A 265564-nucleotide genomic window follows, 5' to 3' on the forward strand; every position below is an offset into this window, starting at 1 on the left:
GGGCTTTAGGATCTACCAGTTCAAAAGGAGATGCTTCTGCATTAATGACTCTTGTATATTTCTTCCCATGTCATTTCCACCACTACTTAGAAAGCCATCAGATTGAACAACCTTGAGCAAAAACTCTAGTTTTCCTAGTGGCCAAATGTTTTCAGTCTGGATTAATTTATTTTAAACATGACCTAGTGTTAATGCTGAATTGTGTATTAAGTCCCACTTACAAAAACCCCACGTGATTTTTTTCTTATGTAAGTTGAGTCGAATATGGTCAGTTAATTGACTTGAGAACATTCATATAAATATTTTCTGGTTTTGCTCAGTCCAGTTTCCTTTTGCCCTCTCTCTACCTCCCAATAGAACTCTTATTTAGCCTCTCAGGATTGAAAAGAATTCCTCATAAATCTTCTAAGTATTAGATATGAGATTTAAGTATCCTAAACAAGGATTCTGACTTTGAAGTTGTCACTGAGTTTTACATGATTCAAGATTTAAATGTGAACAACGGAAGCCTTCATTCTTGGAAACATTTATTTCAAGATGTGAAAGCACAGCTGTGAGTTTCAGAGTTTGTGCATCTGGGTTTCCCCACTCTTCACCCATGCATTGCCTAAATTTTTTTTTCCTTAGGAAAATTTGATTAATTGGCTCTTTTTGTTCTAAATGAAAACAAATAGAAACTAATCCCGATTGTGCAAGAGAGGAGGGGGAGGAAGTAGAGGGAATCATCCAGCTGGTCTTGTTTCCCTTGTACTAGTAAAGAATTTACTTGAATTTTCTTCAACCTATACAGATGCTATTTGCTTTTGCATACTATTTGGACAGTGTTGTTTGGCTGGTAGCATCTTACACGATGCATGGAAATTTACTGCCAGGACAGAGGTGAGAACAGCACACTGGTTTCCCTATAGTCCCTATTTTGACTCTAGATGAAATAAATGCTGTAAATGGAACTGTCCACACTGGAGCTGTGAACAACAGCCTTTATTATTTCAAAGGCAAGGAAAAAAGTAATTGAAGAAGCCTTAGATGTGTTAATTGGTATTTATATTTCATCACTCATTTAAGGCTTAAAAGTAATTAAAACTGCATAACTAATGCTTTTTGTACTCAAGTTCACTAAACCAAAGAAGGAACCTATTAGGTCTCACCGGGCACAGTGAACTAAGCTAGGAACTGGACATTTATACCTTAAAGCAGTGAAGTAGAAGAAAGGCCTGTGAACTGGGATGAAACCCCAGCCTTAGCTACAGAAAAACTACACTGCATCCCAGTAGACCTATTGCCACTAATGAAAGGGGCTTTTTAATTACGAGTCACTATTCCAGTGCCAGAGTCATGATGACAAATTGGACAGATGCACAGGGATGGACCTATACACAACCTCCATGGCCTATAGTTGGGTCTTGCATTCCCGACAGGTTCTCCCGTTGACCGTCCTGAGTTGCCTAATCCCTTCATAAAAGCGATTAGGGATCAGTCCTGCCCCCAGTGAATGGCGCTGAAATACAAAGGAAGAAAGGAAGGATGCTGTAGCAAGGGGAGAAAAGCTCTGGACTGGGCTCTAGTCCTCACGGTGAGTGGACGGTCTTGGGCAAACCGCTCATTTTATCAAGAGGCTGCTTGCACTGGATGGTCATTAAGGTCTTGCCAGCCCTCGGAGGTTTTAAATGCCAAAAGCAATTGAGTAGACATTTTTTTCAATAACCAGCTAGCCTGAGAGAACCTCGCAGTTGACACTCAGTTTGGGGTTTTGGAAAACTTAGATCACCATGAAGTCCATCTGGATGTAGGTGTACTTCCTGTTCTGATATCAGATGCCCTAAATATCAAACCTGGGTTTGAGCAAACTGCAATTTTTCTTTGGTCACCTTATATCCCTTTAAGGCTAAAAGCTCTAGGAAGTGGAAGCTGTCTTCCTGTGAAGAGACTTGAGAAGGAGAGCAGAGTATTACAAGGGGGAGTCCAATGGATTATGAGGCCTTGAGCCTTGTAATCTGTTACAGGGTTTATGCCTTGAAGGGCTTCTTTCTTTATAGGATATTGATTAATTCTGGGAAGAAATTTTGAAGGATCTATTTGAATCTTGATGGGAGGTGGACTGCAAAATTTGCCCATATCAGTTGGAGATTTTGCCCACAAGGAGTGTGGTAGCTGATTCAATAGGGACAAATTATCTGTGTTTCCAGAATCAGTCTAGTAGCGTCAGAGATGGAGCAAGGGTCCAGAGATGTCAAAGGGTCATTGAGTTCACTGGTTGGCTGCTTTGATGGCTATTATCAAGTTCTAGAATTATTTTATCCTTTTGGGAGAAAGAAATGCCAGCATGATACTTCCCTAACAAATCTCAGTGTAGTAAATGGATAGGGGTAGAGAAACTAAGGAGAAAAGGGTGTGTACCTCTCAAAGGGCCTAAACGAAAGAGAATAGCTTTAGAGACTGAAACCTCTTAAGGTTCATTAGAGATCCCCAGTATTTGAACTAGGTTTTTGTTGTTGGGTTTTTTTTTTTTTTTTTTTTTGCCACGCCATGCAGCTTGTGGGATCTTAATTCTCTGACCAGGGATTGAACCCGGGGCCACGGCAGTGAAAGTGCTGAGTCCTAATCACTGGACTGCCAGGGAATTCCCTGAACCATTTTAGTACTCCAAGGAGGGGGCTGCTTTATAGTAGTGGGGTTGAAAAGTAATCCATGTTGGAAAAGAAGTAAAACTGTCACTGTTTGCAGATGACACTACACATAGAAAATCCTAAAGATGCTACCAGAAAACTACTAGAGCTCATCAATGAATCTGGTAAAGTTGCAGGATACAAAATTAATGCATAGAAATCTCTTGCCTTCCTATACACTAACAACGAAAGATCAGAAAGAGAAATTAAGGAAATGATCCCATACAGTAGTGGGGCTGAGCACCGAGAGTGTGGCTCCAGTGTCAGGACTGGAAAAACTTCATTCCCAATCAGGGGAAATGTTTCTTCAATCTGATTAAGAGGGAGGATTGGGAAGAGTTCCTGTAGTTCTGCGGAGCCCCGTCACTGAGAATCGGGAGGATGTCACAAATGCTAGTGAACGGGCTGAAGGTGCCTCAGTACTTAAATTTGTAACAATCTCTTTTCCAATGTTCTGGCTCTTTGCAATAATAGCAAAAGCTTAGGAGACTTTGGGTTTCATTTAGGAGCCTTCATTTGTTGGAGATGAAGATTAAGAATTCTGTCAGTCTCCCTTTCAGGTGGGAGAGTGGGAGAGAGCTGGTTTGGCAGAGTAACCAAGTCTAGAGTAGACATCGTTTCCCATTCCATCTTGGTCCTTTTTACTAGAAGGGAAAGATCCTAGTTCAGCCCATTAATAAAGTTAGAGTTAAAAGCTACCAGGATGGAATCAGGATCTGAAGGAAGACTAGAATTTTCTTTAAAAATAATGGAAAGCCGATTGTTCCCTGGTGGCGCAGTGGTTGAGAGTCTGCCTGCCAATGCAGGGGACACGGGTTCGAGCCCTGGTCCGGGAGGATCCCACATGCCACGGAGCAACTAAGTCCGTGGGCCACAACTACTGAGCCTGCACTCTGGAGCCCGCGAGCCACAACTACTGAAGCCAGCACGCCTAGAGCCCGTGCTCCGCAGCAGGAGAGGCCACCGCAATGAGAAGCCCACGCGCCCCAGTGAAGATCCAACGCAGCCCAAAATTAATTAATTAAAATACAAATGCAAAGCCAGTTGTAATAATCGTGAACATGTTCAGATTTTTTTGTGCAAGACTGAATTTTGTTCGAATCCACAGGCTTTGGAAAAGCCCTATGAATTGCTCGATGAAGTCACCTAGGGATTGCCTGATCATGTAAGTTAGTAGGCTGGTCTCCTGGTTGTAATTCTAGAGACCTTTCAGGATGTTCCCAATTAGCAGTTGTCATCTAATGCTGGGCCTGGCCTTCACTGACAAGCCTATGAACTAGCTGGTATATAAGTCAGAAAAACCAGGTTGATAAGTTTGAATGGCTATATTAAATTCCTCAGCAAATCTGTGAGGATTTCCGCTACTTTGGGAAAATCCTTGACTATGGCTCACAGCTCAGCTTTAGTCCAGGGAATATAGAAATTAAAGGTTTAACCTCTGGATCCTCAGAAGTCTTCATTTTAAAGGGAAAGGTTCTGACACATTCAGAGGAAAAGGGATCAGGCAGAGTTTTGGAGAAACAGGGAAGTTTGGCAAGAGAATTAGTATGGGGAACCTGAGGGTCTAGAGGGGGGAAGGCAGCGTAGGAAGGGCGGAGGAAGATGGACCAGAGGTGGAACCAAGGAAGAGCCTGAGGCTTCGGGAGCCATCTTATCTTTCTTTAAGTCCGTTTGCCTCAGTTAATCTTAAAATCTTATTTTGCAGAGAGGCAATTTTAGGCTCCTGATAACACTTGGGAAGTCTCAAAATACCAATCAAAATATGTGCTTTACTGAGTTCCGGAAATTTTAGAGCTATTGTGGTCTAGTTTGTTTTTAAGAAATTTAAGTTTGGGGATGTCAAAAGTTCCCCATAATGGCCATTGATATTTTAAATTGCCTTTGGTCAGGTTGGTCCATTTAGTTAGAAATGCACGTGAGGATAAACTGTGGATTTTTTAAACATAAAATCAGCCAGAGTTCCTGGGGTCAGGGGCACCCTCAAAATATTTAGGTAACTGGGATCCCATTTCTCAGAGGTTTTTCTCTAGAATAAGTTTCAAACAGCTTAAACAGCTCAAATAACTCAATTCAAACAGCTTAAACAGTTCAAGTATCTCAAACATCTTGCAGCTTGAATAGCTTGCTGGCCTAATACCAGCCAGTTCTAAGGAACAGGTTGGTCCCAGAGGAACCAGGCCAAAGGTTTTCCAGCCCGTTGCCATAGAACAGCCCCTGTTTCACAGGATGGGGCTGACACTTCTCAGCCAGTTTCTGTTGAAACCATCTGATCTCAAAATCAGACTGAAGTGCCAATGAGTATTTGCATACAAAACCAGGTCTTAACCAGAAAGGACTAAACCTTAAAACAGATCCCGAATAAAGCCTGGAGAGCTTCAAACACAAAGGGGGCAGAAACTCACATCCAGGAGAAAGAAAGACCTTCAAATTCCAAGGTTGGCAAGAAAAGCAGTGAGCACAATGGGCTCGATTGTGGGTACCACACCTGTTTGCTCACCAGCCCTGGGGCCATATGGTCATCAGGGGTCTTCTCTGGTCCCCATATGGGCCACCAAAATGTTAACCTAAAACAAATAGACTGCCAGTTATTTCTGCAGCAAAAATGGGTTTATTTGGGATCAGGAGAGAGTTGTAATTTGGGGTCTGCAACCATGGCAAGGCAAGTGCAAGTCCCCTGAACAGGGAGGGGAGGAGAGCTCTTCTACAGAGGGGAAAAGGAAGTCGGGGAGGCTATAGTAAACATAGAGTCCATCGTTTTTTCATTGGCAAAATCCTTGCCAGGAAAGAAGTCTTTCTTCTTCCCACTGGGCTCCCCTGTTGTTTCAGGCCATGAGAGCATCCCCTTCTGGTCTCCTATTTAATTGAGGCTTCGTTTTATTAACTTTTTACAAAGGCATGAAGACCACCTAGAGCACACCAGTGTTGGCTCAACTCTGCTCCACCATGTCTAGGGCCTCTGCTGGGCTGGCTTGAGAAGCCACATGGCTGGGGCCTAAGCCTTTTCCTGTTTGACGTGTTCCAGGGCCAGAAAATCCAAGACAGCTCCTTCAACTCATGTCTGGTGCCTGGGCTGAGATGCCCAAAACAGCTGGGCACTCGCCCTCTCAGGGTCCATAAAATTGCTCCAAAGTAAGAATTATAAGAGCCCTGGTGTTGCTGCAAGGCTTCTTGGGACCTGGCCTTGGGAGCCCCAGACGTCATCTGCACTGCCCTCTACGAGTCAGCAAGTCACTTAGGCCGGCCCAGATTCAAGTGGTGTGGGCAGAGGAAGCCTTCCGGTGGAGGATAGGCATAGGTAGACTGGGAGGGAAGGAACCAACAGTGTCCATCTTGGAGACAGGCTGCCACAATCACATTTCGTTTTCCTTCATGACATCAGCAACCTTAGAAGTTAATAAACAGCCCATTGGTTATGAAAATCATCAGTGTTTGACTTGCTTCTAGATAACTTCTCCGTATACAACTCCTGCTATAAATTGTGAGAATCCAAGGGCGACACAATGAATCAGACATCAGCCCCATCCTCAAGGACTTCATTAAAAAATGGCCTCGGGCTTCCCTGGTGACGCAGTGGTTGAGAGTCCGCCTGCCGATGCAGGGGACACGGGTTCGTGCCCCGGTCCGGGAAGATCCCACATGCCGCGGAGCGGCTAGGCCCGTGAGCCATGGCCTCTGAGCCTGCGCGTCTGGAGCCTGTGCTCCACAACAGGAGAGGCCACAACAGTGAGAGGCCCACGTACCGCAAAAAAAAAAAAAAAAAAAAAAAATGGCCTCAACAACAACAACAAAAATTTAAAATGGACTCCAGGAGCTTTTTAAAAATATTAATTAATTTATTCATTTATTTAATTTTTGGCTGCATTGGGTCTTCGCTGCTGCACACAGGTTTTCTCTAGTTGCTGAGAACGGAGGCTACTCTTTGTTGTGGTGCACGGGCTTCTCACTGTGGTGGCTTCTCTTGTTGCGGAGCACGGGCTCTAGGCGCACGGGCTTCAGTAGTTGTGGCACATGAGCTCAGCAGTGGTGGCTCGCGGGCTCTAGAGCGCAGGCTCAGTAGTTGTGGCGCACGGGCTTAGTTGCTCCGCGGCATGTGGGATCTTCCTGGACCAGGGCTCGAACCCGTGTCCCCTGCATTGGCAGGCAGATTCTTAACAATTGTGCCACCAAGGAAGCCCCTCCAGGAGATTTTGAAGACCAAAGCTGTCTCCATGATTTCAGTGCTTCTAAGTTAACCCCAACTGCGCCAGCCCAATCTGTCTATAAATTTAGAACAAGACCTCCCTCATCCATTTACCTGAAACAGCTGAGGTAGTGAAAAGATTAATTAGAGCTAATGGAGGATTATGTGCATGTGCTGCATTCATCATACCGGCTTTGTTCAAGTCTCCAAACTGCCTTCCTGCCTCCCCTCTGCCCCTTGGCCCTGCCCACTTTCCTCCTATCTCTGCTCAGACTTGCCTGTCCCTGCATTAAATCAGGTGCACCTGTTAGGCAGCCCTCGGTATTTTTCCTTTATAGCACTTCTTATCATTGATTATTTACACTATTTGTTTAATCTTGGTCTCCCTGTTCGTAAATCCCTGGAGGACAGACACCATTTCTGTCCTATTCACCAGTGTACACCCAGAGCTTGGCATGATGCCTGACACACCCGTCGATTTGATTGATGTTTGAATTAGTGGATGGACTTAAAAGCAACATTATAAAAACAGTTAAGATCCAGAGTCAGCTCTTGAGAAAACCTACCTAAATGCAGAGGTACTTGAAGGGTTTGTTACTGTGTGATATACCCGCTTGGTGTAAGATTTCCGTGATCTCCCTGACCTATTGTTCCCATCCCCACGCAGGGAGGGGAAATCCCTGCTGGGAAACAGTTCTAAGGCGAGCAAGAGGAAAGTACATCTGGAAGTCGCTTTCGTGCGTGGCCCACGGAGGGCCCGCGAGTAACAACTCCCACCCCACAGAGGAGCGGCTGTTCCCCAGAAACAGGGGCAGGAGAGCTCTACACCAGAGGCAGCTCGCAGAAGTGACAAAGCCCTTTGCAGATTGAAAAGCAGAAAACATTAGTACATAAGCCACCACTGAAAAGAAACCAAGAAGACCTCTGAGTGGCAGTTCCACTCAGTACTGCCTGGATGCTTATTATGTCCATGACCCTGTGCCAGGAAGGAGAAGCACTCAGACTGCAGGGGGCCGGGCGGTGAGGATGGCTGGACGGCTGGTGCTGTATCAAAGTGTCCGCGTGTATGCAGTTACCCGGGAAACGGGCCTTTCCACACAAATCTTTCTTCATCCAATAGATGGATGCCGTCATGAAAACACTGTGATGAAAAACTGGCAAAGAATATAGCTAGGGGATTCACTTAGGGTTTTTGCAGAAGTCTTTCCAAGTAATATTGTTACGAAAAACTGACGACTAAGAAGTTTTCAAATATCTCTTTATGACTGAAAGTGCCTCGCTCCTTTCTTGGGATATTGACGGGAGAGATACCCGGCCATTTTCATTCTATTTCCTTCCTGCAGGTAGCCTCCCTCGATTAGTTTTCTTTGCGTAAAGGGCCCGGCAGGACCCAGGAGAACCCTAATCCACACGCAGGCATCTCCTCCGACTCTGCCTGGCATCACTTCTCTCGAGGGTGGGCGGTAAATTGTACTGGGTTATAATATAGACGCTCCAAGTTATGTTTGTTGCTGTTTCATTTCTATCATATGTCTCACCCAGCTAACCATTTTGGATCTGTGAATAGTTTCCTCTGAAAAGTAACTTTGTAGTTACCGCAAGTTCCCACAGGTTCCACTAGAGGGCGCCAAATGGCTACATCTGAGGGAAGATGAAGGAGAAAAAAGTCTTTTCTGGGAATAGGCCAGATCTGAGAGGGGTCTGCTCCCTGGATTTCCACAATAACATCATTGTAACTGCTAGAAGCATCACAAAACTTTAATAAGTACACTGGACCAGCAGTGTGAGTTCTGAAATGCACACCAAGCTTTCTTGTGTCACTGACACGATGTCCCCTGCCACCTCAAATATTTTAGTCATTGTAGGGGGTCCAATGGTGGCGCCCCCAAAGACATTTTCATGTCTTAACCCTGGCACCTGTGAATGTGGCTTTGTCTGGAAAAAGTTAAGGATCTCGAGATGAGATATTCTGGATTATAGGGGCAGGCCCTAAATCCAACGACAGCTGTCCTTGTAAGAGAAAGGCAGAGGGAAATTTGACTCAGACAGAAGGAGGGAAGACACAGAGAAGAGAGTCCCTGTGAGGATGCAGCCACAAGCCAACGAACACCTGGTGCCGACAGAGGCTGGAAGAGGCAAGGAAGGATTCTCCCCCAGAGCCTCTGGAGGGAGCACCCCTTGATTTTGGACCTTGGGCCCCAGGACTGTGAGAGAGTAAATTTCTGTTGTTTTAAACCACCAAGTTGTGTTCATTTGTTACAACAGTCCTAGAAAATGAATACAGTCAGCCTATACCACACATTCTCAAAGGGGCTTATATGGCCCCCAAGGAAGAGAAAATTGGTTTTTAGAGGGGAGCAGGGAATTCCTGAAAAAATCTTAGATACTGCAATGATTTGTCACCCTCCAAAGGACCACAGTACATAAATAGATATGCAGGATATCTGTGGTCCTAAACCTTTATTCGCGGAGGGGCAGGGAGGGAAAAGACAACCAAGGAAAAAACAAAATCTAAACAATGTTCCTTATGGGAATAGCCATTTTTTTTTAAGCTGAGAATCGCTACCCTACACTTATGCTGCATACACATCAGTGCTACCTTTAAATTTTAAGATGACATGAGGAAAAATTAAGATGTAACAAAAAAGACAGAAGTAAAATACAAGTGGAAACGATGAAATTTTTTTCCTCAGAGAAATGCATTTTAGACTCCTCCCTCTTTTCTAGCTCCATAAGTACAAAGAACCTGTGGGCTGGGCACACAATATACCAATAAATATTCAAGCTCACTGCTCTTAAGAGACACACAGCCTAGAGAGGGGATGGACCAGGCCACACTTACAACCCAATGGCTGAGGGGGATGGCGGAGGGGAGGCCAGGTGGGGCGCACAAGGGGACCCCACCCCTCCCGGCTGGGGAAGGGAGGTAGTAGTCAGGGCGGACTTCCTGAAAGAGGATTTAGAGTGCATGGGACAAGTTGGACTCAGCCAGGAAAGGAGAGGCAGGGGCTGGAGGCAGAGAGAATACCCCCATATGAAAACAGACGCTTCCTCCGCACTCTGTCTCAGGTCGTCCAGCCTCTTCATTTCTGCTGTTATCATGTTGCTTAAGATCTTCCAGTCCCATCAGTAGCAGTCTCCATGCCATTTCTGCACCCCTCCCCCACGATCTCCTGTACCCCAAACTAATCTTCCCTAAACAATCTGCAACAAACATGATCAAGAACCCTCCATGGCTCCCCATTACAGGCTAAAGCCTTCCCCAAGCTTGCTGCCCTGGAGTCCCACAACCTGGCGTTTCTTTCTTCTCTACCTCTCTCCCATCTAGCGAGTCCTGTGTTTCCCCAGACACTGTCACACTTGAGCTAAAAATTTGATTGCGTTGACAGTAACAAAAAGGCTATTTCTTTGGCTCCAGCTCCACCCTTTCTGTGAGAACCTTGGACCATCTCAAATTCCTTCCAGTTAGTTCCTAGAGTCCCCAGGCAGGCTCAGAAGTGGCCTTAGGATCCTCTGCTAACTAGAATAACATCACCCGTGGGTGAGATTTCTTTTGTGTGACGTGGGCCCCTGCGCCGATGAGCCTTGAGGTGCCCCGGTGGAGAATGTGTCCCTCCGCCCCGTCCCAAAGCAGCATCCCCGTAGCCAGTGCGCCCCCACTGGAGAGAAAGTTTCCTGGAGCAGCACCGTCACCTCACCTCGGCCCCGCAACTCCTGCAGGAAGCCGCATCATAGGAACACACACTGAGGTCCAGACCCAACGGCTCTTCTTAAACTTGTCCCCTCGTCCACCTCTAGCCTGTTGTCTTTGGGACATATACTTTGACTGCTAACTCACAGTGCGTTCTTTCCTCTGAAGATCCTGAGACAAGTCTGATTCTCAGTAAATACAGTTTAGGTTCTCAAACTGAGGCCCCCTCGCATCCATATATCTGGTTCTTGGGGCACACTGAAAGTGTTCCTTGACCCTCCAACCCAGTCATTTTTCCAGCCTCCAAAATCATTGTGTTTATCATCTGGGCCTCTATTTAGCATCATCAATGCTGCCTCTGTGCACTGCTGGTACATAGTGTGTGTTTGTCTGTCTGTCTGTTTGTTTAAAGCACTGAGAGAGGAGGACAGAGGTTGTCTGACAGCAACCTGACAAGTCATCCTGTCTCCCGGGTTGTTGAGTGCAAAGACCTGAGAAACAAAGATCTGCCCCCATAGGTCCATCCATGAGATGCTTCCCCAGACCTCCTGGTCTCTCGTCTTGCAGTCTTGTTCTTCCACACCCGTGAGAAGCAGAGAGAAGCAGGCACTTGATGTGGGACACGGATGGTGTGCATAGGAAGAGTCTCTACTGCAGAAATGAGCCACGGGAATATCTGCTGTGTACAGTGATCCTATTTTTCCAACAAGAGTCTCCAGTGTTTCTTTAGTTTGCATTTCTTCTGTGAGTGAGGTTAGATTATCCTCCGTGTACGAGAAGTCACATGCAGCTCTTTTCCTGTGAACTGATACTCATGTTGTTTGCTCACTTTTCCTATCAGATTGTTGATTCTTACTGATGTCAATGAGCTTTTATGTATTAAGGAAATTAACCTCTTTCTGTAAGAGGAATGGCTGTGCTCTCCCAGTCTGATGTGTGTTTGACTGTGGTCTTGGTGGTTTTGGTCATGCGTAATTTTTTGTGATGTAGTCAAATTTGTCATTTTCCTTTATGGCTACAAGACTTTTTTTGTTTTTATTTATTTATTTATTTTTCTTTTGAAATGTACATTTCCAACAAGAAAGAAAGTATATCTTAGAAAATACAAAAACTGATTTGGGCTGGACCCAGACATCTGAGTGCCCTGGGGAGGCTAACAAGCTAATAGTTTAAATATTTGTTTGAATTCCCTTACAGAACAGGGTGGAAGGTGAGGAGGCAGAGCAGCTGCCCTGAGCAGTTCAGCTCTGGCCCTGAACATGCATACCTCCCACAGGAAACAAAAGTTCCATGTTAACGAGACCCAATTCCTGGAAGGCAGCTGGCAGCCAGCAGGGCTTCTGGAGCAGCCCCGTGGTTCTGCCCCTTTCCCCAGACACACCTGAAGCAGCCCTTTGCCAATCACATCTGTACTTTTCCTGAGAGGAACTCTTGTAAATGCAGTTTTCTTCATCTGGTTGTATTTCAAGGGTGGTTCTGGCATTTCAGTGACATTTTCTTGTCCCTTGTGCCCTGAGGGATCTGCCTAGCCGGCCAAAACCTCCACCCTGGCTCTGTCCTGGTGAATGATGAGAACAGACAAAGGAAGCGGGCTCAGCCCCAGGAAGTCCAGGCAGGGTTGGCAATCTTTTGAAGGAAGAAAACAAGTCTGATGGGCAGTGTGAAAGGAAGCAGCTGGGTGTGGTGAGGGACCTGGCCTCCTTGTCCCCTGTGAGCCACAGAAAGGGATTCCAAAAGCGACAGGGAGCTATGCGAACCCCATAGGTCTTCAGGGATAAAACACTTGTGTGTTAACCAACCCTGAGCCAGAAAAGGACCCCTAGTAATTTTATTTTTTTAATTTGAGGGCTTTCTTAAAAAGTTTCAACTTTATTGAGGTATCATTGCCATATGAAATATTTAAAGATATTTAAAGTGTATATCATGATGATTTGTTATACGTACACAAGAGGCAAAGGATTGCCCCCCACCGAGTTACTTAGCACACACATCATCTCACAAATTTATCTTTTTTTTCCGGGCGGGGTGTGGGGTAGTGGTGGAGGGCATGTGGGTTCTACTCTCTTAGAAAATGCTTTACTCCCTCATGCCTCTTGTCCTTAAAGATTGTCAACTGTAATTATTTACATTCAAGGGAGGTTAAGAATAATAATGAAGAAGAATAATGATGGTTTAGAATAACCGTCATTGCTGGGAGTCTCCTGGTACTCTAGTGGTTAGAATTCGGTGCTTTCACTGCCATGTCCAGGGTTCAATCCCTGGTCAGGGAACTGAGATCCCGCAAGCCACGTGACACGGCCAAAACATAAATAAATAAAAATAAACCATCATTGCTGCCAAACGAGTAAATGAGTGGGGAGGAAGGAATGGACTTTTATTGAGTGAAGACGTTTGTGAGGGTTTTTTAAAATGTAGATAGAGGCTCTAAAATCAAGAGAAAACTTTGTTAATATTTCAAGCATTTCTGAGTAAGTCAAGAAAAAGGCAAGGTTGTCACTGGAAGGCTACGTTCACTCATTCAACCCCTGTCCTAGGTCACACAGGGCAGCAGAGTCTGAGGGAGGCTCCCAGGGTCCCCATGCTCCTGGTAAGACGCCCACCACCACCCCACCAGAAGCCGGAGTCTCAGGACCACAAGCCCTGGGGGATCTCTGACAGTCACCCTTTCCTCTTGCTTCCAGCATCCCGACTTTGCTCCGACATTAATGTGCACATTTCCAGGGGATGTGCCAGGTCTGAGCCAGTCTCGCATCCTGTATCCTGTTGACAGTGGGGATTGAACTAATGCAGTGTTAGGGTTTCTCCACTTTTTTTCATTGCTGGCTTCCTAAGGAATCATTTTAGGTATTTTTTCCCTAATTGCACACTCCTGCCCTCATGCAATTTTAATACCACTGATACAGTCATCCCTTGGTATCTACGCGGCATTGGTTCCAGGACCCACCACTGATACCAAAATTTGTGGATGCTCAAGTCTTTCATGGCCCACCCTCCATATCCGACTCTATGATGAATATGTGTTTATGTACTGTATGTATTGCTGTGCTTTATAAATAAAAAGAGAAAGATTTCTTTGCCCCTGCCAAGAACCCATTTTCAACCACTTTTGAAGGCAATATGATTCTCACTGAGAATGCACAGCGGAAGGGATTTCAACACTGTTGATAATCATAGCAGAAGACTGGAAATCACCTGATATTCATCAGTAAGGATTATGCTACGCCCAAAGAATATGATGCTATGTAGACACGCACACACACCCCCAAAGGAGTCCTTCTATGTACTACTATAAGATCTCCAAAACATATTAAGTAAAAAAAATGCAAGGATCGGAACATTAACAAAATGGTGTCATGCTTTTAAAAGCAGAGAGGAAGAATATGTATCTGTATGCACCTAAATTATGACAGAAAAGATATATGTTGCACTAGTGACACTGGTGGGCTTAAAGGGAAGAAAGCTGAGTGACAGAGATGGGAAATAAACTTTTGACTGTGTACCCTGAACCATGTCATTGTGTTGCCTGTTCAAAGGTTAAATTAAGAGTAAAAAAATCTGACTGTAAAGTTAGTGTTTATGTTTTTTGGTGTATCTTCTTAAAATATTGGTACTAGTCAAATCAGTCGTGTTTCACTTTCATATCACCAACTGAAGGAGTCTCTCGTTAGCAGGATTTAAGCACCTGAGAGACGAGCAAGTGGCTTCTCCCTCCATGTTCTGTTTCTACAACATTGGACTGAGGTTTTATCACCACAGGGTTTTCCATAACACCTCCATCATTCGAAGAAAATTCTGGTGGACCTCGAAAATGGAACTTCCCGGACTTCCCTTTTTCGTCTCACTACTCAAGCACTCAGGTAACTCCCGCGTAGCTGTGGGTTGATTACCCCCACTGTGGTTTCTGTAATGCCTTTTCACACCTGCCACAGTAACTTCTGTCCTTGGGCAAAGCAACCTTGTCCAGTCTGGTGAATACCCTGTGACCAAAACTTCCCCCAAACATTCCTGCCTTTAATGACTCATTTTCTGGAAATGGAGAAGCATAAGTCAATAAGGAGCCCTTTACATATTCAGTTTCCTGGGTCCTTCCCTTTCTATCATTAAGGTTGTTACCCAGTTGGATGACGCTTCATTAAGCTCTTGTCTATATTTAGTCATCAGGTTGCCACCAACAAGTATTCAATGAGGACTCATGGACTCAGCACTGGTTCCACTCCTGATAGAACCCGTGGCTTTAGTCCAAAAGTCACTGCCAGGGCATTCTGGTGATGATTAACTTGCACTGAATCATCAATAAAAATAAAAAAAACACGGAGGATCACTGACATACTTTTCATCAGGTGTGGAAGCACTGTGAGAATAGTAGCATGTTCACAGCAGTTAGCAGTCAACAGTGGTGACGTCATTGTGCTGATAATTATATTTTCACCATTAGTTCATCAATATTCAATTTTTCAATGCTTACAAATATGACCTTCAGAGATAACTCAGTGCTGCCACCTTAGGTTTTGTTAAAGGACTCTGGTTGATGCCAGGAGTGGGGATGAAGTCTGAAGATCTGTGGGTGAAGGATGGGATGTGGCCCTTCCTGCTGAGGTGTTGGGGTCCGTGGGCTTTGTGGTGGGTCATGAGCATAGGGCTGATAAGAAGGGAGGGATCATAGTGGTGTTGAGGGCCTAGAGTTAGAGGGGCAGCAGACTTCTGTGGGTCTCTCTTGGGTGATGGAGGACCCAGTCACCCAGGCCAGCCTGCTGCAGTCATGATTAATGACTGAAGGGCTTTCGATGTGGGGCTTCAGCACCAGGAGGCTGAACTTCTAGTCTTCCAGCTTGAACAGGCACCAGTTTGAAGCTGTTTCACTTTCTTCACGAAGGGCCTCTCTACATCCTCACCTAACAGCTGGTGCCCCAAACATTTAGAGATTACCAAACTGTAGTCAAACTTCTTCTGAAGACAATTTTGTTCAATAACTGGGGTCTGGCTAATAAATGATGATACATTCTTATATGAGACATGTGAGACTACTAAGAAGCAAGACATTTTGCATAAGAACTACTGGAGATATCATATATCTAAAATGAATACAATGTTATATGGCAATTATACCTCAATTTTGATCAAATTAGTTGTTGGTCGTCATTTTGCCTTCCAGGGAAAAAGAGCTAGCTGTACATTTAGCAAGTGAAAGTCTTCCATTCCTTTGATGCTTATGAGAACTTGTTCAAATTTCCAAAGTGAAGCAGAATTAAATTAAAATGTATATATTATCTTTTAGATTTATTCAGGAAATAATTAAAAAAAGGAATTTATCATGAGGGTATGGGGTAAGTCTCAGAATCACACAAAAGCGGAAGTTGCAGGCAGCTCTAGTAGTCCAGCTGATTGAACCTGTTAGCACAACTGTCGGAGATGATTCACATCTCTAAGCTGACCCCTCAGCCAGGATAGGGCAGGGCACTTGATTGACAGCCTCACTAAGGCTGTGTAGTTTGGGGGAGAAAGAGAAAAGGATCACTGTATACGGTGATGGATATTAACTAGGCATATTGTGGTAATCATTTCACAATATATACAAATGTCGAATCACTATTTTGTACACCTGAAACATATACAATGTTATTTCAACTCTACCTCAATTAAGAAAAAGACACCTGAAGCAGAACCTAAACTAGGATCTGTTTGCGACTCTCCCTCAGACAGGCTGAGATGCAAGAATCTCCTGCAGTGATTTCTAGCTTTTTCTCAGTATGATTTTTTTTTTTTTAAATTTCAAGGACCTCCATGTAATTCTCATACTTTTGTGTACAAATACAGTTAATGAACAAGGGATGCACAAATGCATTTACCTGAAGCTTGCAAAAACTCTAATTTCCACCAGGAGGCATCAGTGCACATGTTTTTAACCAGAGTACAAAATGGCAAACTGTTTAGGTTAGACTGACCATGTGACTTCTAATAATTCAACTAATTTGTTGACAGCTCTCCATGCACCATTAATGTAAGGATGGACTTTAACTGTGTTGGAGACATCTGTGGGATAAAAGAAAAGACATGATTCTAGTTCTGCCTTTCTGTTTGTTGGCTGTGTGATCTTGGCAAATTATTAATCTCAAACTGAAATAACCCACACCCTGTCTTCCTCATAGAGTTGTTCTGAAGAGAAAATGTCTTTAACCTAAAGTATCATTCAGCTTAATCCTCTGCAAAACTCTCACCTCTCTCTCCACCGCGCTTCTTTGTGAGCAGTTAACAATAACAGATATTGAGTGCTCCTTTAGGGACAAATAGATTGTAACTGCTCCATTTTCTCCTTGTCTCCTATAAATATCTCCCAAGTAAAAGAAAAGTTTGAAAGAAAGAAAGAGAGAGAAAGAGAGGGAGGGAGGGAGGGAGGAAGGAAGGAAGGAAGGGAGGAAGAAAGAAAAGAAGAAAGGTTCTAGATCTGCGCTGTCCAGTATAATACCATTTGCCCCATGTGACTATTGAACGCTTGAAATGTGGCTAGTCCGAGGTGAGGTGTGCTGTAAAGTACAAAACTTTACACCAGTTTTCAAGATTTAGCATTAAAAGCTGTAAAATATTTCATTAATAATTTTTTATTATATGTTGAGATGATAATATTGTTGATATATCAGCTTGAACATATATATTACTATAATGAATTTGACTACTCAAAACTTTAAATGATGTCTCTGACTCACATTATATTTCCATTTCCTCTTAGAGGGAAAAGAAGTTCCAGGTACACCTGGGACTTAGCTCTTCCACAAACTATCCTACAGAAATACACACGTAGGTACCTGTACAATGTGTGTATGTTTGTAGTATTGTTTATAACATGAAGAAAAGAGCTGAAAACAACCTAGATGTTCAATAACTAGGGTCTGGCTAATAAATGATGATACATTCTTATATAAGATATGTGTGACTGCTAAAAAGCAAGACATTTTCCATAAGAACCACTGGAGATATATACCTAAAATGAATACAATGTTATATGGAAATTATATCTCAAATTTTCAAAAATTTAAAATTAAAAAAAAAAGCCATCTGAGACACTTATTCTGATTCTCAATCTCTATGTTTAAATAATGCCCTCAAGAGATTCTGAGTTCAGATGTTTGAAACATTGAGACACACTAAAATAATTTATAAGTATATGTAACTACATGGAAAAGATATCCATGACAGTGTTTGGAATAATATTACATGATGACTTTAGTTTATAAAATAGTATTTACATGTGTGTATGTGTGTACAAAGACGTATTTATGCATAGAAAAAGATTTGGAAGGATAAGCCCCCAGACTGTTACCTGTGGTTGTCTCGGGGAAGTGGAAGAGGAAGAGAAGACGGATTTTCCATGTTTACTTACATACTTCAGTAGTTGTTTGTTTACACATCATTTAAAGGGAGGAGAAGGACTTGTCATTTCATCATTGTTCCCAAGTGCTGGGGAGGGAGGCTGACGGAGGCTGTCAGGCGCGCTCACAGCCCAGGCGAGGCAGCTCTGGGGGCGGCCCATCGTGGGGTCCCTGGGTGGGGCAGGTCCTTTCCGGGCTCCCCAGTCCAGCTCCCCCCCCCGCCCCCCGCTCTTCCCCCTCGGCTGCCCGGACACAGGGAGGAGCCTGCAGGGACTTGAATCAATGACTTAGGAAGAGAGCTTTCCAGTTCGCAGCTTGGCCCGTGGCAGAGCCGAGCCTGTGAGGTCACCCGGCACAGCTGCGAACTATTTCAAGGAAACAGGTGGTGGCTCTGGCCTCTTCCTAGGCTGGGAGTTTGCTGCTGAGAGGCCTCTTCAAGGACGACCTCAAAGCCCAGCCCTAGACGCCTCTGCGGTTGGGAAAGGGGAGCACAGGGTGACCTGGCGTCTTCCCTCCAGAACTGCGGCCTCAGCCCTGGTGACACATTCATTCACTGGGAAGATTTAGAACTCCTCTGCCGGGGCTGCACCCCAGATCTACAAAATCCGAAACTCTAGGATGAGGTCTGGGCATCAGCATTTTGAAGGCTCCCAGGTGATCCAATATGCAGCCAAGGTTGAGACCCCTGGTCTAACCCTTGCAAAAAAAGTCCCTGGATCTGCAGCAGCCCTGGGAATTTTGTTAGAAATGCAGAGTCCCAGGCTTCACCCCAGACCTAGTGAATCAGAATCTGCATTTCCACAGGGTCCCGGGAGACTTGTGTGCACCTGAGGGTTTGGAAGTTTTGCTGTAGGCAGGGGCTAAAAGATACACAGTCTCTGGGGCCTTGCAAAAGGAATGGAATACTAGCAAAGCTCCTGCCTCCTGTGTGCCCCTGAGAGACCTCCTTAACCTCTCTGAGCCACATTCTCCGCATGGATACAATGAAGATAAGAAATGCTTCTCAGGGTTGTTGTGATGATTAAGCTTGACGATGCCTATAAAGTGCTGGTCCTTAGCAGCAGTAAATACGAGCTCCGAGTTTGTTAGGATCGTACTGATTTTCGTCCTGAAATGCAACCTGCCCAGTTGGCCAGCCTGCTATGAGTATGTGCTGGCCATGCTTCTTGTCCAGCTCATGCCCCATCCCACCAGCACTGAATGTCTTTTCTTTCCAGGGGCTCAGACATGGGGACCAGAAAGTCCATGGTTCAATCCAGACAGCGTCCAATTCCAGAGTTGTTTTTCCTGTTGAAATCATGTGATTGCTCCATCGTTAGGAAAAGAAAAACAGTATAAGGGAGTAGGTTCTCGTAATTGCCATGTAAGCTGCAAATGTGGAGTGTTTCTGTGCCAGCTGGAGAGGAGAAGGGTTTGGGGAAGGGGGTTGCCAAATCTCCGCCTGCCTGGGCTCCTCAATAGCAGATCAACCTCAGATGGAGAGTATGAGAAGCTGTGTGAAGGCCTCCAGGACGATTTGGGGAATGGTACATCATAAGGACAAGTAGTGGACAACATTCAGCAATGCTGTACTTTCAGAGACAGCACGGCTTCATCCAACAATGGTACTGGCTTTTTATAGCCCTCTTCATTCGCTTAACAAACAGGAAGCATTTTCTAAGTTCCAGGCATTGCACTATTGTCTCATTTCATCATCAAAATTACCCCTGGAGGCTGGTATTACTCTCATTTTATAGGTGAGAAGATAGGCTTAGAGATGTCATTCAAATAGCTGTTGAATGACAGAAATGGGATTCAGACAGAGGCTCTCCGGGGTCCACAGCCCACTCTGGCTCACTCTACCTACCATATGGCTTCTCCTCAACCCTAGAGGATGGGACTATGGGGGCTGGAGCTCTTTCCCATTAAAGATTAGATTGTTATTCTTGGTGTTTTTTCCTCCTAGTGTTGAGAGGGCCCACCTGCCTGAGTCCTCTGACAATCCCTTCATCTTTTGAGAGGGAGACACAAGTTCCAGTATGAACTATGGTTCTGTATTTGTCTGCAAACTACAAGAGGTTCAAATCATCCCCCTTACTCTCTTTCACCTTTCCATTGAAGAAATATTTACTGAGGACATCGGGAAATACACAGATGAGTAAAAAGGAGAGATGAGTCCTATTTGAGGGACAGGAGCATGAGAGAGTAAGCCTTGGCCCTGGGGGAGTGGAGAATATGTAGTGGTTTTTTTTTTTGTTTTTTTTTTTTTTAACATCTTTATTGGAGTATAATTGCTTTACAATGGTATGTTAGTTTCAGCTTCACAACAAAATGAATCAGTTATATATATACATATATTCCCATATCTCTTCCCGCTTTGTAGTGGTTTTATGGGCCAAAAAAGGGAGGGTTTTAGGCAAAGGGGCCAGCACAGGTAAAGCCACAAAGACATCAGATGTATCTTTGTGCTCTTCCCCCCCGCCCAATCATCTTGAAATAAAAGCCCATTGGATTTTCAAGAACAAACTTTATTTTGAATTTTTTAAATAATTCAAAATAATAATATGAATAGTATATAGTAATTCCTAACACTATGTGCCAGCCACCACCCTAAACACCTGATACACATTAACTCATTCACTCCACACAAGAACCCATTTTAGAGGTGAAGAAACTGTGGCGCAGAGAGGCTAAATAACTTGTTAAGGGTCTTACAACTGTTAAGTGACCTAGCCAAGATTCACACCCAAGCCTCCGGGCTCCCAACTCTGTGCTCTTGCCCACCTGCTGTATTGCCTCTCAAATGCCAGATATTTTGACAGACCACTGCAGCCTCTGGCAATCTCCCTTTAACAATGTTTTCTCATAACTCACTTTTAATGCAGAGCAAGGCTGAGATCCAGGAGATCTGTAGCTCTGCTACAAGTATCTGTGTAGTAAAATAATAATAAGATTAAGTATTTGTCGAGCACCTACTATGTGCCAGGCACAGTGCTAAATTCTATATAGGCATCTCCTCATTTAATGTTCCTCTAAACCCTCTGATGTAGGTATATTATTATCCCCACTTTATAAATATGGAACTGAGGCTCAGGAACCAACCCAGGATGACACCAAGGAGGTGGCAGAACTGGATGTCAATCCCAAGCTGTCTGAAATCAGTTCTCCCTCTCAACAAAAATCCCATGGTGCCTCTTTATCTTGGAGGGTCATTTAATTTTCCTCTTTTTTAGCTTTCCTATCTGTCAAATGGGACTAATAAAAATAACTAATATCTCTATGCAATCATGTAGATTATGAAGGATTCCCAGGTGTATAGTCTCATTTGAGTCTCAGCAACCTGATCATGGTAGAATGACACATCTTCCAACCAGGTCTTGGAAGTCCCAAGGTATGATGCTCCATGACAGCAAAAGGAGCTAGGCTCTTTCTTTCTGCTTTTTAGTCCTTGGCTTTTTGGCTTTATTTTAGGTTTGTTGCCTTGTGAACACAAGGAGGTTGCCACAGCTCCAGGTATCTCATCTTTAGAAAAGCATATTAAAAGAAGGAAGAAAGTAGGCTGGGCTGAAAAAGAGGCTTTCATTTATATCAAGGAGGAAAATCTTTCTCAAACATTCCCTCCTCCCCATCTGGTAAACTTCGCCTTATATCTCATTGGCTAGAACTAAGCCACATGGCCATCCCTAGCTACAAGCAAGGCTGGAAAACTAGTCCACTATATGACTTTTTCAACCTCAACAGTGAAAAGTAGGTATACTACTGGCAGTACCGTCCTTAGACCGGGCAAATGGGGTGCTGACCCAGGCTCCAGGCCTCAGGGTCCTGTGTTTTGGAATGCCTTCCTCACAATTTTTCAGTTTTGTGCCTGAGACTGGTTGGGGCTGAAAGTGCTATCTGGGCGGGGTACCCTGAGCCTGGGTCAGTCCCCACCTGTCCCTACTTCTCCCCTTGTAAGCACTCTTGGACTCCCTATGTGCACATGGAATTGATCAGAGCCCCAAGGAGCTCTTAGATTCATACGGCCGGGATTTTTGGTACCCTGTGGCTGGGTGCTCCATCCAGGAGGCTGGCCTGGAGCATGGATTGCTTCACTGGCCTGTGCACTATTTCTTTTGCAGGATTGCACAAGATGGGCTGCCAGAATGGTCCTGGTGTACTGATTTTGGATGTCTCACTCAAATCATACGCAGGATAAGTTCAGGGCTCTGGGCCACTGACAGTTCACTGCCGAATTTTGACTTGAGCTGCACCTGTGGGCCCCTGCATTGGTCTTGACTGGCAATATTCCAACTATGGTACTGCCTCTGGTCTATCTGAGGCATTCTCTACTCTGTGCGGGCACCCAGGGCAGGGACCCCCTCCTCTCCATGGGTTCCCCGCCCGTCCTCCAGGGTGATCATCCCTATTTCCTTCTGGGGCTTTCCAGCCCATTGCTCCACAATGCCAACAGGCTTCTCTGGTTGATGTCCTCTCTTGTCTCTATCAGTGTGGTGACATCGTGCTCTCCCTGATCAATCTTAAGTTGTATTGATGAGGGATGGACATTCATCGAGTGAATGAGATTGTTCTTCTCATCCATCCTGTCCTCCCCTCTGGGCAGTACGTGGCAGGCAGGGGTGTGGTTGACATTGAAAGAGATCGCATTCTAGGAATGTAGTGAATAGAACCTGGAGTTCAAGAGAAGACCTGGCAATGAAGAGCCACTGAAGGGTTTTGGATAAGAGAGAGAGAAATGATAGCATTTACATGTTAGATCATTCTGATAGCTCTGAGAGGAATGGATCAGAGCAGTGTTTAGCAAAGAAAAAGCAGGGCCTCAAACTCAGAACTTTCAGCAGCCAACAGTATCCAGCTAAGATTAGATAACATGGTTTTATTTTCATTGTACTATTTTTGTGGTCAATGTTCTATTTATGGCAACTGATACTGGTATTCCACTGATGACAATGATATAAAAATTGCCTTTCAATAAAGTTGAGCAAAATGAGAGCCAGTTTAAAGAAACAGTTAAGTATATAATATCACAGTTGATACATGGAGAATGAGGTACATCTGCAAGAAGGGTGACAGATGGTGGGACACAGATGACTGAAATTTAGGATACACTGGAATAGAAGAAAATAAGATTAAACACAAGAGACCAACGAGAAGTGTATTGCAATAGTACAGGTGAGACATTTTAAACTTCTTGAGATCAGAGAGACATATTTATTTTGTTTTGCTCTCAGGATTAAGCCTTGAGGGCAGCCAGAGTGACTGTCCAGTTAATACCCTTGTTAGCAGTGCAAACCATTGTCACAGATGTTGAGCTGGACTTTGATGTTAATGCATTCTTTCAAACATTGGTCCCCAGAGCTTTTCTTGACATACTGCCTCAAATCCAACTTTGGGAGGTGGACAGTATAAATAAGTGAAAAATTTTTTTAAGTTGTAAAGAAAAAAATAGCATCTTACATTTTAAAAAGTGATAATCATTTCACAATATATACAAACATTGGATCATTATGTTGTGCACCTGAGACTAATATAAGTCAATTATACCTCAATTAAAAAGAATAACATCTTACTTTAAAAAAATGTTTTAAAAACTCTTATTCATCTTTCAAATTTCTTCAGTTCAAATGTCACCTCCTTTGAGAAACTTTCCCTGATTTCTCTATGTATACTCATTTGTTCCTTGCCCTGTGCTTTCAGTAAACCTTCTTACACATCTAAGCCAAACTCTGTAGAACAGTTTCTTTGTGGGTCTTTTCACTAGGCGCTAAGCTGCCCAGTGACCCTGTCTTTCTTTTCATCCATGGTCCCTAGGACTATTCTGGCACAGAAATAAGCAGGAGTTCAATAAACATTTGTGTAACAAATGAATCTTGCGGTGGGGACACCACATTACAGAAGAACACTTAGAAAGTCATTACGTTCTATTGATTTCAAATTCAAAGAGAGTTCACAGAAGGGAAAGAGCAACATGAACTAGAAGGTGTATTGAGGGAGTTAAGGACGTTAAAAGGCTTGAGTGGGAAACAGGAAATCTAAATAAAGATTCTTCGCATCACTTCAGCATCTTTTTTTTTTTTTTTTGGTACGCGGGCCTCTCACTGTTGCGGCCTCTTCCGTTGCGGAGCACAGGCTCCGGACGCGCAGGCTCAGCGGCCATGGCTCACGGGCCCAGTCGCTCCGCGGCACGTGGGATCTTTCCGGACCGGGGCACGAACCCGTGTACCCTGCATTGGCAGGCGGACTCTCAACCACTGCGCCACCAGGGGAGCCCCACTTCAACATCTTAATAGCAAGATTTCCCACTTGGAAGAGTATGTGTATGTATGAGTAGGAGATGTTGGAGGGAAGGAGGAAAGGAACCAGGTCCTTGTAAGGGATTTCTCTTGTCCCTTCATCCTTTCAGCCTTGTCAAGAACAACCCTTGGGAACTTGGCTGACATTGTCTACATACCTTTCTCTTCCCAGAATTCCACAGGGCGCTTGGTCCATAAATATTTATTGAATGGAAGCACCTTGCCATAAAGACAAAACTAAACAATGTATTTTGACTGAAGTTCATTGAGTTCACAGAAGGGAGGAGGTTGGGAGGAGTGAGATGGTATTGAAGGATTTCTAGTGGGTATATTGTTGGGCTGGGCTTTGGGACATAAAGACATAGACTCTCCCCCTCCGATGCCTTCCAGTGTTGTTCCAAACTGCCAGTGAAGATGGCTCTAGCCCTCTAAACCAGCAAACGCTACCCTGTCAGTAAAGTAGCCACTAGCCACAGGTAGCTATTTAAACACAATTTAAAATTCAGTTCTTCAGTCGCACTAACCACATTGCAAGTATCCAATAGCCATATGTGCCTAGTGGCTTTCATAATAAATAGCTCAGATAGAGAACATGTCCATTACCATAGAATGTTCATTTGGACAATACAGATCTAAGGAGTAAATCTCCTCTGGGCTGTGGAAAGCTAGAGCGTGAGGGGAAGACAATCTGACTTTCAGCTGTTTTTCACTGGCTTTTCTGTTTCTCCACACTTTTATACTTTTAGCTACTACACTTTAGGATTTGACTGACATTTCCTTCATTGACAGTTTCTGCACCCTCAGAATGCATGGTGTGGACTTTTTTAAAAAAACAATTCAGGGACTTCCTTGGTGGCGCAGTGGTTAAGAATCCTCTTGCCAATGCAAGAGACACAGGTTCGAGCCCTGGTCCGGGAAGATCCCACATGCCGCAGAGCAACTAAGCCCGTGTGCCACAACTACCAAAGCCCACGCACCTAGAGCCCATGCTCTGCAGCAAGAGAAGCCACAACAATGAGAAGCCCGCACACCGCAATGAAGACCCAATGCAGCCAAACATAAAAAAAAATAACAATTCAAGTGATTTTTAGTATATTCACAAAGTTGTGCAACCATAACCATTATCTAATTCCAGAATATTTTCATCACCACAAAAGGAAACCTCAGATCCATGAAGCAGTCACTCCTCATTTCTCCTTCCCCCGGCTCCTTGGCAACAACTAATCTGCTTTGTGTCTCTATAAATTTGCCCATTCTGGAAATGTCATCTAAATGGGATCATACAGTATGTGGGCTTTTGTGTCTGGCTTATTTCACTTAGCGCAGTGTTTCCAAGGTTCTTCCATGTTGTAACATGTACTGTATCAGTATTCATTCCTTTTTATAGCTGTATAATATTCCATCATATGGAGGCACCACATTTTGTTTATCCATTCATCAGTTGATAAACATTGGGGTGTTTGCACTTTTCAGCTATTATGAATAATGCTGCCATGAACATCTGTGTTCACATTTTTGTGTGCACATATGTTTTAAATTCTCTTGAGTATATACCTAGGAGCAAAATTACTGGGTCATATGGTAACTCTATGTTTAATTCTTTGAGGAACTGTCAAATTGTTTTCTAAATCAGCTGCACCATTTCATTTTGCATATATTTAAGAGAGAACTATTATTTTCTTTACCTGATAGTGCTTGACATACAGAAACTCCCTACTCACTGTTGGGTTGGATGATCACTTTGACCCACATTAAATATCCATTCAGTTTGGAACTGCAGGATGCCCTGTTGACCAGGATAGGGATGTGGCCCCAGTCTCCTTAATACTACCCTATTAACCTGTCAGCGATTTTAGCCAATCAGTTCATGTTTATTGAATACATATTACTTCCCATTGCCTGACAGCCATGGGAACTAGAATGCTGTAGTGAGGATATAACACAGGTAGGGGGATGACTACCTTTGCCTGGGAGAGTTAGCGAAGGCCTCATGGAGGAAGAGCTACATTAGTTGAGTCTCTAGTGCTAAGTAGAAGTCGCCAGGGAAGAAGTGCCACACAGGAATTAGAACTAAGCAAAGCATTCTGCTAGATGACACAGGGCATAGATGGATACATAAAGGGTTTCTGCCCACAGGAAGATTCCAGAGTGAATGTGATGGAATCCAGATTCTTCTTCCACTTATCCTTCCAGAGGGCTGAGTTTAGTGTGATGATACCAGGGTTGATCCATTTAAGAAATCGTCTTGGGTCAGCCTAGTTCTTTGCCTGAAGTAGCCTTTCTTTGGAGTGACAGTATGACCAATCCAAATGGAATTTCTGCTTTGGCAAAAGCCACAGCCATGGAAAGTGAGGAACTGATGCTTGGGGAGGGATGCTGGTGAAAGAAACTTCCTCGTACGGTCTGTTGTGCCCTCAGGTTTTTACCAGGTGAGGCTTAGGCTTCACCTATGCCCAGTACATCTTTTCAATATAAAGTGAATTGATTGTCCATTGATATAAACTGGAGAAAACGGAGCTAATTTCCTCCAGGAGTCTTGGGCTCCTCAAAGTAAATGTCTTTCAGCTCACGCGAGGGCAAAAATCAGGCTGTTTAGAATGGGTCAAGCTGGTTTTCACTAGGGTCTTTTATCTTCTTTATCAAACGAAATTTCTCACTCAAGGGTTCTGTCAACATAGGAAGCTAGAACTGGGGGAAATACCTGCAGGAAAATGGTTACATACTTGCTGTCAGGAAGACATTACTGCAACCAAAGTCAAAGTTCCTGAAATAGAAACTGCTATTTATTTCTACTCATTGTCTATCTGGGTGTTTTGCGGGGGCGTCCTTTTCTGAGCGGTAGAACAAAGTTCTGGGAGCACCCTGATTTACAGTAGTTGTTTTTAGTCTTTAGAAAGGTTCATTGCAGGTGGGAGAAAATGTTGGGAGGACTAAAGACTATGAAATGCAAGAAGAAATGAAGATGGAAATAATTTTATTCCCAACAATTCCTCTCCATTCTAACTTGTGCCTCTGCATCGCAGTGTGGAGTTACTGAGTGTGTCTTCCAGATGAAAATCTCTCCATACTCAGAGCTGATGTCACTTGTCCACACGGGACATGTGGACATCCTTATGACAGATGTTTCCTGTATTTCTGAATTAATATATGTAAAATATTTGGAAAAGTGACTGGCAAATAATATGCGTCACGGAAACGTTAGGGTTGATGTTGTTGTTGTTATTGTTATTATTATTATTCAGGCTCATCTCCCTAGCTACGTATAAATTCCTTGTAAAGGAAGATCTAGTCGTCCTTCTCGTCCTTAATAACTTGTTAACGTGATTAGGACCTTGGACAAGTCGCTTACTCTTCGCAAGCTCTGGTTGCACCACAAAAGATTGCTTGTCAAGTACGATTTGGGTCCACGAACACAATTTGGCACCCACTGTTTATAAGCTACTGCCCTGCCTCCTACGCCCTTTTTATAGTAAAAGTATTAAATGAACGTGAAGTCAAATGTAGGAGCGACACCGGAGAAGCAATGATCTCTACCGTCCTGCCTTGACACGCGGTGTGGGAGAGACTCCTAGGCGATCTCCACTCCCTGCCATCCCCCTGCTACTTTGCAACAACGCTTTCTGCTCCGCCCCGTGCCTGGACTCCACTCGCGCGGAGGGGAAGGATCCCGGTTTCAGCGTCTGGATTGGGGCATCTGGGTGCACCGGAGATGCGAGGCTGCTGTGCGAGGGTCGCCGGCAGCAGGTCCGGTCGGCGCCCGGCCCGCCCCACCGCCCCTGCTCCCGGCTGCCCAATCAGGGCGCAGCTCGGGCGCGAGCTGCGGCCAATCAGGAGCGGCGGGAGCGGCGCCGGGAGCTGGCGGGCGCAGAGCGAGCTCAGACTGTGAAGCGGACGGCGGGGCTGACTGGGAGGGAGGGCGGCGAGAGCCTCACTGCGGACTGGAGCCCTGGGCCAGCGCAGCCCGCTTTGCCGAGGCGACCTTCCAGCCGACTCTCTGGAACCTGCGGGCGGCGTCACAGGTAACCGAGCCCGCGCCCCGCACGGGGAGGGTGAGCGTGCCCGGGGAGAGGGGCCCCGCAGGTGGAGCGGGCGGGGGGCGACTTGGCCGCTAGGTCCTAGCGCCGCTGGCGCTACCCGAACCCCTAGCGCCCTGACGCCTACCTCGGCCGGAGACCCCGGGAGACGCGTTTCCACCAGCCGCCGCCGTCCAGGGGTGAGAGGGAGTGAGGTGAGTCGGCCTAAGGCGGGCGGGGGTGGACAAGACACCTGCGACACCCACACTCATACACAGACGCTGTTTGCCAGTGGGCGTCTTCCCCGAGATCTGAGTCCCCGCGACGTCTTCATTGGCTTGAGTAAGGGAGGCGACAACAGGTGTACTTGCGGACGGTGCTTTTCTCCCCCAACACCCCCCCCCCGTCCCCCTGCGCCAGAAATCCCGGTTTGGCATTCTGCCCCACCTTCGGGCTGTCCGGAGACAGGACCCCAGCCTGGCCTCTCAGGCGCGCTGCCCGCTGGACAGCGCCCAGAGGCGGCCTGGACCCGGCGGACCCGGGCTTTGGATGGAGTTTCCTCCTCGCGTTGCCAAGCAATTTGCAGGACACCCGCCTCTCACTGAGATGAAGAGAGTTGATGTGGTGTGTGTGTGTGTGTCCGTGTGTTGCAGCCTCTACTAAAAGGAGCTGCCCGAGGGCTGTGAGTGAATCATTAACTGTGCTCTTGTGCAGCTGGTGGCTTCTGCCTCTCTCTTTTTCTCTTAGGCAGGTCCTTCGTGCTCTGTGTGCCTCACTCTTCTAATCTGTAAAGCACGACAAAGCTTTTACCTGCCTGATAGAGTTGTTTTGAGGAGTAAATGAGCCAATGCTGAAAAACACTCAGGACAGCGCTAAGTACTCAATAAACGCTGGCTCTTAGGATTTATTACACGGAGTGGATGGTCTTTTAAAGAGTAAATCAGACGTGTCCAAACCGGCCCAGTGACTATTTGGAGCTCCGAACAGCTTTTTACACTTGAAAGGGAAAAATACTGTTAATAATGTTAAGGATGGTATCATTTAAAGGTCCTGGGATTAAAAAAAAACCAAAAACCTTCATTGGAATGGTGAGAGAGATAAATGGATTCCAATTAGTATCAGAAAACTTTGTAACATTTGAAAAAAATGGTATGAATGTTCTGTGAAAAGAATATCATGGTACTTTGTTCAATCTTTCATTAATATCGCTGATTTGGGGGGAAACTGTGAAGGTTCTTATACTTCCTACTCCTCCCTTAAACAAGTAAAGTTTAAAAGGAGAGAGAGAGAAGAAAAGAACAAACAGCCCAACCACACAACAGAATGCCAGCAGCTCATAGAAACCCAAAGTTGCACTTCCCACTTTAGGCGATTTTTTTCCCCCGTTTTCTACCTAGGTGGTCTGGTTCAGTTCTTTGCCACTGTGTCACTTTCCTTGTTTAATTTGAAAAGTCAGATAAACGTTTCACTCCATGAATTTGTCTTTTTAAAAGCTAAAGTATCAATGTGTATCAGACTTGCTGGATTTCTGAGCCCTCTGCTACTTACTTGCTTCCTACCCTCTAACAAACCCAAAAGGACCTTACTAAAAATTCTCTAGGGTGATGTTAGTGGGAACCTGTCTTTTCCAGCACATTACCCTCATAACCTGGGACGTGGGGAAAGGGCACAGACAAAGGGCCCCAGTTCTCCTAGGGTCTCCAGCGCATTTGCCAGGAGGCTTAGAATAAATACATCCACTTAGAGATAGTGATTATCTTCTCAGAGGGTAAGAAGCCCACTTCCAGATGCAAATCTTTCAAGTGTCAGATTAATTCAGCAGCCTTTTCAGGTGTTGATGAGGGGACCTACTCTCTTCACCTGAGTGGGAGGATTTGAAAGCTTCGTGCTGGAGGAGGGAGAGAGACGCGTGGGGCAGGGGAAAGATTGCTGAGTTCAGAGCCAGACCCACCCCTGGTGAGAACTCTGTCTCTGTGGCTGATGGCTGGGAAACCTGGACAAGTTGCTTTGTTTATCTGAGCCAAAGTCTCTCACGTTGTAAAATGAGGACTCAAAAAAACATTTTTTTTGGACGAGTTCTAAGGATGGTGCTAATGAATAGAAAGCTCCTAGCACCGTTCCGGGCATGTAGTTATAGATCTGTAGCATGCAGAGGAGGTCCGCAAGGTGAGAATGATCAGCTGTACCTGGGAAAGAAAAAAAAAAAAAAAAGACTTTACTGAGGGGATACACTTGAGCTGAGTGTAGACTAATGAGCAGTTCTCTTGTGCAAACAGAGTTGAGGTGGGATTAGAAGGAAGGGTAGGGCAGAGGGGAGAAGTCCAGATAGAGAGGATATGGGATATCAGAAGTGCTATAATAGTCATCTTAGGCAAAATAAACAAATATCCCCCAAATCTCAGTGGCTTACAACCACCAAAGTTTATTTCTCACATATGCTGTGTGTCCAGGGTAGGTCACTCTCGGTTCTACTTGTCATCTGTCTTTATCTGGGGGTCTATTAAGGCTTAAGAAACAGCCTGTTTCTGGGACAATACTAATCTTGTTTATGGGAAAGGGAGAAAAAGAGAACATGACGGAACAGAACTATTATAGTACTTAATGTCTGCTTAGAAGTAGTAGTTCTCATGCTGTTGGCCAAGGTAAGTCACATGGCCAAAACTGATGTCAGTGGTATGGGGACTCGTAAGCCTCCTGCAAACCCGTGAGGCAGAGCTGATTAGGAGAGAAAGTGCAGAAGGAAACAAGGCCAGGAAGGTGTCCTAGAGGCAGATGTTGCAGGGCCCTGGGTTGTGTGCCAGGGTTTTGGGACTTTATCCTATGGGCAGGGAACAGCCGCTGAAGGTTTTTCTTTTTTTTTTTTAATTGTTTAATTGAAGTATAGTTGATTTACAATGTTGTGTTATGCTGAAGGATTTTAAGTTGGGGTTTGGTATGATCAAATGTTCAGGCTGAGCACACATCTCTCGTAGCAAAGTGGGAAGAATGAAATAGGTGAGACTTACAGGTAAGAGATGATGAGGGCTCGGACTAACACAGCAGCCTCAGATCTCTCACTATCTGTCACATGACTTGAGTCCACTCCTAGAAGTGGCTCATTTGGCACTTGGGTGGCTTGTCTTCTTAACAAGTTTTCTCCTAAAATGGATGTCTCTCTCATCTTAAAGTCCTTATTTTATAATTGTCACCTAAAGCAGCTGTTCTCAAAGTTTAGGGTGCATTAGAATCACCTAAAGGGCTTGAAAAAACACAGATTTCTGGGCCCCACCCCCAGAATCTCTGAACCAGTAGGCCTGGGAACAAGCATTTCTGAGGGGTGCTCAGGTGATATTGCTGCTGCTGGTCCAGAGACCACACTTTGAAAACCACTGAATTAAAGGGAGAAATTAAGACATAGTTGAGGGAAAGGCCGGAATAGAATGGAAGGAGGAAAAAAATCTGGAAGGTCCCAGCATAATCCCTGTGGCAGTTTTGCTGAAGGCTGGCTCTGGCCACAAACAGTGGGGTCTGTAAGAGTGACTGAGTCTCTAGGTGTATATTGAATTGCAGATGCAATTCTCACAGTGAGGAAATGAAAAAAGCTCAGATTCTGAGAGGTAAGAAGTGTGCAAGTGCTGCTTTATCCCCTCCCTTGTGATTCTGCCCTGACTCCCTGTCAGCGAGCACATTGCCTGGTTCCAGACCTTGCACTCAAGTCGGCCAGTGTATTTCCCACCCTGATCCATCTCACTGCTTGTCATCCCAGTTCTGATATCTTTTGGAGCTGGGTTGGCCCACTGGGTGGACATTTGGCTGAATTTTAAAGTAGTCAGACCAAGAAATTGCTCTCTTCTCTTGAGGTCACGTTCACGAATAAACATCTGTACCGTATGATCATGCAAATTGTGATCAACCCCCCTAGATAAATAACCCCCTGAGAACCCAAAGTCATCCATGGTTTGACTTATACTAATGGCTGGCGCAAGTTGTGACAGTTCCCTTAGCTGTGACTCACTGCTCCTGTAATGAGAGAGCATTCCTGTAATGAGAGAGCCTTCCAAGATCAGACGTTAAGGAGAAAATATGTTGGCGTGTACAACGTGACAGAAGAAATAAAGCATCGTGAGGGTTTGTTTTCTTTTTGCTGTATTTTTCTCAATCTTGGATGTGACAAAAGTTTGAACTCTACTGGGGTCTAGATAATCAGTGATATGCCTGCCCAACAGACACCATGTGAATGAATGAAATACTTTCAGGGTCAACATTTTGAGTGCTAGCTAGCGGGTTACAGTATTTGTTTCAAGGTGGCATGAGTGTAAAATGGTCCATTGGGGTGTTGAATATACTGGAAATTCTATGCCTATTAAATTTGTATAAAGTAAGAAATGTCATGGTGGGCCTAAGCTATAATGCGAAGTGAGTGAGATTTGAAAAGATACTTTTCCTAATAGAGATTTTTTTTAAATAAATTTATTTATTTTATTTATTTAGTTTTTGGCTGCATTGGGTCTTCATTGCTGCCTGCGGGCTTTCTCTAGTTGCGGTGAGCGGGGGCTACTCTTCGTTGAGGTGCGCGGGCTTCTCATTGCGGTGGCTTCTCCTGTTGTGGAGCGTGGGCTCTAGGCTCGCGGGCTTCAGTAGTTGTAGCACGTGGGCTCAGTAGTTGTGGCTCGTGGGCTCTAGAGTGCAGGCTCAGTAGTTGTGGTGCATGGACTTGGTTGCTCCGCGGCATGTGGGATCTTCCTGGACCAGGGCTCGAACCCGTGTCCCTTGCATTGGCAGGCAGATTCTTAACCACTGTACCACCAGAGAAGCCCCCTAATAGAGATTTGACAGACAAATGACACCTTAACGGTGTGCTCTTGGAGACGGGAGAATTCCCCAGGATTCTGGGTACCTCCAGAGGGGGGATGTGAAAGCTTGGAACCATAACCTCTGTCCAGCAGGCCTGAGGCCAACTCTGTTGGTCAGATCTGTTTGTTTCCCTGTCCAGGTAATTTTGGAAGGCCAGCTGTTTCCCCTCTTCCTGCAGGGTTGGCCTTAGTGCTACCTTCTCTTGGTCAACTGTACGGTGAACTCCTGCAGTTCCCTCAATCTCAGGTCTCCAGGAAACTTGGTCTAAAGTTTCAAAAGATGTAGCAAACAAAACCCTAGACATGAGTGAGAGCCAGTGAGGAAAGGGACACTTAAACTAGCCAGGAGGGACTTAAAACACTGATCATAGTCATTAGAAAGTGTTACTATTCACTGTTGCTTAGCATTTATCCAGAAATTTGATGTTTAAGTAACATACATATTAAATAACTAGATAACTAGTATACTCTATGTTTATTTGAATAAATGCTATAATGTATACCATATATATATTCAATGTCTAGCAATTTCTGGTGGTAGATTTCCAGTGCTATTGTTGTCTGTCTGAAATATAATAACGTAGATAGAAACAACCAAAATTCTATAGACAGATAAAAGAAGGGCAGGATTGAAAACTCTAAGTCCCATGAATCTTTTGTCCATTGTGTACACCTCTGTCACTTCAGCCGGCCCTGCACCAACGCAGACTTGTGTGCACTGAGGTGGCCTCACCAACAGGTAACAGATGGTCAATGTTCTTTACAATATTTAGTCACAATGAGGAGTGTGAAGCTACTTGGCAGATTGCTAATGGCCCAGTAAAATCTTTGGAAGGTGGCTTCATGTGAATGGCATTGAGCATCTTCTAGGTGCAAGGCTCCGAGGAAGACATCATGAGGAATTCAGAAAAGTGTAGTACTTAGTCCTCTGACACGGCCTCTAATCTGAGAGAGAAAAGGCATAATATTTACGCAAAATTAATAATAGGTACGTAACAGTGAGGCCAAGAGTAGGCATATAATAAAAGGGGGTATGCATGCTGTGAATCCAGAGATGGGATCTTTCTGAGGTTGTCCTGGACGGGAAGGCTCATGGAGGAGCAGTCGCACTAGATCGGAGGTAGAAGTAGCATTTGGGTGGAGCATTGGGGTTTAGGGAATGGACCTAAGTGATCTGTGGCTCTGCTGGTCAGCACAGGCTTGTTTAGGACTGTGATTCGACTTCTGTATCTGGAGTGAAGGGGTCAAGTAAGAGAGGAGAAGGGAAGCCTGAGCTTCTTGAGGTCTTCCTTTCTTGAGCGCCCTCGGACCATCTAATCCAAATATTCTGACGGGGGCTTCCCTGGTGGTGCAGTGGTTGAGAGTCCACCTGCCAATGCAGGGAACACGGGTTCGTGCCCCGGTCCGGGAAGATCCCACATGCTGCGGAGCGGCTGGGCCCGTGAGCCGTGGCCGCTGAGACTGCACGTCCGGAGCCTGTGCTCCGCAACAGGAGAGACCACAGTAATGAGAGGCCCGCGCCACAACAGTGAGAGGCCCGCGTACCGCAAAAGAAAAACAAAAACAAAAACGAATATTCTGACGGCTTACAGCTCCTGACAAATTAAGCCATTCATTGATTCATTAGAAGATGAGTAACACTGGACTCTCATTTGACCTTCTTAACATTTCATTTTATTAATAGGAAAGCACTTTGGAGCTAAGGATGACGCACCACTTTATCAATACAATCTAATCCTATCATAAACTCTGTCAAACTGGCAGGTGGTTGGTCTCTCTCCACTTGCAAAATGACTTGGGAAAGTCAAGTGACTTGTTTAAAGTCATGCAAGAATACCCTGGCATGTCCACGTCCCTGGATCCCACCTCCCTGACATTTGGTGGTTCCCAGCGTCATTTGCTTTGCAGATCTCCATAGGGATGGTGGCTCTAAGAACTTGGGTCCTTGACATTTAGTTAAGATTTTCTCCATCTATTATTGTAGCCCATGGAGGCCCTCAACTGTAACCCCAAGAGGTCCTCGTTAATTTTAATCTGGGGATGAGATAATTACACCCTTCTCTTTCAGGCTTAATCCTGGCTCTCACTGTAAGAAAGTACCATTTCAGTGCTGTGGGTCTGTGCAAACACTCCCATCTGAATGAAACAGCAATCTCAGCACTTTTCATGCCAAATGCCAACCAGTATAGCAGGACTATCAGTGGCTTTCAATCTGCTTGAACTTTGAAGTGAGACACCAGACCCTTACCAGCAGGATAGAATCACTCCATTGGCTGCCTTTTGAAGTTAGCTAATTGCTTTAAAAAAAAAAAAAAGTGAGATGCTTTAAATGAAAACAGATTTTATTTCTGTTTGCTTTAGAAACTGAATATGTTTGTCTGTCTTTCCTGACGTAAGTTTTTAAAAGAGGGAAATTATAATACCGTGGTTAAGTGGATAAGGCTGGGGTGATCCATAGCTTATTCAGTTATACATTGTTTAAATGTTGTCTGTTTCGTGAACCCAGAGCTGTCAGAAATACAGTTTGACTTGTATCTTTGCCAAACATAAAGAATTTTTTAAAAAAGTTAATTAATTTATTTTTGAATGCGTTGTGTCTTCGTTGCTGCGCACGGGCTTTCTCGAGTTGTGTCATGTGGGGGCTACTCTTCGTTGTGGTGCACAGGCTTCTCATTGTGGTGGCTTCTTTTGTTGTGGAGCACGGGCTCTAGGTGCGCGGGCTTCAGTAGCTGTGGCACGCAGGTTCTGTAGTTGTGGCTCACGAGCTCTAGAGCTCAGGCTCAGTAGTTGTGGTGCACGGGCTTAGTTGCTCCGTGGCATGTGGGATCTTCCCGGACCAGGGCTTGAACCTGTGTCTCCTGCATTGGCAGGTGGATTCTTAACCACTGCGCCAACAGGGAAGTCCCAAACATAAAGTATTTTTTTTGACATTACTCCTTGTCCCTCCATCTCCCTCCACTTCAGACTCTGAGCAGTTGAAAGGTGTGAAAAACTTTTTTAATCAAAATTATCAAAATCACTATCAATAGCTATTATTCATTGAGTTTTACTAATTCCAGGTCCTTTGCTAGCAGTTCACTCCGTATTATCTCACTTAATTTCTGTCTCAGCTCTGTACGGCTGGGAAGAGTGGGATCTCAGTTCACAGACGAGACAAGCAGAGGCTGGAGTTGAGTAGTTTGTCAAAGGTTGTAGTGGACCTGGACTTTGCACCCTCTTTTAATCACTTAGCTCTAGAAACTGTGCCCTTAGTCACTATTGTACTGTATCTGGAAACAAAAGGAAAAGTGCTGGGAAGAGTTAACAGGGGCTGTCTGTGCACTCTGCCCACACCCACGGAGATCCCTGTGGGAGGAAATGGCCCTTGTTTTTGCTCCCTCAGTTCACACTATCAGCAGGGCTGTTGAAGCACACTTCCTTCTCTTCTTTTCCCTATCTCGTCCTCCTTAAATTTTTTGTTCTAAAGTATCATCCAGAAAGGGGGTGAGTTGGGGAGTGGGGATCTGTTAGCGTAAATTCTGCGTGTCTCTGTCACTCACATCAGCCTGATTGGCATAGGTGGGCGGGTGTGTCTGCAGCAGCTCCTCTAGCTGCACCATCCATCACGCACAGCACTGTGCTCATGGGACTAGGGGCTCTGATCCCTGTCATTTGGTTGCTTCTCTCCTGTGAAGAGGACAGAGAACGTACAGCCAGTCCTGGCTGGGCACTTGGCAGAGGTAGGTCCTGGCCATAAGAAAGCCAGATAACACGGTAGGTTCATTTATGCGGACTCTGGAGCTAGACTGTCCAGGTTTGAATTGTGTGGTCTTGGGCATTATTTAACTTCTGTGTGCCTCAGTTTCTTTATCTAAATAAATGGGATAATAATAGTACCTACTTTATAGGGTTCTTTTGAGGAGTGCATGAGTTAGTTAAGTGAGTTGTAAAGCACTTTGAGATCAACGGCTGGCAGATAGGAGGTGTTACATACGTGTTTATCAAATAACACATAAAAAATGAAGTAGTAGGTGAACATCATTGTTTGTAGGTAGACAGTGGATAAAGCTCCATTGTCTACGATGGATAAAGCTCACCTGACTGCTTTAGTAAAGGTACTCATGATGAGTTACATGCAAATGAAATAATTATTAATTGTACTAGTGGAGTTTGCCATTTTAAAGAATCATATGAGAAATATGTTTGTAAACTGCCTTTTTGTGAAATGAACATGAGAGAAACAGTGTAAGAGGAAGAGGGAAGTTCAGGATGACTTGATTTTTTTTTTTTCCCCAGAGCTATTGGAGAGATAGAGCTGCCATCATCCTGGGTGGGGAAGGCTTCTGCTGGAGTGGTTTTGGGAGACAGAGAGTAGTTCAATTTTGGATATGTTAAGTTTGAGAGGCCTGTTGGACATTGAAGTAAAGGTGCTCTGTGGGCATCAGTGGTGTCAGGGGAGAAGTCAGAGCTGGAAACCTCTATGTGGTGGTTTATTCCATCTAGCTAGAGATGGCATCCAAAGCCATCGTGAAGGAATGGAAGCAGACAAAGAAGAGTCCGAGGGCTGAACCAGGGGGTATTCCAGCTCCAGTGGAAGAGTCAGGCTGTTTCCAGTTTTCTAGTTTGTTCTTTCCTTCGATTTGCAAGTGTGAAATGAAGGGTGGACCTACTTAATGCTGGTGTTTTCTTTGGCTAGTTTATCATCTGAGTTCTGTTAATGCTTGGACTTCAGAGTCAGTAGACTCTGATCAGATACCAGTTGACCTCATCCTAGCTTTGTGCCCTTGGGCAAGCTACTTACCCTCTGACACTCTGTTTCCTTATCTTGAGATGGGAACTGGTAGTAAAAATGCCCATCTCAGAGATTTGAGGGCTCAGTAAGTGCAGCTGTATTAATGCTATGAAGCTGTTAATCGCTTTATCACTGTGAAATTCTCCCTGTTCGTGCCAATGTGTGAGAAGTGAGGAATTTTTAAAGCCCTTTGAATTTTGCCTGAGGTGGAAAACACATTTTAATTTAACCCACACTGCTGCTATTTTCCTTCCTTCTTTTTATTAAAAATAAAAGAGTGAGGTCAAGGGGGTACTGCAATAAATTTTACATGTCAGCCACTTATACTTCCTCTGTAATTGAAACACTGCATCCAAAGATCAGATCTGGCCTGTAGATGTGGCAACTGGTATGTGAATCACAGACGCACAAGCCTTCAGAGACCTGAAAACAGAAACACGGAAAAAAATGGATATCCCTGGCAGTGTCAGTGTTTCAGTATTATATATGCTAACCTCATACGTGCTCTTTACCACTATGAGCCGGGTAAGAAAGTTCTCACTCTTTTCCAATAAGTGAACTGATCCTCCCGACTGTTTTAAATTCGACTTTTACACTTGGTTGGAAAATGCATCTAAGACACTGGGTTTTCACTCAGCAAATAATACAATTCTGAATTTTTTTAAAACGTCTCACTCTCAAAGCTCAGTAAGAACCAAGAGATATGGCGAATGAAATTCTGAAGTCTTGTCTCTCAATTCTCTAATTAGAATGTCTGCCGTGTTTGCATATGTGGTTTATATGCAACGAATTTGTGGCTTTTCTGTTTTGCAAGAGTTACTGTCAGCGAGACGTCTACCAAAAGAAATACTACTATTAGTGGTGACGGGACCAAATATATGTAACGTTGTGGTTGGTGTCTAAATCTCTGCTAGAATTTTTGAGAAACCTTCTCCAGATGGAGGTGGGTGGTGTGAGGACTGAAAGAAAACATTAGAAATAACCAAAGCAGAAGAATTAATAGGCAAGAGTTTGCAGTGATTACATTTTTCTCTCTGGTCTTTCAGGTTGAGGAAGTAAGGAGAATAGGCATAAACTGTGGGAAATTTCCGTCAACTTGGAAAAAACAATAGAATAAATAATTCTTAGCCATGAGGTGAGAGCCCAGGCAGTCACAAGGTCAAAGGATTCTGTCCCATTTGTCTGTGGTGACAGCCTCTCCCTGCCCCCCCCCCCCCCCCCCCCCGCAACCCAAAGGAACTCTTTACCCTTAAACAATAGAAGTGTCCCTGGGAAGCTGAAAAGGTACATGCAAAGGGAATTTTTAGAAATCATATCATTTCAGAAGTACACCAGTGGTTATACTGGTTTTCTATATTTTCCGAATTTTGTTTAGTGAGATTGTATTCCTTTTATAATAAATAAGTAGGTAGGTAGATAAATAAAAATTAGAAAAATAAATTTAAAAGAAGGAAATACACTAGGAGTGTGGAGATGGGTGTGTTGTCACCATTTCAAGGTGCTAAGTTGCTTACGTTTTATAATGTGAGGATTATTTTGTCTACAAGTCATAATACTTAACATATCTGCTCTCTCTATTTACAATCTGTAAAATGTGCCAGGTGTCAACAGTGAATGTCACCCATCAAAACCCAAGACCTGCTCTACAAAAGCAGGGCCAGCCCTCAGTGAACAGATACTTCTTCAACTTTCACACTGTGTGAGACCCACCCTGTGTGCCCTGTTCCTTGCCGCTGTCTCTGGCCATTGGAGACGCTCACGTACCCCTGCCTTCGTCAGCAGTGTGAACTGGGAGGTCTCTTGTTTGTGAGGGGCCTGCTTCACAGGAATAACGTTGCAATCAGCCCAGGGCCCGGCTGTAGCTGCAGCCTGTGAGGCCCACTGCGGTAGCCTGAGTTTTTAGTGTTTGGCTGGGCTGTTTTGGTTTTATGCCTGTGTGTCTGTTTTGCTGGGGCAAGAGGGAGGGGAGGGATTCTTAGAAAAGGGAAGGAGATATCCTCTGCATTACTGAAAATGGAAATAAGGAATTATCAGTTCAGGGTCAGTAGAAGCCACAGTGCCTGGCTTCCTTCTGCTGTGCTCCTCTGGAATGATTTTGCTTAGTTTGGAAAGGTCTGAAAGTGACATGAGCTAGATAAATTGTTCTAGGGTGGAGCTTTTAGCAGGGAGTATGGAGATCCCTAGGGCATTCATGGAGGGACCTTAGGAAAGATGTCCTGAAATTAAACAGAATGTTGCATGTATGTGTTTTTTACCCAGAGATGAAGACTTAATTTATATCTCAAATAAATCCAGAGAGTCATACTTCAAAAAAAAAAAACAACAATGGTTAAGAAGTTCTAGGGGGAGGCCCAGAGTGTATCCTGGCCTTGGCCCTAACTAGAGACCCCTTCCTGATGGATGAATTGCATATGTAGTGGAAGTACCAGTGTGTAAAACATCTTAGGTGAAGCCCCTGCTGCAGAAAGATGAGGAAGGTTTTACTTCCTCCAGTGCTGGAAAGCTGGAAATCCAGAAATGTATGACTCCTGTGCTTCTGTCGAATGCTCCCTGTTCTTCTCCCTCTCTGTGTCTTATCCTGGAGCCTACAGAGCTCCCTGAACTCTGTATTACCTGAAGAGTTCACTAGCTGAAGTGAACACTAATGTCTCTATTACCTGGTCTTCCTCTTGATTCTAAGCGAACCGGATTGAGTTTCCCTGCAATTGGGAGGTTGACTTTGGCCCTGGCCTCCACAATGTGACAGGAGAAGGCATCTATAGTGAACTCCTGCCGGGCTGTTTATCCTGAGTCCAGCATGTAAATGTTGATCTTCCCACCCTTGGTTCTTGCTTCTCCTCATATTATACATTCTCTCTGGGTGACCTGTCAGTCTGTGTGATGAACGCTCATCTCAATTCTTCTGAGCTCTCAACCTGTCTATTGAACAGGACCCATAGACATCTCAATGTGGTTGTCCCGTACGCCCATCAAACTCATCAGGTCTAAAATTGAACTCATCATATCCCTACCACCCCTCAAGTATTCTTCCCCCTAAAGTCCTCATCTTGGTGAATAGCACAAAAATCTATCCAGTTTTCCAGGATCCTTTTTATCCACCCACCACTACTCCCTCAATCTAAATGAGCCCCAAATAGACTTTCTCCCCATGTCTTGATGATCTTACATCTTAAATGGCTCATAAAAAACATCCCCCCTTTTTATCCCTCAGCTTGCAATGCCTGATCACTATAATTACTAGCTGGTCTTCCCACCCTCCAGTCCACCTTCCTCATTGCTTCCAGAATGATCTTTGTAAAATACAACTGAGTCATGTTATTTCCTCATTTAAAATTGTTTAATTGATCTCCATTGCCTTTATGGCAAAACCCAGCCTTCTTGGCATGGCCTGCAAGGCTCTGTCTGACCTGACTCCCAGTCTTGCCAGCCTCTTCTCTTACTACTCTCCATCTGACTCATTACTTCAGTCAAACTGAATTATCTATAGTTCAGAAAACACGTCAAGTTTTTATTCATCTCCGAGACTTTGTATGAACACATTACACTTTATTACAGCTGTTTGGAGTGGGGGACTTATTAAAAATCATACACTTCAAGGTTCTAAGTCATGTACAAAACAGATACCATCACTTCAGCTCTGCATCACCCCCTCCCCACCTCTCACCCCTTTTCTAACACTAACCCTGAATCTCTGAACTTGAACCTCATTTCTCAGCCCCATCTCCCCTCATACCATGCCTTATCTCCAGATCCTAACCCATCCCTGATGCATACTTTGGGAGCTGGGGTCAGTGATGGGTGATGTTCGGCGGGGGGTTAGGTAGGAGGGAGGTCTGGGGATGAATGTAAGAGCCAGGGATGTCCGTTGTGCACCCTTTTTTGGTAACAAACAGTGGCTTTGCATGTTAACACAATCCATTTAAACAGGGCTAAGTAAAATGGCACCCTCTAATTGACCATATTGTATTGTCCTGTTTTGTTCTTATAGATGCCATTACTGCAAGTCCTTTCCCCCTGCCTCTACTTTCTGTTCACCTTTCAAGCCTCTGCCCAGGTATCATCTTCCCTCAGTTATTCTTCGCTGACCCCAAGACTGGGCGAGGTGCGACTCCTCTGTGTGCTCATGGCACTGCTGGGTTCCCCTGGGGTAGCTCTGATCACACTGTATTGTGGTCATCTTTTGTTTGCCTGTCTCCCTCTGCCAGGCAGGGTCTGGGTCTTAGCCCTCTCTCTATCCCTAGGATTTCACTAGAATATGCCTAGCAATAGGAGCTGCTGAATAAATGCTATTGAATGGGTGAAGAAATTAATGGGTGATGTCCTATGACACCTGCAGAAACTCAATGAGCACAAATAGCCCAGAGTTCAAAAAGACCTATAGATCATCTTCTCTGTGTTCTGTGTATGTGGGATTGCATACCAGCATTGATTCCTGCCTAGGTTTAACCTTCCTGTGTTGGCTTCTGCTTAGGTACCACCTCAGATTCTCTTAGCCCCACCTGTCTCTTAGATGCAATGGTGCCCAGCTCTACTGGTCTCTACCATCCTGCCATCCAAGGCCATGCTGGGGTTCCTCCCACCACTTCTGGACTCAAATGAAGAACCACCCTGCAGGGTATGGGATCTGGCCTCCCCATCTGCTGCCAAAGGGACCAGATGATACATCCCAATCGTGTGGGGAAGTTGGGTCACCATGGAGTGAACTTTGAGTAATGGGGAACAAGAAACAGGCAGGAGCTGGCAGATTCATTCCCTCTGCTAGCACCATTTCCTCCGATGGAAGCTTTTGAGTTGCTGCGGTTCCTAACAGCCTCTCTGGGGACGTCCCGTGTGACCGAGCACGAAGCTATGATTCTTGTGAAGTCACAGCCAGTCCCACTCCGTCGTACATTTGCTTTTGCTGCCTCATTTCTCTTCTTCCCTCACTTTTGCTTCCCTGGGAGTGCTCTAAAGCCCTGGCATAGAAGCTTGGTCTCAGGCTCTTATTTTCTGAGGAATCCAGCCTAACATACATTCAAACTACCACCATTTCTCTAGAAAAATGGGCCAATAAAGGTAGAAGAGAAAGGAACACCACAGGCCAGGTGGTCTCTAGTGTATGGATCTGTCATGCCTTAGCTGGGAGTCTGAGCCTGCAGTCATGTACCCTTTATCCTTCCTTGTCCATGCTGCATTGGACCCCCTCATTTAGGGGAACGGGGAAGATGGGTTCATTAGTAGAACAAGATCCATCATTTGGAACCTGTAACCTCATTCCTGTGCAGGCTGGCCATCTGTTCCATGATTTCTTATTTGAAGAGATCTTTCTAATTAAAAAAACAAACAAACATGTATCTTTAAATGTCAGTGATGCCGTGGAATATTATACATCTATGAAAATTGATCCTTATGAGGATTTGTGATATATTCTGGGTTTAAAGTCTAGCTCCAGTTACTACTTGTGTGGCCTTGAGAAAGATCCAAGCCTTGGTTTTCTTATCTGAAAAGTAGACATTAATAATAGCACTGTTATAAACTGTGTAAAGCCTAGATAAGATTATGCATGTAAGGCCCTCAGCACAGTGTCTTACAGAGTAAGCAGTCAAAAGATATTTGCTATAGTTACTATCTATTTTTAAAATACAACTTGAGAATAAGAGAGTGTTCATCTCTATATAGAAAACAAATTTAAGGTGAGATTTTGTAGTTCTTAGGTTTTATTGGGTTTTTAAGAGGTGTTTTCTTGGTAAGTCTCAGTCCTAGTTTTAATCTTGCTAAAACAGGTGGGAGGGCCTGGTAAAAAGCTTCCATGGAAGTAGTGTTTACCTGCTAGATATTTTGTTGGAGAACATGTGAGAACCACATAGAGTCTGAGACCAGTTAAGTCTGTTTCTCACCTTCCAGGTATTTTCAATAAATTTATATCAATCCCCAATTAATAAATTTGTGGAAACTAAAGCGGAAAAGTTTTGCAATTTTGTTATGGTCATTCAGAGAATTCATGCCAGGGAAGATCCCAGGAAAGAGCTTCCCCCTCCCCGAGGCAAGTTTCAGTTTGTGCCAAGTAAATAGAAAAGTACTTCCTCCATAGATGCTTGTAATCGGGATTAACAATGTGTACGCTGATATTTTTTGCCTTCTTTTTACAAAAGCTCTATTAAGAGTCGTAAAACTTTAAACTGTGATCATGGTATATTATTATTATTATAAAATATTTATTTATTTATTTATTTTTGGCTGTGTTGGGTCTTCGTTGCTGCATGCGGGCTTTCTCTAGTTGCGGTGAGCTGGGGCTACTCTTCGTTGTGGTGCGCGGGCTTCTCATGGTGGTGGCTTCTCTTGTGGAGCACAGGTTGTAGGCACGTGGGCTGCAGTAGTTGTGGCACTCGGGCTCGGTGGTTGTGGTTCGTGGGCTCTAAAGCACAGGCTCAGTAGTTGTGGCGCATGGGCTTAGTTGCTCCGCGGCATGTGGGATCTTCCCGGGCCAGGGCATGAATCCATGTCCCTTGCATTGGCAGGTAGATTCTTAACCACTGTGCCACCAGGGAAGTCCGATCGTGGTATATTATTAACTCCTTGCAATCGGGCTTCCAGTCTAGCTGCCTTACTTTATTCCACAAATGCTTGTTGCTTTCCTTCTGTGTAGCCGGCCTGGAGCTTTGGCAGTACTGTGAGAAAGGGCATGGACCATCCCTCAAGGAGCCACCACTCCAGTTAACTTTCTTAAGGGTCAACAGTGACCATCCATGCCCCATAAATGTCTCTTTACAGCATTTAACACTAGAGAAACTTACCTTGAAAATTCTCTCTTGTCTTCATGATCCTAGAGGCCTCTGTTTTTTCTCTAACCATCTGACGGACACTCTGCACCCCCCGCCCCCGCTTTACTTCCTCTCACCACACAATCCAAGAGTCAGACGTCTTTTTTGTCTTTTTACTTCCTCCATTGATAACCTATTCACTCCCTTGGCTTCGTATATCTTCATTTTTAAAATGACTCTAAAATCTAACTTTTTACCCCTAATTTTTCTCTAGGCCCCAAATCTACATCTTCTACACCTACCTTCTGGTTTCACAATCCTTGAATCTCAACGTATCCTAAATTACCTCATTTCCCACCCCCAGTCCCAATTAATTCCACACTCCTAATTTCCCTAGGCTATTTACTGGGACCTTCTCTGCCCTCAGTTCAGCTGCCATTCTCCTGATTACCCAGGCTTAATTATTATTTCCTATCACTGTTGCTTCACTGGTGAGTGAAGAATAAGCCCAAGGATTCTTATGGCCATAGCCAGTTACTTTCATCTTCTTTCCCAGTGGAGGTTTCCTCCTGAACATTCGACATTTCCTTTCTTTTTCTAAAGTGTGGATGTTGAGGTGGGAGGGCGTGTGCTATTTCAGGGCTGCTGGAATTTACACCCGTAGGGCAGCAGTCAGATAAGGGGCAGGGTCCCCATTGCTTCGTGCGTGAATGGCGCCACCCAGAGTTGTGCAGCACTGCGCTGTGGGAGTGTTATTTGGGAGGGGATGGAGTGCTGGGGAGGGCTTCTGGGCAGTAGGGATGCTGAACACGGCAGTAGAAAGACTAAAGAGGAGTTGGCAGTTCAGCCCAGGAGGAAAGTTTCATTTCCACAAAAGAAGGATAGGGATATAGTTTTCCTCTTTGTCATCTACCTGGGGGGAATAAAGCTCTGTGTTTTTCTACACAAATCCATATTGAGCTCACTTTATTATAGAGCCACCCATCGAGCTTGAGATCTATGGCCTAGAGCTCTATTTCCTCTAATCCTTGTTATTCTTGGTATAGGGACCATTGGCCGGAGCTTCTAAAATGAAAGTTCCGTGTTCCTGTAGCTGTGCTGTAAATTGCAATAATCCCACATTCTGTTGTCCCAGCTGGACTCCTTTAAGTAGGGTTTGCGTAAGGTCCAAAGAGGTTGGTGGCAGTGCGGGTAATACTGCTGCCCCGCCATGAACTGAGACAGCCCAGCTGATCTGGACACACCAGCAGCGGAACACCCTGCCTGGTGTCTCTCGCAGCGGAGTCTTCTGTTCAGGGACCCTTCGAGCACCCATCTGGGAAGGTTGCTGCCTTCTGCTACACAGGTTGTGCGATTCACACTGCATAGACACCACTCACATAGGTGACCACATAAATGAGGTCCCAAAGCCGCCCAACGTGGTGTCCTGCCTATGGTACCTTCTTTCACTAGACCTTTCCAGGCCAACGAGTGGCCCACATCCAGCTGAGCAGGCTGTTTCCTGTCTCAGGCTGAAACTCACACCACTACTTCCTTTTTTCCCCAAATTTCTAAGATTTCCCCCTTCCTCCACTTTCACTTCCTGAATGTCAGGACCACAGGAATGAAATCAGCAAGTTCATGCCTTGTTTCTCCTACTCACCCTTTATTAGTGGAAATAATAACGGTGCTACGTAACATTAATGGAGCACTTATAGTATTCACTGTGCTGAAAGTCTGACATGCAGCATCTTCTTTCATCCTTACAGGAATCTCGGAAACTATCAATACTAGGTGAAATTCAGGTTTAGAGAGTTTGAGACATGCCCATGTTTACAGTTAACGACGGGGGGACCTGGCCTGCCTGACTGCAGAGCTTGTGCTGTTCATTTTCCTAAGACCCAGGCTAGGTATAGCCTCTTGCAAGAAGCCTCCCTGGGTGACCGCATCCCACTCCTGTGACCTTTGGTGGTCCTCCATAGTAACCCCTGGGTTATTTCAAGTTCAGGACCTCTTTGACATAGGGGAGAAAGACCAATATTCCTTCCTGTTTCTGAGGTTCTCAGTAAAGACTGAAAAACTTCTAAGACAGGGTTAGAAAAGTATTAGGACCTTTTTTGTATATTTGCATGAACGAAATTCAAATGTTCAATGTATACTCATACACATAGAAACCCACATTGTAATATAATTTTGCTACATACAAGGTAACTATAGGAGATATAAACGATACTCATTAAACTCTCTGTGAAGGGTGGTTTGGTAATGGGACATGTATTTAAGGTTGGAGGCACATCTTTCAATCCTTTCACTGTATTTCTGTGAAGAAACATGTGCTTTCATTTTTATTAGTATTTAAAGTCCTTTGTGAGTATGAGGCCATTGGCTAATTGACCTTTCTGGATTCTGTATTATCTACTTCTCTATACCTAACGTCTAGCACAGAGTCAGGACTTGGAACATAGTAAGCTTTTTTTAAAAAAATATTTATTTATTTGTGTTGTTTTTGGCTGTGTTGGGTCATCGTTGCTGTGCACGGGCTTTCTCTAGTTGTGGTGAGTGGGGCCTACTCTTCGTTGTGGTGCGTGGGCTTCTCATTGCAGTGGCTTCTCTTGTTACGGAGCACGGGCTCTAGGCACGTGGGCTTCAGTAGCTGTGGCACACGGGGTCAGTAGTTGTGGCTCGCGGGCTCTAGAGCGCAGGCTCAGTAGTTGTGATGCAAGAGCTTAGTTGCTCTGCGGCATGTGGAATCTTCCCGGACCAGGGCTCGACCTGTGTACCCTGCATTGGCAGGCGGATTCTTAACCACTGCACTGCCAGGAAAGTCTAACATTTTAAGCTCTTATTTCTTGTTGGTTGGTTGGTTGAATGAGTCTATGAATTGTTTGAGAAAAGTCTACAAAGTCAGAGCAGTTTTGGTTGGGATTCCAGCACTGCCATTTACTAGCTCTCTGGCCTTGAGTGAGTTACTTAACTTCTCTTTACTCAGCTTTGTCATCTCAAAAATGAAATTTTTTGATTAGTACTAAGAGTACCTACCTCAGAAGGATGGTGGGAGGAACAAAGGAGATGATCCGTGAGATGACAAAGGTGAGCCTGCACATACGTAGTCCTTGGGTCCAGGGCAAGGAGGTAGGAGATAGGGCCGTGGGCATCACTGTTAGAAAGCAAGAGGCACTGCAGCTGCTCCCTTCCCTGTGCCTTTGCTTCCCTGACCAACCATGGGGAAGAATGGTTGGTGGCCCCAGGAGAGTCTGCAAAGCACCAGACTTTGTTTTCTGGGCCCCTATCCCTTTCCACATTCTCCTTGATTGACAAAAATATGCAGAGCTTACTTTTTGAATCATGCTCTGCAGTCTACAGAGCACTCTCACCCACATTATCTCGCTTAATAATTATTCAAAATTGTAAAATTGTCTGTGGTTTCAGGAAATTCCTGGCCTTGTTATGGAATGCCTGGTACTTGCCCCTCTCCTGCTGATAGAGTTATCACCAAGGACATTTGTTTCTGTATTTACTGAGTTGTTTAGCAGCATTTTCATTTTTTCCACCCAAGCCTGAGATTCAAAGAATCTCATAGAGAAAAGCCACATTTCCAACCTTTTTCTAAGCAGCTAGCTATAGAGTGGCCTGCTTGGTCCAGGACCTCTGGCTCCTACATGCCCTTGTATTGAGGGACAGAGCATGGCAGCTCTCCCGAACTTGGGCTCCCTTCTCTTTTCTGTCCATTTGGAGTCACAGGGTCCTAGGGCTTGGCTGGAGCGTCATAGTGTTAAAATATATATAACAAAAAATGTATCATTTAACCTTTTTTAAGTGTATTGTTCTGTGGAATTAGGTACATTCACACTGTTGTGCAATCATCACCACCATCCATCTCCAGAGCACTTTTCGTCTTTCAAAACTGAAACTCTGTACCCATTAAATAATAGCTCCCTTTCTCCCCACCCCACTCCAGCCCCTGGCAGCCACCATTCTACTTTCTGTTGCTATGAATCCAACTACTCTAGGTACCTCATATAAGTGGAATAGTATAATATTTGTCCTTTTGTGACAGGCTTATTTCACTTAGCACATGTCCTCAAGGTTCATCCGTGTTATAGCATATGTCAGAATTTCCTTCCTATTTAAGACTGAATTCCATTATATGTATATACCCCATTTTGTTTATCCATTCATCTGTTGATGGATACTTTAGTTGTTTCATTGTCTTTTGTCTCAACTAGTACAGTAGCTTCCTAATTGTTCTCTTTGCTTCCATTCTTTCCTCTTCCAATCTGTTCTCCACTCAGCTTCTAAAGAGGCAAATTGAATTTTGTTACTCTGCTTTAAATCCTTCATTGGCTTTTCATTGTGCTTAGAATGAAATCTAAACATCTAAATCTGGCTCACAAGACCCCATATCTACATAGTTCATAAACTGAACTACCTTTGCAACCTTATCCCATGCCCCATCCTCCTTGCTCCCTCTATGCTCAGTTCAAGTTTTTTCTTTTTTTTTCTTCTTGTTAATTTTTTCCCATCTCAGACTCTTTGTGTCTTTGGTCTTTTCTACCATGAATACACTCTACTTCTTGTCATGATCTGGGTCTTCTCATCCTTCAGGTAGTAGTTAAATGTAACCTCTTCAGAGAGAGCTCCTATCACCCTATATATTATAGGATCCCTTGCTATTCCTTGTCTGAACCATTTATTGATTTGCAGGATTCTTATTTGTTTATAGTTGACTTGTCCCGTCCCTGTTTTCCCCTCTTGGACAGAAACCCCTTGAAGGCAGGGTCTGTATCTATCTATTTTGTAACCCGAATATCTAACAGGCCTTTACTAACAATTTGTTGGATGAATTAATACATATCCTATTTTATTTATTTGATTTTTTGGAAACATTTATTTTTAATTTTTATTTATTTAATTTATCCTTGTTGCACCAGGTCTTAGTTGCGGCATGTGTGCTCCTTAGTTGCAGCATGTGGGATCTAGTTCCCTGACCAGGGATCGAACCCAAGTCCCCTGTGTTGGAGGGTGAATTCTTAACCACTGTACCACCATGGAAGTACCTACATATCCTATTTTTAGAAAGAGTTTGGTGATTCCACAATTGGTTCTACTTTTACTTTCCTTCCTTTGTGCTCATTCTTCCTTCATCCCACCTCTGACACCTTCCAAAATGCTAACATCCCTAATTGAAGAGTCATTGGCATGATATCATCATTCCTTCTCCAGAAAACTGGTTGAATGTTTGTTGGCCTCCTGATTTTCAAAGGAAAGGCACCCAAAATTGTCGTTTAACATTTTGCACTGAAAATGATCACCCTTTCAGCTTTGCTCCTTGTCTCTGGAAAGGCAAGCTAATTTTGCAGTGGCCTAAGTAAGCAAGGCAGAAAAAGAAATTAAACTTTCTAGAGAGAGAAATCCATGTAATATGTTCCAAAGTGCTACATGTAAAGTTTAGTGGTATTTTGCTACTGTATTGTTTTTTAATTTACTCCGTACTATGGGCAATAGTTGATTTTTGTTGAAATTCAGTCCCTTATCCATGTTTGGAAATTGTCTAAAGAAGGCTATGCCCAGGCCCTTGAGATTCTGAGCTCTAGAATTAATTCTCCCATTTTTTTTTAACAGTTTAACATTTTACTAAATCAATTCCCACGAATTCCAAATTGCAAATATAATTAAGGACAACAGATTCTGTTCTGCCTTTTAAATCTTTCATTTTCAAATCCATCATTAAGACAAAAAGTAAACAAAAATTAAGTCTGCTGCAAATTCATGATTTTTCTTCTTGAGGGGAAAAAAAGGAACATTATAGTAAAAAGAATGCCACTGGGTATACAATAAAGCACACGACACACGGTTACAAAATGGGCTTCCTGAACTCTGCCCCACGTAGAAGACACTGCTCTCTCTGCTGCTCTGCGTCAAGCAGGAGTTCATTAAAATAAAACTATAAAATCTCCTAGGTTACACTAAAGTCAGACACGGTCTGGAACACAGTGCTTAACAACAGTAATGTCAACTATCAGTGCTAACGTAAAAACATTTTAGAAGGTCAAAAACAATTAAACTGGAAACCAAAACCTTATTTTCCCTAGATGAGCAAAACTGAAAAAAATGAAAGGGTTCCTGCCTCCCACTAGGAGTGGAGGGAATCTTTTTTTTTTTTTTTTTTTTCCTTTTCTTTCTTTCAAATTGGAGGCGGGGGCACGGTGCGGGCTGGTTCTGCAGTTCCTCAGCCTAACTGGCGACCAGCTTGGCCATTTCCTGCACGTAGATGCCTATACTCTTGCTGTCAAAAAGCACAAAATACACCGTTTTGATGGAAGAGGACGGTGTTGACATGAAGTAACTGGAGATGGCCCTCAGGCTCAGCTGAGCTGCCATCTGCTTCGGAAAACCGTTCTGCCACTGCCGATGGATGGAAAGGCGATGGACTTCAGCTTCTTGTCATCCGCCAGGGCCAAGCAGTTCTTCAGTGTCTTTTCCAGAAGTTCCTCACACTGCACCCCAGATGGGACTGTTACAGTGGATCACAAACTTGGCGGGCAGGCCATGGCCTGCGCTGACAGCGGCTCCAGCTAATTCCAAGGGCCCGTTCTTTTTCCGGAGTTGCAGAACAGCTTCCACAAACTCCTTGCCACCCTTCTTCTCCAGCGTGTTTCCTAGTTCCTCTTTAAGGTCAATGTCAGCATTGGTAGGATTGATTATGGCCTCCACCTCAAAGCCGGCTAAATTACTGATTTCACTGTGAATAAGGTTTGGCTTCTGGCCGAGGAAGAGGCTCTTGGTGGAGAGCACAGTGAAGCCATCGGCGGGTGTGCCCTCGGTCGTGCTGTCAGCGCTGGCTGCCTTGCTGACTGCTCCCTGCTTCTTGGATTTCCAGGCCCTGTTCTTGCCCCCTGCTTTCTTAGACACGGGCTTCTTCTGGGACGGAGACTTGGCCTTTTTGGCTGGGGGTGGTGTGATGATGGCTTCCGACTTCCCTTTGGATCCTTGTTTCTTCGCTAGCAACTCTGGATGGATGTTTGGTAACACTCCCCCGCTGGCGATGGTGACTCCTTTTAGCAGCTGATTCAGCTCTTCATCGTTGGCCACGGCCAGCAGGATGTGCCGGGGCGTGACCCGGCCCTTCTTGTCTCTTGCTGCATTGCCAGCCAGCTCCAGAATCTCCGCTGTCAGGTACTCCAGGACGGCGGCCATGTACACAGGCGCGCCCACTCCGATCCTGTACTCGGGGTGGCCTTTCTTGATGTACCGCAGCATCCGGCCCACAGGGAAGATGACTTCTGACTTGGCGGACCGGGACTTTTAGTGGACTTCTTCTCACCCCGGCTGGACATGGCGGTGGCCCTGGAGATGGATCAGTAAACACAAGTTCTGGAGGCTGGAGAGTCCAAGATCAAGGTTCTGGTACAGTTCAGTTTCTGGTAAAAGCTCTCTTATAGAGCACACGGCCACTTGTCTTCACTTGACCTTTCCTCTGAAGAGCTTGCTGAAATGCAGATTCCTGAAATCCACTCCCAGAATTGATTCAATAAGTCCAGGTTGGGCCCCAAGATGTGCCTTCTTAACCGCGTCCTCTCTTCCGAGAACCTTAACCGCATCTTGTATCTTTTGTCCCATTTTTAAACTGTAGCACTGGCACAGCCTGGGTGGATCCTCTGCCCAGTATGTGACAGGCTGAAATTAAGGGTTGGTCACTGTGTTCTCACCTGGAACTCAGGATCTCCTCTAAGCTTGTGACTTTTGTTGAGAGAATTCAGTTTTTTGTGGTTGTAGGATTGTTGTCTCCTTTATCTTTCTGGCTCTCAGTTGGGTACCACTCTCAGCTCCTGGAGGCTGCCCTCAGATCCTTGCCCTGTGGCCTCCATCTCAGCAGTGGGGAACCTTCCTTTCACACTTTGAATCTCTCTGACTTCCTCTTCTGCTACCAGCCAGAGAAAACTCTCTCCTTTTAAAGGGCTCGTTGATTAGCTTAAGCTTGCATGGATAGTCACCCTATCTTAAGGTCAATTGATTAGTAACCTTAATTGTATCTGCAAAATCCCTTTTGCCATGTACTATGACATAATCACAATAGTAACACCAGGGTGTGGAGATTATGGGAGTCATCATAGAATTTTGCTTGCCACAATTTCTCTCTCTTATTTTATTAAAATTGCATTTGCCTGTAAGTATCAGAAAACTTGATTATAATAACTTAAACCAAAATTTTTTTTTCACATAACAATATATATAGAGATGAGTGATTATTGATCTGGTTCAGTGGCTCAATGACATCAGGATCAATGACTCTGTGATTCTCTTAGCCTTTCCTTGTGGTTATAGTAGCTCCAGCCAGCCATCATGACTGTATTCAAGGCAGGAAAAAAAGAGAACATGAGTAGGATTAGGACAGCATGAGTAATATCTGTTATCTTCATTGGGAATGCAAAACAGAACATAGATAAAAAACACTTCTCAGAGCTTTATTTCTGACCATACTTCCATTTATGTCTCATTGGCCGGAACTTAGCCAAGTGGCCACCCAAAGGTTCAAGGGAGGCTGGGAAAGCAGGAATAGGAATTATTGTGATTGACTCAACCAATAATGACCTATCCTCCAGTGCTGGATGATAAGAGGAAATGGATGTTGATGATGTAGCTAACATATCTGTTATACCTGTTCTCTGGAAGGTAGAATGTGGTATAGTGGAAAAAATGCAGAATTTAGAGTCAAGAGACTTGTAACCCTGTCCCACCTCTGTCATGGTTAGCTGTGTGACCTTAGACTAGTCAAGCAACCTCTCTGAGCCAGTTCCCTTACCTATCAAGTGAGAGAAATTTCTGCTTTACTTATCTCAGTGTTATTATAAAAATGGATTGAAATTACCCATGAGTTTCTTTGCATCCTGGAAATATATACTAATTGTGGTTTTTGGTAAGTATTTGGTATAAAAATAAGAATGTATTTCATGGATTCTAAGAAATATATGTATGTATATATACAATTTTTAATATTTTATAATCTCTGAAATTAGATGCAGTTTACAATCTATGACAGCTTCAAAGAAATATAATAACAATATTTTGTTAAGCTTCTTGGAAAGTTTTAGGGTTATGCTTAGGAAATATGGCCATTGGAACCCACACACTCCTATAGACTCCTAGTAAACTGACAGTCTCATGATAGAACATCTAAAATATAGATGAAAGGAAATTATCCACACCAACTTCCTACTTTCATACAGGGAGATATTAGTATCTCTATTCCAGATGTAAAACTGAAGTAAGCTGAGATGAGTTTACAAGATGGAGTAAGCCATCTTCTAAGAGTTCAAGGTGCTAGAAAGTATTCCACAAACTTTAAAGCTTGACCTCCTACCAGGGTTATTCACTGAATGTGACATACTGTTCAGCTACCTAGGGATGTCATTACGGGTCACTGCCTCAGGAATGCACCGAGATCAGAGGCAACCTGTTTTGCAAGTCAAGTGTGACATAGATCCTTGACTCTGAATGTGGAGCCATGAAGTTGTTGGATAGCACAGCCATCAAGATTGTTTATTTTGAAGAAAAATCACGATAGAATAATTATCTATCTAACATGAACTCTGTTCTTTCACAAAGGAAAAGAATTTTAAAGAAGAAGGAAAAGAAGCAGTGTTCCAAGTCCTTAATCTGATTTAGGTCTTTGTCACAGGGTAATCAGGCCTTCCAGGCTTCTGCTTATTCTGAGAATTTATGAAGCAAGCAACATTGTTACTTTAACTTCCTGACTAAACTTTTGTGATTTCTTCTTCTTTTTTTTTTTTTAAAGATGTTGGGGGTAGGAGTTTATTAATTAATTAATTTTTGCTGTGTTGCGTCTTCGTTTCTGTGCGAGGGCTTTCTCTAGTTGTGGCAAGCGGGGGCCACTCTTCATCGCTGTGCGCGGGCCTCTCACTATGGTGGCCTCTCTTGTTGCGGAGCACAGGCTCCAGATGCGCAGGCTCAGTAGTTGTGGCTCACGGGCCTAGTTGCTCTGCGCCATGTGGGATCCTCCCAGACCAGGGCTCGAACCCGTGTCCTTTGCATTAGCAGGCAGATTCTCAACCACTGCGCCACCAGGGAAGCCCTAACTTTTGTGATTTCTGTAGCCCACTGTGACAGAGGCTGCAGAGTGTAAAACCATGCTTGGTATTATTTTGTATGACTGTACTGAGCACAATTCTGAGTGCTTAGTAGATGCTCAGTGTAAGTTTGTTGAATGTCTTATTTTAGAAGAAAGTTCTAAAGAAATACAAAGAATTCACACAGTCTTATTTTTTCCCATTCTTCCATGCTTCTCAGTTTTCCTTTTGACCTTTAGTTGCTTTTCCTTGACCAGGAAAAATTTGAGGCTTTACTTTGGAGTTTGGAATTGGCACCAGGATCTAGATTAAGATGTATTTGCATAAACCCTTGATAGCAGGCTGGATAGCATTTGTCAGTAACCTCAAAACCCAACAAGTGGATGCGGAGATTTTTAAAGTAACTGTCTAGTTGAATACATATGACAAAGAGATATAGAAGGAAGATCACTAAATTCTCAGATTTAAATAACCTCTAACCAAGCAAGAATTATTTTATGATATTTTATAGCATAGCTAACCTAACAAAATAGAACATTGTCCCAGCTCTGAAAGGATGGATTTAATCCATATGGCTATATGAAACCCTCCTTTCCTTCTCATATGATTTATAAATGTTCTGTAAAACTTCTTATTAATATTTCCAGGACATCAGTATAAAATCACCCTAGTATAGATGATCTGCACTAGTGTCTTTTTCTTTTTTTAAAAATGAGCACAAGTCAGTAAGGAATGTTTCAGGGGAGGACTTTCAGTTCTTGCTATAACTGGTTAACAAACTGGTCCTTCTGCAGTAAACAACCACAAAACCAGGCAAAATGTATCAGGTAACTGTTTTCAGGTATTGGTCAACAGAAAGCACAGTATTTCCGTCCTGAGTGAAGGAAAACTCATGAGGTGAGTCTGATGCTCACCTTGGCTGTCTTCCAGGGGAGGGTTTCCTGATTGCAGCGGAGTATGCTAGAGTCTCAGCTGAGCACAGCACTCCTGCTGAACTAAGGAAACACAGATCTGAGTTTGGGGCAATTGAAGCAGCTAGAATCCACAGGGCAGTGCACTAGAGAGGAGAGGGTTGCATAGGGCTGGGGGGGAAGAGGACTCCCTGGGTACACTCTCTGGGTGTACCCAGGGAGTCCTTGGCCAGGCTAGAGTGCCCATGAACAGGTCGAAACTATATGAGATTTACCAAAAATGGCGGCTCCAGGGTTGAGAATTGGACAGAGATACTAAAGGTCAAGCAGGTGATACTGAGGGACACTGGTGGTCCAGCCCAGAAACAGTGGAAAAACCTTTTAACACCTTAATAATATCCCAAGCATCCAGAAGAGACACAGAAAATCTGTGTCTTAGGGGCAAAAGTCTATGCTTTCAAGCAGGGTTGGTAAATTTCTTTTTTTTTTTTTAATATAAAGGGCTAGATGGTAATTATTTTAAGCCCTGTGAACCATTCAATATTTCTCATACCTACTCAACTCTGCTATTGTAGATCAAAAGCATCCAAAGACAACATGTAAATGAATGGGCATGGTTTTGTTCCAGTGTCACTTTTTTTTTTTTTTTAACAAAAAAAGGCAGGGCTTCCCTGGTGGCGCAGTGGTTGAGAGTCAGCCTGCCGAGGCAGGGGACGCGGGTTCGTGCCCCGGTTCAGGAAGATCCCACATGCCGCGGAGCGGCTGGGCCTGTGAGCCATGGCCGCTGAGTCTGCACGTCCGGAGCCTGTGCTCCGCAACGGGAGAGGCCACAACAGTGAGAGGCCCGCGTACCGCAAACAAACAAAAAAAAAGGCAGAGGGCCAGACTTAGTTCATTGCTATAGTTTGCCAACACTTGCCCTAGAGTAAGGCCTACTTTAAATCTACCCTAACAAAGCTTAGAGCCAAGTGCTGTCAAGAAAAATTGCAAGGGAAATTGAGTTTGGAAGTTGAGTCCTGCGGTAGTTAGAGGAGGTTGGGGAACATCTTTGACTTTGCAAAGATTCATCCAACAAAGTGGAAGACCAAGTTTATGCAAGCCTATGCAAGATCAAGGTGGGCAGACAGTTTGACTTCTGGCAAAAATCAACTCTGCAGAGGAAGATCAAATCTAGAATGTCTTCATGTATCCTAAACAATTGTTAGGTATGCAAAGAAACAGGAAAATATTACCCATAGTAAAAAAAAAAAAAAAAAAAAGTCAATAGAAACTAATCCCCAAATGGTCCAGATGTTGGATTTGGCAGACAAAGCTTTTAAAGAAACTATTATAAATATGTTCAAAGAACTAAAGGAAAATATTGTCAGAATGAGTGAATATAAAGGCATCTCAGCAGAGAAATAGAAACTATAAAAGAATTTAATTTAGTTTGGACTAACCACATTTTAATAGTTACCTGTGTCTAGTGGCTGCTGTTGGAATTGAATAGCACAGTGTTAGATTGAAGAGAAAGGGGAATGGACAAGTTGCCCTGTATCCAGGTTGTTTCCCAAGCTATCTTATACATAGTGTTTATTTATTTTTTATTTTTTTAAAAAATGTATTTATTTATTTTTGGCTGCGTTGGGTCTTTGTTGCTGCGCGCGGGCTTTCTCTAGTTGTGGCGAGTGGGGGCTACTCTTTGTTGCGTTGTGCGGGCTTCTCATTGCCGTGGCTTCTCCTGTTGCTGAGCACGGGCTCTAGGCGTGTGGGCTTCAGTAGTTGTGGCACACGGGCTCAGTAGTTGTGGCTTACGGGCTCTAGAGTGCCAACTCAGTAGTTGCGGCGCATGGGCTTAGTTGCTCCGCTGCATGTGGGATCTTCCTGGACCAGGGCCCAAACCTGTGTCCCTTGCATTGGCAAGCGGATGCTTAACCACTGCACCACCAGGAAAGTCCTACATGGTGTTTAAATTAACCTTTCTAAAACATTTGCCAGCTCAGAAGACCTGAAGAAGCTACCTACTATGTGGTAAAACAAGTTAATTTGTCCATTCTTTCATTCATTCATTCAGCTATTTACTCAATAAACATTTACTAAATGCCAGACCCTAGTCAAAGAGTTGGAGATATCCACAAGAACAAAATCCAGTCCCTTTCCTCAGGGAGCTCACAGGCTAATTGACATGATAGCCATATTAGCAAACAGGTTCATTATCATTTGATAAATGAGAGTAGGTAAGATACTACCAGCATACAGAAGACATGGTGGATAAGGAACAAGTGGGATTAGTGGGAGTCAAGGAAGGGTACCGTGTATCAGAGTTCTTCACTGCAAACAACAAAAACTGACTCTGGCTAACACAGGAAGAAAGGAGCCACTGAGGACTTTTTAAGCAGAGCTGTGGCATGGGCATCTTCAGGTTTTAAGCAGACCACGCTGGCATAATAGTTTGGATAATAGGTTAGAGGGGATAATGCTGAAGGCAGGGAGAGAGGTAATAGACTAGTAATTGTCTGAATGAGAGACATTGAGGGGCTGAACCAAGGCAATGGCTGTGGGAACGGAAAGGGTAGTTTCAGGAGTTCAAACTCATTCTAAAATTGAGAACTGTCACTGTCCCAACCCCTCCTTTTCCAGTGCACTCAACTCACTCCCACCCTCTTCAGATAAACAGCGTAACTCACTGTGAACTAGACATGCCATTTCTGCTCCTTCTTCCTCGAATGCCTTTGCCCCCCTGCTCATTTTCTCAGAGCTCTCCCTTCCCATTTAAGATGCAGCTCATGACCACCTACTGCTCAAGCCTTCGGTAGTCTCTTAACACCCTAACTCTCTATAAGGTTGCTGTCATTGTTTTGATGGCTAACTTGTCACAATAGGTTAAAGAGCCTATTGTGTTATTATATCACTGTCATACCTCCCTGCATTCTACTGTAAGCTACTAGAGGCTAGTGATGCTGTCTCAGTCAGGTCCTAGAATGGGTCCAGCACAGAGTACCCAGTACACGTTCCTGATGATGCTGGCCCCTGGCTCTGTGCGACACATTAGGGTCCTGTTGTGGCTGATAGCTTCCATCACCAAATTCCTGCTCGGTACAGTCTGAGGAATGTTTATCTCCCATAAGCACATCTCTTGGGTCACTGTCTGCTCGTAGACTTTCACCAACTTCCCATTTCCCACTGAACTCTTCTCCTCAGCTGTTAAGGTCCATCAGTCCATTCTCCCCACATTTCCCCAGTAGATACCTCAGCAGTCATCAGACTGACCTCTTTACTGGTCCAAAAACAAGTCCCATGAAGGTCTGATTCTTAATTGTCACTTAGACTAACCCCTGTCCCAAGGATGTCCTTACTCTTCCCTTCCAGTGTTTCAGAACCAAGGATGTCCTTCAAATCCAAAAACCTGCTTAGTCCCTTATGGTTCCAGCCCTTGCAGATCTATGACCATACTGTCACGGCATTTCTGGTGTGTCTTTCCAGCAAGCAGTTGTTCCCAGATTTGTTGTGTTTGCTGTCCTGAGCATCTTCATCTCCACAGCTAGATTGCAAGCTGCTTGATCGCTCAGTATCCCAAGGGTGCCAGATACGTTTCTGGACACCTAGGGCTCCTGAATGCATATTAGAAGATTGGCATAAGGCAGAACTATTTCTCGGACTCCCATCTTATCAGTCAACTGCATTCTCCACCCGCCACCCCCACCCCCGCCCCATTTTAGCGTGTAAGGGAAGCCAAGGAAGAAGCTTCTCTCTGGAATGGCAGCCCAGAGACTTTAGTGAGATTTTTAGTGTCTCTTGGTCAGCACTGCTACTGATAGTGAGTCACTGCTCGCTTGTGGTGATTCTAAGCCTCACTTTATGATTCATGTTCTAAAAACGGGGTGAGGTTTTTACAGAGAAACCAATTCCGTTGTGAACGTAGCCTCACAATGATCAGGTTCCTCTGAGGGCTTCCAGCTGCTCGCCCAGCACTCTTCAGGGTCAGGCATCTCAGGGTTCACTGGATATAGCTGTTTCATGGCAAACACCTAGAATCCATTTCACAGGGTTATGATAGGCGGTTCCCCGTGATAAATTTGTTCCCCCAGCCTTTCTTGAGACTTTTCATGGTCTGTAACCAGCCATGTCTGGATCTGGGATGGGCAAGTTGAGGAAGGGTAGATAAATCTTGGGGGCTCTTCTTTTGTTCATACGTCTGAGTAGTAGTCTTGGTTCCTCAGCCAGAAAGCGCTTGCATCTATAAAGAGGAAGTTGAGTGCGTGACTCCGTTTAGCATCTGGGAGAACTGCTCGAAAAAGCACTGAAAAGGGAAATCACTAAAATCAGAATGTGTAAGTGACAGAAACGGGGTGGTTTTGTGAAATTTGTGTTCTGGTCCCAAGACTTCGACTGGCAAACAGTGTACCTTTGTGTGAGGCATTTACCTACGGTAGCAATGACCACAGTTGACATTTATAAAGAGCTTGGATTGGGGCCTGGCATACAGTAAGCCCTCTGTAAGCTCACCTGCTATGATCGTCATCATTGTTACATAGGGTTTTTCAGTCCCAGTACTAAGCACTTGGTGTATGTTATCTTATTTAATCCTTAAAATTATGACATGAGTTTTGCTGCAGAGGGGTGAGCTGAGGCTTAAAGACCATACAGTACTCAAATCCAGACAGTGGAACTCCCGAGCCCATTTCAATCTCTGTTGTTACTATGCCTGATTTCCTTAGGCCTCAGTTTTTTTGGGTTTTTTTTTTTCCATCTGTAAAACTTGAGAGCTGGACTACTGGCCTTTAAAATCTTGGAGCTCTAAAATTTCTAGATATTTTCTCCATTATTTTCACCCTTTTCCTTCTCTCCTTCCCCTTCCCCTCATCTACCCACACTCATCCGTGCATTTCGCTGGATTCATCATCATGGGATGGGCAGGATGTTTTCCCCATTGAGCTATGATGCTGCAAATGTCAGCACGTGGACTTGTAGTATTGTGGCTTTGTGGTGGTTGTTGGAACTGGTTTGCATGCTGCTGTTGTTGGAAGAGGGGGAATCTGACTCTTCAATTTTACTGTCTTTTCTTGGCCTGCAGCCATTGCCACATTGATGCTAACATTTGACGGGCTTGAGAAAGGCTTAATGGGAGAAGCCCACTGGAATCAGCTCTTTGGGTCCGTGGGCCCTGCCTGGTTCTCTGGTGAGATCTGGTTTGGAGCACTCACTCTCCAGGCTTTTAGCACATGTCTGGTCCTGTGATTGGTAAGGATCTTAGGAGAGGAACTTGGAAGAGAGGTTTCTGGACTTTCCATTCTGCGCACAGCTTGGATTCCCTGGCAGATTTCCAGTGAGCAGTTTCACTGATCATTTCATTATGGTTCCATTGTCATTAATGTCTGTAAAGTACTTTAGTTGGTGGTAGTCTATATATATTCTCTAGTATTTTTCTTTGTGGCTATGACCCAAAGATTAGAGTGTTTCGGCATCAGAAGACCTGGGCTCAAGTGTTGCATCTATTACTTCCTAGCTTGGTGCAGGTGTGTACCTGCTTGTTATGACCTCTACTTGATCATTTTTTTGGTGGTCTCTTACTATGGAATTAAAAGAGTCCATTTGTCACTATCCTAGGATGTGTGAATTCTTCCACTTAGAAACTTGGGAGAAACATCTTAGAATCTTAGGGCACCAAACAAAGGCTTTGAAACAGCAAAAGTGTTGGATAAGTCACTTAACTCCTCTCAGCCCAGATTTCTTCCTCTGTGAAAGAATTATAATAATTCTTACCCAACTACAATGGCTATTCAGTCAAAGTATGGTATGAAAATAGGTTTCTGAAAATTATAGATTCTGTGGGAAACATTACTTGTTTTTAGGAAGTATCATGCAACAAAACTAATTGTTTTAATTACCAAAACAAAAGCTATTAAATGTTTCTATTCTCTTTATCGTTAGCATAGATTATTTACTGCAGATAATAACCGTAGTAAAATTTCAATGTTTTCTTTTTATTGTGCACCAGCTAGAAGGCTATAAGTTAAATTATTCTAGACTAAAGTGAATATTGTGAGTATTCAGTTAATAAGAACTGATGCTGTTCAAGGTGGATAGTAGCCCTTATGTGGAAACATTAATTCAGATTTTACTAATTCATTATAAGATCAAGAGTTAGGTTCCAGTTGTAAAAAGACATTAATTGTACAAGCAATATTATGAGTCTATTAAGTATCCTTACATGGAACATAATTGCAATGTGAGTAAAGGCTAGACTTTTACATACTAATTCAAACTGTCCTAGAGTGAAAACGTGTTTCTTTAACTCACATTTTCCACTAAAGTAAATATGCCCTACCCCCTTACTCCAAATGAATAAGATGACTCCTTTTCTGTTTTTCTTGATTGGTAAATCATGCTTGGAGATACCATCTGGAGATGGTTGGGTTTCTGCCAAAGATTTAAATCAGGCTTGCAAAGAGCTACCTGCCTAAGGCAAAAAACCACACTGATTTAATAGGAAAGAGCATGCTTTTATTTTGCCATCTGGTAAAGGAAAGTGAAAGCACTTTGAAAAATTTTAATATTTGTTCTACAATGATGGCCTTATAGATAAAAGTATTTCCAAAATATAGTAACTGGGAAAATTGGAGAATCTAATTGCTAAAATCTGCGTGATTATTTATGTCTGATTTGAAGGCACATACAGAGATCTTGATGCTAAAAGCAGATATTTCTGTAAGAGAAGTGAAGGCAAGACAGGGATAGAGAAAGGTAAATAGGTTGGAAACGACCCAGACCTCCTTGTGGGCAGTGTTGAAAGCTCAAGACCTGAGTGGATTGGTTATAATGTGATGGTTATCCCTTTTACTTTTTATTTTTTAAACAGATTTCCACTTGGCAGATTAACCAAAGGCAAGAGAGGCTAATCTGTCTACGTTCTGAGTGCCACTCTCCGCGAGACCCCCATAACAGACCCCAGGCCCCAGTCCACTGTGCTACCAGACCCCCACCCCACCCCACCCCAGGCATTGCTCTGGGGTCTGCCTGAGGCCAGCAGTGTGAAGATGACCAGCACCTTCCTAGCATGACGACCTTGGACCATGTGATCGCTACCCACCAGTCGGAGTGGGTCTCTTTCAATGAGGAGCCGCTCTTTCCTGTCCCTCCTGAGGGTAAGGAGAACTTCCATCGCCTAAGTGAAAAGATTAGCAAAGAACCACACCTGCTTGTTATGGCTTCTATTTCATCATTCTTTTGCGGGGGGGGGGGATCTTGATACGGAAAACAGAGCCAGTTTGTCACTTTCTTCAGGTCCAGATTCTTCCACTTAGAAGCCTGGAGGAAACATCTTAGAACCTAGGGCCCCAAACAAGGACCAGGAAACACCAAAAGTATATTCGCTGCTTTCTTCCAATGAACATTAACTTCCTATTTCCAAAGTACTTTATGCTCAGTCTTTTCGGTTATTATTCCCAACAGCAATTCGGATGGTCTCAATTTTTAAAGCATAATTGTCAAGAGTGACAGGAGCTGGAGCCAGATCCCTTGGGCTCAAATCCTGGCTCCATTATGGATGAGTGATGTGTCGTTGGGTGGATAATTGATTTAACCTCCCTGGGTGGTGGTTCATCTGTGCAGTATGGGTAATCACAGTACCTACCTCAGGGTGGTTGTGAGGATTAAATGAATGAACATGTAAAGTACTTACAGCAGTGACTGGCACATGGAAAGGGCTCATAATTGTCACCCGTGATCATGATGAAGGTGGCTAGATTGACTTCTGGGGAACTGTGCTCAGGGATGAAGGTCAAGGTGGGATGCGGGAGCTATTTACAGAACCACCTCAGCTGCTTCTGTTCCACGGCCGCTGCTACTGCCACCTGAAATCGTCCCAGCTTCGTTTACAGCACCTGGAAAGTGTGAGTTTACAGGTGTGCTGTCCAATACGGTAGCCCTGTGGCTGTCGAGTCTTTGAAATGTGGCTTGTCTGAATTGAGATGTGCTATAAATGTGAAATACCCACACTGAATTTCGAGGACCTAGTAAAAGTTAAATGTGTTATTAACAGCTTTTATCAACATGTTGATATTACACATTTTCAGCATGCTGAGATGAAATACGTATTATTAAAAGTAGTTCTGCCTGTTTCTTTTTAGTTTTAAAATGTGGCTACTAGAAAATTTAAAATACATATATGGCCCACCTTTTACTTTTTTAGGACAGCGCTTATCTAAATAATTACATTCAGGTAGACCTGTTTGTTTGGCTAGTGATGGGAGAAAGGAGTTTCGCATCAGTACTTTTATTTTTTAAACATTTTCCTACAGTAAAATTGACCATTTTTGGTCTATAGTTGATGAATTTTAACACACGTATAGATTTGTGTAATCACCACCACAATTGAGATCTAGTTCTGTTATTTAAAAACAAATTTTTGAAGGCTATTAAATGTTCCAGGACCAATGCAGTGATACAAAAGCTAGAGGAAGGGCCTCTGTGCCATATTTAGCTGGTCATTAGTGCAGGGTTTGCACATGGTGGCCCGCAGATGTGTGTTGTTTGGACTGCGCAGAGTTTGAATTTGAATGTTTTTAGTCCAGACAGAAGCTCTCCTGTTGAGCCACAGTCTCCACCATTCCCCATTGCCTTTCGCTTTTCTAATTCGACCTAGTTCTATCTGTTGCTCGGCCTCTGTAGGAATTTTGTTTGTGACCCCTAAGCACTGGAGTAGATGGTAGGATAAGAATAGTGAACAAGACTCCCAGTCTCAGCCTGCATGGAGACTGCTATGGACATCCTAGGGTATAGTTTTTATACATTTTAAGGTAAACACTCTTTAAGCATAGAGGCAGGTGGGCATGGCTGTTTTTCTGCCCTCACACCCTGTAATGGTGAGTCCTTTGATCACTGCTTGCCTGTCCTTTGTTTTTCCTCCACGAGACAGTTCTAAAGAGTGGCCTTCCTCGCATGATGTGATGGTAGTTTCTGGTATCTGTTTCAGGGGGCACTGAAGAGCACCTCCCAGGACCATCGTCTTCCTCAGACCAGTCCGAGATCTCTTCTGGGGAGAACCGTGTGGTGGATGGAGGCTCTCAGGACCTTTCCCCCTCAGAGCACGATGACTCTTCTGAAAAGATGGGCCTCATCTCTGAAGCGGCCTCCCCTCCCCTGAGCCCTGAGCAGCCTCCACCTGACCTGGCTTCAGCCATCAGCAGCTGGGTTCAGTTTGAAGATGACACACCCTGGGCCAGCACATTACCACCTCATAAAGAAGCAGGTGGGACAGGTAGGACAGGTGGGGGGCTGTGCTCACCAGGGACGCTTTTTCGTGAGAGGTCTGCAGGGCTGCCAGCACTCTGTTTTGTCTGCTCCAGAGCCCTGAAGCACTGGAGGGAGCAGACAGAGATCTCATCTGGCTTAATTCTGTGACACGTTTTTATTAACATAAGCATGTGGAAGGATTTATGTGTTCTGGGCCATTTCCAGCCTTTTACCCTTGCCCTGGCTGTTATTTTCTCTTTGGAAGTATGCATATTTATTCATCTATTATGGACTAGAATTCTATTTACTTAGCACCTAAATTGTAAGCTCCTGTGAGTAAAATGAATGTCTCTCAAAGTGTGGACCACCAACCATCTCTAATAGAGTCACCAGTTATACATAGATGTTCTTGTGTCCCAGACCTTTAGAATCCAAATCTTCAGGGGTGGGAACTGTCATTAATGGTCAGTCTCTTACTTTGTGGCATTTAAATGGCCAGAAGCTGCACTGGGAAGCTGAGTGAAGCCAAGGGAATGATTAGTTCCTAGCCTGGTGACCTGGCTACTTATTTTATTGTGCACTGAAGCATACCAAGGGTGATTGGGATAACCTTTGGGACTGTATTAGTTTTCTATTTGCTGCTGTAACAAATTACTACAAACTTAGTGGCTTAACCAACACAACTTTATTATCTTACAATTCTGTAGTTCGGAAGTCCAGCATGGGTGTCACTGAGCTAAAATCAAGGTGTTGGTGGGTCTGCATTCCTTTCAGGAGGCTCTAGGGGAGAATCTGTGTCCTTGCCCTTTCTAGCTTCTAGAGGCTGCCCACATTTCTTGGCATGTGGCCTCTTCCTCAGTCTCCAAAGCCAGCAATGTTGCATCTCTCTGTGCCTTTCTTCTATAGTCAAATCTTCCCCTGCCTGACTTCTGCTTTCTTCTTCATTTTTTTTTTTTTTTTAAAATCTGTATTGGAGTATAACTGCTTCACAAGACTTCACTAGCCTCTGTTGCACAACAAAGTGAATCAGCCACATGCACACACATACATCCCCATATCCCCTCCCTCTTGAGCCTCCCTCCCACCCGCCCTATCCCATCCCTCTAGGTCGTCACAAAGAACGGACCTGATCTCCCTGTGCTATGCTGCTGCTTGCCACTAGCTATCTATTTTACATTTGGTAGAGTATATATGTCCATGCCACTCTCACTTCACCCCAGCTTCCCCCTCCCCCACTGTGTCCTCAAGTCCATTCTCTATGTCTACATCTTTATTCCTGCCCTGCCTGCCACTAGGTTCATCAGTACCATTTTTTTTTTTATTCCATATATATGCATTAGCATACGGTATTTGTTTTTCTCTTTCTGACTTACTTCACTCTGTATGACAGACTCTAGGTCCATCTATCTCACTACAAATAACTCAATTTCATTTCGTTTTATGGCTGAGTAATATTCCATTGTATATACAGGCCACATCTTTACCCATTCATCTGTTGATGGACATTTAGGTTGGTTCCATGACCTGGCTATTGTAAATAGTGCTGCAGTGAACATTGTGGTACATGTCTCTTTTTGAATTATGGTTTTCTCAGGGTATATGCCCAGTAGTGGGATTGCTGGGTCATATGGTAGTTCTATTTGTAGTTTTTTAAGGAACCTCCATACTGTTCTCCATAGTGGTTGTATCAATTTACACTCCCACCAGCAGTGCAAGAGGGTTCCCTTTTCTCCATACTCTCTCCAGCATTTATTGTTTGTAGATTTTTTCATAATGGCCATTCTGACTGCTGACTGGTGTGAGGTGATACCTCATTGTAGTTTTGATTTGCATTTCTCTGATAATTAGTGATGTTGAGCATCTTTTCACATGCCTCTTGACCATCTGTATGTCTTCTTTGGTGAAATGTCTATTTCCTCTTCTGTTTTTAAGGACCCTTGTGATTACACTGGGCCCACAAGGATAATCCAGGATAATTTCCCCATCTCAGGGTTTTTAACTGAATCACATCTGCAAAGTCTCCTTTGCCATGTAAAAGGACATAGTCACAGGTTCTGGGGATTAGGGTGTGGACATCTTTGTAGGGGAGCATTATTTTGTCTACCACAGAGATCTCTTAGCAAAGCCAGGTTGATGTTTTTCTGTTGGTGGGTTAAATGTTTTGCTAGCTTTGATGTTTAAAAACAATTCCTTTGCTTTTCAAACGTGTTTTCAACATCAATAAAAATAATTTTAAGAAAATATAAGGCATAATTCTACTGTATAACAAACATTTCCATTTTTACATAACAATTTGCACATTGATACACTTTTTCACATTTAAGCATCAGATTTCTCAGTGAATTGTTGGTGAGAAAGCCATGACACTCAAAGCAGCATGGATGAAATGACGGGTCCAGACAGGCTTCCCAGTCTGGCTGGAGGGAGGACGTAACCTTTACTGAACACCTAACACAGTAAGACAGTGGGCTGGCTAATTAAGCATTTGTGCATTTGAGGGAAAGTTACTGAACACAGGGCAATGAATCAGTACAGAAGTATGCTTGTTTTCAGTAAGTTACATTCATTAAATACTTATTCTCTCAGACACTGTGCTCAGTGCTTTACGTCATCTCATGAACTCTCTACAACGATCATATGAGGAAGGTATATTTAATATTATATTCATATTACACATGAGAAGACTGAGACAGATAGTGGTTTGGGAATTTGCCCACAGTTGTATGCTAGGAAGTGGCAGGAGAGAGCTTTACTACCAGGCAGACTGGCCCCAGGATCTTTGAACAGCCTAGGGATGCTGTGTGTGGTATGTGTGCCTTAATCTTCCTGTTATTGCTATAGTTTCCTCTGCTTCCTCATTCCCCGGAGGCAGGGGAGGCCAGGGATGGGTTGCCCTTAAATGGCCCTGCTTTCAGATCACTGATTATATTCAAGGCATTCAGATTCTTTTACATATTGTTCATACCTTACCTTTAGTTTCAAAGATCTCCTAATTGCTTAGAACTGTTTATATGACAGATGGATCAATTTGCTTTAATTCTTCACCACTTATTTTTGCAAAACTAACTTTGGAGTTAGTCATACTTATGTTGCCCCCATCTGACTGAGGATTTTAGCTTGTTATTGATAATGGTTTTGAACTTTAATGGTTTTAACCTTTAAATCATTAAAACCTTATCCTTTAAGGCAGTAGTTTTCAAAGTGTGGTCTATAGATCTCTGGAGTTTCCCAAGACCCTCTCAAGGGGTGTGTGGGACCAAAAGTATTTTCATAATAATTCTAAGATTTTTTTGGTCTTTTTTTACTGTATTGGCATTTGCATTAATGGTGTAAAAGTAATGGCAAGTAAAACTTATGGCCACTGTGTACACATAGTAAAAAAAAAAAAAGTCAATTTCACATAATATCCTTCATGAAGTAGTAAAGATTATTAATTTTATTAAATCTGGATTCTTTTTTTAAAAATAAATGTATTTATTTTATTTCTTTCTTTTTGGCTGCGTTGGGTCTTTGTTGCTGCATGCAGGCTTTCTCTAGTTGCGGCGAGCCGGGGCTACTCTTCATTGTGGTGCGCGGGCTTCTCATTGCGGTGGCTTCTCTTGTTGCAGAGCATGCGGGGCTTCAGTAGTTGTGGCTCGCAGGCTCTAAAGAGCAGGCTCAGTAGTTGTGGTGCATGGGCTTAGTTGCTCCGCAGCACGTGGGATCTTCCAGACCAGGGCTCGAACCCGTGTCCCCTGAATTGGCAGGTGGATTCTTAACCACTGTGCCACCAGGGAAGCCCTAAATCTGGATTCTTAAGTACATCTTTTTAATATTTTCTGTGACAAATTGGGAAATATGCATAAAACACTTGTGTTCCATACCAAGATATAATGGTTGTCTTGAAGAAAAATGGCTGTCTTGAAAAAAACTGGGTTTGAAAAATATTTTAATTTAAAAATTAAATTTAAAAATCAAAATTACTTAAAGATTATTTGAGAAAGTCAAAACAATGCAAAAAAAACCCTTGATGAACAAAATATCAGCACTTTAAAGACAAAATTCAACCAATACCTTCATGACTGCCACCCTGCACCCTAATCCTAGCCCTGGTTCCAGTAAAATTCTATGTACAAAAATAGGTAGTTAGCCTGTGGGCCACAGTTTGCTGATTTTATATTTTTTAAATATTGTATTTAAAATGTTATTTGATTACTAAGTTTTTTGGTACCCTTTTAAATTTTGCACCCAAGGTGAGTGCCTCACTTGCCTCGCCCTAGTGCCAGCCTTGCACTGCACTAAGGATATGGGATTCATAGATATCACTAGAGAACAGATCAAGAAATGACAACTTCCAAATGTGTGAAAGCATAATTGTGGCCTGAAAACTGCCCAAACGTTCATTACTAGTTCCATCTGTTTCCACGTATGAACATTTAACTCAGCTCTGTGGAGATGGAGCCCTCTGCTGCAGGAAGAGCCTGTTGGCTGGTTTCCCAGCAGATGTGAGGCCCAATGTGTAGGGTCAGCCCCACCTCAGCAAGTGTTTCTAACCCAGGGACCCAAGAATCATAGAGGACTCTGCAGAGCATCAGGGCGGTAAAGAAAATGGTAATAAATCCAAGGCTTCTATCTCAACTCTCCTGCTGGTACCCAACTGCCCATCAAGGAACCCCCCCAAATAAAGGACCACCGGGTACATCCCTCTTACCCAAACTAGCCTCACCAACTAGGCCAGCTCCCTCATGGGTTTCCTCACACAGACTGTGTTTAACAATAAGGAAGAGTGAGTGGTTGGTAGAGCTAAGGCCAGGTGGTAAGCGGGAGAAACTAGGCTTCAGGTCACTCAACACAGGAAATGCAGGCAGTTCCATCCTGGAGGCTGTTGAGCAGCTCAGATTTTAAAAATTTGAATCCAAAAGATTTGGATACCTGTGCTGTGTCAATGATATCACATACGTTAACTGCAGGCATTACACCAAACTAGCGCAGTGTGGACAGCAAGTATCTTCATGGTGATAGAGACAGCCTGAGGCTTCTTGCAGTCACCGCTCCCTGCTCTATTCTTTGGATAATGCTAAGTTTTCCTGGTGTGGCAGGCCGAATAATGGCCCCCAAAGACATCAGGTCCTAGGCCCCCCCCCCAGCCTGTAAACATTATCTTATTTGTAGAAAGTATCTTTGCAGATTGATTATGTTAAGGATTTTGAGATAGGGAGATAATCCTGGATTATCTGGGTGTGTCCTAAATACAATCACATATGTAAGAGGGAGATAGAGGGAGAATTTGCCCACACAGAGAAGGCAATGAGAAGACCGAACAGAAAGGGATTTGAAGATGCTGGCCCTGAAGATTGGAGTCATGAGGCCACAGCCAAGGAATGCCAGCAGCCACCAGAAGCTGGAAGATGCAAGGAATGAATTCTCCCCTAGCGCTTCTGGAGGGAGCATTACCCTGTTGACATCTTAATTTTGGCCCAGTGATTCTGATTTCAGACTTCTGGCTTCCAGAACTAGGAGAGAATAAACTCCTGTTGTTTAAAGCCACCGGGTTTTTGGTATAGCAGCCACAGTTAATATATCACGTCTCCAAAATCTTAAAATGGAACCAGACTGAGAATGAGTCAATCTGGGCTAGTGGAGCATCTCTAATAGTGCAGGCCATTTACCAAGCAGATGTTCTGTGCTAGCCGCTATGCGTCATCTCCAAAGTTTGCAGCCCTTTACAAACTTTTTAAAGTTTACACCACCATGCATGCAGGTGGTGAAGTTCAGCCAGAACAAAGGTTCCATGGAAACTGATTTTCGGCTTCAGCCGTCTTCCCAGTCACATAAGTATCACCCAAACAAACGGACTCTTTCCTATAACGGAGTTACAGTTTCTCAGTTTATTCCCATTTTCCTCACGTTTGTCCTATTTGCTTCTAGCAAATGCCTAGCACCCTCTGGTCAGATGTCTTTGTGTCAGGAGAAAGGGAAAAATGTGTATCTTGGACTCATCCCATGCAGCCTCTCTATGAGTTCCTTTTATGAGAAAATCATCGTGGCCTCAGAGAAATAGGTGGGAAGACAACAAAGGAAGACTGATTAGTGACATTCCTAGTCTGGATTCCTGGAAGCAAAAAGTGGAGCCTTACTCAGCCAGCTTTTTTCATACCTTAACATCCTGGCTTGCAAAGAGAAGTTGGGAAAGAAATGATCACACACGCAGGAGTGCCTAGGTAGAGAAATGTTATCTGGGATACTCCTTTCCCCTCCCCCAGTCCCCATTCCTCCACTCCTCCACAGTTTTCTTGACAGAAGAAAAGCAAAACAAAACAAAACACCAAATAACCCCACAAAATAATTTATCTTTTAAGTTGTGCCACCTAAGAATAAAGTCAAGGGGGCATTGGATTTCAGCCTGGAAGGGGAATGTGCAATTTGCCTTCATTAAAATGCAGGAGGCTGTAGGCATGGGGAGTAAGGGACAAAGAGACTGTCATTAGTGTTAAATCTCTTGTTTTTGTGGCATTAAATGCCAGAAGGTGCACAGGGAACTTAGAGAAGCCAGGGAGTAGCTAGTCCCCACCCTGGTGACCTGGCTACTTTTTATTGTTCACTGACACATACCAAGGGTGACTGGATAGCCAGGAGTAACAGCTAGAGGGGAAAACAACTCCAGAGATGCTTAAATCCATCAAGGGAACAACTTTCTTTTGGACTTCAACTAGGGCAGGGTTTGAAGTGAATAAGTGCCCTCATGGTTGGTCTGGGAAAAAAGGAGCTACCTGATCTCCCTCAGAAAAATATGAATAAAATCAACTGAGTGACAGAGCCTTTCTATAACTACATATATAGGAAAGAGAGCTGCCACCAGTTCTTTGGACCTGAGGATACTAGGAATGAGAGAGCATATAAAATCATGCCTTTTGATTCTTTTGTAAAAATTGTTTCTTCCATTAAGACCCCTGAAATTTGGTGAAGGCCAAATGTGGAATTCACATATCTGACTTAACAGGACCACTTTGGCTCAGGCTGTGTTGATAAATATCCTCTTTTGAAAGATTTTTATTAGACTCTTAACTGTCAAACACTTAAACTTTGGACTTAAATTAGCACAAGAATACTGTTCACACCTCCAGTTTGAAGATGCTGTGTGAACGATCTGGGTTACATGGTGAAAAATGTCAAAAAACTTAACTGAAAACTTGTTTGCCAAACTCTGAACTAAGTGCACAGATATTCTGTTAAACCGTGAGCAGAACCAAAGTTTTTTGTTTCTTTTTTTTTTTTTAAACCTTATGGTGGATCTGTTCAAATCAAAATTGAATCTTTATATTGTTCTCTTAAAGAAATATTTTTGAGAACGAACCTAAACCCAAGTGTGTTTTATTCACATTGGGTCCTTTAGCAATAGTGTTTCTGAGGTTGCCTCGTTGCACAAAGCTTTCCTAACTTAGTATTTTGTCTGCTCTGACTTTAAAATTCTACCGTGCACCAGGAAGAATGTAGTAGTTAGCTTCCCTGTCACCTAAATTCTTTACAAAGATTATCTCAGACCCAAGGCTGATTTCACAGATGTGCATTTTACAAGTGTATGGGTGTGCTTAGAATATGTTTGCAAATGCATGCAAATTGACTGACAGAGCAAAGGTCATCCCCAAATTAAAACAAAACAAAAAAAAATTAAGGCACTATTATCAACATGAGGCTTCCTGTTCACTCGTCATGTTATGCGCTGACCTTCCAGGGACGTGGCAGTTTTGTGGCAAGGCCAAGGCTGAATTGGACCCATTATGCAGATACTGCAGGATATGCATAATTACAAACATAAAAAAAATTTGATTTCCGGAACATTTGTCCCACAGCCCAAGCAAAACACTAGTATTCGCTTGTCCTTCAAATGTCTTCCCTCACAACTTGGACTGAGGCCTTCCCATTGTGTCTGGGGAAGCTAATTATTTGGGACCAGAGAAAGAGCCACTTGTTTGGGGGAGGACCAGAGATGCCGTCAGCCATTTAAGAGGGAGGCAGGGGTGACAGCTGAGAGACTTAATCCTGACGAAGACTAGGCCATTGGTTAATTTCTGTTATGTTTTTCATTCTGGCTTCTGGGGGCGGGTGGGTGAGTGGTGGATGGGGGTGGGATAAGATCCCAGCCATTTGGTGAATACAGAGACCAGACGCCCTGCATTTGACATGCATATATATTTCTCTCCTCAACAGAGGAGGTCTTATTTTCTTTTAATACCTTAAATTATTCTTCTCTGCCTTTAAATGTAATTAATGACCTTTCTGGAATCCATCTCAGACCATGATGCACTCAGGAATGAATTTAACAGAGCCCTTCTTCCTCAGGGGTCTGCCACCTCTCTGCCCCTCTCCACTGAGCTCCACTCTGCTCCAACTGTCACCTCTCCTGCTGTTCCCCAAAGTGCATTTCTGCTCTTACTGTCCCCTCAGCCTTTAAAGCTCTTCCCCTACATTTTCACTCAGAGCTCTGCTCAGCATCACCTCCGTTCACCAACTCCCTGCTTTTTCTTTTTTTTAGATAGATAGATAAATATTTTAAAAAAATAAAATAAAAATGAACTTGCATCCCTTCTGGGTGGGAAGTGTCCCTTTTTGATGGAACAGGGAGTTTCTCTGTGTTCTGGGTGAGACTGGGTGCTCTGGGAGCAGTGTTTTGGGGGGTCCCTCCTCAGACAACGTTCAGGGCCCAGCTGCCCTTGGGGAGGGGGTAGCTGAGCTATCGAAAACCCCTCACTCACCCCATTTTCAACTAGAGCTGTTCCAGCCATGCTTGTTTCACATGTTGGACGTCTTAAATGATTTCGTTTGAAGAAAGAAATATTTGGGGTTTAAAAAAAAGGGAGAGAGAGAGCTGGAAAGCCACTCACCTGAGGAAGAAGCACTAGGCTAGGAATCAGGAAGCCTGGTTTCTCTGCTTTTTCTGGCTTTATGTGTCTCTACAGCCCATGTCTCTACCTGAAATTAGGTTGTATGCTTATATGTTTACTGTCTCTCTTCCCCAGTAGAGGAAAGGGACTTTGTCTCTCTCACTTACTCTTTATCCCAGAGTACGGTGCATGGACCTTAGTAGGCGCTCACTTTGATTTATTGGATTAATGAAGGAAAAGGTGAAAGATGTACATGAAATCTAGAGCAGAAACATTATTGTTTATGTGGGCAGTGAGCGGCTAGTAGAACTTGAAGGATGGCTTCCTCAGTGAAGTGAATTTTTTTTTTTTAATAAGCAAACTATAACAGCCTCTTCTCCATCATGCCATTCTCTTATCAGCTGGTTGTTATCATCAGTTTTTGATTTTCCACTGTTATGCACATAGTGTATGTATAAACATACCACATACATACATGTAGATACACACATACACAGACATACACATGTAACATGTACTCATACACATACATTTACATATATGCACATATAACATGTACACTTACATATATACACATACAACATATACGCCTAACATAACATATACGTATTTTACTAAAACTCCAGAATTCTCCTCTTCCAGAGAATATGCTAGCTCACCCAGGGAGCCGTGTGGCCTATCTCACCCTCACCCTCAGTGTGGGACACAAAACACAATAAGCTGCCCAAGCATGCATTAATTAACTGGTTCATTCATGCAAAGAATATTTAGGTGCTGGGAATGCAATTATGAGAAAGTTGGACACCGTCCCTGTTCTCCCCAAGCTGAAGTTAATCCAGCGGTCGGGCAATCTGTTACCCATGAAGCCTTCTGGCGTGAGCAGGCGCTCTTCTGAGCCAGTCCTGGGGCAGCTGCTTTGTATTGCCAGCTATGAAATAGCGTGAAAGACACAAATGAAGAGTCGAATTAGATCTATTTTGTATTCATGGATGGGCATGTTTACGGCATTGGAAAAATCACTTAGCCCTAGTGAGTAAACATCCAAGTATAAATAAAGGACATGACATCAAAATGTATATAAGTATTTGAAGTTTTAGTCTACCCAGGATTCCAAAGTATAAAAAGAGAGAACAGTATTTGCTGTATTGTTTCAGCTGACAACTTGTAAGTTTATTATTTATTCAATCAATGGCGCTTTGAGCCCCCACTATTTACCAGTCACTGTTCAAGGCACCGGGGATACAGTGGGATATTCCTGCCTCATGGAGCATCCATGCTGCTGGGGAAGCCACACCAGAAACACGATCACGAAGTAGATGCAATGTAAGTGTGTTAGATAATGTAAGTGGGAAGAAGAGAACAATGAGGCAAAGAAAGGGAATAGCGTGAGGGAGGATGTGAAATTTTACAGAAGGTCAGGGCATGACTCTCTGAGCAGTAACTTTTGAGCAAAGACTTGAGGGGAGTGAGGAGTGAGCCTTGCAGAAATCAGGGAAGGAGCCTTCTAGGAGGAAGGAACAGCAAGTGACGGGACTCTGGGAAGGTGGCCGTGTTCGTGGGATGTGATTGGAGTGGAGTGAATTAGGGAGAAGTTCGAGAAGAAGATGAGACAGAGAAGTTGAGGGGTCTCAGACCACGTAGGTCCTTGAAAACACAATGAGGACATTCTCACCTTTACTGTGGGTGAGATGGGAAGCTGTGGGAGGGTGTTGAGCCAGAGCTGTGGTGTGATCCCACTAGGCTTGCACAGATAATTCTATTAAGACTGTGTGGCTGCTATGTTGAGAGCAGACTGAGAGGACAGAAAACCAGGGGACAGCCACTGTGATGATCCAGGAGAGGATGGTATCTTGGACCAGGGTGGTAGCTTGAAGATGGTGGGAAGTGATTGGATTCCAGGTATATTTTGAAGGTAGGACTAACAGAAGCTGGGATGGACCAAATGTAAGAAGAATCAAGGTTTCATTCTGAACATCTGAAAGGGTGAAGGAGCTGGTGTGGAAGGGATAGTAGGAACTTAGTTTCTGACTTGTAAAGTTAGAGATCTACGTCAAGATTTCAAGTAGATTTGGACATAAGTTTATGTCTGGAAGTAATAACGACCACTTAACCCTTTTTGAGTACTTCCTTTGTGCCAAGCATTTTTCCAAGTGCTCTGTCAGTATTAGCCTAATCCCTTTATGAGACGGGCACTGTTTTCAGCTCCATTTTACAGGTGAAAACACAGAAGAACAGATGTATTAAGTAACTTGTCCCAGGCTACAGGGCTGAATGTGAACCAGGCAGTCTGGATCCAGAGTCCTTGTGCACAACCTCATAGGAAAGGAGAGAAGGCAGATTTCTGTCTGTTTTTCACTTTATTCCTTGAGGGGTGGATGTGGCTCTGAAGCATCGTGATGATAGCAGCCTGCTATTCCGCCGGCCAGGCTGTCGGAGGTCTGGTCCCTGGGAGAAGAGTCAGCTCCAGACCCAGTACTTTCTCTCACCGTTCAACTGATCTTGTGGCCTGAGGATAGTCAATTCAGAACCTAAGTAAAATGATTTATCCAGGATTTCTAAGCTGATAAATAAAGTGTATGAGACCAAATGAGAACAGTTTGTAGGATGTAGGGACTTTGCCTCTCCCAGCTGCATTATTCTTAGTTTCTCTTTCAAGGGAAACTTTGGAGTTTTATCTAAGAAATGTAAAGAGCTAATGTGAAAATACAAATAGTTAAAATAGCTTCCTTTCTTGAATAATTAGTCTTTTGATATGTGGTCTTAATAAGCTTTATTATCTACCAAATAAACACAAAGGAACATATTTAAAATGTGTATTAAATTAAAAGGACGACAGTACAACCCACCACCCAGTTTAATAAATAGAACACTGTCGTCACCCAGAAGCTGCATATTTCCCTGCTGATCATGACATCCTTTTTCCAGACATCCTCTTCCCTCCCTCCTCTGTCACCCACTTCCTGGTTTTGTGATAACTGCTTTACGTCTTTTTGAAAAAATATTTATTTATTTGGTTGCACCTGGTCTTAGTTGCAGCAAGCAGGCTCCTTAGTTGTGGCATGCAAACTCTTAGTTGCAGCATGCATGTGGGATCTAGTTCCCTCACCAGGGATTGAACTGGGGCTCCCTGTATTGGGAGTGAGGAATCTTAACCACTGTGCCACCAGGGAAGTCCCTGCTTTACTTTTCTTAACAGCTTTCCTACCTACACATGCATCGAGAATGACATAAGTGAATTCCCTGTTTTTGAACCTTATGTAAGTAGAGTAATACTGCATGTATTATTCTGTGGCTTGCTCCTTTTACACAACATTATTTGTGAGATTTTTCCATGTTATTACCTGTAGGTATAGTTCCTTTAGTGTTTATTGCAATGTATTCCTTCTTAGTAATATTCCACAATTCATTTACCCATTCTATGAGCGATGGATATTAAAGTTATTTCTACTTTTCCGCAATTAAGAACGTGCTTCTGGGCTTCCCTGGTGGCGCAGTGGTTGAGAGTCCACCTGCCGATGCAGGGGACACGGGTTCGTGCCCCGGTCCGGGAAGATCCCACATGCCGCGGAGCGGCTGGGCCCGTGAGCCATGGCTGCTGAGCCTGCGCGTCCAGAGCCTGTGCTCCGCAACTGGAGAGGCCACAACAGTGAGAGGCCCGCGTACTGCAAAAAAAAAAAAAACAAAAAACAAAAAAAACGAACATGCTTCTATGAGCATACTTTTTGTCTTTTCTATGAGCATTCCTATCCTGGTGAACAAGTGCAAGTGATTCTCTTGTATAAAAAAAAGTTGGAGGGGAATTGCTATGCTGCAGAGTGTGTTTATTTTCCACTTTCTCAGATAACTTTAACATCAACTCTTTTACTACAGTGGTTCCAGTTTACTCTTCTACCAGCCACATATGAAAGATGCTGCGGCTCCACTTCCCCGCCTGCACTGGGATAGTCACGTTGCACTATTTTTGTCACAGGGAGGCAGGGAGAGAGGGAAGGGGGAAGAGTAATGGTATCTCATGTGGTTTTAATCTGCATTTCCTAGATTACTAATGAGGTTGAGTTTCTTTTTTTTTCCTTTTCTTTACTTTTTTTTTTCATTTAGATTTTTTCTTTCATAAAATGCCTAGTGGCATATTTTTTTGTTGAGGGTATTTTCCTTTTTCTTGCTGATTTCTAGGAGTTCCTTGTGGATATGATGTGTGGCAGATATTATCTCCTACCGTGTGGGTGGTCTTTTGACTCTTTGTGGTGCCTTTTAGTGAAAAGTTCTTAATTTTAATTATATGAAATTTGTTTATTTTTCTTGTATGCTTGGTACTTTCTTTGTCTTGGTAAAGGAAATCTTGCCCTACCCCAGAGTCATGACCATATTAAGCTATATGCCTTCTAAAATGCATCTTATGTAGCCTTTCACACTTTGGCAGTCAGTCCACTTAGAACTGATTTTTCTGTATGGTGTGAAGTAGGAGTCTAATTTCATTTTTTTCCATATAATAGTATTTTCCCAATATTATTTCTGTTGTTTTATTTATTTTAATATATATTTACAAATATATTTATATTATTAAACATTTGATTTCATTCATATCTAAATAGTGTATTCTGCTTAATATGAGGAAAAAACCATGCTAGGATTGTGATTGAGAGGCAAAACTCTATAATCCAATTTAGGGAGAATTAACATCTTTACCTCATTAATTCTTTCAGTCCCTAAATATAGTATATCTCTCCATCTAATAAGGTCTTCCCTATGGTCTGTTAATACACTTTACAAATATCTCCTCTGGGGCCTTGCCTATCTTCTGTTAAATTTATTACTATATATGCTTCATATTTTTTGTTGTTGTTATAGATGCTCTCTTGTTTTCTTGCTGGTTAAAGACTTTTAAAACTTTTAATACTTTTGCTTTGCAAAAGACCCTGTTAAGAAAATAAGGAGGCACTCATGAATGCTGGTGGGAATGTAAAATGGTGCTGGTGGGAATGTAAAATGGTACAACTTTGGAAAACAGTTTGGTAGGTTCTTATAAAACTAAACATGCAATTACCATGTAACTCAGCAGTTGTACTCTTGGGCATTTATCCCAGTGAAATGGAAACTTATGTTCATACAAAAACCTGTACATGAATGTTCATAGACCTTTATTTATAATAGCCAAGAACTGGAAACAGCCCAGATGTCCTTTAGCAGGTGAATGGTGAAACTAACTGTAGTACATCCATACTATGGAATACTGCTCAGCAGTTAAAAGGAATGAAGTATTGATATGTTCAGCAACGTCAGTGAATGTCAAAGGCGTTATGCTGCGTGATAAAAGCCAATTGTAACAGGTTACGTACTGCATGATTCCATTTATAAAGCATTCTCGAAATGACAAAATTATAGAAATGAAAAACAAATTAGTGGTTGCCAGGGGTTTAGGAACAGGGCATGAGGGGAAGAGGTGGGATTGAATATAAAAGGGCAACAGGCAGGATCCTTGTGGTGGTGGAGCTGTTGTGTATCTTGACTGTAGTGTGGATACATAAACCTACACGTTGATAACATTACATAGAAATAAATACAACACAGACACGTACCATGTGTAAAACTGGGGAATAGGAATAAGACTGGTAATCTTATTTTCTCTTTGCTAGCTCTTAAGATCTTCTGTATGTCTTTGGTCTTGCTGTCGAAAACTCAGCCTCTGTGCACCAGTGCCAAATCGAATTTCGGAAACAGAGTTTGGGGTGAAGTAGAAAAGAATAGCTTTATTGCTTTTCCAGGCAAAGGGGGACACAGTGGGCTTGTGCCCCTCAAAAACTGTGTGTCCCAACCTGGGGGGATTTGGTGACGACTTACAGCAATGATTCAAGGGCAGGGCTGCTGATAAGGATCAGGGTGTGCGCAGGGCCTGCACCCCTTTAATCTGGTCTCAGGTGGTCTCTTGAAGAGTTTCTCTGGTTCCTTTAATTGGAAATGAAGAATGCTAAGTCTTCCATTTGTTGGGGGGTTTAGTTCTGTAAAGAGCTCAAAGATATGTTTGTGTGTATCCCTGCCCCAAGGCTGCACTACTGTTTCTGGACTGTTCCTCTCTTGTCTCTGCAACCCCTCCCTTCCCTGATTAGCAACCATTCGAATCTGCCCTGCGGAACTCAGGGAAGGTCATGGAGGCTGGAATCTATTCCCTACAAACAGGAAATGGGGGACACTGAAAGGCTTCTGTGCCCAGGAGCCCCATAGGGTCCTGCTTGGTTTCAGTCTTATATAGTTATTTTTTTGTTTTTTTTGTTTTTGCGGTTCGCGGGCCTCTCACTGTTGTGGCCTCTCCCATTGCGGAGCACAGGCTCCAGAAGCGCAGGCTCCGGATGCGCAGGCTCAGCGGCCATGGCTCCGCGGCATGTGGGATCTTCCCGGACCGGGGCACAAACCCGTGTGCCCTGCATCGGCAGGCGGACTCTCAACCACTGCGCCACCAGGGAAGCCCCAGTCTTATATAGTTTTGATATCTACTTATGGAGTTATTTTTGGTTACCCTCCTTGAGATACTTTGTGATTTTTTAATCTGACAAATAAAATCTTTCATAAATTCTGGGAAATTCTCAGCCAGCATTTTTTCAGATATTGCCTTCATTCTCTCTCTCTTCTCTTTAGGAACTCAGATTAGATGTCTGTGGGACCTTCTCACTCTACCCTCTTTCCACTATCAAAGTGGAAATACTTCGACCAGGTTCTCAGACTGGAAGTTTTTCTGGCCACACAAGTAGTTTTAGCTGCAAACCCCTATATGGGACAGCTTGTGGTTATAAAATCTCAGATTTTTTTCCCCCCTCTATCTTGCACCCTTAGCATGGGGTTACTAGTGGGGGTTATTCCTAATTTACCCTTTAACTGAGCCCTTTGAGAATTCTAGCTTTAGGCGCCAGATCTTCTGTTAGATTTTCCATCTTGGGTAAGTCCTAGGTTTTTTTCCCTTTGCCTTGTCAGGGAGGAAGAAATTTTCCTCTACCCTTCTAGGTTCTTCAGACTGGTCTAAGAATTAAATTAACATGAGACAGATTAACGGGAGAAAATCAAACGATTTTGATTAATGACACGTATACATGGGAGAGACCCAGAAAAACTGAGTAACTCGTCTTAATGGCTGAAGCCCTCATCTTATATACCATCCTTAGCTAAAGACGAAAGAGGATGTTGAGGGTGGTGAGAGTCTTTGGTGGGAGATGACCAGGAAAAGCAGAGTAAACAGGGCTGATTATGATGCAGATTTAAGTCCAAACCTTCTCCACTGATAAGAGTTTCTGGAGATTTGGTCATCCTCCTCTTGGTATGAGGTACAGCATGAGGGACAAACCCTTACAAATAAGATTTCCCTTACAAATGGAAATTTTTTTTACAAAAGGGTAACTCTAACTTGGTTTTCAGAGTACTTCTCATGTCTGCTGTTTCTTAGACAATGATCAGTTTAAGACAATTAATATGCCACAGAGACATATTTTAGGGTGGCAAATTCTGTTCCCCTACACCTTCTTCACAAGAGATTGAAAAAATTCAAATTTAGGAGTCTCCCTGGTTTGTACAAAATCCTCAGGGTATAAAAATCAGGCTGTGTGCTCTGCTTACCATTTCTGGGTTCCAGCTTTCACTCGGCCTCTGATAACTCTTTACTTTCTTGCTTACCCTGTAATGTATTGTAAATATTGTTGTTAACATTTTACCTAATATTTTACTTTTATTTCCATAATAGTTAAGTGTCTAATCCATGATACTGTAGGAAATGGCAATCCTGTGATAAGCTTTTACAAGTTCAGCTTTGGTTTTTTAAAAAATTGTTTATTATTATTATTATTGGCTGTGCTATGCAGCTTGCACAATCTTAGTTCCCCGACTAGGGATCAAAGCCAGGACCCAGTAGTGAAAGCACTGAGTCCTAACCACTGGACTCCCAGGGAATTCCCTTTGCTTTTGTTTTTTTTCTTGGTTGTTTCTTCTTTTTATTTTCAGTGTTTTGATTTTTTTCCCTATGTTTGTGTGGGAATTTTATTTTAACAGTCTGTATTTAATATAGAATATCTGTGTATAGACTGTTATGGACATAACCAACAAATCCTTACTGAGCGCCTACTTTACACCAGGCACTAGTCTAGAAATGGGGATTTGAAGGGGAGGAACAATAATTTTTCCTCTACCCTTCTAGGTTCTTAGCTGAGAAGCCCCTGTGATAAAAAATTAACAAGAGAAAAACAGGGTTTTTTTTTAACGTCTTTATTGGAATATAATTGCTTTTCCATGGTGTGTTAGTTTCTGCTGCATAACAAAGTGAATCAGCTATACATATACATATATCCCCACATCTCCTCCGTCTTGCATCTCCCTCCCATCCTTCCTATCCCACCCCTCTAGATGGTCACAAAGCACCGAGCTGATCTCCCTGTGCTATGTGGCTGCTTCCCACTAGCTATCTGTTTTACATTTGGGAGTGTATATATGTCCATGCCACTCTCTCACTTTCTCCCAGCTTACCTTTCCCACTCCCTGTGGCCTCAAGTCCATTCTCTACGTCTGCATCTTTATTCCTGTCCTGCCCCTATGTTCTTCAGAACCTTTTTTTTTTTTTAGATTCCATATGTATGTGTTAGCGTACAGTATTTGTTTCTCTCTGTCTGACTTACTTCACTCTGTATGACAGACTCTAGGTCCATCTACCTCACTACAGATAACTCAATTTTGTTTCTTTTTATGGCTGAGTAATATTCCATTGTATATATGTGCCACATCTTTATCCATTCATCTGTCGATGGACACTTAGGTTGCTTCCATGTCCTGGCTTTGTAAATAGTGCTGCAGTGAACATTGTGGTATATGACTTTTTTTGAATTATGGTCTTCTAAGGGTATATGCTCAGTAGTGTGATTGCTGGGTCATATGGTAGTTCTATTTTTAGTTTTTTAAGGAACCTCCATACTGTCCTCCATAGTGTCTGTGTCAATTTACATTCCCATCAACAGTGCAAGAGGGTTCCCTTTTCTCCACACCCTCACCAGCATTTATTTGTAGATTTTTTGACGATGGCCATTTTGACTGGTATGAGGTGATACCTCACTGTAGTTTTGATTTGCATTTCTCTAATGATGAGTGGAGTTGAGCATCCTTTCACGTGTTTGTTGGCAATGTGTACATCTTCTTTGGAGAAATGTCTATTTAGGTCTTCTGCCCACTTTTCGATTGGGTTGTTTGTTTCTTTGATATTGAGCTGCATGAGCTGCTTGTAAATTTTGGAGAGTAATCCTTTGTCAGTTGCTTCAGTTGCAAATATTTTCTCCCATTCTGAGGGTTGTCTTTTCGTCTTCTTTATGTTTTCCTTTGCTGTGCAAAAACTTTAAGTTTCATAGGTCCCATTTGTTTATTTTTCTTTTTATTTCCATTTCTCTACAAGGTGGGTCAAAAAGGATCTTGCTGTGATTTATGTCATAGAGTGTTCTGCCTCTGTTTTCCTCTAAGAGTTTTATAGTGTTTGGCCTTAAATTTAGGTCTTTAATCCATTTTGAGTTTATTTTTGTGTGTGGTGTTAGGGAGTGTTCTAATTTCATTCTTTTACATGTAGCTGTCCAGTTTTTCCCAACACCACTTATTGAAGAGACTGTCTTTTCTCCATTGTATATTCTTGCCTCCTTTATCAAAAATAAAGTGACCATATGTGTGTGGGTTTATCTCTGGGCTTTCTGTCCTGTTCCATTGATCTATATTTCTGTTTTTGGGCCAGTACCATACTGTCTTGATTACTGTAGCTTTGTAGTATAGTCTGAAGTCTGGGAGCCTGGTTCCTCCAGCTCCATTTTTCTTTCCCAAGATAGCTTTGGCTATTCGGGGTCTTTTGTGTTTCCATACAAATTGTGAAATTTTTTTGTTCTAGTTCTGTGAAAAGTGCCATTGGTAGTTTGATAGGGATTGTGTTGAATCTGTAGATTGCTTTGGGTAGAAGAGTCATTTTCACAGTGTTGATTCTTCCAATCCAAGAACATGGTATATGTCTCCATCTGTTTGTATCATCTTTAATTTCTTTCATCAGTGTCTTATAGTTTTCTGTATACAGGTCTTTTGTCTCCCTAGGTAGGTTTATTCCTAGGTATTTTATTCTTTTTGTTGCAGTGATAAGTGGGAGTGTTTCCTTAATTTCTCTTTCAGATTTTTCATCATTAGTTTATAGGAATGCAAGAGATTTCTGTGCATTAATTTTGTATCCTGCTACTTTACCAAATTCATTGATTAGCTCTAGTAATTTTCTGGTAGCATCTTTAGGGTTCTCTATGTATAGTATCATATCATCTGCAAAACAGTGACACCTCTTGTTTTCCGATTTGGATTACTTTTATTTGTATTTCTTCTCTGATTGCTCTGGCTAAAACTTCCAAGTTATGTTGAATAATAGTGGTGAGAGTGGACAGCCTTGTCTTGTTCATGATCTTAGAGGAAATGGTTTCAGTTTTTCACCATTGAGAATGATGGTGGCTGTGGGTTTGTCATATATGCTTTTATTATGTTGAGGTAAGTTCCCTCTATGCCTACTTTCTGGAGGGTTTTTATCATAAATGGATGTTGAATTTTGTCAAAAGCTTTTTCTGCATCTATTGAGATGATCATACGGTTTTTCTCCTTTGATTTGTTAATATGGTGTATCACATTGATTGGTTTGCATATGTTGAAGAATCTTGCATTCCTGGGATAAACCCCACTTGATCATGGTGTATGATCCTTTTAATGTGCTGTTGGATTCTGTTTGCTAGTATTTTGTTGAGGATTTTTGCATGTATGTTCATCAGTGATATTGGGCTGTAGTTTTCTTTCTTTGTGACATCCTTGTCTGGTTTTGGTATCAGCGTGATGGTGGCCTTGTAGAATGAGTTTGGGAGTGTTCCTCCCTCTGTTATATTTTGGAAGAGTTTGAGAAGGATAGGTGTTAGCTCTTCTCTAAATGTTTGATAGAATTCGTCGTTGACGTCATCTGGTCCTGGGCTTTTGTTTGTTGGAAGATTTTTAATCACAGTCTCAATTTTAGTGCTTGTGATTGGTCTGTTTATATTTTCTATTTCTTCCTGTTTCAGTCTTGGAAGGTTGTGCTTTTCTAAGAATTTGTCCATTTCTTCCAGGTTGTCCATTTTATTGGCATATAGTTGCTTGTAGTAATCTCTCGTGATCGTTTGTATTTCTGCAGTGTCAGTTGTTACTTCTCCTTTTTCATTTCTAATTCTACTGATTTGAATAGTCTCTCTTTTTTTCCTGATGAGTCTGGCTAATGGTTTATCAATTTTGTTTACCTTCTCAAAGAACCAGCTTTTAATTTTATTGACATTTGCTACTGTTCCCTTCATTTCTTTCTGATCTGATCTTTATGATTTCTTTCCTTCTTCTAACTTTGGGGTTTTTTGTTCTTCTTTCTCTAATTGCTTTAGGTGCAAGGTTAGGTTGTTTATTTGAGATGTTTCTTGTTTCTTGAGGTAGGATTATATTGCTATAAACTTCCCTCTTAGAACTGCTTTTGCTGCATCCCATAGGTTTTGGGTCATCATATTTTCATTGTCATTTGTTTCTAGGTATTTTTTGATTTCCTCTTTGAATTCTTCAGTGATCTCTTGGTTATTTAGTAGTGTATTGTTTAGCCTCCATGTGTTTGTATTTTTTACAGATTTTTTTCCAGTAAATGATATCTAGTCTCTTAGCGTTGTGGTTGGAAAAGATACTTGATATGATTTCAGTTTTCTTAAGTTTACCAAGGCTTGATTTGTGACCCAAGATATGATCTATCCTGGAGAATGTTCCATGAGCACTTGAGAAGAAAGTGTATTCTGTTGATTTTGGATGGAATGTCCTGTTAATATCCATTAAGTCCATCTTGTTTAATGTATTATTTAAAGCTTGTGTTTCCTTATTTATTTTCATTTTGGATGATCTGTCCATTGGTGAAAGTGGGGTGTTAAAGTCCCCTAGTATGATTGTGTTACTGTTGATTTCCCCTTTTATGGCTATTAGCATTTGCCTTATGTATTGAGGTGCTCCTATGTTGGGTGCGTAAATATTTATAATTGTTCTATGTTCTTCTTGGGTTGATCCCTTGATCATTATGTAGTGTCCTTCTTTGTCTCTTGTAGTAGTCTTTATTTTAAAGTCTATTTTGGGGCTTCCCTGGTGGTGCAGTGGTTGAGTGTCCGCCTGCCGATGCAGGGGACACGGGTTCGTGCCCTGGTCCGGGAAGATCCCTCATGCCGCGCAGTGGCTGGGTCTGCGCATCCGGAGCCTGTGCTCTGCAACGGGAGAGGCCACAACAGTGAGAGGCCCGCGTACCGCAAAAACAAAAACAAAAATAAAGTCTATTTTGTCTGATATGAGAATTGCTACTCCAGCTTTCTTTTGATTTCCGTTTGCATGCAATAACTTTTTCCATCCCCTCACTTTCAGTCTGTGTGTGTCCCTAGGTCTGAAGTGGGTCTCTTGTAGACAGCATATGTATGGGTCTTGTTTTTATATCCATTCAGCCAGTTTATGTCTTTTGGTTGGAGCATTTAAGCCATTGTAAGTAAATAGCTACATTTAAGGTAGCTTTTGATATGCATGTTCCTATTACCATTTTCTTAATTGTTTTGGGTTTGTTATTGTAGGTCTTTTCCTTCTCTTGTGTTTCCTACCTAGAGAAGTTCCTTTAGCATTTGCTGTAAAGCTGGCTTGGTGGTGCTGAATTCTCTTCGCTTTTGCTTGTCTGTAAAGGTTTTAATTTCTCTGTTGAATCTGAATGAGATCCTTGCTGGGTAGAGTAATTTTGGTTGTAAGTTTTCCCCTTTTATCACTTTAAATATGTCCTGCCACTCCCTTCTGGCTTGCACAGTTTCTGCTGGAAGATCAGCTGCTAACCTTATGGTGATTCCCTTGTATGTTGTTTGTTGTTTTTCCTTTGCTGCTTTTAATATTTTTTCTTTGTATTTTAATTTTTGATAGTTTGATTAATATGTGTGTTGGCCTGTTTCTCCTTGGATTTATCCTGTATGGAACTCTCTGTGCTTCCTGGACTTGATTGACTATTTATTTTACTGTATTAGGGAAGTTTTCAACTATAATCTCTTCAAATATTTTCTCAGTTCCTTTCTTTTTCTCTTCTTCTTCTGGGACTGCTATAATTCAAATGTTGGTGCATTTAATGTTGTCCCAGAGGTCTCTGAGACTGTCCTCAATTCTTTTCATTGTTTATTCTGCTCTGTGATAGTTATTTCCACTATTATATCTTCTAGGTCATTTATCCGTTATTCCCCTATTGATTCCTTCTAGAGAATTTTTAATTTCATTTATTGTGTTGTTCATCGTTGTTTGTTTCCTCGTTAGTTCTTCTAGGTCCTTGTTAAACATTTCTTGTATTTTTTCCATTTTATATCCAAGATTTTGGATCATCTTTACTATCATTACTCTGAATTCTTTTTCAGTTAGACTGCCTATTTCCTCTTCATTTGTTAGGTCTGTTTTTTTTTTTTTTTTTGTGGTACGCGGGCCTTTCACTGTTGTGGCCTCTTCCGTAGCAGAGCACAGGCTCCGGACGCGCAGGCTCAGTGGCCGTGGCTCACGGGGCCAGCTGCTCCGCGGCACATGAGATCTTCCCGGACCGGGGCACGAACCCGTGTCTCCTGCATCGGCAGGTGGACTCTCGACCACTGTGCCACCAGGGAAGCCCCTGGTGGGTTTTTACCTTACTCCTTCCTCTGCTGTGTGTTTCTCTGTCTTCTCATTTTGCTTAACTTACTGTGTTTGGGGTCTCCTTTTCGCAGGCTGCAGGTTTGTAGTTCCCATTGTTTTTGGTGTCTGCCCCCAGTGGGTGAGGTTGGTTCAGTGGGTTGTGTAGGATTCCTGGTGGAGGGGACTCGTGCCTGTGTTCTGGTGGATGAGGCTGGATCTTGTCTTTCTGGTGGGCAGGACCGCATCCATTGGTGTGTTTTGGGGTGTCTGTGACCTTATGATTTTAGGCAGCCTCTCTGCTAATGGGTGTGGTTGTGTTCCTGTCTTGCTAGTTGGTTGGCATGGGGTGTCCAGCACTGTAGCTTGCTGGTCATTGAGTGAAGTTGGGTCTTAGCGTTGAGATGGAGATCTCTGGGAGAGCTTTCCCTGTTTGATATTATGTGAAGCCAGGAGGTCTCTGGTGGACTACTGTCCTGAACTCGGCTGTCCCACTTCAGCGGCACAGGCCTGACACCCAGCTGGAGCACCAAGACCCTGTCTGCCACACTGCTGCCTGCAGTCCCAAGTCCCTGGGACGTAGCTCTGAGCAGCTCCCCAGAAGTTTAATAAACATGTATACTCCTATATACATAGGAGGTACCCAGAAAAAAAATGAATAACTCCCTGAAATGGCCCAAACCACCACCTTAAATACCAGCTAAAGACAAAAGAGGATGTTGGGGGAGGGAATAGGCCAGTTTGGGTAAGTTACCAGGTTACCCTGGTAAACAAGGGTAAGGTTGTTTTGCAGATTTAAGTCCAGGCCTTCTCTGCTGGTAAAGGGTCTCTAGAGATTTGGACCTCCTCCTATTCCTGGTACAGAGAGACAGCTTTACAAATGGAGATTTCCCTTATAAATGTAAATGTCCCTTACAATAGGGTAACTTTCACTGACTTTTCAGAGCTTCTCCCTCATCAGCTGTTTCTAAAATATAATAAACCTAAAATAATCCTTATGCCAAAAAGGCATATTTTGGGGTAGCAAATCCTTCTGGCCTTCAGGGCAGAAGAGTGAACAATAATGAACCAAAATCCTTGCCCCCAAGGAGCTTGAATTCTAGCGAGGAAGACATGGGACATATAGGCTGTTAGAGATAACGTTAAGGAGAAATAAAGCAGAGAAGGGGACTTGCATCTTTGGAGAGAATAGCTAGGAGAAGGTCACATTTTTACGGAAAATGGGGTGTGAGCCATAAGCATTCCAGATAGAGAAAAGATCTCTATGTTTTATAAATGCCTAAGAAAATAAAATGAAAATTCTCTGTAGTTTCATATTTACACCATGTCACAGATATTGCTATTTATTTATTCATTTTCCTCTTAAATCTCAGTATCTCTTCCTGTTTCTGAGCCCAACACCATAATTTGGATTCTCCAGCCAGGAGGCCTGACTGACTCTATGTTTTTGGACAAGCTACTTAACCTCTTTGAGTCTGTTACCCCCTGTGTAAAGGAAGACCACTGTCTAACTCTCAGGACCCATGGGCAAGATGAGATAACATTTGTACGAGTGTCTGACATTTCATGGGTACTCAATAATTGCTAGTTTCTTTCTTTTTTTTTAATTCTTCCTTCCCTGTCCACACTCTTTTCAGCACTTGTTTTCAGTACTTGTCAGTAAATTTGCGATCAGATTCTTATGCAACACGGTGGAGAAACCATGTGATAGGCAATTAACCAAAGACAAATTAGGAACATTAGGAAACTTGATTTTAAAAAAAGAAACTTTCCGAAGTGTTTTTTGCTAACTTTGGTGCTCAAGGTTACAGAGATAAAGCCAAACCCTGTGCACTTCCCCCTTAAAGATATTTTTCATTGTATGCCAGGTCAGCAGTCCTAGTAGATCTGAATTTGTATATGTAAAAGTCTACAGATTCTCCAGTTACAGTCAAACTCAAGGCAAGCGGAGACATATCACATTCATATGCAAATACATCTATATTCACATTCTTATCCCTTAATCCAATTTAGCTCTAATTTTGCAGTGCAAATCGGTAAGTTTTCTTGAGAGTGTTGGTGTGCCACTAAAAATGGAGGAAATGTAAGGGTAAGGGTAAAACTGCATGTAGTTTAGGTCTGAATGAAACCGAAACCTAGGTTTAGAAATAAAAGTAGAGCCTAGGGACTTCGCAGGTGGCACAGTGGTTAAGAATCCTCCTGCCAATGCAGGGGACACAGGTTTGAGCCCTGGTCTGGGGAGATCCCACATGCTGTGGAGCAACTAAGCCTGTGTGCCACAACTACTGAGCCTGCGCGCCTACAGTCCGTGCTCCGCAAGAAGAGAAGCCACTGCAATGAGAAGCCCACGCACCGCAACAAAGAGTAGCCCCCGTTCGCCACAACTAGAGAAAGCCCATGGGCAGCAACAAAGACCCAATGCAGCCAAAAAAGAAAAAAAAAAGTAGAGCCTAAAATCACTCATATTCTTTGGTGAGCTTACCTTTGATTTGAGGGTCATTAGACCTTAATTGTAGTACCGGTTTTGATACTGACTCACTGTGGGGTCTCAGTCAATTAGTTTTCCCTGTCTATATCATGAGTGACACTTCCTTGCCTTGTACGGCTGTTGAGATTTCATAGTGCTTGTGTTGTTTTAGTGCTTGCCTGACTTTCATAACATCAAAGTCAGACAAGCACTAAAGATAAACAAAGTACAACTATTTATACTGTATGTTTTTGGTTTTCCGTCTGTCCCCAGCCATATCATTGACCATGCCCTGCTGGACGTGCCCTTCCTTCAGCTCCCTGAGGAGATGCCCTCTGCCCTCCGAGAGCAGCTGGACCACACATTCTGAAGACACCAGTAGTCCTAGTTTTGGCCCTTCGTACACAGGCCTGCAGCTCATCAGTGCTGAGGAGCAGAGTGGCCTGGCTTCCAGGGCCGACTCGACTGGTAAGATGGAGCCCCAAGCCAGAGGGCTCTGCAAATCACTTTTGGTGACCTGTTGCCACTCATCAAATCTCTGCAGCCAGCTTTGTTTGCAGAATGAGTTCAGGCATAGTCATCCAGTCAAAAAGCTAGAATCCTGAGTGGTTCAAAATTGCACTGGGAAAAAACATGCACACAGATTGGCTGGTTGGTTGGCAAGGTTATCAATACTGAGAAACCATTTGTCAGTGTATCTTAAGGGGCTGTTTTCTGACTGTTCTGTACAAGTACGGTTCCCTGTCAATTTATTTTCTCCTTGGTTAACCAAACTATGTGTAATATGAACAAGGCTGAATCTTTCATCCTACCACCCACGCACCTTCCCTATTCAGCAAGAGGGAGGTTACATTTAAGCAGAGAAAAAGGAAATGTTATGTGAAGTGGAATGAGAATCAGGATGCAGCCACTGTGTCCAGAGTACAGATCATTTCGCAGTTCTGTTTTTTCTGTTGTGCCTGGATTGAGCTATGCACTAGTGTATAACATCCCATGTTCTCATTTATTACATTTCCGGTAGGTGTAGGGTGGAATGCTGGCTGGCTTTGCAGGTAGAATATGGGCCTGTCAGCAAGCACTGTATTATGGGTTGGGTTTAGGGCAGCATTGGGAAGATGTTGTGTGTGGTTAGTGTTTTGGTTATTTGGCCCAAGGGATTGCTTTCCTTTGAAAGTGATAGAGTTACTGATGGTTTCTCTGTAGATGAATTTACCCAGTGTGTCCAACAATATCTGTTTTTCCTTCTCAAAGGTGTGCTTTAGGAATTTGTTTCTGGATCATTTTCAAACTTGGGTAACATTTGTCCTCACGGTGTGTGCTACTGGGAGGTTCTACAAGTAAGAGCGATCCCTCTTGCAGACTAAAGGGTTGAGACAGGATTTGGTTTGGTATTTGATAATATTGCAAGGAATCCTAGTTTACGATGGTTTCTCTCTCTCTCTTCACAAGCCACAGTTCTTTATTGCATTTTGTTTGCACTGACACCCTCAGTTCTGGTTGATGCTCTGTGACGGATGATCTTGATCAGCAGCTGAAATATGCCCTCATACCCCCCTCTCCACCCTGGGGAGCATTTCATGGATGGGAGCATATTGTGGATGGGAAGTCACAAGCTGAGGTGGTGAGGAAGAGAGGTGGTGCTTGCCTCCCGTTTGCATCTCCTTGCCCTCAACCTCTTTGCCAAGCCTTCCCGTGGAGGAGGCTAAGAGCACACAGACGCTGGAGTCAGACTGCTCAGGTTCAGATCCTCCTTCTGCCATTGTGACCTTGGGCAAGATTCTTAGTATCTTTACGACTCAGTTTCCTCATCTGAAAAATGGCCGTAATAATAGTTCTTACCTCAGCCAAATTATTACTCACTCCAAGTGAGACAGTTTATGTACAACGTCTTAACATAATGCCTGACACAGAATGAATGATCGTCAAGGATGTGATTTCTTCTCTCTCCTGCCCCAGGGTTCTTATTGCTTTAGAGAAGTAGAGGTGGGCTCCTCACTGCAGCAAAAGTCAAGATCTCTAGGCTCAGGCTGTTCTTTTTGGTGGCCTCTTTACTTAGGTGAAAATTGCTTTAATTCCTAGAGGTTCAAATGATGAAGATCAGAGTCGTAGCCTGAACTGGACATTGTTAAGCTGTCCCCAAAGCTTATAATTATGTTTAGTATCTCCCTTTTCATTGAGAAAGCCTCCTGCCCTGTGTTGTTTTGGTCAGGGTCCTAGCAGGAAGCAGATGGTGCCCTCAGAGGGGTTTATCTGAAGAGAGTTTAATGAAAGAACTGCTTACAGAGGCAACAAGACCTAGATTCATGGAAGAGGGGCTGCCCCACAGGTGCTATGGCTATAGAAAGAGAAACACCACTGCCAGAGACTTGGCAAAGTGGGGAGAATAACTACCCAGATCTTGTGTTGGTCCTCGCATCAGCAGATCTTGTCGGAAACCAAAGGGCATGGAGCCCTGGTGAGGCAGCCCACAGCAGTCAGCCACCAGGCCACAGAGCAGGTGTAGAGAGGTGGAGAATGGCTTTGTAGTGAGGGGTGGTGGTGAAGCAAATGGAGAATAGCCAACACACTTTGGTCCCTACCAGGAACTAAATGTCCTGCAGGCTGGGGTCACTCCAGAGACACAAATGCAAAACCAGGACTAGAGAATGTTGAGTGATGCTCTCGGTTCCCTCCTTCAGCAGGAGGCGGTTTCTGCAGCTACAGGGAGGCTAGATGTGTGGCCTTTTAGCAACCGTCCTCTTTTGCAGAAGTAGTAATAATCATAGCCAGGACTTACTGAGTGTGTGCTGTGTGTCAGATGTGGATTATCTCTGCCTTTACAAGAATCCTGCTGGCAGGCATCATTCTCATATCCTAGTTGACCCTGAGTCTGTAGAAGGTTAAGAGACTTGTCTAAGAGAACACCACTAAGGAATGGACAAATCTGTGTCTTAGTTAAAGTTCCAAAGCCTTTTCCAGTGGCTCCCAAACCTGGCAGTGCCAGAGTCATCATGTTATCAGTTTGCTGTTACCTTCCAGACCTGCTGTACAGATAGGTATAGAGGAAATACATATATATACCTGACCGGTGCCAACAGGGTGGAGTTCTGGCTTTGAAAAGCCTTTAACTCATCCTGGGTCCCAGGATAGAAGGAAATAAGGAAAAACAAGGTTTAGGAGGACGACCAAGTATTTTCGAAGCCTGTGGCACTTACCCATCTACCCCAGCAATGGGGAATTTACAGATGCTTTCAGTTGAGGTATTGAGAGCTTCAAAGAAATTGATAAACGTGGAAGAGTGCCCCCAGCCAGGTGGCTACCCATCCTCTGCCCAGCACCGGGCCTGTGGCACTGGCCAGCCTCTGGGAGAGCCCTACTTTGAGGCTGGATGTTTCAGTCAGGGTAAACTGAATCCCTCAGGCTGGGGAGCAGATTCTCATCCACCTCTGTCTCCCCTCCCTGGAGCTTCTCTTCCTCATCTGTGAAATGGGGCTGGGCACCCCTGCACAGGCAGGGCAACAGGGTGTGTGCAGAGGTGTTTCGTACAGCGCCCTAGGAGTAAAAAAACAATCCTAATTGAATAGCCCTGTGCCTTATTTCCCTTTAGCATGGGAAATGAGGGTAATTATTGCCTACTCCTTTATTGCCCCAAAGAGGACTGTAAACCATACGCGTTGTGTGATGGGATCAGAGAGGGGCTTCGCGGTCCTCAGCAGTGAGCCGGGGTAAGTGGAGAGACGCTGCGGGGTTTCAGGATGATGGGTTCCTGTGCTGAGGGCTTGGGGGTCCTTGGGAGGACCTTCCTTGGGGAGACTTCTGTCATTTATCTGCCCACTCTCGACCCCCATGTCCTTTAGCATTGCGGAGGGAAGAAGAGGGTGAAGAGAAGTTGCCCCGCCAGCCCAGGGGTTTCCCTGCAGATGCGGCTGGGGCAGATGCTCCGCGATTCATCTCCTGTGTGGAGCGGGATTATGGTGGCCCAGGCCCGGCCTGTCTGCCTGGCTCTGTTGCTCTGTACGAGGCCACAGCAAGCCGTACCTCCTCGCTGTCCTTTGCGGTAGGAGTCCTGCAAGAAGCTGGCATCCCCACAGGGCAATCCCGATTCCCAGCATAATTGTGCAGGGAAGGACTCTGTGATCAGCCTACACTTTCTTCTCGTTTTCTCACTAAGGGGATAATTAGCAGGAGGAAGGCAAATAAATCCCCAATCCCCTCACCTTGGTTAAATCACGGGGTGTGGGCAGAGCTGGAGAGCAGTGTAGAGGTTTGCTCTGGGGTTTGGCTTTCCAGTGCAAATGGCAAAAGTGGGACTAGGCAAGATCCCTAATAGCACCCCCTGTCTCCCCAGGGTCCCCTTTCCCTAGATGACAGGCACACCCTGTCATCACATACAGTAGCTCTGTAATGCCCCTAGTTTTACCTGAGTTGATAAATGGTAAGAGGGTTGAAGGAATAAAAATAAGCCTTCTGCCTTGGAAGTCCATTGCAACCAAGAGAAGAGAAAACACAAAAATGTTTACAGTAGCACAAGCTGCTGTTAAGTAGTGGGCCTCCATTTTGGTTACACAGGCTCTGGACGCGCAGGCTCAGCGGCCATGGCTCACGGGCCCAGCCGCTCTGCGGCATGTGGGATCTTCCCGGACCGGGGCACGAACCCGTGTCCCCTTCATCGGCAGGCGGACTCTCAACCACTGCGCCACCAGGGAAGCCCCTGGGTTTCTTTTATGCATAAGAAAGGTGTCGGTTTACGTGTGGGATGACAATGCTCAGGTGTATATGCAAACTGAGAAACTTGATGCTGGGTGAAGCACATAGCAGGTGTTTAATAGTTGTCTGTTGAATGGATCCTTGCATGAAAGGAGTGGGATTCCAGGTGGTGAGAGTCATCTGCATCCCAGACATCTGTATCCCATTTGGGTTTAAGAGTCCAGCATTTCTCCCAAGTGTGTCCCATGCAGCCGCCTAAGAAAAGCCAGGATGCTGGGGCCAACGAGTTAGGTCATGACCTGCCACCTTTGTTTTTTTAAAAAGTATTTATTTTATTTTTTTAATTTTCGGCTGCGTCAGGTCTTAGTTGCGGCATATGGGATCTTTCGTTGCTGTGTGCAGGCTCTTTGTTGTGGTGTGCGGGCTTCTCTCTGGCTGTGGCACGAGGTTTCCAGAGCACGTGGGCTCTGTAGTTGTGGCGCATGGGCTCTGTAGTTTGCGGCATGTGGGCTCTCTAGTTGCGGCACGTGGGCTCAGTAGTTGTGGGGCACAGGCTTAGTTGCCATGCAGCATGTGGGAATCTTAGTTCCCTGACCAGGGATCGAACCCATGTCCTCTGCATTGGAAGGCGGATTCATAACCACTGGACCACCAGGGAAGTCCCCCTGCCACCTTTGCTGGAGATTTGTAACATGTATTAGCTTATTAAAGATTTTGAAAAGTCCTGAAATGATATGGTATTTATGTATGTATCTATGTATATGTATAATTTATATTTATATGTGTGTGTGTATATATATATACACACACAGACACATATATTTATATACACATACACACATATATATATTTATATACATCTACAAATCATTTTAGTCTTTCATTAACCCATAGTGCCTATCTGGTTACCTGGTCAGATCTCAAGGTATAGAAACCCAAACATACATAAATTAGCAAATTTGAGTTGGAAGTGCATGCCATTGCTAAAGTGTTGGGAAACCAGAGAAACCAGAAAGAAATATTTTGACAAACTTTCCTGGATTTACAAAGGTAACTCTACTTTGTCTCATGCTCTGCTATACCTCTTGGCCTTTTTTAAAAATTCTAATTCAATAGACTCAGGAATACATTTTGCCAAACGTTCTTTGTATTTAAACCCTCGTGGGCTTTAAAACAAATGTAGACCAGATGTTCTTGATTTATTTGCATTTAACTGATCACAATGGAATTCTGCCAGAGCAGTAGGAGATCCCCAGGGATTTGGGCCTCTTCTTCCCCCCCCCCCCTCAGAAACAAGTGTTTATGATAGGTAGAAACCTATGGACTCGGGAGTTCAATTTTTGTGACAAGCACTTTTTATATGCTTAGAAAGTTTCTGTTGTCATGATTGGTTAAGGGTAGAATGAGAACATCACCGGGGCCGTGTGCCTCTTTATAAGATGTAACACGTTTCTCTGTTGCCTGTTTTGTCGTAATCCTGCTGCAGCTGGTAGAACACTAGACCAGGGGGCCCAGATTCCCAGTAAACAGTAATTATCATTGTGCATGATGGGGCTACAGGGGATTCTTGTTATTCTTAAGGCACATTTGTATTTTATGATTCTTTTTCACCTTGAATATATTTTGCTTGGAAAACAAAATGAGCTAACTTATTTTAAAAATTCTTTTGTCTAACTATGAATTTCAGTGATAATTTGTATCCCTCCTGAGTAATAGTGCCCTCCTCAAAATCGAAGAACAGTAGAACATATTTTTAAAACAAATTACATCTTTTGCTCTTTCATTAACAAATAGAAATTTGGCCCCATTTCTGTTATTAGGATGCCCCAGGATCCTTGATATTGTTGTTCCCATTAAGTTGTACATTTTGGATTTTTTTTTGTTTTTGCGGTATGCGGGTCTTTCACTGCTGTGGCCTCTCCCGTTGCGGAGCACAGGCTCCGGACGCGCAGGCTCAGCGGCCATGGCCCACGGGCCCAGCCGCTCCGCGGCACGTGGGATCCTCCCTGACCAGGGCACAAACCCGTGTCCCCTGCATCGGCAGGCGGACTCTCAACCACTGCGCCACCAGGGAAGCCCTACATTTTGGATTTAAATCAGTATTTTAAAACTAATGATTGCTCTCTTTGAAAATTTCTTTTCAAAGAGGTTCAAAAGTTTCTCAGAAACACAAATTTTTATTGAGTAAAACTGGTATTTTGCCAGTCGTTGCAAATACAGAAAAGAGTGAAGTGTATGACATCTGTCTATGAAGAACGGATAACCTACAAATTTTTGCTGTTAAAAGGATCATTATATATAACTTAAAAAATAGTTTTTAGCTATGGAACATCTGTATGCTAGGAATGTGTTACACACATGCACATACACATTTAATCTTCATAATCTTAAGAGTAGATATTACTACCCCATTTTGTAGAAGCAGAAACACAGCTAAGGAGATTAAATGATTTGGCCAAAGTCACACAACTGAAAGGGTAGTGTTGGGATTCAGTCCAAGCCTCTCTCCTCAGTTTCCCTGCCTGGTGCCTGGTAATGAGAGGCTGGTGTTTGTGAATGGAGTAAGTTGTGGGCAGCAGTTATAGAGAACCTTCTGGGGGCCCAGCGCTGCTTTCTCTGCATCCCGGGAGCTATGTACAAACCTCCCTCATGAGTTTATCTCATTGGGTGGCAGTGACTTGTTCAGGAGTCCCCACTACACTGAGGCCTTCTTGGAAGCAGGAACCACATCATATTCATTTTATATTCCCAGAACACTGCCTGGCACGTTGAACTTACGCAGTGGACATTTGTGGAATAAATTAACTATTCTGATATAGGGCTAGAAGACCCTTGTTCCCAATCCTGTTCTCCAGTTACCTAGGCTTAAGTGTATTTGCTAATTGAAATGTAACTTCATGACAGGGAAGAACTAAAAGGGAACAGATAGGTGCAGCCAGTGTGTAAATAAGACTTCTTTCCTGTGTTTTCACATGTTAGCCATTTATCCAGTCGTATCCATTCATTTTGTTTTCCTGTTCTTATTTGGGTTTTACTATAGTCTTTTAAATTTTCTAAAAAACAATTGACGTATGTGTGTGGGTGCAGTGGGGGGTTCTCTCTCTGTCTGGGTATCTCAGAATTTCACTTACCCTATATATTCTTTGACCAAAGCAGCCATATTTTCCTTTCGTATTTATTTAGCTCAGAGAGTGCAAAGAAGGTGATTTGGGGAAAGCTTTTCTGTGATATTGAAATAGGTCCTTGTGATTATTGAACCATCTATGTAGACCAAGATATGAGAAAGAGTGGTAGAGTTTAAGATGCTGTGCTCCATACAGATTATCTAAACTAGATATTTTAGAAGTGCTTAATAAAAAAACCTGTGACCTCCAACCAGAGATTTTGCAAGTTCCTTTTAGAATTGCTAATGCACTAGTCCTGAAGAGGAGGTGACAACTGTAGTGCCTTTTATTCATTACTTTCTGTGGTGGTCTTTGTAGTGTTATGATCTTCCTTTTATAGATGACAACACCAATGCCCAGAGCCACACATTAGTTAAGGGACACAATTAGGATTGATGTCCAGGCTTGTTGACGCTGTGCAGCTCTGCCCGTCCTGTGGCTGAGCTCTCTGCAAGGACCACTTCACTGCACCCAGTCCTACAGGGCGGAGTTTAAGAGGACGGACATGTGGACACAGGGTGGGAAGGGGAGGGCGGGACAAATTGGAAGATTAGGCTTGACATAAATACATTACCATGTGTAAGACAGATAGCTAGTGGGAACATGATGTATAGCACAGGGACCTCAGCTCGGTGAGAATGAAAATACTTCCACTTAGAAAATTAAATACGTTACTAGAGCATTTTAAAATTTCTTCTGTGCTATATGTGTTTGTTTGGGGGCTGGCCTGTTTGTTTGGGGGTTGAGTGCTGGCCTGTTTGCTTTGTGGGGGAGGCCGTTGTTTCAAACATTGCTGTCATATACTTGTGATTTTTCGCTGGCATGATGCTAGTTGCTTACTCTTTGCAGGAAGTAGATATAGAGTGACGGAAAGCCATGATCTTCTGAGTTTGACAGACCAAAGTCCACTCCTGCTACTCCCCTGCTCCGTGACCTTCGGCAGATTATTTAACCTCAGTGACCTTTAGTTTCCTCAACTGTAGAATGGAAATAATAATGATAATTGAGCTTGCAGGTTTATTTTGAGGGTTCAGGGAGACCTGGAACATAAAGTTTCTGGAATAAAATAAGGAGTAGTCATTATGATGATAGCGATATAATACGGTTTTCAGAATTCCTCATGTTTTAGAGCTAGGACTTAGTCAATGGGAGGAAAATTCTTTTAAGTTGTGGAAAAACGGCCAAGTGGAACTCCGAAGAGGTTCTCCTTTATGTCCTTGGCTAGTTTCTGTAAACTGCCTTTACAGAAAGGCAGTTTCTTTTATTCTTTCTGTTCTCATTGACTGAAGGGTGGGCTCACTCAGCATGCTTTGTGAAACCACTTGTGTCTATGGCATTTTTCTGCAGAATTAGAATCAGGAAGAAAAGCTTCCCTGAGAAGAGGAGGGAGGGAGGGTGGAGGGAGGGGGAGGGCTGGATGGGGGTAGGGAGCCCATGCCAGGTTTACTTTCATGAGGTGCCTCGCCCCTCCTCCTCTTCAGAATTGGTTTGTTTGGACAAATTGGTTGCCTCAAGCAACACATCATTAGTTTGAGCCGGAATGTATCCCGGGAGACTTGCCGCTTTCCCTTTGCCAAGTAATTGTCCTTTTCCCAAAGAGGATGCTGGGACCGTGGAGGCACTTTCCACTTGGGCATATTTCAGTCCGGTGCCCCCACCTCCCTCACACTGAGTGTCTGCTGCTTGCACTACGCATTCAGAAAGCAACCAGTTGGGAGCTGTTCATCTTTGTTTTCAACTCCAGGATTTTGTCATCCTTCCTTAACCCCTCAGTACTGGTGTCTAAGGAAAGAATATTGTACAGGCAGACCTCGGAGACATTTCAGCTTCCCTTCCAGACCACTGCAACAAAGTGAATATTGCAATAAAGCGAGTCAGGCAAAGTGTTTGGTTTCCCAGTACCTATAAAAGTTATGTTCGCACTCTAGTATGTTATGTGTGCAATAGCATTATGTCTAAAAAACAGGATAGATACCTTAATTTAAAAATCCTCTGGAGGCTTCCCTGGTGGTGCAGTGGTTAAGAATCTGCCTGCCAATGCAGGGGACACGGGTTCGAGCCCTGGTCCAGGAAGATCCCACATGCCACCGAGGAACTGAGTCTGTGTGCCACAACTACCGAGCCTGCGCTCTAGAGCCCACGAGCCACAGCGACGGAGCCCATGTGCCACAATTACTGAAGCCCGAGCACCTAGAGCCTGTGCTCTGCAACAAGAGAAGTCACTGCAATGAGAAGCCTGTGCACTGCAACCAACAGTAGACCCCGCTCGCCACAACTAGAGAAAGCCTGCGTGCAGCAACAAAGACCCAACGCAGCCAAAAATAAATAAATAAAATTAAAAAAAAGCTTTGTTGCTAAAAAATGTGAACCATCATCTGAGCCTTCAGCGAATTGTGATCTTTTTTGCTGGTGGAGGGTCTTGCCTTGATGCTGACTGATCAGGATGGTGGTTGCTGAAGGATGGGTTGCTGTGGCAACTTCTTAAAGCAAGACAGCCATGAAGTCTGCTACGTTGGTTGACTCTTCCTTTCAGGAATGATTTCTCTGCAGCATGCAGTGCTGTTTGATAGCATTTTACCCACTGTAGAACTTCTTTCAAAACGGGAGTCAATCCTCTCAAACCCTGCCACTGCTTTATCAACTAAATTTATGCAATATTCTGAATGCTGTTGTCATTAAATACATTATCGCAAATGTGTTGTCATTTCAACCGTCTTCACAGCATCTTCACCAAGAGTAGTTTCCATCTCAAGAAACCACTTTCTTTGCTCATCTGTAGGAAGCAGCTCCTCATCTGTTAAGGTTTTATTATGAGATTGCAGCAATTCAATGACATCTTCAGGCTCCACTTCTAATTCTAGTTCTCTTGCCCTTTCTACGACAGTTATAATAGTAACTTCAAAAATCACTGATCACAGATCACCATGACAAATGTAATAATGAAAAAGTTTGAGATATTGTAAGAACTACCAAAACGTGACACAGAGACATGAAATGAGCAAATGCTATTGGAAAAAATGGCGCCGATAGACTTGCTAGATTCAGGGTCACCACACACCTTCAATCTGTAAAAAACAAAATATATCTGTATACCTTTAAATATGGTATTGGCAGAACTTTTTGTTATCGTATGTATGGTAGTGCTACCCAGAAGAGCCTGGATGAAATCCCGCGGGTTGACTGGAGTTCTGTGACTGGGCAGGTATGTGCCCTCTGCACTCCCAGTTGCTCGCGTTTCCGTTCCTGAATTGCTAACATTCAGTGCGCTTTGAGGCTCCTTTTCCAGTAGTGATGGTTTGGGTTATCAATACATCTACCTTGCTTCACTCTTTTTGTGACCCTCCAGAAATAGAATTCAGGGCCACATCTTGGTAAAAAATTTATAAAATGAGAGAATATAAATAAAGTCCCTAATGTGAAGAAGAGCAGATAGTATTTTTATTTTTAAAGGTATCCATTATTTGTGAATTTACATTTGAATGTATCTACCTATCCATTTCCCATCTTGTACCAGAAAGAATTATCCCTATGAATGGTTTGCAGGTCATGTCTGCTCAGATTATATCAAATATGAGGCACTTGCTAGAGCTGAGAGTCTTTCTGAGTTGGAACAAAGGAAAGTCATCTGGTCCTTGCTGGAAGTAATACTATGAACTTGGCCTAAGGATATCAAATATGGACATTTTTAATGGCAGTTAAGGTAATTCTATTGTAGGTAAAAACACACTTGTTTTCAAAAAGCTTTCAAATACATACATAATTTTATTCACTCTTTATTATAGCCTGTGAGATAAGGAGAAAAATATCCTGCCTTTTCACAGAGGAGGAAACTAAGGCTTATTAATTTTCAATGATTTGTCCTCTGTTCTACTACCAATACTAATATCAGTATTAGGCATATTAATATACCAATTAATATATGAATATGTATTGTAAAATACAGATGCTAATGACATATCAATACTTTATATTATACCTCATATATATTTAATATACTTTATATTATATATTGATATTAATAATATTGAAATAATTTATATAATGTCCTTATATAAATTATACATAGGCGGCTAACTGCTTTAACAACTCCAGGATTTTAGTGGATTAGCACAGTTCAAGTTTATTTCTCATCCACTCGACTGTGAGTGCAGGGTGGCGACAGGGTGCTGTGCTCCAGAGTTCAGGGACCCATTGCTGTGCTCAGAGTCTCCTCTGTTCAGGTGGTGGGTGGGAAGTGGACGTGCACAATCTGTTGGCCAGAACGCAGGGCCTGGCCATGCCTTCCTGTCAAAGAGGCTGGAAAATGTGGCCTTGTTACATGCCTGGAAAGCAGAGAACACAAATGTTCATGAACACAAGAGGCTGTGCCACAAAACGTATAGAAATCTGTAGTGTTTATCCCCCCTGATTATAGGGACCCTGTTTAAGATCTGTAGACCATTATGTTTTTCCTCCAGCTTTACTGAGGTATAATAGACACACAATAAACGAAACACTTTTAAAGGGTACAGTGTGATGAGCTTTGAAACATGTCTACATCCGTGAAGTCATCGCTAGAATCAAGATAATGAATGTATCTTCCACCGAAAGTTCCTGCTATCTATTTGTAATCCTCCTTTCTCACTACCCCCCCATCTCCTGCCCCAGGCACCCACTACTCTGCCTACAAAGATTCGCTTGAGATTTTAAGAATCTTGTATAAATGGAATCATACAGTAGGTTCTGTAATTTGGCTTCTTTCACTCAACATTATTATTTGGGATTCATCCATGTTGCATAAATTCATCCCTTTCTACTGATGAGTAGTGTTTTATTGTATTGTTACACCACAATTTGCTTTATTTGAAAAAACAAACAAATCCAGCTTTTCAAAGATTGAGGACCTTCTTGATACTTTGCCTTACAGTTTGAAAAGTCTAAGAAAAGCCTTCTTTGGGCAGGTCTGAAAGAATAGCCCCAAGTCTCTCATATGGAACATGAGTCCCAAGAAAAGAAGGACTAGATTGATCAGGTGCTGTGCTTTTCTTGTTTCTGAACTTCAAATTGGGTGGGCTATTAATCAAGTACTGGCAACCTAATATAGACCAATCACTGTGCCACGTGACCTTGGGAATACAGTCATCCCTTGGTATCTGCAGGGACCACAGGAGCCCCTGTGGATATCAAAATCTGCAGATGCTCAAGTCCCTTGTGTAAAATGACGTAATATAATGAATACAGTCTGTGCTCCATATCCGCTGTTTCTCATCCTTGGATGCAAAAAGGCCGACTGTACAAAAGAAACAAGACAGTTAATCCCGTCAGTTGGTAGTCTGAGGTCTGTACCATCATTTGCTTGTCCCCGACCCTGGAACCTTACTCCACACTGTGTTCATCTCAGGGTGGCACAGTGCTGCCTGTGTCCCTCCTGTGTCCACAAACCTTCCATGACTTCCCTGCTTAAACTCTAACCTCCTTACTGTGGTATCCATGGCTCACTCTTGGGTTTAACCTAGCTTCAGTTTGTCATCTTTAGCATGAGCTTGGCAATGTGTATTAGGAGCTACTTACTAAAAGAAATATTTATTTTGTTTAATGGAAGAAATTTTTATTTACTGAAATAAATAATAACTAAGTGAAATCATATAAAGTACCTATCCCCACGCCTGATGGATAGTTCAAAAATTGTATGTTTCCTTCCCTTCTGCCCTTTCTCCCTCCCTCCACATTTTGGTCTTATCTTACCTTTCCTTCCTGATTGTCAACCACTTCCCTCTATCAGATGTGCTGTCCATCCAAACCAAACAGTTCTTTGTCCTCCACACACGTCCTTTGCTTTTCTCCTTTTGGGCTTTGATTGACAGTGTTCTTTGCCATGGGTCCAAATAGTTCCTCCATCATGGTCCATCTCAGATGCCAGTACCTCCAGGAAGCCTGCCTTGATTCCTCATCATGCTCTCCCCAAATACACCAACACCCCAAGGCGGGAGTAACTTGTCTACCACAGCAGCTTCACTGTATCACTTACTACCTTCTGCTTTATCATATTCATTCAGAACTGGCTCATGTGCTGTTCTTTGCTTCAGGGCTTTTTCTCTTGCTATTCCCTCTGTCTGGAAAACTGTTCTTCAAGACTGTCACCCATCTCACTCCCTTACTCCATTCAGGTCTCTGCTCAGTTGTCACCTCCTCATGGAGGCCTTCCCAGATCACCCCATCTGACACAGGGCCTTCTGTGCCCTATTTACTCTCTATCTCCCTACCCTGCTTTGTGTTTTCCATTGCACTTAACCCCACTTGATAATATTTGTCTGTTTCTAATTGTCTATTTTGTCCACATGAACTCCTTGTTCACAGGGACTTTCTGTTGTCACTGGTGCATCACCAAGTGCCTGGCACATAATAGATGCTCAATAATTATTTGCTGAACAAGTGAATATTCACCATCAGAGTACACTGTAGTCTCTATCAGTGTGCCTTGAGGCTAAAAGCAGTGTCAATGTCTGATTCATTATTAGATGACCTCAAACACGTTGCTGTAATAGTATACAGTAAGTATTTGGCTGAAAGACAAAAGTCAACAGTGAGGAGAAAATTTCCCGAAGCCCACATGACTTAACTTCAGTTTCAACCAAAGGTTTCAAGCACCTGCTATTTGCCAGGTACCATCAGGTACTTTTATACACATTGTCTCATCTAAAGCTCACAGTGATGTTCACATCCTCACACTAATATTCCAGTTAGAACCCTGGGACTAGGACTTGGAACCTTGGGAATGTTCCACAGCTTCTGTAGCAGCTACTCCTTTCCTGTCACTGTTACAGCCCCACCCCCTCTTGACCCATGGTCTCCCTCATCCTTGCTGTCGCTCATCATTCATCTGAGGCCAGAGCCCCTTTGCCCTGCTCCTTTGCCTTTCATTCATTCACTCATTCCAACCTGAGCCATCTTGTATCTTTCAAACTCTTGTTGATGGTGAGAAAATAGTCTGCGTCCTCTACCTGTACATTGTTCTCCTTATACTCTCTTGTCCTAAAGTCATCTGGCTTCCCTTCCCTGTGGCTCTAATTTCCTCAACCTTGGAAGGACTGGCATCATCTCCTTTCCCCCTGGTTACTTTCATGTCATTATGGAGCTGCCACTGTTCCACAATTTTAAATAAACCTCCATGTCCACTTCCACCATCCTCTGCCCAGGTTGTGCATGTGCATTGCTGACTCTGGCCCTTGACTGTCTTCTCCAAGCCCATCCTCCCCTTAATGTTATTTCCAGTGATGTGGAGTCCTCGGCTAGTGGAACGAGCATTGGACTAGTAGTCAGAAGAGCTCATTTGGAGGCCTCACTCTCCCACTTAGCAGTGATAAGATTTTGGGAAATCACTTGTGCCTCTCAGCCTCAGTTTCTTCATCTGGAACATGGCCGTAATGATACCTACTCAATGTAACTACCTCCCAGGGTTTGTTGAGGAATAAAATGAGGTATGCATGGTCAAGTTAACTTCTAAACCATGAATACTATGTAGAGGGCAGGTATTATGGGCAGTTGCCCTCTCAGCTGTCCAGTGGCATGCCAAACTTTGGGTCTCACTGCTGCCTGGAACTTCTCTCAGTGATCTTCTGGCTTCACTTTCCTTCCTACCCAGCCTGGACCCCAAGGGTAATTTTCTTCAGTGTTCTACCAACAGCCTTAGAATCTTTAGCTCTTTGACTTGCCACTATATCCCTTTGGCCAGTTCTCAATCCTGAGTAACCCCTACCACATATGTGTAACCTCTGTGCCCCTGAGCTCTACTGAAAACCAAAAAGTCTTGAATTAATCCTATTGCCTCTTCAAGAACCTTGCTCTTTCAATATCTGCCTTGCATATTGTGTATCTGTCTCTCTTCACCACCCCCAAATTCTCTTTCTCCTAAATATGCTCCATTAACAAATAATACTCTTAACAAATAATTTATTTTGATCTTGCTTCCTCTCATGCTGACATTTTTTGATGACTTTCCTCAACTAGGTTACACATCCCCTTGTAAATTTTGGCAGGACTGACTCCATAGTAAATCCAAGAGTATTATTTATGAAACTTGCAGAACCCATAGCCGTGGTATGAATTCCTGGTCTTCCTTTAATTTAGACCTTTGTCTCTCCCTTCAGTCTCTCCAGCATGACTGACAGTCTAGCTGTATCCACAGAACCAAAATTAGAAACAGCTCTTGAGAGGTGAAGCAGTGGATATTCCTCACTCAGCACCTTCCTGTCCTGTTCCATCCATCTCTCTAGACCATCTCTGCACATCTTGTTAGATGCATATGATAGGAAGCATTTGGGGTGAAGAGGGACATGATTAGGACTTGTAGTGAGACCTCTTCCCCCTCCCTTTTTCTTTCTTCTAGTTCCTTCTCTCTTCCTTTTTCCTTTCCATTCCATTAGCACACAGATGGTTATTGGGTAGTGTCTTGGAGAGTGTCTCTGGTCAGTCTTCATGCAGAGAATGGGTCACTGTCGTTAGTGCTGACTCTTGTACCTAAAATCGGCAGCAAGGGCTTCCCTGGTGGTGCAGTGGTTGAGAGTCTGCCTGCCGATGCAGGGGACACGGGTTCGTGCCCCGGTCCGGGAAGATCCCACATGCCGCAGAGCAGCTGGGCCCGTGAGCCATGGCCGCTGAGCCTGCACGTCCGGAGCCTGTGCTCCGCAACGGGAGAGGCCACAACAGTGAGAGGCCCATGTACCGCAAAAAAAAAAAAAAATCGGCAGCAAGTCTTTGTTCAGAAGAGCTGCCTGGCTCGCTGGGATGGCGCACCCGTTGCTGTAGGGTGTTCCCACTCCACGTGTCTTGCCCCTTCCCCGTCTTCCTTCTGCATTATTTCTGACTTAGGCTTGCCAGTGGTTCCTTGTGCCAGCCTCGCTTGTGGAAGTAACATCAGCCAAAGTGCTTCAGCTCCTGATAAACAAGATATGTCCCTCTTTCCTTCCAGGTGCCCAGGGAGGGTGTTTTGGCAAAGTTGAGAAAGACGTGGAAGTAGAAAGAGAGGAAGGTATGAAGAGCTTGCTTGAGGCCTAAAATCCTAGCTGTCGGCCCTCATAATAATAATAGGTGGTGGTTGTCACTGTTTTAGAGGTTCTAGAAAGTTGGTCAAGATTCTAAATTATTCCAAGCCTGGATGATGAAATTAGCACCTTCCCCAAGTTCTTTGTTTTGAAAGCTCCGTAGTGTGTGGTGGGATTTGAAATGTGGCCTAATATTTAAGTAAGTGAAGTGAAGGAAAAACGTAGTCAGGCCAGACAAAATAAGCAGTCTTTCAACAAATCGAATATTTCACTTCTCCTTTATAGATGCTTCTTAGATGCACACTTTCAGCAGAAAGGAAGTGGGTATCGGATTTGGCCAACTACTAACACCCTGGAGGTGGCACAGTCACTTCCCAAAGGCTGGCTGGCTGGTTTGATGGAATCGTCTCTGGCCTCACTGCCACGCCTGAACCTTGACATCCATTCTAACTGGGGCTCGCTTAAGAGTAGAGTGAGCTGCAGGTGCTGTGTAGCATCCTTCTCACTGATGAGCCTCTTGGCTTTAGAACAGAAACTTTGACCAAGACGTATTTTACCATCTGCTTCCAAGAAGAAGAAAGGGAAGTCATTTGTGAACAGGTGTGCAAACCCAGCTCTTTTCTTTAGACAGAAATGTGAATATCATGTGTGACGACAAACGGATTCTCTGCTTTTTGAATGATCTACGAACTTCCTGATAAATGTGGGAAAATGGAACTAGAGAATCTGTTCAAATCTGGAAAATAAAATCGTATTGATACTAAGTAGCTCAGTATCATGGAATCTGAAGGACTGAGCATCACCGGGGACCAGAAAAGGTAGTTTGCCAAGGTCCCAAGTGAAGCTCTTTTTAAAAAATTATTTATTGGAGTATAGTTGATTTATAGTGTTGTGTTAGTTTCAGGTGTACAGATAGTGAATCAGTTATACATGTACATATATGCACTCTTTTTAAGATTCTTTTCCCATATAGGTCATTACAGAGTATCGAGTAGAGTTCCCTGTGCTATATAGTAGGTCCTTATTAGTTATCTATTTTATAAATAATAATGTGTATATGCGTCCTTAGTATGGCAGTTCCTGCCTGAATACCTAACTTTGAAGGATGCAGTCACTAGAGAGGCAGCCCATTCCATGTTCAAGCCATGTTTACTATCTACCCACTAGTCCTTTGGCAACTAACTGCCTGGTTTGAACACGGGCTTCCATACTTATTAGCAGTTTGACCTTGTAGAAAACACTTAACTTTTCTGATCTTCAGTTTCTTTGTCTACAAAATTAGAACAATCATAGTAGTAATTTCATAGGATTGGTAAGGTGAATGAGAAATGTATTTAATGTTCTTAGAAAACTGCTTGATACTGTAGGTGTGCTTAATAGATGTCAGTTCTTCCAGTATAATGATAATTGTTATTATAGTTATTATCACCACGCCTTGGATCTATAAAGAATAAACCCAATCTTTTTTCTGTATGACATCTTCTTCCTTATTTGAAAAGAGCTAAATATCCTCAGTCTCAGAAACAGTTTACAATTCAGCTTAGTTCTACAAAGGTGACAAAAGAAGTTCAAGGCGCTGAGGTAGGTTTAATATACTCACGCCCATTTGGAGACCTCAACAGTAAAATATGTTTAATTTTCGAATAATGATGACTTTTTTCTTGGAATTTATATCCCCAGAAGAGCGATTTTAAAGCGCATAAATAAAATAAGTCTAACAAGGCAATGGTTCAGTTTTCTTTGCTGGATTAAAAAATAGTGCTTGCTTATGATGTATACAAAGTACTTTTTTTTTTGTCATTTATGTGCTTAGAATCTTGGACATTTTAGAGTGTAAATGTGACTCTTTTCAGAATCATCTCAAATCTGCAAAGCCAGCTGGATATCCTCATTTGCTAATAAATGATATCAGACAAATACGCCCATTACTTTGAAACCACAGGGGATGTGGCCTAAGAGAGCTGTTTGTGGCAGCAGCCCTGTGAGAGCCATGGACTCCACCAACCTCGCCGTCCCCAGTGGTGACATGGGGAACTTGCTCAGGAATTTCGTTTTGACAGACCTGGGGGGCTGGGAGAAATCCAGCCACTTTAGAGTAGTTGGGGGGTTATAACCCCATACACATGTTTATGATCCATTTTATTGCTGACTTTTGGTTTTAAAGGAGGATCTGCTGTGTTGTTTGAGAATAAAAATCAATCTCAGACAGCCACGGGGTTTGTTCCCTGGGAAGATGACAGGCCAAATCTTCATTAAGTTGTTGAGGAATGAAGGAGGGCGGGCGCTCCCTTTTCCCTTCCCACAGTGGCTGGCAGCAGTGAGGCGAGGATGTGTGGGCTCCTGGGAGCCTTTTGTTTGGTTTCTATGGCTGTGACCTCGATTAGCTGCTCTGTGTGGAGAGGAGGGAGGATGCAGCTTTTAACCCTCATTCAGCAGCTTCAACGAGGTCATCTTTTTCTCCTCTGTCCAAGCATAGAGAGATGCATAGAGGCAGCTTTGTGGCATCATTTGAGGGTCTCTGGTCAGAGTTCATTGCTCATACTGGTGAGTGATGGATGCAAGTAGGGGAGAAAAAGGGCTAGGGACTAACAACTTTATTTAATACTTTTCTCTCCCCTCCCTCCCAGTAGGGTGGAACTGTGGTCACGCAGATAATCTATGCTGGGGTCACCAAGACAGGAGATGCATACCAGCTCTGCCCTTTCTAGGCAGCTTCCCAACCCCTGAAACAGGGTTAGTGCTCCCTGAGGTGAGAGCCTCTGAATGGAGTAAGTAGAGGAGCAGATCTAAAGTACTTAGCACAGTGGCTTGCACATAGTACTCCCGTCCACATTTCCTAAGATGGGAGGGGCTAAATTATCCTGGTTGCTTCCAGCAAGCATCCAAAGCATTTGTGGCAGTCGTGAAGGAACAATAAAATTCCAGAGGCCTTTTATTTGCTCTAGCCTTCCAGTATTATACACATGGCGGTATACACACGCACACACACACACACACACACACACACACATCTCTTTTTCAGGTGCTGGTGCCTCACAGGTGGCTCTTGCCATGTTTTGCCCTGTGGTCTTGGTGGTGCCATTTCAGGGCAAACCAATAGGAAATGAAGAAGCAGACCCTAAATGTGAGCAGAACTCTTAGTCATACTCTCTTCTGCTTCCTTCCTTGCCTTAACATAATCACTAGGCAACTTGTTATGGCTTGTTTTCCAGAAAGGTCCAGAGAAGTCTATTGCATCGTCTAGTTTGTAAGGCCAGCTAATCCTGGGGCATGGTGGGCTTTTGAGTGGGTGCTAACAGATGGTGTGAAAGGAGGTAATTCCTGCCCTGGGGGAACTAACCTGGGAAAATAAAACTAGCACACCTGAAATAATTAGCCACCAATTCTGTGCTAAATCATGTGCTACTGACCCAGTGTTAGTGCAATGGGGGTGAGGGTAAATTGGAGATTGGTGAGGGTACCCGTCTCCTGAGGTACCTAGTGCTGTGCCTTGTGGGAAGATTGAGCAATGTGTGTGTGTGTGTGTGTGGATATATACGTATACATATAAACTACATGCGTATAGACACATACACGTGTGGCAGCTTTTCCCACGTCTTTTTTTTTAAATTAGATCAGAGTTTTAATTTTAAGTATTTCATTATAAAATATTATTATAAAATTAAAAGACATTTTAAGGGAAACATAAAAAAGGAGCCATCCCCAATCCCACATCCCTAACGCAATTAATTTATCAAAAAGTGTAGCTCATTCTTAGTCTCTTCAGCGTCCAGCCCGGTTCCCCGGCACGGAAAAGGGGCTGAGTGGATGTCTGTGAATGGCCATACCACTAGTTCCTATACCAGGTATCTAGACAGTGACGTTACAGAGGGTGCCAGCCCAGCACCTCTCACAGGCTGAGTTCTTTACTGCATTATTGTGTTGACCTCTTCTCATAGTGTGAGGGGGGCAGTAGCAGAGGCTCAGCATGGCTAGGTAACTAGGGGAGTGCTTAGCAGCTTTTCCGTTAGGCCATCGAGCCTTCCTGAGATACAATAAATGTAGAGAGGTAGGTGCCTAGGGTAGAATGTTTCTCCCACTGCGTCTGGGCAGTGTTAATGTTTCTCCTTTACCCCGTAGAAGAGGATGTCACTGTTTCCCCCGCCAAACTTCTCAAAGAACATTCTCATTCCTAAGGTATCAGTGCCAACAAGTTCTGTGGCTTCTGTTTACCTGCTTTTCAGGTAAAGCAGGCTTACCTGTTGGTACTTGCACAGCTTTGAAGAGTGCGTCATGGGCCTAGTTGATGTAAGATGAACTAAAACTGATTCAACTTCTCCTGTCTAGGACGGCCCCCCCTCACCTTTGCTCTCTTTATCCCACTAAACAGTTTGAGCCGCAGGTAGGCTGACTGGTCCAGATCTTTGGTCTGGGTTCACTGGATGTATTAGCTTCCTAGAGCTGCCTGAAAAAGTTACCATGAACTGGGTGGCCTAAAACAAGGGAAATTTATTCTCTCATAGTTCTGGAGGCTAGAAATCCGAAGTCAGTGTGTCAGGAGGGCCGTGCGCTCTCACAAGCCTGTGGGGAAGAATCCTTTCTTGCCTCTTCTAGTATCTGGTGGCATTAGCAATCCTTGGCATTTCTGGGTTTATGGCAGCATAACGTCAATCTCTGAGTCCATCCCCACATGGTCTTCCCCGTGTATCTCTGTGTCTCCCTGTCCCTTATAAGGACACCAGTGATTGGATTTAGAGCCCACTCTAATCTGGTATGACCTTATCTTAAATAGATTACGTTTGCAAAGACTGTATTTCCGCATAAGGTCATATTCACAGGTTCTGAGGGTTAGGACATCAGCCTACCTTTTGGGAAGATACAGTTGAACCCAGTACGCTAGGTGAGCCTTCAGTGTACCGCAGGCCAAGTCAAATGTAATAATAGTACTGATTTATCGTTCTTATGGAGAATATTGATTCCTTCTTACGTCTCTAGTGATGTAATTGAGTTGATCCTGTTCTCTCTTGCCCCAACCCTGTGGGTCACCAACAGTACTTATTTTCAAAATAGCCAACTGGAATAATTATTATCCTGGAACAAATAATGCCCATTTCCATTCCTTTATACGATTAAATGTAAATTCATGAGCAGAGACTTTGTTTTGTTCACTTCTATGTCTCCAGCATCTTAAAGCCATCATCAGCTTGGGACAAAGTAAACCCAGCGTCCCTTTATTTATTCACCCAGCATTTATTAAGCAACTAGGTCTGGAGGAAACAGTGCTGCAACTAGTAGTAACTACATTTTATTGAGCATCTACTCATTTTTTGGACACTGGAATAGGCTCTTTGCATACTTTATCATGAATCCTCACAGAAACCACAAAGTAGGTATTGTATCCCTATTTTATAGATGAGAAAACTGGGTGTCAAATCATAGAGCTCGTAAGAATCAAGTATGAATCTGAATGATGTGCTGTGGACCCGTCTTTCTCTACCCTTGGAGTGAAGATTTCTGGATGATGTTTCCCAGTTGTTTTCCCCAGAAATCTAATTGAGTAGTTTTTTTTTTTAACTTGATCATCTTTTCAGTATAATAGATTCAGTATAATAGATTTTAATAAAATATGTAGATAGAAAGGAACTCTGATATACTAACATAAAACCTCATGGCCAAAAGCAGAAGTGGGAAATATATGCTTTCATTTCAGGCAAATATAAACCTTTAATAATAATAATAGCATCCCAATTAATAAATGAAAAAGTAATGGGAGAAAATCACCATTTTCCAATCCCTATGAAATAATACCTAGGCACTGATTCTCAATGGCTGCTAAGCGCACAAAATCAGAGGTAATCGATATGAGTTGCCTCCTGATGGAAGTACACAATACCACCTATCAATTTGCTGTTCTATCCAGAAATCCAATGTGAATTTCATCAAGCCTCTAGATCTAACTATGAATTCATGGAAACACGGGGGGCAGAGAACTTGTTAAATCACAACATAATTAAAATGTGGATTGTGGGACAAACTATATGACAAAAGAACCAGGTTCTTCAACTAATAAATAGAAAGAAAAAAAAAGATGAAAAAAGAACTTTTATATTAAAAAAGACAACACTTATCAACTAATTGCAGAATTGATTTGAACCAAGTGCAAAAAAAAATCTTTGAGACATTTGGAGAAATTTTAATACTTACTAGATATTGGATAATATTAAGTAATTATAGTTTTTTGCTGTAATATTTTTGTTACGCTTATAAACAGAATCCTTTTCTTTTGGAGATACATGCGGAAATGTTTTTGGATAAAATGATGTGATACTGGGAACTTGCTTCAAAATAATGCAGAGTGGGTAGGGATATAGGTGAAACAAGGTTTGAATGCATTGATAATTAAGCTGGTGATACGTACGTGGAGGTTTGTTACACCTTTCTCTCCACTTTTATATATGTTTGAAAATTTCCATAACAAAAAATTTTAAAAAACGTTTTATAATTATTGCTAAAAGGAAGTAGTTCAGAGGGTCTGATAAAACAAGAGGAATGAAGGAAAAAAATCTCTGTCCATATGAAAAATAAGCTGGTCCATTTTCTACTGGAATTGTGTTCACCTACTAGTTAGTATTCTGATGGACCTGCTCTGGGAACAGCAGCTGAGTAGGCTATGGGCTGGGTGATCAGGAACAGCAGAAACAACTTAGTTCCTCTTTTAAAGCAATTGTCATGCTCTACCGCCAGCACATTTAGAGCTGAGAGCAGTGATGGTCACTACTGATATTCATGCTGTTACCTGGAACTCTGCCCTTTAAAGAATGTTTCACATACTTCTTTCAGTTAATCGTCAATCACAGCCAGTGAGGTAGATGATATTATCGTCACTCGAGAGACCAGGAAGCTGGAGTTCCGACCTGTGAGTTGACCAGAACATACGTAGCGGAGCTGGCACCCCAGCCCTGTCTCGGATGCCGTTAAGCACTGCTGTTCCTTCCTTACTCCTGATCTCACAGCAGCCAAAGCAAGCATTTCTTTTAAACGTGTGCCTTTGTCGGAGCAGGGCTGCGCTACCTGACTTCTTTCTGGATGGACAGTCGTTGCTGAATATAATCGAGAGTAAGAAACAATGCACTGGACATGAAGGTTATGCTAAATTAGAGGGCAGGAGAGGGGACAAATACCCCCCACTTGAATAAGCTCCTACCATCTTCTAGGTGCTGTGCTGAAATCTATCTTCTAGCACTGGGGGTGGGAGTCAAAGCGGAAGAGGGAAGGAGTTAGATCCTCCGTCCTTTTTTTTTTTTTTTAACCCTTAGGGTGAAATGCATAGCATGCAGTCAACTGTAACCACATTAAGGGAATGCGAGTCTCTCCTCTTCCTCCCTTCTCTCAGTTGGCCCCTCTGTGACTTACCTCACCTTCAAGGCTTTCCTTGCTGGGGAAGAAGGATGGGGAGCAAAAAGAGAGAGAGAGATTGGCAGGAGGACCAGGTCAAAGCATGGGCACCCCAAACCAAGCTAAGACCCTGCGTGATTTCCCAAACTATAGAGGTGTTCTGCAACTATGTTAGGGGGAAAAAACCTGGTGGACTGATGTGGAAGGTCTCTGGCTTTTTTAGGAAAATGTATTGAGAGGGTAAGAAGGTATTGATTCCCTTTTTCCCTAGACAGTTTTTCTAAGAGAAATGAGTCAGTCAAATCATTTCTCAGATGACCTTTTAAATTCTAAGGAGGCAAGAAAAGCTATTTCTAATTAAATATTTAATGCTTGTTCTAACTTGTGTACTAATATTATGTCAGGTTTGTGATACAATATATTCTGTGATACGATGGACGTATAGAATATGTTGGAGTCCCTTGTGTAGTCATATGGGGTTCAAATGTGTGCACATTTAAAAATTGTTTCATGACTGATACAATGTAACATGTATGTGCCCAGAAGTGACCCACACATTTTCTGGATGTTACTTCATTAATCAGTAAAAAGGAAGGGTTGTAGGGACTAATCTCTCAAAAACTCTGAGGCATGGAACATCATTCTGCTATTTTAAATGAGATTTGTATCTCTGTTTTACAAGATCTTATTATGTCTGGAATTTATAGGAAGCCAAGGTCAGGTGTTGGAACAGAACCCCCAATTATCAATACATTATCCTAAGGGAAAATGGCCCCCACTTTCTAGTACTACTTTGAGGAATATATCGTGGCAAAGATTGGGGTTGCTGACATCATGTTTACTTTGTTGATAGAACTTCAGGCACTTACTGTGCACTCAGAATGCTGGGTGTGCACTCTGAGATGGCTCCCTCAATCTGAAAATGGGGATAATAATAGCACATCTTCAAAGGATTGTTGCAAGTAAGGCTTCATCGAATTAATATGTACAAAAAATATGCTCGAGTGGTTGCTGTGGTGTCATTGTCATCATCGTTGTTGATCCTCACAATGGCTGGTAGTGTGGCTTAGGTCTAGGGGTCCTCTCCATCCTGTACACAAGGGTCAAGTGTGGGGTTAGACAGAGCTGGGAAGGGAATCCAGGCATTCTGACACTGAGTCACCAAGCATCCTGTGACCCACGTAGGGGACCCTTTAGTAAAGCAGTAATCCTATATTATAGATCTACCTTTTACTTTTTTTGACTCTGACTTGCTAGTAGCAATTCTATATGCTGATATGGAAAATCCCAAATACATTATTAAGTTAAAAAAAAAAGTGCCAAATAACACACCCTGGTTATACTTCAATCCCAGTTGTGTTATTTTTAAAAGGGTATTCATATATGCTTTACAAACACAAACATTTCTGAAGCGGGTACATAAAAAATTCTTAACAGTGGTTACCCCTGGGGAATGGGAATGATTGCTAGAATAGGTAGATTTTTATTTTTTATTTTATATCCTTATATACTATTTGAAATTGTCATGAGTTTTTTTATGTTTAAAAAATTTTTTAAAAAAAAGAAAAAGGAAGGTGTGTTAGTCTGTTCAGGCTGCTATAACAAAATACCACAGACTGGGTGACTTATTATATAAACAACAGAAATAAGTTATTTCTCATAATTCTGGGGGCTGGAAGTCTGAGATCAGGTAAGGGTCCTCCTTGTTGTATCCTCACGTGGTGGAAGGGCTCCTTTATAAGAGCACTAATGCCATTCATGAGAGCTCCACCCTCATTACTTAATCATGTTCCAAAGGCCCCACCTCCTAACGCCATCACAGTGGGAACTGGGTTCCAGCATGGGAGTTTTGGGAGGACATCAACATTCAGAGTAGAGCAAAGGGGGAGAAGAGTCCAACAGTAACCCATTTCTGTAAGTGTTTCCCAAACCCAGAAGATCTCCTTGTCCCAAGTAGACAACCTTTGGGAAAGGAAACATGACACTCTAAGTCTGGAGCTAGGAGATTCATAATATATATATTAGCATATTAAAGGTTGTGAGGAGCTACAATAAAGAAACCTGCACAGCACATTTTTTTTTTCATCTTTATTACACCTATTAGTATCCTGCAGAATTACATTTCATGGCACAGCAGTTTTGGAAATGGTATAAAAATTTAAGAAAAGGTGACTTAGCCTTCTGTCAACTGCAAGTAGAAGAAAGGTGAGTATTCTTCAGGAATGGTGGGAGAGGTGCCTGGTGGTCCAGTGGGATGATGCTGGGTCTTAGATTCAGACACACCTGGGTCCAAATCCTGGGTTTTCCATTCACTAGCTGCCTGAGCTCTAGCTAGGTTACCTAACCTCTGGGTCTCAGCGTGCTCACCTGTGAAAGAGGAAGAGGAATTCCTGAGGATGTTTTCAGGAATAAATGAGATAAGTACCTGGTTCTAATAGGTGTTAGTTCTCCTCACCCTTCTCCATCTCTCTATCTCCTTCTATTGTAATACTGCTGTGCCTTTGTTCATGAACACCCACATTTACCAAAACAAATTACTGAAGGATTCCCTCCATTTATGAAAGGCTTCATTTCAGGATTTATCAAAGGCCAGGCTCTCAGGTAACAAGTTCTTGCATTTTCAGTGTGACTCCATTTCTAAAATCTTGATTTTCAGATACCTATTTCAAGAATGTGCCTGATAGAAAAATTCATTCTCTAAATCGCATCTGGGTTTGCCTGCTCCGGGTCATTCCAGGCCCAGCACCAAGGTTGCCTGTTACTCTCATTTTCTGTGCCAGGATTAATGCTCAAAAACAGTGGAAACAAATTTCAGGGTTAAATGTAAAAGTATGTGCAGGAAAGCATGGCCTTTTCAAAGTAACCTTTTGCATTGAGCTCTTGGAATCTAATTTCCCAAGTGTTATTTGCCTCCCCAAAGTACCCACGCTTGTGCAGATTGAGTTGAAAGTTCAGGAAGTATTAACAAAAGGAATCGGAAGCAAGATCTCTGAAGAATCTGCCTATCTGCGCCTGGCCTCTCTCTCCTCCTGGGTGTGCCCCGCCTGGGAAGGCCAGTGAGTAACCTGCGCATTTTTTTTTTTCCATCTTGGCCCTTCCCACCCAGACTGGAGAACTGAGTGGCAGACAGGCAGGCAGGCAGGCAGGCCGCGAGTCCTGTTCAAGCATGCATGGAGCATACCTCTACCTGCACCCAAGTCCTGGACCCCTCGCCACCCTTCCCCCACCCCAGGAGGAGCCAGAGCCCCGGCCAGGGTCCACAGGGGGTTTTTGCCCCTCACGGTAAGGGCTGCCAGCAGTGGAACCACTTCATTGTATTTGCTTTGGTGTTGGCTTTCCTTTTCCATTGTGTTTAGATGGGAGAGTTTCTGATAGAATTGAAGGTGTTTTGTTTTGTTGATCGGCTAGTTCTCAGTGGTCCCAAGACAAAGGCACCTCTTCTCCCAGCGGGGTTTATTAGAACTTGTAATCTGATAGCCTGGCCTTGAGCAAAATTTAACCTTCTAATTACCTCTGGTTAGTATAGTTTACCCTTTAGCCCCATAGGAAAAAAAATTACATTGCTTACCAAATGGGTTTTGGAGAAGGAAAAGTGGTAAGAATTGTGAGCATTTTAATACATGGGCACCTCTGACTAATTGAAAAGTAGCTTAATTGTTACCATAGCTTTAAAATAGACCAAGATGACATTTTGTCTCAAAACTAAAACTAGTCAACAGAAAACTCTATTTTCAGTGTCCAATGAAAGATACCAGCAGAAGGGTTTGAGTCAAAGAGTTAAAAGATAAGTTGGTTCCATTAAATATACAGGAACATGGAAGTATTGAATTAAATCTGTGGTGCTCTGGGAAGAAAGAAGTCAGATGTTCAATGTGGGATTCATGTGGCATTTAACGGAGAAAACTGAGACCTTTGTGTGGTGTGTGGAGAATTCTTTGAAGAGAGAGTCAGAAGGCAGATGGAGGAGGCTGGGAAGCAGGTTTTTTGCATGGAGCTGGTGCCAAGGACTTCTCCCCTGATTGCTGTGGGTGAGAGTAATTCAGAGCAATCAAGCGCTGCATTGTTAACAGGCTTCTGAGTCTCAAATATTTATTCTAAACACAAGCCGTTGATTGCACTGGCATGTGAAGGAATAAAACTGTTGCCTCTGGGTCCTGGCCTCACCCAAACTTTAATATCTAAGGAGATTTCAAGAAAAATATCACAGGAAAGACAGCATTTGTGTATGTGTCACGTGAATTTGCTACTATACCAGTATAGTACTGTATATTTGAGACGGCCCTATTTTTTAACAGCCATGAGGAATTACATGGTCATTAGAGAGTGAAGATGATGCACTAAGCGATTTTGTAGGACCACGGCCTGGGAAGCTGTAACAGAAATTGCCCAGACTGGAGGCACTTACAAGACACATGTGCAAGTTTGGCCAGTGCCCAGGTATCTGCAGAGGCAGCCCAGGTTCTTTCTTAGCACTACTCTGCAGGCAACTGAAGGATTCTCTATAAGGAGCAACCTGTACTTCACATGTCTAGGTTTTTAGAGCAGCAGTAAACAATAGCCCTGAAAAGTACTGTACCCAGAGGGTATGAAGTCGTGGTATGTGTGTATTGAAGTGGGAAGGGGCACAGGCAGGGTGACTGTCCCCTTCTTAGATAGCATACCTCTCTTCTAAGTTTCAGGAAAGTACAGGGTGGCTTTTGCTGAGCAGAAATCAGTAATTCTTCATCATTGTCATTATCACTGTTCCTGTGGTGATAATGCCAGTAGTTTGCTTTCTTACAGCTCTGGATTCCCCTTGGCTAGTGAATCAAAAGCATAGATTGACTGTGGCCCAATCAGCCAGCTCATTAGAAGACGTCCAGGAACGCCACTTATTTTGTTGCCAAGTGAGCAAGAGATGGGGGTGGGAACCCTCATGATGATTTTACCTAGAGATGCAGGGTTTCAATTTGTGACTCTTTTCAGTGATGATTGAAAAACAAACAGACGCAGCTTCAGGCCACCTGTGGAGTTAACAGTACTGATAGCCACTCTGGGTCTCACAGGCACTTGCGCTTTGGATCCTAAGCATTACAGTATAAAAACATCGCCATTCTTGCCAAACCTTCTCCTCTCCCAGATCCAGTGCTTAGGAAGAGAATAAAGTTCTGAAGAGTGTAGGCAACATTTCTTCCTATAGAGGGCCTGTTCTAAATGTTTTCAGAACTTCCTGGAATTTCTACATAAACTAAAATAAGTGCAGTATCTTCTTGAACCTGGCTTTTCTGAGGCATCTTTATGGTAAATTTATCATTTCTTTTTATTTCCTTGTGTTTTTCATCCACTCCTGTTTCTTAGTCTTTGAAGCAGTGAACCTACCAAGCAGAGTGAAAACTGGCTGTATTAAACGGGAACCAAACCGTGCACTTGAGACAGCTTTGCATTTGAGCAGAGTCTGCTTTCTCCTACACTCTCTAAAGAGCCTTCAGGCACTACCCAGCCCTGGCCACTTCTCTGCCAGCCTGTGTTTTCTGGTTTCTGCAGCTCTTTTCTCTACCACCTCTTGCTGTCCCAGACCTCACAAGTAGGTATTTAGAGAATTCAAGGGGAGTTAACCAAAAGGTCATGGTGATTTTCCCAAAACACAGAAAGCAGCACCTTAGTAGGGATGCTATAATAGCTGCTGCTACATCCCAGCCAGACTGCGTACATCTTAGGGCCTGGGGCAAGGAAGATAGTTGTGGATTCAGCCACTGTAGTTTAGTGCATTTCCTCAACAGTCACAGTCAGGGCAAGGGTGATGAAGTAGGGAAGTGGAACGAAGAGGGCTTTGCCAGCAGCTGGTGGCAAAAATATAATTAGCCTCAGCCTGTAATCTTCAGTGAGCTCCAGCTTCCTGCTCCTCAAGACTATTTGCTACTTTTGTGTTATCTTTTTTCTGTCATATTTCTTCTGCGTTGCTTCTCCTCGTGTTAATGGTTTGGGGTCCCTTGGAGGATGTAGCCCTGGTAATCATTCAGTCACCTTTCATCTGTAGGCATATCCTCAGCCCGGAAGAGACATCACAGAGAGACCTGCCCTAAAACAAATCCTCGTAAGGGTGGCGTGTCATCTAGCATCATCTTTAAAAACATCAAAGGATAAAATAAAATGTGCTAATAGATTTCTTTTGCTTTAGTTTGAGACCAAGATCGTGAGGATTAAGATGTGTGTGTGTGTGTGTGTGTGTGTACGCGCGCGCCCAGGCAGGAGTAGAAATGAGGAATATCAGATGAAATGCCAACCTGAGAATTTTATAACTTTGTGAGCTTAGGGTGAAAACTTTGGCCCACACGTAGAAATCACATTTGGCTGGAGCTGATATTTTTCTTCCACTAGGTTGTATAGTAAATTGATTGAAAAAATGGCCCCAATTATTTCCCTCTTTGAATCTAGACCCTTGTGATGTGATTTTGTAGCTTCTCTTACCAAGAAGTGGAGTCTGTTTCCCCAGCCCTTGAATCTGTGCTTGGCCTCATAACTTACTTTGGCCAATAGAATGTGCAGAAGTAAAGGTGTGCTTGTGTACTGGTCCCCAGCCTAGGTGTTTTTTTTTTTTTTTAAAACATCTTTATTAGAGTATAATTGCTTTACCATGGTGTGTTAGTCTCTGCTTTATAACAAAGTGAATCAGTTATACATACAAATATGTCCCTATATCTCTTCCCTCTTGCATCTCCCTGCCTCCCACCCGCCCTATCTCACCCCTCTAGGTGATCACAAAGCACCCAGCTGATCTCCCTGTGCTATGCAGCGGCTTCCCACTAGCTATTTTACGTTTGGTAGTGTATATATGGCCATGCCACTCTCTCACTTAGTCCCAGCTTACCCTTCCCCCTTCCCGTGTCCACAAGTCCATACACTATGTCTGCGTCTTCATTCCTGTCCTGCCCCTCTGTTCTACAGAACCATTTTTTTTTAGATTCCATATATATAATATGTTAGCACACGGTATTTGTTTTTCTCTCTCTGACTTACTTCACTCTGTATGACAGACTCTAGGTCCATCCACCTCACTACAAATAACTCAATTTCATTTCTTTTTATGGCTGAGTAATATTCCATTGTATATATGTGCCACATCTTCTTTATCCAATCATCTGTCAGTGGACACTTAGGTTGCTTCCATGTCCTAGCTATTATAAATAGAGCTGCAGTGAACATTGTGGTACATGACTCTTTCTGAATTATGGTTTTCTCAGAGTATATGCCCAGGAGTGGGATTGCTGGGTTGTGTGCTAGTTCTATTTTTAGTTTTTTAAGGAACCTCCATACTGTTCTCCATAGTGGCTGTATCAATTTACATTCCCACCAACAGTGCAAGAGGGTTCCCTTTTCTCCACACCCTCTCCAGCATTTATTGTTTGTAGGGTTTTTGATGATGGCCATTCTGACTGGTGTGAGCTCCTGCCTCATTGTAGTTTTCATTTGCATTTCTCTAATGATTAATGATGTTGAGCATTTTTTCATGTGTTTGTTGGCAGTCTGCATATCTTCTTTGGAGAAATGTCTATTTAGGTCTTCTGCCCATTTTTGGATTGGGTTGTTTGTTTTTTTGTTATTGAGCTGCATGAGCTGCTTGTAAATTTTGGAGATTAATCCTTTGTCAGTTGCTTCAGTTGCAAATATTTTCTCCCATTCTGAGGGTTGTCTTTTTGTCTTGTTTATGGTTTCCTTTGCTGTACAAAAGCTTTTAGTTTCATTAAGTCACATTTTTTTTTTGTTTTTATTTCCATTTCTCTAGGAGGTGGGTCAAAAAGGATCTTGGCTGTGATTTATGTCATAGAGTGTTCTGCCTCTGTTTTCCTCTAAGAATTTTATAGTGTCTGGCCTTTCATTTAGGTCTTTAATCCATTTTGAGTTTATTTTTGTGTATGGTGTTAGGGAGTGTTCTAATTTCATTCTTTTACATGTAGCTGTCCAGTTTTCCCAACACCACTTATTGAAGAGACTGTCTTTTCTCCATTGTATATTCTTGCCTCCTTTATCAAAAATAAGGTGACCATATGTGTGTGGGTTTATCTCTGGGCTTTCTATCCTGTTCCATTGATCTATATTTCTGTTTTTGTGCCAGTACCATACTGTCTTGATTACTGTAGCTTTGTAGTATAGTCTGAAGTCTGGGAGCCCGGTTCCTCCAGCTCCGTTTTTCTTTCTCAAGATAGCTTTGGATATTCGGGGTCTTTTCTGTTTCCATACAAATTGTGAAATTTTTTGTTCTAGTTCTGTGAAAAATGCCATTGGTAGTTTGATAGGGATTGCATTGAATCTGTAGATTGCTTTGGGTAGTGTAGTCATTTTCACAATGTTGATTCTTCCAATCCAAGAACATGGTATATGTCTCCATCTGTTTGTATCATCTTTAATTTCTTTCATCAGTGTCTTCTAGTTTTCTGCATACAGGTCTTTTATCTCCCTAGGTAGGTTTATTCCTAGGTATTTTATTCTTTTTGTTGCATTAGTAAATGGGAATGTTTCCTAAATTTCTTTCAGACTTTTCATCATTAGTGTATAGGAATGCAAGAGATTTCTGTGCATTAATTTTGTATCCTGCTGCTTTACCAAGTGCATTGATCAGCTCTAGTAGTTTTCTGGTAGCATCTTTAGGATTTTCTATGTGTAGTATCATATCATCTGCAAACAGTGACAGCTTTTCTTCTTGTTTTCTGATTTGGATTCCTTTTATTTGTTTTTCTTCTCTGGTTGCTGTGGCTAAAACTTTCAAAACTATGGTGAATAAAAGTGGTGAGAGAGGACAACCTTGTCTTGTTCCTGATGTTAAAGGAAATGGTTTCAGTTTTTTGCCATTGAGAATGATGTTGGCTGTGGGTTTGTCATATATGGCCTTTATTATGTTGAGGTAAGTTCCCTCTATGCCTACTTTCTGGAGGGTTTTTATCATAAATCGTTGTTGAATTTTGTTGAGAGCTTTTACTGCATCTATTGAGATGATCATATGGTTTTTCTCCTTCAGTTTTTTAATATGGTTTATCACATTGATTCATGTGCATATATTGAAGAATCGTTGCATTCTTGGGATAAACCCCACTTGATCATGGTGTATGATCTTTTTAATGTGCTGTTGGATTCTGTTTGCTAGTATTTTGTTGAGGATTTTTGCATCTATGTTCATTGGTGATATTGGCCTGTAGTTTTCTTTCTTTGTGACATCTTTGTCTGGTTTTGGTATCAGCGTGATGGTGGCCTCATAGAATGAGTTTGGGAGTGTTCCTTCCTATGTTATATTTTGGAAGAGTTTCAGAAGGATAGGTGTTAGCTCTTCTCTAAATGTTTGATAGAATTCGTCGTTGATGCCATCTGGTCCTGGGCTTTTGTTGGTTGGAAGATTTTTAATCACAGTCTCAATTTCAGTGCTTGTGATTGGTCTGTTCATATATTCTGTTTCTTCCTGATTCAGTCTCGGAAGGTTGTGCTTTTCTAAGAATTTGTCCATTTCTTCCAGGTTGTCCATTTTATTGGCATAGTGTTGCTTGTAGTAATCTCTCATGATCCTTTGTATTTCTGCAGTGTCAGTTGTTGCTTTTCCTTTTTCATTTCTAATTCTATTGATTTGAGTCTTCTCCCTTTTTTCCTTGATGGTCTGGCTAATGGTTTATCAATTTTGTTTATCTTCTCAAAGAACCAGCTTTTAGTTTTATTGATCTTTGCTATTGTTTCCTTCATTTCTTTTTCATTTATTTCTGATCTGATCTTTATTATTTCTTTCCTTCTGGTAACTTTGGGGCTTTTTTGTTGTTCTTTCCCTAATTGCTTTAGCTGTAAGGTTACGTTGTTTATTTGTGATGTTTCTTGTTTCTTTTTTTTTTTTTCTTTTTGCAGTATGCGGCCTCTCACTGCTGTGGCCTCTCCCGTTGCGGAGCACAGGCTCCGGACGCGCAGGCTCAGCGGCCATGGCTCATGGGCCCAGCCGCTCCACAGCATGTGGGATCTTCCCGGGCCGGGGCACGAACCCGTGTCCCCTGCATCGGCAGGCGGACTCTCAACCACTGCGCCACCAGGGAAGCCCTGTTTCGTGTTTCTTGAGGTAGGGTTGTATTGCTATAAACGTCCCTCTTAGAACTGCTTTTGCTGCATCCCATAAGTTTTGGGTCATCGTGTTTTCATTGTCATTTGTTTTAGATATTTTTTGATTTCCTCTTTGATTTCTTCAGTGATCTCTTGGTTATTTAGTAGTGTATTGTTTAGCCTCCATGTGTTTGTATTTTTTACAGATTTTTTCCTGTAATTGATATCTAGTCTTGTAGCGTTGTGGTTGGAAAAGATACTTGATATGATTTCAGTTTTCTTAAGTTTACCAAGGCTTGATTTGTGACACAAGATATGATCTATCCTGGAGAATGTTCCATGAGCACTTGAGAGGAAAGTGTATTCTGTTGATTTTGGATGGAATGCCCTGTTAATATCCATTAAGTCCATTTTGTTTAATGTATCATTTAAAGCTTGTGTTTTCTTATTTATTTTCATTTTGGATGATCTGTCCATTGAAGAAAGTGGGTTGTTAACGTCCCCTACTATGATTTTGTTACTGTCCATTTCCCCTTTTATGGCTGTTAGCATTTGCCTTACGTATTGAGGTGCTCCTATGTTGGGTGCATAAATATTTACAATTGTTATATGTTCCTCTTGGATTGATCCCTTGATCATTATGTAGTGTCCTTCTTTTGTCTCTTGAAATAGTCTTTATTTTAAAGTCTAATTTTGTCTGATATGAGAATTGCTACTCCAGCTTTCTTTTGATTTTCATTTGCATGGAATATCTTTTTCCATCCCCTCACTTTCAGTCTGTGTGTGTCCCTAGGTCTGAAGTGGGTCTCTGTAGACAGCATATGTATGGGTCTTGTTTTTATATCCATTCAGCCAGTCTATGTCTTTTGCTTGGAGCATTTAAGCCATTTACATTTAAGGTAGCTATTGATATGCATGTTCCTATTACCATTTTCTTAATTGTTTTGGGTTGGTTATTGTAGATCTTTTCCTTCTCTTGTGTTTCCTGCCTAGAGAAGTTCATTTAGCATTTGCTGTAAAGCTGGCTTGGTGGTGCTGAATTCCCTTCGCTTTTGCTTGTCTGTAAAGGTTTTAATTTCTCCATTGAATCTGAATGAGATCCTTGCTGGGTAGAGTAATCTTGGTTGTAGGTTTTCCCCTTTTATCACTTTAAATATGTCCTGCCACTCCCTTCTGGCTTGCACAGTTTCTGCTGAAAGATCAGCTGTTAACGTTAATATGTGTCTTGGCATGTTTCTCCTTGGATTTATCCTGTATGGGACTCTGTGCACTTCCTGGACTTGATTGACTATTTCCTTTCCTTTCCTTTCCTTTCCTTTCCCATATTAGGGAAGTTTTCAACTATAATGTCTTCAAATATTTTCACAGTCCGTTTCTTTTTCTCTTCTTCTTCTGGGACCACTATAATTCGAATGTTGGTGTGTTTAATGTTGTCCCAGAGGTCTCTGAGACTGTCCTCAATTCTTTTCATTCTTTTTTCTTTATTCGACTGTGCGGTAGTTATTTCCACTATTATATCTTCCAGGTCACTTATCTGTTATTCTCCTATTGATTTCTTCTAGAGAAGTCTTAATTCATTTATTGTGTTGTTCATCATTGTTTGTTTTCTCTTTAGTTCTTCTAGGCCCTTGTTAAACATTTCTTGTATTTTCTCCATTCTATTTCCAAGATTTTGGATCATCTTTACTATCATTACTCTGAATTCTTTTTCAGGTAGACAGCCTGTTTCCTCTTCATTTGTTTGGTCTGGTGGGTTTTTACCTTGCTCCTTCATCTGCTGTGTGTTTCTCTGTCTTCTCATTTTGCTTAACTTACTGTGTTTGGGGTCTCCTTTTCACAGGCTGCAGGTTCGTAGTTCACGTTATTTTTGGTGTCTGCCCCCAGTGGGTGAGGTTGGTTCAGTGGGTTGTGTAGGCTTCCTGGTGGAGGGGAGTGGTGCCTGTGTTCTGGTGGATGAGGCTGGATCTTGTGTTCCTGGTAGGCAGCACCACATCCAGTGGTGTGTTTTGGGGTGTCTGTGATCTTATTATGATATTAGGCAGCCTCTCTGCTAATGGGTGTGGTTGTGTTCCTGTCTTGCTAGTTGTTTGGCGTAGGGTGTCCCGCACTCTAGCTTGCTGGTGATTGAGTAGAGCTGGGTCTTAGCGTTGAGATGGAGATCTCTGGGAGAGCTTTCGCCATTTGATGTTACGTGGAGCTGGGAGGTCTCTGGTGGACCAATGCCCTGAACTTGGCTCTGCCATCTGAGAGGCACAGGCCTGACACCTGGCTGGAGCACGAAAATCCTGTCAGCCACATGGCTCAGAAGAAAAGGGAGGAAAAAAATAAAATAAAATAAAGTTATTAAAATAAAAAATTTTTAGAAAAGTAATTAAAAAAAGAAAAGAAAGAAAGAAGAGAGCAACCAAACCAAAAAATAAATCCACCAATGATAACAAGTGCTAAAAACTATACTAAAATAAGGAAACAAAAAATGGGCAGACAGAACCCTAAGACAAATGGTAAAGGCAAAGCTATACAGACAAATTCACACAAAGAAGCATACACATACACACTCACAAAAAGAGAAAAAGCAAAAAATAATATATATCTATATATATAAAAAAAGGGAAGAGAGCAACCAAATTAATAAACAAAGTTACCAATGATAATATCCTCTAAATACTAAACTAAGAGAAACATAAGACCAGAAATAAATTAGATGCAGACAGCAAACCCCAAGTCTACAGTTGCTCCCAAAGTTCACTGCCTCAATTTTGGGATGATTTGTTGTCTATTCAGGTATTCCACAGATGCTGGGTATATCAAGTTGATTGTGGAGATTTAATCCACTGCTCCTGAGGCTGCTGGGGGAAATTTCCCTTTCTCTTCTTTGTTCGCACAACTCCTGGGGTTCAGCTGTGGATTTGGCCCTGCCTCTGCGTGTAGGTCACCTGATGGTGCCTGTCCTTTGCTCAGACAGGACGGAGTTAAAGTAGCAGCTGATTCGGGGGCTCTGGCTCATTCAGGCCAGGGGGAGGGAGGGGTACGGATGCGGGGTGAGCCTGCGGCTGCAGAGGCCAACATGACATTGCAACAGCCTGAGGCACACCGTGTGTTCTCCCGGGGAAGTTGTGCCTGGATCACGGGACCTGGCAGTGGCAGGCTGCACAGGCTCCTGGGAGGGGCGGTGTGGAGAGTGACCTGTGCTTGCACACAGGGTTCTAGGTGGCTTCAGCAGCAGCCTTAGTGTCTCATGGCCGTCTCTGGCGTCCGAGCTGATAGCCGCAGCTCGTGCCCTTCTCTGGAACTCACTTAGGCAGTGCTCTGAATCCCCTGTCCTCGTGCACCCCAAAACAGTGGTCTCTTGCCTCTTAGGCAGGTCCAGACTTTTTCCTGGCCTCCCTCCCGGCTAGCTGTGGTGCACTAGCCACCTCAGCCCAGCCTAGGCCTTAAATGGCCTTGTATACCTTTGCTTGGTCCCTTGGAATCCAGTCTAGTCACCATAGGGACAACTCCTGGACTCGCTTTCTGTGGCGCTAAGACCCTTGTCACCCCAGCTGATAGTGGTCTTCTACCAGACATGTGAGTGAAGCAGTCCTAGACCAGCTATCTGACCTTAGACACATGAGTGGATCCAGCAGAGATCAGACAAACTGATCCAGCTCCATAGACTCTTGAGCAATAATTAGTGCTTATTGTTTCAAGCTACTGAGTTCTGGAATGGGTTATCATGCTAACAGTAAGTAATGGATACATGTGGTCATCTGGAAATAGTCCCTCTGTGGTCACTTTTGGGTCTTTTAATGTCATCACAAATGCTTAGTGCAACTCAACATAAGAGATTCAGTCATTGGATGGAGAGGTTCTATTAGGTGGGTGCATGGGTGGGGTCCCAGTGCTTATCATTATCGGCATTACTTTGAGACCTTTTTAACAACACAGACACCTGGGCCTTGCGCCAGAGTATTCAACTAAATATCTATAGATGGGAACCAGGAATCTATAATTTAGAACGCTCTGGTGATTGGCTAAGATTGAAAACCAATAATCCAATGGTCTTGTTAATTCCTTCCATTACTGAAAGAGGTTATGATTCCAGTTCACCTGTACTTAGGCAAAGAACACTCAAGTGGTTCAGAGTTCACTACTGACTTGGTGTACTTCCAGCTGCATAAGTAAACTTTATAATCACCTTTGAGCTAAAGCACATTGACCTGGTCTTAGATCGGAAAAAAGTCACAGGTGCAGACTGATGGTGGCTGGAATTGTGTATCGTTCATCATTGCATCTCCTGGGATTTAGAACATGGTATGGACTCCATGAATAAATCTTGGGCATTAGGGATGTCATAGGACCCTGCTTTGAGGACCTTGTCGTGTAATGGGGGCAAAAATCAGAGATCCGTTTCTTGTTACGTGTTAAGAAAACAAAGCAAAAAAAAAGCAAACAGTGTTTTAATTAATAAATTACAGATTAATTTTTGCTATGGTGGATGTATCAGTTAGTTGTCAATACACTAATGCTGAGTTACAAGCAACCACAAAATCTCAGTGGCATCCCATAATATGCCTTTATTAACCCCCATGACTGTAGGTTGGGGTGGGGAGAATCAGCTGGTCTTGACTGGACTTACTCGGGGATGGCTTTACTCCACATGTCCCTCATCCTCCCCCTGGGACCAGCTGTTAGCTTGGGCATGTTCTTGTCATGGTTGATGGCAGAGATACAAGAGCACAAGCCACAATGAGCAAACTCATTTCAGTCCTCTGGTTGTGTCATTAATCTGTTAACATCCTGTTGGCCAAAGCAAGTCACGTGGCCAAGACCATTGTCAAAGGTCAGGGAAATATATGTTTGCAGGGAGAAACTGTAAAGTCATGTGGCAAAGGACATGGATACTGAGAGGGGTGAAGAATTAGGGCTATTAAAAGTAAGGTTCCATAGTGGGGGAGTGGCATATGAGGGGGGTTGTACTTTTTCCTGCTTAGAAAAGCTGGTGAAACCATAGGTAGATCCCAGAGTAACCAAAAGGCAGAAAGTGTCCATCTTCTGAAACTAGCCTGTTCCTTGTAATGAGGAAGTAAGCATCAGACTCTTTGCTACTATGATCTAGCCAGTGGAATTTTAAAGGGAAAACAATTCCTGCAGGTACTTCAGACTTGATAGATACAGAAATGGCACTGGAGTTCCAACAAAATGCTTCCATTTCCATTCTTGCTCTGTCCTCCAAAATGTCAAGGGTTTGGGTCACTGGGCTTGGCTGTGTATTTCCAGGATGGGCATTATTTGGGTGGAGTCATTAATTTATTGATACATCACACCATATCCCTTTGCTATCATCACTTTTTTCTCAGGCAAACAGAAACCAGTTTCCATCTAGTCTGAACACTTGGGACCTTTTCCTTTTTGACTGAAGTGAAAATGCACAATGTAAAAGTTGTGAGTTAAGTTTTATTTGGGGACCTTACTGAGGACTATAGCTTGGGAGGCAGCCTCTCAGATAGCTCTGAGGAACTGCTCTGAAGAGGTGAGGGAGGAGCCAGGATATATATGACTTCTTTTCCTGGAAAAAAAACTTGTAGTCGAACATCCAAAGATTACTGCTAATCACAAAGAACAGACATCTCAAATTAATGATTTTAGTGTTTTTCTATATATGGGAAGATGCAAGAATCTGGGGTCATTAAATACTTTTCTTAAATATGCATCCTAACTATATAGGGGCCAGTATATCCAAAGCACAGAATGCTTCCTGTTTTTCTCCATTCTGAATTCCCCTCAGGGTTCACTGTCAGTGCATGACTAGGGTGGCCAAAGACTTGATCCTTGTAGAAGTGGATTGGCATGCACCATTCTTTTCCTTACGTCCCAAACCCTACTCCAGTGTTGCAGTGGTTAAAAGAGATTTGGGTGAATATCCCTTCCTGATGGCCCATTTTCCCTGATGTGTTTCGTGAAAGGCTTGTACCCTGTGCCTCTGGTTGAAGCCAGTGTTCTAAAAGATGATTGAGGTTCTCAGGGCAGAAACCCTGTTTTACAGCGCTACTAAGAATGATAACAGAGTACTTTCTTTCAGGCATTGCTGTTGATCCATGTGCCTTTGGATCTATGTGGTATATCAAATTTACCTTTGAGGAAACTGAGGTACAAAGGTTTATGTGACTTCCCTGAGACTGCATCTTACTAGCCAATCGAAATTAGTTACCTGTCTTCTTGGTTTTTCAGCTTTTGCTTGGCAATCCGATCGATGCTGCCTTGTTTCACAAAAAGCATATGAGGATATCATTACCTACCGAGTTCATCCTCCTAAGACAACCTGCCTTCCTAGTATTTGTGCTCCCTGGGAAACAAGGAAGTCTAGCAGGAAGGTATTCAATAACATGAGATTTTACACCACAAAGTTAGGGAGAGTAGGCTGGATTGCAGGTCATTTCTAAATTGTATTTCCTGAGGTTTCTTTGTTACTCTCTCTTGACCAGAGAAATAAATTGGGGTGAAGGCTGTTTAGAAGTCCTCCCAGGGTTCTTAGGACTGTGCTTCTTTCATGTATTTTCTGAGCCCTAACCTGCTATTTCTGTTCCCTGGTGACAAGTCAGCAACTGCTTGCTATGTTCTCCAACAAACAATCCTGTTTCTATTTTATGTGGAAAACTGATTTGATTAAATAGCTCATTTAAACCAATGCTTTGTAGGAGGCATGATGTGATTGGAATATACATTACCAGTGGTATTTTTGTCAAATGAACACATGTAAACAATCAAATAATAGCAGTTGTCTGCTGCAACTAATGTATAAGCTGGTTTTCTTGGGTAGGTTGTTTCCATTCTGGTGATGGCTTTGCTGAAAACTGGTGCCTCCCACGTAACACTGATGTTGCATAGTATATTGTTATTTGAGCAGTGATTTAATATCTTATTCCTCCTCTTAACACCAAGGGCCATGTTTGCATTGTTTGCCGCTGAAAACCTAGGAACCAGCATAACAATCTAAATGAATGGCTGTTGGATGAATGAATGAGTGAGTGAATATTAAGACTACAATATCCAGCTCCTAGAATAATTAAGGATTCGTCCCAGGTGGTTCTGCCCCTGAAAAGGGACAGCGAAGGGTTAATGTTCTCTTTGGGAGCTGGTGGGATTTGGATATGAATCTCTGCAGAGCTGCTGGAATCACATTCTTTCTGCTACTATAGCAACAGGTTGAGAATTCTGCCGGCATTGTGGCCTGCCTATTTTGGAGATGCCTGTGTGCAGGCGACTTCATTGTCTGGGGGACAACTGTTTTTTTTCTGTGATGTTTCAATGAAGCAGCTTCTTTGCAGGAACAAAGAGGCCAACACAAAGCAGGGGCTAAGAATCATGGAAAGGCAGAGAGAGATCTTGTTTTGATTGGAACATTTCCAATCTTTTGTCCCCTGAAGAGGTGTGAGGAGGGGAAGGAATTGACATTTAATCTGTACTCAGTAGAATCTTTTTCTCCCTTCTTAATGAGACCTCTCTTCTGAGAGATATCCTCACCCCACAGCATTTGGAAGTGAAGGAAGGACAAAGTAACTGAGAAAGAGAAGTGGCAGTGTTAGTTTTTCCTTGGTGTAGTGGTGTCACAGAGAGGAAAGAAAATAGGGAAGCTGCTGAGAAAGGCGCTTAGGTGGTGTTGACTTCCCACGAGGCTTCACAGGCACTTAAAAAATGCTCCGTCTGTCACTCAGGGCTGCCGCGTGTCATCTCAGGGGTGGTGATTGAGTTTAGTGCTAATTGTAGTTCTCACTGGGCTAATGGATGAAATCACTAGACCTTAAATATCAACTTTGGATTGATTTATCACATTGCCCCATTGCTGTTATCACTTCTACATCTTGTTTTCACTTTGCATGCAGATGGGGAAATCTGCCTGGCTCACTCCTTGTTCCTGATTTACAAATAACTTTTGGTCAAAAAAACCTTGCACAATATCAAGCCATTCTTCAGAAGCAGTGCTGAGTTCTTTTTATTAAAAGTTAAATTTTTTTTTTTTTTTTTTTTTTGCTGTACGCGGGCCTCTCACTGTTGTGGCCTCTCCCATTGCGGAGCACAGGCTCTGGACGTGCAGGCTCAGCGGCCATGGCTCATGGGCCCAGCCGCTCCGCGGCATGTGGGATCTTCCCGGACCGGGTCACGAACCCGTGTCCCCTGCATCGGCAGGCGGACTCTCAACCACTGAGCCACCAGGGAAGCCCTAAAAGTTCAATTTTAAAAACCTTTTATCCCCAGCCCATTACATACCATTTGAATATGGGATAAGCCCTCTATCTTTATGTCTCAGAGTCCCATCCGTCACTGCCTTTAAGTCCATTGTGGTCACTGAAATGCCATTCTTGTTGCCGTGTAGTCCACAGCGTGCTCCAGGGAGCTCTGGGCTGGGAGCCAGGAGGCCAGGGTCTAGTCCTAGGTGGAGTGGCCTTCGGCAGCTCATACGAGGATTTGAATTCTATTACATGTTAAAATGAAAGATTTGGATGACATTCCTAAGATTTCTTTCATGTCTCTCCCCCACACAGAAAAAGTGGTACTCCAGTTGTTTCAGAAGTAGGAAAGCCCTTTGCTTTGTCGACCGTCTTATAATTTGCAACTCCCTTAACTGCTCCTCAGACTTTGTATCTCTGTTTCAGTGTCCCTTCCTCAAGGGAGCCTACTCTCACCCCCAGGCTAGATCAGGACTGGGCATATGTTCCCTGATAGTGTGTTCTTTTCTTTCACCACACTTATCAAAGTTTGTAGTGATCTATTTCTCCCTTTCTTTCTTTTTTTCAGTTAATTTTCTCTCTCATCATGAGTCTGAGGGCTCTCTGAGGCACGCACCCAGTCTGTTTTGGTCACCACTGGTTCTGTATATTGAAGCCACTCACTAAACACTGTTGTGTGGCTGACTTAGGCTCTATGGAGAGTGCAAGGTGATTATATCACAGTCTCTGCCCTCAAGGGTCTTCAGATTTGCTCTCCCTGTTTTTATTCTCTACCATCCCACTCCACACCCAAACTATGCTACAAGAAATTAAAACGAAACCAAAAACCCTGGGTTCTGGTCATTGATCTAATCATTCGATAGGTTTTCATTTTCCTTGATTGGACTGATTAGCCTCTTGTGTCACAATCCATGAAATGGAGCAAGGCCTTGGAAGGAGATTTTAGAAGACAGTATAAAGAATGGAAGTGGTGGACCAAAAAAGAAGGAAAGAAAGAGAGAGAGGGAGGGAGAAAGAGATGAGGAGGAAGAAGAGGTGAAGGTAAGAAGAGCAGTGAAAACATGGGCTGTGTCTTTTTTTTTTTTTTTTTTTTGCGGTATGGGGGCCTCACTGCTGTGTCCTCTCCCGTTGCGGAGCACAGGCTCCGGACGCGCAGGCTCAGCGGCCATGACTCACGGGCCCAGTCGCTCCGCGGCATGTGGGATCTTTCCGGACCGGGGCACGAACCCGTGTCCCCTGCATCGGCAGGTGGACTCTCAACCACTGCGCCACCAGGGAAGCCCCTGGGCTGTGTCTTTTTATTTAATTTGCCAGTAAGTGTCTTTCTTTTTTGACTGCCAGGCTTCACAAGCAAGGACAAGTTTCTTAAGCAGAATTCTTACCCGAAGTGTTGAGTGACGGTACAAAGAGGTTGCCACCAAAAGGTAATTATAAATACACGAAAAGATGACTGGACTCCAGAAATCTCTTTGCCTTAAAAACTAGAAAGGTACTAATTTTCAAAAGGATTGGCAGGTTCCTGTAGACCAATACAGTTATGATCAATACAGGCCAATGCATCATGAAACCAGAGCTAGCTACTACATGATTAAACAGCCAGGGGCAATTTGATTTGAAACAGCAAGGCTAGTCTAGAGGACGCCGGGAGGGAAGAGCAGGAATTCCTTAGGCTGGAGGTGTGATGGATGCTCGTCAGCCAGGTACAGGAGGCGTTGGGGGTGGGAAGAGATGGAATTAGAAGATACAACTCCTTTTGGTCTCAGTGAATTTGCAGTTTGTAGCGGAGGCGGCTTCAGGGAGTTTTACTGATTAAGTTTCAGTAGAAAGCATGAAATCAGGAGCTTCAAAAAGCCAAAGCAGCCTCCGTTTATCTTGAGAACAGGTATAGAGAGAGCATATGGGTGGGTGAGACAGGTAAAGTTTCTCTTCTGATCCTCTCCCTTGAGAGTTCAGCTTTAATGGCAAAGGACAGCCTTTTCCTGCAGAGTTGTCCCTGCTTCCTTTTCTCACCAACACCCACAGACACAGAGGGTGTCAGTAGCCTGCCTTTATGCTTGGTCCAGTTGGGAGCTTAAACCCCAGCCAGACTGTATCTGTCCCAAAGCCGTTTCAGGAAGAGAAGAATGACTAAAACAATCACATGATCTCTCTTCTTTATGGGGAGGAAGGAATGTGCGCCGAGAATGCAAGGAGTGCCTGTGGCTTTGTGCCTACACTGCATAAATCCTACACACACACACACACACCCATTTTGCTCATTCACGGACTTAGGCGGAGATAATATGGTATATGCTGTGCTGGCCAAAGACCAGGAAATAACTGTGTTGGGATATAACAAGCAGCCAAGCCGTCAGGCTCGTGTGTCTCACAGGGCGATATAAATTGGCCACTCCTTCATTTACCAAAAATAGACACAACAAAGATTATCTGTGGGTTATGGTGCTTTCCTATCTGATGTCTTCTGGCTAGTTAGTTCCAGAGAAGGTTGGCTATAAGGAATCTCTTGGTTTCCTAGGGATTTGCCTTTTTCTAGAGCTGCCAGGAACAAATACCACTTTAACAAAATTCTTTACAAAGCAAACCCCTTGTTTTCAGTTTTGGTGTTTTCAGCCTCTCTTCAGTCTCAGCTCTGCCGCTTCCTAACTGGACACCTTGGGCATTTTATTTAACCTCTGGGTGCCCCATTTTCTTCCTCTTTTATGTGGCATTGATAATAGTATCGCCCTCATAGGATTCTTGTGAGAGGCAAATAAGATCAACTAAAAAAAGTTTTTTCACTGTGCCTGGCACATAGTATGATTTAAAAATTATTATTGTTTTTAATTCCATGAAGAGATATTTCAGCTTTTTCTCCTTTGCCCCTCCAGAATTAGAAATACCCCTTGACATTTGGTGCTTCTCAGTATCAGGGTTTTATCCCGGTGTTGGGGGAGGGAAGGAGAGCAGAGCAGAGATGGTTGGGCAGGAATGGGGGTGATGGAGACCTATGCCCATGTTCTTCCACTCTCTCCTATTCTGCTGCTCTGTCCAGTATGCTGTTCTACTTCTTTAACTGTTGATTGATTGGTATAAAACTAGGTGCAATACGTAAAGCAATACAAATTCAGCTCTATCTTCCAAGAAGTGGTATCTCAGTTACAAGCTTGCTTTCTTCTGTTCCCCAAGTACTTTACATGCACTTGCTGTTCCACCCAAATGCATACACTAATGCCTGACACATAACAAGCACTCTAGGGATATCAGTGCTACCAGTTGACTTGATCATGGGAGACAGAGGTAGTCGCCGAATCATTTGGTGCTTAGAGGAAAACACTTTTAAAAAGTTAAAGAGTGGGACTTCCCTGGTGGCGCAGTGGATAAGACTCTGCGCTCCCGGGCTTCCCTGGTGGCGCAGTGTTTGAGAGTCCGCCTGCCGATGCAGGGGACACGGGTTCGTGTCCTGGTCCGGGAAGATCCCACATGCCGCGGAGCGGCTGGGCCCGTGAGCCATGGCCGCTGAGCCTGCACGTCCGGAGCCTGTGCTCTGCAACGAGAGAGGCCACAACAGTGAGAGGCCCGCGTACCGCAAGAAAAAAAAAAAGACTCTGCGCTCCCAACACAGGAGGCCCTGGTTCAATCCCTGGTCAGGGAACTAGATCCCACACGTGTGCCACAACTAAGAGTTCACATGCCACAACCAAGGAGCCCACATGCTGCAACTAAGGAGCCCACCCAAGTGCTGCAACTAAGGATCCAGTGAGCCACATCTAAGGAACCCTGGAACCGCAACTAAGGAGATTGCGAGCCACAACTAAGGAGCCTGCCTGCCTCAGCTAAGGAGCCTGCCTGCTGCAACTAAGACCCAGTGCAACCAAAAAAAAAAAGAGTAGATCAAGTATCAAACTTCCCAAGCCATCCAGTCTCTCGGGACTTTTCAGGCCTGAGAGGAAAGGATGTGAATTACTGGACCAGGAAAAAAGGCACAGGGGAAAGGAAATAGATTTCCTGTTCATCTTCACTGTGAAAGAGCTGTCAATACAATTTGGTTGAGCAGCATGGCCAGGACCCTGAGCTTCTGTAGCCCTAGTTTCCTGGCCCACAAAATAGGGGTGATAATCAAATATTTAGATTATATGTATGTGTGGGTGTGTGTATACACACACACACACATACATATGTACAGCACATGGCTTTAAGGCCAGGCATATAGTAAGTACTCAATAAATGTTATCCATGATTAGCTCATGAATAACACCTGGATAATTAGCTATTTAGAGGCCAGTTAGACTTCTCAGTCCTATATAACTTAAACCTCACCACCTGCCCCTGAGGCTGCCATTGCTCACCTGTTGACCACAGAGGTGCTCTATCTGTCTGCAGCTCTGGTTAGTCTTGACAGTTCCTAAGTTGGTATTGGATGACCCTTTTTGAGGGTTCACAGCTATTTTTCCATCATTGCCATAGATGAGAGAGAAAGAGCATATGACAAGCAGGCACATCACACGGTGAGCAGACAGCTCTCTGGTAATGACTGCAGGATGGCACTGTATATTTTTATCTTTAACATGAATTCATATTTTATCATTTCTTTTATTTGTGATCTCATCAAAGCAATGTCATATCCTTTGTTCTAGTCGAAGAGAGGTGGCTTACACTGTTCTCTTTCACAATAAAGAAGTAGAAGAATGGATATGAATTATAGGGTTTTAAAGACAAGACAAATTCAGGATCATCTAATGCAAACCCTTCACTTTACAGATGTGGAAATTGAGGCCTATGGGTATTAAATGGATTCTCCGAGTGGCAGAAGGACAGGTCTTCCAGCCGTAATTCAGGCCCTGAATATGTGGCCTCTTGGTTTATCACTCTTTCAAAGTGACCATGGACATAAAATGATTTGAGAGCCATCGTTTTGAAATGTGAGGGTGGTCATCAGTGGGGGATTCTCAAACAAGATGATACCTTTCACCCAGTCTCTTCCTGTCTTTGGCACATTATCCCTGACTCTCTGTAGGAAATTTACATTTACCTATTATGTGAAAGAGGCAGTGATGACAAAGTGAACAGTTCCTGTTTTTCCCTCTGAAGGATATCTCCTCCACAAACCCTGTGCCCTTAGATACAGTCATGATCAAAGCAGAGCCAGATCCCTGAGCTTCACACATGGTCCAGGGGATTGATGGTTCCACAGTGGAACGTCATCCTCCAGCTCTGCAACTTCAAGAAAGTGTCAGATCTGCAGAGCATAAGACCCAGATATTTATGAATAGATTTTCTCAAGGATAATTGATTAAGTGATTATTTTGTTCTTTTAACGAAGTAAAATTGTATGACATATGTAGATAGATAAAAAGGTATAGAGAATGTATTTTAAGAAAATATACATTGAAGCTATAATAGCAATTGCTTAAAATTCAGGATTCAGAAAATTCTAGAATTATCCAGACTAGAACTAATTTTTCTCTCAGTCTATGGATTATTATCTTCCTTATAGTTCAGCTCCAAATATTTGGCATCTTTTTGTATAAAGCCAATAATAATAGTAATTTGTATTTATCAGGCAACTGCTATGTGCCAGACACTGTAATAAATGCTTTTTATGAGATCTCATTTAACTTGCATAGTACTGTGAGGTAGGCATGAGTTTCCTCATTTTATTGATAAGGACCCTAAGGCTCAGGGGTCAAGGTAACAAAATTTTGTGGGTGTTTTGATGACCTGTTTCTGTTCCCACAGAAGCAGAGCAGAGCAAAATTTTAAGCAAACACCAAGGAAAGGTTGCTTATCCAGTTGCTGAACCAAATAAAGTTTTTCTACCAGAAGACCAGCCTGTTCTACCTGGCTAGCACTACGCTAGAAACCAGCCCTTCTGAACTTTGAAATTCTGATTTTTGCTTATTAAATCAGCCTTTTTGTCCCTAATCCTCCCAGAGACCCTCACTTTATATGTCCTTGGGTAAAACATGTCTCTGGGTGAATCCGGTTGTCCCTTGAGAATTTCTGTTTCCTCCATCAGTTCTTTCATTTTTCCCTTCACCACAGTTAACCTGTCTTCACGGCCCGCTTCACCTCCCACGAGTTGCTAGAGATAAACTTAGAATTAGAGCATGAGTGGCTAGGCCTTGTCGGTCACCAAGAAGCCACCTGTGAATAAATATCCCAGCTTTAGTACATGGACTCTGATTGTGTTTTGTGTGCTCAGAGTCCTTTTAAAAATAATTTCTGGGTCTGAGCTGGATTGCATAAATCCAGAGACAGTTTAAGTCTTGACACTCACAAATGACTATGCTAATGCATAAAAGTTGTAAACAACTTTTCGGGAAGCCCTTTCAGAACCAATTCACATTCCATAAACAAAAGTCATTCTCCTTCCTTAGTCATAATAATAAAAGTTAAAGATATAATAGCTTCAGTTACATTACCTAATTTACCAGCCACACCTATCAGATAGACTGCTAGCCCCCCCGCTCTTATTTTTTATTGAAGTATAGTTGATTTACAACGTTATATTAGTTTCAGGTGTACACCATGGTGATTCAATATTTTTATAGATTATACTCTATTTAGAGTTATTACAAAATAATGGCTATATATCCCTGTGCTATGGAGTATATCCTTGTTGCTTGTTAGTCCCTTCTGATGCATAAAGAAATTGAGGCTCAGATAGACTGTTTTGTATTCAAGATCACACATCAGCAAGTGTCAGAATCCAGATTTCTCTAAAAGTCAGTACTCTTTTTTTTTTTTTTTGCGGTACGTGGGCTTCTCACTGTTGTGGCCTCTCCGTTGCGGAGCACAGGCTCCAGATGCGCAGGCTCAGCGGCCATGGCTCACAGGCCTAGCCGCTCCACAGCGTGTGGGATCCTCCCGGACTGGGGCACGAACCTGTGCCCCCTGCACCGGCAGGCGGACTCTCAACCACTGCGCCACCAGGGAAGCCCTTAAAGTCAGTACTCTTAACTGCTATGTTGCATTGTCTCTTTTTTTAAAAAAGGAAATAAATTTATAGAAATTTACTCAACAGCTTTGACTCCAAGTGAGTTTTGACTGTTTTGAAAAATCAAACCCGTTGACCTCGAGGAATAAAGATTTGCCACCACTTGGGTCACGCTGAAGACAGCACTGCAGGTTCTGAAAACACTGCCCAAAGTTGTAATCTGGAATGCCTAATGTTATAATTACTTCAGTGCAATATGTGTATGGCTTACCATTTTAGACTCATTTGTAGTTATAACTTCTATTTCTTTTTTTACTTTAAATTAAAAAAAAATTTTAATTTATGTTTTTAACATTTATTTATTTATTTGGTTGCGCCAGGCTTAGTTGTGGCAGGCCAGCTCCTTAGTTGTGTCATGCGAACTCTTAGTTGTGGCGTGTATGTGGGATCTAGTTCCCTGACCAGGGATCGAACCCGGGCCCCCTGTGCCAACAGGGAAGTCCCTGTTTGTTTTTTTAAAATCTCTCTTGTTAATGTTGGCCTGTGCTCATGTTTTGTGAAATGTGAACTGTCTAAGAGAGCAATCGCTGAGATGATTCCCCAGACACCCTTCCAGTTTTTTTGTGTGTGTGTATGTGTGGTACGCGGGCCTCTCACTGTTGTGGCCTCTCCCGTTGTGGAGCACAGGCTCCGGACGTGCAGGCTCAGCAGCCATGGCTCACGGGCCCAGCCGCTCCGTGGCACGTGGGATCCTCCCGGACCGGGGCACGAACCTCTGTCCCCTGCATCGGCAGGCGGACTCTCAACCACTGCGCCACCAGGGAAGCCCACCCTTCCAGTTTTTTTTTTGTTTTTGTTTTTGCGTTATGCGGGCCTCTCACTGTTGTGGCCTCTGCCATTGCGGAGCACAGGCTCCGGACGCGCAGGCTCAGCGGCCATGGCTCACGGGCCCAGCCGCAACGCGGCACGTGGGATCTTCCTGGACCGGGGCACGAACCCGCGTCCCCTGCATTGGCAGGCGGACTCTCAACCACTGCGCCACCAGGGAAACCCCACCCTTCCAGTTTTAACAGTGTTTCTGTAGATTGGCTTTTCAGGATAAATTTGGTTTTTAGAAGTGCTCCTTATTCAAACAATATTCCACCCAAAGTATCGTTTGCTCTTCCATTTAAATTATCAATGCTCGTTATTATACCTACCAGCTAGAAGAGATAGTAATTATCATGCTTAGGCACAGCTACAGAGCTGCCTTTGCTTGATAATTTGTTAAGGGGTTCATGCCCTATTGTACCTTTTTATTGTCAGCTTTACTGGAGAATGTCCAGTTTTAGCTAGATTTCCCCTTCTTCATTTCCCTAAGAGCCAATGAGTTGAAAATGCCATTGTTTTTCCTAATGTGGTGAGTGTCAAGGCAGAGCCAGCTCTGGGATGCCAGAAAGCTCATAGCTTTCAAAAATTATACTGGAATCATGAAAGTGTGTGAAACGGATCAAGCTATACTTCTGTGCTTAGTGCCATATGTAAAAAGAGAGAGAGCGAAGAAAGGAATCGATAGGATTTTTTTGTTTGCAAACAACAGAAGTAGATTCTGGCTAATTAGAAATAAAAAAGGAGGGTTTATTGAAAGGATATGGGGATTGGGGAGGAGGGTGTGCTCACAGAATTGAAGGAAAGGCTAAGAAATCAAACCGAAAAGCCAGCCGCAGAAAGGACAGGAGCTAGAACAGCATTTGGGTCTTTGACAAGGACTTGCAGATGGTTTCTTCCAGTGCTACCATTGTCATGAGTGAATGGTAACCATCTTCAATTTTATTTTCAAAAGAGTCGAATTCCAGGGAAAGAGCTTTGCAGTGGCTTAGCTTAGCTCATGTGGCTCCAGGAAGGCAGGGAAGCTTGACTGCTTAGTCCCACTAGGGAATCTCTAATGAGGCAGTCCCTAAAAAAAAAGCACATGTTAAACAAGACCCCAAAAGTACTAACTATAAAGGGAAAAAAACCCTGATAAATTAGATTCCATTAAGATTGCCTGTTAATCAGTAGATACTATTAAGAGAGTTAAAGGTGGGCTTCCCTGGTGGCGCGGTGGTTGAGAGTCCACCTGCCAATGCAGGGGACACAGGTTCGTGCCCCAGTCTGGGAGGATCCCACATGCTGCAGAGCGGCTGGGCCCGTGAGCCATGGCCGCTGAGCCTGCGCGTCTGGAGCCTGTGCTCCGCAACGGGAGAGGTTACAACAGTGAAAGGCCCGCGTACAGCAAAAAAAAAAAAAAGAAAAAGAAAAAGAGAGTGTTAAAGGTAAGCCACAGCGTGAAAGAGGATATGTACAATAGATACATCTGACAAAAAACTCATATCCAGAATATATAAAGAACTTCTACAAATCAACTTCTACAAAACAGCAGATCACTCAATCAGCAAAAGCCTTGAAAAGGTACTTCACAGAGAGGATATCCAAATGGCCAATAAACATATGAAAAGGTGTACACCATCATTTGTCGTCAGTGAAAGCCCAATTAAAGCCACAATATGATGCAACTACACATCCACCAGCATAGCTAAACTGAAAAGAATGGACAATATCAAGTGGCAAAGATGTAGAGCAACCAGAACTCTCAAACACTGCAAATGAGAATGTAAACTGGTGTGGTCACTTTGCATACTCAAGGACAGAACAGTTCCACTCCTGGGTATGTACCCAAGAAAAATACATGCGTATGCCAAAAGACATTAAGAATGTTCACAGAAGCACTAGCTACAGTTATGCAAATCTAGAATCTATCAACTGTCTAATAACACCAGAATGGATAAATTATGTCACATTCACACAATTGAATACAATACCACAATACACATTAATCATACCACATGCAACAGAATGAATGACTCGTGAATATAAAGAGGACATACTGTATGATTCATTTATATAGTTTAAAAACAGGTAAACTAATATATGGTGTTAGGAATCAGGACAGTGGGTACCCTGGGGGGGTATTTAGTGACTGGGATGGGGCGTGAAGGGGTCTTCCGGGCTGTTGGCCATGTTGTCTCTTGATCTAGGTGTGAGTTACTAAGTGTCTTCACTTTGTGAAAACTTGTTGAACTTTAAATGTGTGATTTATGTGGTTTTCTTTCTACATGTGTTTTATACTTTAGGACACAATTTATGAAAAGGGGACAAAATCATGAGAGGCCTCCAATCCATGCATGCCCTGGAGTAATGATGCCTGAGTTTGAACCTTACTCCATCCCTCCCTGTGTGACCTTGGGCCAGTTACTTCTTTATGCCTCAGTTTTGTCATATGTAAAAGGGAGATGATTGGGTTGTTGGGAGGATTAAATGAAATCAGGTAAAGTGCTTAAAATAGCATCAGATGTGTGTAGAAAGCAGAAAATAACAGGTACATGTATTTTGGAGTAATTGCTTCATACTAGATGTGCTAGGGGGATGTAAAAAAGTATAAAAACCCTGGCCTCAAGGAATTTATAGTAATAATTAAAAAGACAAGATACGTAAAGGAACAAATAGTTGACACTACAAGAGAGTATTGGGAAATTCCAGATGGGTGGTACACATAAGAAAAACCTAAGGATTCAATGGGAGGAGAGATTGTCGTCGAGTGTTCTGGGTAAAACTCATATAGAATTGTGAGTGTATTGGCTACCATTGGAGCCAGGGAGCGATGAGAAAGGAGTACAGGGGACTTGTTTCCTATCTGGGCGGTGGTTACATGAATGTGCTCAGTTTGTGAAAATTTATTTAGTTATACACTTATGCACACCTTTCTGTATGTGTCTTCTACTTCAAGTATGTGGAAAGGGCATTGGTTTGAAATCTGGTGAAGTGTTTGCCCTCAGGCCAGTTACTTAACCCCCGTGAATTTCATTTTCTTACCTATCAGCTCTCACTATTACCTCCCATAGGGCTGTCCTGAGGATTAATGGGAACAGTGTATACGGAACACCTAGTCCAGAGTGGACCGGTAAAGCATTTAATGCGCCTGATCTGCTCATTAGCGTAGAGGGTGACCTGTGTTAGGATTTGGAGCCTCCATCTGGGGTTTATTGCTTTGTTGGGGGAATGACCTCATGTCATTATTGTTGTTGTGAATGGAACCTGTCACAGTGCTCCAGTGCGGTGGTACAGTGACTCAGCTGCTGGGACAAAGGGCACTTCTGCGTGTCAGAGCCGCCGCTTGGCAAGTGTCCCTCACCACCACCGCTGGCTTCCTTTTCCTGTGTTTAGTCACAGCCACACCTGCCAGTGAGAGTGCAGCGCCTGGTCCGGGAAATGTTTACCGAGTGCCTGCTGGGTGTCAGGCGTTATGGTAGATTCTAATGGAGCATGGAACAGTGACTAAAAACAGGGCTGAAAGTGAAATAAAATAAAGCAGAGGCCTTGCCTTCAAATAGCTTATGGTCTAGGAACAAGACGTCCGTGTTTCTTCTCAAAGCTTTTTTTCCCTTCTCTTCTGATATCCTCCACTCACTTAGTACATATTCTCATATTCTCTCTCTCTCTCTCTGTCTCTCTCTCTGTCTCTCTCTCTGTCTCTCTCACACACAGACACACACACACACACACACACACACACACCCTTCACTGAACTCCATGTACACAGGCTAAAAGCCATTTAACATGGCCTCTATCCAACAAAACAATCCACTCTTAGCATATATCTTTCCCTTGGCTCCCCCCAAACTATAGATGACCATGCCTTACATTACTTAAGTAACAGAAATGACCATTTACTAGGTGTCCACTACCCACAAGGCGCTGTGCCAGGCACCTGTCTACATGATGTAACTCTCACAGCATCCTGCAGGGCATCATCCCACTTTATAGGCGAGGAAGCTGAGGCTTGGAGAGCTCTATGTAATTTGCCCAGCGCCGCCCACAGCCGCTGTGCCCTGTGACGCAGTGCGAGCCCGCTCTCTCTCCGTGTGCCGTGCTCCTTGTAGAGTCGTCTGCAGTGTTTGCCCTGATGATTAAACCATGCAGACACCCTTCTGCATTAGTTTGTCAGTCAGCTGTGCACATATAAACCCATGTGGTTAGGAGAGGTCGGCACTCTGGTCGCTCTTGCTGTAATTATTCCACTCTGACTGGAAATGTCAATAAAGAGCTGGTCAGCCTTGCAAACAACTTCTGAGCTCTTGTTTTGAAAATGCCTCAGTGTTCAGCCGCACTAACCTGTGCGCTGTGCCACCAGGAAGGGTACCGGGCCTATTGCATTATCTATATTAAAATGCAGGCACCACGGGAAGAGCCTCTGTGTATCGAGAAAGTTCTGCCATTTTGGTCCTTCCCTTACTGGGCTGTCTCTCTCAGATTAATTTAATACTTATTGCTAACCTCTGTTCCGGAAATTTGTAGACCGATATGGGTATCTGATGCAGATTAAAGTGAGCGTTGCTGTGAGCTGGGCACAGAGGAGACAGCTGATAAAGTGCATGTTCTGAGCGGTTTTGTGCAAAGAGGCACAGTGCAGAGTGGCTGCTACTGCCACTGGTCCGAGTGTTTCTGGGTCCCAGCCTCTAACCTTCCATAAGCCAGTCTAACTGAGACAGCCAACTCTACTTTACCCACAGTCTCATATATTGGGGCTCAGGTCATGTTCAGATGAGGAGAAAGGTCAAAAGCCAGCAGATTGCCATGGGTTTAAGATATAGTCTTAAGCTTTTCGGCCTCAGAAAGTGAATCATATTCTTGTATTGAGAGGTGAGACTTTCTGGGATTGACACAAATTTACAGCAGGGGATGTATATTAGCAAGATGACTGTCACCAGTGATTTGTTCCAAAACTACAAGCTACTGTGAAGTGAGTGTCTTCTGCATGTGCTTGGATCTTTACAGGTATTATTTCCAGTTCTCACAACACCCCTTCAAGTTGTTGGGTATTCACATTTCACAAATGTAAATCCTGAGCAGGCATCTTAGCCAGGTGTATTTAGTTACAAATCAAGTCCTTCCACTCTACCTCAGTGCCTGAAGGCATTCTGTCTGTTGTTACATTACCAGCTCAAATGTTTGCCAGGTTGGCTTCCATCAACTGCAGAATTATCAGTCATTTCCCTTTTTGAATACACACAGCACTTTGCATATACCTGTAAGAACACTTTGTGTTAATTTGTAATTGCTTTTACTGCACGGTAAATTGTTATCTGCCAGTTTCTTCTGCTAGATTCTGAACTTCTTTAAAAAAATTTTTTTTTCTAATTATAGTTGATGTTGTGTTAGATTCTGGTGTACAGCTGGACTCTGAACTTAAAGGTAGTGATGGTCTTATTTTTTTTTTCATGACAGGCCCATCATATTACCTGGCAGTATTGTGTAGAGGAAGGACTGGGTCTAGTTTTGCTAACATTATATCCTCAGCACATGCTCCACTGCCTGTCGGCAAACAGTATGTGCTCAGTAAATATTGAATGAACTAATATAATCTTGGAGATTACTTTTCCTCTATGAATCTTTTTCATTATTAAAAGAGGGATAACAGTATCTACTTTATAGTGTTGGTATGAGATTAAATGAATGAATGAAACCAAGGTGAGCGACGGTGTGATAGGACTCTTAAGATTCAGATGGTGGTTTAATGATGCATTATGCTGCTGCATGTGTAACTAATTCACTTATGCTTATCACTGTAGTGGTGTTCTGTTATCACACTTTCTAAGCCATTCTAGTGGGTGTGTAGTATCTCATTGTAGCTTCATCTACCCTTCCCTGGTATCTAATGATGTTGAGCACCTTTTCATGTGTTATATGGCCATTCATATAGCTTCTTTTATTCCCTTTCATTACCTTGTTGCGATGCCTAAGGACTCTAGTGCAGTATGGAATAGAGTGGTGAGCTTGGATGAAAGCATTCAATATTTCACCATTATGATGTTAGCTGAGCTTTTTGCGATACATGCCCTTTATCAGACTGAAGAGTTCTCTTCCACTCCTAGTATGCTGAAAGTTTTTATTACTAATGGGTATTAAATTTTACTAGATACCTTTTCTTAATTTTTTGAGATGGTGTCACAGTATATTCTTGTACAACACTATTCTGTGCATGTATGGATAACTTTCATAATATTCCTGAGAGGTGAAGAGGGGTTGCCTAAGAGGACAGAAGTCCAGGCATGTATATGAAAGTGACCACCAGATCCCAGGACTATACATGGTTTAGTGTCACATGACAGTTCACTTTTGAACACTCCTGGCTGTTATTTTCATTTTCTCCTTCATCAACCTTCATAACAGCACAGATGTCTCATATTTTGGTGGTAAATGTGGAACTTTGGGTGCTTTTTATTATTTTTTTCACTTTTCTGTATTTTGTAAATTTTCGTCAATGGACATGGATTATTTGTGTTTAAAAAAAAAGTTTTTAAACTTCTATGTAATTAGATTATGAATAGTAGACTTTAGACTCACTCCTGTCAAATCTTTCTGAAATTATATCCAAGTCACCTTTGATTGGTTTTAGGTGTTTCCTAAATCTCTGAGAGCAGCACATTCACAAACCATTTAATGCTGGATGACTAAACTCTTCTTTGTTGATCCTTTCATCATTTAATTTCAGGAGAGGCTCATTTTTCCCTCTGTCCCAACATTGGGTTCCTAGATGAAGTCCCTAGTGCAATTCAGTTCAAAAGGCTTTTATGTAGCTTCTCTCCTCTAGGAACTTACTGGCCATATTTGGAAAATAAACACAAAGGGATCCTGCCTGTGTGTGATGTGATAGAGGTATGGACCAGGGACTCCAGGCCTGCTTGGGAGTTGAATGACTTCCAACAGATCAAGTCTGAGTGCAGCGTGACTTTGCCCAGAGGTAACTCTTTCTAACCTTGGCTTTTAAATTCTGGCATTTTTGTCTATCTCTGGAATAGTGAGGCTTTAGAGGCCTGGAGCTGGAGAAGCCTCCTTCAGACCAGACTAAGAATGGCAGCCCTAGGATGTTGAGTAGGGACCAGAGATAGGTTGTTATTTCAGCGGCTGGGCTTTGTTTTTGTGGAGCAGGAAGTCATTATCTGGAGAGTCACAAATCCTTGAGAGTTCATTTCCATTTCCGGAAAGGGAAGTGTCACTTGTCCGCCAGCAGTTAGAGGAGATTTATCACCAGAGCTACCAAGCCCCACAAGGAGCTATTCTAAGTCACTGTCCTGTCAAAATAATCACTGTTTTTTTTTTTTTTTCTTTCTTAATCACAGGTTCCTGATACAGGGAGTGTTTTCTGCTTTTTATCAATACTTAATGTACCTACTAGTGCATATCAGTTATTTTCATTGCCTTATGTTGATTGTTAAAATTAAAACTTTTATACTAAGCCAAAATAAAAAACCCAAACCCTCAAAATGAAGAAATCAGTACTCTCTTTCTCTTCCTTTCATCTGTAATAATAAAAATAATTTAAACTGTAGAGCATGCCATATTCTACAAATGGCAATCGCATGCATTCACGTGTCTCATTTGATCCTCACAACCGTACTGTGGTAGATAGACTAGATTATTATTATCCTCTTTAAAAGCGAGGAAACTGAGACAGAAATTGGGTTACTTGTTCAAGATTAGATAGTTCTAAAGACACTGAGCTGCAGTATACGGGAGGGGTCAAGCTGAGGGTTGTGAATTCGAACCTCCAGGGTTTAGATCCTAACACCACCACTTGCTTGTCTGTGACATTGATTTAGTCATCTAACCTCTATGCCTGTGTCCCCATCAATAGAATAGGGATAATGGTAGGAGCTACCTCATGTAGGTGTCTCCAGGATCAAATGAGATGGTTTTGGTACAGGCCTAGGCAGAGCACCTGACAGGTGATACATGACATGTGATACATGACTGGTGAGTGTCAGCTTTGCCACTGCTGTTGTCTTGGAGGTGGTGGCCATGGTGAGCTATTATCCTCTCTCCTTCCAGCAACCTCTCCTGCCCTAAAACCCAAAGTCTACTCCTGAAATCACCAGAGTACTCCAGACACACTCCAAAAGTCCCTATGGGCTCTGTAGGGTTAGATAATCCAATCCCAAATTAAATGCTTTGAAGAAAAACTAACACCATAAAGATCTCTTTCCCTGACTCAGTTTCACCCTGATTCTAAAGACAGTTTGTACCTATCTCCTCATACACACTCCTAACCCCTCTTAATCTTAATCAGAAATCTTAAGGATTTAGAGTACATTCTTCCTCTTTAAATATTTTTGGGACTATTTATTCTTTATTTGCTAACAACCTTTATTTAATCCATGCTGACTAGTGTATTTACCACAGTCTGCTCTTAAAGATAGGATGGCAATTCCTATGCTATATGGCATGCTTTTAAAAAGTCTTTGAGGCAGCAAACCTCCGTGTTTTAGGTTGTGCGCCCCACCCTATGATGTAACTGAGGTTCTGGCTTAGAGGTGGGCTGATGCTTCTGGCTTTATGTCCTTCACTTGACTTCTGTCATATATGCAAAGAAGAGGAGGCAACAAGTAACCACGTGTACTGATCAGCCGGCTGTGTGTCCAGCTGCAGAAGAGATTCATTATGACCCCCAGGAAAGGCCCTCAGTGAGGACACAAAGGTTACTGTTTTTACAGAATGGAAGGCAGCATGTTTGTCAACATCTCTGTGTGTCACAGTGGGGCAAGAAGCTTTAGGTTTGGAGATAGAAGTCCTAATCCCATTACCTCATCCCTGTCTACTGCAGTCCCTGACTTTAAATGTCAACAGGAGTCAAATTTACTTCATGAAACAAATCATCAGCATTGATCATCCTTCATCCGGTGTCATACTTTCTTATTACTTTACTGCATATCCCCCCTGATATGGAATTTCTGCATATCCCCCCTGAGGCGGCTAGACATTGAATATATGAACTGCAATTAATATATTTTCATGCTCTGCAGTCCAAACTCTTTTAGCAAACATAATGCTCATACTAACAGCTCCGTCAGATCCTGCCAACAATTACCGGCACTTACTTGTTTTGAATGGTGTCCCATGAAAATTCTCATCTGAGAACATTAAGCCAAAACACCCAGGCCCTAAAACTGCATATGCAGAATAATCCCTACTTTGTAGAGAGGTGTGTGTTCGTGAATGTGTTATGTGCAGAGTGAGAGAGCTTGAAGGAAGCACACTATGATGGTGACATCAGTCATCTCAGGTGGCAGCAAGATTCAGGTGCTTTTAATTGTCTGTGTTTCTGCACCATCCAAGTTTTCTAAAATACAACTTCTTTCTTAAAATTATCAAAAAGTTTTACCTTCTTTGTATTATAGAAACAAAATTTATTTACTTTAGAACTTGGTGACTGGAACATTCATGAAAATGGTTTGTCTTAAAATGAACTCACATGGGAGTACATTACGTTCTGTGGGCCTTAAACCTTGAGTTGTCCCCAGCTGAGGCAAAGAACACTCAACCTTGGTCCCTGGGACAGTTGGGGAGCAAGTCAATTAAAGGACATCTGTCAGTGCAGGATGTATAAAGGTATGAAAGTGTTCTTGTCCTTCTACTTTCCTCTGTTCTCTAGTTACTTGATTTCATTTCCCTTCTTAGAAACACTTAACAGTTTCTGGGAGACTTTTGAAAAGGCCATGGCCTCTCAACACACAAGTTTTGGTTTAATATCTTTGTAAAGAAGTCTTTATTCCAAGACTGCTTTCTGCATTTTTATGGTCTTCTATCTCTAAAATGCAATAACTGCCCACCTCAGACCCACTCACACAGCGTGAAGAATTGTAGGACTCACTTGGAAGCTAAAACTACCTCACTATGTGAAAAGTAATCACAGGCCTTACCAAACAGTGGTTGAGCACTTCTGAATGTTTAGAAGCATGCTTACATGTGTTATTTCATATTTGCTTCCAAACTAGAACGGGGATTATGATTATCCCATGTTAAATGGGGAAATGGCACAGAGAGACTTACCCAAGACCACAGGGGGTTTTCGGCAGAGCCAGGACTAGAAATAAAACCTTCTGTTCTGTGGCTTCATCAAAGTTCCCACAATGCCAAATGTCTCTTTTCAAAATCTTCCCCAAGGGTACCTGGACTCTAAGGAATAATTGTGATAATAACACTATTAAATATTTATATAATGTTTGCTATGCAAACGTTAAATACATTAACTCAGTCCTCACCACAACTTAAGAGGTAAGTACTATTATTATCTCCATTTTAGAGTTGAGGGAACTGAAGCCTGCATTAAGTAACTTGTCCAAGGTCACAGAGCGAGAAGGAGTAGCCAGGATATGAGCCAGCCTGAAGCTGGAGTCCGTACTCTTGACCACTTGACAATGCACTCAGGGCCTATCCACTTCCTACCTGTTTATGCCTAGGGTGACCTGGGCCAAAGATGACAATTCTAGGGATGAGAGTCTTAAAATTCCTTCCTTTCAAACTTACAGAGTTTGAAGTAAGTGTCTTGTATTATATAAGCAAGAAGAATACTGTTCTATTTCCTTGTGAAAAGAGCAAGGGAGGGTAAAGAGGAGCAATAAAATGGAAATATTTTTGCTCAATAGCCAGACGAGTTTGGAAGGTCTTCTGCCTGGTTGCTAAGGAGCTTGGATTGCAAGGAACAGAAGCCAACTGTACTACCTTTAAGTGACAGGAATTTATTTTAAGGATATAGTTGTTTACAGAATCAGAAGAAAAGCTGAGCACTCAAGCTTCAGGAAGTTGGTGTATCAGCTTTTACTGTGTTACAAACCACCCTGAAAACTAGTGGCCCCCCTAAACAACCCTTTGTTTATTAGCTCAAGATGCTGCAAATCAGCAATCTGGGCACGCTTGAGCGATTCCCCGTCTATACTAGGCTGAGCTGATCTCCTTAGGCATTCACTCGTGCGTCTGTGCTCAGCTGCCTGGTTGGCTAGGGCGCCTTACTTCTCCATGTGGTCACTCATCTCCCTGTAGGCTTGTTTGAATGATGGTCTCGGGGTTCCAAGTAGAGCAAAAGAGGGCAAGCCGCAGCATGCAAGCACTTTTCAAGTTTCTGCTAGTGGTGTATTTGATCTTGACTAAAGCAAATCACATGCTGTAGCTCAGAGTCAATGTAATCACATGCGCTAGGTCAGAGTCAATGTGGCGGGGGTGTGGGGGACTGCCCAAGAGCATGGATAGAGAAAGGAAGAATCTGTGGCCATTTTTGCCGTCTCCCACAGATGGCTGGGAACCTTAGCATCCTTCAGGCTCAAGTCAGCAAGGACCTATGTGCAGACTCTTCAGGGTGCCTCCATGTCAATAACTCAGCTCCCACCACTTTTTTGCACTTGAGTTAGTCCATTCAAAATTTCCAACAAGAATCTGACTTTTCTTGGGTCATATGCATCCTGGGTGGGGCACCTTCACTGACACTTCAGAAAGACATGCATGAGAGGAGAAAAGTTCAGCTGTGATGCTGTTACCCCAAGGAGCAGGGGAGGGATGCAGGGAAGGTAATACAGTATTCCTTCCCTGTATATTGTTTGCTGTATCGACTTTGTTCTTCCCCTCTCAATCGTGTGGGTTGACTTTTCCTCTAAGACTTATTGAAAGCAAAAGTAACAGTCTCAACCTGTTATTTGAGCAATAGGAGAGTTAAAGCATTTAATTCAATAGATATTTGCTATAAAGCTAGTGATGACCCTGGCATGAGTCAAGATCTCACAGACAGGCCCTCTTCCTTCCATTGCTATGTATTTATTGGACACCAAGAGTATAACCAAGAAAGGGACATCAAAAGACCTTTGTTGTGATAGTGAGGTCGCATAATCCTTGGCCCTGGCAGCAACTCCAATAGTTATTTGTTTAGGTCAGTTTTATAATTTTTGCAGAATTGGAAGACTGGTTTTAAAACTTTCTAGAGAGCAAGGTGGGTGGTGGTCAAGTCATGCTTAGCTAGATTCAAAGCAACATGGAAAGGCCAGGATAGGTTGTTAGCATGGCCACCAGGGAGCTGGAGCATGTAAGAGTCAATTATTGCCCAAATCATGGGAGAGTTTAAGGGAGTAATAGATCCTTCTTATTTGCCAAAGCACCTTTCCCTTTGGACTGACAACCACGGCCATTTTTCTGGTTACAATGGCCAACTCTTACAGAGGACAGGGAAGAGGTGATAGCTTTGTGTGTGTGTGCACCCATGCTGAGTATTTGAAATATGCCTAGTGCACTGAACTAGCCTTCTCCAAATGTTTGGTCGTGATTCTCCAAAGGTTTGATCGCGAGCCTCTAATATTTGTATGTTTATAAATATACTATATTATAAATATATTTATAAATTACAAGCAAGTATTTTAGTATATGGTTTCTAACATATAAACAAAAGTTAGAAATGTTTAAAGGATGGGTTAAAAAGTCAACAATCCAGAAAAGAGGGGATATATATATATATATACACACACACACACACACACACACACACACACACACATAGCTGATTCACTTTGCTGTACAGTAGAAACTAACACAACATTGTAAAGCAACTATACTCCAATAAAAATTAATTTTAAAAAAGTCAACAAAAATAGAAGTTCTGATATTTTCTCCCTCCACCCCAGTGGATCATCCTGTACCTCCTTGGGTGTGCTGCTCTCCTTTGGGGACTGCTTCTCTGGAATACTATAACATCTTAGACCTGCCCAGCAATTACAAAGGCAATTCTTAGGGGTAATAGAAAGTTGCATGTCCTGTCTTGACCAAAGTGTACTCATGACTTAGCACTTCTGTTAGGTGGTAGATTCTAGTGCTGTTTTGTTATAATCACAGTGACTTCACGAACGCAGACTCTTACATCTCTTGTAATTCCCAAGCCTTTGCAATAATTATGGAAAGATTTGGATTCATGGACTCATAACCTGAGACAAACATTCTTCTTTCTTTCTCCGTCCCACTTTCCCTTGATTCTAATGAAACTTCAAAGGCATTTTTTTCTCCCACTTCTTCCCCTCTCCCCTCTTTTTTGCTTCCTTAAGAATTCTGAAATAATAATAATATTTACATATCTTTTATTGTGATAGCTAACATTTATTGTGCTACGGGTTAATCAAATTCAATGTCCTTTAACGATCTCTGTTACCCTCACAACAACTCGGCAAAGTGGGTACTGTTATTATTCCCCCTTAAGAGGTGATAAATATGAAGTTTAGAGAGGGTTAAGTAATGTGCCCAAGATCACACAGTTTTCTGAAGCAGGGCCAGGTCAGTCTGACTCCAGAGCCCAAGTCCAGGCTTTCCCCTCTGCTGCCTGCAGTGGCACAACATAGGTGGTGAAGACCAGCATGGGGCCTGGAGCTCAAGCCAGCATTAGTACAAGCCACTTTTAAGCCGTCTTTTCTATTATGGGCCTTGTGTCCACCCAGGAGACACTGGTGTATATATGCTGGATGGTGAGGGTCCTGGAGCAAGTGAGCAGAAGTACTGAGTCTGTGTATGAATCATCTGGAAATAGCTTTTCACTCTGTTTGCCTTATGAGTTCTTCTGAAAAACTCGACAGGTTCAGGAGTACAAAGAGATCTCTACCTGCTAGAATAAATCTGTTGTCATGCTAGAAATTAGTTGTTTTCCTACTAGGTTATTTTAACTTGGTATGTTTACAGTTTATAAAGTGCACCTACTGTCAGTCTGTAAGAATGTCTCCTTTGATCTTGGTAACTAAAAGGGAGCTGGACAAGTACTGAAATGAAATCAAATTACCTACTCGAAATTCAATAGAAAAGAAGTGGCTTACGGCATACAGGAGCTGTTTGGTTATTTTGTTTTTGTTGCCATTGCTGGAAAATCCACATAAAGAGCAGGGAGCTTTGGGTAATATAGGTGAAAGGAGATCATTTGTACGGATCCTTTCAGCTTGCAAGAACTGCCCCTAACCTTTCTATGAGTGACCTTAGCCCAGCTGACTATACCCCCATCTCAACAGACCTTTTGAATTCCTCCTGCAAGGTGTGTTACAGCCTAGCCAAGTTAACAAATGGAAGATAGGCCTGATACAGACTCAGTCAGAATGCCTGCTCTTCTCATTCCCAATAAATACACATGTATACAAGCAAATGTAATAATGCATGAGAGTCCCCAGCGCTGTTTCTTTGCCGCCTGACCAAATTTACAGAATCAGCTGCGGAGAAGTAGCATTTCCCATCGCTAAGGTTCAAAATGATCAGACTTTGAATCTGGTCTACAGTAGAATGGCTCTGCCTGTAACTGCTTCAGAACAGTGAAGGGAAAGAAGGCATTGCTGTGTGTGCTAAAACTGTGTAAGTTCATCGGGGTTAGGTGAGACTCCCAAGGTCCACCCCCAGAATAAGTAGGCAGGGGTCCATGCCCATGGTGCAGGTGCTCCATGACCCGTGCAGTGGACGTCAGAGTTAGAAGTATTATATGTAAAGAGGATGATGAGTCCCAGCTCTGTAGGGGCATAGACTGATTGGCAGGACATTAGTACCAGTTAAAAGTAGACCCGTGTATTGAAGGGAGCAGAGAGGGAGATGACAAAGCCATTGGTGAGACTGAAACCTCTAGGTGAATTCCATTTGGCCGCTTTGACATGCTCTCTGAGGCATAGTTCTGTTTTCTGTTACTCACCAACATAACCAGGAGGACAGTCAAGCCCTTATCCTTGGGTGCTCCCTAATCCTTCATAAGTCTGGTCCTTTTCTCTGTTTCTTACTATTGCAGTTAAGAAATGGTAAAAGTAGTAAGATGTGTCTTTACCTTCCTCAGAAGTTTCAGGATTTGGGGATCATCCTGCCAAACGTGAAACCTGTGATTTTACCTGTTCATGTAAGAGTGATGAGGCTCTTAAAAACTGAGATCTCTGGGCTTCCCTGGTGGCACAGTGGTTGAGAGTCCGCCTGCCAATGCAGGGGACACGGGTTCGTGCCCCGGTCCGGGAAGATCCCACATGCCGCAGAGCAGCTGGGCCCGTGAGCCATGGCCGCTGAGCCTGCACGTCTGGAGCCTGTGCTCCGCAGCGGGAGAGGCCACAACAGTGAGAGGCTCGCGTACCGCAAAAAACAAACAAACAAACAAAAACTGAGATCTCTGACCAAATGTAACAGCATGCACGGTTTAGTCCCTTTTAACCCTAATTTAGGGCATACTGATTCACCCTAGTTCTTCACTCAAGTCCAGGACCTTGTCTGTTCCCTCACCCGCTTAGGGGTCCAGTGGTTCCTTGGAGCTTACAAGTATCCTGGCTTGTTGCTGCGGTGTGTCCTCACATGGTGACCAGGTGAACAGTGAGTAAGGACCTGGGGGCACACGCAAGTGAGACTTCCACTGTGGCAGTGGGACAGGCAGTCCCGGGGCGTGACCTGTCCCGGTCACAGTAAGGGCACGAGCACCGTAAGCTTGCCACTGTTTCTAGGAACTTACCCAGTGCCCCTCCAGGCAGTCGTTTTCCTGGTCCCCAGCGCTGGCACTTCCTAGGCATAAGAACTATGCTCAGATCAGAGTCAGGATGAAGACCCCTTTTTTCCCTTGCCTCTACCTTACGTTCTCCCTGACAGTAACATCTGGATGCTACTCCCTTCTCTTTTAAGCTCCTGAACCAAAAGAGCCCTTTCCACTCTTGTCACATCATAGAAGAGTTTGACGGGCCATTAAGCAGAGAGTTTCACAGTCCATCCAAAAGGGCTCAGACCCTAGAGACTCCTCTTTGTTTACTCCTCTTTGGTGGGCTCGGAAAATAGTTTAGGATGGGAAGGAAATGCAGGGGGCTTTTTGCTATGGCAATAAAAAATAAATAAAACACAGGTTAGGTTAGGTCAGCAGGTATCATCACTAGTTAAGCCTCTGAGATGCCCTGATATATAAAATGTTAAGAGATTGATTTATGTTAAGAGATTAATTTATTAAATGGATTGCCAGTTTTTCAATTTACCGTAGATATTGGAATCCAGCCCTGCCCCTTGCCTATGACCTCTGCTGGGGAACTGAAGTTGTGCCTGTCAGACAACAGCAAGGGGTTACAGTGGGATCTCTGCCCAGGTGGGAGAATAGAGCCTTCATCTAAGACAACATAAGAAGCTGATATCAGAAAGGCAACTTAAGCCAGGGAAACCAGTAAGCCAGTTGAGTGGAAGTTCAGTTGTTAGAGGAAGAAGCCAAAAGCAGGGATCCAAAGGTTGAATATTGAAGAAGCCATGGGGAAATGGGCAATGGTAAAACAGGCAAAAGTTTAGAACCAGATTTTAAAAATTTAGAACAGACTTGGAACACAAGATATTGGGGATGTTCCTGGGCCATTCATCAAACTTAAAGTCTGATGCTTGCTTTTATGAGAGGAAAAAAAAAGGGTGATGAAATGTATTAGGTCAGTCTCGATAAGCAGGGAGGGAGCTGGCAGGGTGAGCTGGACCAGTCATTTGAAGGTGCTCAGTACAGCTTCTTAGGTCCTCTTAGCAAATAAAACCCAGAATGCAGTGTAAAATGTTCTTGATAGGGATTCTGTCAAGTAGTGGTTAAGTGGTAGTTTGATGAATTGACTTCTTCACTTTGGGGATATCTCTGACCAGCATCAAAGCATCCCCTCTCCACGACAATGCGGAAGGACAGATAAATAGACTCAGACCCTCTGACTCTCCTTTTTATCAGTGTATTGTGATGATTAAGCAGGTCTCAGCTTACTTTATCCAAGTTAGAAGCTCCCTTGATAAGGTTCAAATGAGTAACTCCTTTCTCTCACCCATACACATTCACATTATCAGGGGAAGACTTTATGCCCAGAGGCTTCCCTGTATAAATGTCAATCCTGTTTAGTTAACTTCTTTTCTACCACTGAACAACGGCTCCTAAAAAGTTGTGTGGCAAGATGACTCTTGCCAATTTCAAAGGTAAGTTAATCGGATTTTAATCTAATGAACAAGCTTTAAGAAATTACCAGTTAATGAATATTAAAAGTGGGACTTGACTTTTCATTTCATCTTGGGCAGTTGAATTAAACTCGCTGAGCCTTGGTCTTCTCAGCAAAATGAAGGGGTCGAGTTTTATTATTTCTAAAATCTCTTCAAGCCTGAAAATTCTGTGTTCCTCCTCTTGCTTTGCAGATTACTACACAAATATTTAAGTGCCTACTGTGCATCTGAGTCTGGTCATACAGTGTATACTCTCTTGCAACAGTGACTGTTATCTCATGTTGAGAAAACCACAGTAATCTGAGAATATTTGTTCTTGCCACTGCTCGTAAATTCCAGCGAACAGCTCTCAATAAGTTTTTTGCACTTGTCATTGCGTTTAACAAATTAGGTTAACAAATGGGGGAGGAAGATGGCAGACTGTCTGCTGTATTCAAAATATCATAGAATCTGATTTTTTTCCCCATAGTGCTTACTTTTTCTTCAGTTTGGTGGTTTTGATTGCCGTTGTAATCAATTAATTTAATCTTTGTGGTATTTAAAATAGATAGTGGTCGGGCTTCCCTGGTGGCACAGTGGTTGAGAGTCCGCCAGCCGATGCAGGGGACATGGGTTTGTGCCCCGGTCTGGGAAGATCCCACATGCCGCGGAGCGGCTGGGCCCGTGAGCCATGGCAGCTGAGCCTGCGTGTCCGGAGCCTGTGCTCCACAACGGGAGAGGCCACAACAGTGAGAGGCCCGCGTACCGCAAAAAAAAAAAAAAAAAAAAAAGATAGTGGTCTAACATTAAAAGAATCCACCATTTCTCTTTAGTTTGCATCAGTAAAAGCATTAAGGAAGCTCTTAGGTACTGGAAATTCTCCCTGTGATGTAGAATAAGAACCTAATCTTCATCCATGGCTTTTATTCGGCAGAGGCCAACTCATAATACTAAAAGCAATATGGAAGAGAGAGTAATTAAAATGATGCTGGTGTTTTGATTATATTTTAATAAGTCAGTCAAACGGAATTGTGGATGATAGTTAATGTTGTTCTAAAGATCATTAGTTTTTGCCGATTTCTTAGTGGAGAAATTTGCCAGACTTTTTTCCCCCTTATTGTTTCCCTTACCAGCCACACCAGTCATAAGTGTCTTAGGAAAGATCTAACTGCTGCATTATCCACATGGACTACAGTGAAGCTGTTGGCTTTCTTGCTCTAAGGTCAATCAGTGGGAGGAATAAAGATAGGTTTTGACCTTTTAATATTTCTTTATTTTGTAAGCAATACAGCATTTTTTTAAAAAGAATACAGATTTAGAATTTTAAAAATCACCTCTTACCCCACATGAGACATTTGTTGTCACATCAAAAAGCTTTTTAGTACATATATACACTTTATATCATGAATGTGTATCATTCTAGCAGCAGTAGCAACAGCAGCAGTAGTTATAGCAGCTAACATCTACTGAACGTTTATTATTTGCCAAATACAATTCTAACATCTGTATTAAATTTTCACAGCAACCCTGTTAGGTAGGATTTAATATTCTTCTAGTTTCATAGGTGGGAAAGCTGAGACGCAGAGAAATTAAACAACTTGCCCAGTCACATAGCTAATAAGCTGCAGACACGGAATTGAAACCCAGGCAGTCTGACTCCACACTGTAGGCTCTTGTTATTCACTCAACAATATATATCATGATCAGCTTCCAGTGAATTAACATCATCAACAGCATTGTCTTGATTGATGCATGAGATTCCATTTAACCAATCTCCCATTATTGGACATTTGTTTCCAATTTTTCCATGATACAAACACTGCTATGATAAACATACCACTATATACATCATTACATGTCTGTCTTGTTCTTTCCTTAGATAAAGCCTATAAGTAGAATTCTTGGATTATGTTTTTTGAGACTTTTGTACAAATTTTCAAATTGCCTTCCAGAAAGATTTCTTTTTAACACTTACATTATAGGGTGTAAATTTCCATGTGTCACCAGTAATGATTATTATTCTTTCTAAGTCTTTGTCTCTCTGACACAGGGAGAATTGTATTTATTCTTTTTTTAAAAAAAATGTTTAGGGCTTCCCTGGTGGCACAGTGGTTGGGAGTCCGCCTGCCGATGCAGGGGACACGGGTTCGTGCCCCGGTCCGGGAGGATCCCACATGCCGTGGAGCGGCTGGGCCCATGAGCCATGGCCGCTGGGCCTGCGTGTCCGGAGCCTGTGCTCCGCAACGGGAGAGGCCGCAGCAGTGAGAGGCCCGCGTACCGCCAAAAAGAATGTTTACTTAATTAATTTATTTATTTTTAATTTAATTTATTTTTGGCTGCATTGGGTCTTAGTTGTGGCACGTGGGATCTTTCGTCGTAGCGCGCGGGCTTCTCTCTCTCCAGTTGTGGAATGTAGGCTCCAGAGCACATGGACTCTGTAGTTTGTAGCACTTGGGCTCTCTAGTTGAGGTGCACGGGCATAGTTGCCCTGCAGCATGTGGGATCTTAGTTCCCCGACCAGGCATCAAACCGCATCCCCTGCATTGGAAGGCGGATTCTTTACCACTGGACCACCAGGGAAGTCCTGTATTTATTCTTTTATAAGTTTAAACTTTTTTCCAAAGAGTTATTAGATATTTATATTTCTTCATTAGTGAATAGTCTGTTTTCATCCTATTTTATTGTGAGGGTGTATCATTTTTATTAAGGATACACTGTCATTATATATTAAAGAGGTCGAATTTTTGTCTTATACAAATATTTTCCCCAAGAAATTTTACATACAGATTGTCATTTTTTTTATACGTGAAAGTCTCAAAGACCATTCTTTAATAAAAAGAGGTTCAGAAAATATATGACTTAACCTTTATAAAAACAATTGAGGATGTCCTTCAGCCAGTGATAAATGAAAAAAAAAATTAGAACTCACAAATAGGGAAGTCAGTGTTAACAGGGGATAATTTTTTAAAGTACTATTTGGCGGTCCTTAGGTTCACCTCAAGAAATGCTTTATTTTCATATGAAAATATGAACCACTATGACCTATATGAACTATGGATCACTTTTGCTGTTCATCTATAAAAGTGTCTTTTTTTTTTTTTGTCTGCGCTTCAGTAGTCATGGGGCGGGCTCAGTAGTTGTGGCTCGCGGGCTCTAGAGCGCAGGCTCAGTAGCTGTGGTGCACGGGCTTAGTTGCTCCGCGGTATGTGGGATCTTCCCGGACCAGGGATCGAACCCGTGTCCCCTGCATTGGCAGGCGGATTCTCAACCACTGAGCCACCAAGGAAGCCCTATAAAAGTGTCTTTATTAAGATATTTTTTCTTTATAAATGATTTTGTAGAAAAACAAATTCTCATTTTCAGAAATTTGACCTATACCCCACTATCATCCCAAAGGATGGATTTTTAAAACAGGTTGTAATCATGGAAGATGAAAATGCCAAAGGAGAGACTTTATAAGTCTTTTGAAACTTTTTGATGGCTGTCTAAGAGAATGTAGAATCTCTAGAAATTAATTTAATTCAAAAAATTTCCCCCAAAATTTAAAGATACTTCATTTAAATTGTATTAAGAGTCAAATGCTTCACAACTGTGTAGGACTTGGTGTGATCTCAAGTAACTTGGCTTAAAAACGAATTTATTGTAAGAAAATTATCTTCAGTGGAGACAGAGGCCTTTTTCCCCCTTTTTTTTGGTTTGGGAGAGGAAGATGAGAAGTGCTATTTTGGGGACAAGTCTCCCAACAGAAGAGAATCCTTTAGCAGCAAGAATAAACAGCTTTGGCAGAAAGCCACCCTCCAAAGGAAAAGGACTTAGGGCACGTTTTGAACTAGGGAGTAGTAATGAGCTCCAAGGCAAAAAGGATATCCCTGGCACAAGGGGTGGGTCAATACCAGACTGTCTGGGTGGAAATACTGCTTACAAAAGCTCCATAGAGCTGCTTCATTAAAAAGTGATGCATTTTGCGATACACCCCTTTTGCCAGTTCTCTAGGGAGGATTAGTTACTGTTCCAAGGAAGTGATTGTATTTTACTCAGGGCCACATTGTTCCCTTTAGGCTTCATTACAACAACAGCAGCAGCAGTTGTAGTAGTAATAAAATATAAGTCCTACAAACCTGGATTGTTTTCTGACCCTTTTCCCTTCATTTTCTAGAAAATAAATCACTTATGCATTTACAAAAGTGGATTAATGATTAATTTGAAGGAGAGTCTCATCTTTCATTTTATAATGCTTTTAAATTCTTTTGTGATGCTGCATATATAGAAAATACTTTTTGCTCATTATATTTCTGGGGCGAATGTGGGTATGTATGTATGCTCACTCATGCATGCATTTAGCTTATATTTTCAAACTGATGTTTTCAGTAGAGGTAATTGCTATTTGTTTGAATAAATATACTTTGAGAGATGGATGAGAGGCAGCCATCCCATCCATGTGTAATTACATGTTTAATTATATGTGACATTGCTCATTTGGTGTGGTTGGATATGATATTTGTGAAGATTTAGCAGGATGGTAAGAAAAGCCAACTATTTGACTTAACCATTTGAGTATTCATTTCTCTTTGATTCCAAATTTCTGGCAGTAAAAACAGTGGGTGGAATGGCAGCAGAGATCCCCATACACATTCCTCCAGAGACAGAGAGAATAGAACTGCTCCAAAGCAAAGTTTCTTTTCTCACTCATTCAATTAACAGTTCTTCACTGAGCATTTACTATATGCCAGATACAGATTTGTTTTCTGTGCCATTCCTTCCTCAGAATCCACTCCTTGCTTTATAAAGGCCTCATTTCCTCCTCCTTCCTATAACCCCAGCAGACACACAGCATCTTTACTGAAAAGGTCTGGGTCTTCCTGCATCGAAACTCAACTCCTGTATCTCCTTCCTCGAAGGCCCTGCTAGGGTGGAGTTTTATTTGTAATAATCTTTTTTTTCCCCATAAATTAAACCCCAAGATGGAAAAGTATTTTAGAGAAAAAAGAAGAGATTAATGTCAGGAGCATTTTCTCATGTTATACGAACTTGTAAACATTTTAATGGCTGCTTGTTATTCCATTGTATGCCTCAGTTTCTTAACGTTCACCCAAAACTTGGTTCCTAATTTGGATTTATTTCCTTAGGGTGAGATTTCTAAGTCATTGTTCATGAATATTTGTAAGACCCTTAATACAAATTGCCAAACCATTTTCAGAGAGTTTGTAGCAACTTACGGTCCCATTAAGGGTCTATTTACTGTTCATATTATAGCACCTTTACCCTCATCGAATACTAAAACTTTAAAAATCTTCACTGATTTTTGGGGTTTAATTTACGTTTTTCTTATTACTAGTGAGACGGAACATTTTCTACATGGTTATTAGACATTTTTCCTTTCTCTTTCCTGGATTGTTTGTATATGTCCTTTGCCTGTATTTCAAGTTTTTGTATTTTTGTTATTCACTTGTGTAAATTTATTTCATATTAAGGATGTTAACATTTTGTCTTTAATATTTATTTACCACATTTGGGTAAAAATCTCTCTGATTACATTATTTGCAATCATATTATCACTTAGAGCATATGGCTTATTTTGTTCAATGAGATCAGCTTTATATCATTTTATGTAGGAGGTAGTTTTCAATGTTTAAAAATATAAGAATACATACTTTAGAGTCAAGAAAAAAAATCTATTCCAGAAACTTCGATAAAATAAAGGGAGAATGTATAAGAGTTAAATTGCAAGGGACCTGGGTCCTATCAGTGCTTCTGTATTGACATTTGTATTCTTACTGCTTATTACAAAACTGTGAGAGCTGTGCCCAGACGAAACACTTGAGGACAAGTAATGAAATGCTTTGGAATTTACTGGATTCCATATAAAATTCTAGTCATCCCTCATTCCTATACCTCTAGAGGTCCTGAATAGCAGCCCTTCATATGTTCTCCTTTTCCTTTTAGACAATTCTTCCTCTCTTCAGGAAGATGAAGAGGTAGAGATGGAGGCCATCAACTGGCAGGCCAGCAGTCCAGCTATGAACGGACACCCCGCCACTCTAGTGACCTCTGCTCGTTTCCCTAGCTGGGTCACTTTTGATGACAATGAAGTCAGCAGCCCTTTGCCACCAATCACCTCTCCTCTGAAGCCGAAAACACCACCTCTTGCATCTGTGATCCCAGATGTACCTTGTAACTCAACTGGGTCATTTAAGAAGAGGGAACGTCCCAAGAGCACTTTGATGAACTTCTCCAAAGTTCAGAAGCTGGACATTTCCTCCTTAAACCGTCCGCCTTCCGTGCCTGAGGCTCCTCTTTGGAGGGCAACCAATCCTTTTCTGAATGAGACTCTACAGGATGTACAACCCTCCCCTATAAACCCTTTCCGCGCTTTCTTTGAGGAGCAGGAGAGGCGCTCCCAAGACAATTCCATGTCTGGTACCACAGGCAAAAGCCAAAGAGATTCTCTCATTGTCATCTACAAGGATGCCATCAGTTTTGATGATTCAAGCAAAAACCAGTCACACTGTGATGCTGTTGAAAAACTCAAACGACTCCAACTTGAGGATCCCGATCACTTAGGGAGTACAACACTCCCTGATGATGACCCAATAGCTTGGATTGAACTAGATGACCACCCACCAGGTTCCGCACTGTCCCAGCCCAAGGATGGTTGGCCCATGATGCTTAGGATCCCTGAGAAGAAAAACATCATGTCCTCTAGGCACTGGGGACCCATCTACATCAAACTGACAGACAGTGGGTATCTGCAGCTGTATTATGAGAAGGGCTTAGAAAAGCCATTCCGTGAGTTCAAGCTGGAGATCTGCCATGAGATTTCAGAGCCCCGGCTCCAAAACTATGATGAGAACGGCAGGATCCACAGCTTGCGGATAGACCGCGTCACCTACAAGGAGAAGAAGAAATACCAGCCTAAACCTGCCGTGGCCCACGTGGCCGAGAGGGAACAAGTGATTAAGCTGGGCACCACCAATTACGATGACTTCCTGAGCTTCATCCGTGCAGTTCAGGACCGTCTCATGGACCTGCCGGTGTTGTCAATGGACTTGTGCACAGTTGGCTTGAACTACCTTGAAGAGGAGATTGCAGTGGATGTCCGAGATGAATTCTCTGGCCTTGTGAGCAAAGGAGACAACCAGATTCTCCAGCACCGTGTCTTGACACGGGTCCACATCCTGAGTTTCCTCTCTGGCCTTGCCGAGTGCCGCTTGGGTCTCAATGATGTCCTCGTCAAAGGGAACGAAATCGTTTCCCGGCAAGACATCATGCCCACCACCACCACAAAGTGGATCAAGCTCCATGAGTGCCATTTTCACAGGTGTGTGGATGAGGATGTATTCAACAGCTCACGGGTTATTCTGTTCAACCCTTTGGACGCCTGCCGACTTGAGCTAATGAGGTTCAGGACAGTATTTGCCGAGAAGACCTTGCCATTCACACTCAGGACTGTGGCAAGCATCAGTGGGGCAGAGGTGGAGGTGCAGAGCTGGCTGAGGATGTCATCTGGCTTCTCCTCTAACTGTGATCCTCTCACTCAGGTTCCCTGTGAGAATGTGATGGTTCGCTACCCTGTGCCCAGTGAGTGGGTGAAAAACTTCCGCAGGGAAAGTGTCCTGGGGGAAAAGTCTCTGAAAGCCAAAGTGAACCGGGGGGCAAGTTTTGGCTCAACTAGCTTGTCTGGCTCTGAGCCTGTCATGAGAGTAACTCTGGGAACTGCGAAGTATGAGCATGCCTTCAACTCCATTGTGTGGAGGATAAACCGACTGCCTGACAAAAACTCAGGTAGGCAGAGCTTTCTCTTCTGTGAAAACTGCCACATGGTTGTGAAAGAGCTGGGATCAAAGTTCCACATTCTCTTTCCCTATGAAGTGCTGGTTTTTGTTATGTGATAGGAATGATGATGGGGAGGGATGGGGGAATGGGGGACCAGAAAAACAAAAATATTTGAGCAAAGTACTTAACAAACATGCGCATGACCCAGTTCACTCCATCTTTCTACTCTCTTACTATCACAGTTCTTCCATAAAACTATGCATTATTCTTCTCAGCTGGGCTGCTAAGCAGATTTCCAAGGCAGCTTATGATTCTGTATTCTTTTCTGACTCATTAAAGTTTTATCTGGTGTTGGAAGCTATCCTTTTCCAGATCCTAGAAGGCTTCTGGGCTTTGAAGAGATGTCTGTTGCCCCAAGTATAGGTAAAAGAGCCAGTTTATGGCCAATCATGTGTACAGTACAGGCCAAGAGTTAGATCTATGATTCCAGTCACCCTGTGCAAGGCCTGTCAATCATAACATCCCAAGTTCAGAGCCAGGATCTGGAGATGGGGAAGGGGCTTCTGATCAGACTGAAGATCCAGCCAGGACATGAAGGTTCAAAAGGACTGAAATCCAAAAGGACAGAAAGTAAGGGAAGGGATGTTTAATTTAAACAAAGGAGACAGTTTACCAGCCCTAGCTGGCCTGCTCCCAGCTAGCAGGGGTGCTTCTGTGCTTGAGTGAGCCTGAAGGCAATGACTTTCCTCATGGGTCCAGTGAGATTTGGTGAAATGACAAAACTAAGGAGTAATCAAACCAGCTCTAATAGCTTTGTTTCTTAGAGTAAGTCTGGGTGACCCCAGTGGTAGGCAATAAGCCCATGATCCTGTGACCCTTTAAATCACTTTTCTTGTTTATAATAAACTTCGCTCATCTGTTAAAAAAGTGGGTATTTGGGCCAGAAAAAAAAAAAAAAGAAAAGAAAAAGAAAGAAAGAGAGAGGTTTGGAAAAACTGTTGGTTAAAGTCTTTCTCTTATGCAGATATTCTTTTTTCCATTCTCACTATTAAATCCTAACAGTATGATTGGAGTCTTCATTTCCTGTTCTGAGTGTGGAGTGGCTGTTACCCTAAATGTAAAACAACGTGAAGCCAAGAAGCAATACGATCTGGCCAACTCCCTAGGCAGGCCAGGCAGTGGACACACACCAGGGCTTTCTTGTCAGACACTGGGTGTAGCAGTGCAAACCGAAAAGACAATTGGACCTCTGTGTTTGAGGCTGGATTTGCCACCCCCTATTTCTAAACTGACAGAATTCTTAACATAAAGTCTTCCTCTCTGAGCTTGCTTATTCATTTCCCTAAAATCAGCACTGTATTCTCCTGGTGATAGCACTGTGATTTCTGCCTCAGCCATGAGGCCGATGTGAATTGATGGCAGAAAGGAGAAACCCTCAATTTTCCTTTGGCACGGATGCCCTTGAGAAGAGAACTGAGGTAACGGGGAAAATTACTGTTTAACCCGCAAGAGGCTTGACATGAGAAAAGACCTCAGGTTTATGCTTACTGGAATTTTTAGCTCTGCAATTTACTAAGCATGTATTCAGATCACTTCATTATGGAATAATTGGATTTTCGAGCTCGAAAGGACCTTGGGGATAACTTAGTCAAACCTCTCCATTCCACAGATGAGAAAATTAAGGACCGGGAGTGACGTGACTCATCACATCCAGGGGTCTTTTTTCTCCATACCACAGCTGCCTCTTAGTAGATGACACAAAACAGACACAAACTCAAAGTTACTTCCACTATGAGGACAGAGATTTTCAGTTTTCTCAGTGTGTACACACATACCCCATTTGTTTCAAAGTTCTTTCTCTCAAATATTTAAAAGTACCATGTGAGGGGCTTTATAAGCAGCAGAGACTGACTGGCTTCTTTTAGCAAAAAGAAATAAATTGTTGGAAAGATACAGGTAGCTCACAGAACTGAAGGAAGAAACAGGCTTCAGAAAGGATAGCTCTTGATAGCAGGAACTGTGGATGTCTCCTCAGGCTGCAGCCTTTGGGACAAACCATCACAGGCCATTTTCTGTCCTTGTGCCACTTCCCAAGAGTAAAAGCGAGGACAGGGCATTTTGACTGACATGACCACCAAGATGACATGCAATGCTGGGGAAGAGTATTTCTCGAAGAGGAAGAAAAAAGAAAAAAAAAAAAAAAAAAAAGATTGTTACCAGAATAAAAAGGGAGCAGATGCAGGGCATGGAATAAATAGTCCTCAGCAACCACTTTCCTTAATGCTTCCCAGCGGGGTAGTGTTAAGTAGGCTCAAGGCCAAGTAAATGCAGCCTTTATACTACATATGTATTTCTAGATTACTGGAACCTTATTTGTGAATGATTTTTAAAATACATAAGGACAGCATAAGGATATTTGGGGATATTTCTCACGTAAACCTACCCCCCACTCAATTACTGCTTTTGCTGTCATGGTTGTGTATTTTTAGACATGAAATCCCCCCAAGAGCTTCTTATTTCTACTTCTGGCCAATGGTATATTTCTGTGTCAGTTCAGGAAATTAATAGCACCCTTTTTCTGGAAACTTGAGATGTACAGGATCTGAATTCCAGTCAGAATGCAAGTTCTTACCATTGCTGGTATTCTCTGTGCCCACCCCTGCCCTCCCCATCCACTGCTCCATCCATGAAGCCAGAGAATTGACGATGATCTGTTAGTAACTGTCCCTTTTCTGAGCTCTTCTTAGTCTTGAGATAGCTTTGGGAAGGTGCCTTTCATAGGCCATTTTTCATAATCCTCACACCTCTACTTACAGTGAAAAAGGACTGAACCTCTGCACATCTGCTCCCACCTGCAGTGGCCCTGCAACCCTAGCCCCAACAGGTAGGATGGTCAGACTGCAGGGCAGCATGGGCCAGCAGGCTGGCATCCTGGGCTTTGTCGGCACCTCAAGTCTGCAGCCACAGCAGGCTTATCCCAGTCAAGCCATCAAAAGGCTAACAAGCTGCCACTGGATTCCAACATGGCTCCCACCAGCAGGGTCCCTCTATCTGTGCTCTCCCAGGACCCCTCCCGTCCTAATCCCAAGAGCTTTCCTTTAATCCTAGAAGGCACCAGAACAAGTTTCTGTGCTTTCCCAGATTGTCTGCCAGGAAACAAAACATTCTGTTCTGCATAGGTAGCTTTCTTTGCTGGAATTCCAGTTCTCATTAGATCAGGTGAAGGGAAAACAATTCTAATATGATTCCCCTTCTATGGAAAATAGAAATCTGAATTTTAATATTAAATTTTCTCAGCTTCATCAAGGAAGATGACATAATGTGAGCTCATTAGTTCATTAACATGAATTAAATTGTATTAGCTTTCAAAATTGTACTTCCCTATCTGTCCACTAGCCCTACACATGCATTAGCTGATGCTAGAACTCAAGAGAGAATGTTGCTTTCGTAGAATTTTCTGTGAATATGCTTTGGTGGGGTGAGAAGAGGGGGGTCAGTTTTGTGGAAAGTTATGATTTTCAGTGTTCCAACCATGTGTAAATAAGGGTAATTAGATAAAACTGTTGTTCAGGTTGCTATTGAATTAAATTAAGAAACTCCTCTAAATACTTTGTAATGATCTAAATCTATAGCAATCTATTGAGAGGAGTGTAGGACATAATTTGGAGTCAGTTAGATAATGAGTTTTATTCCCAGTACTACAAGTTAATGGCTGTGTGACCTCAGGCAATTTACTTAAACCTTTCAGAGAAATCTCAAGTTTCCTCTTTTATAAAATAGGGTTATTAACACCTAGCTCATTAAGAAAGGAATTAGTAATGTTTTTAAGTGTTTAGCACAGTCTCTGGCCTGTAATAAGTGTTCAGTAAGTGACAGCTATATAATTACATCTGTGGTACACAATTTTAAAAAATTGGATTCATTTTCAAATAATGTAATTTTTACTACTACATATATCTTAAATTCCTTTCCTAAAAAACTGCAATTTTTTCAATTAATTTTCCAAAGTATTACTCTTTAGAAAGACCCATTGAAATATGTTACATTTGTGAAACAGAGCAAAACAAATACTTCACTCTGTTATGTTTTCCTTGGAGAGCGGGTGTGTATGTCCTCAGGCTCCGAGATTAAAAAGTCCTGCCCAGACCAATAAAGGAAATTGGAACTGTTTATTTGGGGAAACTCGGATAACTAAGGGCTGTTTCAGTTACATAATGAAGCCAGAGTCACATGGTTTATCCACAGTGAGTTGCTTTATGGGTTTCTTACAGCTTCCTTTTTCTCCACCCCTGTCACCCTGCAAACCTGTCTTGAGGTTTGAGGACTGTGAGGTTATGACTCAGACAAACGGGTTAAGAACATCTGGGAGTCAGACTGCTGGGTCCAGTTCTTGGCTCTGCCACTTTCTAGCTATGACCTTAGGCAGTTGACCTTACCTCCTGAAGCCTTAGTTTCCTCATTCGTGCAGCGTAATAATTATGACCTCAGGGGACTGTTATGAAGAGAGAGAAGTGAGAGAATCTGCATAAAGCACAGTACTTGGCTTAGAGTTATCAACAAACGTTTCCTGTTACATCTGAGGAGCGAGGACGATGCTGCGGTGGTGATCGTCATAGAACTAAGTTCTGACTCTTTTCCCTTAAATAATCTAATAACAATCCTCAAATGAAAATCAGACCGTAAGTTTGCCTTCCAAATACAGTAGAACTAGCCATAGATTTATAGAGTTAAATAGCGGTAAGGGACGATGCCTGGCATTATCCAGCCTACCCTTTTCCACCCCCGCCCAACTCGCCACTTCACACATGAGGAATTGAGGCCTGGAGAGAACAAAAAGGACTTGGGTGTGGGATCTCTGCACTTAGGAGAACTGCAGGTCAAACCCAGGTATCCTGACTATTAGTCTGTATTCTCTCCAGCGTTCCACGTGCTTCCCTAAAGCATATGTGCTGTTTCTAAGGGCTTTGTCATTTTTATATGCTGTTCACCAAAAAAACATGCCAAAAGCATTTAAAAAAAAATATCAAATGCTGGGCCTCCCTGGTGGCGCAGTGGTTGAGAGTCCGCCTGCCGATGCTGGGGACATGGGTTCGTGCCCTGGTCTGGGAAGATCCCACATGCCGCGGAGCGGCTGGGCCCGTGAGCCACGGCTGCTGGGCCTGCGCGTCCGGAGCCTGTGCTCCGCAGCGGGAGAGGCCACAACAGTGGGAGGACTGCATACCGCAAAAAAAAAAAAAAAAAAAAAAATCAAATGCTATTAAGAAAATTCATCTTCCGAAGGAAATTGATGATTTTGCTCCAGGTGGCCGTCTTTGATGTTTTATTAGGTGCTAAGTGCTGATCTCTTTTATTCCTTTCTGCCAATATACAACCTCTATTTCATAGTATTTACACTGTGTTCACACAGCACTCTGACCTGAGCAGGCAGAAAGCACTCCATTTCTCAGGTCATGGGTTTTATTGCTAGGATACCAGGCTACTGTAGTCAGATGTTATGTCAAAGGGTCTGAAGCACATGCAGTGTGATTTCTGCCGAGGCAGATTCTCTGCTCATAGTTGGATGCTCTTAAAGACTGCCAGGCCTCCTTTTGTTTGTTATTGAGGCTCTTCCACTTCCTCCCCAAAGAACCTGAACCCTAGATTCTTTGTCTTTCTTTCATAGCTTCTGGTCACCCACACTGTTTCTTCTGCCATCTTGAACTTGGCTCTGACCGGGAAGTGCCTTCCAGATTTGCCAATCACATTAACGTCGAGTTCAGCATGCCTACAACTTCTGCCTCCAAAGCTGCCGTAAGATCCATCTCCGTGGAAGACAAGACCGACGTCAGGAAGTGGGTCAATTATTCTGCACACTACAGCTACAAGGTAGCCTCGGGAGGCATCTGGCTCATGTTTCCAAGTCTGTCTGTGCACCCCCATGCCCTCCCCCTTCTCATTCCTTTTAGCAGTGCCTGCCCAGGGTGCAGGGTATTCTCCTACCACCTTGCAGGCGGTTTACCATGCATAGCTGTGGTTGAGTCTGCTCTGAGTTAAATGAATAATCTCTCTAGCAGGCAAGAGAAAGGTTGGAAAGAGAAGTACAGGCTGATGAAGGAGGAGTATATAATGTCTTTCAGTCGTCATGAACAACAACAGAGTAATGGGGTAATGGGATTATTATTACTCATTTGTCATATAATTTATGTGCAGGGGAGTGAGTTTGGAAGTGGAGAGAGGGTCAGGAAAATGCTAACCCAAAGCATATATTTCAGCTCCAGGTGTTGATGAAGTGGATCTGAATGAAGTTTACATAGTGAAGTATGACACTATGTATGACAGTATGTCATAGTGAAGTATGACATATACCAAGTCATACAACCTGGTCACTGGGCTATAACTGGACAAACTCAAAAGCCAGGCAAGCTTCTATAATAGTAACAGGATCAGGGCTGTGAAGGAGGAAATGAATTTGGAGATTTCCGACACAAATAGTATTGTATCCTGAGTAGTTAGAAATTCAATAGGAGATTATATGCCAAAGACGGAAAACAGGGGGTTACTGAAGAAGGATTTGGCAAAGTGGTTTAATAATTTTCTATTCGTAATAGCATCCTTAGATTTATATGATCATTTAATTGTTCTTTAAATATTTCCTTACTTGTGTGATTTAAAACATTAAACTACCAAAAAGAACAAATACTCCATCTTGTGGCCAGGAAAGAACCCAGCACTTTCCTCAAACATGACCCTAGTCAACTGTTCTGTCTTGAATTGTTTCCCTCATCATAAATATCCAAGTGGTATTGAGAAGAGCGGCTTTAATTATGAAACTCCTTCAGCTCAAAGGATTCCCTGCCTGATTTATCAAAGGCTTCAGATGAGGTATATCACTCTCAAGGCAAAATTAATTTATTAATCTCTTTACAGTTACAGCTACAGTATTTTCCAAAAGATATAGGCAGAACCGTAAACACTACAATACCTATCCATTTGGAGACTTTTTAAAGGGATAAAATAACGGAGAGTGTAAAGAGCCAGCTGCAAAGGAATTCATTCATTTGATAAACCTTTGTGATTGCCTGCTGTAGGCCCATATTACAGGCGTACAATAGTGAACAAGGGCCTGCCCTGTCCTACGAAGTCTGTGGTGTAGCGGGTCCAGGGTGTAGTGGGAATATACACAGAGGAGCACCTGACTCTACCTGGTGAGTCAAGAATAGCTTCACAGAAGAGGTGACCTTTGAGTATCTGTGTAAGGCAAAGAATAAGAATTTTCCAGGTGGACTGAGAGGGAGAGGAATTCCAGACCAAGCAAAGGGCATGTGCAAAGACAGAGCCATAATATACACATGGCCAGTAGCTTGGTGTGACTAAAGCCCAGAACATTAACCAAATTACAAGGACTCTCAAAGAACCTAGTGAGCTTTTCTCTTTTGGTTTATTTATTTGTTGGGATGTTTTCCTGATATTTCTTCTGATATTTCTCTCCAACTTTTATTCTTGACAGGTGGAAATTGAGCAAAAAAAGAGTTTGAAGCCAGACTTTGAAGGAGATGAAATGGAAAATCCCAAGGAGTGTGGGGTCCAGTGACGAAGCCCTACTGCAGGGGGCCCTGACCTAAGCATCACGACAGGATGTCTTCCTGAATAGCTGAAGTTCAAGGCACTGCCTACCATGGCTACTCCACGTTGGGAACAGTGTATTGGACCTCCCTGTTTGTAGTTACCTGTATTCTAACAGGAAGCCCTAAGGTGCTTGCTTTGGAGAGGCTCTGATCATGCCTGAAGCACCTGCATCACCTGACTTTTTGGAGCTTACTGTATAATTAAGCCTCCTCTCCACTCTGCTTATCTCACAGCACTTGGGTATGGTTTGTGACTGATAAAGTCAGGAAAAGAAACTCCCAACATCATTGTTGGCGTGATTTCCTTCCGATGTTCATCTGTTACTTACATCAGTTTCTGGAAAAGAATCTTGAGAAGTTAATTAACTAAGACTCCATCCCTGTCACTCCCCTTAGAAAAAGTTGAGAAAAGGTACAAAACCGATTTCCTCTTTGGGTCTGCTAGACCTTTCATAGGTGTCTCCATTCTTCAAATGTTAACACTGTGCAACAGAAGTTTTTGAGATGCTTCCCTCCTGGTTCTAGATAGTGTTGACTGAAACACTTTTTCCATCTTTCTAAGGCATCAGTCCCAGGGTTCATCACCCTGAGTCACAGTAGACAATGGAAAAAAGAGGACACTTCTAAATTCTGTGAGTAGCCCCACATTCTGCGAAGAGTGGCTATTGAAGGGAAAGCAAAATTGAGCTTACTTTTCTTCATTCTGGGGAAAAAGAACATTCATTGTAAGATTATCTTCAATTCAGGAGACAGCTTAAATCTCAGTGAATTTCCAAATTCACACTGAAAAGTATAGGCCATGTTTGATTCCTGAAACAGATGGATACATGTATCTCAGGCATTTGTCAGGGGCATTTGGGAACTCTTTTTATACCTCATAGCCAATAGACAGCTGCGTGTCTCTTTAACTCAAACTTTACAGGAAATATAAGTTGAAAAGATCATTTTAAAAGCCGTTCAAAACTGAGCTTGTATGAGCTTTTCCTAAAAATTCAGAGTTTGATAATCACAGTATTGTAATAGATCTAAAAGGCAGAAGACTCTAGGGTAGAGATGAGGGAAAGCCATATTTTTCTAATGTTGGGAACACTAAATCCTGATTCCAAGAATCTAGGACACTCAATATTCTTTCTCTTCATCTGTTCCAGCTCACATTCTGTACCTCTGCATCCCAAAGAGGATACGAGCTCAACAATTTAAAGCAGCTTTAACCTGCCTTCCTGTTTCTCCCATGAAGAATAGAGTAAGGGTTATCCGATTTGTAGATGACATAGAAATAGACATATAACTAGTCTGTTGACTGGCAGATTCGGGATTAGTTCATTCCATGAATATTCACTGAATTCTATGTATTGACATTAGGATATAGAAATCATTGTAATTTTTTGAAATACCTGAACATAAGACTGAAACTAAAAGGATGAAATTAAATAGGCATTAGTGAGAAACTCTATATTCTGAGTTTCTTAAATGCAGCCCACTAAGTACAAAATGGGGTACCTATGTGTGTACGGATGTGTGTGTTTACCTGTGTGTGTTAATGGGAAGGGTGTTGGAAAGTCCTGGTTTCACAGCAGTTTTTGTATAAAATGTTTTCTTGGGGAAATGAGCTCAGTTTTGAATCGGGAGTATATCATAGCTATTCACAAAACTAATGCATTCAGCCTGTGGTAACAGAAGTCTAGGGAGTCCTGCATGCTGCACTGGTCAGCCCACATCTGGATGAAGGGCTGCATTCAGTTCTGGGAACCACATTTTAAGAGAGATGTTAATAAATTGATTGTGTCCAGTCAGGTGGCCAGGGTTGTGGAGAGTGTGATTATACATGGAATAGGGGAATACTTCCTCTGAAGAACAGAAGGTATAGCTGGAAAGGGAAAAAGAGGGAATGATACAATAGCTGCCTTGAAATCTCTGTTGAGCTATAAAAGGGGAGAGGAATTGGACTTTTCCTGTGTTGCTTCAAAGGGCAAAAAGAGGAGCTTTATAGATGACAGATGTTTGCTTCAATATAAGAAAGAACTTTGTAATGAGTTGTTCTAAAGAGGAATGGACTCAAACAGTAAAACTTCCAGTTGCTGCAAATGCCCAAAGGCTAAAATAACCCATCCTAAATGCTGTGAAAGGGACTCTTAGATTGGATTTGGGCTAGATTCTTAACAAGATCCCTTCTACATATAGGTTTCGTTTCAACAGTATTAGGACTCCGTTTTTAGTTTGATAAGTGGTTTTTCATGCTCTTTGAAATACAGTGGAGTCCCCTAGAGGTCTTTGTCAACTGAGGACTCCAAGGCCTAGCCCTTCCCCTGTTGTGCTAAAAGCACATGAGATTCCTTATAGAAACATTGAAATGGGTTGAAGTGTTGGCAAGGTGAAGGTCATTCTAGCACCTTCTTTACCCAAGGTTAGCACCTGTGCACCCTCTCAAGATCTCTGCTTCACCTGCTAGCATCACATGTGTATCGGTGGTTGTACGCTTTTTTCCTGTTGGTTATTTCTCATTGCCTTTGTACTTTCACCTGGACATTTTTTTTTTAAACCAAGGGATGGCGAAATCCCTTCCATGCTATCTACATTCAGCAATCATATTATCATTCATTTTTAAAAACCTACCACCTTGATTTCATCAGATTTGTTTTCCCTCTACTGTTTTTTGGAAGTTGATTATGGGTAGCATTTAGCGGGGTGGGAAATATAATACTATATATTTTTAGACGTAGTTTCTATGTAGTTTTGTTAATAGCCTACATAGAAAACACTGTTGGGCAAATACCTTTTTGATATGCAGATTCTAAGTTTGCCACCCTGGACTTGGATTTTGTGTGTGTGGCCACAAATAATCCTTGTCTATGTTATCAGTAATGTGAAAATATTAGAAGTGAGTTCATTTTACCAATACATAGTCTTACTATTACTATTAGAATATAAATTAGATGTCCCATGATATTAAGAGCTGTGCTTTTTTTTTTGAGACTGGTGACTTCCTTTTTTGACTTTATAGTAAAGGAGGATGAGAAATGTACTCATGATATATCAAACGAGACTATGAGGTACTTTGTGGGTGTACCATTAAACTCCCTTTGCCACTCTTGTAAATATACTAGTTATGCCTTATCAAAATTGTGCGTTTTACTCATATGAAATATAATCCGTGCAGTTCTTTTTTCTCTTCTATTTTCTTCTCCCCACCACCCCCCACCCCATGCAACCCTCCTGCATTATTGGCAGGGCTCATAACCCATGAGAACATTTCTTTTCTTTTTGGCTGTGCTGCACGGCTTGCGGGATCTCAGTTCTCTGATGAGGGATTGAACTCAGGCGACTGCATTGAAAGCGCCGAGTTCTAACCACTGGACTGCCAGGGAATTCCCAAGAACATTCTTTTAATGTAAAATATTTCTTATTTGAAATTAGAGTAATTTCCTTTCAAATCCTGTAGATGAGGGCAGGAGCTTATTTCCCTAGAAATTCATATTCCCAAGAAATGTGATCCATGGAGACAAGAAATGGCTCTTATTCTTTGTTTCTAGTACCTACCACCAAGTTAGTTTGGAATATAATAAGTTTCAGCTACCTTAAATCCTGTGCTGATAGGATAAACAGATATTAATGAAATAAAGGAAAATTACTTAGGTATTCAATAAATGTTTGCTGAATGAATACTGATGCTTAGACTCTAAGGCTACCTAACCCTTACTTATCATCAAACACATTAAAGCACACAAGCATGCTTCTATTTCCTGGAGAACTTAAATAATTTTTCTTTCCTTGCCTCCACTGTCAACTAGTGATAACTGTCAGCACTTAAGCACTTAATGTGCATCTGAACTTAAACTACAGTATATCTTATTCATATTGAAAAACATTTTTGTGCCCAAAGATAACAGTAGCACAGATGCTGTCACAGTCCACATTATTGATTCAGTTTTGTTCTTGCAAGTCAGACAGCTCTGTGAGCCTAAGCCTTGACCATTCGAATGGTGAGAGGGAGAAGAAAGCATTTAATAGAGTACATGGACAGTCTTGGTGTGCTAGGTCTTTGTTTTCTCCAACATTAACCACTGACCAATGTTACTGTGCATTTATTTTGTCACCATAGTAAGAAAGATGGAGGCCTGGGGTAGTAAGGCTGAAACGTGTGAAGTGACATCATGATTTCAGAGCTGCTTTAAATCTCATAATAAGTTTCGTGGTGGGAAAAGAGAGAATGATCGGAAATTTTTCTTAAAAATCTTTAAAATATTAAGTTGATTTGACTAGGAAGCACTGCCATTTAGCCTACTTTTAAAATTTTTCCTAGGTGGGAATGGTAACTTTAACTCTTCTACGAATGATTATAAGTTAATTCTAGCATATCTAGAGTTTAGGTGATGTTAAGAATGCAACAGGAAATTCAAACAAAACTGACCAAAAAGCTAAATCCACAAAAAATATTATCTAGTAAAGGAATTATCTCTTAACATTTCACTAACAAGTGTCATTCAAAACATGACAGCTCTTATATAAAATTAGTCATAGCATTTTCACCTTCTAAACATACTGTCATTACCAATGTCTAAGTGCCAATTCCCTACAAGTCACCATCTCTCTACCATTTAATTATGTTCTTTTTAAATGAAACTTGCTTTGGACATTGCGACTCATATTTATGTATTTAAAGAATTAAAGGTGAAAGAGACATAAATGTAGAAAATAAATGTGTGTGTCAGTAGTATTTTCCCATGTATTAACTAAAGTAGGAATATGGAATTTTTACATTTCTTATACTGTGCCTTAGCAAACCTGATTTAGAGTCTAGTCCTTTTAACAATTGGGGGAAAAAAAAAAGTATCTCTGAATTTGCAATTCCAGGCCTGTAAAGGCAGAAACTATCCATAGCAATGTGTTTGGTAGCGCCTGGAGAGAGGCAAATAATAACTGCATGTAAAGAAAAGCTATAAAAGAACAGAATCAAAAAACAGAATGTCAATATGAAAAAATATAGAGAAATGACAAATACAGCACTGGCCACCAAACCTCAGAATACTTGAACTAGGGGCTTCCCTGGTGGCGCAGTGGTTGAGAGTCCGCCTGCTGATGCAGGGGACACGGGTTCGTGCCCCGGTCCGGAAGGGTCCCACATGCCGCGGAGCGGCTGGGCCCGTGAGCCGTGGCTGCTGAGCCTGCGCGTCCGGAGCCTGTGCTCCGCAACGGGAGGGGCCACGACAGTGAGAGGCCTGCGTACCGCAAAAAATAAATAAATAAATAAAAATACTTGAACTAGAGGCCTTAAATGTAAGGAGCTCCAGGAATAATAAAAGATTGCCTAGCAGGGATAAACAACAGAATTAATTCAGTTCAATAAGTATTTGGTCAAGGTGCTGTCCCAGTAACCAGCTTCCCTAAAGGGAGCTAAGGCCAAACACAAGGACACGGAGGACTGTTGATGTAAAGACATTGGTGGGCGTGCCCTTTATCAAGGGAGAATTGGGGTTTCTCTGAATCTTTAAAGGACACAGTCATGAAGACAATCATCATGTTAAGTCACTTGCAATTTTCCCAGTTGGGCTTCAGAAACCTCAGCTAAAAAAGTGAGGACGCTGGACTGATTGTTCCCTCAGATCCTTTCCAACTCCAGTGTTACGGATTATTTTACAAACTGTCTTTGGTGCCACTGTCAGTGATACTTCATATCAATAGGACTCTTCATATAATCTTAAGAACCAAGAAGTTTAAAATTTGAATACTGGGAAAAGCAGTTGGCCCATCTTTTCTCTTTTAATGTCTCTATCCTTTACCATCTGCCCAGACAACCCTGCAGTCCTCTATTTTGTAGTTGCCTTCAAAACACAGATAAACATGGAGGATCAAAAGGACGGTGAAGATCAGTTGGAACACTGCTCTGGAAGTTCCTCTGGCATCACCCAGCACAACAGTGGTGTGAAGGTGAAGAGGAACTGATAGGATTTGGGTACTACCTGAAGCAGAAGTCGGTCTAACCCTCCAAGGGGCTATGTCGGGATGATCAACAATTTACAGATATATCCTTTTATACAAAAGACTGCAGAAATCGAGGGGGAAAACAAACTTAGTAAACATTCTGGGACTATCTGTAACACAGTTATGGCAAAAGGAGATGAAAGGGTCGGTCCTCCCTATCCTCACAGTCTCTTAGTAACATGAAAATGTAATTATTTTTAAAAAATGTGTACAAGCTACAAAATAGCATCTCTTTCGTGGTATGTGTTAGTTTGATTTTAGATTCCTATACTAAGAGTTGCTCAAATATAATGGCTCAATTCCAGCCGGACAAAGTAAAGGAATTTTAGCATCCTCTTCCTGTTCAGTCCCACCTTCTGCCTCAGATCAAACCCTCAGTGCTGGCTGTGGACACCATCTAGCCGCACTGTGACTGAAGCCTTAAGCACCGCTGTCTGGCCTCTGTGTGCTTCAGGGTCAGCACCCACACGTGGTTTCCAATGGGAGCGGTTCTGGGAAAGCAGATGTGCAATCAGATCCTGACAGCAACCTGTTGGACCAAAGCATCTAAGGGTTTTGAAGTACTGGGGTGACAGAGGGAAGAATATGAACTCCTCTGACCCTAAGTCAGCATGCATTTAACCTTTGTGTCAGTCAACCTGCCAAGAGAACCTGGAGAAAGTTTACCATATTCAAGAAATGAAACAAAATCAATCAGTGTTTTAAGCCAGGGAGCGCTAAAAAAGCACCCCCTCCTCACTCTCCATTTTTGTAATGCTCATAGAGCATTTCAATGTGTCAGGATGGAGGGACCCAAGATCCAGTGAATGATTCAGCTGATCCAAGGCTTGGCTTTTCCTTCCTTCATCATCTGTCCTCATTCAATGTAACTGCTTGTACTATGTGATTTATTTTATGTTAAAAACAGCTTACTTAAAAAAAATGTGCCTATGTAATAAAGTCTACACACTGGCTAACTCTATAGAGGTGAGGTTTTGTTTTTACTTGTTCTGCTGATTATCATCTGTAATACCTTTTTTGAGCTAGGAAAAAGAGCTGTTAATAAAAATTTTAAAACAATATCTGTCACTATGCAAGATTTAATGAGGTCAAGCATAATAAAAAATATTTATTATTAAGAAGATTCATCACCCTGTTAATATAGTTAGTGATCATAAGCTGACAAGTTAACAAGTGACCTGTATCCTAGTTAAGTTTATCATGAATATACTTCAGTCAATTCAAGATATATTTATTGCATTGATATTTTGGGTCTAATTCTGTGAGAAAACAAACAGTTCCTAAGGTGGTTTGTTTTTGGCAGTAAGTACATACACATATAAGTAAGTTAGAAATGTAACAGAGCACATAATCAGTAACAGTATTTGCATTACGTTCTTGGCCATACTGTCAGCACTCAACAAATAACTGTTCAACTGATTGATGAATCCAAGAGACCAATGTCAACATAGACAGAAAAAAAATCAATATGGACTAGAATACTTGGGAGATTTTCACAAGAAAGATGGTTTTTCAGTGAGATCTGGAGGTGGGGGTAAAATTTAGCTCAGTGGCAAGAGGAAGGGAGTTTGGGGTTGGGAAGAGGCAGGTGTAAAGTGGTTGGATTAGCAGGTGAGCCCGACCTGGGTGAGGGGTTCATGCACATCAACAGGTAAGAGTGACAGTGAGGCCATGCTGTGGAAGAGCTGGCCTCCAGGTTGAGCGTGGACTCAATCTAATAAATGCTATGAAGCCACTTCAGAATCTGGGCAATAGAGCATTATTCTAGAAAGACTAATCTGTCTACAATGTGCAGGGTATTTTGGTCTAGGGAAAAGATTAAACGCAAGAAAACAAAGGTTTTTTGGAGTAAACAAGAAAGAAACAGAGCTTTGTGTTTTGTTTAGTTCAGACAGACCATAGACATTGCAAAGTACAGTTATCTACAAGGGGATAACTCAGGCCAGTTCAGTGGTCCCCTGCCATTGAGAGAACTCTATCCTGAACACACAGAATTTTATAGCCTAGTTGGTACAAAATTAACTGATACTAGTAACTGTTATCAGGTGCACAATAGTGTTAAAAGCCAAACAAGAGCATAATATTTTCTTAAGTTGTGGATTCTGAAGAATATTCTACTCCTTCCCCCTATTCTTCCATCCGTATCTGCCCAGAGTCCTCTTGAACAAGTTTTGAGACTTAATTGTCTAGGTCCCACATTATCACAAGGTTTTAGCCTCTAAGGTCCCCCTTTCCTTTTAATATCCAAGTGGAATAACTACTCAAGTAACTGTTTGAAGCTAAGTATGCTCCCTAATGTTCCTCAGGATTTGGGGGAGGGGGAGTTGAGAATGAGGGGAAGTGAGGATGAGGATTGAAATGTCCTCAGTGTCATTTGTCAGCTCTTATTCTAAACTCCCAACCCAGCTCCCCTCTGATCACCTCCGACTGCCTCCTCTGTATTTCTCCACGCTGGGCAGCTTTCTGTATTCCCAAAGCATAATAATATGACCTAACACTTAGGTAGTGCTTATACTCTGGTGCAGCGACCTGTAGTAAGTATTTTAGATGCATTATCTTATTTAATGAAGGCAGCCCCCTCTCTCCATTCTGCAAGGCACTAATAACTCAAGGCTGGTGGTACAACCAATGTTTACTGAAGGTTAGCAATCAATGGTGAGTATTTACAGCACAAAACAGGAAAAGAACTTAAAACTGAATATCAGATATCCCTGTTTTTAAAGTTCATTACCCACACCCCACGGAGGAAGTCCTTATTAAACATCTTTCTTGCTCAGCTCTAGCCTGAGTAAATGGAACCAATCCCTCAAGTCCCCAAACCACTGTCTCACTGCCAAGGGAAAACTCAAAACTCTTCTTAAAAATCCCACCTTAAATGAGAATTAAGTTCTAAAGTTCAACACTCTTGAACACTCTTGAAAATCACTTAAACTGTCTATAAAATAAAGCAGACTACGGTGTCAGTCTTCTTTAATGAAAGTCGTTCCATGACCCTCAATTAACTTTTCAATTTCTTCATTGAGGATACCAACAGGAGTCATCACCACCAAAAATGCCGGCCACCTGAACAATGCCTTCCAGTGCATGGTCAATGTGGGGAAGTCATAAAAATGAGTCACACAATTATTCCCTGAGTTTTACCAACATGAATTGACTGTTTCAGTCTTGACAGCATCTTTTATCTGCCTCACAGACCCACTGAGTGGAATGGCAGACCAAATAACTTGAATAGAAGTATAATGTCTCCATTGTACTTCACTTTATTATGCAAAGCAATTTTCAGTTCCACTCTATCACATCCTGTTATGGACCCACTGAAGTATCTTTCCAAACTGAAGAGAATTATATCTTAGCTCTCCAGAAAAGAACTTACAAAAACTCACAATTTTTCTCTAGTGGGGTCAAAGTTACAGATAATATTTTTCAAAAGGAGTTAAAATCAAAATACATGTACTTCCCTCCTCAGCACAGTCTAGGTCAACAGAAAAGAACAGGATAAAATCTATTCTCCACCTGTCAAGAACACACCCCAGGGGTCAAGATTTTCTATCATCTCCCTCTTGCTCTCCTCCCCTCTCTTCTTTTCACTAATAGGCATAAAGTCCTGACAGCCTAGACTAATCTGGCGGCAGTGGCACAGAAAGGGACATACCTCAGAGACTGGGACAGTCTCCAGTTATTTCTTCCCGTATTGAACTCTTTTGAACAAACCCCTATTGTACATCTCTTCTACTGCCTTTATCACTTGTGTGCTGCCTTTTAATGTTTTATATTTATTAGGTTTATCCTCATTAAAAAGCAATAGAGGGCTTCCCTGGTGGCGCAGTGGTTGAGAGTCCGCCTGCCGATGCAGGGGACATGGGTTCGTGCCCCGGTCTGGGAAGATCCCACATGCCGTGGAGCGGCTGGGCCCGTGAACCATGGCCGTTGAGCCTGCGTGTCTGGAGCCTGCGCGTCCAGAGCCTGCGCGTCCGGAGCCTGTGCTCCGCAGTGGGAGAGGCCACAACAGTGAGAGGCCCGCGTACCACAAAAAAAAAAAGCAATAGAGAACTGGCTTTCTCAGCATGTGGCCAAAAGGCACCAAAAGCAATAAGACAGTCTCTTCAATAAGTGGTGCTGGGAAAACTGGACAGCTAGCTACATGTAAAAGAATGAAATTAGAACACTGCCTAACACCATACACAAAAGGAAGCTCAAAATGGATTAAAGAACTAAATGTAAGACCAGACGCTATAAAATTCTTAGAGGAAAACATAGGAAGAACACACTTTGACATAAATCACAGCAAGATCTTTTTTGATTCATCTTGTAGAGTAATGGAAATAAAAACAAAAATAGGGCTTCCCTGGTGGCGCAGTGGTTGAGAGTCCTCCTGCTGATGCAGGGGACACGGGTTCGTGCCCTGGTCCGGGAGGATTCCACATGCCGTGGAGCGGCTGGGCCCGTGAGCCATGGCCACTGAGCCTGGGCGTCCGGAGCCTGTGCTCCGCAACGGGAGAGGCCACAACAGTGAGAGGCCCGCGTACTGCAAAAAAACAAAACAACAACAAAAAACCAAAAATAAACAAATGGAACCTAACGAAACAAAAGCTTTTGCAAACCAAAGGAAACCACAAATAAGACAAAAAGACAACCCTCAGAATGGGAGAAAATATTTTCAAATGGAACAACTGACAAAGGATTAATCTCCAAAATATACAAGCAGCTCATGCAGCTCAATATTAAAAAAACAAACAACCCAATCCAAAAATGGGCAGAAGACCTAAATAGACATTTCTCCAAAGAAGACATACAGATGGCCAAGAAGCATATGAAAAGCTGCGCAACATCACTAATTATTAGAGAAATGCAAATAAAAACTACAATGAGGTATCACCTCACACCAGTTAGAATGGGCATCATCAGAAAATCTACAAACAACAAATGCTGGAGGGGGTGTGGAGAAAAGGGAACCCTCTTGCACTGTTGGTGGGAATGTAAATTGATACAGCCACTATGGAGAACAGTATGGAGGTTCCTTAAAAAACTAAAAACAGAATTACCATATGACCCAGCAATTCCACTCCTGGGCATATACCCAGAGAAAAACATAACTCAAAAAGACACATGCACCCCAATGTTCACTGAAGCACTATTTACAATAGCCAGGTCACAGAAGCAACCTAAATGCCCATCGACAGATGAATGGATAAAGAAGATGTGGTACATATATACAATGGAATATTACTCAGCCATAAAAAGGAACGAAATTTGGTCATCTGTAGAGACGTGGATGAATCTAGAGACTGTCATACAGAGTGAAGTAAGTCAGAAAGAGAAAAACAAATATCGTATATTAACGCATATATGTGGAATCTAGACAAATGGTACAGGGCATTGGTACCGGTTTGCAGGGCAGAAATTGAGACACAGATGTAGAGAACAAATGTATGGACACCAAGTAGGGGAAGGCAGCAGGGTGGTGGTGGTGGTGGTGGTGGTATGAATTGGGAGATTGGGATTGACATGTATACATTATAATATATATATAATAGATAACTAATAAGAACCTGCTGTATAAAAATAAATAAAATTTAAAAAAAATCTAAAATATATTTATGCTGTTCTCTCAAAGAGAGAATATAGTATATGATTCCAATTTATATAAAACTCTAGGAACTGCAATTTAATCCACAGTGACAAAAAGCAGATAAATGAATGTCTGGCAGAGGGAGGTAGATTAAGAGTGGGAGGGAGGGGAAAAAAAAAAAGAAGGATGTGTGGAGCTCACTTCCTCCCACAAATACATCAATAATACATCTATATCTGGAACCATTCTCACAGAATACCTAGTGAACACTGGCAGAATTTCTCAAATACCCCAAATCACAAGAAAGATCTCCACGTAACCAGGTAGAGTGAAAGAAAGAAAAAAAAAAAAAAGAAATCAGGAAAGGACTTGCACTCCTGGGAGGGAGCTGTGAAACAGGAAATGTTCCTGCACCCTGGGAAGCTCCTTCACTGGTGGGGACGTCAGCTGGACCGAGAGGGAGTTTCAGAGGCTTGGAGGAGAACGCAGCAGTCGGTTTGTGGCAGGCAGAACAGAGAGAGACCTGCACAGATGATCTGGGCCCTTGCCCTATGCTCCTGAGCCTGAGACGTGTGTCCACTGGTGTGGGTGGCGGCTGGGTGCTGAAACTCGGGCTTAAGAGCACAGACCTGAGGAGAGGACTGGGGTTGGCCGTGTGGAGACAGCCTGAAGGGGCTGGAGCATGGTACAGGCCGCAACCAGGGGTGTATGCGGAAGCCTGGGCCCACCATAGAAGTGAAGCACCTTTATTAAGGAGTGTGGAAGGAAGGAAGGGGGCACCCATAAAAACCTCTTTCTCTCAGATGACTTGGCGCCACCTCTACGAGTTCTGGGAGTGCGCCAGCGGGTTGGCCACACATGGTAGGGCAGAAATCTGAGTTGTGCAGATTTACGCCTCCACTGCCGGCTTTGTAAACTCAGAGCCTATGGGAAATCTGAGTGGAAGACAGAATAATGGAAATCACCCAATCAGAACAGCAGATAGAAAACCAGATTTTAAAAAATGAAAGCAATATAAGAGCCTATGAGATAATATAAAGCTTGCCAATCTACACATAATAGGGATTCCAGTAAGAGAAGAAAGAGAAAAGGGGATCAAAAATGTGCTTGAAAAAATTATGGCTGAAAACTTCCCAAACCTGAAGAAGGAAAGAGACATCCAGGTACAGGAAGCACAGAGGGTCCCAAACAAGATGAACCCAAACAGACCTATACCAAGACATCGTATAAAATGGAAGAAGTTAAAGATAAGGAGAATTCTAAAGGCAGAATGAGAAGAAGAGTTAATTACAAGGGACCCCCATAAGACTCTCAGCTGATATCTCTACAGAAACACTGCAGGTCAGAAGAGAGTGGCAAAATATATTTAAAGTCCTGAAAGGGAAAAATCTGCAACCTAGAATACTCTACCCAGCAAGATTACCATTTAGAATAGAAGAAGAGATAAAGAAGTTCTCAGACAACCAAAAACTAAAAGAATACAGCGATATTAAACCTATCCTAAAAGAAATATTTAAAGATCTTGTTTAAAGAGAAGAAAAGCAAGAATCTATAGGAAAGAGAAAATCACAATTGTAAAGTAAATCACTTATTAAACCAGTATTCAGATTAAAAAAAAATCAAAAAGTTTTTGTGAAGTGATAACCACAGTGAACAGCAAAAGAATAAACACGAAGATACAAAAGAGGACGTTGAAATCATAAAATGTGGAGGAAGAGAGTAAGAAAATGTAGATTCTTTTTTTTTAGAATGTATTTGAGCCTATTTGACTAACAGTCTAAAGCAAATAGATATAAGAAGGGGTTAAAGGGGTTCTGTTACTTGAAAACAGAGTAACCACAGATTCACAAAAGTCAAAAAGAGAACACAAGCATGATACAAAAGAAAATCATCAAACCACAAAAGGAAAAAAAGAAAAAGAAACAAGGAAGAAATACAAAATCAACTGGAAAACAAGGCCTAAAATGGCAATAAATATGTATCTATCAATAATTACCTTGGGCTTCCCTGGTGGCGCAGTGGTTGAGAGTCTGCCTGCCGATGCAGGGGACACAGGTTCGTGCCCCGGTCTGGGAAGATCCCACATGCCGCGGAGCGGCTGGGCCTGTGAGCCATGGCCGCTAAGCCTGCGTGTCCGGAGCCTGTGCTCCGCAATGGGAGAGGCCACAAGAGTGAGAGGCCCACATACCGCAAAGAAAAAAAAAAAAAAGAAAGTGAAGAATAAAAACTATATAATCAGACAAATAGATGAAGAAAAAACTATTGACAAAATTCAACATGCATTTATGATAAAAAAAAGTCTCTAGAAAGTGGGCATAGAGGGAACATACCTCAACATAATAAAGGCCATATAACAAACCCCCAGTTAACATCATGTTCAATGGTGAAAACCTGAATGCATTTTCTCTAATATCAGGAACAAGACAAGGATGCCCACTCTTGCCACTTTTACTCAACACAGTATTGGAAGTCCTCACCATAGCAATCAGACAAGAAAAAGAAAAGGAATCCAAATTGGAAAGGAAGAAGCAAAACTGTCGCTGTTTGCAGATGACATGATTACTATACATAGAAAATCCTAAAGACACCACCTGAAAACTAGTAGAGCTCATCAATAAATTGGGTAAAGTTGCTGGATACAAAATTAATATACAGAAATCTTTGGCATTTCTATACACTAACAATGAACTACCAGAAAGAGAAACAAAGGAAACAATCCCATTTACCATCACATCAAAGAGAATGAAATGTCTAGATATAAACCTACCTAAGGAAGTAAAAGACCTGTACTTGGAAAACTATAAGACACTGATGAAAGAAACTGAAGATGACACAAACAGATGGAAAGATATACCATGTTCTTGGACTGGAAGAATTAATATTGTTAAAATGACCATACTACCCAATAATCTACAGATTCAATGTGATCCCTATTAAAATACCAACTGCATTTTTCACAGAACTAGAATAAATAATTTTAAAACCTGTATGGAAACATGGAAGATCCCAAAAGAGCCAAAACAATCTTGAGAAAGAACAGAGCTGGAGGAATCAGGCTCCCTGAATTCAGACTATACTACAAAGCTACAGTAATCAAAACAGTATGGTACTGGCACAGAAATAGACACATAGATTAATGGAACAGAACAGAGAGCCCAGAAAAAAACCCATGCACTTATGGTCAATTAACTATGACAAAGAAGGCAAGAATATACAATGGAGAAAATACTGTCTCTTCAATAAGTGGTGCTGGGAAAACTGGACAGCTACATGTAAAATAATGAAATTAGAATATTCAAATAATGAAATTAGAATATTCTCTAACACTATATACAAAAATAAACTCAAAATGGATTAAAGACCTAAGTGTATGACTGCATAGTATAAAACTCCTAGAGGAAAACATAGGCAGAACACTCTTTGACATAAATCACAGCAATATTTTTTTGGATCCATTTCCCACAGCAAAGGAAATAAAAGGAAAAAAAAAAAAAAGGGACCCAATCAGACTTAAAAGCTTTTGCACAGGAAAGGAAACCACTGATAAAATGAAAAGACAACCTACTGAACAGGGGGAAATTTTTGCAAATTATATGACTGATAAGTGGTTAATATCCAAAATATATATACGGCTCATACAACTCAGCATCAAAATAGCAACAACCAACCAAACCCAATTAAAAAATCTGCAGGACTGAATAGACATTCTTCCAAAGAATACATGCAGATGGCTAACAGGCACATGAAAAGATGCTCAACATTGCTAATCATCAGGGAAACTCAAATCAAAACCACAATAAGGGACTTCCCTGGTTGCGCAGTGGTTAAGAATCTGCCTGCCAATGCAGGGGACATGGGTTCCAGCTCTGGTCCAGGAAGATCCCACATGCCGTGGAGCAACTAAGCCCATGTGCCGCAACTACTGAGCCTGTGCTCTAGAGCCTGTGCACCACAGCTACTGAAGCCTGCACGCCTAGAGCCCTGCTCCGCAACAAGAGAAGCCACCGCAATGAGAAGCCCGTGCACTGCAATGAAGAGTAGGCCCCGCTCACTGCAACTAGAGAAAGCCCATGTGCAGCAACGAAGACCCAACGCAGCTAAAAAATAAAAAATAAGTAAACAAATTTATATATTAAAAAAACCCACAATGAGATATCACCTCACACCTGCCAGGATAGTTACCACCAAAAAGAACACAAATAACAAATACTGGCAAGGATGTGGAGAAAAGGGAACTTTTGCTCACTGTTGTTGGGAATGTTAATTCATGTAGCCACTGTGGAAAACAGTATGGACGTTTCTCAAAAACTAAAAATAGAACCACCACATGACTAGCAATTCCATTCCTGTATACCCGAAAAAAATGAAAACACTAATTTGAAAAGATATATGCACCCCAATGTTCACAGCAGTATTACTTATAATTGTCAAGATATGGAGGCAAACTAAGTGTCCCTCAACAGATGAACGGATAAAGAAAACATGGTATATATATATATATAACAGAATACTACTCAGCCATAAAAAAGAAGGGAATTTTGCCATTTGCAACAACATGCATGGACTTGGAGGGTATTTTGCTAAGTGAAATAAGTCAGATAGAGAAAGACAAATACTGTATGATTTCACTTATATGTGTAATCTAAAAAATTAAACTAATGAATATAGCAAAAAAGAAACAGATTCACAGATATAGAGAACTAACTAGTGGTTACTAGTGGGGAGGAAGGGCAATATAGGGGTAGGAGATTAAGAGATATAAACGATTATATAAAAAATAAGCTATAAGGATATACTGTACAACACAGGAAATATAGCCAATATTTTATAACTGTAAATGGAGTGTAACCTTTAAAAATTGTGAACCACTATATTGTACACCTGCAACTTACATAATATTATACACCAACTATAATTCGATAAAAAAGAACAAATACTGTATGATCTCACTTATATGAGGTACTTAGTGTAGTCAAAATCATACAGATACAATGTAGAATGATGGTTACCAGGGGCTGGGGTTAGAGGGGAATGGGAAATTATTTTTTAATGTACAAAGAGTTTCAGTTCTGCAAGATGAAGTGTTCTGGAGATAGATGGTGGTAACAGTTGCACAATATGAATACACTTAATATCACTGACCTGTACACTTAAAAATGGTTAAGATGGTAAATTTTATGTGTATTTTACCACAGTAAAAACCATTGAAAAAAAATCAATTGACCTCTTTAACCCCACTAAATACAATCCTATTTCTGTGAGCTAACAAAGCTTCTCAAAAAGTTGTCTATATTTGCTCTCACCATTTTTTTTACTTATTTTCTTCTCAATTCACTATAATTTATCTTCCATCTCCATCACTACACTATAATGGCTTTTAAAATAAATAAATAAATAAATGTTTATTTTTGGCCACGTTGGGTCTTCGTTGCTGCGTGTGGATTTTCTCTACTTGTGGTGAGCGGGGTTACTCTTCATTGCGGTGCGTGGGCTTCTCACTGCAGTGGCTTCTCTTGTTGCGGAGCACGGGCTCTAGGTGCGCGGGCTCAGTAGTTGTGGCTCGCAGGCTCTAGAGCACAGGCTCAGTAGTGGTGGTGCACGCGCTTAGTTGCTCCATGGCATGTGGGACCTTCCCAGACCAGGGCTCGAAACCGTGTCCCCTATGTTGGCAGGCGGATTCTTAACCACTGCACCACGAGGGAAGTCCCTATAATGGCTTTTGTCAATGTCCTTCAACTTGATAAATCCAAGATCTTTTCTATCATTATCTTATTTGCTTCTCAGCAGCAGTGGACAGCAGTAACCACTCTTTTTGAAACATTCTCTTCCCTTGGTGCCTGTGTCCACCCCTTATCCTTACTCCTATTCTCCTGGTTCATATGCTACATCATTTCCTGCCCCTTCCCAGTCTTGTTTTTTGGATGTTCCTCCTTGGCCCATTTTCTAAATATCAGCATGCTTCCCCTTTCTCCCCTTACACTCCTCCCATGATCTCATACATTCCATGGCTATAAATACCTATACATGCTAAGTGATTCACAAATCTTTATCTCCAGGTCAGCTTACTGAGTTCTAAACTCATATTCAACAGTTTATTATCGTCTCCAGTTGAACGTTCAACAGATGTCTAAACCTAACCAAAACAGAAATTTTCTCACCCAAACATGTCTTTCCCTCAATTTTCCCCAATCTTAGCAACATCCTCCCACTTACTTAACAGAAACTTGAGGGGTTTTTTTTGGCTGTGCCGTGCCTGCGGCATGCAGGATCTTAGCTCCCCAACCACGGACTGAACTCGTGCCCCCTGCAGTGGAAGTGGACTTCCACTGGACCGCTGGACTGCCAGGGAAGTCCCAGAAACCTATGAGGTATTTTTGATAGTTCCTTTATCTAAACCTCATGTTCTACCGAAAGCAAGCCTAACTTCATCTCTTTTCAAAACATATGATGAATCTTTCTTTCCATCTCCACTCTTCTCACCCGAATTTCTACAATTACCTAACATGTTATATAATATTTACTTAGTTATTTCGTCTATTATCTGTCTCACCAGTCTTATGAACTTCAGGAGTGAAGGGAATTTTGTCTGTTTTGTTCTGTGCTGTACCCTCCTGGCCTAGAATAGGACTTGATGTGCCATTAATATCTGTTGAATGAATGGAAGAAAAGTCTAGTGGGAATCAGACAAAAAGTAATTACAATGCTTTTTTAAAAAAGGAGAAACTATGTACAAAATTTAGAAAAGACAATATTTCCAGGCCTTAGAATTAGGCACAGCTTAATCTTTCCCTTTGTATGAAAGAAAAATAAGTACCAGAATAAAGAACACTGGGGAAATGTTTGTTTTAGTTTTCCCTTTAAAATGTATGTTGAAACAAACTGCACAAGTAATTATATCAAATATTATTACTTTCCAAATGATTAAAAAAATATAGAGAAATAATGATAAGGGAAATGATGGAAGGAATTAAAGGTTTCAAGAGCTGATTTCTCCAGAAAGGAAGAAAGGATATGTGAAGAAAAACATTGTAAGTGTGTAGTATGAAGAAAGATACAGAAACAAATTTTAAAAGGCAAAGAACTTTTTCTGGAGGAATGAGAAAGGAAGTTGGTCTCAACTTTATAGGACAGCTACATGGGATCTTTATAAAGTCAGAGATAGGAGGGACAACCTATAGCGTGGGTAACTTGTGACTATCAATTAATACTTAACAGGTGGAAATCCTAAGACTCATCAACTCCATTTCTTAGAATCCACCCTACAAAGATAGTAACAAAAGCATATATAGGGGCACGCACAAGGATATTGTTGCAACAATGTTTAAAATAGCAAAAAAGGAAAGAGTCTAACTGCACTTTCAAGTTAAATAAATTATTGTATATTCATACTATGAAACTCCATGCAGCCACTAAAAAACACCTGAGTCAGCTTGAAATTTACTAGCCTAGGAAGAGATAGACTGGGTCTATGAAAAAAGCAAGTTGCATATAAAATTTAAAGCATGATTCCATTATCTAGAAATAGGTACAGGGAAAACACAGGTGTGATTGAGAGGTGTGAGTAGAGACAAGAACACAAGAGTTTCATTTTTATTTTCTATAGTTTTCCTTTGATGGTTTTGGTAATTTAATTTCCCTCATTTTGTGGTCCCCCCACCCCCAATAAAATATTTTTTAAATGTTATGATTGGTTAAGGTTAAAATTAAGAGGGCTAAGTATGGAGACTAAGAATATACTGAGACTTTCAAAATGGTCTGTATTTGATAATCATCCAATCACATTTGTAAAAAGTCAGACAGAAATTCTGATTTCATTTTTTAAGCCAATACTGGAATGATGAAATTACATCAACAGCCTCTGTGATGTAAAACAGCCTCTGTCACCGAACAGAGGCTATGTTTGGTATTCTGTAACTACTGCATTAAAAAGGAAAAATAAAAGCAAAGGAAGAAAGGAGACTGAGAAGAGAAGGGAGAAAGGAAAGTATATAAAGGGAGGTTAAGCGAAAAGGGGAGAGAGACAGAAAGAAGGGATTTGGACTTGATTGTGTTGTCGTTTGCTAAAATTAGAATTAAGAAGCAAATATGTGATGAATTCTATCGTTTGAAAATAAAACCATTGCTAGTGGTAAATGTCACTAAGCAGGCAGCAAAATATATGAAGAGGAGATGAAACACCATTCTAGGGACTGTGGTTTCCTAGTCCTGTATTCTATCTGGGTTCGGGTGTATTTTGCCATCCTGTGGCCAAATAACAGTATTGATTTTTATCACACACTACAACATATCTGAAGCCTGAAAACTTATCATTTTAATTTGAGATTTACTGAGGAATGGTAATGCATTCTATACTTCACAAATGAGCAATTATAACTCTTGACTAGAGTTTATATAAAGCCTCAGTTTTAAACAATCTGAGTCATTTCAGTAAAGTGATGATTTTCAACTGATGTTGAGACAGAGAAATCAGTTATTCAAATAATCTATCCTCAAGAACTGGTATTAAAAAATGTACTTATCTAGAGTGTAGTATGTGTTTTATCTTAAACTTGGAATTGCTTTCTTCTTTGATTCTAATTTTACCAATGGAAAAAACTTACACATTCAAAAGATAGATATGAACTTGCACTATCACAACACTGTTAATCAACTATACTCCAATATAAAATAAAAAGTTTAAAAAAAACCCCAAAAGATAGGTATGAGCTTGCTTAATTGGTGAACTCAGTTCAGAAGTGTTCTGATTCCTAATTTTTGTTCCACTCCACTGCTTACCATAATCTAGACAAAGACAAAATAGAACCCATTTTCATTACCATCAAAATTATTATTATTACCCCTGATCTTTATGGAGGACCTACTATGTGCCAATCACTGTGCTAAGGGGCTTTACATGTATTATCTCTTAATTCTCCCACAACTCTCTAAAGTAGAGAGAGTTACTAATATTACTGCCATTTTACAGATGAGGTAACTTGCCTATGACTGGAACAAGGACAAGCATCTTGGTCTGATTACAAAGCTCATGCTCTTGGGTACTGCTGTATCACTATCCCTGTCAATACACATGGCCTTTTCTAATTTATTGCGCAATGACGTTGGCACAGGCCCAATTTCATTTATTTTTTTATTTTTTTATTTTTTGCGGTACGCGGGCCTCTCACTGTCGCGGCCCCTCCCGTTGCGGAGCACAGGCTCCGGACACGCAGGCTCAGCGGCCATGGCCCACGGGCCCAGCCGCTCCGCGGCATGCGGGATCCTCCCGGACCGGGGCACGAACCCGCGACCCCTGCATCGGCAGGCGGACTCTCAACCACTGCGCCACCAGGGAAGCCCCTCATTTATTTTTCTATCTACACAATGGGAGTTATACCACTGGTCCATGAGGTAAAATAGAAAGACTTCCCCTTCCCAATGTTCTACCACTAAAAATGGTAACCCTCCATTTTCTTGTTTTATGAAAGCACTTAAAATATAATTATAAAGTTAGACAGAAATGTTTTGATTATACTCTTGCTAGAAAAATGACAATTCTCACCAAATTCAATAATTGAGTAAGTGCTATTTGGAATGGCAAATGGATGATTTTCAACTAATGTAGAAACAGAGACATCAGTTATTTAAATGATTTAATAAATGCATTTTGATGATGCTTTTACAAAGGTAATCACATTTAATCGCAACTAATCTCACTTTCAACTCTCCAATTTTTATGTTATAGTTTCTTCTCCCAAATGAAGTTTAACACATATATAATTAATATATATTTGACAAGCTTAACTACCAACATAATTTGATTCAAAACCTCACATCCTCCTGGATTGATAGCTTCTTATTTCTAAGACAGGTGGAAAGAGCCTTGAACCTGGAGCTCTAAAATTTCATGAGTAAACAGCAGAATAACCTTGGGCAAGTCACTGCTTAACCTGAGTCTCAGTTTCCTATCCATAACAAAGGGATAACATTACTCGTCTCATTGGACTGTTACAAGTTTTAGAGGAGGTACCTTGTGATTAAATCTTTTAGACTAAGTCCATTATAATTATTATTGTCTCTCAACTTGGCAGGGAATACAAAATGGCAAATTCCTCTTCTTTTTTAAATCTCCGTTTTTCCTGTTTAAACATCCTTTTTTTCCCCTAGTTGCTATCTCCTTACTTTGAAGAACCATCCTACATTAATGCAGACCCTTGTTCTCAAGGAGGTATTTGAACTGCATCTCCTGATTTTCTCCCAGAAACCCTTGTTAAATCAAAGACCAGCCCTTAGTATTTATGCAAATTCCTTACTTCCACTATGGCCTGGAAGCTACAATAATCTTTCTGCCACCTCCCCTTTCATAATCTCTACTACCTGTACTATCAGAGGAAGGTAGGTTCTGGAGAAGAACTGAAATTGAGCCATCTACTTCCAGTTTCTATAATAATTCTCTAAGATATAGTTTGTAGATTAACTCAGATTTAATTTATCCACTATGATATATTTTATTAGAAAATTGTCTGTGTAGAATTATCTTTCATATCAGAAGCCTCTATCAAGTTAAAGATATATGAGTAAGAAGGTAAAGTTGGTAGGTAAATCAAAGATAACTTGGCCATTAGAAGAATATTTTTATAAAAACATCTGAGCAAGCACCTTACTTTTCACCATTTTTAACTGTCCCAAATCACAGCTGTTCAACTTGTAAATCAAGATAAGGCATATGTAGCTAAGATGTAAGAATCAGAGAAAGAGGAAACCCACGTAATTAAACACAACGCTTAATATTAATTACACTTATAACACAATACCTACCAGGCCTTCTTGGGAATATCAACGGTCTTTCCACTGGAAGACAAGCTGTATGGACAAAGAACTGCTACTGATTGTAAATAAGGATTCATTGGCTTATTTTTAACTTTTTAATGGAAGATTTCATTTAATTCAATAATTCTTTAGTTTCATCATATATCCAGTAAGCGTTTGAATTTCCAATTGTCTCATAATTGTCATCTTTCTTTTACAGTTTATTTGAATTAGGATCTAAATAAGTTCCATATTCTGTGATTGACTGATATGTCTTTCAAGTGTCTTTCTCTGTAGGCTCCTTTCTCGTTCTGAATTTGTTTGTTGAAGAAATTACATCATTTATCCTGTGGCTTCCCAGGATCTGGATTTTGCTGGCTGCATTTCTGATACATAGATGAAAATGTCCCTGCAACCTGTGTATTTTTTGTACATTGTTAGTTGGATACAGAAGCTTGATCACATTCAGGGTATATATTTTGGGGTGGGAGTGTGGGTAAGACTACCTTACAGGTGGTAGCATGCTCTTCATCAAGAAGCACATAATACCTGGCTATTTTATTTCTTTTTTTATGATGTTGGCAGATGTCAGTGCTTAACACCTCCATTTCTTAATTCATTAGAGGTTGCAAAATAGTGATATTCTATTATTCTTCATTCACTTATTAGCTGTAATACTTCTTTAAAGAGAATCTTCCTCTTATCTACTGTATTAGTTTCTTGAGGCTGTTGTAATAAATAACCACAAATGTGGTAGCTTAAAAACAACAGAAATTTATTCTCTCATAGTTCTGGAGGCCAGAAGTCCATAACAAAAATGTTGGCAGGGCCATACTCCCTCCAGATCCTCTAAGGGAGAATCTGTTCTTTGCTTCTTCCAACTTCTGGTGGCTGTTGGCATTCCTTGTTGCTGCATTGCTCTAATTTCTTCCACTATGGTTACATTTCCTCTTCCTCTTCTGTTTGTTCACCTCCGTGTCTCTTATAAAGATACTTGTCAATAAATGTAGGGCCTAACACAGTAAAGATTTCATCACAAAATCCTTAACTTAATTATACCTGCAGAGACCCTTTTTCCAAATAACATTTACAGTTTCTGAGGATTAGAACATGAACGTATCTTTTGGTGGGCTACCATTCAAACCACTACATCTACTATTTGATAATTGGTACAATTCATGTTGGAAAGGCTGGAAATGCTTGATTATATTTCTTTATTTACCAGTCTTCAAAATGATGAGTCGTTTCCCTACCATTCTCCAATGGTGACCAATCAGAATTTTCATGTTTTTTGGTTTTTTTTTTGCGGTACGTGAGCCTCTCACTGCTGTGGCCTCTCCCGTTGCTGAGCACAGGCTCCGGATGCGCAGGCTCAGCGGCCATGGCTCACGGGCCCAGCCACTCTGTGGCATGTGGGATCTTCCTGGACCGAGGCACGAACCCGTGTCCCCTGCAGCGGCAGGCGGACTCTCAACCACTGCGCCACCAGGGAAGCCCTAATGTTTTGTTTTTTAGCAGCATTATAAATTAATGGATTTAAATATTTGATGCAATTCAACTTGCTGCACGTACTATCCTATTGATACTCAAAGTGTCTCATCTTTGGCCAGTGGGAGCCTCTTCATGTTGGCTCCTAAATTCTTTTGACATGACACTAGAAGTCTTTGATATCTTCTGTTATGAGTTGAATTACCTCCTCCCAAAGAGATATGTTGAAATCCTAACCCCCAGTACCTTAGAAAGTGACCTTATTTAGAAATAGTGTCTTAACAGAGGCAATCAAGTTAAAATGAGGTCATTAGGATAAGCCTTAATCCAATATGATTGGTATCCTTATAAAAAGGGGAAATTGGACACAGAGATAGACATGAACTGAAGGAAAACAATGTAAAGACACAGGGAAAATGCTATGTAAAGATGGAGACAGATATTGGAGTGATGAGACCCAAGGCAAGGAATTCCAAGGGTTGCTGGCCACCACCAGAGGCTGGGAAGAGGCAAGGAAAGATTCTACCCATAGTGTCAGACAGAGCATGGCCCTGCTGACACCTTGATTTCAGACTTACAGCTCCCAGAACTATGAGGCAATAAATTTCTATTGTTTTAAGTCACCCAGTTTGTGATACTTTGTTACAACAGCTCTAGGACACTAATACACTTTCATGCTATCTGTATGAAAACATATTCTAGATTCATTTTGCATTAGGTAGGGCAATAATAGGCAATTCATTTGGTTTAAATTAATATGTTTCTTGCCCCAGTCCTGGAGTGAGAAATATTTCCAAGGAGCTCTAATTCCTTTTAGTGGAAAATGGTACTTCAAGATCATAATCCGGGAGCTAGTAGTGCTCACAGATACCGGGCTGATCACCAGTGAGGTGTTCAGACTTTTTCAGAACTATGTATTCAATATATTTTATAAGTTAAAATGTATTGAGTTTGGGTTTTTGTTGCTTAAAAAAAAAAAAAAGACATTTCCTGCTTTTGACCTAGAATTAGAATAAGATATTTCTCCAAGGAGCATTGGTCTTAAAGTACCATAATCTAGGTACCAGGTATACACATTGTTAATGGGTTGGTTATTGTTTCTAGGACTTTTCAGAGCCAGGGAGAAATATTTGAGACAAAATACACCGTGACACTTCTAATTTAAATTCAGGACTACAGAATTTTCATTTATCCTCTTCTGTCTTAAATCTGAATTTCATTTCTCCTATGTTGGGAATCCCGCTTCTCAACAATGACTGGGATGGTATAATTACATCATATAATTACTCATCTTCTTTATCCCACATATCACAAAAAAAAAAAAAAGAGGGCTTCCCTGGTGGCACAGTGGTTGAGAGTCCGCCTGCCGATGCAGGGGACACAGGTTCATGCCCCGGTCTGGGAAGATCCCACGTGCCATGGAGCGGCTAGGCCTGTGAGCCATGGCTGCTGAGCCTGTGTGTCCGGAGCCTGTGCTCTGCAATGGGAGAGGCCACAACAGTGAGAGGTCCGCGTACCGCAAAAAAAAAAAAAAAAAAAAGAATACATATACAACATTACCACCACAAATAAAAATATTGAGAGCAGTGAAAAAAACTTTTCATATTTTTGTCCTTAGAGAATGTCCCACTACAGATATATATAGTTTAATGAGCGTGTTTTAAAGTCACTTGAAAAAGTTCCTCTTTGTGTGTTATGGAATACACTGTTAGGTTAATTTGCTTCATTTTATTTTCAATTTTGGGATTTCTTTTCAAAAGTTAACTTTGTTCTATAATCTACCACCTAGAAGAATTAGAAAAAGAAGAACAAACAAAACATAAAGTCAGCAGAATGAAGGGAATAATAAAGACCAGACAGGAAATAAATAAAACAGAGATTAAAAAACAGAAAAGGTCAATAAAACCTCTTTTTTTTTGAAAGGATAAACAAAATTGACAAACCTCTAGCCAGGCTCACCAAGAAGAAAAGAGAGAGGACCCAAATAAACAAAATAAGAAAAAAGGAGAAATAACAGCTCATACCATAGATACATAAAAAATCATAAAAGAATACTATAAACAGTTATATGCCAACAAATTGGACAACCTATAAGAAACGGACGTTTCTAGAAATACACAGCTTGCCAAAACTGAGTCAAGAAGAAACATAATTTGAACAGACTGATTACTACAAGTGAAATAGAATCTGCAAAAACAAAAACAAAAAAACAAAAAACCCTCTGAAAACAGAAGTCCAGGACCAGACAGCTTCACTGGGGAATTCTACCAAATAAAGAAGAACTTATACCTAGCATTCTCAAACTATTCCAAAAAACTGAAAAGGAAGGAACACTCCCAAATTCATTCTATGAAGCCACCATCACCCTGATACCAAAACCAGACAATGACACTACAAAAAAAAAAAAAATTACAGGATATGTTTGATGAATATAGATGTGAAAATCCTCAACAAATATTAGCAAACCTAATTCAACAATACACAGAAAGGATCATACACCATGATTAAGTTGGATTTATTCCAGGGTTACAAGGATGGTTCAACATATGCAATTCAATCAATGTGATACACCACATTAACAAAAGAAAAGACAAAACCACATGATTACCTCAACAGCATAGAAAAAGCGTTTGACAAAATTCAACATCCATTCATGATAAAAACTCTCACTGAAGTGGGTATAGAGGTAACATATCTCAACATAATGAAAGTTATTTATGACAAACCCACAGCCAACATAATATTCAATGATGAAAAGCTGAAAGCCTTCCTACTAAATTCAGGAACAAGATAAGGATGCCCACTCTCACTACTTCTATTCAACATAATATTGGAAGACCTAGACACAGCAATCAGACAAGAAAAATAAAAGGCATCCAAATTAGAAGGGAAGAGGTAAAACTGTCACTATTTGCAGAAGACATGATACTCTATATAGAGAACCCTAAAATCTCCACACAAAAACTATTAGAAGTAATAAATGAATTCAGCAAGGTAGCAAGATACAAGATTAATATACAGAAATCAGTTGCATTTCTTTACACTAACAATAAAATATCAAAAAAAGTAAGAAAACAATCCTGTTTAAAATCACATCAAAAAAATAGTTAGGAATAATAAACCTAACCAAGGAGGTAGCTATACTTTAAAAGTATAAGACATTGATAAAACAAACTTAAGATGATTCAGAGAGGGCTTCCCTGGTGGCGCAGTGGTTAAGAATTCGCCTGCCAATGCAGGGGACACAGGTTCAAGCCCTGCTCCAGGAACATCCCACATGCCGCCGAGCAACTAAGCCCATGCACCACAACTACTCAGCCTGTGCTCTAGAGCCCACAAGTCACAACTACTGAATCCACATACCACAACTACTGAGGCCTATGTGCCTAGACGCCGTGCTCCACAACAAGACAAGCTACCGCAATGAGAAGCCCGCACAACACAATGAAAAGTAGGCCCGGCTCGTCACAACTAGAGAAAGCCCGCACAGCAAGGAAGACCCAGTGCAGCCAAAAATAAATAAATTAAATAAATAAATTTAAAAAAAAAGATTCAGAGAAATGAAAAGATATCCCATGCTCTTGAATTGGAATAATTAATGTTGTTAAAATGGCCATACTACCCAAAGCAACCTACAGATCGAATGCAATCACTATCAAAATACCCAAGATATTTTTCACAGAACTAGAAAAAATAATCCTAAAATTTACATGGAATGACAAAAGACCCAGAATTGCCAAAACAATCCTGAGGAAAAAGAATAAAGTTGAAGATATAACCCTTCCAGACTTCAGACAATACTACAAAGCTATAGTAATCAAAACAGCATGGTACTGGCAGAAAAAAACAGATCAATGGAACAGAATAGATAGTGCAGAAATAAACCCACACACCTATTAATCTACAACAAAGAATATAAAAGAATATACAATACAGAAAGGACAGTCTCTTCAAGTGGTGTTGGGCAAGCAGAACAGCTACATGTAAATCAATGAAATTGTAACAGTCCCTCACACTATATACAAAAATGAACTCAAAATGGTTTAAAGACCTAACTATAAGATATACCACCATAAAACTCAGGAAGAGAACATAGGCAAAACATTCTCGAACATAAATAGTAAGAATATTTTCTTAGATCAATCTCCCAAGGCAAAAGAACTAAAAGCCGAAGTAAGCAAACGGAACTTAATCAAACTTAAAAGCTTTTACACAGCAAAGGAAACCATCAACAAAATGAAAAGACAACCTGTGGAATGGGAGAAAATATTTGCAAACAATGTGATCAACAAGGAGTTAATATCCAAAATACACAAACAGCTCATATAACTCAATATCAAGAAAACAAACAATCCAATAAAAAAATGGGCAGAAGATCTAAGGGAGGGTGGAGAGATAAATTAGTAGTATGGAATTAACAGATACAAACTAAATAGATAAACAACAAGGATTTACTGTATAGCACAAGGAACTATATTCAATACCTTGTAATAACCATAATGGAAAAAACCTGAAAAAAATTACATATATATAACTGAATCACTTTGCTGGACACCTGAAACTAACACAATATTGTAAATCAACTATACTTCAAATAAAAATTAGGTGAAACCTGATTATAATTTTATTTGGTAGGGCTGAAATATATCAGTGCTTTTTATATCTTGAATGAATGCTGTAATTATGCAGTATACTTTACAGTAAGACTTCCATTAGGATTAGCAAATTTGAGATATAAGATCTTTCCTCTCAACTTCTGTATTCTCCAAAACAGCAGTCCCCAACCTTTTTGGCACCAGGGACCAGTTTCATGGAAGACAATTTTTCCACGGACTGGGGAGGGGGGGTGGCGGTGCAGGGGGGGTGTGGTTTCGGGATGATTCAAGCACATTACATTTATTGTGCACTTTATTTCTATTATTATCACATTGTAATACATAATGAAATAATTATACAACTCACCATAATGTTGACAGGAGGTGGAGCTCAGGCGGTAGTGCAAGCAATGGGGAGCAGCTATAAATACAGATGAAGCTTTGCTTGCCAGCCACTCACCTCCTGCTGTGCAGCCTGGTTCCTAACAAGCCGCGCACTGCAATGAAGAGTAGCCGCCACTGGGGGCAACTAGAGAAAGCCGGCAGGCGGCAACCAAGACACAATGCAGCCAAAAATAAATAAATTAATTAATTATTTTTAAAAAGTAGTACTTACATAAGGAGGTAACAAGTCCTCTTAAAATAGTAAGAAGTGAAAAGTATTAGTATAACTTTTCCGGCTAATGGTCACCCGACTATTAAATGAATTACAAATGTTGATGGAATCATAATTTTATATAATACATAAAGAACACTATGATTTCCTGTGATTTGTTGTTGTTGTTGTTGTTCTTTTGATGCTCCCAAACAAGCAGCTGTGCAGCGAACTGAGAAGCAACTGATATTCCTCAACTATGGTTTCAGAGGCATACAAGTTTGACATTTTGTTTTGCTTTGCCTTTTGAGGATAAACTCCCTCACTTGTCCAGACTACATTCCATGTCTCTGGAAATTCCTAGGGACAAGAAAATTAGGTACTGTGAGCTCTGCCTTCTAAACAGAGCATTCTCTGTTCTGCGTGAAATGTTGATATAAAGGCGAGATTAGCTTGGACAGAACAGGTCAAAAGCCTACTGAGTTGCAGTCCAAGACATGGACATTTTCTGCCCCTCTTCCGCAGCGAGAGGCCATGTGACTTGGTGTGTCACATGCCAAGTATTTCAGATGTTAGTATGTCCTGACCATGTGGAGTCACTGAATTTTGGCAATATTTTTAAAAACCGGGAAAAGTTGTGCGATCGTAATCCCGGTTATCAGTGTTTCGGGTTGGCGGTGGGTGGGTGGGGGGTGGCATTTCCACCACCTTGAAAAGTCATTTAAAGTACGTGGGATAGTAGAGGCCGGACCTTTGGGGAACTTAAACCCAGAGACTTTGTAGCTTACTGATGGAGAGAACTCATACGGCTTCAGGTGTTATTAATTCTGGAATGTGTTTACGGGGAGCCCAAATCAGCTTTCATCCCTTTTAGGAACTCGTACACAATTCTGCAAGCTAAAGGCCCATCCTAGGGAAGAGGTGTCAACGCCTCGGAAATCGGAATCTGAGTCGAGCCCGTTCTCGGAGATGACTCCGCATTTGAAACTTCCCTCAGTCCGAGCGTGCCAGGGCCAGGAAGCTGGGCCACGTGACCGGCCCTCCTCCGCGGCCATTCCTAGCGGGGCAACAGCCAGCGCCCCTTCAGCATTTCGTATCCCCTCCACCGCGCGACGGCGCATAAATGCCCGACGCGCGGCGATCCCAGCTAGCTCTGGACTCCTGTGTCACCAGAACTCACGCGTTTTCCAGCAATGCTTAGCAAGTTCCTCATCCCAAAGCAGCTGCAGGAGACTTCCGCCTGGGTGCCGACCACGTGATCACGCGAGACTTGGGGAGACAGAGGTCCAACTTCACTACTTAAGTCCCCGGGCCCTGCCCTCACAACAGCCTCCATTGCGCGTGACGACGCGCGGCGGCCTCCGCCCCGGCGCGCCTGCGCACGCGGCTCTCGCGGTGTCTCGCGCTCAGACCCGCCCACCTCTGCCCCCGCCCCTTCCGCCCCTCCCTCCCCCTCCGCCCTGTCTCTCGGCGGCAGCGGCGGTGGCGGCGGCTCGCGCAGCTTGTTGGCTCACTATATAAAGGGGAGAAGCGGGCGGACCGGACGGCTGGAGCTGCAGCCGGTGGCGGCAGCGGCGGCGCGGGGAGCGGCGACCGGTGGTGGTTTCCCTCCTTGGTGCGGGGTGGGGAGCGGGCAACGCCCCCCAGGACCCCCGAAGGGTCGTGGCCTTTTTTTTTTTAAGGGCGATTCTCGAGTTTTTAGCTCCGAGCACTGCTCTCCTCCTCTACCTCCTCTCACCGCTCCCCTCTCCTCCGTCAGGATACGATTTTGTTTGAAAAATTTTTCCCCCCAATTTTGCGGTGGCTTGGGTCACCCTCCGGGTGTTCTTTTTTTGTTTGTTTGTTTTTGTTTTTATCTTTTCTCGGGGTTGCCCCCCTCTTGTTTGTGTTGTGTGTGGAAATGGCGAACTCGGCAAATACAAACACCGTGGTAAGGACGTGGTTTGGTGGCCGGCGGGGGCTTCGTTCAGGCGGCAGCAACGGCCGGACCGGGCGGGGGCGGGGACGGCCGCGACTCCCGGCCTCGACTCTCTTCAGCCGCCCGCGCGGCCGCCGCCGCCGCCGCCGCTTCCCGCCTCAGGCGGAGCGGGCCGGTGCGCCGGGCGGCGGGCGCGGGGGGGTGCCGAGGCTTGCGGCCGCGGCGGCGGGGAGGGCGGGGGCGCCTGCTGGGCCTGGGGCCGCCGCGGGGCGGTTGGGCCGGGGTGAGCGCGCGGCCCCGGCCCCAGACCCCGGCCGCCAGGAGGGAGGGCGGGAGGGGCGCCGCCGCTTCTCCCCGAAGCGGGCCCGGCCGCGCCGGCTGGAGGAGGGCTCCCGGAGCAGCCTCAAAACAAAAACCGTGTTTGGGGAGCTGGGCGAATCCCCAAGACCCACCGCGATCCACTTTAACGCAGTGAAAGGTTAATGGCTACTTTGGGGGTTACTTTGGGCGTTTTGGCGGTTGTGCTTAAAGAGCCTTCATTGGGGCCATTTTATGTTTAAAAAAAAAAAAAAAGGACGAAGGTTGAAAAGCACTTATCTCGGTTCCTTCCGAATCGGTAAAATGGCGAAGGGGAAGCAAAACCCCCATCGTATCTTCGACTAGCAAAAGCACCAAAACAAACAAAGCCTACAGTAGTGGTCAAAGTGCCCCGCTTTCGCCTTGAAATTTGCCTACTTCTCACCGTTTGTCCCTTTTTTCTTACTTGCGATCACGTAGGTTTGCAAAAAGCAGTCACATAAATAACCTTTTCAGTCACCAACGCAAAATGTGATCACTAGCCCACCCCACTCTCTTATTTTTATTATGACAGTAAAACACTTTTTTGCCCGGTCCCAAATGCAGACAAGCCCACGGCAGCCCGGCTCCGTACCGTTGACGACTCGGGTCGATCCATCATGGCTGCGGCCGCTTACCCTGCTTTTCAGTCCCTGAGCCTTGTGGTCCTCCTCCCTTTGGCTGCCCTGTTTATATAGAGCCATTGCCGCTCTCTAATATAGACTCTGCCAGGATGGGAAGGTGCTTTTCAGGCCTACGTCACCGCCTCTCCATTTAAACACCAGATCCGGCTTTAAATAGTGAGAGCTGCTGAGAGCGGGGCTGGGAGGTGCGTGCTCCCGAGGCGAGAGGCTGGCGCGTGCAGAGCTCAGTTTATTCCTAAATCCTTTGCGTACACTGTAATTTCGTGCCCAACCGGGTCTGCTTTTAGAGCCCCAAGTTTTTGTTTTCATACAGCAGCTGGGATTTGCGGTCTTTGATAGGGGAAAATAGACTTGCCATCCTCTTTTATTTTATTTTTATTTTTTAAAGAGAATTTAACCTCAGATGTCTAATCGTTCTTGTATTCAGAAGATGCATGCATTATTGTCGGTAATTTTTTTTTTGAAAAGTTTTCTACATTAATTGTTAGCTGTGGAGGATTTGATTTTGGTAGTATTTTGTTTATCACGTATTCAGGAAATGTTAGAAATATAGCTCCTAATATTTCATTATGTTTTCCTATAATAAATATTTGAGATACGAAGCTTTTCAAAGAAATAGTAAGTGCCTAAAGCTTCGACGTAGGACCTATGTCTACAGTACATTTATGGATCGGGGAATTGTGAGTAATTTGCTTAGTGGAAACTGAGTATTAAAATTCTAAGTAGACGGTGTTTTTGCTGCATTGGCTGTTAATGTGATATCCAATATAGAAATTAATCCAACTTATTTTCCAGTATTGTACCAGGTACTAACACTTTTGAAAGAAATCCTTTAATCATTAGATAATGGCACTAATGGCCCTTTAATTTACGAGTTTTTAAGTTTGGAATATCTGGTTTTTGAAAACTAGGACAAACCTAAATTAATGTGTATTTCATAAAAGGCAAAAACTTTGGCTTAAGTACATTTTAGTATTCTAAATAATTCAGAAATTGCTTATTTCAAATAATGCCTGTGTACTCACATACTTTGAAAAACGTCAGTATTTTGCGCGCTTTTTAACTCTTGAACAATTTTAAATTGCGTATACTTCATGAATAATACACATTTCCCTTTCTTTAACTATAGTGCATATGAATCCATTAAGTGGTCAAGTTGTGGGTTAATTAAAGCACAAAAGCAAAATCTTAAAGCAAGATTGATTCATTAAGTAGGGAGTGCCAGAAGAAAGCACATTGTACCTATAAATGTGTGGATATCCAAGCAGAATATTTTTAGGGATGACCGACTTCAGAAACACCAGAACGACATCTATTTTGCTGGAAAAATAATTTATATTGTCAATTTGAAATTTATACTACCAATTTAAAATTAACACTGTATCTTTATAATGCCTTGAGTCATTGGTTTAAAAAAAACACTTTATAAATGTATTTTTGTAATTCAGTAGTTGAATTGCCATAGATAAGGTGATACCCATAGTCAGATAGACTTTCCTTTATATATAGAATCAGAATGCTAACATAAGGAGGCACTGTAGAGATGCAGAAATCACATGAATAATTTTAGTTCATAGAGGCAGATTTGGCAAAATAAAAAGATGAGTGAGTGGAACGGCAAAGGTGAGAAACTAGATACATGAATTGTTTTTCTGGTTGTAATGAAAAGGAACAAATAGTTTTTAATGGTTGAGGTAAGTTGTATAGAGGAACTCATTATTTATATTTTTGCCTGGACAAGGACACATAAGAGGTTTCCCCTGTGATAACAGTATTGCTGGGAGAGATGCTAATGAAACATTTATTTATGTTTGAGGTTTGCTTATGAGAGCAAACCCTTGGTTTTATTGGGTAAGCAGTAATTTTTAAGCAAGATATAAAACACAGATAATGACAAAGTATTAAAATAAAAAGGCTGTTGATCTTAGCTCTGTGTGATAATGGATAAGATTTATAGCAAGGCATCTCTGGTTTTACACTCTGACAAGCAAACTTCCTTTTGTCCATTAAAAATAGGATGTGGGTTGGGCAAAGTCTTCAGTCTCTTACCTTTTGGTTTTTAAAAAGTACTTTATGCTTTTAAAGTGCTTTCACATCTATTCTCATTTTATTTTTCTGGCAACCTTCTAAAAGCAAGCTTCCCCCCAAGTAATGCCAACAATAATAGTTACAATAATAATAGTTTAAAAATAAATATCGAGGCTGCTTATAGTTCTATTCCATAGCATCATCTGGGCAGTAGTAGGAGAGAAATCCTGGAAAAGAGATCATTGTGGCTTGTTCCTCTGAGACTTTGAGACCTGTTATTGTGGTTATATGAACAGCTTGATGGTATAATTTAAAGGTACAGACTGGGTAACAAAAACTAAAATTAGGTGATTTTTAAATTTGAATACTTATTAGGTTGCAAATTATTACCAGGCAAATCACAGGACATAAGTTTCTGTTAAGACAGCGATGACGTTAGGAGATACAACGGGTTAAACCAAGCAAGGAATAATAAAAACCAGACATAGCAACCCATAAAACTATATCGTTGGATATAGTCAAAACACATTAAGTGTTTTGACTATAACAACATGGGTAATTACAACTGGAAACTGTATAGACCTTGTATCTGTGATGATCTTCTGTATATGAATTGTATTAAACAGTCGTAAAACCTTTATTAAAATATGCAGTCATCAAATAATTCATTTTAACTAAGGCAGTTGATGTTTATGGGAATGGCCATACCTTTAAAGTTACATCTTCTAAAATAAGTTTTAGAGAGTTGGAAAAGGGACTGTTGTATTACATTTGTTTTGAATTTGTGAAAATGTTATATATTTTAATATGTGAAAAGCAGTGTTTTTTAGCAGTCTTTTATTTTCCCTTTAAAGCCTAAATTATACAGATCTGTGATTGAAGATGTAATTAACGATGTGAGAGACATCTTTTTGGATGATGGAGTCGATGAACAAGTTCTGATGGAACTAAAAACTGTGAGTTTGCTGCTTTTTTTTTTTTTTAACATTCTCTTCAGTCAGAAACTATACTTCATAATTTTGCCATATGATGACCATTTGACTTTTTTGCAGGAAGCAGTATAGTTATGTGAAGGGTGCTGGTTTTGAATCCCAGCTCTAACATCCATTCTTCCTCTGACGTTAGGCAAACTGCTTATATTTCAGTTTCCTTATATGTGAGATGAGAATTAGTAGTACTTACCTTTTAGGCTTGTTTTGAAGATTAAATGTAATGACTATATAAAGTGTTTAGCAAAGTGCCTGGCAATAGTATTAGCTATTATTAATGGGCAGTTAATATCCATTTATGTTTTAATTACTTGACATTCCTGTAAGGTTTTTTTTTTACTTTTTCTTTTTTTGTGGTCTTAATGCACTGGTATTCTAAAATGTATTTATGTTGTGGAGATTAAGTGCTTGATAAATTTCATGTTCTGGAGTCCGATTCTCTATGTGGGCCAAATATTTGGTTTACAATGTATTCTAGTTTGGGAGCTGCTTTTCTGCCTCTTCTATTTACTTGGATTTAAGCAGAAATATATAGATACTTTTATTTAGCATTTGTGTTTTCTTGATGGTGTAATGACTCATGAAATCATGGAATATTTTTGCCTTACTGCTCAAAACAGTGGTTCTCAAAATATGGTCAGTGGACTTCCCCACAGGCTCTTTCAGGGGTCCATGCGGTTGGACAGATGCCCAAATCTGAATAATCATAGTATGTTTGTCATATTTCCAGTAAAAGTTGTATTCCATGAAAAAAGTGACCAGTTAAACTTGCAACTCAAATGTACAAGTGCTTTTCCTTGAGATAACTGTTCCATATGCAGCAGAAGGGCTTTTTGCATGCTTCCCATTTTGATGTACCAAATATTAAAAAGATGTTTACGTAAAGGTTGAGATGAGATCATTGTTGATACTAAGACATGCAATTGTTTGATATTCTATTCATGATATTCTATAATGAAATGTGTTAACATATGGCATGTCTGCATACTTCACTGAACTCATATTTTCCATTTAATCGAAGAGTTTGAAAAGTTAATTGGTATATGGTTTCAGATTGTACATTGCAGCTACCTGTTAAGAAACCATCACTTAAAATACTTTTTCCTTTCCCAACTACTTAGCTATGAGAAGGCAGATTTTCTTCATATACATCAACGAAAGAAAACTGAATGTAGAAGCAGATATGAGAATCCAGCTATTTTCCTTTTAAGCCATTTCTCACGAAATTTTTTGGAAGATATGGTTATTTTCATTGAAAGTATTTATGTTAACATGTAATGGATACGTTGTTTTTTCTTTTTTTTTCTTCTTTACTCCTCTGGATCTTATTTTTTAAATGGAAATGCATTTCTTTTATTTATTTATTTTATTTTACTTTTGGCTGTGTTGGTTCTTCGTTTCTGTGCGAGGGCTTTCTGTAGTTGTGGCGAGCGGGGGCCACTCTTCATCGCGGTGCGCGGGCCTCTCACTATCACGGCATCTCTTGTTGCGGAGCACAGGCTCCAGATGCGCAGGCTCAGTAGTTGTGGCTCATGGGCCTAGTTGCTCCGCGGCATGTGGGATCTTCCCAGACCAGGGCTCTAACCCGTGTCCCCTGCATTAGCAGGCAGATTCTCAACCACTGCGCCACCAGGGAAGCCCACGTTATTTTTAAATGTCAACATTAAAAAAAAATCTTATTTAAGATTTCATAAAAGTTCATTGAGGTCCTCATTAATTTGTAAAAATGATAAAGGACTCAGACTAAAAAGTTTTAGAACTGCTGGCTTAGAGATTGGGAATTGAGCTCCTTTAGAGCTATGTATAAATAAGTAATCACAGTTAATGAATGCTAAGGAACATTTGTTGTGGTCTTATTTATCCATTCAACAGAGGCGTGGAGGCTGCAATTTAGCAACTTACTATTTTAAATAAAGCAAATCTCACCTATGTTGTGGTGATAAAATATATCTTAGAATGTTGCAGCATCTGTGGGCAGCTTCTATAGAATTTTCAATACGAATCTGCCCCTGTGAGGAAGGGAAAATATAGGTTTGAATGAGATGAGGAAATATTTATTTACCTTGTGAGAAATGTAATGGTTACTGAAAGTGAAGAGTAGGTATTTAAAAATACAAGTGAAGGAATGCCAACTCTGAGACATGAGTTGGAAGAATAGCAATATAAACTACTCAAACATAAAGTATCTCAGGGATATGAATAAGAAGAGAATAAGCTTATTTTGATTCCTTCATGTTACATGTAATGAATATTTTATAAATATGTTATACCCTTATAATGGTTGTCCTTGTAGATCTGTGATCTTATGTAGAAGGTACAGCATTTTTAGGTGCAAAAAATTAGTCCCAAAGGCTTTAATTTGTGGTACGTCAGACTAGTGGTCAATCCAAGTTGTTATCTCCTCTTGCTTTTCAGAGTCTGTTGATATTTTCCTACTGGTCCCAGTTAGAATCAAGGTGTTCTTTCCAAACAGAATGAGCTATCTTTGAGACCAAATAGCTCCACCTGCATTTTTAGTACATAAGACTTTATACATGTATACACGTATATACAGATATATGTACATATAATATAGTATAATAGTATAAAAAAAGTAATATCTGTGTTTTATAGGTTATGCACTGATTTTTTGTTTAATGCTTAGTTTTCTGTGACAAAATTGTGACTTATTCAACTTTGAATCTCCAACCTCTACCACAATGCCTGGCATATGTGGTTGGCATTCAGTAAATACTTAATTAAACAAATTAATAACACGTTGCTCCAGAATCTAACTGAAAAAGGTAGTTTAATGTTTTTGTTGTTTTTTAAACGGGGCATACGCTTTTATTCTGGGTTGTAGCTGAATTTAAATATAAAACTGTTAGACTGAAATGAGTTTGTTATTTTAATTCTCTGCACTAAATTTCTTCAGGATCTCATTAGAATTTCCAGAATGTGCCCTAGTTTTAACAGTCTGACAGCCAGCATTATGCAGTAGAACTTTCTGTGGTGATGAAAATGTTCTATATCTGTGCTCTCCAGTATGGTAACCACTAGCCACATGTGGCTATTAAACACTTGAAATATGGTTAGTGGAACTGAAGAACTGAATTTTTATTTAATTATAATTAATTTCACTTTAAATCACCACGTGTGGCTAGTGGCTACTGTATTAGACCTTGTAGGTTTGGATATTCTTGCTAATGAAAACTAACAATATTTCATATTTTAAGCTTTATAAAAGACTATCATTAGTTCTATCCCCTTTCTCACCATTTGATAGTGTTTCACAAACTTCTGTCAAAAGCTTCCAAACGGCTGTGAAGGATACAGTGGTGTATTAGATTATGAATTAAGATGAGTAATGAGAGTGCCTGTAATTTGAAGTTCAACTAGATAATTCAGAAAGGGACCTTCTACATTAAAATAATTCAACCTGATTCTTGAGGTTATCTGTTAACACTGTGGGTCTCCTTTAATGTATGAACTGTGGGAGATAGAAAAGATGCATAAAGCACAATGTTGGTTTTCTTGCTTTTTTCTCTAATTGAAGTGTAATTGACCTACAACACTGTATTAGTTCTAGGTGCACAACATAGGGATTCAGGATTTCTATACATTAGAAAATGATCACCACTTGATTTTCAATAAAGCTATATTTGAATGTAAATTGTGTTTTAGATTGGTAAATGACTATGGGTGGAAATGACAGTCTAGAAGTCCTCTTCAAAGTAAGTGATAAAATTATCCTGATTTCTAAACTGTCAGACCCACCCCTATCCAAATAGCAAGTACAATGGGAGATAGAAAACATGGCCTCTCAATAAAACAAAGTGAGAAGAATTCCTCATTTGGAGACAAATCTGAAAAAGTTAATCTGCCCCTAGATCTGTTTTCTCATCCTTGGCACTACTGACATTTGGGACCTGTTAATTCTTTGTTGTAGAAGGCTAGTTATCGTAGGATATTAGCAGCATAACTGATCTCTGCCCACTAGATGCCAGTAGCACCCCTTAGTTCTGACAACCAAAAATATCTCCAGACATTGCCAAATGTCCCCAGGGCAGAAGGGGAAAAACTACCCCTGATTGAGAACCACTATTCTAAATATACTCTAGTTGTATATAAATACTTGAACCATAAGTTGAACGATGATCTACTGTTCTATATCATTTGGCCTTGGGGAAAGCTCTGTTCCCCAACATCATTTCTAAAGAGCCCAAAAATTCAATTGTCTTATGTTTTATCCAGGAGCTAGTTGTTTTTGTGAGAGTAGGAGAATCCTTTAGAATTTCTAGCCCAGCATACTGCCAGGGAGCAGTAGATCTGGTAACGTTTTATAGATCAAAAAATGGAATAAATATGCTTTGACAGATCATTTAGCAAGTGGTAGAGACTTGAAGCTAAGCCTTTTGTCTCCAGATAAGGAAGGTACCAGAGTTGTGACTAGACCTGCTCTGATAGCAGCAGTACAGTTTAGAGATTAGAACTTTGGACCAGAGCTGGGATTATGGTGAGGAAAGTGAGGGCCTAGAGTCCAAAATTTAAACTTTAAATTTAAAATTTAAAGGACATTTACTCTTCACTCTCAGGGTCCAGCCCTGTTGAGTCAGATTGCCTGGATTGTATGATGGTTTTGCCTGCTGTTAGTTGGTGATCTTGGATAAGGTACCTAACTTCTTGTTCCTCAGGTTCTTTTTCTGTAAAAAGGAGATAATAATAATGTCTATTTTAAAGAATTTTTGTGAAAAACGAGTGTACACGGAAAGTACTTAAGTGCACGTTAAGAATTCAGTGTTAGTCTAGTAAACATCATGGGCATAACATGATGCATATCCAAATCATTTTGGGAACAGAAAATGAATTTTCTCCATGTCTAATTCCGGAGACCTGGCAAAGATTGTTGAAATAGGACTGCCAGAAACAATAGCTATGGTGTTGGGGGGAAAAAGTACTATAAAAATGTGGAGAGAAGAGTTCTTCCTATTTTCTAAGCTAGCTAAATAAATAAATACATACATAAATAACAATTCAGTATTCTTGGTAGTCTTTAGGGGTATTAATATGATTACTGTTGCCAAAACAGTATTACATTATTTTAAACAGATGATATTTTAAAAATAAAATATTTTGATAAATAAAATTATTTTAAAATGAAATTGGAGAGAAACAGAAAACATTCAACTAATTTGAACTTTACATTATTTGATATTATAAGCGTAATGCTAAATATTTGTATGGTATTATTCTTGTATTTTTCACATTACCTAGAGCAGTATTTGGTACTTAGTAAATATGGATTCTCAGTGACCCACTACTCCAGCGTCCCCTTGCTCCCCCAGAAGCAGTTTGAAATGTGTGGTTCCATGTTTGCTTGTTATAATGACTAATGGGCATCTTTGGCATTTAGTAGGCTAGAGGAGTGTTGTATTTCATGTACATTTCCTGTGGTAATACCCTGTAAATAAAGAGTTATTCTGCCTAAAATGTTGGTAGCATTTTTATAGAGAAACTACCTTAGAAAACAAGTTCGTTTTCCATTCTTTTTGAAATTAATATTAAATTTCTGATAAGTTCTTAGTCATTTTGTTAGGTTATGAATAAGACATAGTCTCTACCCTGAAGGAGTTCATACTTTAATAGAGAAGGTAGACTTAGTGTGAAAAGTGTACCAATAGAAATATCTCTAAGGTATAGAGGCAGTGAGCGATTTCTTCGCGGCTATGTGACTTTGCATTTGCATTCTTTGGGGAATTGTGTGGGAAGACTGTCAGTCATAAGGAGTAGTTTACGAAAGTTTAGACAGGAGGTATGTATGCTATATTTAGGGAACTGCAAGTAGTTTGGAAAATAGAGTGCAAGTTATAGTAGCAGTTGGAGAAGTTAACATAATATTGCATTAAGGAGCTTGGTCTTTAGAGTGAGAAGAATTCTCTGGGGTGCTAGTTAAAAGACAGAGTTTTGGACTTCTGCTTCAAAGAGTCTCAGTTGATAGGGGTACAGTCTGACATTTAAAAAGAAAAATTTGATTACATTTACCAAAAACTCTAAATTAACTTTTAATAATGCATTAATGGGTTGCAGTCTGCAGTTTGAAAAGTATTGGTTTATACTTTAAGGCAGTGGCTTTCACTTTAGTGTACATCACAATAACCTGGATAGGTTATTAAAACAGATTCCTGGCTCTAGCTCCAGAGTTGCTGATTCGATGGGGTGGAACCTTAGAATTGGTATGTCTAACAAGTTCCCAGGTGATACTGATATTATTGGTCCAGGATCACATTTTGAGGACTACTGATTTATAGAGAATAGATTGGAAGCACAAGTTTCCACTAAAATGTAGGCTCTGTAAGGACAAAGATCTTTGTCAGATTTGTTCACTGTCTGTTCTCAATGCCACTAACAGTGTCTAGCTGGGAGATATTCAATAATTATGTGTAGAATGTATGATTTGAAGCAGGGAGCTCAATTAGCTTAGTCATTAACACTTTGCAATAATACTGATGGGAGGAAGGGACTTGAACTGGGGCCATTATAGTAGGGATAGATTGGAATAATGCTTTGGAAAGGAAATTGACAATAATGATAGGGCATTGGGGTGCATTCTGACTCACAGATCATTGACTTGGGAGACTAGGTGAGTAGTGGTACGCAGCACTTAGCACATAATGTGTCTTTGTTAATATTTACGATTGTCATGGAAGCTTCATTAAAGTGATGGGTCAGGATTGCAGTGGGAAGACCAATTGGAGGTGATAAAAACTGAAGCTTTAAATTTAGAAAATTATGGTTTAAAGACCTGTTTCTTTCTTTCTTTTTTTCTGTTTCTTTATTTTTTTTTAATATTTATTTTTATTTTTGGCTGTGTTGGGTCTTACTTGCAGCACATGGGATCTTCATTGCTGTGTGCAGGATCTTTCCTTGCGGTGCTCGAGCTCTTTGTTGTGGCACGTGGGCTTCTTTCTAGTCATGGTGTGTGGATTTTCTCTCTCTAGTTGTGGCACACAGGCTCCAGAGCACATGGGCTCTGTAGTTGTAGTGCATGGGCTCCAGAGCGTGTGGACTCTGTAGTTTGCGCCATGCGGACTCTAGTTGCAGCGTGCGGGCTCAGTAGTTGTGGTGCGTGTGGGCTTAGTTGCCCCGGGGCATGTGGGATCTTAGTTCCCTGTCCAGGGATTGAACCCGCATCCCCTGTGTCGGAAGGCGGATTCTTTACCACTGGACCATCAGGGAAGTCCCTTAAAGACCTGTTTCTTAAAGCATTAATTAATAGTACTTTTTGCACCTTGATTTTGGCCTACAAGAAGCGAGGTTTTGTTTTGTTTTGAAACAGGGAAAAGAAGTGTAAACAGTTTGGGTGATAACTGTTTGCGAGGCTTACCTATATAGCCTTACTATATAATACATTTAGAGTGTATTTTAGAGTGTAGAGTGTATTTTATTCAGTGTCTGAGCCTATTTTGTATTGTGTGTTATGCTAGGTGCCCACTTTATAGAAATGAACCAGACAAAACTTGGGCTCTCAAAAAGTAGTTTTTCGTTACCCTAGGAAGAACCCTAGCTGTTTTTAGTCTGGGATTTGCACCGACTTAGATTTACTAGCTGGAAGTTCGTTTAGAAGTAATCTAATTCAGCTTGTTCCCTTTCTAGATGAGTAAAATGCCCAGGGAAGACAAATAATTTGTCCACCAAGCCGTTTAGTGGCCAAACCAGGACTAATTGGGTTCCTGACTTCTGTTGTAATGCTTTATTACACAATTAATACCACCACTACAATAATTGTAATACCTAACATTTATTGATGACTGACTTTATGCTAGACTCTGATAAATGTTTTACATGGAAATCTTATTTACTCCTCACAACAACGCACGAAATAGATACTGTTACTGTCTCTGTAAGAATAGTCTTCAGGTGAGCCTAAATACTGAGACTGCTAAGGGAATGGTTGCTCTGGGGAATTGACCTTTAGTTTAGTTTACTTTTTCGCTAAATTGTTAGAGATGTGCTGGAATTGTTATTAACATGTAGATCTAGAATTTCTAGAACAGTTGGAAGTGTTAGCAGTTTATAAAAATCCCTGTTAGTATGGCAAAGGGAGCTTTTTGAAGGATCTGATAGAAGCCTTACATGAGCTAGGCAATATCCCAAGAGTAGATCCTAGGGGAGAAAACAAAGTATCTGTAGATCCTTGTGTACAGAATGACTGAATTAAATTTTATATGTATGTTTAAGGAATGGTTTGTAACTTTCTTGGGCAGTTTTTTTATAAGGGCTCTATAGATTGAACACTAAACCTTGTAGAGAGGAAATGTGTGTTAGGGAGAAGGATGGAATAGTTGTAAATATTTTCTTTTACTTCCTTGTTTTTGCCCACTTTTGATTTTTTTTTTTTTTCCTTCATCACAGAAGCTGTCCAAGGGAGAGATGAGAAAATAGAAGTGGTTAAGCAAAAAAGGATTGTCAATCCTTGTCATAATGAAAGAGGGAAGGGAATTTCAAGAAGTGTGGAGGGTTGAGAATACCTCTGAAAGCATATTAGGCATTGCTGTTTCTTTTTCCTTATGTAGGATTGGACAGATAGAAAGGTAGGGTTTTCTAACCTGAGGACTGCCTCTATAATGTTTCTCATAGTTCAAGGAAAGATGAATTTATGTTTTATATGTTATTTAAAAGTTAGGAAAGAAAGATTTCCATAAAATAGCTAACAATGGATTTGATACTAAAAAGGATGATTTTTGATTACTGAAAAATTGCTTATATGAAACTGCTTGGCAACCAAGGAATTACTATGGAAAGTTTGTTGAAGATATAAAAGGAAACAAAAGAATTCTTCAGTACTCTTAAGTAGCAAAAATGAGGTTTGATACTTTAAAAATTGGTTTTCATTATGGCATACACTTGGGTAAGAATTAGAGATTTGTAGATTTATCAGTTTTGAAAATGTAAGAATTTTATAAACTGACTAATAAAGTATGTTTTATCCATATGTCCAGCGTTGTTTTCCCTGACTCTTACTTAGAAATCTTTAATATTCTTTGCTTTAGTTATGGGAGAATAAACTAATGCAGTCTAGGGCAGTAGATGGATTTCATTCAGAAGAGCAGCAGCTTTTACTGCAAGTTCAACAGCAGCAGCAACCCCAGCAGCAGCAGCATCACCACCACCATCACCACCAGGCTCAACCACAGCAGACAGTACCTCAGCAAGCGCAGACCCAGCAGGTCCTTATTCCTGCGTCTCAGCAAGGTGAGGCTGTCCGATCCTACTGCAACTTGGAAATGAAAGTTGTCATTTTCAAAGAAGAGAAACACTCTGGTGTCTCCTTTCTTTTGGCTGAGGGGGTTGTATCTGTGTGTATAAAATGTGGTTCCTATTTATGTAGTAATGATAAACAAGTAATTCACTAACAGAAAGCTTAAAATGATATTCAGGTAAGTATATTATTACTTTTTTTAGATGGCTACACAATGGTGGATTTCCTAAGTCAGATCTATAAAGGTTTATTTACTAAGGGTTTCATTATTTTATATAGTAGAATCATTACTTTCTTTGAAACTGATTTGTTCCTACAAAGGCATTTGAGTTTAGTTTTTATAAATAAACACTGGAGGGTTTTTGTAACTATACTTTGGCAATCTGAAATTCTAATTCCTTATTAATTTATGTAGTTAAATTGACTGAATTAGATTTCCTTTAAGTGAAGAGTGGATATATGACATCTTAATTTATATTATGTGGTTTAAAGATAAGAAAAAACAAGTATTTATAGACTGCATCCATAGTGCCTTGTACCGTGCAAGTCATTTTATAGGTTTTGTTTCATTGCAGTCTAATAGAGGCTCTGTGAAGTAGCTCTTAAAACATCACAGCTGAGGAAAATCTGGGCCCTGAAAAGGCTTAGAAGCTTGATCCTCTACATGGAGTATTTTCTGTCATGACAAACATTTGTTCAGTTATAAAACTTCCTAGGCCTTCAAGTTTTGTAAATCTTGTTGTCAGAGAGGAGAATAAAGATAAATGAAAACTTCATCTTAAGGTAACTTGAGTTACTTATTTGTCTCATCTGAGAGTGTATGTAAGACTTAAAACTGATATTGATGCACATTAGAAATGTCTGTTTTGAGTTATTTTACTGTTTATATCAAATAAGACTTAATATTTGATTTTACTGTGTACCTTGCATCAAGTAATTTTATCCTTTTAATGTTTCTTGATGACCGTTCCTCCTATTGCCTTCAGGCCTGGCACTAGGATTTTAGGTTATCATAAATTAAAATTTGATTTTCTTCACTCAGAGAATATTAGGATAATGGGATTATCTATTTATTCTCTGAAATTTGCGGAATCAAACACTTAGTTCCTTTTATGTTTACGTGATATTGCCATTATTTATGATTTGTATTTTTTAAAAAGTTGATGGAAATAAGATACTGGAAACTGTCAAATTGGGAGAAAAAGATTTTAAAAGACTATGTAGATTATAACTTTTTGAGCTCCCTTTTAATGGGTCAATAATGCATTCCAGCAGTAGTATCATTATATTAATAACACAGTTATTGCTGAGTTGGCAAGACAGTATTAAATTATGTTTGAAAATTTCCAGTTTAAGAATGCACAGAAATATATGTTTAGGTGTTAGGTATCTCATTATGTCGTGTTCCCAAGGTCCCTTGTGTCCTTAGGTGTTGTTAAATCTTTTTTTTAATTGTGGGTTTTCCAGTATAAGGTGGGTATGTCACAGCTGTTATTTACCGTAAAAGTTTATAACTTTCTGAGATATCAAGTGGTTGAGTGCATTTGCATGCAGAAAATGTGGAAAGCATGAAAAAAATTTTTGGTATAGTACACAGCATTCTTATGAAATAGCCTCAGGGTTCCTTGTTTTTATGTGTGCCTGTTGTTTTTCATAGCTGCAGCACCACAAGTTATTGTTCCTGATTCTAAGCTGATACAACATATGAATGCATCAAACATGGTAAGACTCAGAACATAGCACTTTGCTTGGCTCTATTTATTCTAACCCAAATTGTGATTATGCTTGTGTATGTTGTATATTAACAACTTGAAGTTTATTCAGGACTTAAGCAAAATAGCTGTTTTGTTTGGTTTCCTAAGTATTGGATTTAACAGCAAATCTAAAGTTTAGCTTGGTACTTAGACATTAAGGTTCATAAAATTATGCAACTTTCTGTTGAAAATACCAAAAGAATGATGCTTTGTGGGAGCTGTTTTATCTTCTGCTATTTTTTTTTTTTTTTGCGATACGCGGGCCTCTCACTGTTGTGGCCTCTCCCGTTGCAGAGCACAGGCTCCGGATGCACAGGCCCAGCGGCCATGGCTCATGGGCCCAGCCACTCCGCGGCATGTGGGATCTTCCCAGACCGGGGCATGAACCCGTGTCCCCTGCATAGGCAGGCGGACTCTCAACCACTGCGCCACCAGGGAAGCCCTTCTTCTGCTATTTTTTGAAAATAGGTTTACGGGACCTACCAAACATTATGCCAAGTATAGTTATGTTGCAGAAGACCCATTAACTGAAAGAGGTTAGGAATGCTAAGAATTATAAATTTTTAAAAAATGAACCATTTGGATAAAGATAACTAGTATCGTTAAGATCAGACATTTACAAATTTTGCTCTGATTTAACCATAGCATAGCCTAATAAGTTTTATTACAATATGTAAATTGCTACTTTAAAATGCATTTTTTCAGTTGCGTTTATTATATATTAGACTTTTGATACTTCTAAGAGATAGCCACTGAACTTCATAAGTCCTCAAATTTTCAAATTTCACTTAGCACATATAATATATCCCATCAGATATAACAATAAAACTGAAAGAAAGAAACCCTCAGATCCTTAGAAAATCTTTACTTCTATCCTCACAGTTTTTTTTTTTAATAAAACATTAAAACAAAGTTTAATTAGAATCGTTGTTCCGGCATTTTCTCGTAAATGGCTTTTCTTCTGTTTAAACTACACAGACTGTTAGTGGTGTCTCTGCTCTGACATTCCATTCTTAAATCCAGCCAAATCCTTTTAATAGGAAAGAATCATTATTTTAAATAAGATCTCTTAGTCTAGTGTTAGCAGTGAGATTTTCTTTTCAGATCCAGATTTTTTTTTTTTTTTAAACGAAAAAGCAATATTTTAAAAAACAGTTACTGGGCTTCCCTGGTGGTGCGGTGGTTGAGAGTCCGCCTGCCGATGCAGGGGACGCGGGTTCGTGCCCCGGTCCGGGAAGATCGCACATGCCGCAGAGCGGCTGGCCCCGTGAGCCATGGCCGCTGAGGCTGCGCGTCTGGAGCCTGTGCTCCGCGGCGGGAGAGGCCACAGCAGTGAGAGGCCCACGAACCACAAAAAAAAAAAAAAAACAAAAAAAAAAACAGTTACTATATTTTATGAGTGATGAGTGAACCTGAAAGCTCCTTTGTGTTTTATAAGCCATATAGGAAGCAGGGCTTACCTACTAGACAAACGACTTCTTTCTATTGATATATACCAGCCTTAACAAATGTATAACTTTACAGAATTGCAAATTTCTACACGATAGAAATCGGAACTTTTAAATTCACAAAAAATCAAGAATCTCTGTACTTCCAGTTCAAGTTCCTGGAGTCAATTCTTTTGCATGAAAATCACAAAAGTCCATGCCTATCGATTCTCACAAGAATTTTTATTATTCAAAAAAAATTCCCTTTCAAGTTTAAGGCACCAAATTTCTTTTTAACCTCCATCTTTAAAAATAAGTCTCACTGTAGGATCCATATTGTAGTTGGTACTATTGAGACTGTTTCCTAGGGAATAACTTGTATCATTTTAAAACAAAGTTTAGTAGAATCACTTGCAGTAGACCCATCTAATTTTGAAGAATTTTAAGTTTTGTGGGAGAGAATTTTGAATTAAAATTGTGTTTAAAAAGACTGGTAAAGTTAATGGCCCATCTCTTACTGATTTGCTGTGTCTCCTTGATTCTAAAGAGCATATGTATTTAAACAGATCATAGGTCAGACTTCAATCAATAAAATGTTAGCATTTATACGTATTTCAGCATTTTACTTGTTTTCAGTTAGTGTTTGCTTCATGTGTTTTTCATGTTCTAAAATGTAATCAGTATAGGCTTTTTACAAATAAGTTTTTTGTGTTTTTGTTTGTTTGCATTATTATTCCTGATTCAAAGATATCCATTAAAAACAGTTTCATTTTGAAAAAAGAATTTTTTTAATATAAGAATATGGGATAGTGATAATATATTTGGTAGAAAGCTATTTCAGGAAACTTATGAAACAGGACCTTATATCAAACTAGTTTTGCAGGTTCTCTTTATGAAATTGCTCAAATGCGTTATTCACATTAGGGCCTTTTCACAAAATACAGGAAGGAACTTTCAGCAGACATTAATAAAAGATGGTTTGTGTATGATACATCACAACAAATATTTATAGCAACTTGAGTGTGCAGAGGTATGCAGGTGGTTATTTTCTCATGTATGCTATAAGGAAAATGCTAGGTCAGTTTGCTAGTAGAGGGAGATCTATTAATCTTATAAAATGTGAATTATAGGCACTTAATATTCCTAAATAATATTTCTCAATAGTAAGTGGTTGTTAATATATTCCTTAAATTTAGATTACCTTTCATTTGCTTATATAGACAAGATTTATTTAGATCTTTCATTTATTTAATAAAATGAAATGCAGAACCTGCATTTTATAAAGAGAACCTGATGAGCTAGATAGCTGGATTTTGGGGACATAATGGGAGTTTCAGGCTTAAGATATAGAGATTACTTAGGCCTGTCAAATGGCAACAAGCATATTTTCTTGGAAGGCTATACTTAGAGCCTGACTAGATAGTTGTATCAGTAACCTACCTGAGTGTAATTTTCCAAGTTTTGTTGACTTCAAAGCACAGTTAATATTTATTTCTTAAAGCGTATTCAAATAGAGGTGTTTCTAAAAATGTATAAGTTAGATTGAGTATATGAAGGTTTGGTACCTTAAAAAAGATTGAAGAGGGAGGGGAAAAAAACCTATCTGTATATAGTTACAGTGAGATACATGGAAATACTTTGAGCTCAGGATTTTAAAAAAACAGTAAAAATGTAGTGTAATTCTTTCAGAGGAAAGGGGAGAAGTCTCCAGAAGCAGTAAATCAAGAATTTATCCTGGATTTAAAAACATTCAGAGTATAATTCCATGTATGTTTTTATAATTTAAAGTCAGATACTAACTTCATTTTTAAGTGTAGAAATTAATTTTTGTGACTTAAGATTTTTAAGATATTTTCTATATTGATAAAACTGTCAGTAATATATGTTTCACCTAGATAATGCCAGTGTTGTCACCTTATGGCATCTTAGAAGAGTTGCCAGCTAAGAATTTCAGTCTTCTGATACAAGGTTTTCTCTAGAGACCTGTTAATCATGGTATAGATTTAAAATATTAGGATTTCTAAAGTGAAGATACTTACACTTTTGCCATAAGTATATTAATTGACAACAAGGAATTGGGAGTAAGGAAACAGAATAAGTAAGGAAATAATGGAATGGATATTTTATTTATTGTACAGCACTGTTAGTGTGGGTTATATTTCCTTAGAGTACATTCTCCAGGTGAAAAAACCTCCTAATTATTCTAATTAATTGCTTGAAATAATTAGGTAAGATGTTTAGGCTCAATGGTCTTTATTGTACCATTTTATAAAATGGCAGTTAGTCTTATTGTTAGAACTTTTCATTTTAGTATATACTAAATGAAACTGTAAATACTATTAAAATATGCCAGAGATAAACTGATGTGCTGTTATGAACATACATGGTTTTGATTGTTTTTCATTGTTTTTTTCCAGAGTGCTGCTGCTACAGCTGCTACCTTAGCACTCCCTGCCGGTGTGACTCCTGTTCAACAGATATTAACAAATTCAGGTAATTAGGAATAACTGATCCATTATTTATATAACTCAGAAAATTGTACCGTCTAGCCTTTGTTTTGTCTTCACTGAAAGACAGAAGATCTTAATACTTCTTTTACCATTTGGCTTACGTTATTAAAATAAGATGATTTGAGGACCATGGCATATTAAACCATAATCACTGCTGAGGATGCAGTAGAGAAGATGAGAATTGCACTTGAACTTTTGATCCGTGAATGGAATCCTATTTATTGAATGAAGTATGATTATAGAGAAGTGCTTTTTGTTGTTGTTGTTGCTGTACGCGGGCCTCTCACTGTTATGGCCTCTCCCGTTGTGGAGCACAGGCTCCGGACACGCAGGCTCAGCGGCCGTGGCTCACAGGCCTAGCCTCTTCCACGGCATGTGGGATCTTCCCGGACCGGGGCACGAAACTGTGTCCCCTGCATCGGCAGGCGGACTCTCAACCACTGCACCACCAGGGAAGCCCTAGAAGTGCTTATTTACTTGGTTTTTTGCTAAACACTTTTAACTTACCAAATAAGTTAAACAACTCATTTGAACTAATTTGTGATATCAAACTAAATCCTATAGTATCTTAAGAGCAAATTTATTACATTGTATTTTATATAGTATCTCTCCATAGCAGGCAAAATTTACTTTTAATAATAATGCTTGAAGAATTTATTTACCTGGATTTTAAGTATTTTCTCTGTAATTTAATTATACAATTTCTTGCAAATCAAAACTACAATGAGGTGTATCACCTCACACCAGTCAGAATGGCCATCATCAAAAAATCTACAAACAATAAATGCTGGAGAGGGTGTGGAGAAAAGGAAACCCTCCTACACTGCTGGTGGGAATGTAGATTGGTGCAGCCACTATGGAAAACAGTATGGAGGTTCCTTAAAAAACTAAAAATAAGACCACCATACGACTCAGCAATCCCACTACTGGGCATATACCCTGAGAAAACTATAATTCAAAGAGTCACGTACCACAGTGTTCATTGCAACACTATTTACAATAGCCAGGACATGGAAGCAACTTAAGTGTCCATCGACAGATGAATGGATAAAGAAGATGTGGCACATATATACAATGAAATATTACTCAGCCATAAAAAGAAATTAAACTGAGTTATTTGTAGTGAGGTGGGTGGACCTAGAGTCTGTCATACAGAGTGAAGTAAGTCAGAAAGAGAAAAACAAATACCGTATGCTAACATATATATGGAATCTAAAAAAAAAAATGGTTCTGAAGAGCCTAGGGGTAGGACAGGAGTAAAGACGCAGATGTAGAGAATGGACTTAAGGACACGGGGAAGGGGAGGAGTAAGCTGGGACGAAGTGAGAGAGTGGCATGGACATATATACACTATCAAATGTAAAACCGATAACTAGTGGGAAGCAGCCGCATAGCACAGGGAGATCAGCTTGGTGCTTTTTGACCACCTAGAGGGGTGGGATAGGGAGGGTGGGAGGGAGACACAAGAGGGAGGGGATATGGGGATATAAGTGTACGTATGGCTGATTCACTTTGTTATAAATAAGAAACTAACACACCATTGTAAAGCAATTATACTCCAATAAAGATGTTTAAAAAAAAGTACAATGATTATACAATTTCTTGTTTTGTTAATTTCTAAATGTTTGAAGAACAAACTTAGCGACTTGCTACATATTTTAATGAGATATAATTGCTTACTACTTAATTAATTCAACATTCTGCATCATTTAAAACAATATATTAGAGGGATTTGGTATAAGCCAGTCATACTGTTAGTGTTATGTGGCAGTAATAATTGGTTCAGCAAACTCTTACTGCTTTTTAAGTCATCTTGAAGCTATGGAATGCTGTGCTTTTGTTCAAGATATTAATGCATTATTATACTTTTGTTTCTTTAAAGCTTTAAAAATGAACAGCCCCTGAAATGTCTGCTGATGTTACTTATTCCTCTCTCATGACTTGTTAGTGAAGATAATTTACACTTTTAATCAACTCTCATAATCTGTTGTTAAAACTTTGTTGGAAACAGCTTTATAAGGAAAATAAAACATATTAAGCAATGTATTAGAGCATGTCGTAAAGTCAGAGAAGGTAAGGACTATAGTTTACTGTGTATGGATGACAGCCCTTAATAAAATTGTTAGCCTTCTTAGTAATTTTTGTCATTCACCATGGTCTGACATTCACTATGAATTTGTTTGTTTTGAGGTGGTCACTGCTAAAGTGGTAATTTGGAATACATGCTTTTTACTTTAGGCCAGCTTCTTCAAGTGGTCAGAGCAGCCAATGGTGCCCAGTATATCTTTCAGCCTCAGCAGTCAGTAGTTCTACAACAACAGGTTATACCACAAATGCAGCCTGGTGGAGTACAAGCTCCTGTTATACAGCAGGTAAAAATCTTTAAGTTTTGACCACCATGGGGTTCTTTTTTTTCTGCCTCTGTATGAATTCTCTGGGTGTTTACCATCCCTTTTTCCATAGCTTTGTCTATACAAATTCTTAGACTCTTCTCTAATACTACACAACCTGTCATTCTGAATTCCTCCTGTACACCTCACAGCTTAACTTACAGTATGTTTAAGACTAAATTGTTGTTATCCCTACTCATCCTTTATCATCCTCCCCCCCACTTTTTATAAGTGGCACCACTCTCCATCCAGCCTCCTAAGCTAGTTATTCAGCATTCATTCAACACACATTTATTGGGTGGCTACGTATCAGAGTCTTTGCAAGAGACTAGAGATTTAGGAGTGAACGAAGCAGGCATGAGTCTGGTTTCATGATGGTTATGTATTGTCTGGAAGGGGGTATGCGGAATCCTCCCTTTTGCTTACCTCTAATATCCAAGGTATCATGAAATCCTACCAATTCTTCTTAATAGTTTCTTTTTTTAGACTGCAGTTTAAACATGCTTTCAGTCCGTTAATATATTTGAAACTAGTTTTGTTTTCCCACACTCTCTTTTGTCATTTCCTTAGTTCATGCTCTCATAATTTCTCACTTAAAATACTGTTATCCTCTTAATTGATTTCCCTGCCTCCAGCCTTGTGCCCTCCTAACTTGACTGCTACTCTATATTTATAGTCATTGTTCTAAAAATCTTAAAATCTTTTAATGATTTCCCATTGCTTATTGGAAAAAGTGTAAACTCCTCAGCGTGGGTTATGAGATCTTTTTTGGGTTCTTTTTTTTAAAATTTTTCCACATTTTATTTTTTGCCATGCTTCCAGTTGTTACCTGGTTCAGCTGCTGTTTATATCAAAGTTGACAAATATTTGGACATGCTTGTGTGCCAGGTGTTAAACTCTTGTACTGTGAGGACAAAGATGAAAGAAATGGTTATTTTCTTGAGGAACTTGTGTACTTTGAAAAAGAGACAGATACATAAACAAATAACGTTAATATGGTAGTACAATGATAGAGATACAGAGGAGGAACATTAATCCAGCCTACTTACAGCCTTCCACATTTGTCCTGTTGGTACTTCTGGGTTTCACTTGATGCTGTTCTGTTTAGAATGCCACCTTTGGCCTTCCTTCTAGCAGTTCTCTCCAGTCCCCCGCAAACAAACAAACCAAACAGAAAAAGCCTGACTAATCTCCCAAAACACAAATAGAAGCTCAACTGTTGCCTACTAGGAAGGCTTCCCTGACCAGGCCTTGTCCCCCCAAGCTGAATTTAGTACTCTCGCCTGTCTTTTCATAATGCTATATATTGCAGTTCTCAGACATCTTCTGTCTTTTTGAGTTGCTATTGCTTTGTCTATTGCATCATTAATCTGTAAACTTCTTAAAAGAAGTAGTCTTATTATTTTTGCTTTCCTTGAACCTAATGACAAGGAATTGCCATTTAGTGCTTTTAATTTATCACTAGGCATTCTCTGCTTTTTATTTAATAACTATAATTATAAATATGTTCATTATAATAGATATAATTACTATTTGTTAATAGGTTCTTTTTGAGTTGTGGTTTACTTTAGAATCCTAGGATGCAGAGGCTGGAAGGAACTTCAGAAATCATCTGATCTGGTGGTTCACAGCTTTGGTTGCATGATTAGGATTACCTGGGGAACTTTAAATAAAATGAATAGATGTCATCTTATACCAATTAAATCAGAATATTAGGAGTGGGGACTTAGGTATCAGTTGTTTTTTTTTTGTGTGTGTGTGTGTGGTATGCGGGTCTCTCACTGTTGTGGCCTCTCCTGTTGTGGAGCACAGGCTCCGCGGCCATGGCTCACGGGCCCAGCCGCTCCGTGGCATGTGGGATCTTCCTGGACTGGGGCACAAACACGTGTCCCCTGCATTGGCAGGCGGACACTCAACCACTGCGCCACCAGGGAAGCCCAGGTATCAGCATTTTTAAGTTACTGGGTTGTTATAATTTGTAGCCAGCATTGAGAACCATTGACTCTAATCTAACAGTGAAGAGAGGTTAAAGACTTGCCTCTGCTACATCTTTATCTGTGATCTTAGACAAAACTGGAACCCAGGGCTTCAGAGTTCAGGGCAGTGTTCTTCATAGGGAGGCAGTGTAGCATAATAAGAGCAGAACCAGAAAACCTAGGTTCATATTTTGCCTCTTAGTGACTTGACTGCAAGCTTTGCAAGTTATTAAACCTCTATACCTCAAGCAAATAAACTAATAACGTGTAACTCTTAGCCTGGAGTCTGGCATATACATAGCAAGTACTTGATTAATGGAGCAATTATCTTCAGAAAATCTTTTTCCTTTAGAAATTTGAATGGTAAAATGAAAATTTAGTTGATCAGTACACTCACTAAACATTCCTCCTGTGCTATGGTAGTTTTAACTATGTGTGAGATATGGCAATTTGGGGTGATTCTTTAGCATTGGGGCCTATTTCAGTGTGCCAAGAAATGAAACTGAGCTACTTGATCCTCTAGCTAGTTACTAATCTGTAGTTTTTCTTTTGCCTTAGGTACTGGCCCCTCTTCCTGGAGGGATTTCACCACAAACAGGTGTTATCATCCAGCCCCAGCAAATCTTATTTACAGGAAATAAGACTCAAGTTATACCTACAACAGTGGCAGCACCTACACCAGCACAAGCACAGCTAACCGCAGCTGGCCAACAGCAGCCACAGGCCCAGCCTGCTCAACAGCAAGCGCCGCTGGTGTTGCAGGTTGATGGGACTGGGGATACGTCATCTGAAGAAGATGAAGATGAAGAAGAAGACTATGATGATGAGGAGGAAGAAGACAAAGAGAAAGATGGAGCTGAAGATGGGCAGGTAGAAGAGGTAAGTTTCTAGTAAAAGACTAGAAGTAAGAAACTACTCAATCATTTCTTCTTTTACTTGGTACCAAACTGATGAATTATATTTTCTTAGAGGCTGTTAGGGTACTGTACCCTAAGATTTTTAGATTGTTTTGGATGTATTTATCTTTATAAAATATTTCTATAGCTGGTAACAAAAAAATGAATGAATACCAAATTAAGTCGTACTTATAAAGGTGATGGAGACAGTGCATGTAATTCTAATTCTTTGGCTTATGCATTCATCGTGATGTAGCTTAAAGATTAAACATTGGTAGAACAGATAGATGTGGTAATCTTTTCCTTCAGTAATTTAAAACAACATTTCGAAAGGGAAGAAACTTAAGAAAAAGCTAAATGTGACCGATTTCTTCAAAACCTCCTTTTGTTCTGTATTCCATACCAGTTCCGTAGATAACCTTATCTACTCTTAGTGTCTATCTTCAGTTAAACAAACCATACTTTATCTTCTTTTTAATTTTAAAATTTTATTTATTTTTTTATACAGCAGGTTCTTATTAGTCATCCATTTTCTACACATCAATGTATACATGTCAATCCCAATCTCCCAATTCAGCACACCCCCACCCGCCGCCACTTTCCCCCCTTGGTGTCCATACGTTTGTTCTATACATCTGTGTCTTAATTTCTGCCCTGCAAACTGGTTCATCTGTACCATTTTTCTATGTCCCACATATATGCGTTAATATATGACATTTGTTTTTCTCTTTCTGACATACTTCGGTCTGTATGACAGTCTCTAGATCCATCCACATCTCTACAAATGACCCAATTTTGTTCCTTTTTATGGCTGAGTAATATTCCATTGTATATATGTACCACATCTTCTTTATCCATTCGTCTGTCGATGGGCATTTAGGTTGCTTCCATGACCTGGCTATTGTAAATAGTGCTTCATTGAACATTGGGGTGCATGTGTCTTTTTGAATTATGGTTTTCTCAAGGTATATGCCCAGTAGTGGGATTGCTGGGTGGTATGGAAGTTCTATTTTTCGTTTTTTAAGGAACCTCCATACTGTTCTCCATAGTGGCTGTATCAATTTACATTCCCACCAACAGTGCAAGAGGGTTCCCTTTTCTCCACACCCTCTCCAGCATTTGTTGTTTGTAGATTTTCTGATGATGCCCATTCTAACTGGTGTGAGGTGATACCTCATAGTAGTTTTGATTTGCATTTCTCTAATAATTGGTGATGTTGAGCATCTTTTCATGTGTTTCTTGGCCATCTGTATGTCCTCTTTGGAGAAATGTCTCTTTAGGTCTTCTGCCCATTTTTGGATGGCTTGTTGTTTTTTTACTATTAAGCTGCATGAGCTGCTTATATATTTTGGAGATTAATACTTTTTCCATTGGTTTGTTTGCAAATATTTTCTCCCATTCTGAGGGTTGTCTTTTCGCCTTGTTTGTAGTTTCCTTTGCTTTGCAAAAGCTTTGAAGTTTCATTATGTCCCATTTGTTTATTTTTATTTCCATTACTCTAGGAGGTGGATCAAAAATGATCTTGCTGTGATTTATGTCAGAGTGTTCTTCCTATGTTTTCCTCTAAGAGTTTTACAGTGTTGGTATTCCATTTAGGTCTCTAATCCATGTTGAGTTTTTTTTGTGTGTATGTTAGGGAGTGTTCTAATTTCATTCTTTTACATGTAGCTGTCCAGTTTTCCCAGCACCACTTATTGAAGAAGAGACTGTCTTTTCTCCATTGGATATCCTTGCCTCCTTTGTCATAGATTAGTTGACCATAGGTGTGTGGGTTTATCTCTGGGCTTTCTCTCCTATTCCATTGATCTATATTTCTGTTTCTGTGCCAGTACCATATTATCTTGATTATTGTAGCTTTGTAGTATAGTCTGAAGTCAGGGTGACTGATTCCATCAGCTCTGTTTTTTTCCCTCAAGACTTCTTTGCTATTCGGGGTCTTTTTTGTCTCCATACAGATTTTAAGATTTTCTGTTCTAGTTCTGTAAAACATGCCATTGGTAATTTGATAGGGATTGCATTGAATCTGTAGATTGCTTTGGGAAGTGTAGTCATTTTCACAATATTGATTCTTCCAATCCAAGAACATGGTATATGTCTCCATCTGTTGGTATCATCTTTAATTTCTTTCAACAGTGTCTTATAGTTTTTTGCATACAGGTCTTTGTCTCCCTAGGTAAGTTTATTCCTAGGTATTTTATTCTTTTTGTTTGTAAATGGGAGTGTTTCCTTAATTTCTCTTTCAGAATTTTCATCAGTAGTGTAAAGGAATGAAAGAGATTTCTGTGCATTAATTTTGTATCCTGCAACTTTACCGAATTCATTGATTAGCTCTAGTAGTTTTCTGGTGGCATATTTAAGATTCTCTATGTATAGTATCATGTCATCTGCAAACAATGACAGTTTTACTTCTTCTTTTCCAATTTGTGCTCCTTTTATTTCTTTTTCTTCTCTGATTGCCGTGGCTAGGACTTCCAAAACTATGTTGAATAATAGGTGAGAGTGGACATCCTTGTCTTGTTCCTGATCTTAGAGGAAATGCTTTCAGTTTTCCACCATTGAGAATGATGTTTACTGTGGGTTTGTCGTATATGGCCTTTATTATGTTGAGGTAGTTTCCCTGTATGCCCACTTTTTGGAGAGTTTTTGTCATAAATGGGTGTTGAATTTTGTCAGAAACTTTTTCTGCATCTATTGAGATGATCATATGTTTTTTATTCTTCAATTGGTTAACATGGTGTATCACATTGATTGATTTGCATATATTGAAGAATCCTTGAATCCCTGGGATAAATCCCACTTGATCATGGTGTGTGATCCTTTTAATGTGTTGTTGGATTCTGTTTGCTAGTGTTTTATTGAGGATTTTTGCATGTATATTCATTGGTGATATTGGTCTGTAATTTTCTTTTTTTTTAGTATTTTTGTCTGGTTTTGGTATCAGGGTGATGGTGGCCTCATTGAATGAGTTTGGGGGTCTTCCTTCCTCTTCAGTGTTTTGGAAGAATTTGAGAAGGATGGGTGTTGGCGCTTCTCTAAATATTTGATAGAATTCACCTGTGAAGCCATCTGGTCCTGGACTTTTGTTTGTGGGAAGATTTTTAATCACAGTTTCAATTTCATTAATTGTGATTGGTCTGTTCATATTTTCTATTCCTGCTTCAGTCTTGGAAGGTTATACCTTTCTAAGAATTTGTCCATTTCTTCCAGGTTGTCCATTTTATTGGCATAGAGTTGCTTGTAGTAGTCTCTTAGGATGCTTTGTATTTCTGTGGTGACTGTTGTAGCTTCTCCTTTTTCGTTTCTAATTTTATTGTTTTGAGTCCTCTCCCTCTTTTTCTTGATGGATCTGGCTAATGGTTTATCAATTTTATCTACTCAAAGAACCAGCTTTTACTTTAATTGATCTTTGCTATTGTTTTCTTTGTTTCTATTTCATTTATTTCTGCTCTGATGTTTATGATTTTTTTCCTTCTGCTAACTTTGGGTTTTCTTTGTTCTTTCTCTAGTTCCTTTAGATGTAAGTTTAGATTGTTTATTTGAGATTTTTCTTGTTTCTTGAGGTAGGCGTGTATAGCTATAAACTTCGCTCTTAGAAGTGCTTTTGCTGCATCCCATAGGTTTTGGATTGTCGTGTTTTCATTATCATTTGTCTCTAGGTATTCTTTGATTTCCTCTTTGATTTCTTCAGTGATCTCTTGGTTATTTAGTAACATATTGTTTAGCCTCCATGTGTTTGTGGTTTTTACATTTTTTTCCCCTGTAATTGATTTCTACTCTCATAGCGTTGTGGTCAGAAAAGATGCTTGATATGATTTCAAATTTCTCAAATTTACTGAGGCTTAATTTGTGACCCAAGATGTGATCTATCCTGGAGAATGTTCCATGCGCACTTGAGAAGAAAGTGTAATCTGCTGTTTTGGGATGGAATGTCCTATAAATATCAATTAAATCTATCTGGTCTGTCGTGTCATTTAAAGCTTGTGTTTACTTATTAATTTTCTGTTTGGATGATCTGTCCATTGGTGTAAGTGAGGTGTTAAAAGTCCCCCACTATTATGGTGTTGCTGTCGATTTCCTCTTTTATAGCTGTTAGCAGTTGCCTTGTGTATTGGGGTGCTCCTATGTTGAGTGCATGTATATTTATAATTGTTATATCTTCTTCTTGGGTTGATCCCTTGATCATTATGTAGTGTCCTTCCTTGTCTCTTGTAACATTCTTTATTTTAAAATTATTTTATCTGACATGAGTATTGCTACTCCAGCTTTCTTTTGATTGCCATTTGCATGGAATATCTTTTTCCATCCCCTCACTTTCAGTCTGAATGTGTCCCTAGGTCTGAAGTGGATCTCTTGTAGACAGCATATATATGGGTCTTGTTTTTGTATCCATTCAGCAAGCCTGTGTCTTTTGGTTGGAGCATTTAATCCATTCACATTTTAAGGTAATTATTGATATGTTTGTTCCTATTACCATTTTCTTAATTGTTTTGTGTTTGTTTTCTAGGTCCTTTTCTTCTCTTGTGTTTCCCACTTAGAGAAGTTCCTTTAGCATTTGTTGTAGAGCTGGTTTGGTGGTGCTAAATTCTCTGAACTTTTGCTTGTCACTAAAGCTTTTGAATTCTCCATCGAATCTGAGTGAGATCCTTGCTGGGTAGAGTAATCTTGGTTGTAGGTTCTTCCCTTTCATCTAAGTATATCATGACACTCCCTTCTGGCTTGTAGAGTTTCTGCTGGGAAATTAGCTGTTAACCTTATGGGAGTTCCCTTGTATTTTATTTGTCATTTTTCCCTTGCTTCTTTCAGTAATTTTCTTTGTCTTTAATTTTTGCCAGTTTGATTACTGTGTGTCTTGGTTTGTTTCTCCTTGTGTTTATCCTGTATGGGACTCTCTGCGCTTCGTGGACTTGGGAGGCTATTTCCTTTCCCATGTTAGGGAAGTTTTTGACTATAATCTCTTCAAATATTTTCTCGGGTCCTTTCTCTCTTCTTCTGGGACCCCTATAATGTGAATGTTGTTGTGTTTAATGTTGTCCCAGAGGTCTAGGCTATCTTTATTACTTTTCATTCTTTTTTTCGTCATTCTCTTCCACAGCAGTGAATTCCACCATTCTGTCTTCCAGGTCACTTATCCATTCTTCTGCCTCAATTATTCTGCTGTTGCTTCCTTGTAGTGTAGTTTTCATTTCAGTTATTGTGCTGTTCATCTCTGTTTGTTGTTTAATTTTTCTAGATCTTTGTTAAACATTTCTTGTATCTTCTCGACCTTTGCCTCCATTCTTTTTCTGAGGTCCTGGATCATCTTCACTATCATTATTCTGAATTCTTTTTCTGGAGGGTTGCCTATCTCCTTTTCATTTAGTTGTTTTTCTGGGGTTTTATCTTGTTCCTACATCTGGTACATAGCCCTCTGCCTTTTCATCTTGTCTGTCTTTCTGTGAATGTGGTTTTTGTTCCACAGGCTGCAGGATTGTAGTTCTTCTTGCTTCTGCTGTCTGCCCTTTGGTGGATGAGGCTATCTAAGAAGATTGTGCAAGTTTCCTGATCAAACCATCCTTTCTTATTGATTTTTTGTTGTGTATTTTTAGAAGCATGTGATTATATCTTTGTTTTCCTCAGTATTCCAGCTTAGTTACTTGTATTCAAGATGGTGTTTGTCTTACCACAGTTTTCACTGTTAATTGCCTTCTGCAGCCTAAGATGTAATCTTCTGGTTTATCTTAGTACAAACTTCTTCTAGATTATCTAAGTCAGGGGTCCCCAACCCCTGGTCCGTGTACTGGTACTGGTCTGTGGCCTGTTAGGAACTGGGCCGTACAGCAGGAGGTGAGCGGCAGGTGAGCATGCGAAGCTTCCTCTGCCACTCCCCATCGCTTCCATTACCGTCTGAACTATCCCCCGCCAATTTTTTTTTTTTTGGCTGCGCTGAGTCCTCATTGCGGTGCACGGGCTGCTCATTGCAGTGGCTTCTCTTATTGCGGAGCACGGCGCGTGGGCTTCAGTAGTTGTGGCGCACGGGCTTAGTTGCTCCACGGCATGTGGGATCTTCCCAGACCAGGGATCGAACCCGTGTCCCCTGCATTGGCAGGCGGATTCTTAACCACTGCACCACCAGGGAAGCCCCTCCCCTTCCAATTTTTTATCCATGATAAAATTGTCTTCATGAAACTGGTCCCTGGTGCCAAAAAGGTTGGGAACCGCTGATCTAAGTAATGTTGTTTTAAAGAATACTGTTTTATTAAATATTGAATAGATGAAACAAAAATATTTTATGATATAAAAAACCCAATGTCCACATCTAGTTAAAAAAAAAAATCCCACTGCCTAAATAAAGTCCCCTGGGTGCCGTCTCCAATCCCCATCCTCTTCCTTCTGCCATCAGAGTAACCTTGCTCATGAATTTTGTGTTTATCGCTAACTTACCTTTATATTTTACCATATGTATTTATATTCCTAAGGAGCATATTGTTTTGTTTTACATGTCTGTTTATAATAAAGTGAAATAATTGTGTATTCTTTTGCAAGTTGATTTTTTTTGCCGACATGGTATTCCTGAGGTTCATCTGAGTTGTTGCATATACATATAATTATTTTCACTGTTAAATGTTAAAAATTTATCCATTTTTGTGATGTGTTGGGCATTAGGGTTGTTTCTACTTGTTAACCATTACAGTTATACAATATTTTGGTATGTGTCTTCTGGGGACACATGTAAGAGTTTCTCTAAGTGTTGTACCTAAACCTTGAATTGCTGAATCATAAGGCATGCCTATCTTCAACTTACGATAAAATGCCACATAGTTGTACTAATTACACTTCTGGCAGTCAGTGTGTATAATGGTGCATATGTCTATACATCTTCACCAATACTTGACATTGTCAGGCTGCTTAATTTTTGCGTCTGGTAGGTAGAAACTTTTGTTTCATTTCGGTTTTAATTATTATTTCCTTGATTAATGATGAGTAGCAAAAGGCTTCTGCTACTCCACTTATTTTTTTTTTCAATTTTCTTTTTTGTTATAAACACCATAGCAAATTTTAAAAAGCTGTTTGAACAGAGAAAAATATCGTAGTTCTTGATTTCCCACGTGTACTTAAGGCAACCTCGCTGTGCTTCCCAGCTCCTTCCCTGGACACGGCAGGTTGATCAAGGGAAATGGGGTTTTCAGGTGGGGGCGCTGGGGGCTACCGTCATCTTTATTTACCAGGTGGCCTCTTTTGATTCTTTCATGCTTTTTCTGTAGGCAGTCAAATCAAAAGTGAAAAAGTAGTTTTTCTTGCCTTGTTGCCTAAGCTCTATAATATTGCTTAGAAATGGCAATAGTGGTGGTAATTGCACACATTATGAATGTGCTAAGTGCAAATTGTACACCTTAGAATGGTTTAAATGGTGAATTTTACCTCAGTAAATTTTCTTTTTACATTTACATTGGTGATAACCTATTTTAAATTAAAGAATATATATACATATACATGTGTGTGAGTAGGTATAGGCCTAGACTTAATATCATCTTGATTATTTTTCTTTCCACCTTCATTTTGTCCTAGCTTCTCTTTCTTCATTAATTAGAAATCAGAGTTATATGTTTTATTTTCTGCCATGACTGAGGTCAAGGTTAATTTAGTTGGTCATTTTATGCTCTAGTTAGATCTTGACCTTTAATTCTCTTTGATACTGAGACCGAGATCCTCTCCTTCTTTTTAAATATGATTGCCTTAACTATGCTCTAAGCCTCCACTAATACTAATTTGTATCCCTAGTCCTAGTCCTTAATGTAAAGACTATCCAGGCTGCCAAGCTGTTTTATAACCCTGTTTTCCTATGCCAATTTCACCATTGTTTTCCCTTTTACACTGCTGCTTTTGGTGATACATACTACCATTATCTCATTAAACCTTCATATTTTGTTAGGTCTACTTCTAGGCATCTTAAAACAGTTACTAAAGAGAATCATCTTTTCGTACTATTAGGAAAGAATAAAGGAAGTAAAGTTAAACATCTTTTCAGGCTTATAAATTATATAGCTTAACTATTTTAATTATTGTATTTAATTTCTTGCTGGAATTTCAGTGACATTGGTAGAGTCTTAACACAGCCAGTTAACAATATATTCATGGTATATATGCATCTGTCTGGCCCTTGGTTCTCAAAGAACATCAAGATCTTTGTGTTTCTTTTCTCTGAATATTAGAAGGGGTTTTTCTAGTAATACATGAAGTATAAGTAAATGAATTCTCCCTTTTTCATTTTTAGGAACCCCTCAATAGTGAAGATGATGTGAGTGATGAGGAAGGACAGGAACTCTTTGATACAGAAAATGTTGTTGTATGCCAATATGATAAGGTAAGGGTTTTATGATCAGGTTACTGACATTTTTTCTGTTGTAATTTCTTCCCTAAACCATCCTGTCTGCCTTGTTCAAGCATTTGGTCAGCTGATTGATGCCTCTTATATTCAGTATAAACTGTGTGAATGAAAACAATGTTATAGTTTAGATTATTTTAATAGAATGAGAAATTAATTTGTATAACTTTACAGTTGAAAAAAAAGTTATGAAAGAACTCATGGGAAGTATGTTGTTTTCAATTTAGACTGTCTCCCAACCTGTTAACAAAGTAAAGCTACTTTGTGGTTGTCCTTTAACATGAAGAGTAACTCAGTGGGATAACCCTGTTTTCCCTCTGACTTCAACTACCTCAAAACTAAAAGGCTTTAATTAAATATCTGTAACCTTTTTTTATTGCTAAGGAGAAAAGAACAACGGCAAAAAACAAGACTGATAACTAACAAAAGATAATTTTTACTGAAAATTGTTTTAAATTATTTAGCTTTGCTGTGCTTTGGTAGCAGTAAAAAATTTTTAAACTAGGTTCTATGAGAATTAGTTATTGATTTCTTAATTCTTAAAAAGGATGCTACTTCCCAAGTATTTTTGTTATAGTTATTGGCATTGTTAAAATTTTGGTTATTTGCTGAAACATTTAATTTGGAATAAATTTTTTTTCTGGTTATAATCACTAAATTTATAGTAAATCCACAAATTATATTGCATTTTTATAATTTAATTTTAGCAGAGGTCTTTAAAATGTGCTGAAAACTCTAACAGAAGTAGTTGGGTTTTGTTTATAAGCACTACTCATTCAGTAAACGTATATTTATTAAGTGCCTAAATGTGTCAGGTACTGGAACTGAAGTCATTATTATACAAGATTTGTGCCCTGCATGCCCTCCTTTACAAATGATGAAAATCTTAAATTTGTGTTGCTTTTATAGAAATGAATATTATAAATAGCCATGTTTACTGCAAACAGATCTATAGGGAAAATGTTAAGAAAATAAATCTTATCATTTCCTAATGAAAAGGTAAAGTCAAGAGAATTGAATACCCGTGAAATTATAGAATTAAATTAGTGAGGTCATTGATTCAGAGTTATCAGACATCCGCTTGTGTACATTATGACTGCTAAGTAAGCACTTTTAATACCCTACACCAAGCACATTATAATAAAAGTAATTTCTCGTTACATGCACATACAGGAAGCATATTGAAGTTAAAACAATGGGAGATACCAGTAAATCTTTATTGCCAGGAAGACTCAAGGGAACCTGTTGGCAGCCAAATTATCCAGGGCACAGTTTCATGATAGCAAGATGTCAGATTTATCAGTCAAGAGAGGACCTTTACCTTAGCTTGACTTAAGAATATGCTTCTAAGTATTTTCATATTATAAGTGACTAGTTGTATTCTCCTTTGTACACTTAATATTTTAAATGTTAAAATTGGTTTGTTTTGCTCCAAGAGACAATATTTTAATGTTTTAAACTAAGAAATTAAAAAATAGATTTAAATAGTGTGTTGAATGATAAAGAGTTATAAAGTTTGCAGAGATCTAATTTTTATAATCAAATGAGTTCTGGAGACTGGAGGGTTGAGTCTTGATGTTTTAGCCAACAGTAAAGAATGGTGTGTTCTGAAATGGGCGTGGGTGTGGTTTGAGGCAACTTGAACTTCAGGAGTTTATTTTTGAAGACTAAACTTTAGAATTTCAACAACGAGTCAATTTTAGAAGCAATCATAGAGTTATTGTATTGCTAATCAAATGAGAACCTTAAACTTAATAATGAGGCAGGGTTCTCCCATAAGTATGGCATCAGGTATTGAGTCTTCAGCCTTATTTGTAGGTAATTTTATTTAATATGTTTGTCATTAGGAAATTTCAGAGGCCTTTTTCCTGGCACTCGGGACACTCCTTCAGGAAGGGCTTAATTTAAGGCCAATGAATTGTTAAGTTGTATTTTGTGATTTTATTCAAGTAAAAATATTTACTACTTATTACTCAATATGACTTCAGTGCTTAGTATATAGACTATTATTTGATTAATGAAACTTTTCTACATTTGCTTTTTGCAAGTTGTCTTGCAGCAGAATGCAGTCAGTTTCTTTACTTGTCTGTGGAATTCCTTTTTCTGGCTACTCAGCACTTGTTTGCTCATTTATTTATTTATTTTATATATATGTCACTTGTTTATTTAATTCCATGTCTTTCAGGTTGTAGTCACTTGGTTTGTACTGGAAATAAATTTGTATATCCAATTTTAGGATAGTTAATACTTTCTCTACAGGAAGTCAAAGAAAAGAGGAGACATCTTTTTATTCAAAAAATACAGAGTGTCTGTGATGTCCCAGGGTACTATTCTAGGAACTTGAGATACACCAGTGAACAAAACAAAACAATCTCTGCTATTGAGAAGCTTACTCTAGTTGAGGGAGACAGATGTTAAAACATAACAAACAACAAATAAATTACGGTTGATTCTTGTACAATGCTGGGGTTAATCAGCATGTAACATATAGGCAGTCCTCTGTATCTGCGCTTCCTCCACATGCATGTAGCCATCCAACCACAGACCACTTAATTCTGTAGTATTTACTATTGAAAAATACCTATGTATAAGTGGATCTCTGCACTTCCAAACCCATACTGTTCAAGGGTCAACTGTAATTAATATGCTATGCTAGAAGCTGATAATTGGTATGGGAAATTATTAGAGTGGGAAAATGGAACAGGAGCAAAGACTTGAAGAAAGTTAGCCCTGTCATTATTCAGTGGCATAACCTGCCTGTTGTGTGTGAGGAGCAAAAAGGAGGCCAGTGTAACTGGACTTGGGGGAGTAGTATAGTAGTAGATTAAGTCAGAGCTAGGTGAAGGCAGATGGTGTAGGAGGACATGGGCTCTTCCTCTGAGTGAATTGGGAAGCTATTGGAAGGTTTCAAATAGACAAAAGTGATATCACTTACATTTTAATCTTAAAAAGATTACTTAGCTTTCTTTGTGAGAGCAGAGAAGAAGCAAAGGTTGAAATGAGGTTAATAGAGGGATATTGTCATAATCCAAGTGAGTGATAATGGTGACTGAGGCTAGGATGATAGTACTGGAAGTGGTGAGAAGCAGCTGGATCTTGGATGTTTTGAAGGAAGAGGAGTCAACAGGATTTCCTGACTCTTGTATGTGCAGTAGAAAAGGAGGGATCAAGAATGAGTATAGGAATTTTTTTTGATGAGGAATCAGACAGAAGCATGGAGATACCATCAACTTGGATGGGAAAGGCTGCAGATGGAGAAGTTTGGGAAAGGAGAGTGGCTGGTTTTGGGCATGTTAAGTGTTGTATCTGTTAGACATTCAAATCATCCATCCTAAGGTGTTAGGTGTAATAATCTACATAATGTAATTAGACCAGAGCTATAAGACCACTTAATGCTGGAGTCTCTGTCCTGAATACTGTTTCACTTTATTGTACTCTATTTTGTTTTAATAAGTGAGAAAAAATTTACACATGTTAAATTTATATATAGCTTAAGTTAGTGATCTAGAGGAAAGGTATGGGAGTGATTTTCAAACATACAAAGTATTTGATTGTTTTTTAAATTAACTCCCAAAAGGCAGAACTACGATCAATAAGTAGAAGTTTGGAGTAAGCAGTTTTAGTAAGGAGTAAAGTATGAAAGAGTTATAAGAGAGCTATCCCAGGAAGGGATAACTTAATTTGCAGTTCTTTACCCCCCACTTTTAACCATACTCAAGCAGACACCGAACAGTGATTTGCTAAGAATGTGTCATGGAGACTGTCTGCACAGGGATGTTAGACCATGGAATTTTAGCAGTGGGATAAGAAAATACCTGTATATAGTGAGAATTTCTGCATTATTATATAAAACAGCCTGATTAGTAGAAAGCATTTTGGACTGGGGCAAGAGAATCATCTTTGTCACTTAACTGTGATATGCCCTTGGTCATGCCATGGAACCTCTCCAGGCTATAATTTTCTCTTTTGAACATGAAAGCCTGAAGTGGCAGTGATACTTAAAAGATGATTGGAAGGAAGGGAGAGAGTGAAGTCCTGGAAATCAGCTAAGGGATATTGTAATAAATCGTACGACAAGAGGCTGTTGACATGGTAACTAGAAGATTATTGATGGCCTTTTAGAAAACAGTTGCCAGGTGTCCTGAAGACAACTAAAATAGAATTAGAGAGAAAGTAATAATTAGAGAAATACTAATATTAGTGTGAATTCTAATACAGTGGGGCCACGGTATTAAAAAGGTCAGCAATATGGAAGTTGTTACTGTATGTGAGGAAGAAGAAGAGAGTAGTTGTAAACATGATACCAATATTGAAAAGATAGTGTCCTGGTGGTCAGTAGATAAGAGGAATGAAGAAAAGCCTAAGGTCAAATCAATGGCATAGACATAAAAGGAGTTACAGAGAAAAGACCAAAAAAAATGGTCTAGAAGCATCAGGGAGAACAAAGGGTATTGCTGTTTGAAATATTTGCCAGTATAAAATTTCCTATGAAATGACATGTATACACATACCTGGTAGAGATAAGATATTTTTCAGAGAAATATTATTAACTACTTTAATGAACACAAGTACTGAGAGCTATAAAATAAGTATTACTAATTATAGATAAATTTATTTTTGAAAAACGCACCTAGTGAATTTTTTTTTTAAGAGAGGTTGTCAAATTAACTATTAAAAACCAATTTGACCACAGTGGTATTAAACTAGAAATCAATTAGATGGAGATTAAATATGCTACTGAACAACCAATGGGTCAAAGAAGAAATCAAAAGAGAACTAGAAAAATACCTTGAGACAAATGAAAATGGAAATATAACATACCAAAACTTGTAGAATGCAGCAAAAGCAGTTGTAAGAAAGAAGTACATAGAGAGAAATGCCTACATCAAGAAATAAGGAAAAATCTCAAACAAACCAACTTTACACCTAAAGGAACAAGAAGGAGCCCAAAGTTAGTAGAAGGAAGGAAATACAAAGATCAGAGTGGGAATAAATGAATAGAGACTAAAAAGACAATAGAAAAGATCAATGAAACTAAAAGCTGGTTATTTGAAGAGATAAAGAAAATTGACAGACCTTTAGTTAGACTCACCGAGAGAGAGGACTCAAATAAATAAAATCAGAAATAGATGTTACAGCTGATAACAGAAATATAAAGGATCATAAGAGACTACTATGAATAATTATACATTTACAAATTGGACAATCTAGAAGAAATGGATAAATTCCTAGAAGCACACAACCTTCTAAGACTGAATCGTGAAGAAATTGAAAATCTGAACATACTGATTACTAGTAAGGAGATTGAATCAATAATCAAAAACTTGCCAATAAACAAAAGTCTAGGGCCAGATGGCTTCATGGGTACATTCTATCAAACATTAATACCAATTAATGAATTAATACCAATCCTCAAACTCTTCTAAAAAATAGAAGAGGAGGAAACACTTCTAAACTCATTTTACAAGACCCTGATACCAAAACCAGACAAGGATGCCACAAGAAAAGAAAATTACAGGCCAGTATCATCCTGATGAACATAGATGCAGAAATCCTCAACAAAATATTAGCAAACTGAATTTGCAATTTATTGAAAAGATCATATACCATGATCAAGTGGGATTTATTCCAGGGATGCAAGGAAGGTTCAACATCTACAAATCAGTCAGTGTGATACACCATGTTAACAAAATGAAGGATAAAAGTCATGTGATCATCTCAATAGATGCTGAAAAAGCATTTGACAAAATTCAACATAAGAAGTCTCAACATTAAGTTGGTGTAGAGGGAATGTACCTCAACTTAATAAAGGACATATATGAAAATCCCACAGGTAACATACTCATCAATGAAAGGCTGGAGCTTTTCCTGTAAGATTAGGAATAAGACAAGCATGCTCACTCCTACCATTTTTCCTCAACGTGATATGGGAAGTCCTAGTCAGAGCAGTTAGGCAAGAAAAAGAAATAAAAGACATCCAAATCAGAAAGGAAGAAGGGAAACTGTCACTATTTGCAGGTGACATGATATTACATAGAAAATGCTAAAGACTCCACCAAAAAACTGTTAGAACTAATAAATGAATTCAGTCAATTTCAGGATACAAAAATCTGTTGAGTTTCTATACAATAATAGTGAACTATCAGAAGGAGAAATTAAGAAAACAATCCCATTTACAGCTGCATCAAAAAGAAAAAAATATCTAGGGATAAATACAACCAAGGAGGTGAAAGACCTGTACACTGAAAACTGTTAAGACATTGATGAAAGAGATTGAAAAATACACAAGTAAATGGAAATATATTACTTGCTCATGGATTGGAAGACTTAATATTGTTAAATTGTCCATAATATCCAAAACAATCTATAGATTCAGTGCAGTCTCTATCAACATTTCAATGGCATTTTTCACAGAAAGAGATCAAACAGTCCTAAAATTTGTATCAAACCACAAAAGACCCTGAAGAGCCATAGCAATCTAGAGAAAGAACAAAGGCATCATGCTTCTTGATTTCAAGCTGTATTACAAAACTATAGTAATCAAAACAGTATGGTATTGGCATAGAAACAGACACATAGATCAATAGAACAGAAAAGAGAGCCCAGAAATAAACCCATTCCTGTGTGGTCAATTAATTTATGACAGAAGAGCAAAGAATATAAAATGAGGAAAGGACAGTCCCTTCAGTAAATGGTGTGGGGAAAACTGGGAAGCCACATGCAAAAGAATGAAACTAGACTACTATCTTTTATCATGCAAAATAATCAGTGCAAAATGACTTGAATGTAAGACCCGAAACCATAGAAGAAAGAAAACAGAGATGATAAGCTCCTTGACATTGGTCTTATTGGTGATTTTTTGATTTGACAAGAAAGCAAAGGCAACAAAAGCAAAAATAAACAAGTGGGACTACATCAAACGAAAAAGCTCTTGCACATCGGAAGAAACCATCAACAAAACAAAAAGGCCACTTGCTGAATTGGAGAAGATATTTGCAAAGGATATATCTGACAGTGGGTTGATACCCAAAATATACAAAGAACTCACACAATTCAACATCAAAACAAACAACCCAATTTAAAAATGGGCAGAGGACCTGAATAGACATTTTTCCAAAGAAGACATACAAGTGGCAAACAGATACATGAAAAGATGCTCAACATCACGAATCATCAGGGAAATACAAGTCAACCACAATGAGGTATATCACCTCACACCTGATAAAATGGCTGTTATCAAAAAGACAAGAATTAAAAAGGATGTGGAGAAAAGGGAACCCTGTGGTACCATTGGTGGGAATGTAAACTGGGATAGCTGCTATGGAAAACAGTGTAAACCTTCCTTTAAAAATTAAAAATAGAGGGCTTCCCTGGTGGTGCAGTGGTTGAGAGTCCGCCTGCCTATGCAGGGGACACGGGTTCGTGCCCCGGTCTGGGAAGATCCCACATGCCGCGGAGCGGCTAGGCCCGTGAGCCATGGCCACTGAGCCTGCGCGTCCGGAGCCTGTGCTCCGCAACGGGAGAGGCCACAAACAGTGAGAGGCCCGTGTACTGCAAAAAAAAAAAAAAAAAAAAAAAAATTAAAAATAGAACTACCATACAATCTAGCAATTCTACTTCTGAGTATTTATTAAAAGGAAACAGAAACACTGACTCTGAAAGATATGTGCATTCCCCCGTTCATTATAGCATCATTTACAGCAGCCAAGAATGGAAGCAATCTGGGTGTCCATCAGTGGATGAATGGATAAAGAAGCTGTGGTGTATGTATATGTACAGTTGAATATTATTCAGCCTTTAAGAAGAAGACAGTCTTGCCATTTATGACAACATGGATGGACTTTGCATTATGCTAAGTGAAGTATCAGACAGAGAAAGACAAATGCCATGTGATCTCATGTGGAATCTAAAACGACAAAAGTGAACTTATAGATACAGAGAACAGACTGGTGATTGCCAGAGATGAGGGTTTGGAGGTAGGTGAAATGGGTGAAGGTGGTCAAAGATACAAAGTTTAAGTTATAAAATAAGTAATCAGGAGGATATAGTACAGCATGGTGACTACAGTTGATAACATTGTATATTTGAAAGTTACAAAAAGAGTAGATCTTAAAAGTTCTTGTCACAGGAAAAAAATTTGTAACTATTTATTGTCTTTGTACACCTGAAACTAATACGTTACATGTCAGTTATATCTCAGTTAAAAAAGAAACCAGTTTTCAATTGCAGTAATATACAAGTTTGATGTGTGAATGATTTTTCTGTGGTTGTTTGTTTTCTTTTTATTTTATCTCATACATTTTTTACTTATTTATTTAGATACACAGAAGTAAAAACAAATGGAAATTTCATCTCAAGGATGGCATTATGAATCTTAATGGAAGAGATTATATATTTTCCAAAGCCATTGGAGATGCAGAATGGTGAAGAGTTGGTTCTTTCCTTTTATAAATAAAACAAAAGAAACTTAAAAAAAAATTTAAAGTGGACAGTTTGTAACTTGGGACATATACCAACCAAAACTTAACTTCTGCATGTCAGAGAAGTGCAGTAGAAGCAGAGCTACTGGAACAAAGAGACCTTGACAACACAGACACTACTTCTAACTGGCAAGCCATGGAACTGTAGCACCTGGGGTTGTTGGGGTGGCGAGGGTTGGGATTTTGTGTAAGAAAACCGTAATTGTCGATTTTAAATACAGGTACCTGCCACTGGTAACTAGCATGTAAAGCTTGGTTTATATTCCTTCCTCCAACTTGAGTTCAGTCAGAAGATACTTGTTGGAATGAACTGAAGAAACTTCCCTTTTGATAGGTTGAACCGAAACTGCTTATTGTACGTGGTTATATTTGGTAAAAATTGCGTGTGAGCTTTTTACAAAAGGGTAAGGATATGTGTTGAATTTTAATTCATTTGTATAAGGAAACAATTTAGAACTCTCATAATAGGTCTTAAATATTTTTACTTGCTCTTCTCCTTCAGTAATATATACCTCTTCCTTCCCTGCTTTATGGAACATCTATTTAAGAGTTAAAGGAAGTAAACAGTGATCACAGTTTGGAGACAAAATTTACCCAGGAATGGGTATTTATTTTAATTAGGTTTTGAGACTCATTAAATGTAGTTTAAAGACTTGGGTCTCATCTGAGTTGAGCAGAATTAAAATAACTTCAATTTCCTAACAGAAAAATTGTATTTGTTTCTTTTAGCCCCCCCACCTTAAAAAGAAACCCCAGTGGCTCCTCAGGAATACAGTGTTATTGCACAAAGGTACCATCCAGCTGAAATTATACACATGTGAATAGATAGATTTTTTTTTCCTGTTGGGCTGAAGAGTATATGCTTATATATGTGTTTAGTCTTCAAGCTAAACAAACATTTAGATAACATTCTGTGCATTGATTGAAGCATTGGGCAGGTGGTGAGGACCTGGAATTTTATTAAACAATTTAGTAATTATAAAAGTTTTTTTGTGTTTACTAGTAAAGAATTTTAAAATGATTCTAAGTGAACACACTTTTAAAATGCAACTTTGTAATTTGAGGGAGAAATTTTGGGGTTAGAGGAGGGTGGGCCACTAAGTACATATTTACCTCTTTCATTTGGTGGCCCTTCCAGGCCATTGATAATATAGACATGGGCTCCAGTTTGCACATCGGGAAGAAAGCATAGAAATTTGACTTGTATATTAAAAATAATAGAAATGTTATATGATACTAAGAATGCATAGCTCTGTATTCTGTAAGGGGCTATAAAGAACAATGTGGCAGTGCTATGTTCAGTGTGAACGAGTTGCTTGGGAGAACTGTAGGAACTTGTGTATTCACCTTTGTTCTTACACCTAATTCTTTTCATGGTTTATTTTGACAAAATTCACATGTGTTTAACTTACTTGTATATTGATTTTTTTTTAAGTCTTCCATTTTTGTCTTCCTTTTATTTGCCTTTGTGTTTCCAGAAGTAACATAGAAACACTTTAAAGTACATTGCAAAGAAAAACTGTGAGGTATTATATATTGTTTTTCCTTTTTTAACACAAATCTTTAAACTTTCTTGAAAAGGCTAATCTTTTTTCTTTTTCTTTTTTTTTTTGCCTGCTTCCCACCCCACATACCACCTTGGTCCCTTTAACTTATGTTCTGAACTTTGGTATAAATGTGGTTTCTAGCATGCTAGTAGTTAGGTTTTATTTAGATGCCATAACTGGTGATACGGTTTTAATTTTTACTATATTAATTTAGTTTTCTGGAGGTTTATTTGTTTACCCCACTATGCTCAAAGCACACACAGGTTTTGTTTTTTTTTTTTTAATTAATGAGACTGGGAGGAGAGAAGGGAGAGGGGGTAAAATCACAGAAGTCCTGTTGTTTGTTTGCCCTTGAGTATAGTTGCTAGTAGGTTTATATTTACCCAGTGAAGAAGTCAATGACCTGAACTACCTATAAAAGTTTAGCATTGCTGCAGTGTTGATTAAAACCCTTTCGCTATCTAGTAGTTCTTATGCTACTGAACCTTGGATTACTGTATGATATTCAGCTTATATTTTGGGCTCTCTATGTAGACGAAAACATTCATATTCATAATAGAATTGTATACTGGCCTGTTTTTATACTCAAACATGAACAACCACTGCTTTCAGAGTGACTCATTAGGGTTATTTTGAAGCAGGAAATAGCCATTTATATTTGCACCTGTGTATATTGCATATTAATTATGACATACTTGGCAAGTGCTTTTCTTTTACCTGTGAATATTCTGAAAGCTGGTCCAAACAACACTGCATACCAAATTGTGCTCTTATATATTACTGCATCGTGTTCCTTTTTAATCAAATAGCATGTTTTAGTTTTATTATAGTGGCTTGCTATAAGAATGCCACTTGCTTATCTTTTATTGTACTTGAATTCTTAATCATGCTTTTAACATTTTATTTAACAAATCGTTTCATTAGGTTCTGTCATTCCTTTGAAAAGGCAAGGATTCCCACTTTCAGAATTTTGAAATGAAAATAACATGTTTATTCAAAGAGGGAAAATAGTTCAGACTTAGTATTATGAAATAAGTAAAGGTTTCAGAAAAGGATTTGTTTAGATTTGCACAGATGGTGATGGCACCTTTTATTAAAAAACAATCAGCAGTGCTAAGGAAATTTACGCAAAAGTACTAGATAAAAGTGTGGAAATGCGTGCCTTTCAGTGTATGTACTCTTTTTTGGTGGTCGTTTGGATAGTCAGACCATTTGAATGGCTGAGAGCACATTTAAATTCTGTGGAGCGCCACATTTGGCTGAAACAACTCTTTAATGTGCAATTAGTTTCTAGAGTAAAATGTCTGTTATATGAGGGGGATCTTTATATTGGGCTTTTATATTTTTTTAAATGTTCACATTTCTTTCTATTAAATGCCACCATAATACCACGTTTATATTGTTGCCTCTCTTAAAATCAAAGCCACCTTGATGTTATTCTTTTAGGGATACATCAAGATTTGAGCAGTGTGTATAGTGATTAAAATGTGTTCTTGAAGAGCATACTGTAATCGACTGGCTTGGACAGCAAGAACATAAAAATATAATAGCTTTTGTATAAAGATTTTCTTTTGCTATATGAAAATCAAGGATTTGGTTTTCTTTTTTTTCTGGCTTTTATGGAGGAATGAAGAGGATTATCTCCTTCTAAGAGTAATTTTTGATTATCTTATAGCAATAACGTCACCATTCTTTTCAGAAGATAAATACACCTTGTATAGGAAATCAGACATAATTTTCTTGGGAGTGCCCTTTATAACTTAGCTTTTTCTTCCACTTGAGAAAATTCCTATATTTTCAGATTATTTCATCTTGAACTTTTTTGAGCTTTTGTGCAATGTAATATTTTATTGATCCATCTTTGTACATTTTCATTTTATTTCATATGTCTATTTCCCACCTATCTGTCTGAATCAGCTATTTCAGATTTTGAATTTATTGGTTAAAAAATAGTTACTTTATATATCTCCTCATGGGTTTATTTTAAATAGTTTTGCATTTTAATCTATTGTGCTATTGAAATTATTCTGAAGTTTGTATTCCCTTTTTAAGCCTGCCTTAGTCTGTTTTTTGTCATTTTTTTATGGTTTAAGGAAGAGCACACCAAACTTGATATTTTTGTTTATTTTGAGGAACAAGATAAACTTGTTTTTTTCTTCTCTCTTAAGGGAAGAACTACATTGAGTTAGTAGCTACTATTTCAAGTTTCCTTAAATCATCCAGTATGTATCAGGGCTACAATTGGGGGGAGGGGCTAATCCTTTTTGCTGTTCTGAGCTACTATTGTCAACTGCTGTTGTACATACTGTTATGTGTAAGGGCGTAAATATATTTATTATGTTTGTAAAATTCATTCTGTACAATTGCAGATCAAGGTTGCTCTTCTGTGATATATGGGATATTATGTTTTAAAGACCATCTTGGAATACAATTAGAGAACTTAGTATTTTGATGTACTAAGACCTATTTTAAGTTTAATATTTTACCTTTGCAAAAACTTTAATTAAAGATGTTATTTAAAAAAAGTAATGCTGCTTGCTTTGCTTACTAGTTTATAACATTGTTATATAGATAACTGAATAAAACTATACAGTTTAGAAAGGAAAATGCTTTACATTGTTAGTAAGTTCCATTTATCAAAAGAAGGTATTAAATTCTGTACCTTTAAAATAAGTAGGGTGGGATATCAGTCTGAATATTAAACTGTGTTATAAATTCTTAGTAGCTTTTAAAGAGAATAGTTGTGATTTCTAGGCACACAGGAATTTAAATTGGGCTAAATTCGCACCAACAAAGTGTAGCTAAAATTGATTATAATTAACATACTGTATTAAGTGAGTATTTCTACTCCAAAGAATAGATTACTTAGGATAAAATTATTTGAGAACATACTTGTTCTTTAATTCCACCATTTAGCCATATGTTTTTCTTTTAGTTCAGAGTTTGTAAATAATTGCATAAAAGGAGAATCAGATTATTAAGGCTTGTATTACATATTGAATATATTTTGTGTTATTTTAGAAGGTATTAAATAATTAGCAAGTATTTTAATTTATAGTTAATTCAAATGAATCATTAAGAAGCTTGCTTTTTTGTAATTTTTTAATCCTGTTATGGACTACTTTATCTAGGAAACATGCAAATTTTAACCATTAAAACAATCATAATAAAGATATTTTGTTTATTGCCAGCAAATCTTGTATTTTTGCAGTTTAATTCAAGTTCCTACATTGATGATCTTAACCTTTTTGGCCTCAGTTTCTCCATATGTAAAATGACAACAATATGGTTTTGAGGGTTAAAGATAATACATGTAAAGATTTTTGTAGTACATGGTAAGCACTCAGATATCCCAGTTATTTACTTTATTTCATAATTATATAATTTAAAATGACCTGTGGAGTGGAAAAAATGTTTTTAAATGGTCAAAAATAGCAAAAGAGAATGTGGTCTGATTTAAGGAGGGGCAGTGAAAATGTGGATACAGCCAAGCAAATTAAGCCTGGGAGGCTGAGTTAGTGAAGCAGTGCATCTGTCTGTAGCAGAAAGTGCCTGAGGGAAGAAAAGGGAATGATGGGTATGGATAGGAATAATGAAACACACCAGAAGGCTTTAAGCCTTTTTACCCCTAAAGTAAACATTTTTTGAACTATATGTCTAAAATAGGTTGAATTTTCCCAAAGCTAAAACTGTAGTAGCAATACAACATTTTAAAAATTGCATGATTTTCCTAAATATCAGTGGATTCTGCTCATTTCATTTATGGAGAAAGTGATAATGAAGTGTTATTGTTATTGAAAGACATTGAAACTATGATTACATCACTCTTGAGTCTGACCTGAACCCCTCTCCTAGGGATTGTTGGCAATCCTATTTCTGGAGGCAAATAACCTTTGTGTCAATGCTCCTACTTCCCAGCCAAGGAAGAAGTTGCATATATAAATAATCGGTTACTTTTGTTTCTGTTCTGAAATACAAGTTTTCTTAGTTTGAAAGGGAATCGAGCACAGAGCACGTATTAACTCACTCATTCAACTCTTTTTGGTGATCTCCCATAGGCCAGGAATTATGATCAGTATTATTGGTTGAGCCAGAGATGAGTTAAGATGGTTGCTGCCTTTAAAAGCAGTGAGGTTGGATTGTCTGGGTTCTAATCCCAGTGTGGATTGGATTGACAGCAGTGTGAGGTTCAGCATGTTACCAAACCTACTACCTCATAGAGTTGTTGTGAAGATAAGATAATGACATGATGCATACATTGCATTTAGCACAGTCCTTGGCACGTGTGTATATATCCATATGTTTTAGTAAGGCATAATGGTCACAGAAAAGATCTTAGACTGGCTAGGTTACTTTGAATTTTCCTTATCTTCCTGTCATAATAGAAACACATTTACCATCTGGGTTGATGCTTCTGCAGATTAAAGTGAGAGATCAGAGGACTAAAAACTAGCAATTATAGAGAGCATTGAGCTTGCCAATGGAGATAATTCTAGAAGCTTACTTATAATTGTGGTCTTCACATTGGAAATGAATTCTGTGTTCTTGAATCAGGAATGTTCTGGATCTTATCTTCAAACTTCATCTTTCTGAAGGTTGTTGAGTTGAAATGATACCAGTTACCTCCTGATCACTTCTGGAATAGCCTGCTTTCTTAAACACAATGTAACAGAAATGGAATTCATTCCAATTTCTATTTCCCCACTCCCAAACCTTGTGTGTATCAGTGACTACTGTTCTCCCAGTCACTGGGATTTGAAGCTCAGTATCATCTAACCTAGTCTTCACCAATATTAGGAAATAGCTCCACTGCCTACCAGGTGCTCAAAACAAAACCCAAAAGTTTTTCCTGATTCCCTTCTTTTTTTCACTGGTACCTAGTCTGAGTCACCCCAAAACCAGACTGGCATCAACTAGTCTGACAAAGGTTACACTTGGCCTTTCCTATGAAGGGAGAACCTGGGGCAACTTCCCTCAACTGGATCTCAACTGTGTCTATCAGAGCCCCTGGCCTTGGCCTGCCTCTCTGTGACAGGATGTGGGCCCCTGCTCGTTCTTCTCTTGCTGACCCTGACTTTGTAGATTTGTCTCACTAAAGCCCATTTCTTAATATATGTTCACGTGGAAGTGAGTCACAGTTTGGATGCACAGGTGGCAACTACATAGGGGGACCCACCTAGTAACACAAAGTTCAGTTCCTAAGCAAGGCATTTACACCTGATTTTCCCCTATGCCTGCAACGTTCTCCCTTTAGATCTTTATATTCCCATTGTCAAGAACATTTCTTTTGCTTCTACCATGCTTTGTCTTACATTGACATTTCTTGATTTGTCCTTCCTCATCCCAGGTTTGCTCTAACTCACTTTTTATGAAGACAATTGATATTTTTAATATAATGGACTCTTAAAAATGAATAGAATACTCCATTAGGGAAAATACATATATATAACAAGTCAATTCATCTAAGAAGAAAGGCAGATGTCAATTAATTGACCCTTTTAATAATTGAAGGAATACAAAATAAGACAATAATAATAAATCATTTTTCCATCTACCCAATGACCAGAAAAAAATACCCTGTCATGGTCAGGGTGTGGATAAATGGACCTTATGATGCATTGCTTGCAGGAGTGCAAAATGGTAACAGCTTTCTGGTGGACAGAGGGAACAAGAAACACAAGTGCTTCAAGTCAGGACAGGGGGATGGTATCTACAAGGTACAAAAGTTATCTAAGAGGCTCAAGTGTAGTAAGCATGGGAGAGTACAGATATTTGGGGGAGAAATAAAAAGATCCATATTTGATACATTAAGTTTGTGGTGCCCATTAGACATTCAGGTTGAAGTATCAAGAAGGCAAGATATAAGCAGATGGAGCTCAGCGGGGATGTCTGAGCTGAATAAGACCATTGGTATTTATTATCATATTGAGAGGATTTAAAGCCATAGAAATGATTCACCTAAGCAAGAATGTAAAAAGAGAGGGATCCAGGACCAACCCTAAAGGCACTTCCAAGACAGATTGGGAAAAGGATTAGGTAACAGGAATGGCTGCATAATTTGTAGAAGCTAATACAAAACGAAAATGCGAGGCACATTGTTCAAAATGTATTAAGAATTTCAAGATGGTGACAGTGGAGCCCTTTGTGACTGCACTTGTCACATACCTTCGAAGCTGGTCCTGGGAGTCAGTAAGGGACAAGTCCAGTTAAGTAGGAAGAAAGGGGAGAGGTTGGTGTTTTACAAGTCAAAGAGGATAGTATTTTAATAAAGATGAGGTCCTGGTTAGCTTAAGCCATTCTTTCCTGGCCATGGTCATTGATTCAGGGATTCAGGATTCTTGCTTGAAATGCTCAGACTCTCTCCTGTCAGATTTGGATGAGGAGGCATTAGCTCCAATTGCATTAGCAGCCATCCTATGACCTTGAGAACTGAGCTTAAGATAAAGATGATACAGGGAGGCAGAGCAGAAGATGGAAAGAAACAGCATCCTTAATGACTTTTTTTTTTTTTAATAAATTTATTTATTTATTTATCTTGGGCTGCATTGGGTCTTTGTTGCTGTGCACGGGCTTTCTCTAGTTGCGGCGAGCGGGGGCTACTCTTCATTGTGGTGCGTGGGCTTCTCATTGCAGTGGCTTCTCTGTTGCAGAGCACGGGCTCTAGGCACGCGAGCTTCAGTAGTTATGGCACACAGGCTCAGTAGTTGTGGCACGCGGGCTCTAGAGCACAGGCTCAGTAGTTGTGGTGCGTGGGCTTAGTTGCTGTGCAGCATGTGGGATCTTCCCAGACTGGGGCTTGAACCCATGTCCCCTGCATTGGCAGGCAGATTCTTTTTTTTTTTTAATACATTTATTTGTTTTATTTATTTATTTTTGGCTTTGTTGGGGCTTCGTTGCTGTGCGCAGGCTTTCTCTAGTTGCGGCGAGTGGAGGCTACTCTTTGTTGCGGTGTGCGGGCTTCTCATTGCGGTGGCTTCTCTTATTGCAGAGCACGGGCTCTAGGCACGCGGGCTTCAGTAGTTGTGGCTCGCAGGCTCAGTAGTTGTGGCTCACGGGCTCTAGAGCACAGGCTTCAGTAGTTGTGGCGCACAGGCTTAGTTGCTGCATGGCATGTGGGATCTTCCCAGACCAGGGCATGAACCTGTGTCCCCTGCATTGGCAGGCGGATTCTTAACCACTGCACCACCAGGGAAGCCCCTTCATGACTTCTTGTAAATAAGCATTTTAGTAGGTAATTTATTCCATTTACTGTTATCATAAATACTGATTTTGTATTTTGTTTACCATTCTTTTTCTTTATTTCTTCTCATCTCTCTGCCTTTTAATTGTATACAGTTTTCTGCGTTTTTCCCTGATGATTTGCTGGCTTGTTTTAGGCCTAGGTTTTGAGACTGTGTTTCCCTTGGGAAACTCTTGTTTCTCTATACTCAGAGGGGCCTATGAGCATAGCTCCTAGACACACAGTGGAAAATACTATAGGGTGAAACAGCTCAGGCTTTGGAACCAGGCTGACCTGGGGTTGAGTGCCAGGTGTACTACACTCTCTGAGCCTCAGATCCCTAATCTATAAAATCTATAGTAAAAGCATTATTATAATGGTTATCTTGCATCCTTTTTTGTAAGATATAGTGTATGTAAAGTGTAGGGCACATATTAGGTCTGAATTTTTTTTGGCCATGTGGCACAGCTTGCAGGATCTTAGTTCCTTGACCAGGGGTCAAACCTGGGCCCCAGCATTGAAAGCACCGAGTCCTAACCACTGGACCGCCAGGGAATTCCCTGAAAATATTTCATTATATTAGCAAAAGGGCCTTAAGGTTCTTTTGGTTTGATCTTCATACTCTACAGTTGAGGACTTTAAACCCCCAAAAAAGTAATGCAAATTAGCCAACATTGTGCAACTAATAAAAGGTATAGCCAGAGGGTCTCCTGATACCTAGGTAGGTTCCTTGAGGCATGCAACCTACAGGCAGTGATGTCCCATGGCCAAGTTTCCTCGAACTTGTTTTAATAGTATACAATGGTGGCTTTTTAATGTACAGTTGAGACAAAAGGATGGCAATTCTCCTCTTCTTACACCTGCCTACTTTATATATTTGTACTAACTGCTTGTGTTTTTGGCAGTGAATCTCTGGTCCCATGTGACAGCCTGTCACATGTTGGTTTTAAGAACAGATGCAAAATGATTTGTGAAAATATCCCATTCAATTTGAGGTCAAGTAGTTACCCTCCTAGACCATTCTGTTTTCTCCGGGACTTATCTGTGAGAAGCTGCTGTAAACCTTGTTGCCTTTCCAAAATAAAAGGCAATTGTATGACAGACTCTAGGTCCATCTACAGAGTGAAGTAAGTCAGAAAGAGAAAAACAAATACCGTATGCTAACACATATATATGGAATCTAAAAAAAAAAAAAATGGTTCTAATGAACCTAGGGGCAGGAGAGGAATAAAGATGCAGACCTAGAGAATGGACTTGAGGACATGGGGAGGGGGAAGGGTAAGCTGGGACAAAGTGAGAGAGTAGCATTGACATATATACACTACCGAATGTAAAATAGATGGCTAGTGGGAAGCAGCTGCATAGCACAGGGAGATCAGCTCTGTGCTTTGTGACCACCTAGAGGGGTGTGATAGGGAGGGTGGAAGGGAGACGCAAGAAGGAGGGGATATGTGGATATACGTATACATATAGCTGATTCACTTTGTTATACAGCAGAAACTAACGCAACATTGTAAAGCAATTATACTCCAATAAAGATGTTAAAAAAGAAAAAGTCAATTGTATTCTACAAGAAGGCAGACTATGGGGTGGGAGGGAATACCTGGGGACCACCAGAGTGTCTCTGTGGGCTTAGTCTTGTACCTCCTTGTGTGAAATACTCCTGATTGTAATTAGAGAAACAGGGTACAGCTGGCTGTTTTGTTGTTTTAAGGGAGCTTGGTTTAAAGGCATAATTTCCATTCCTCAATAATCATCTCTTTATGAGAGCTCTAAAATATGAAAAAGCTCAAAATCTGAAAATTTTACACATCCCATAGGATAAGGGTAACGTGAGGGGTTATCTGGGCCATTTTTGTTTTCTTAGGCATAGACTTTGGAGGCCATCAAATTGATGAGAATGCGGGCATTTATTAAAAGCCTCAAGAGAAGAGTATTCTATGGCATTCCTTAGGGGCTGAAGATTGGGTCACTGGACTATACATTCCATTAGGGCTGTGAATATGTCAACCATATTTCCAGGACTGAACTCTGTGCCAGACATTAAAAGTACATATTTGTTAAATGAACGAGTGAGTAAATAAAAGTGCTGTGCTGGTTATTATGAAGAAAGTCAAGGATCTGTCTTCTTCATTTTGAAAAAGGCACACTGACTTTTCTGCAGTGTTGACAGATCTTCCACACTGTGGATGCCGTAGGGTAGCTTGGAAAAGCTGGGCAGAGCAAGTACAGACAGGAAAATGAAGAATTCCACCCAGGTTAGTTTCATAGTAGTTATCCTCATGGGTGTGAAGTAGTATCTCATAGTTTTGATTTCATATTTCCCCAGTGATTAGTGATGTTGAACTTCATGTGCTTATTGGCCATCTGTATATCTCCTTTGGAGAAATGTCTATTCAAGTCCTTTGCCCATTTCTGAGATGGGTGGTTTTTGTTTTCTGTTGTTGAGTTTTAGGAGTTGTCTATATATTCTAGATATTAATCTCTTATCAGATATGTGATTTGCAAATATTTTCTCCTATTCTGTGCATTGACTTTTTACTCTGTTGATATTGTTTTTTGATACACAAAATTTTTTAATTTTCATGAAGTCCAGTTTATCTATTTTTAAAATTTTGTTGCCTGTGCCTTTGGTGTCATATCCAAGAAATCATTTCCAAATCCGGTGTTGTGAAGCTTTTGCCATATGTTTTCTTCTATATAGTTTTAGGCCTTAGATTTAGGTATTTAATTCATTTTGAGTTAATTTTTGCATTTGGTGTTAGATACAGATCCAATTTCATTCTTTTACACGTGGATATCAAGTTTTCTCAGCACCACTTGTGAAAAGACTGTCCTTTCCCCATTGAATGGTGTTGGCACCCTAGTCAAAATAATTTGGCTATATTTTTGAGGGTTTATTTCTAGGTTCTCAATTCCTTTAGTCTATGTGTTTGCTTTTATATTAGTGCCACATTGTTTTAATCACTGTAGCTTTGTAGTAAGTTTTAAAATCAGAGGACTTTGAATCTTGAGGGCTTGAAAGAAAGTTTCAGGACCAGGCAGAGGTCCTATATATGTTTAGGTCCAGTGGTGTGACAGTGACTGTCTGGGGCAAGGGTATCTGTGGCAGCTTCCTAAGCACACTTTTGCTGGGGCAGGGCTGTGGCTTTGCCTCCTTTGCTTGATTGCTCACTGAGCCTGGTTTTTCAGGCTTCCTGTTGATTCTGCAAACTACTCTATTCTTCTAATCAATTCTTTTTCTGCTTAAATTAATCAGATTTTGTTTTTATTGTTCACAACCAAGAGCCCTGACAGTGTAGCTCAGTTCACTTGGGAATGAGCCACACTGAACTATGAGTTAGCATGAAAAGCTTTCTTAATCATTCAAAGCAGTGTCCTTTGCATGGTTCAGCAGCAAGGTTCCTATTCAGTTATACATCTATCCCAGTGTTCAAACACTTCCACATTTGTCTCTCGGTAAGCTGGGGTAACAAGGTTTGATTCAGCAAAACTGGAAACAGAGGCATGTCTTAAGAATCACCTTCCTTCCCTTGCAGGGAGTCTTCTGCCTTATATTAACCCCTTCCTCCCATTAGGCATTCAATATCCTATAACCTTCACTGGATACACAAAACAGCAATGTATTTACATTATTATTGTTAACATTATTTACTGTTTAACAGTTACAATTGTGGTTGGCTGGCTGATTATACTTGAGCATAAAAGAGTTTCAGTTAAATTTTAGCTCCTTATTTATAGCTTTGTCATTATTTATTGAATACTTACTACATGCACCATGATAGCTAGACCCAAACTCCAACCCAATACAGTCTTGGTAGAGTGAGTGGTCAGGAGGGTCGGCAGAATCAGGTCAAGATGCCTCATCGCTAGCACCACTGCTCTCTGGAGGCTGGGGCTTGCCTGGATGAGGCCACTGGAGGCCCATTTGTAGGAAACAAGGAGCACAGAGGTTCCATAGTCATCGACATCTCCCTAAACCTGTTCTAGCACAAGTCTGCCTGCACCAGGCCCCCCACTCTAACACTTCCTCTCTTTTCTTGGTATGAACATACATCAGGACCCTGTGCCCTATCCTGAGATGGCACTTTTTAGTTGATATGTTCTGTGTTATAAGGAGTTTGTGTGTGATGTGTACTTAATGTTATTTTCATGTTCTTTATTAAACACTCTTTTTGACATGTCCTATATATTCTGGAGCCTCCCCCTAGGGTTTTACCTCCCACAGTCAAGGGACCTTATGTGGGGAGTTCTTGTTCCCAAATAAGAAGGGCATCAAAGATGACAGGAGAAGCACACTGAAAGGTTTTATAGACACAGCTCTTAGTGGAGCAGAAAGAAAAGTTTGGGAATAGAGGTTTCGATGAAGGAAAGAGACTAGGAGTGAATCTTCCTTGAGTGCCACAAGCTTTGGCTGCTCTTCTAATTCTCACAATAGCCCTTAGGGTGGTTATTTTTATGGGGGTCAAGTAATTTGACTAAGATCACACAGTGAAATGATGATAGTGAAGCTTAGGCTTGTTGCAGAGTGAGGCCAAGATTGTAGCTCAAGGATGAGTTAGGTCTCTCCATCTCCTCAGTTTGCAGGAACAAATGGTTTTCACCTTAGCTAAACCTGTGGACAAGAGGCTGCAGCCTTACAGCAGCCTGGTCTCCTGTTTTTGTTCAGAGGAGGCATTCTGGGAACACTCGTTGACTCTTCACCGTTTGCATTCACCACTCTAAAAAGACACTGAAAAGACAGGGAGAGAAATAAATACACCACCTGGGGCCACAGTGACAAAGCCACTCTGGAGAGTGGTTCTGTGCTCACTTGAGGATCAGCAAAGTGGTTAGTTATGACTTTTCCCCCTCTACTAATAGGATTAGGTTAAATAAGTTAAAGGAAAAGAACGTGCTTTCAGGAAAAAAAATTTTTGTTTACCTGAAGGGAGGGTGGTCTACACTGAACTCATACCACTTCTCTTCTGGAGGTTTATTCCCAAGTAAGCTCCCTAATGCAATCAAAGTGGTTCCTACAGCTTTTGAAGGTTTCATTGTAGGGCGCAGCAGGAATATAGAAACCCAGAGGCTGATGCCCTGTGGTCACTGAAAAGCCCCACTTTCAGTTTTTAATTTAAGTACGTGAGCGTGGGCAGCAACTCTTGCTGCCCGGCCTGGCCTGCCTCCGGGGAAGGCTGTCCCACGTGGCCCTCCTAGGCACATTTTGCAGCAATGGTATCCCTAAGGCAGGGTCAGTCTGTCCCAGGAACAGGCAAGAAGGGGGCGAACTGTTTGCAGAGAATTTAGATGTAATAATAAAGCTGATTAAATTCGGCATGCTTTTATTATTACCACTCCCTGCAAGAAATAATTTTTTAGTGTAAGTTCTAATTGGCCTAAATACTGCAGTTAGTGTTGAGTTTTAATAATAAAATATTTGTTAGCTTCATTTGCATTACATATCTTTTAAAAGCCATTTTTCTACATTTCACATGAGTGAAATAAGACAATTACAAAAATACAAATACCATATGATTCCACTGATAGGAGGTATCTAAAGTAGTGTGATTCATAATAACATAAAGTAGAATGGTGGTTGCCAGAGGCTTTGGGGAGGGGCAAATGAGGAGTTATTTAACGGGTAGAAAGTTTCATTTTTGCAAGATGAAAAAGTTCTGGAGATTAGTTGCACAACAATGTGAATATACTTAACACTACTGAACTGTATGCTTAAAAATGGTTAATTAAGATGGTTAAATTTTATATTATGTTTTTAACCACAGTTTTTAAAAGTATACATATTTTTTAACAAACATTATAATCACTGTGGAAGTTAATTTGAACAACTGCCAGTTATACAGTCAGACCCCGACACTTGGGGTACAGTCATATTCGTTGGTTTCAAGAATAAATTCCCCTGGGTTCAGAATTCTTCACACTCATTTAAGGCTAAGCTCATGCGTCCAACTCTTGTGGTAGTGTATAATTCTGTCTTTAAACAGTAGATTAGGAAGTAACAGTTGGAGCACAATAATTGTAAGGGAAGAAACAAAATTTAGGTATTTAATTATGTCCTTCGTTGTGACCACTGGGAATTTTATTCTGCTTAAATATAAAACAGTATAAACTCTGAAGTGCAATCCTTTTGTTTGGTTAATGCAAATTTTAGTCTGTAAATGAAATACTCTCATTTCATTTCATGACTATTACTGACAATAATTGTGTCATATATGAGAGGAGGAGGTGTTAAAAAATGAAGTGCTCTGGGTGTCAAATATTCTAGAAATGGCATCAGGATCAGACCCTATTCTTTAATAATTTGAAAACAAACACTTTATTAAATACAGAAATAGAGGTATGGTGGAAAGAGCATGGGCTTCAGAGTTAGGTAGATCTGAATTTGAGTTAAGGCTCCACCTTTCCTCAGGGGACTTTGGGGCAAGACATTTAAAACCTTTGGGCAAGGCATTGTTTAGGGGGAAGAACAATACCTCCCATGTAAGGAGGATTTGCCATGAATAAAGGAGAAAATGAAGGCAAAGCACCTAGCACAGGTGTAGGCACAGGGTAAGTACAATGTGGGCCAGTGCATTCCATTTCTAGGACTGCCATAACAACTTACAACCAACTGGATGGCTTAAAATAACAGAAATTTATTCTCAGTTCTGGAAGTCAGAAGTTCAGAGTCACATGTCAGCAGGACTGTGTTCCCTCTGAAGACTCTAGGGGGAGAATCCTTCCTTGCCACTTCAGCTTCTGGTAGCCCAGGCTTTTCTTGATTTAGAGCTGCATCATTCCAGTCTCTGTCTCATTTTCACATGGCCTTTTCCTCTGTGTGTCTAATCTCTCTGCTTTACTCTATAAAGACACTTGTCACTGGATTTAAGGCTCCCTTGGGTAATCCAGGATAATCTCATCTGGAGATCCTTAACTTAATTACATCTACAAAAACCCCTTTTCCAAATAAAGTCATATTTAGGGGTTCCGGGACATGGACATATCTTTCTGGGGGCCACCATTCCACCCACTACAGTTAGCTACTAGTATTATTAATATTAAATACTGTACATACTGTACATATATTGGTCTCTGTACAGAGTATATCCAAGAAATAGTATACTTCTCCCGTTGTCACATGTCAGGGCAAATATGGTTCTATGTCTTCTCTTTTCGCTGTGTGGTTCAGAGAATGTAGTAGACCCTAGACGCTCCTTCAGTACAGTGTTTTCTTGCCTCTAGGTCTTGGCAACTGAAAGAAAGTTCATGAGTAGGAATGTGAGGAGGCCTTTGTTTCTGATGAACTGTTTTTTTTTTTTTAAACATCTTTATTGGAGTATAATTGCAATAAAATGGTGTGTTAGTTTCTGCTTCATAACAAAGTGAATCAGTTATACATATACATATGTTCCCATATCTCTTCCCTCTTGTGTCTCCCTCCCTCACACCCTCCCTATCCCACCCCTCCAGGCAGTCACAAGCACCGAGCTGAGATGATCTCCCTGTGCTATGCGGCTGCTTCCCACTAGCTATCTACCTTACGTTTGGTAGTGTATATATGTCCATACCTCTCTCTCAGTTTGTCACAGCTTACCCTTCCCGCTCCCCATATCCTCAAGTCCATTATCTAGTAGGTCTGTGTCTTTATTCCTGTCTTACCCCTAGGTTCTTCATGACATTTTTTTTTTCTTAAATTCCATATATATGTTTTAGCATAAGGTATTTGTCTTTCTCTTTCTGACTTACTTCACTCTGTATGACAGACTCTAGGTCCATCCACCTCATTACAAATAGCTCAATTTCATTTCTTTTTATGGCTGAGTAATATTCCATTGTATATATGTGCCACATCTTCTTTATCCATTCATCTGATGATGGACACTTAGGTTGTTTCCATCTCCGGGCTATTGTAAATAGAGCTGCAATGGACATTTTGGTACGTGACTCTTTTTGAATTTTGGTTTTCTCAGGGTATATGCCCAGTAGTGGGATTGCTGGGTCATATGGTAGCTCTATTTGTAGTTTTTTAAGGAACCTCCATACTGTTCTCCATAGTGGCTGTATTAATTCACATTCCCACCAGCAGTGCAAGAGAGTTCCCTTTTCTCCACACCCTCTCCAGCATTTATTGTTTCTAGATTTTTTGATGATGGCCATTCTGACTGGTGTGAGATGATATCTCATTGTAGTTTTTTTTTTTTGCAGTACGCAGGCCTCTCACTGTTGTGGCCTCTCCCATTACAGAGCACAGGCTCTGGACGCGCAGGCTCAGCGGCCATGGCTCACGGGCCCAACCGCTCCGCGGCATGTGGGATCTTCCTGGACCAGGGCACGAACCCGTCTCCCCTACATCGGCAGGCGGACTCTCAACCACTGTGCCACCAGGGAAGCCCTCATTGTAGTTTTGATTTGCATTTCTCTAATGATTAATGATGTTGAGCATTCTTTCATGTGTTTGTTGGCAGTCTGTATATCTTCTTTGGAGAAATGTCTATTTAGGTCTTCTGCCCATTTTTGGATTGGGTGGTTTGTTTTTTTGTTATTGAGCTGCATGAGCTGCTTATAAATTTTGGAGATTAATCCTTTATCAGTTGCTTCATTTGCAAATATTTTCTCCCGTTCTGAGGGTTGTCTTTTGGTCTTGTTTATGGTTTCCTTTGCTGTGCAAAAGCTTTGAAGTTTCATTAGGTCCCATTTGTTTATTTTTGTTTTTATTTCCATTTTTCTGGGAGGTGGGTCAGAAAGGATCTTGCTGTGATTTATGTCATAGAGTGTTCTGCCTATGTTTTCCTCTAAGAGTTTGATAGTTTCTGGCCTTACATTTAGGTCTTTAATCCATTTTGAGCTTATTTTTGTGTATGGTGTTAGGGAGTGACCTAATCTCATACTTTTACATGTACCTGTCCAGTTTTCCCAGCACTACTTATTGAAGAGGCTGTCCTTTCTCCACTGTACATTCCTACCTCCTTCATCAAAGATAAGGTGAACATATGTGCGTGGGTTTATCTCTGGGCTTTCTATCCTGTTCCATTGATCTTTCTGTTTTTGTGCCAGTACCATACTGTCTTGATTACTGTAGCTTTGTAGTATAGTCTGAAGTCAGGCAGCCTGATTCCTCCAGCTCCGTTTTTCGTTCTCAAGATTGCTTTGGCTATTCGGGGTCTTTTGTGTTTCCATACAAATTGTGAAAATTTTTGTTCTAGTTCTGTGAAAAATGCCAGTGGTAGTTTGATAGAGATTGCATTGAATGTGTAGATTGCTTTGGGTAGTAGAGTCATTTTCACAATGTTGATTCTTCCAATCCAAGAACATGGTATATCTCTCCATCTATTTGTATCATTCTTGACAACAAGGACCACACGGAGCAAGGAAAATGACTTCAAGCAAAAGCAGATGTAATTTCATTCATTCATTCATTCATCCATTATTCACTCATTCAGTGTATCCAATTTATTGAGTGTTTACAACATGACAGGCACTGTCATATGTGCAAAGGATTTAATGAGGAACATAACAGGCTAAGTCCCTGCCTTCATGGAGCTTACATTCTAACTGGGAAAGACAGATGATTAATAAGTAAAATTTTAAAATTAAATAAATAAATAAATGGACAAAATAATATTGAAAAATAGTAAATACAGCTGCGATCAAAGAAGGATGATGAAATACATAGTGGCCAGGGGAGTGGGTACTACTCCAGAAAGTGTGGTTGGGGAAGTCTTCTTGGAGGAGGTAATGTTTGAGCTGAGACTTAAAGGATGAAGGGAAGCCAGACCTCGCAAAACTCTCGGGTAAACATACTAGGAAGAAGAAATAGCAGCTACAGTATATTTTGTGTGAGGAAGTGTTTTCTGTTTTGTTCACTGATGTACCTCAAGTGTCTAAAACATTACCTGGTGCATAGTAGATGCTCAATACGTATGTCTTGAATGCAAGCAGTGAAGGAAGACCAGTATGGCTGGAGTGTGACAGCGTAAACAAGAAGGGGATTGAAGGGTGATGAGGTTAGAGAAGTATGAAAGGGCTAGAAAGTAGGGCCTGTAGGCCCTAGATTATATCTGAGTGCAATGAGAGTCTATTGGAGAGTTAAAGCAGAGGATAGCATGATAAAATGATTTATTTTTTTAAAAGATCACTATTCCCAAAAGGAGAGGAAATAATACCAGTGAAAATCAGAGCAACCACAATGCCTCCATACTTAATACAGGCCTGGCAGTTTGCATATGCTTATCCACATGTGTCATCCTCATTTCCATTGGAGAACAGGTATTACTTCCTGTAGTGGGAAGGGAAACATTACTATTTAAAACAAAAAATGAATTGTCTTTGGTTCTTCTTAAGGGAGATAACAGGAGGAGGTGGCATAATTCATATAATGGGAAGAATGAGTCTTTATACTGGTTCCTTCTCTGTAAAGACACTGAAGAGTAAGGGAGCCACTTCTAGGAATGTGATCCTACAGAGCCCGATGTCACAGCTTCTGCTGTGTTTGGGGTTGGAGCTAGGAAATGGGGAAAAATAGATGGCCCTTTATTTTTGAAGTACCTTAATGACGTTAAAAAGTAGGCTTCAGAAGGTTTGAGGTAAGGAGTACAGAGAAGAACTGCTGTGTGTGACAAATGCCAAGAGATCGTGAGAACTTGAAGGCTGGTTGGAGAAGAAGGAAGAGAAGTGAAGAGGGCTGGTCCTGCATCACGTGGAGGGACGTCCCCAAAGAGGAAAACAGCCTGGGAGAAGTTTCTATAATCGAGGATAGTTGAGGGGCTTTTTTTTTTTTTTCTGCGGTACGCAGGCCTCTCACTGTTGTGGCCTCTCCCGTTGCGGAGCACAGGCTCCGGACGCTCAGGCTCAGCGGCCATGGCTCACGGGCCCAGCTGCTCCGCGGCATGTGGGATCTTCCCGGACCGGGGCACGAACCCGTGTTCCCTGCATCGGCAGGCGGACTCTCAACCCCTGCGCCACCAGGGAAGCCCTTGAGGGACTTTTAAGAACAAAAGTGTCTAAAGTTCAAATCGAAGGCATATGCGGTTATGATTCTGTGGTGGGAGGCATTCCCCACCCTCATCACCACAAATCCCTTTGACTCTTAAGCCTTCAAAAAATGGTCTGATTCATTCAAAAGGCTTATCATCATGGTGGCTTTGGGGAATCAAAGGAAGAGGGGATGCCTTTTGAGTTGAGCTAGTTGAGGGTGAAGGGAAGACAAAACTGCAGGAGACAAGATGTGAGTGGGATTGAAGGTACAGTGGATCAAGAAAATCAGAGCAGAAGGTCAACAGAAGAAACATATACTCCTGGGTGTCTCCAGACTACTTAGGGTGGGAGTCAGCATGCTGCTTTCTCCTGTGTTTGAATGGGAGTTTACACCTTTTAATTTAAATATTAAAGAAATGGTGACCTACAAGACAGGAGAATTGGGGTATAATCAGGTGTCTGGCTGACACTTAGGTCGTTCCTTGAGGGCCATTAATGACATACAAGAGAGTAAACAGCAGGTCCCAGGTTTGAGCCCTGATCTGGTTTATGTTCCTCAGTGGAGGGCCTTTTTCACCTACAGAGACTCCCTCCCACCCCACCTCTGTGGCCATGAGCTTTTGTCATCAGGGACTTCAGATGGGAGAACTTAGGGGAACCATGGACTAGTTTCACAGCTAGTGCTTTTATACTGTAGTCTTACAGCTGCCAGGTAAATGGTTTAGAAAATCACAGCAAGTTTCATGACCAATATTTAAATTACACTAGTTTAAATTCTGGATAGTTAGATTTTATCGACATTGTTTTTCTTCCCAATATTTTTTTTTTATTTCTTCCTATATACACTAGGCAAAGAAAAAATTGGTTCTATCAGAAAAGCCTGCAGTTTGACTTATTTCTTTGAACTTCCAAGCAAACTATTTTTGATGAATATATTGTACTATTATTTCTTCCATTGTATAAAATGATTCTAGTGAGTCTAGGAAGATTATTTTTGTTTAATAATTAAGAGAGGAGATTTTTGGAAAGAGGCTGGGGTTTCAGAGGTGACGTCTTATCTGCTTTGCTCATATCCTACAGATAAGAACTTTTGGCTCCTAGGAGTGATGTGCTGTGGAAAAGGCCACATGTTGTCAATAAGATTTTAGAAAATTAAAGCACATTTTCAAATAGAATTAGAGAAGAACTTGTGGTGTCACAAAAAGAGCCTTTTCTAGCAATGGCTTTGACTGAAGAGAGTGTTCAAAATTCAGTTGCAGGCTTTGGATCCTGGCAACACAGCAGACAGTGCTAGTGTGAGCTGCGATCCCTACTCCTCGTGCCTTGCCCTAACCACTCCTCCAAGCCTTTTTGGTACAAAAGAAGAAAAAAAATTGTATACAGAACTGAGTGTGAAAGAAAGGAAAGAAAGTCCATTGAACCTTAGACATCGTGTAAAAACAAGCAAACAAAAACCTCTCCATGACTGTTTTCCTGTAAAATGAAATTAATAATACCTACCTTGTAAGGTTGTTATGAAGATTAAATGAGTTAATATAGTAAAATATTTAGAACAGTGCAGGGCACATGTCATGTGTTAT

At 41.2% G+C, this 265564-nt stretch overlaps 2 protein-coding genes and 1 pseudogene across 3 annotated transcripts; 2 read left to right on the forward strand and 1 right to left on the reverse strand.

Annotated features, from left to right (window-relative positions):
• Nucleotides 1-28056: 28056 nt before the first annotated feature.
• On the forward strand, nt 28057-179305 carry STON2 (stonin 2). Its single transcript, XM_082648922.1, has 7 exons — nt 28057-28189; nt 62343-62628; nt 64458-64742; nt 90005-90199; nt 162873-164711; nt 170365-170567; nt 172189-179305. Exons 2-7 carry the CDS (start codon nt 62541-62543, stop codon nt 172270-172272), a joined length of 2694 nt encoding a protein of 897 aa, XP_082505048.1. The 5' UTR covers nt 28057-28189; nt 62343-62540; the 3' UTR covers nt 172273-179305.
• On the reverse strand, nt 50381-51842 carry LOC309818709 (core histone macro-H2A.1-like; annotated as a pseudogene). Its single transcript has one exon. The product of its transcript is annotated as a core histone macro-H2A.1-like (transcript).
• Nucleotides 179306-202830: 23525 nt separating the features above from the next.
• Nucleotides 202831-248946, forward strand: GTF2A1 (general transcription factor IIA subunit 1). The gene is made up of 9 exons (XM_082649028.1): nt 202831-203247; nt 207098-207199; nt 216262-216463; nt 218128-218192; nt 222069-222144; nt 224400-224533; nt 227086-227406; nt 235675-235764; nt 244105-248946. Exons 1-9 carry the CDS (start codon nt 203218-203220, stop codon nt 244210-244212), a joined length of 1128 nt encoding a protein of 375 aa, XP_082505154.1. The 5' UTR covers nt 202831-203217; the 3' UTR covers nt 244213-248946.
• The last annotated feature ends 16618 nt before the right edge of the window (nt 248947-265564 follow it).

The sequence above is a fragment of the Grampus griseus genome, assembly GCF_964374135.1.
Source record: "Grampus griseus genome assembly, chromosome: 2".
Lineage (NCBI taxonomy): Eukaryota > Metazoa > Chordata > Mammalia > Artiodactyla > Delphinidae > Grampus > Grampus griseus.

Bases quoted from the DNA above. Each gene is read 5' to 3' on its own strand.
- STON2 (XM_082648922.1), top strand. From the start codon at position 62,541: ATGACGACCTTGGACCATGTGATCGCTACCCACCAGTCGGAGTGGGTC. The intron at 62,629-64,457 runs GTAAGGAGAACT...TATCTGTTTCAG, and splicing joins CTTTCCTGTCCCTCCTGAGG to GGGGCACTGAAGAGCACCTC. The intron at 170,568-172,188 runs GTAGCCTCGGGA...TATTCTTGACAG, and splicing joins CTGCACACTACAGCTACAAG to GTGGAAATTGAGCAAAAAAA.
- GTF2A1 (XM_082649028.1), top strand. From the start codon at position 203,218: ATGGCGAACTCGGCAAATACAAACACCGTG. The intron at 203,248-207,097 runs GTAAGGACGTGG...TTCCCTTTAAAG, and splicing joins CGGCAAATACAAACACCGTG to CCTAAATTATACAGATCTGT. The intron at 235,765-244,104 runs GTAAGGGTTTTA...TTATTTATTTAG, and splicing joins TTGTATGCCAATATGATAAG to ATACACAGAAGTAAAAACAA.